Raw genomic sequence first — 232,931 nt, forward strand, 5'->3', positions numbered from 1 at the left:
CATGGACTTTGCAGATGTATTTCTCACATGTGCAGCACATAGTATTTGTTTTACAGTCCTTCTTTGGGGGGCAGAATTGGCATCTCTTGCCTGCCCTATCTGCAGCCTCAGATGGATCAGGGCTAGATTCAGCCCCCTGAACAGCTTTCACAAGCGCTGCAGAGGCGCTCCCTTCTTTGAATATGTGGAGTTACAAGTGCCTTTCCCAGCTGCTCCAGGAACACCCTCCTCCCGTTTATCAGGCATCCAGGTAGGGTTGATCTTGTTCTATATCACAAAGGCATTGTATGAGGAAACATCAATGATGTTATGGAAGATGACCACGAGCCTGCTGGCAGTCATAATCCTGCAGCTGTAAGTTCCAATCACCTTGTACGGGTTGTCCACGCCTCCTTTGTTGTGGTTGTAGTCCTGGCTTCCTGTCCTCACGATCACTGATCTCAGACGTTTTGTGCAGTGTGCTCAGGAGGACCACATTCTTGTTCCTCTTTGGGAGGTAAGAAACTAGAGTGGGGGTGAAGGCAAACTTTGATGAGAAAGCCTTTCTCCCCCTTGTTGCGAGGAGGGCAGGGGGGAGCTCAGGCTTGTTCTTTCTAACTGTGCCAACCATGGTGATCTTCTTCCACAGGAGCTGCTGGCTGAGTTCATAAGAGGTGAAGAAATTGTCACATGTGACATTGTGCCCCCTCAGTCCATCTGTCACATCAAGCACAACCTGAATCCCCTGGTTCTTCTCCGGGCCTCCACTGGTCAGATTCCCTGTGTAGACTTGCACCTTCCAAGCATAGCTGGATTGTGCGTCACAGGCATATACTGCAGGAAAGGACGGTGACCTTTAGACGAAAGAGATTACTATCAGTAATTAGTATCGGTGTCACAGAAAACAATCACACAAATCAATGATATTACAGCAATACATAATAAAATGAACAGTGAAAATATACATTACAGATATGAAAATAAAAATGTACCTCAATGGAACCAGATGCTCATCCACTGTTACCTCAGGCCCAGGGTTGTAGAGGTATGGCAGACGCTCTACCCACTTCTCCCAGACCTCTCTTATGGCCGCCAGTTTGTCTCTCACACGTCTTGCAGGTCTTGACTCACGGTTATCAAATCGTATCATTCTTGAGAAAGTGTGAAAGACTTTCAGTGGCATCGTGGCACGGAAAATCGCCCTTCCACTCTCTGCATCCCAGAGACTACATGTAGCCTCGCCTCGGGACCTATACACACCCGCTAAGATTAGCAGCCCTATGTAGCCACGCAGGTCAATCTCATCCATCCTTTTCCAGGTGTCTCCATATTTACCGAAACACTCCAAATGTATCATCTCCAGGATGATTTATTCGATGGCTGATGTGCTGAACATATAGAATGTTGAGGCGATGTCCTGGGCATGGGCAACTGCATGTCTTGTGTCCTTATGACATTTTGTGCTGCCATCCTGCTCTGGTTGTCATATGGTGACAAGGGCCATGTTATTTTACTGTTATTTGACAAAAAAGTCTCTTTCAGTTTGGGTGATTTCTTTTTCACCTGAAGATGATGCCTCGTGCTCTGGGTTGTATTCTTCCCCATCTTCTTCTTCATATACCTCCTCCTCTTCTAAATCATTGTTCTCTTGTTCCTCCTGGACATCTGAAAAAATCTGATCTACGACCTGTTGGGCAATGAAACGTGCACTCATGGCTTCAGCAAGGAGAGAACTGGGGGGACTGTCATCTGCAGCGCCTTTATAGTCTCTGACTGCATTCCCCATTAGTAGACAATGCCTTCAATAAATGTTTATTTTGTCTGAAATAGTTTTTGTTTTGTCTGTGAACTTGAGTCATGTGTGGGGTCGTGGAGGGGAGATGCTGCACATGCACAAGAAAGTTTTAGTTTTGTCTGAGTTCAATCAGTAGCACACTTCTCAATTTCTCATTGTGTGTGTGTCTTTGTGGTTTTTGTGGTGTGTAAATTATTTTAGAACTGCCAGGTCAAAAATGACCCTAAGACAATCTTGGTTCCCCTGGTGGTGTACAGCTTTCATGGAAATATGAACAAAGGTGATGTTTCACTTTTTCTAATGTTGGGGTCACTCTAGGAAAAGTCCTCAAATTTCAAGTTGAAGAAATATCATTCAGGGAGTTTTCTTTGCTGTTAAACATAGTGGCGGGTCATTTTTGACCCTTAAGAAACACAAGCGTTAAAACAATACTAACTGAAATGTCAAGCCCCTGTGCCATACTATTCTACTGCAGCGATTTATTGATTGCTTGTCTGAAATATCCTTCTCCCTGAGGGGTTTTGGCTATGTTTAAATGGCATAAGTACTGTTCAGTAGAATCCAGAAATGCATGAATTCAATGTCATTAGTCTTGGTAGCTTCCAAAACATTCAAATGACTTCTAACACTATTTCACAGTAGAGATTCAATTCATTAAATCAATTGCATTTTATATCAAGCCGGCAAAATCTCAATTCTTGCATTCATTTAATTCATGTGCAATGGCAGGTATCACTAATTGTGACCAAAAAAAGGGGCATACCGAGTGAATAGATCATATTCTTTCATGATTTATCTCTAGCAGAGCATCTGTTTACAGCCTGGTCCTGAAGGTCCTCTGTTCAGAAATCATTCGCATTTTATTTCAAGACCGCTAAATCTCTGCTTTCTATTCAGGAATTCATTGCTTTCTTTTCATTTATAGCAGCAAATATCACTAATTGTTTTAAAAGAAAATGGTGCAGAGTGAGTGATTTATATTATTATATCCTGGTACCTGTGGTGCATAACTATGTCCCTGGGTGGCATCTCATGGAGACACTACCCGACCAGCACCCGTGGCCATAGTTATGCACCACAGGTACCTGTCGGCTCCCAGGAGGACAAGCGCTCTCTCCACCTGGACATTCTTCCTACCCTGTCTCAGCCCCACAGACACCCCCAGGACCATGGCCCTGCTCAGGGACGGCTCTAGCCTGCTTACAGTACTCCAGGATGCCCTGGCTGTCCCCTGGATCCACCTTCAAGTGCCGGTCGTCCGCCTGCCTACGGTACCAATCAGCCAAACAGTCGCACAAAGACATCAACTGCTCCAAAGAGCATACAGATTTAACTTGTAGTGAACATGTGGAAAGTTGTTATAGTTCTTAGTGGTAGAACCTGGGCATCCCCCTTTCTATTTTATCATCATGTCATTTTGTTTATTTCAGAGTATTCCTCATCATCATGTAAAGAGCATCTCATTTTATGATGCAATGATGTTTTCTAATAAAGTTGAACTGGACTTGCCTGGTGTGCCGCCCATCGTCACGCTGTGCATCCTTGGGTAGATGTAGAACTGCCCTTAACCATTCCGGATGAAGTGTTGGAGCCAGGGGGCTTGTGCCTTTAAATCAAAGTTTGTCATCTACAGCATAGTGTACACAGCACAATGAAATGCTTATTTACAAGCTCTCGTCTCAGGTATGTGTGTATAAACACCATCAGGGCCTGTCCCCTAACAGGGTAGACCTGAGAGTCCCCTACTAAAGACTTGGCCCCCAGACTGGGGGAGTTGACAATGACATCATATCCCTGGCTGCTTAGTTCCTGGAGATTTTGTTTACTTTCTGCTTCACAACCAGGCCTCCTGCTTTTCTAAACCTAAAAGTCACAAAAGACAAAGATTTGTGATTTAAATTCAAAGTCAAAAAAGATTTGGAAACAAAAAAAAGCGTGTCATCCATATTCAACTCCCTGAAGTACGTACAGTGCCTTCAGAAAGTATTCACACACCTTTACTTTTGCCACAATTTTATCTTACAGCCTGAATTAAAATGTCGTTCAATTGAGATGTCACTGATCTACACACAATAATGTTATTTTGTTGGTACAACATTTGAGAAATGTATAGAAAATGAAAAGCGCAAATGTCTTGAGTCAATAACTATTCTACCCCTTTGTTATGGCAAGCTAAAAGAAGTCCATGAGTGAAAATGTGCTTAACAAATTGCATAATAAGTTGCATGGACTCATTCCGTGTAAAATAATACCCCGTCTCTCTACCACACACACACAATTATCTCTAAGGTCCCGCAATCGAGTAGTGAATTTCAAGAACAGATTCCACTACAAAGAACAGGAAGGTTGTTCAATGCCTCAGGGGGGAAAAAAGGAAGCCTGTACAGAATTAAACTAAATCCAAAACACGCATCCTGTTTGCAACAAACCACTTAAGTAATACTGCAAAAAACTTTTGTCCTGAATACAAAGCGTTATGTTTGAGGAAATCCAACACAGCTCATCATATTTTCAAGTATGGTGATGGCTGCATAATGTTATGGCTATGCTTGTCATCGGCAAGTACTAGGGATAAAAATAAACTAAATACAGGTATAATCCTGAAGGGTAAATGGCTGTCAAGCAATGATCAACAATCAACTTGACAGAGATTGAAGAATTTCTTTAAGAATGGGAAAATATTTTACATATGTACCCAAAGTAATTTAGTTTCCTCAACTTGTTCAACAGCCACACCATTCTTTACAAGATTCAGCTGAGGCCTAGAACTTAAGGAATGATTTGTACCAAATACAATGCTCTTAGATTTAGAGATGTTCCGAACCAGTTTATTACTGGCCACCCATTCCAAAACAGACTGCAACTATTTGTTAAGGGTTTCAGTGACTTCATTAGCTGTGGTTGCTGATGCGTATATATTTGAATCATCAGCATACATGGACACACATGCTTTGTGTAATGCCAGTGGCAGGTCATTGGTAAAAATAGAAAAGAGTAGAGGGCCTAGAGAGCTGCCCTGTGGTACACCACACTTTACATGTTTGACATTAGAGAAGCTTCCATTAAAGAAAACCCTTTGAGTTCTATTAGATAGCTCTGAATCCATGATATGGCAGAGGTTGAAAAGCCATAACACAAGATTTTTTCAACAGGTTATGGTTAATATTAAAGGCTGCAATGAAATCTAACAGTACAGCTCCCACAATCTTATTATCAATTTCTTTAAACCAATCATCAGTCATGTTGAGTGCCCTTCTCTATAAGCATGCTGTAAGTCTGTTGTTGATTTGTTTTCAGAGAAATAGCATTGTATTTGGTCAAACACCATTTTTTCCCAAAAGTTTTCTAAAAGCTGGCAGCAAGCTTATAGGTCTGCTTTTAAAACCAGTAAAGGCCGTTTTACCACTCTTGGGTAGCAGAATTACTTTGACTTTCCTCTAAACTCAGATTAAAGACATGACAGGGGTGGCTATAGAGTCAGCTACCATCCTCAGTAACTTTCCATCGAAGTTGTCAATTCCAGGAGGTTTGTCATTATTGATTGATAACAATAATTTTCCAACTGACTTTACAAAATTCAAACGTGCAATGCTTTTCTTTCATTATTTGCTTTTTTATGCATGAATACGATCGTTCACTGTTCGTTGTTGGCATTTCTTGCCTACGTTTGACCACTTTGCCAATGAAGTAATCATTAAAATAACTTGCAACATCAAATGGTTTTGTAATGAAAAAGCCATCTGATGCGATGAAAGTTGAATTTGTCTTTCTGCCCATAATTTCCTTTGAAGTACTCCTAAGTTTTTTTCCCATCATTCTTTATATCTTTGATCTTGGCTTCATAATACAGTTTATTCTTATTTTTGTTGAGTTTAGTCACAATTTCTAAATGTTCAGTAAGTCAGCCAGTAAGATGTGCAGCCAGATTTATTGGCCACTCCTTTTGCCCCATCTCTTTCAACCATAACAGTTTTTCAATTCCTCATCAATCCATGGAGCCTTAACAGTTCTAACAGTCAGTTTCTTAACAGGTGCATGTTTATCAATAATTTGAAGAAGCAATTTAATAAATTTATCAAGTGCAGTGTCTGGATGCTCCTTATTAATGACATCAAACCAACAAATATTTTTTAACATCATCCACATAAGAGTCACAGAAAAATAAGTTGTATGATCTCTTATATACTATTTTAGGTCCAGCTTTTGGAACTTTGGCTTTCCTGGATATTTCCTGGATCACTGCATCCAATGGGTACGGATACAGCTTTAGAACAAATTTCTACAGTATTAGTAAAAATGTGATCGACACATGTGGATGATCTTGTTCCTGTAGTGTTTGTAAACACCCTGGTACGTTGATTAATAACCTGAACCAGATTACAGACACTGGTTACAGTGAGAAGCTTTCCCTTGAGCGGACAGCTTGATGAAAACCAGTCAAAATTCAGGTCCCCAAGAAAGTAGACCTGTTTACATCACATACACTATCAAGCGTTTCACACACATTATTTAGATACTGACTGCCATCACTTGGTGGCCCATAGCAATAGCAACACCCCAAAAGAAAAGGCTTTAGGCTTCAATAACACTTGACATAAGATCTTATCTAAGCATTACAGGGATATGGCTCTGAATATATAAAACAACACCTCCACCATAAGTATTGATGTATCTTCTATAGATGTTATGTCCTTGTATTGCTACTGTATCAAGAAAAATTTATTATCTAAGTAAGTCTCAGAAATGGCTAATATTTGAATGTTATCTGACGTTAGCAAGTTATTGATTTCACAAACCTTATTTCTAAGGCTACATATATTAATACGGGCTATTTTCAGCCCTTTCCTGGGTAGCTTATCAGAGATAGACATAATACTGAAAAGAGCAAACAAAGCAAGAGAAAAACATATACATTCAGCAGTCCATTAATCAATTGTGTGTGTGTGTGTGTGTGTGCTGCAGCGTTGAAGCTACTAACCCATAGGCTTGGCGCTCTCATCCCTTCCAGGCTTCTGGGAGGGAGGGAGGGTGGACAATGAGTCTGTCATATCGGATGTAAGCCATGTACATATGAAGTGGGTAAAACAGTATGCAAACATTATTAAAGTGACCAGTGTTCAATGACTATGCACATAGCGCGGCAATCTATAAGGTGCTGGGTTGTGTACCGGGTGGTAGTCGGCTAGTAACAGTGACTAAGGTTAAGGGCAGGGCATTGGGCAGAGGCCAGCTAGTGGTGACGGTTTAACAGTCTGATGACCTGGAGATAGAATCTGTTCATCAGTTTCGGTCCCAGCTTTGGTGCACCTGTACTGTCTTCGCCTTATAGATGGTTGTGGGATGAAGAGGCCGTGGCTCGGGTGGCTAAGGTCCTTGATGATCTTCTTGTCCTTTCGGTGACACCGGGTGCTGTAGATGTCCTGGAGGGACGAAGGTTCACCTTCCAACAGGACAACAACCCTAATGACACAGGCAAGACAACGCAGGAGTGGCTTCAGAACAAGTCTCTGAATGTCCTTGAGTGGCCCAGCCAGAACCCGGATTTGAACCCGATCGAACATCTCTGGAGAGACCTGAAAATAGTGACGCTCCCCATCCAACCTGAGAGAGCTTGAGAGGATCTGCAGAGAAGAATAGGGAAAAACTCCCCAAATGAAGGTGTGCCAAACCTGTAGCGTCACACCCAAGAAGACTCAAGGCTGTAATCGCTGCCAAAGATACTTCAACAGAGTACTGAGTAAAGGGTCTGAATACTTATGTAAATGTGATATTTCAGTTTTTTATTTTTAATAGATTTGCAAAAATGTCTAAACCTGTTTTTGCTTTGTCATCATGGGGTATTGTGTGTAGATTGAGGGGGGGAAAACGATTTTATTTATTTTAGAATAAGGCTGTAACGTAACAAAATGTGGGGGGAAAAATATGGAAAATAGAAATCAAACTGGATGGACATCAGAAATAGATGGAAGAGGTTGAGGCTAGAGGAAGGACAGGACTAAAAACAAACAAAATATACCTATTGTAAAATAGTGTCCTTAAAATGTATACAGTATGTATAAGCTGGACGTAGAAGCCTAAGTGTTGCTGTTCATTAGTTTACTCCAATTAGGCGAAGGCTGGTAGGGTTAGTGGAAAATAATAAAGGGTAAATATATCTTAAAAAGATTTGTGTGTGTATATACCGCACCAGTCAAAAGTTTGGACACACCTACTCATTCAAAGGTTTTTCTTTATTTTTACAATTTTGTGTTATGAAATAACACACATGGAATCATGTAGTAACCAAAAAAGTGTTAAAGATTCTTCAAAGTAGCCACCCTTTGCCTTGATGACAGCTTTGCACACTCTTGGCATTCTCTCAACCAGCTTCACCTGGAATGCTTTTCCAACAGTCTTGAAGGAGTTCCCACATATGCTGAGCACTTGTTGGCTGCTTTTCCTTCACTCTGCGGTCCAAATCATCCCAAACCATCTCAACTGGGTTGAGGTCGGGGGATTGTGGAGGCCAGGTCATCTGATGCAGCACTCCATCACTCTCCTTCTTGGTCAAATAGCCCTTACAGAGCCTGGATGTGTCATTGTCCTGTTGAAAAACAACTTATAGTCCCACTAAGCACAAACCAGATGGGATGGCTGCAATCTGAGGTGCAGATAACTCTAATGAACACATCCTCTGCAGCAGAGGTAACTCGGGGTCTTCTTTTCCTGTGGCCGTCCTCATGAGAGCTAGTTTCATCATAGTGTTTGATGGTTTTTGCGACTGCACTTGAAGAAAATGTAAAAGTACTTGACATTTTCCAGATTGACTGACCTGCATGTTTTTAAGTAATGATGGACTGTCATTTCTCTTTGCTTATTTGAGCTGTTCTTGACATAATATGGACTTGGTCTTTTACCAAATAGGGCTATCTTCTATATATCAACCCTTCCTTGACACAACTGATTGGCTCAAATGCATTAAGAAGGAAAGAAATTCCACAAATTAACTTAACAAGGAACACCTGATAATTGAAATACATTCCAGGTGACTACCTCATGAAGCTGGTTGAGAGAATGCCAAGAGTGTGCAAAGCTGTCATCAAGGCAAAGAGTGGCTACTTTGAAGAATCTCAAACAAATCAAAATATATTTGATGTTTAACACTTTTTTGGTTACTACATGATTCCATATGTGTTATTTCATAGTTTTCATGTCTATACTATTATTTTACAATGCAGAAAATAGTAAAAATTAAGAAAACCCTTGAATGAGTAGGTGTGTCCAAACGTTTGACTGGTACTATATACAGTGGGGAGAACAAGTATTTGATACACTGCCGATTTTGCAGGTTTTCCTACTTACAAAGCATGTAGAGGTCTGTAATTTTTATCATAGGTACACTTCAACTGTGAGAGACGGAATCTAAAACAAAAATCCAGAAAATCACATTGTATGATTTTTAAATAATTAATTTGCATTTTATTGCATGACATAAGTATTTGATCACCTACCAACCAGTAAGAATTCCGGCTCTCACAGACCTGTTAGTTTTTCTTTAAGAAGCCCTCCTGTTCTCCACTCATTACCTGTATTAACTGCACCTGTTTGAACTCGTTACCTGTATAAAAGACACCTGTCCACACACTCAATCAAACAGATTCCAACCTCTCCACAATGGCCAAGACCAGAGAGCTGTGTAAGGACATCAGGGATAAAATTGTAGACCTGCACAAGGCTGGGATGGGCTACAGGACAATAGGCAAGCAGCTTGGTGAGAAGGAAACAACTGTTGGCGCAATTATTAGAAAATGGAAGAAGTTCAAGATGACGGTCAATCACCCTCGGTCTGGGGCTCCATGCAAGATTTCACCTCGTGGGGCATCAATGATCATGAGGAAGGTGAGGGATCAGCCCAGAACTACACGGCAGGACCTGGTCAATGACCTGAAGAGAGCTGGGACCACAGTCTCAAAGAAAACCATTAGTAACACACTACGCCGTCATGGATTAAAATCCTGCAGCGCACGCAAGGTCCCCCTGCTCAAGCCAGTGCATGTCCAGGCCTGTCTGAAGTTTGCCAATGACCATCTGGATGATCCAGACGAGGAATGGGAGAAGGTCATGTGGTCTGATGAGACAAAAATAGAGCTTTTTGGTCTAACTCCACTCACCGTGTTTGGAGGAAGAAGAAGTATGTGTACAACCCCAAGAACACCATCCCAACCGTGAAGCATGGAGGTGGAAACATCATTCTTTGGGGATGCTTTTCTGCAAAGGGGACAGGACGACTGCACCGTATTGAGGGGAGGATGGATGGGGCCATGTATCGCGAGATCTTGGCCAACAACCTCCTTCCCTCAGTAAGAGCATTGAAGATGGGTCGTGGCTGGGTCTTCCAGCATGACAACGACACGAAGCACACAGCCATGGCAACTAAGGAGTGGCTCCGTAAGAAGCATCTCAAGGTCCTGGAGTGGCCAAGCCAGTCTCCAGACCTGAACCCAATAGAAAATCTTTGGAGGGAGCTGAACGTCCGTATTGCCCAGCGACAGCCCCGAAACCTGAAGGATCTGGAGAAGATCTGTAGGGAGGAGTGGGCCAAAATCCCTGCTGCAGTGTGTGCAAACCTAGTCAAGAACTACAGGAAATGTATGATCTCTGTAATTGCAAACAAAGGTTTCTGTACCAAATATTAAGTTCTGCTTTTCTGATGTATCAAATACTTATGTCATGCAATAAAATGCAAATTAATTACTTAAAAATCATACAATGTGATTTTCTGGATTTTTGTTTTAGATTCCGTCTCTCATAGTTGAAGTGTACCTATGATAAAAATTACAGACCTCTACATGCTTTGTAAGTAGGAAAACCTGCAAAATCGGCAGTGTATCAAATACTTGTTCTCCCCACTGTATATACCAGTCAAAAGTTTGGACACACCTACTCATTCAAGCATTTTTCTTATATATAATATATATAATCTTATTTTGCTCTTGTAGTGTCAGAAATGCAGAAACTAGATGGGGGATTGGAAATTATGCAAAAAATTACACTGATGGAAGCTAGAATCTATCTGCAGTATTAAAGCTGATCGACCCCTAAATAAAACATTTTTTAAAGTACTGAGTAAAGGGTCTGAATACTTATGTAAATGTATTATCATTTTTCAAAAAACCTTTTACTTTGTCAGTATGGGGTATTGTGTGTAGATTGAGGGGAAAACGATTTAATCCATTTTAGAATAAGGCTAATAAGGCATGTTCCCAGTCACCTTGCCATGGTTTAATGCAGTGGTGCGTGAAAGCTGCCATCTATCCACATTTTTGGGTTTTGATAAATTCTGATCATCACAGTGGGAACAGCATCCTCTATGCAGTTCCTGATGAACCCAGTCACTGCGTCAGTATATATGTCTGAGGCGACCCGGGAATATTTTCTAGTCCGCGTGATCAAAACGATCTTGAAGCATAGATTTCGATTGTTCAGACCACCGTTGAACAGTCCTTACCACGGGAGCTTCCTGCTTAAGTTTCTGCCTATAGGTGGAGAGGAGCTGAATGGAGGCGTGATCTGATTTGCAGAAGGGAGGGCGGGGGAGGCCCTTGTAGCCATCCAGGAAGGGAGAGTAGCAATGATTCAGGTCCATGTTACGCGTGTAGCACATGAGATGTGTTGATAGAATTTCTGTCAGGGAGGGAGGAGTAATGGGCCCATCAACTGGAGATGATTTTTTTGTGATTTAATTTACTTTAATTCATAGTGAATTTATTATTGTAATTTACTTTAATCAACCTAGAGCAGTGACACATACCGTTGAAGTAGAAAGTTTACATACACTTAGTTTGGAGTCATTAAACTCATTTTTCAACCACTCCACAAATTTCTTGTTATCAAACTATAGTTTTGGCAAGTCGGTTTGGACATCTACTTTGTGCATGACACAAGTAATTTTTACAACAATTGTTAACAGACAGATTATTTAACTTATAATTCTCTGTCACAATTCCAGTGGGTCAGAAGTTTATATACACTAAGTTGACTGTGCCTTTAAACAGCTTGGAAAATTCCAAAAAATCATGGCTTTAGAAGCTCTGATAGGCTAATTGACATCCTTTGAGTCAATTGGAGGTGTACCTGTGGATGTATTTCAAGGCCTACCTTCAAATGCAGTGCCTCTTTGCTTGACATAATGGGAAAATCAAAAGAAATCACCAAAGACCTCAGAAAGAAATTGTAGACCTCCACAAGTCTGGTTCATCCTTGGGAGCAATTTCCAAATGCCTGAAGGTGCCACGTTCATCTGTACAAACAATAGTATGCAAGTGTAAACACCATGGGACCACGCAGCCGTCATGCTGCTCAGGAAGGAGACACGTTCTGTCTCCTAGAGATGAATGTACTTTGGTGCGAAAAGTACAAATCAATCCCAGAACAACAGCAAAGGACCTTGTGAAGATGCTGGAGGAAACAGGTACAAAAGTATCTATATCCACAGTAAAATGAGTCCTATATCGACATAACCTGAAAGGCCGCTCAGCAAGGAAGAAGCCACTGCTCCAAAACTGACATAAAAAAGCCAGACTACGGCTCTGGTCTGATGAAACAAAAATAGAACTGTTTGGCCATAATGACCATCGTTACATTTGGAGGAAAAAGAGGGAGGCTTGCAAGCCGAAGAACACCATCCCAACCGTGAAGCACGGGGGTGGCAGCATAATGTTGTGGGGGTCCTTTGCTGCAGGAGGGACTGGTGCACTTCACAAAATAGATGGTATCCTGAGGAAGGAAAATTATGTGGATATATTGAAGCAACATCTCAAGACATCAGTCAGGAAGTTAAAGCTTGGTCACAAATGGGTCTTCCAAATGGACAATGACTCCAAGCATACTTCCAAAGTTGTGGCAAAATGGCTTAAGGACAACAAACTCAAAGTATTGGAGTGGCCATCACAAAGCCCTGACCTTAATCCTATAGAACATTTGTGGGCAGAACTGAAAAAGCGTGTGCGAGCAGAGGCCTACAAACCTGACTCAGTTACACTAGCTCTGTCAGGAGGAATGGGCCAAAATTCACCCAACTTATTGTGGGAAGCTTGTGGAAGGCAACCCAAAACGTTTGACCCAAGTTAAACAATTTAAAGGCAATGCTACCAAATACTAATTGAGTGTATGTAAACGTCTGACCCACTGGGAATGTTATGAAAGAAATAAAAGCTGAAATAATTCTCTCTACTATTATTCTGACATTTCACATTCTTAAAATAAAGTGGTGATCATAACTGACCTAAGACATGGCATTTTTACTAGGATTAAATGTCAGGAATTGTGAAAAACTGAGTTTAAATGTATTTGGCTTAGGTGCATGTAAACTTTTGACTTCAACTGTAGTTAGCCTAGTACACCTCTTATAGCATAGCAAAGTTTTATTGTCTACCCATTCACATGAAGTTAATAAACAATCATTAAATTGGATGAAAACAAGACTGTGCCTCACCTGGTGTCAGGAGTAAACCTGTCTGCTATGAGGGTCACAGAGCAGTAGGTGAGGGCCTCAGCGATGCACACTGCTATGGCGAAACCCACCCCACCCACCACCATACCTTCAGACTCCCAGGATAATTCTGCTGGGAGAAAAACTACAAAATAAGTTAAACTTGTACTACCTAGCTATTTAAATTGTGTTATACTGTGTATACCTGATATGTGCAAACACCTTTAGGTTATACATTAATGTGAGTATGATGAACTGTAAATCCATATCAAAACAGCAGGACAGTGTGCCAGACATCGCTATGTTGGCTAAAGGTTAAAGATAAGTGGGTTGGTTAAGGTTGATTACACAGCAATTACAATATGCTATTTGTAAAACCACAGCCTGTCCACTTGACTCAATTAAGTGCACAACATTCAAGTATTAATTTTAAAACATGTCAATGTACAGATAAAACACTTATTTGCCCATAGTCTTATGATCCATAAGATAGGTCAACAATTTGTTGAAGTTATCTGCAGGCTGTGGGAGGTTATCAACTCATTTATTACTCTGTATAATGAACACCCGCATCATTGCATAGAATTCCTGCTTTATACGGCTCTGGTGGAACGCTCTGTCAGTGCAGGAGGAACGTCCTGAAAAGAAACCAGGGATCCTATTTTTAAACGATTTTATTTTAGTTTTGAAACATTTATTTTGTTGATCCAAAAAAATCTGTTAAATAACCATATGTGCTCCAAAGCGCCCCGTAGAATAACTACCATAGTTATGACAGAAAAGGCTAGGATACTGACCAATGATTTATATGTATATCATTGATACTGGAAGAATGTCCCACAAATTGTTCCAGTGATGGAAATTATGTAAAAATGTACCACTAGCCACTTTAAACAATGCCACTTAATATAATGTTTACATACCCTACATTACCCATCTCATATGTATATACTGTACTCTATATCATCTACTGCATCTTGCCATCTTTATGTAATACATGTACCACTAGCCACTTTAAACTATGCCACTTTATGTTTACATACCCTACAGTACTCATCTCATATGTATATACCGTACTCTATACCATCTACTGCATCTTGCCTATGCCGTTCTGTACCACCACTCATTCATATATCTTTATGTACATATTCTTTATCCCTTTACACTTGTGTGTGTATAAGGTAGTAGTTGTGGAATTGTTAGGTTAGATTACTTGTTGGTTATTACTGCATTGTCGGAACTAGAAGCACAAGCATTTCGCTACACTCGCATTAACATCTGCTAACCATGTGTATGTGACTAATAAAATTTGATTTGATTTGAGTTGACCTTTGTCAGACAACAGGCATGACTAGAGTTTGGAGATCGATAAAGATTCCCCTCAACAACATTTATAGTAATCATGTGAAAGATTCGACCACACGGAGGTATAATACTAACTATTTCACTCCCATAAACAAACATTTCCTTGCTCCTTGGCATAGATATAACAACCCAGTGGATAGATTAATGCGGTGAAAAATTATACCAACCAAAGTCTATAAAGATCGTGGATTCAAACTGCGAGAACATGAAAAACCCGTGAACAACCTCCACATCTCGCGATAATCTGAACTGGGAAGAAGAGACGGTAAGGTCCTGAAAGCTTGATATCTTTTTTTTTTTTAGGCATTGCGGTGTTTGCAGCAATCATAGAAACGCTGAGAAAGTTTCTTAGTCTCTTTATTGAACATTGTTGTTTTGTTTACATTTTGGGTTTCACTTGAAGTGCATTCATTGTGTATAATGTAAAAGGCTTACATGGCGCCCGCCCGTGTTGTGTCGCTGTTTGAAACGATGCAAAAATGTATGCGCACACTTCCCTGTGACTTTGTGACCAGTGATCGCTAAATTGATCTGTCCTATGGCTCTTCAACAGTTCTTACTAAGGTCACAAACAGCTGTTGATCGACAAATGTATATATATGTGAAATATCGCAAAAGAAAATCGAGAGAAATGTTTTATATAGTGAGAGCCTGGAGCACTCATTGTTCTGTAAGCTGCAGTAGCAAAATCTGTGTGAAGTCAAGAGCCCTGAAAAGTTCAGATGAGATGGATGGGCTATAGGTACATTTCAAGCAGTTTCACGATTATGAACTGTGAATTATAATGATCGCGCCACATCTTTGCGCCAATCTCAACATATTCCATACAATTTATTGCACTTTATTTGGCCTATTTCTTTCCAATTATGTTTCACTTTGTTGCAGGTGGTGAGGTTTGAGTAGAATCATACTTCACAATCCATCCTCAAGAATATGTCTGAGAAGACCCTAATCACACCCACCTCCCTCACGGCCATTCATTCAACAACACACAGGGACACCATCCTCTGCAAATTTGACAAGCTGAGAAAACGAGAGCTTCTGTGTGACATCACCCTTATCGTAGAAGATGTGCACTTCAAAGCACATAAGGCCCTGTTGGCCGCCAGCAGTGACTACTTCTCCCTCATGTTCACTGCTGAGGAGCAGATCAGCCAGTCTACCTACAGGCTGGACGGCATGGCGGCGGAGACCTTTGGAGCTGTACTAGAGTTCATCTACAGTGCCCAGGTATCTAGGGGTGGAAATGGGGGTAATGGAAACTGGGTTCCGTGGAGTGAAAACCAAAATAATTTTGACATTTACATCCAGTGGAAAGAAAAGTATGTGAACCCTTTAGAATTACCTGGATTTCTGCATAAATTGGTCATGCAATTTGATTTGATCTTCATCTAAATCACGACAATAGACAAACAGTCTGCTTAAACTAATAACACACAAACAATTATAATTTTTCATGCCTTTTATTGAACACACTGTGTAAACATTCACAGTGCAGGTTGGGAAAAGTATGTGAACCCTTGGATTTAATAACAGGTTGATCCTCCATTGGCAATAACCTCAACCCAACATTTTCTGTAGTTGCGGATCAGACCTGCACAACGATCAGGAGGAATTTTGGACCATTCCTCTTTACAAAACTGTTTCAGTTCCACAATATTCTTGTGATGTCTGGTGTGAACCGCTCTTTTGAGGTCATGCCACAGCATCTCAATCGGGTTGAGGTCAGGAGGTCAGGGCCACTCCAGAAGGCACATTTTCTTCTGTTCAAGCCATTCTGTTGATTTACTTCTGTCTTTTGGGTTGTTGTCCTGTTGCATCCCCTAACTTCTGTTGAACTTCAATTGGCGAACAGATAGCCTTACATTTTCCTGCAAAATGCCTTGATAATCTTGGGAATTCATTTTTCCGTCGATGATAGCATGCTGTCCAGGCCCTGAGGCAGCAATGCAGCCCCAAACCATGATGCTCCCTCCACCATAGTTTACAGTTGGGATGAGTTTTTGATGTTGGTGTGCTGTGCCTTTTTTCTCCACACGTAGAATATTTTGCCAGTAGCGCTGCGGAACATCCAGGTGCTCTTTTGCGAACTTCAGACATGCAGCAATGTTTGTTTTGGACAGCAGTGGCTTCTTCCATGGTGCCCTCCCATGAACACTATTCTTGTTTAGAGTTTTACGTATTGTAGACTCGTCAACAGAGATGTTAGTATCTTCCAGAGATTTCTGTAAGTCTTTAGCTGACACTCTAGGATTCTTCTTAACCTCATTGAGCATTCTGCACTGTGCTCTTGCAGTCATCTTTGCAGGACAGCCACTCCTAGGGAGAGTAGCAACAGCTGAAATTTCTCAATTTATAGGCAATTTGTCTAACCGTGGACTGACTTTTAGAGCTACTTTTGTAACCCTTTCCAGCTTTATACAAGGCAACAAATCTTAATCTTAGGTCTTCTGAGATCTCTTTTGTTCGAGGCATGGTTCACATTAGGCAATGTTTCTTGTGAATAGAAAACTCAAATTTTGTGAGTGTTTTGTGAGCTCTAACCAAAATCTCCAATTTCGTCTCATTGATTCGACTCCAGGTTAGTTGACTCCTGACTCCAATTAGCTTTTGGAGAAGTAATTAGCCCAGGGGTTCACATACTTTTTCCAACTTACACTGTGAATGTTTAAATTATGTATTCAATATAGACAAGAAAAATACAATAATTTGTGTGTTAGTTTAAGCACACTGAGTTTGTCTATTGTTGTGACTTAGATGAAGATCAGATCAAATTTTATGTCAAATTTATACAGAATTCCAGGTAATTCCAAAGGGTTCACATACTTTTTCTTGCCACTGTAAATGTGCATTCTACATTGAAATCAAGAAGTGTGATCATTTTGACGTGCACTGAAAATTAAAGGATCTTGCATCCAAGAGTGATTTATCTTCCATTTCTATCCCTGCAGGTATCTGTGGAGGAGAGTGTTACCGAGCAGCTACTAGACCTGGCCAGACTCCTAGAGGTTAGTGACCTTGTGAAAGCCCACGCGGACCATAACCTGAACATTACCTATCCAGGTGTAGAGGGGAGGGGCCTTAGTAACATCACCTGTCCTGGTTTCGAGGTGAGACCGGAAGTGAACACAGACAGCGGAGAAGGTAAAGGACTGGGAGAAGGGACATCAGCAGCGATGCAGCCGAAACGGAAAAGGGGTCGTCCCAGGAAGAATGAAGTGGACATGTCTGTGAAGACATTGGAAGAATCCAACAAACAGGAAGTAAGAAGTGATATCATCAATATCCAGGATGCAGCCAATGAAAAGCAGCAGGTTACAGTTGATGATGTCACAGTAGACTGTGTAGACCCTGAAGAATGTCTGGTTGAGTCACATGAAAAACTGGATTCTCCAATAAGAGACTCTGATGATGCAGACTATGATCCTAGATCAGCCCGTACTAGGCGGCAGAGTAAGAGGAAGATCAGACCGCCGGTGAAATTTAAGGGCTACCGGGTGGGGGACCGGGACGACACTACGTCTGAATGCAGAGAACCAGGGAAGAGGGGCAGGAAGAGAAAATACCCCAACACAGAGGCACGGTGTGAAGACTGTGGGAAAGTGTTCAAAAACCACCTGTTCTTAAAGATACACCAACGGACTCATACAGGTGAGGCCTGGGACCTCTACTACTTCCAGGATTGTTTTCATTGGCTAATTTCATTTCATTATAGACAGAATTACTAGAACACATTTATTTCTGACAAGTTCCTCACGGGTGAGGCCTGTGACTATATCCCTCCAATTAGATTAAAGCATATTATTTCATAGGCCTGAGTGATAATAATGTTTTTAAATGTTCCCACCAGGTGAAAAGCCGTTCAAGTGTTTTGCGTGTGGGAAGAGTTTCACACAGAAGCACACCCTCCTGGTTCACCAGCGGATGCACACTGGAGAGAAACCCTTCGTCTGTACCGTCTGCTCTAAAGCCCTGTCCACCAAACACTCACTAGTGGATCACATGAACTTACACACAGGTTGCCTACTTGACTGACTTCTAGCGAGTGATAATGCTTTAGTGTGTTTCTTGGGGTATACAACTTCAATCAAAACGTATATAAAGTGTATCCCTTTTTCAATTCGGCTTTCATATTCGGAATAACTCGAGGTATAAGGTTTGCCTTTAATTAATTGTACTTGGACTCTTATTCTCTCTTTTAAATCCTAGAGGAGAAAACATTCAGCTGTGACAAATGTGAAAAGACGTTCAGCCAGAAGAGACAACTGAAGAGCCATCACAGGGTCCATACGGGTAAATCTTTACCAGAATGTGCACACTGTCAACGTAGGTTCATGGATACAGCGCAACTGAAGAAGCACATGAGAACTCACACAGGTAGAGTGAGACAAGGTTTAACTTCCACAAATTCTAGTGTGTTACTATGTAATAAGTTGTTGCTGATCTTGTGACAGGTGAGAAGCCTTTCACTTGTGAGATCTGTGGAAAGTGTTTTACAGCCAAGAGCACACTACAAACGCACATCAGGATTCACAGGTGAGATATGACTCGTACAAGGTTGAGCTATTCCACCATGTCTTGTCATGGAAAGGATTTACGCCAATCCTGAGAGATGGTGGGGGGAAAACTCCCTTACCGTATGTTTATTTTATTTATTTTCACACCAAAAATATGATGCAATTTATGTGAGGATCACAAACTCAAAAGGGGCTTATAACGAATGTGTTCGACACACGAAGGCTCCACAACAAACATGAATGAAAATGTGATCCAGTCCGTATCCATTTACCAGTGTGAACATGTTTGTATTCCAGAGGAGAGAAGCCGTATGTCTGTAACGTCTGCAACAAGTCATTCTCCGATGCCAGTGCCAGGCGACGTCACGTAGCCTCCCATACCGGAAAGAAGCCATTCACCTGCTCCTTTTGCAACCTGTCCTTCGCTCGCCTGGACAACTTGAAGACCCACACCAAAACGCACAACAAGGAGAGCGTAGTCACCATCACCACCGAGGAGACCCAGTGCGGGGCTGGGGTGGTGGAAGAGGAGGCTGGGGTCACCACAGGGGCAACGGAGGAGGTAGAGTTAGGACATTTTGTTTAGTGCCACGCCAAAATATTACAGTCTAATTGACAATACAAATTACAGATTTCAAAACCACACTATGGTCCACTCTGAGCTTTGTGACACTGTAGGCAGTCATAGTAGGCAACCATCGTGAAGTATGTCATTGATATCATCTATACACAGGTACGCAGCATCCTACAGCTCCAGCAGTACCAGCTACCTGGTCACCCAGAGCAGGAGATACAGCTGGTTGTGACTGGAGATGTTGATAATCTCAACAACCTCAACTTTGTGCCCAGTCACTGTGGGCATGATCAGGGCATCAGCATTATTACTACAACAGAGGGCGGTGTCTCTGAGGCGGCAGACCAGGCCCACTCCAGACTGACCCTCCTCACCCAGCCGTCAGGACACATGCAAAACGTGGCCTTAGTCACACAGGTAAAGTGAGCCAATAATGGTCTTGTCCCAAATGGCACCCTATTCCCTATACTGCACTACTATTGACTAGGGCCCATTGGGAATAGGGTGCCGTTTGGGACACAGACAATATATTGTACAGTCCTTTGCTTTTATGCAGTGTTTATTCTTTAGTTTATATGTATTGTATTTGGACACACCAGCCATCAGTACTCAGGTCTATGTGTGCTGATGTACAGTATGTCTATGTATCTGTATTGTCCTATGCTTGTCCAATGCTGGGTTTCCCCTCTCGGGCTCAATAAAGGGCTAGGGCCTTGTCCTTTTGGTTTTTTGACACGTTAAATCCAATTTATTATTATTCAATTCAGGGCAGCGTGGACCATCACAACCAGCAGATCCAGACTATCAGCGTCCTGCAGGACGGACACATGACCAACGGGGTTGGGGTCGCAGGGCAGCCTGAACAGATGCATGTCATCACTCTATCCAAGGAGGACATGGAGCACCTTCAGGCCCACCACGGGCCGCCCCAGCCCCTGCACATAGCACCCAGGCCTGGCTCCCTCCCTGGCCCTGGCTCTGTACAGCAGCTCCACGTCATGCAGCACCAGCATCAGACCCTCTCTCAGCTGGCTGTGACCCAGGACCAGAGCACCATCCTGGGGCAGATGAGCAGAGAGCAGCAGGGTCAGGCCCAGGCTATCCACATCAACAGCCAGAGCAGCCAGCCCATCTCAATCAGTCAGACCAGTGAACAGATCCCAAGCCACCATATCCAGGGCCAGACCTTCCAGATACAGGCTGGTACTGTCTCCTACCTCTACACCACCAGCCTAGCCCCGCCATAGACTGTATAGGCCCGGCACAACTGACTGAAGGACTGGAGAACCAATCTGCCCTAACAGAACTGACTGAATGGGCGGGAACTGTCTCCTACACCACCAGTCTAGCCCAGCCATAGCCCTGATACATGGCCGTAGACGCCGCAAAGGAGTCAACAGCTGTGTATCAGGACCAGCCCAGCCATAGACTGTATGTGCACAGCAGAACTGACCGAGGAACCAGTCTGGCCCAACACAATTGACTTTGCCTTAGTTCACACTCAGGTTGGACAATGGATGTAAAATGCATTTGTCACGATGGTTGTAAATTGAATTGAGTTATGCAGTAATGCCAGGATATTGAAATGACACGGAGGTAGAGAAAATGTGATTCCAACTAGGTTATTCTGTGTGGCACTGACATCTTCTGGCTGACGTGATGTAAAAGCTCTGAGCCAATAGCTGTTATTTCAGGCTGCAACAAAAGGGCTATTTAGAAGCAGATAAAAGGTATTATTTGCTTGCATGTCAAGTCACAATGTAATTATTTTTTATGCGTATTTATATTGTGAGGTGGAACAAATGCATTGTTTATATTATGAAGGTAAAAGACTGGCATTTGTGGTGCTGCAATAGCAAGGCGAGAGTGGAAAGTATTGATGCCAGGGATGTTGTTGGTGTCTGCGTGCTACTGAAGTGCTGTGGCCCTGTGTGCTCTTTCATTAAAAACAAAACTATTCATTTATTTCTGGTACTCTCCTACCTGAGAGGAATGAAGCCTGCGTGATGTTGCGCTGTTAAAACTGCAAACCCACATGCTGTAAGTCCTCTGCTCTATCTAGGGGTTTTAAATGGCTGATGTGGGTAATACTAACACAGAAATAACCATTGTACATGTATTCTCTCCTCTGTACTGCTTTTAAGCCTTTTTATGCCATTGTTTCCCACTTCGGTCTCCTTAAATCTGTAGTTTGAAGCATATAAAACATTTTGTTTCACTATATTAAATATCACTCAATACTTTACACGGGTGTCTGTGATGATTCTTCTGTTTGCTTGTCCACTATCTCTCCTGGTAAATTAAGTTTTATATGTATAATTTCACACAACTTTTTTTTAAAGGGTAGTTGACATTTACAGGTAATAGTCTATCCCAAAACGAATGACTGTTTCACATGTACAAAATAACAATACATTATCTTAGCAAAGATTTAAAAAGACATAATACTCAGTGACTGACTATATATTTTTAAACATGTTAAAACAATACATTATACTATAAACCTGCTAAATTAATCCCATCCACCATAAAGAAAGAGAATGAAAAAAAGTGTTTATGTATTTATTTTAGACGCAGCAATTGTTCACGAAGCAATCATTGGGTGACTTGGTGAAGTTGTGGTAGAGCAAAGCTGTTTCCCCTCCATCCATGATGCTCGTTCAACGTTGCATTTGGAGAGTCCTGTGAACATCAACTGTCATGAACTTGTCATTCTGAACAGCACCATCTTCCTAATTGACAACCTTGACATATTGGCATAATATGAAATTTGATGGGAAACAGCAGCACCCCCATAACCTCCATAAAGTCTAAAGATATGTTCAAAGATTTGTTTCAGTCAAGCATGTTGCTATGTGTACAATCTGTTATTGACAAAAGGGAATATTAATCAAATATATAGAAAACTTTATTGTTCCATGTACAATAGATTGAGGTGTGTTTATTAGAAAAGTGGTGGTGGATTGCATGTGGATGGTAGTCATGGATAATGATGGATGTTTGTCATCCTGCAGTCGGAACGGCAGCATGACCAGGGGCTCAGGTCCTCTGGGAGATGAGACAAAGAAAAGAGGGGGGCTGTTAGTGGGAGCATGCGTAAGATCACACATTTCACCAGGGCCCATATTCACAAAGCATCCAATGCTGCTTTTTTCGACTAACATCAGTGTTACACTAGTGTATACACCCTTTTGTTATACTAGTGAAATTGTTTCCATAGCTAGGGCTGTGAGGACTTGTGAAGAGCAGAATCAACAGCCTCTGCATAATCAAAACAGTTGCTTCGTGAGAAGAGAAGATCATATTCACAGTTAGCCAATGTTATGTAAATGCCAGCTGAAAAGTACCAGTGGCCTGGCTTTGGCCCCAAGTGAGAGCAGGTCCGCCGGAGCCATGGCCCAGTGAGACATGGGTGACGGACCGAGTAGACGGAAACATAAGTCTGAGCCTTTTGGGTAAAACACTGAGGTAAATCCTGCAATCAAACAGGCTAAACATCAGTACAGAGACAAAGTGGAGTCGCAATTCAACGGCTCAGACACGAGACAAATGTGGCAGGGTCTACAGACAATCACGGAGTACAAAGGGAAAACCAGACACGTCGTGGACACCGACGTCGTGCTTCTGGACAAGCTAAACACCTTTGCCCCCTTTGAGGATAACACAGTGCCACCGACGCGGTCCGCTCCCAAGGACTGTGGGCTCTCGTTCTGTGGTCGACTTGAGTAAGACGTTTACGCGTGTTAACCCTTGCAAGGCTGCCGCTCCAGACGGTATCCCTAGCCGCGTCCTTAGAGCATACACAGACCAGCTGGCTGGAGTGTTTACAGACATATTCAATCTCTCCCTATCCTAGTCTGCTGTCCCCACTTGCTTCAAGATGTCCACCTTAGTTTCTTGTACCCAAGAAAGCAAAGGTAACTGAACTGAATGACTATCGCCCCGTAGCACTCACTTCTGTCATCATGAAGTGATTTGAGAGGCTAGTTAAGGATCATATCACCTCTCCATCTTACCTGACACTCTAGACCCACTTCAGTTTGCATACCGCTCTAATAGATCCACAGATCTATCTGCCATTTCACTGCACACTGCCCTATCCCATCTGGACAAGAGGAATACCTATGTAAGAATGCTGTTCATTGACTATAGCTCAGCCTTCATCCCCATAGTACCATTCAAGCTCATCATTAAGCTCGAGGCCCTGGGTCTGAACCCAGCACTGTGCAACTGGGTCCTGGACTTCCTGAGGGGCCGCCCCCAGGTGGTGAAGGTAGGAAACAACACCTGCACTACACTGATCCTCAACACAGGGGCTCCTCATGGGTGTATGCTCAGCCCCCTCCTGTACTCCCTGTTCACCCATGACTGCGTGGCCACGCACGCCTCTAACTCAATCATCAAGTTTGCAGACGACACGACAGTAGTAGGCCTGATTACCGACAATGACGAGACGGACAATGACGAGACGGCCTACAGGGAGGAGGTGAGGGCCCTGGAGTGGTGCCAGGAAAATAACCTCTTCCTCAGCGTCAACAAAACAAAGGAGCTGATCGTGGACTTCAGGAGACAACAGAGCGAGCACGCCCCTATTCACATTGACGGGACCGCAGTGGAGAAGGTGAAACGCTTCAAGCTTCTCAGCATACACATCACTGACAATCTGAAATGGTCCACCCACACAGACAGTGTGGTGAAGAAGGTGCAACAGAGCCTCTTCAACCTCAGGAATTTGTCTTGGCCCCTAAGACCCTCACAAACTTTTACAGATATGAGAGCATCCTATCGGGCTGTACGGCAACTACACTGCCCGCAAGTCTACTTTATTGTCCAGAGACTGAACATTCGCGAGTGAAATATACTCGGAAGCGGTGGATGGAGTGCACACCTCCTGAATCGGACTAGAAGTCCACTCCGAATAACTCTTCTCAGCTGGCGGCGTCTTGGAGCAGCCTCTGGGATAAGTTCAATTGCCCTGGGGGGCACGAACAAAGGATCCAATTCGGGAAAGTTGTATTCCTGGTCGTAATGCTGGGGAGTTATCGCCGCTCAGATATCCAAAAGTTCTTTCCAGCTGTATGTAATAACACAAAAAAACGTTCTGGGCTAATAATGTAAGAAATAACACACAAAAAAACATATACATACTGCAAAGTTGCAAAGGAGCTAGCAGCAGGACTGCCATGTCTGTCGGCGCGAGGCTCTTTCTATTGAATACAGGCGGTTGACTTCAACAACCTTCATCAAATATTTTTAAAACGATTACAATAATGATTACAATACTAATTTATCTACAAATATAAAGAAAGGGTAGGCGGGAGCTAGACAACCTGCCATGAGGCTTTGTGGGCAACGACTCCCATTGTTAGGGTCAGTGTATCCATCATCTTTGGTTTTACTATGTTTTACTCAGACCAAAATATGTATGGAGATTAGTGAGAGGCTCGAATTTGGTCAACAAAAAATGTAATTGGTAATTTGATCTAATAGCAGTTTCATAATGTTTAGGTTGTTGCATGTTGACGCACGTGGCATTTCGGCAACTTTGAAAAAACAACTTTATATCTGAGTTGTGCCTGTTGTCATAGAGATAGATAGAGGACTCGATTGATATAACCTTTTTTAGGGACATTGCCATGGAGGGCTTTCACCATTTTTGTTTTGGGAGACTCATTCAGCTTCAATGGCGCTGCCCATGCTGTCACAGATACGACAATAGCACCGATACAAAGAGGAGTTCTCTATCTAATCTCTATGTCCTGTTGTTCGCGTATCTGCCCTCTCATTGGCTAGAATGGTCCCACCTGATCTCCGCCTGCCTTCCATCTTTGAGGACATGTATTTCAATTGTTATTGCGGTCACTTGACAATATAATAGACAGTGGTAGCGCTGTAACTCTTTCAGGTTGTGAATATATTTTCCGCATATCTTTAGTAGTAGTATTAACATTACCAATGACATCAGGAACTCGGAACTATTAACAAAAGATGTGCACTGAATACCAGGAGTGGGGTTCGAACCCACGCGGACATATGTCCATTGGATCTTAAGTCCAACGCCTTAACCACTCGGCCATCCTGGTTGGCGTCAAAAACAGTTCCAATAACAGATCATGGATATCAATATATACTGAAAGGTATATTTTCTTGCACGCTACTCGCAAAAATGTAACATTCCAATGTAAAAACAATCTTAATCAAACGGCATTATATGGCATTATATGTCGTTGCAGCGGGCGGGTGTTACTGTAATTATCAAAGCAGATAGCTACTCTGACATTCATTCTATTGTAACGATTTTGCAAGACAACTGTCGATTGACCATAATGACTTCAGCCTGATCAACAAATACAAATCAAACGCTTGACAATGTGTTCTATCAAATGAACACATTCCCTTGATGACGATACGGCATAAATTGGGCAGTCAATTGTACAGTTATTTGAATGATGTGCTTTGTATTGTTTTCCCTTGATGTCTATAGGCAATCATTTCATTGGGGAGAACTTTGTGACCAGTGGTAGAAGACGTACCCAATTGTGATACTTGAGTAAAAGTATAGATATCTTAATTAACACAAAGTAACTCGTGTAAAAGTTAGTCACCCAGTAAAATAATACTTGAGTAAAAGTCTAAAAGTATTTGGTTCTAAATGTATTTAAGTATCAAAAGTAAATGTAATTGCTAAAATATACTTAAAAGTATAAATAATTTGGTATAGGCAAAGCTTGATTGCCCAATGACCGACCGACCATATGCCGCAAACTTCCTGTAGCCTAAGTGATTGACTCACATTCTAAAACATCGGACACACAGTACCTTCTATACTATAGATTGAGGCTCAATTATGTTATACCAACTGACTTCTTGTGGAAGTATGACTATATAGTTTGCACATCCAATCCTTTCAGATCTACACAGCAGGATCATTAGATATCTTCCGGGAAGGGGCAGTGGTCGATTTAGGATTGGGCGATTGTCAAACAGAGATAGGTACCTCACTTTGCTGGTGGGGTTATGGAACACTGACGTTGAAAGTTAGCCTACATGTCACAGCAATCTGATGAGGATTCTATGAGTCTGTTTTTGACTCATGCTGGACACTAAAAATAGCAATGGTCTCTTGGATATCTGCATGTGATGTGCACGAAATAATGGAAAGATCAAGGTACATTCTTGTTTTCTTAACAATGTAAAATCCTGCTGAGTCATTTTGAGGTTGCCTTCAGTTGCAATATCAGTCAGTGTAGCAATAACGGTTGTCTCCAAGAAAAGAACTCAAATGTATCACAATCATAAGTTTAGAATGACGCCTCATTATCAAGTAATTGTGTATATCAAAAAGGGATGCTCAAATGAAACACAGAGGGCCATTCTACAGCATTTGTATTCATAAAAATCACAATATCCCGTCATTAAACATACATGTAAAAAATTGTAAAATCAAACATTCAATACAGCAGAACGTTATAGGAATAGTGGGAGAAGTAAGCATTTGAACTGCACTCAAGTAAACATTCTTGATTGACTAATCAAGTATTCTTTTAACTGCCAGTCTGGAGCACCGAACAAGTGTTTTCTTTTTACAACATTAAAGAAATGGAACACCCCATATCACACTATTGCATGTTAGCTTCAGCGGTTTGACATCAAGATACTGGGTCTTCTCTCCTAACACCAGCTAGGCAAGGGTGTTAATGTACAATAAGAGATAGAAATAGCTGCATGACATACAAAATGGCACCCTCATTCAAACTGCATAAATCATTTTAAACAAACATACCACTGAGTGTACAAAACATTAGGAACACCTTCTCTTTCCATGATATAGACTGACCAGGTGAATCAGTTGAAAGCTATGCTCCCTTATTGATGTCACCTGTTAAATCCACTTCAATCAGTGTAGATGAAGGGGAGGAGACCGGTTAAAGAAGGATGTTTAAACCTGGAAACATGGATTGTGTCTGTGTGCCATTCAGATGGTGAATGGGCAAGACAAAATATTTAAGTGCCTTTCAAAGGGGAATGGTAGTAGGTTCAACTTAATATTAAGGTGTTCTTAATGTTTTGTACACTGGAACACCCATACTGTACATCTGAAAATATTCAGGATCAAGTGCATACTTGTGTAAACAACTGCAAATTGATTAATTCTACTTCTTTACATACATTGTCATGGCCATGAAAAAACTTTTGAGAGGATCTTGACATGAGATAAAACAATAACACTGATATTGGTCTCTGTCTGTCTCACTTGTTGCAGCATGGGAAACAGCAACAGAACAACTTCCTACAGGCGTTGTTCTTGTACTTCACCGCCAGCTTGATCTGAGCCTGGGCCTTGCCCACAAAGTCTGTTGTTGCGACTACGTTGGCCACCATGGCCCTCTGTTCCTCCACCAGCAGAGCCATCTGCAAGAACAGCTCATGGATGTCCATATAGTGGAAGTATTACTATATAGTTTACGCATCCAATCCTTTCAGATCTACACAGCGGGATCATTAGATATCTGTGGGGAAGGAGCAGTGAGTGGTTGATTTAGGATTGGGCGATTGTCGAACAGAGAGATAGGTACCTCACTTGCTGGTGGGGTTATGGAACACAGACGTTGAAAGTTAGCCTACACGTCACAGCAATCTGATGAGGATTCTGAGTCTGTTTTTGACTCATGATGAACACTAGAAATAGCAATGGTCTCTTGGATATCTGCATGTGATGTGTACTATACAATGGAAAAATTGAGGCACATTCTTGTTTTCTTAACAATGTCAAATCCAGTTGAGTCATTTTGAGGTTGCCTTCAGTTGCAATATCAGTCAGTGTAGCAATAACGGTTGTGTCTCCATGAAAGGAACTCAAATGTATCACAATGATAACAGTTGAGAATGATGCATCATGATCAAGTAATTGAGTACATCAAAAATGAATGCTCAAATGAAACACAAAGGGCCATTCTACAGCATTTGTATTCATAAAATTCCCAATATCCTATTATGAAACATAAATAATATAAAAAAATTGTAAAATAATCAAACATTCAATACAGCTGAAAGTTAAAGGAATAGTGGGAGAATGAAACATTTGAACTGCACTCAAGTAAACATTCTTGATTGATAATCAAGTATTCTTTTAACTGCCAGCCTGGAGCACCAAACAAATGTTTTCTTTTTACAACATTAAAGAAATGGAACACCCCATATCACACTATATTGCATGTTAGCTTCAGCGGTTTGACATCAAGATACTGGGTCCTCTCTCCTAACACCAGCTAGGCAAGTACAATAAGAGATAGAAATAGCTGCATGACATACAAAATGGCACCCTCATTCAAACTGCATAAATAATTTTAAACAAACATACCACTGAGTGTACAAAACATTAGGAACACCTTCTCTTTCCATGATATAGACTGACCAGGTGAATCAGTTGAAAGCTATGATCCCTTATTGATGTCACCTGTTAAATCCACTTCAATCAGTGTAGATGAAGGGGAGGAGACAGGTTAAAGAAGGATGTTTAAACCTGGAAACATGGATTGTGTCTGTGTGCCATTCAGATGGTGAATGGGCAAGACAAAATATTTAAGTGCCTTTCAAAGGGGAATGGTAGTAGGTTCAACTCAATATTAAGGTGTTCTTAATGTTTTGTACACTCAGTGTACATTGGAACACCCATACTGTACATCTGAAAATATTCAGGATCAAGTGCATACTTGTGTAAACAACTGCAAATTGATTACTTCTACTTCTTTAAATACATTGTCATGGCCATGAAAACACTTTTGAGAGGATCTTGACTTGAGATAAAACAAAAACACAATCGGTCTCACTTGTTGCAGCATGGGAAACAGCAACAGAACAACTTCCTACAGGGGTTGTTCTTCTTGTACTTCACCGCCAGCTTGATCTGAGCCTGGGCCTTGCCCACAAAGTCTGTTGTTGCGACTACGTTGGCCTCTATGTTGTCCACCATGGCCCCCTGTTCCTCCACTAGCAGAGCCATCTGGAAGAACAGCTCATGGATGTCCTTGATCCGACTCTCCAGCTCAACCAGCTCCTTGTGCCGGTTCTCGATCTCCGTAAGCGCTGATCGCGCCGTCCGCCCGTCCGCCAGGAGGTTGTCGGAGAACACGTTCCACTTACCCGTCTCGACCATCTCCTCAATCTGATCTCCGGTCACCTCCTTGCCCATTATCTTTGCCTGGCGCTGGATCCGGGTTTTGCAGTTCTCCCTCTGGCCCATCTCCGCTTGGTTGTACTCAGACATGGCCTCATGGAAGGCCCCGGTGAGAGAAACATACTGTGAGCGTACCATGCGGACCAGAGCAGAATGGGCACCATGCTCTTCTTCCAGCCGTTTGTGCTGCATGCCGATTTTCTCCAGCCGTGTGTAGATGCCCTCCCCCCGGGTCTTGATGCCCTTGGCCAGGGCATTGGAGTCTCGTTTGATGGAGCTGATCCGACGGACAGAGGTGAGGAATCGGGTGTTCTGCTTGCCCAGGCGCTTCACATCCATCCGGAGCAGAGCGATCTCCTTCCTCATTGACTGGACCTCTCTGAAGATGCTGTCCATCATGTCTTCGCCTTCGAACACCACTGACTGGTGCTCCAGCTGTTCCTCGTCATCAGTGCCCCGACCCTGACCTCCCTCGTCTGAAGAAGCGGGGGCCACCCCCTTCAGGTCAACCAGTCTGTCTCTCATCCTACCTGGAATGGGAGGAAAGTATTGAGGGTTACTGTATGATCTCCTTATCATCTCCTCTCTTTCATCCTACTTCCTGTATATTGTAGAGCAGAACCCTGCTAGAGCAGTGCAGTTTTCATTCTTTATGGTCATGCAAGAAATTTCAGCAAATGTTGACTTTTTCATGCCTTAAAGAAGTTAGCGAGCTGCATAAACTGTATTAAGTGCAGAATATCTGATTTAAACAGATAACAGATAACAGCCACAAGCCCTCTTTCTATTAAGGCAATTTAACGCCATTCTATAAGAGGAAATTAAATTACACCTATTAGCGCTACAGACGATACAGGACTATTAAAGGCCCAGTGCACTACTTTTGTGAAGATTTTTCCCCCCCAATGTTTTAATTAATATGTTGGGTTTTTTCAGCACCCCTACATGTTGCGGTGGTGACTTTATTTTTTAGAGACATCAGTTATTAGATTCCCGGCCATTGACTCATAGGACATCTATAACAAAAGTTACGATTTTAACAACAATTTGATCACTGAAAGACATAGATGTTCAAATCTGTGGTGTTTCTTTACCACCCTTTAACACACCTCAAACCTTTTCCAAGCATTTAATTATAGGCTTAGGTTATGACTTATCGTCTCTCTATAATCTCTTTCATGAGGCTACATGTATTTTACTGTTACAGTAGGCTACACAAGAGAATGCAATATGACAAGTTTCTTTCTGTGCACCAACTGAACACCATGACAAAAGTATCAGGCCAAAACACAAACACGTACACACCTACTGTACAGTACCAGTCAAAAGTTTGAACACACGTGCTCATTCAAGGGTTTTTCTTTATTTGTACTATTTTCTACATTGTAGAATAATAGTGAAGACATCAAAACTACGAAATAACACATAAGGAATCATGTAGAAACCATAAAAGTGTTAAAGAAATCAAAATATATTTTATATTTGAGATTCTTCAAAGTAGCCACCCTTTGCCATGATGCCAGCTTTGCACACTCTTGGCATTCTCTCAACCAGCTTCATGAGGTAGTCACCTGGAATGCATTTCAATTAACAGGTGTGCCTTGTTAAAAGTTATTTTGTGGAATTTCTTTCCTTCTTAATGCGTTTGAGCCAATCAGTTGTGTTGTGACAAGGTAGGGATGGTATACAGAAGATAGCCCTATTTGGTAAAAGACCAAGTCCATATTATGGCAATAACAGCTCAAATAAGCAAAGAGAAATAACAGTCCATCATTACTTTAAGGCATGAAGGTCAGTCAAAAACGGAAAATGTCAAGAACTTTGAAGTTTTCTTCAAGTGCAGTCCAAAAACCATCAAGCGCTATGATGAAACTGGCTCTCATGAGGTCCGCCACAGGAATGGAAGAACCAGAGTTACCTCTGCTGCAGAGGATAAGTTTATTAGAGTTAACTGCACCTCAGATTGCAACCCAAATAAAATGCTTCACAGAGTTCAAGTGGTCTAATGAGTCCAACCGCCATGTCTTTGTGAGATGCAGAGTATGTGAACGGATGATCTCAGCATGTGTAATTCCCACCGTGAAGCATCGAGGAGGAGGTGTGATGGTGTGGGGGTGCTTTGCTGGTGACACTGTCTGTATTTTATTTAGAATTCAAGGCACACTTAATCAGCATGGCTACCACAAAATTCTGCAGCGATACGCCATCCCACCTGGTTTGCGCATAGTGGGACTATAATTTGTTTTTCAACAGGACAATGACCCAAAACACACCTCCAGACTGTGTAAGGGCTATTTGACCAAGGAGAGTGATTGAGTGCTGCATCAGATGACCTGGCCTCCACAATCACCCGACCCCAACCCAATTGAGATGGTTTTTTGATGAGATGGACCGCAGAGTGAAGGAAAAGCAGCCAACAAGTGCTCAGCATATGTGGGAATTCCTTCAAAACTGTTGGAAAAACATTCCTCATGAAGGTGGTTGAGAGAACGCCAAGAGTGTGCAAAGCTGTCATCAAGGCAAAGGGTGGCTACTTTCAAGAATCTAAAATATATTTTGATTTGTTTAACACTTTTTTGATTACTACATGATTCCATATTTGTTATTTCAAAGTTTTGATGTCTTCACTATTATTCTACAATGTAGAAAATAGTTTTAAAAAATAAAGAAAAACCCTTGAATAAGTAGTTGTGCCCAAACTTTTGACTGGTACTGTATATTGGCGACATTATTTATTGTAACAGAAAACATGCGCAACACATTACATTTCAGGAATAATTAACATTCAAATGAAATGAAGCAGCTCAAAATTTCACTCGCCCAACAACCCAAACTTAACTTGATGAGCAAAACACATCTCATCACAACCTAGCGTACAGTAGGCTAAATTAAATAACAGGACTGAAACAACTCCAAACTTAATCAGAAACATTTACCTGATATCGTGATCCGTAGACTATCCTATAACACCAACATCATTAAAACAGAACAGACAAATGCTCGAAGAATCATTTCCCCTTTCTGCTCCGTTTAGTCATCTAGCTGTGTCTGCCAGGAACCAGCCCACCACCTACTTTATTTCGTATATTCATTAGTGCAAACTGTAGCAAATCGTAACAAAACGTTTCGTATTGGATAAATTCAGATTGAGCCCTCCCGTGTCTGCACGTTTGGTTCCGTTTGGTTTCTATTGAATACACCCCTGGCAGGGAGTTTCCCCATGGCTGCTCTGACTTTTCTCATCCACAGCAACAGTGAAGGTGAAAAGCGGAAGCAAGGACAACAACCATGTTCCCGTTTTCATATTTTAAACTCTTAAAACATTGTTGACAGTAATAATTTATATTGTGGTTGTTTTATGTTACTGGAAACAGAGATTTAATCAATGTTGTTGTACATTATACTTCTGGTATATTTGAATGAGCATCGTGGAACATATTGTGCCTATGGGGCGGATTCTGACCTGAGTTAAGCGTGCGTAAATGGAACACAATTCCCGTTTTATGCACTTTTCTCCATATGCATATTCTGAATTTGAACATAAGCATGAGAACAGCATGGTATTCTGACCTTGATTTAATTCCATGGTACGAATTAATGGGGAGTCGGCGGAGTTTAGCTCCCCTAAATGCAACAATAGTCTAAATTTGGCGTGTCTCCACATAATGCTAATTTAGCCATTCTCATATTTCTTTAAAAAGCAGTGGTAAATATATTTTACAGTGGTCAATATGAAAATAAAATATTCCAATGAAACGAACACCTCTCTGTCACCTCTCACCTCTCGGTCTATTTTTCTACTGTATTATTGACTGTATGTTTGTTTTACTCCATGTGTAACTCTGTGTTGTTGTATGTGTCGAACTGCTTTGCTTTATCTTGGCCAGGTCTCAATTGTAAATGAGAACTTGTTCTCAACTTGCCTACCTGGTTAAATAAAGGTGAAATCAAAAAATATATATAATAAACATTTTTTTTTCTATGTGGGAAAGCTGCCCAGCTGGTAGGCCAAGTGCTGAATTTCAGCCTCAGCTGAGCTCCTTTGTGCATATTTGTTTGCCAGGCGACCTTGATAAAAAACTAGCCATTATTCCAATGAATTATGTTTATCCGTTCATTTCTCATCGTTTGCTTTAGTCATTCAGCTGTTTAGAGCGCTCATTGCTTTGTTATTCAGGTGCGCGGGTACTGGTGTTATCCGTGCCATCTGTGGCGAGAAGGAGTAGACCATTTATTTATCTTCATTATTTTCTATCTGTTTTCTTTACTGGATCACCTTTGGTATTTGGTATTTATTAGGATCCACATTAGCCGCTGCAAAAGCATCAGCTACTCTTCCTGGGGTCCTTATGAAACATAACACAATACATTGTACAGAACATTATTAGTCAAGGACTGAAATACATACTGTAACGACCCTGGGGTTATATCCGCGGAAATCGACTCTTCGGCACGAGCATGCTTTTGCGGCACAGTCGATAGCGCGCCGGACCTCGGGCTAGAAAGTCGAGGGTTCGAGACCTGCTCCCTGCCTGTTTCATTACAATACATTTAAAACGTCACACATAGCCTATTTATCAATACATACACACAATATCTAGGTCTAATACATAATACATGGCAAATTACAATAAAATATATATAAAATGACTGTCTCTTCACAGTCCCCTTTGTGCAGTATGGAGTTCTTTTAACTGTTTAAAAAAAAACTATTTTTATTCCTACCTTGAGTTATCTGGGGTGGCAGAGCGTCCCATGTTGTCATAGCTCTATTTAATACTGTGCGTTTCCCAGCCTCTGTTCTGGACCTGGGGACTGTGAAGAGACCTCTAGTTGCATGTCTTGTGTTGTACCGATCGATGAGTGTCCAAACTGTTGGCCAACTGCTTGAACAGACACTTCGGTACCTTCAACAATACCTCGCACAAAGACCAATAGTGATGCAGTTAATCTCTTCACAACTTTGAGCCAGGAGAGACTGACATGCGTGTTACTGGAACTTTCCCTCCGTGTACATCTAAGTGCAATATGTGCTGCTTTGTTCTTGACCAACTGCAATTTACCTATGTCCCTCTTTGCCGCACATGACCACACAACTGGGCAGTAATCCAGGTGCGAAAAAACGAGGGCATGTAGTCTGGTCGACTGAGTCTGGTCGACTGAGATGTCAAGAAGGCAGAGCAACGCCCTATCATGGACAGACCTCTTCCCATTTTAGCAACCATTGAGTCTATATGTGTTGACCATGTGATGATGGTCGATAATTTCACTAGACTAGCCTACAGCCTAGAGCTAGATAACAATGCGCATCGAATCCATCCAACAAGTATACGTTAATGACAATAATCCTATGGTTGACTCTTTCGGTTAGAAGCATTCGATTTTGCAACGGCATAGGCCTATATTATTTTGGATTTGTGTGCCCATGAGAACTGTTTCACGACAAAACATAATAAAATGAAACGTATGCATAGTTACACTTACAGTGCATTTTCCCGAGATCTCCAAGATCTATTATTCGTACAGGGTTTAAAAATGAAAAATAACACTGTCATACATGTCATTCATGTAAGGAAAGAAAGGTAGTGTTTTATGTCACACGATCTGTGAAGACTCCAAACATTAACTCATGAATTATGGACAACTCATGAACTAGGGTGTAGAACATGTTTTGATTCAACTAATGTATTATATTGAATGTAGGCTAACTAGTCTGTGTGTGTTCATGTGTTTAAAATTGCCTTGGTTGAGAGGGTAGGCTTCCACTGTGGTGTAGGCCTGGAGGAGGGTAAATGCAAGTAAACGCTGTTCACCCACCTTTAAAAAAATGCATTGAAAGCATAGGGATCGGTACTTTTTTCACCGCGACCGGCAATCAGAGTTTACACACCTATTTAAAAAAAAATACTATACCACTGGCTACCGGCAGGCCTATTTGAAGCTCATGGTAATACACATTGTACCCTAGTCTAGTAAATTGAGTATGTGTGTTAGGTTGATCATCCTGTTTTTCCAGAGACAGTTTCAGCCCCATTTCAGGTGTCCTGACGTTTCAGGCTACAAAAAAGGTACATTTGGCACCAAGACACATCAAGTAATGTAGGCCTAGTCAATGGGAATGGTGGACTGTCATTAGGCACACTTCTTGTTGTTTTGTAACAGATGTCTATTTTCATTAATCAAATGGTGCGAGTATACAGTCGTGGCCAAAAGTTTTGAGAATGACAAATATAAATGTTCACAAAGTTTGCTGCTTCAGTGTCTTTAGATATTTTTTCCAGATGTTACTATGGAATACTGAAGTGTAATTACAAGCATTTCATAAGTGTCAAAGGCTTTTATTGACAATTACATGAAGTTGATGTAAAGAGTCAATATTTCCAGTGTTGACCCTTCTTTTTCAAGACCTCTGCAATCCGTACTGGCATGCTGTCAATTAACTTCTGGGCCACATCCTGAATGATGGCAGCCCATTCTTGCATAATCAATGCTTGGAGTTTGTCAGAATTTGTGGGGTTTTGTTTGTCCACCCGCCTCTTGAGGATTGACCACAAATTCTCAACGGGATTAAGGTCTGGGGAGTTTCCTGGCCATGGACCCAAAATATCGATGTTTTGTTCCCCGAGCCACTTAGTTATCACTTTTGCCTTATGGCAAGGTGCTCCATCATGCTGGAAACGCATTGTTCGTCACCAAACTGTTCCTGAATGGTTGGGAGAAGTTGCTCTCGGAGGATGTGTTGGTACCATTCTTTATTCATGGCTGTGTTCTTAGGCAAAATTGTGAGTGAGCCCACTCCCTTGGCTGAGAAGCAACCCCACACATGAATGGTCTCAGGATGCTTTACTGTTGGCATGACACAGGACTGATGGTAGTGCTCACCTTATCTTCTCCGGACAAGCTTTTTTTCCGGATGCCCCAAACAATCGGTAAGGGGATTCATCAGAGAAATTGACTTTACCCCAGTCCTCAGCAGTCCAATCCCTGTACCTTTTGCAGAATATCAGTCTGTCCCTGATGTTTTTCCTGGAGAGAAGTGGCTTCTTTGCTGCCCTTCTTGACACCAGGCCATCTACCAAAAGTCTTCACCTCACTGTGCGTGCAGATGCACTCACACCTGCCTGCTGCCATTCCTGAGCAAGCTCTGTACTGGTGGTGCCCCGATCCCGCAGCTGAATCAACTTTAGGAGACTGTCCTGGCGCTTGCTGGACTTTCTTGGGCGCCCTGAAGCCTTCTTCACAACAATTGAACCGCTCTCCTTGAAGTTCTTGATGATCCGATAAATGGTTGATTTAGGTGCAATCTTACTGGCAGCAATATCCTTGCCTGTGAAGCCCTTTTTGTGCAAAGCAATGATGACGGCATGTGTTTCCTTGCAGGTAACCATGGTTGCCAGAGGAAGAACAAGGATTCCAAGCACCACCCTCCTTTTGAAGCTTCCAGTCTGTTATTCAAACTCAATCAGCATGACAGAGTGATCTCCAGCCTTGTCCTCGTCAACACTCACACCTGTGTTAACGAGAGAATCACTCTCTGCATTTCAGCCCTGCCACAAAAGGACCAGTTGACATGCCCTGCCTTTTGTGGCAGGGCTGAAATGCAGTGGAAAAGTTTTGGGGGGATTCAGTTCATTTGCATGGCAAAGAGGGACTTTGCAATTAATTGCTATCTAAAGCTATCTAAACCGAGTGCTGACAGGCAACTACACATAGACAAGAACCCACGAAACCAAAAGGGAAAATGGCAACCTAAATAGGATCCCCAATCAGAGACAACGATAAACAGCTGCCTCTGATTGGGAACCAATTCAGGTCACCATAGACCTACAATTACCTAGACTTACAAAAACCCCATGATCTACAAAAACCCTAGACAAGACAAAAACAAGCATACCCACCCTCGTCACACCCTGACCTGACCAAAATAATACAGAAAGCATAGATAACTAAGGTCAGGGCGTGACAGTACCCCCCCCCAAAGGTGCGGACTCCCGACCGCAAACCTGAACTTATAGGGGAGGGTCCGGGTGGGCATCTACCCTCGGTGGCGGCTCTGGTTCTGGACGCCGCCCCCCATCTTTACACTGGTCCCTCCGCCTTTGTAGAGCTAAACCGTGGCTCATCGCCGGAGGCTCTGGACTGTTTATCATCGCCGGAGACCCCGGGCCGGGGACCATCGCTGGAGACCCCGGGCCGGGGACCTTCGCTGGAGGCTCCGGACTGGGGATCGTCGCTGGAGGCTCCGGACTGGGGATCGTCGCTGGAGGCTCCGGACTGTGCTCGTCGTTGGAGGTTCCGGACTGTGGCCCGTCGTTGGAGGTTCCGGACTGTGGCCCGTCGCCGGAAGCTCTGGACTGGGTACTGTCGCCGGAAGCTCTGGACTGGGTACTGTCGCCGGAAGCTCTGGACTGGGTACTGTCGCCGGAAGCTCTGGACTGCCGAGTCGCACTGGATACCTGGTGCGTGGTGCCAGTACTGGTGGTGTGGTACCGGGCTGGAGACACGCACCTCATGGCGAGTGCGAGGAGCAGGCACAGGACGTACTGGACTCTGGAGGCGCACTGGAGGTCTGGTGCGTGGTGCCGGCACTGGTGGTACCGGGCTGGGGACACGCACCTCAGGGCGAGTGCGGGGAGGTGACACAGGATGTACTGGACTCTGGAGGCGCACTGGAGGCCTGGTGCATGGTGACGGCACTGGTGGTACCGGGCTGGGGACACGCACCTCAGGGCGAGTGCAGGTAGGAGACACAGGATGTACTGGACTCTGGAGGCGCACTGGAGGCCTGGTGCGTGGTGCCGGAACTGGTGGTACCGGGCTGGGGACACGCACCTCAGGGCTAGTGCGGAGAGGTGGCACAGGACATACTGGACTGTGGAGGTGCACTGGAGATCTGCAGCGTAGAGCTGGCACAATGCGTCCTGGCTGGATGCTCACTTGAGCCCGGCAAGTGCGGGGCGCTAACACAGGACGCACTGGACTATGCAGACGCACCTTAGACACAGTACGCAGAGTCGGCGCAGGATATCCTGGTCCAAGGAGGTATACTGGAGACCAGGAGCGCTGAGCCGGCACCATCCGTCCTGGCTGGAGGCCCATTCTAGCCCGGCAACATGGGAATAGAGCGCACCGGGCTAAGAATGCGAACTGGAGACACCGTGCGCATCTCTGCATAACACGGTGCCTGACCAGTCACACGTTCCCCACAGTAAGCACGAGGAGTTGGCTCAGGTCTCCAACCTGACTCAGCCAATCTCCTCGTGTGCCCCCTCCAAAAAATGTATTGGGGCTGCCTCTCGGGCTTCCGTGCTAGCCGTGTCCCCTCATATCTTCGCCGTTCCTCCTGCGCTGTTTCTACCTGCTTCCATGGCAGAGTCCTGTCCCCTCGGTACTTCTCCTCGTAGTATCGCCGTTCCGCTTTAGAAAGGCGATACTCCCCCGGCTGCGTCCAGGGTCTTGCTCCATCCAGTATTTCCTCCCATGTCCATACTGACTGCTCCTCCTGAACACGCTGCTTGGTCCTTTTATGGTGGGTTCTTCTGTCACGTTCGTTGTAATGAGGAGACCAAGGCGCAGCGTGATATGCATACATTCTTCTTTTAATGAAGAAAGAACACTAAACAAACTAACAAAGTAACAAAACGAACGTGACGCTATCAGTTTGGATGTTGGAATAATGTTGTGGAAGAACATGCCTACTTTTTAAAGTGATTTGTTTGACAATCAGATGACAATATCATGACTGGTTGTGTTCATGCCACATTAAAAGGTAATATTTTTTTACTGTTTAAATGAATGTCATAGTGTAATTCACACTGCTTAATGCCCTCATAATTACACCACCTTTACCTGCAAGGAAACCATGAATATGGTTGAGCGAACCTGCCTGTTCCAAGTGGAAAAAGCATCTACTTCCTTTTTTCCTGATAGAAATAACAGCATTCGCCATGGACTGTAATTTATAAATTGATCAGATCTATGGATAAGAGCTAGGTAAATAAGTCATCAGTTTGGAGGAGGGGATTATAAAAACACATAGCAATTGTTTTAGATGATTTTCCCTTATGATCCCTGGAGACGAATGTGAAACCAGTCATCGAAGCAAACTGAAAATCATATCATTATGACGTGTGCTCCTTTTCCACAGTGAAGTAGGCTATACATAGCAGTACCGTGATTCAGAATTATAGTTGTGTGCCCTTATAATTAGCGTTGATGAAATTTGGAGACCCAAGTTATAGGCTTCTATAGGGCTGAACCTGCCGAGTTGATGTGTGCGCTTTAGAATGTTTTAATTATATGCCTGGGCTTTTCTTTTTCATTTTATTTAATCATTTTTAGCATGTTAAATATTAGCCACTATCGGGATCCACCATCAGTAATACCCACATAAATTTACAACTGTCACTTTAGTGTTCGTTTTCTTAAATCTCTAGTTTACGTTTTGCATCATTCCATTCCGTTTACCTTTCTTTCTTCAGTCACGTGCATGTAGTTGTTCCTGAGGGTCACTAGCATTAGTGGAACATATTAGGTTAATGTTGTGCAATCATTTGGGACATGCAGCCTATTTGAACCGTTATGGAACTCAGACCACACGCAGCAGGTAAAACCTGGAGCCTGGCGCACGGTTCACCACGACTGGGCCGTTGTCATACAGTTCCATGATTAGTGAAGGTAGATTAGGTAGATCATGGACTATTGTTCAACCCTTATTGTACACTTTTTTCCACCTTCCAATATTTAATGGATTGACCTTGAATATGACAACTTAGAGGATAAATCAATATATTTTGTGCGTAAAGGCTCTCCAAACCTGTTTTGATTCATGCATACTTTCCTAACCCTAAAATTAGCCTAAAATCAGAGTATTTTTTTATTTACCAGTTGGTGCTGAAACGGATACGAATATGCATTAGATGGATTTCTTTCATTGATCGCTATATTCTGAACCCGTTCTTTCGATGTATTCTAGTGAGTCAGCCAACAAAAGTCTAATTAAAGGTACACCATATTTAAAGGGATGGCTTAAGATAAATGTACTGAAAAACCAATTGAATGAAAACTAGAGGGGAAAATCTGTTGGCCAGCAAGTGGGAGGGTTTTCAGAGGTTGAATTAAATGTATTGAGCGCACACGAGGGAACCATGCCTCCAAAGCCCGTTATGCACCTGCATAAGGTAAATCTGACTACGAACTACTGAGAAGTGCGTAGGGACGCTCGTACATTTCCTTAATCGGGAAACGGACCCTATTATACTAGTGCATGGCAATTGCCCATTTTCAATGAAGGTAGGCCTACTTTTCATACAAATCAGTGTGATTTCCAGAGCCACTTCCAGTCTCTGAATAAGTACTGTTTGTTTCCAATAAATGCTTCTGCTATGGGTAGATAGTGTCTCCAGAAAGTATTCATACCCCCTGACTTATTTCACGTTTTCTTGTGTTACAGCCTGCATATACAGTGGGGAGAACAAGTATTTGATACACTGCCGATTTTGCAGGTTTTCCTACTTACAAAACATGTAGAGGTCTGTAATTTGTATCATAGGTACACTTCAACTGTGAGAGACGGAATCTAAAACAAAAATCCAGAAAATCACATTGTATGATTTTTAAGTAATTAATTTGCATTTTATTGCATGACATAAGTATTTGATCACCTACCAACCAGTAAGAATTCCAGCTCTCACAGACCTGTTAGTTTTTCTTTAAGAAGCCCTCCTGTTCTCCACTCATTACCTGTATTAACTGCACCTGTTTGAACTCGTTACCTGTATAAAAGACACCTGTCCACACACTCAATCAAACAGACTCCAACCTCTCCACAATGGCCAAGACCAGAGAGCTGTGTAAGGACATCAGGGATACAATTGTAGACCTGCACAAGGCTGGGATGGGCTACAGGACAATAGGCAAGCAGCTTGGTGAGAAGGCGACAACTGTTGGCGCAATTATTAGAAAATGGAAGAAGTTCAAGATGACGGTCAATCACCCTCGGTCTGGGGCTCCATGCAAGATCTCACCTCGTGGGGCATCAATGATCATGAGGAAGGTGAGGGATCAGCCCAGAACTACACGGCAGGACCTGGTCAATGACCTGAAGAGAGCTGGGACCACAGTCTCAAAGAAAACCATTAGTAACACACTACGCCGTCATGGATTAAAATCCTGCAGCGCACGCAAGGTCCCCCTGCTCAAGCCAGCGCATGTCCAGGCCCGTCTGAAGTTTGCCAATGACCATCTGGATGATCCAGAGGAGGAATGGGAGAAGGTCATGTGGTCTGATGAGACACAAATAGAGCTTTTTGGTCTAAACTCCACTCGCCGTGTTTGGAGGAAGAAGAAGGATGAGTACAACCCCAAGAACACCATCCCAACCGTGAAGCATGGAGGTGTAAACATCATTCTTTGCGCATGCTTTTCTGCAAAGGGGACAGGACGACTGCACCGTATTGAGGGGAGGATAGATGGGGCCATGTATTGCGAGATCTTGGCCAACAACCTCCTTCCCTCAGTAAGAGCATTGAAGATGGGTCATGGCTGGGTCTTCCAGCATGACAACGACCCGAAACACACAGCCAGGGCAACTAAGGAGTGGCTCCGTAAGAAGTATCTCAAGGTCCTGGAGTGGCCTAGCCAGTCTCCAGACCTGAACCCAATAGAAAATCTTTGGAGGGAGCTGAAAGTCCTTATTGCCCAGCGACAGCCCCGAAACCTGAAGGATCTGGAGAAGGTCTGTATGGAGGAGTGGGCCAAAATCCCTGCTGCAGTGTGTGCAAACCTGATCAAGAACTACAGGAAACGTATGATCTCTGTAATTGCAAACAAAGGTTTCTGTACCAAATATTAAGTTCTGCTTTTCTGATGTATCAAATACTTATGTCTTGCAATAAAATGCAAATTAATTACTTAAAAATCATACAATGTGATTTTCTGGATTTTTGATTTTAGATTCCGTCTCTCACAGTTGAAGTGTACCTATGATAAAAAATTACAGACCTCTACATGCTTTGTAAGTAGGAAAACCATCAAAATCGGCAGTGTCTCAAATACTTGTTCTCCCCACGGTATATATATTTTTTAAATTGGGTGTTTTTCTCACCCATCTACACACAATACCCCATAATGACAATATGAAAACAGATTTTTTTAAACATTAGCAAATGTATTGAAAATTTAATAGACATATATCTTATTTACATAATTATTCACACATTTGACAGTGATTACAGCTTTGAGTCTTTCTGGGTAAGTCTCTAAGCTTTGCACACCTGGACTGTACAATATTTGCACATTATTCTTAAAGAAATTATTCAAGCTCTGTCAAGTTGGTTGTTGATCATTGCTAAACAGCCATTTTCATGTCTCGTCATAGATTTTCAAGACGATTTATGTCAAAACTGTAACTAGGCTACTCAGGAACATTCAATGTCGTTTTGGTAAGCAACGGCAGTATATATTTGGCCAATTGTTTTAGGTTATTGTCCTGCTGAAAGGTAAATTGTCTGTTGGAAAGCAGGATGAACCAGGTTTTCCTCTAGGATTTTTCCTGTGCTTAGCTCTATTCCTTTTCTTTTTATAAAAAAACTAAACTGCCTAGTCCTTGCCAATGACAAACCTATCCATAACATGATGCAGCCACCATCATGCTTGAAAATATGAAGCTTTGTACTCAGTGATGTGTTGTGTTGGATTTGATCTAAACATAACACTTTGTATTCAGGACATGAAGTTAAAATCTTTGCCACATTTTTTGCAGTTTTACTTTAGTTTTGGGATATTTCATTCTGTACGAGCTTCCTTCTTTTCACTTTGTCAATTAGGTTAGTATTGCGGAGTAACTACAATGTTGTTGATCCATCCTCAGTTTTGTCTTTTTTTCACAGCCATTGAACTCTAACTTTTTTAAAGTCACCATTAGCCTCATGGTGAAATCCCTGAGAGCTTTCTTTCCTCTCCGGCAACTGAGTTAGGAATGACACCTGTATCTTTGTAGTGACTGGGTGTATTGTTGCACCATCCAAAGTGTAATTAATAACATCACCATGCTCAAAGGGATATTCAATGTCTGTTTTTTTACCCATCTAACAATAGGTGCCCTTCTTTGCGAGGAGTTTGAAAACCTCATTGGTCTTTGTGGTTGAATCTGTGATTGAAATTCACTGCTCAACTGTGGGACCTTACAGATACTGTAATTGTGTGTGTGGGGTAGAGATGAGGTAGTCATTCAAAAAGCATGTTAAACAATATTATTGCATAGAGAGTAAGTCCATGCAACTTATTATTTGACTTGATAAGCACATTCTTACTCCTGAACTTATTTAGGCTTGACATAACAAAAGGGTTGCAAACTTATTGACTCAAGACATTTCAGCTTTTCATTTTTGAAAAAGCTATTACTATTATTAGGTGACTGTTTACTGCTATTCATTTTAAACCCCTATCAACATCTGCTTCCTCTATTACCAAATCAGCTTCCCATTGTGCTAATGATAAGAGTTCACACATCAGCTCGTCCTTCTCAGTACTAAAGTCCAGATTATCAAACCTAGAATAGAAAGAGTTCAGACTCTCTGCAAACTCAATGCAATGTTCTTTTGATTGAAAGTGTCATTGGTTGGTAGTCCAGAGAGAGTTTTTAGGCCCTTCTATGCATCCCTCATACAGTATGTTTTTCCTGGAAATGGTTATCAATCGTTACCTGGCCTTATTGTATCAATCGTTACCTGGCCTCCCAGTCCCACTGCTTTCTTTAAAAAATCATATTATTTACATTAATATCAAGATAATGAATGTATCACATACACAAAGTATCAGATGAGATATACAATCATTTGCAACATGGGGAGCAGCAACAGAACAGTTTCTTGATGGGGTTGTTCTTGTCATATCTTTTGGCTTCGTTCAGTTGAACCCTGGCACACGCAATAGGTGCCTCCGTCTTTTGTACGTTGGTCTCGATGTTGTTAAGCACCGCTCCCTGTTCCTCTGTCAGCACAGCCACGTCCAGAAACAGCTCTTGAACCCCCTGGAGCCTCTTCTCCAGGTCCAGCAGCTCTTTGTGTCTACTAGCGATCTGCGTCAGTGCCGACTGGGCCGTCCCATTAGCCAGGGCGTTGAAGATATTCAACTGCTGCCCGCTCTCCATCATCTCCTCAACCTCCTCAGACGTGACGTCTCTGCCCACAATCGCCATCTGTCTCTGGATCAGTTTCTTACAGTTCTCCCTGTGTTCCAGCTCTGTCTCGTTGTAGTTGAACATCACTTCCCTGAAGGTGGTGCTCAGGTTGGTGTACTGCGTCCGGGCGATGCGTACCACGTGGTCAGTGCTACCTCGCTGAACCTCCAGCTTCCTAGTCTCCCTGTTCATCCTGTGTAGCCTCTGCAACACAGCCCCTCCTCTGGCCTTGATGTCTGTTGCAATGTTGTTGGCATCCCTGATCACATCACTGGTGTCGTCCATAAATGTATCGTTCAAGGCGTGGTAGTTCTGGTCCCGGAGCTGGGCATGGTCTTCCTGGATCTGTTGGATCTCCTGCCGAACATTTTGGGCCTCCTGGAGGATGCTGTTCAGCTCAGGGTCGTTGTCAGGCGCCACTGTTGCACGGTTCCTGCCTGAATTGGCAGACAGGTCATCTAGGTCCAGGTCCACATTGGTGAAGGCCTCATTGGTATAACCTCCTCCTCCTCCAGGCTCATCCAATGCATCCTGAAGTTGGCCAAATCTGTCTTTCATCTGGAGAGAGAGAGAGAGAGTCAGTGCTAACCAGTGACCCAGCCACCATGACATACCACCAGGCTACCCATCTCCTACCTGTGTTGTCCCTCCTGCCTTGCTGGATTCCAATGGCCCATTCAGGCTTAGGAAATCTATTTATTTTTCACACATTTAGATTGAAGCACTTCTCATTAGTTGGTATTTTGATTTACTGTATGCAGGTGCATAAGGGGCTTTCAGGTGTGGCTCCATTGCGCACACCGAATACATTTAAAACTTCTTCGGGATCAGTGTACCTTCCACGGTACGGTTGAGCTAATGTAGGCTAATGCGATTAGCATGAGGTTGTAATTTCACCTCCTGCATATGAGGACATATTTATGGAACTCAGTCAGGGTCTCAACTTGCTTTTGAGAGTTAGAATAGTAGAATACACAAGGGGCAATTTCAAAACTTAGTTAGTTGTGCATCAGCAGTCTTCCTATTGTTACATGTCACTCACTGACTGTCACTCAATTATCCCATGTCAGTTAAAACATTTTAGATTGGTAAATTAGTCTAGTTAGTCTATCCAGTTTCTAAACTTGTAGTAATCTTGCAGTAAAAATCTTTCTGAACCCCATGGCAAAATGTGTAGAATTGCAGGAAATTGGCTGTACAACAGCTGTAAAGCAAACTCATTTGTTTACTTTTTGTTAATAAAATATTTTTTCTGCTAACAGATCCCTCTGTACGTATTACATTCTAGTTTCTAATCCCAGCTATTTTAGTAAACGAAGGCACAGCAACCAATGTGATAATGGCTGGGGTCAATCCCCCCCAGCTTTTTAAAACGTTACTGTGGAAATGAGGCCGAAATACCTGTCATGTTGACATGCTTTTCAGTTGCTGAAATACGACTGGTTTCACATTTTTCTCCAGCGATCATAAAGTAAAATAGATCTAAAAAAATTGTCATTTATATTTACAATTCCCTTAACTAAATGGATTGCTTATTTACCTAGGTCTTATCAATAGATCTTATCGATGTATCAATTCCAGTGCGTTGAGATCGGTGTTATTTCGAAAGGAAAAAAACAAGTAAATGTTTTTCCACTTGGAACCGGCAGGTTGCTCGAACATATTCATGGTTTCCTCGCATGTAAATGTGGTGGAATAATGAGGGAATTAAGTCAAAGCAGAGATGAATAGGCGAAGTGATAGGCGAAGTGATAGGCGAAGCGCGAGGCGAAGAGCGAGGCAAAGCGCGAGCAGCGAGAGGCGACACTCCCGTGACAATATGTCAACGCGAGAATACAGCGTAAGCAGACCAAGTTGGAGATTTTTGTATGGAGGCCTATGAGAGTGTCGGATTTGGGCAACAAAAAAATGTGATTGCTAATTTTCTAAATGAGGCTTATTTGATCGAATAGAGGTTTTGTGATATTTAGGTTGTTCCGAATGTACTTATATAAGTGTACACACGTGGCAACTTTAGGAAAAACGATTTTATATCTTTCTATCTATATGGCCTATTGTTCAAACGTATATCTGCCCTCGCATTGGCTAGAATGTTCCCACCTGATCTCGCCTCCTGCCACCTGCCTTACCACCTTTGTGACAATGACTCCCGTTGTTAGGGCGGAGACAAGACCATCTCGTCCTTATATAGAGTATCTCTGATCATGGAAAGAATATGGCGTATCTGTAGACAACCTCTGCCACACCTCCATCTCTATGATCTCCACCCCAAACGAATAGCTGGCTGTCACATGTGTTTTCTTATGCTTAAAGGTAGATGCACACAGTAAACAGCATAGTGGGTCAAATTCCGCAACAACGAAGAGCGTTGAAGCGTGAGGCTCAACTTCTCCGTCGTTTTAGTCCCATGGGTAGCATGCTGTAACAGCATGAAGCTAACCTGTAGCTAAGTTAATTGTCAGAATACCCAATACGTGCAGAGAGAAAAGTGGAAGAAAAAGTGAATAAAGTTCAATTTTTGCACGCATAACTCGGGTCTGAATTCCCCCCATACTGCCTATTTTCCTACATGCTCTGCCTGTTGTCTTGAATCCCATGATTGGCTGGTGTTTTATCCTGTTTTGCCCTTGCCCTTTCCTGTCCTTTACCTGCTTATTTACACACTGATATCTGAGATCTTCAACCAGTTCATCCAATTCATGTTTTAGTTCTTAAAATCAACATGTCATGCAACTAAACTCACCAAACAAGTTTGTTCTTAATGCAAAGATCTGGTAATAAAGATAATTTTTAAAAGCATGCTTGAGCTTGTCTTTTTTTACATGGAAAACTGTGTTTGTTTTTGATTGAATGAGAGTGACTTGGCAAATTAACCCAATAATTTACCAAAATCTTTGACAACATTTTTTGCTCTTACCCAATATGAGCATGAAAAGTACCTTAAACAAGACACAAGATAAGCTATTTGTCAAAGATTATTATCACATGCCTTTTCACACAGTAGTCTAATATGTAGAGAGTGGAAGGAAAAGAGATCACATGTAATCATTGAATAAAAGAAATGATTGCGCTCATTTAACTCTAGGACACAATAGTCACAATATTCAAAATCTACATATTTCAATCAGAATGAGATTGGTTTGGTTACCCTTCCAATGTGATGAATGTTGGTCGTCCAAATATGTTACATTTCTTCTTCTCTTTTACTCTAAAGTGACCTCAAGAACACAGAAAATGCAGGTAGTGACTAAATATGTCCAATGATGAAAGTGGATGGAACAGGTGAGTTATTCTGAACTGTAAGCCACTGTCGCTTATTGGCCAGGTTAAGTTCTTACAACATTCCAGTCACGTCACAGTCTCATGTCACATGGGCCTATGGAATGTCTGGAAGCTATTGTTTTTAAAAACAACATGTCTATTACAGGACGCGTAGTGCCTTTTTGAAACCAGTCTGCCCGTATCACCCTGATTTCAACTGGATCTCAATAAACATATGACTTGTGTCCAAAACAGTGCTTTATAGACGTATTCCAGCAGGCCTCAAGTCAATAGCACTTTACCTGACCTTGAAAACAAATATGTCTTCCTGTAATACCACGATTGTACATGGCGTTTTAAAAAAAATACTATTTTCATTAAAACACTAGGCATACAAATGCTTTGTTATGGGGTTGTGGCGGGTAGACTGCATAGGGATGATTACCCAAACAACTAAAGGCAAATCATGTAGCCTACACTAGGCCAAACATGCACAAGATAACACCGACAAAGTTCACGTCACTGTACACTGACAATGCACACCAAAATAATGTGAGAAATAAGAAGGAAGTATTCTAGATATTTAATCTACAAAGTGGGTGTAGTCGTCAGAGGAAGGGAGATGTTAATGTGAGACAAGATCACCAAAGTGTTACTGTCAGGGCTCCATCCCATCCTCCGCTTTACTAAAACCACGGTCATACTGTATACATGCTAAACTGCTGGATTATTTCTCATACCTACAAATATGTTACTCAATATAATGAATCGTGTTGAGGTTCAACCAATGATATACAGTGGGGAGAACAAGTATTTGATACACTGCCGATTTTGCAGGTTTTCCTACTTACAAAGCATGTAGAGGTCTGTAATTTTTATCATAGGTACACTTCAACTATGAGAGACGGAATCTAAAACAAAAATCCAGAAAATCACATTGTATGATTTTTAAGTAATTAATTTGCATTTTATTGCATAACATAAGTATTTGATACATCAGAAAAGCAGAACTTAATATTTGGTACAGAAACCTTTGTTTGCAATTACAGAGATCATACGTTTCCTGTAGTTCTTGACTAGGTTTGCACACACTGCAGCAGGGATTTTGGCCCACTCCTCCCTACAGATCTTCTCCAGATCCTTCAGGTTTCGGGGCTGTCGCTGGGCAATACGGACTTTCAGCTCCCTCCAAAGATTTTCTATTGGGTTCAGGTCTGGAGACTGGCTAGGCCACTCCAGGACCTTGAGATGCTTCTTACGGAGCCACTCCTTAGTTGCCATGGCTGTGTGCTTCGTGTCGTTGTCATGCTGGAAGACCCAGCCACGACCCATCTTCAATGCTCTTACTGAGGGAAGGAGGTTGTTGGCCAAGATCTCGCGATACATGGCCCCATCCATCCTCCCCTCAATACGGTGCAGTCGTCCTGTCCCCTTTGCAGAAAAGCATCCCCAAAGAATGATGTTTCCACCTCCATGCTTCACGGTTGGGATGGTGTTCTTGGGGTTGTACTCATACTTCTTCTTCCTCCAAACACGGCGAGTGGAGTTAGACCAAAAAGCTCTATTTTTGTCTCATCAGACCACATGACCTTCTCCCATTCCTCCTCTGGATCATCCAGATGGTCATTGGCAAACTTCAGACAGGCCTGGACATGCACTGGCTTAAGCAGGGGGACCTTGTGTGCGCTGCAGGATTTTAATCCATGACGGCGTAGTGTGTTACTAATGGTTTTCTTTGAGACTGTGGTCCCAGCTCTCTTCAGGTCATTGACCAGGTCCTGCCGTGTAGTTCTGGGCTGATCCCTCACCTTCCTCATGATCATTGATGCCCCACGAGGTGAAATCTTGCATGGAGCCCCAGACCGAGGGTGATTGACCGTCATCTTGAACTTCTTCCATTTTCTAATAATTGCGCCAACAGTTGTTTCCTTCTCACCAAGCTGCTTGCCTATTGTCCTGTAGCCCATCCCAGCCTTGTGCAGGTCTACAATTTTATCCCTGATGTCCTTACACAGCTCTCTGGTCTTGGCCATTGTGGAGAGGTTGGAATCTGTTTGATTGTGTGTGGACAGGTGTCTTTTATACAGGTAACGAGTTCAAACAGGTGCAGTTAATACAGGTAATGAGTGGAGAACAGGAGGGCTTCTTAAAGAAAAACTAACAGGTCTGTGAGAGCCGGAATTCTTACTGGTTGGTAGGTGATCAAATACTTATGTCATGCAATAAAATGCAAATTAATTATTTAAAAATCATACAATGTGATTTTCTGGATTTTTGTTTTAGATTCCGTCTCTCACAGTTGAAGTGTACCTATGATAAAAATGACAGACCTCTACATGCTTTGTAAGTAGGAAAACCTGCAAAATCGGCAGTGTATCAAATACTTGTTCTCCCCACTGTATATATATAGTGCCGTGAAAAAGTATTCGTCCCCTTTCAAATTTTCCATACTTTTGCATATTCTTAATGCTGAATGTTATCCGATCTTCAACCAAAACCTAATGTTAGATAAAGGGAACCCGAGTGAACAAATAACACAACAATTACATACTTATTTCATTTATTTCATAAACAAAGTTATGCAACACCCAATGCCCCTGTGTGAAAAAGTAATTACCCCCTTACACTCAATAACTGGTTGTGCCACCTTTAGCTGCAATACCTGCAACCAAACACTTCCTGTAGTTGTTGATCAGTCTCTCACATCGCTGTGGAGGAATTTTGGCCCACTCGTCCATGCAGAACTGCTGTAGTCAGAAACATTTGTGGGTTTTCAAGCATGAACTGCTCATTTCATGTCTTGCCACATCTCAATTGGGATTAGGTCTGGACTTTGACTAGGCCATTCCAAAACTTCAAAATTGTTGCTTTTTGGGCATTTTCATGTAGACTTGTGTGTTTTGGATAATTGTGTTGTTGCATGACCCAGCTGCGCTTCACCTTCAGCTCACAGACGGATGGCCTGACATTCTCCTGTAGACTTCTCTGATACAGAGCAGAATTCATGGTTCCTTCTATTAAGGCAAGTCATCCGGGTCCTGAGGCAGCAAAATGAGATCATCTGAAATAACTAGGTCAAATAATAAAGTGAGAGAGTTGTGTGGAGCTTTCCTCTCTTTCCCTCCTCGAATAACTCTGCAGAGCCGTCTTTGTTTCATTAACGGTCTTAGTTTTGACGATAAGACCGCCGCTGACACTGATTACTAAAACCACAACAGTCACAAATTGCCCTGCCCCTTAATCCTGCTATAGAATGAAGCATGGATTATTATATTAAATGGTAATTACATTATATAATTTCAGTAAATTGGAAGTTTACATTAACAATCTTACTAAATAAACTCAAAATTTAGAATGGACACTTTTGCGAGGCTAATAATTACATAGACAAATACGGTTGAGACGGTAATCTATCTATCTTCCCTAAACTAATACTGTAATTTCTTCACTGCAGATCAGGGTCATTAGTGAGTGCTTTCTATCCCAGTTCGTTCCTTTTCCTGTGGGCTTTACAGACACTCCCCACCTCTTGGCTGCAACCCTTCTAATTTAGTGTACCCTGCAAGCACAGCCCATGTCGTGCTTGCAGGAAACATCAGATGGTGCTTCAGGAAACATCAGAGGGTGCACCCCCCTATCTACATCGACGGGACCGCAGTGGAGAAGGTGGAAGCTTCAAGTTCCTTGGTGTACACATCACTGACAAACTGAAATGGACCACCCATACAGACAGTGTGGTGAAGAATGCAGAACAGAGCCTCTTCAACCTCAGGAGGCTAAAGAAATTTGGCTTGTCACCTAAAATCCTCACAAATGTTTACAGATGCACAGTTGAAAGCATCCTGTCGGGCTGTATCACCGCCTGGTACGGCAACTGCACTGCTCGCAACCGCAAGGCTCTCCAGAGGGTGGTGCGGTCTGCCCAACGCATTACCGGGGGCAAACTACCCACCCTCCAGGACACCTACAGCACCCGATGTCACAGGACAGCCAAAAAGATCATCAAGGACATCAACTACCCGAGCCATTGCCTGTTCACCCCGCTATCATCCAGAAGGCGAGGTCAGTACAGGTGCATCAAAGGTGGGACTGAGAGACTGAAAAACAGCCATCAGACTGTTAAACAGCAATCACTAGCACATTAGAGGCTGCTGCCTATAGGAATAGACTAGGAATCACTCACCATTTTAAGGAACGGAACACTAGTCACTTTAATAATGTTTACATATCTGGCATTACTCATCTCATATGTATATACTGTATTCTATACTATTCTACGGTATCTTAGTCACTTAATGTTTACATCTGGCATTACTCATCTCATGTGTATATTCTGTTTTCTATACTATTGTGTTGTATCTTAGTCTGTTCCGCTCTGACATCACTCGTCCATATGTATATAGTCTTAATCCATTCCTACTTAGATTAGTGTGTATTGGGTATATGCGGTGTAATTTGCTAGATATTACTGCACTGTCGGAGATAGAAGCAGAAGCATTTCACTACACCCGCAATAACATCTGCTAATCACATGTATGTGACCAATAACATTTTATTTGAACTTTAAGTGCAATTCCTGGTCTACGGCAGCATTTGGAACTGTCGATCAATGTTAAGCTTGGAACTTAAGCTTAACATTGTTGTCATGTATCGCCCGCCTGGTGCCCTTAGAGAGTTACTCAATGAGATTGACACCTTAATACGCTCATTTCCTGACGATGGCTCACCACTCTTCGTATTGGGCAACTTCAACCTCCCGATGTTTGCCTTTGATTCATTTGTTTCCAACTCTTTCTTTCCCCTCCTTGCCTCTTTGGACCTCACCCTTTCCCAGTCCCCTCCCACTCACAAGGCATACACTTGACTTCATCTTTACTAGAGGCTGTTCGCCTACTAATATCACTGCAACCTCCCTCCAGGTCTCTGATCACTACTTTGTTTCCTTTCCTGTCTCCCTTTTCTCCAACCCTAGGCACTCAGCCTCCACCCAGATGGTCATGCGCTGTCACAATCTTCACTCTCTCCTCTTCTATCCTATCACCTATCCCTTCTGCTAAATCCTTCTCCCGCTTGTCTCCTGGTTCTGCCTCTTTGACCCTACTATCTTCCATTTCCGCATCCTATGAGTCGCACTGTCCCCTTTCCTCCCGGCCAACTCGGCCCTCCCCTTCTTTTCCGTGGCTAAGTGACTCATTGCAAGCTTACAGAACAGGGCTGCGAAAATGGAGGAAAACTAAACTTCCGGAGGACCTATCATAATTTCACTCCCTACTCTCCACCTTCTCTTCCTTTTTATCCGCAGCTAAAGCAACATTCTATCATAATACATTTCAAGCTTTTTCCTCTACCCCTAGGAAACTCTTTTCCACCTTCTCCGCCCTCCTTAATCTTCCACCCCCCCACTTCATCCTCCCTCTCTGCGAGCGACTTTGTCAACCACTTTGAAAAGAAAGTTGCCGACATTCGCTCCTCAATCACTCAGCCTATTTAGTCCACTGGTCCCACTCACACAGAGCTACCCTACGCCTTAACCTCTTTCTCCCTTCTCTCTCCAGTTGAAATTCTGCAACTAGTGAGGTCTGGACGACTGACAACCTGCCTGCTCTACCCAATCCCCTCCTCCAGACCATCTTTGGAGACCTTCTCCAAATTCCTCAACTCATCCCTGACCACTGGCTATGTCCCCTCTGACTACAAAATGGACCAAGTTGCTCCCCTCCTCAAGAAACCAACACTCTGACATCAAAACTACAGACCATTATCCCTTCTTTCTTTTCTTTCTAAAACACTTGAGGGTGCTGTCTCTGATCAGCTCTCTCACTATCTTTCTAAGAATTACCTTCTTGACCCTAACCAGTCAGGCTTCAATATGGGTCACTCAACCGAGAATGACTCTCCTCTGTTCTCATCCTCCTAGATCACAAAAACTGCTATTGGCTGATTTCTTTTGATTTTCCCATGATGTCAAGCAAAGAGGCACTGAGTTTGAAGGTAGGCCTTGAAATACATCCACAGGTACACCTCCAATTGACACAAATGATGTCAATTAGCCTATCAGAAGCTTCTAAAGCCATGACATAATTTTCTGGTATTTTCCAACCTGTTTAAAGGCACAGTCAACTTAGTGTATGTAAACTTCTGACCCACTGGAATTGTGATGCAGTGAATTATAAGTGAAATAATCTGTCTGTGAACAATTGTTGGAAAAGCATTACATAGCAAATGTGCCTACCCTTGTCTTGACACATGTGCTCAAGCTAACACCTCGCAGATACTGTGCGGGTAGTCTGTGCGGGTAGGATTGTCTACATGATGAGATCATGGATAAGAGCGAAAATGTATTTATTTGTCAAAAGAGCCGTCAAGCATCGATTATCATGTCACCAGAATAAGACCGTCGACATTTATTGGAAAGGACCATCAAGCTCATACCGTGTACTTTCACCACCCTGTGAAGTTCAGAACTTATTTTGTCTGTAGCCTAACTTAAACTGCATGGTTTCCAGAGTCATACAGGGAGGACCACACAGCATGTCATCGTGTGACTCCAAGTTTACTTTTGATATAATGGTTTTTACATAAATATTTGTGCGCATAAAGGTGTTCTCATCACCATTCCTCGCCTAATACATTTTACAGACACAAACATTGAACAAACAAATTATCTGTCAGCATTTATAAAATTGTACCGAAACTTCCTGTTTCTATCACAGCTGTCATAATTTTTTTGTATAGTTTGACTTTACTTGCATAAAAACTGAGGATGGAAAGTCCAGTGGAGGCTGATGGGAGGAGTTATAGCAGGACGGGCTCATTGTACTGGCTGGAATGGAATAAATGGAACAGAGTTTCCTTATGTTTGATGTGTTTGATATCGTTCCATTGATTCCACTCCAGCCATTACAACGAGCCCATTCTCCTATAGCTCCTCCTACCAGCCTCCTCTGATGGAAACGTGGTTTATGACTGTGATATGTGGTTGTCCCACCAATTATCTTAAGATGAATGCACTAACTGTAAGTCGCTCTGGATAGGAGCGTCTGCTTAAATGACTCAAATTTAAATGTACATTTATCCAAAACACAGAGGTAGTTGTTGTGGATACTGTAAGCTGTTCAAAACCCCAAATGGGTCCGTAAACTCAGGCCGTGATTCAATCTGATTGCACTTTGTTGACAATGCACCTTTTAAAGGCAATGTTCCCGCGTTTGTGGAAACTGAATCTGAAATACAGTTCCGTTTCAAAACAATACATTTAAATCTAAATCACTTTTTACCACAATACATTTTTAACTGTAATTTCAAAACAAAGTCTATTTTCGGCTGGCGTTTTCAATTTTGTCATGTAAAAACTGGCACACTGCCATTTTCCAACCGCTGAGGCTGTCCAACTCGCTTGCTTTCTGATGGGAGGGGTGGAAAATATGAGGTTTATCCTTAAAAACATGATCCAAAGTGCTCATTTCAGGCAGCGCTGGTAGGGATATTAAAGACCAACCAAAAGCAGATTTTAGCATAATGCGGTTGGCTATGGCATTCATTTTGACAGCCTATGCACCTGTGACGCACACAGCCCAAATGGCATGGAACAAGACGTGCTTTTGGTGCCTGTATACTTGGTGCCTGTTTTTTTTCTCCATTTCGTTTTATTTGATTAAAAACCAAGCATAGACGTCCTACCTCTCAATAAAGCCTGTTTTCTTTTTGTCCTGCCCAATGTAATCAAGTAGGCTACATGTGTCCACGCCCATCATGAAACAAGAGATGAGAACCTCGGCAAATACCGGTGAACTTCATATTTAGATGTAATTGCCTATCCTTACCCTAGGCCTACTTTAATGAAGGCTGGTTCAACAGCAATGTATCATGTGTTTTTTATCCTGGCAATTTTATGATTTCATTATATTTTATATTTATTTATTGTAGTTGAAAAAAACAACAGATTGATTGGTTTTCGCAGAATTTGATTAAAACCAAACTTATTAGAATGACTCGTTGTACTGGTTTTATGGTGAGAATATCCGTTGCGTGCATGCAATGCAACTTTTTGAGAAATGTGAATGCGATCTGTGATATGGTTCCAGTATGTACAGTATAAAAAACATTATATTTGGGAGCAGTATATGGGTGAGTGGACATCCTCCCTTTCTCTTTATATTGGATCTTTGTCCAGCTACTGTGAAAAGTTTGGATGTGTGTAAAACCCTCCATAGTCTGCGTTGTTTAATAGGCTATTATATGTCCACGGAAAGCAATACTTTTTTTATGGCGCCAGGACCATTCACAGTTGAGCTCAATCAGTTTAGCTTAACACTGATCTGCTATTATTTTTTTTATTTTTTTTATCAAGGGAGGCCAAGTGCTAGCTGGCTTCCTTTGCATTCTATGCTACGGGCGGCCACAATGTCCTACTCTTTTTGACCAGAGAGCATCAGATAGATGACCTACACATACAGAGACAGAGTGGCGCTGTTTTCCCTAGCTCGGATGCTTTCTCCGGTGGGAAGCATTGAACCTCTTGCAAATTGAAGAAACATTATGCAACACAGAGAGACTATTGTGTTTCATAATTATATACAGTTGAAGTCGGAAGTTTACATACACTTATGTTGGAGTCATTAAAACTTGTTTTTCAACCACTCCACAAATTTCTTGTTAACAAACTATAGTTTTGGCAAGTTGGTTAGGACATCTACTTTGTGCATGACACAAGTAATTTTTGCAACAATTGTTTACAGACAGATTATTTCAGTATAATTCACTATATCACAATTCCAGTGGGTCAGAAGTTTAGTCTCTGAATGTCCTTGAGTGGCCCAGCCAGAGCCTGGACTTGAACCCGATCAAACATTTCTGAGGAGACCTGAAAATAGCTGTGCAGCAATGCTCCCCATCCAATCTGACAGACTTTGAGATGATCTACAGAGAAGAATGGGAGAAACTCCCCAAATACAGGTGTGCCAAGCTTGTAGCGTCATACCCAAGAAGACTCAATGCTGTAATCACTGCCAAAGGTGCTTCAACAAAGTACTGAGTAAACCCTGTTTTTGGTTTGTCATTCAAATTAAATCAAATTTGATTTGTCACATGCTTAATTACAAGCCCTTAACCAACTATGCAGTTTTAAGAAGAAAAAAAAGTATTAAGGAAGTATTTACTAAAATAAACTTCAGTAAAAAATAAATATCTGAAATAAAACATTCAAATAAAAAAATAAAAAATAACAATAGCAAGGCTATATACAGTGGGTACCGGTACAGAGTCAATGTGCGGGGGCACCGGTTAGTCAAGGTAATTGAGGTAATATGTACATGTAGGTAGAGGTAAAGTGACTATGCATGGATAATAAACAGAGAGAAGCAGCAGCATAAAAATGGGGGGTGGGGTGGGGACAATGCAAATAGTAGCCATTTGATTAGCTTTTCAGGAGTCTTATGGCTTGGGGATAGAAACTGTTAAAAAACCTTTTTGACCTAGTTTTGGCACTCCGGTATACCACTTGCCGTGCGGTACCAGAGGGGACAGTCTATGACTAGGGTGGCTGGAGTCTTTGGCAATTCTTTGGGCCTTCCTCTGACACCGCCTGGTATAGAGGTCCTGGATGGCAGGAAGCTTACCCTCTATAGTGCCTTGCGGTCGGAGGCCGAGCAGTTGCCATACCAGGAGGTGATGCAACCAGTCAGGATGCTCTCGATGGTGCAGCTGTAGAACTTTATGAGGATCTGTGCCAAATCTTTTCAGTCTCCTGAGGGGGAATAGGCATTGGCGTGCCTCTTCACGACTGTCTTGGTGTGTTTGGACCATGATAGTTTGTTGGTGATGTGGACACCAATGAACTTGAAGCTCTCAACCTGCTCTACTACAGCCCCGTCGATGAGAATGGGGGCGTGCTCGGTCCTCCTTTTTCTGTAGTCCACAATCATATCCTTTATCACGTTAAGGGAGAGATTGTTATCCTGGCACCACAGTGCCAGGTCTCTGACCTCCTCCCTATAGGCTGTCTCATCGTTGTCTGTGATCAGGCCTACCACTGTTGTGTCGTCGGCAAACTTAATGATGGTGTTGGAGTCGTGCTTGGTCATGCAGTCATGGGTGAACAGGGAGTACAGGAAGGGACTGAGCACGCACTTCTGAGGGACCCCTGTGTTGAGGATCAGCGTGGCAGATGTGTTGTTACCTATCCTTACCACCTGGGGGCGTCCCGTCAGAAAGTCCAGGATCCAGTTGCAGAGGGAGGTGTTTAGTCCCAGGATCCTTAGCTTAGTGATGAGCTTTGAGGGAGCTATTGTGTTTAACGCTGTAGTCAAAAAATAGCATTCTCATGTACACTAGCGGTCCAAAGTTTTAGAACACCTACTCATTCAAGGGATTTTCTTTACTTTTACTATTTTCTACATTGTAGAATAATAGTGAAGACATCAAAACTATGAAATAACACATATGGAATCATGTAGTAACCAAAAAAGTGTTAAAGAAATCAAAATATATTTCATATTTGAGATTCTTCAAATAGCCACCCTTTACCTTGAAGACAGCTTTGCACAGTCTTGCCATTCTCTCAACCAGCTTCACCTGGAATGCTTTTCCAACAGTCTTGAAGGCGTTTCCACATATGCTGAGCACTTGTTGGCTGATTTTCCTTCACTCTGCGGTCCGACTCATCCCAAACTATCTCAATTTGGTTGAGGTCAGGGCAGAGGTAACTCTGGGTCTTCCATTCCTGTGGCGGTCCTCGTGAGCGCCAGTTTCATCATAGCCTTGATGGTTTTTGCGACTGCACTTGAAAAAACTTTCAAAGTTCTTGAAATTTTCCATATTGAGTGACCTTTGTGTCTTAAAGTAATGATGGACTGTCATTTCTCTTTGCATATTTGAGCTGTTCTTGCCATAATATGGACTTGGTATTTTACCAAATAGGGATATCTTCTGTATACCACCCCTACCTTGTCACAACACAACTGATTGGCTCAAACGCATTAAGGACAGAAATTCCACAAATTAACTTTTAAGAAGGCACACCTGTTAATTTAAATGCATTCCAGGTGACTACCTCATGAAGCTGGTTGAGAGAATGCCAAGAGTGTGGAACGGGTGGCTATTTGAAGAATCTCAAATATAAAATATATTTTGATTTGGTTAATACTTTTTTGGTTACTACATGATTCCATATGTGTTATTTCATAGTTTTGATGTCTTCACTATTATTCTACAAAATAGAAAATAGTAAAATAAAGAAAAACCCTTGAATGAGTAGGTGTTCTAAAACTTTTGACCGGTAGTGTATGTGTTCCTTTTGTCCACTTGGGAAAGGGCAGTCTGGAGTGCAATAGAGATTGCATCATCTGTGGATCTGTTGGGGCGGTATGCAAATTGGAGTGGGTCTAGGGTTCCTGGGATAATAGTGTTGATGTGAGCCATGACCTGCCTTTCAAAGCACTTCATGGCTACAGATGTGAGTGCTATGGGTCAGTAGACATTTAGGCATGTTACCTTGGTGTTCTTGGACACAGGGACTATGGTGGTCTGCTTGAAACATGTTGGTATTACAGACTTGGTCAGGGACAGGTTGAAAATGTCAGTGAAGACACTTGCCAGTTGGTCAGCGCATGCTCGAAGTACACGTCCTGGTAATCCGTCTGGCCCTGCGGCCTTATGAATGTTGACCTGTTTAAAGGTCTTACTCACATCGGCTACAGAGAGCGTGATCACACAGTCGTCCAGAACAGCTGATGCTCTTATGCATGCTTCAGTGTTGCTTGCCTCGAAGCGAGCTTAGAAGTTATTTAGCTCGTCTGGTAGGCTCGTGTCACTGGGCAGCTCGCCGCAGTGCTTCCCTTTGTAGTCCGTAATAGTTTGCAAGCCCTGCTACATCCGACGAGTGTTGGAGTCGGTGTAGTACAATTCAATCTTAGTCCTGTATTGACAGTTTGCCTGTTTGATGGTTCGTCGGAGGGCATATCGGGATTTCTTATAAGCGTTCGGGTTAGAGTCCCGCTCCTTGAATGCGGCAGCTCTACCCTTTAGCTCAGTGTGGATGTTGCCTGTAATCAATGGCTTCTGTTTGGGATATTTACGTATGGTTACTGTGGGGACGACGTCATCGATGCACTTATTGATGAAGCCAGTGACTGATGTGGTTTATTCCTCAATGCCATCGGAAGAATCCCGGAACATATTCCAGTCTGTGTTAGCAAAACAGTCCTGTAGCTTAGCATCTGCGTCATCTGACCACTTCCTTATTGAGCGAGTCACTGGTACTTCCTGCTTTAGTTTTTGCTTATAAGCAGGGATCAGGAGGATAGAGACATGGTCAGATTTGCCAAATGGAGGGCGAGGGAGAGTATTGTACGTGTCTCTGTGTGTGGAGTAAAGGTGATCTAGAGTTGTTTCCCCCTCTGGTTGCACATTTAACATGCTGGTATAAATTAGGTAAAACCGATTTAAGTTTGCCTGCATTAAAGAAGTCCCTGGCCACTAGGAGCGCCACCTCTGGATGAGCATTTTCTTGTTTTCTTATGGTCTTATACAGCTTGTTGAGTGCCGTCTTAGTGCCAGCATCGGTTTGTGGTGGTAAATAAATAATAAATAAATAAAAAATCTTTGTCCGGTACCTGGTGAGTAATCGCTGTCCTGATATCCAGAAGCTCTTTTCGGTCATAAGAGACGGTGGCAGAAACATTGTGTACAAAACAAGTTACAAATAACGCAAAAAAACACACAATAGCACAATTGGTTAGGAGCCTGTAAAACGGCAGCCATCTCCACCAGCGCCATTTACAATATACATACAATTTCATCCATTTTGAAATCAGGCTGTAATCTAAAACAATGTGTAAAAAGTCAAGGGGTCTGGATACTTTCTGAATACACTCTATGTAAACAGATAAATACAGTGCCTTCAGAGAGTATTCATACCACTTCACTTTTTCCACATTTTGTTGTGTTACAGCCTGATTTCAAAATGGATGAAATAAAAAAAATCTGTCTCAGCCAGCTATACACAATACCCCACAATGACAAAGTGAAGAAAAAAACTCTAAATGTTTGCACATTTATTGAAAATGAAATAAAGAAATATCTAATTTACATAAGTATTCACACCCCTGAGTCAATACATGTTAGAATCACCTTTGGCAGTGATTACAGCTGAGACACTTTCTGGTTAACATGCTGACCAGACCGGACACGTCGCGTGCGCGAGCGTCGCAAAATAAATGTAGAAACCCATGTTATTCAATTATTGCACTGCTTGCGCGCGCCAACGAACGTCTGCGACACCAAGGGCTAAAATAGATGTCGTTCCTATTTCTGACGCAGATCGCGCTGCAAGTCCTGCCTCTCCCATCTCCTCATTGGTTTATAGAAGCAGTTAAGGCTATCTTACAAACTATTGTAGCATTCAACATTAAAATGTGTGACACATCCATGGTCACATTTTGAGGTCTTCTTATGTAATCACATAAAGCGTGCATGTTCAAGATAGTTGTTGCAGGTCTGTGGAGATCTTCACAATTGCTGTAATCATCTATGCAGAATCTCGAATGGTTTTGATCACTCGCACCATGTACTTTTAATGTAATCTCAACTGCAATCCAGGCCATTTGGTTCTGCTATTCGAAGAAGCACAGTGATAACATATTAATCTGTTTTATCTATTAACAGAATATCTGACTTGTATTCCCATTTTAACTTTGCTGTGCTTTTAAATGGTTGAAAGCCCAGTGATAGACATTTGGATGACAAAAATCAGATATTGTTTTTCCATTGAAATTTGGTTGGGCTTTTAGATGGTTGAAAGTATAGTGATATTGGACATTCAACAAACTTTCGTTGTTTTCACTGGGTGAATATAGGTGGTAATCTCATTGATCAACGTCTCAACCAAATATGACCAAATAATCCACAGTGAAATGATGTGGTGTTCTCAATGAGCAATAGTTGGTTGCAGGCGATGACTTGTTCCTTTAGGACTCGGACATTCCACTGAAGTAGCCACTCAGACAAGACCACAACATAATAAGATTTGGTCAATCAAGTGTTGGGTCAGGAGTCAATTGCATAGCTTCCTCTGGATAAAGGTCATGGGGAGGTTATGTTCAATCTAGGATCACACATTCAAATGAATCAGGGGTTACTGAACCTTATAGACTACCCCTGCACATACTGTGTGGCCTCACAATTTCTGTAAAACATTTTTTACCCCCTTTTCTCCCCAATTTTTGTGGTATCCAATTGTTAGTAGTTACTATCATCGCTACAACTCCTGTACGGGCTCGGGAGAGACGAAGGTCGAAAGCCATGAAAATCAAATTGAGGGAGACTGCAAATTTAAGTTATGTCCTTCCTTTTAAAATATACTGTCTGTGGTCCATTCTGGCATCATTGGGATGGTTTTTAACACATTCCTTCTATTCACTCAGGGTAGAATGTTAGAGGTTGACAGTAAAATTCCTGTGTATTAAAGTTATTAAATATAGAAAAGAATAATCAAGTAGACAAATGCTTCAAACAGTTCTTGAATGCAAAAAGATGCTATCACAAGTCACCATCAGGTCCAGCTCCATAGGTGAAAAGGTCAACTACTTCTTCTAATAATGTTGAACATTCCACCATAATAACTTCATAGAGATTTGGAAGTTAAGATCACATAGCTCACTTTCCAAACAGCAAATGAATACAATTATTTAAATAATATATACATGACTATGACGGTCATTATCATGTCATTTACAAAAAGACTGCTTGCGACTGGCCACCTCTGCCATATGTGCCTGAGATAGTGAGATGCTTGTTGCAATAGTCATCCCAGGACAGGTTCTCAGTCTCCCTGCATTCAGAAGTCTTGATGCAGCAAGGCAAGGTGTGCCATAGGCAATACTGTAACGGGGAGGCGTTTTTCTAAAAGAGTTTGCAGGAGGACCATACTGCACCAATTTAAAGCCTTTCAATTCCGGAGCTATCCTACCCATAGCCATGGAAAGTAGGGGTGCTTCTTTTTGTTAAAATTATATGAAGTAAAAATATATATCCCCAAAGTATTTTTTTTTTAATTATATGAAGAAAAAATTAATATCCCAAAATTTGTGTACTGGGCCTTTACTAGCCCTGTATTAGCTGACCGATATAGCCGTCTGTAGCGCGGGCAAATGATTTACTTTGCTGCTCCCATACCCAATGGCTTTTGCGGCTGTTTTCATTTTGGGGGGAAATTCTGTGCCATTGAAGTCGGTGTCTGTTCACACAGTACCGGACAGGACCGGCAGCCGCTACAGTTCTGTTCACGGGGTCGACTGAATCTGCGCAGCAGCGGGAGGATAGCCGCAAGTGCGACGACGAGGAAGCAAAAGCAGATGAGGAGAGTGCGAACAACCTACAGGATGGCGGGACTCCTGATGTCAAGGTAAAACTAAATAGCAGATTGATGTATTGACAACTAACCCAACAGGAAACACATTTCTATATCTACAGCCTCATCAAGGGGTTGCTGTCCTTAAATAGCTGAAGTGAAATTTAGGGGACGTTTTAAATATGGACAGAGGAGTGCATAAACAATCACCACACTGTTACAGTAATTGTACATGTATCCTATTATGTATTATTATCAAATGGTAGGTTTTTATTCGTCTGTGTTAATAAGAAAACCGATGTATGTCTCCTGACATTCAAGTGAAAGGCTTATATGGCCAATTAAAGACCCACAATAAGAGACGATGCTTCTCAACTGTCTGTGAAGTGTTGTTTTTGTCGGGATGCAGAGATAAGGTTGGTCATTCAGTTGATTGACGTGAGCACCCGTTCCAGATACCGACCCCATTTAACAACAATACATTTGATACAGTATCTATTTTTCACTGCTTCACAAAGTATTCCACTTCATTCCAAAGTATTTAAATGAATTCAATGGCACTGGAAATAGGCTAGGTATAAAATCAAAGGGTTACATTTTCACTATTGGAAATTGTCCAACTATTATCTTTCCAGGATATATATTAGTTATATCTATGACTAAAATGAGAAGACGTTTTACAATCGGAAATGATACAATATCTCTGATGTAAAACATGTAATATTACATTGACCCCCCCCTCCATTTGTTTGTACACTGCTGCTACTCGCTGTTTATTGTCTATGCATAGTCACTTCATCCCTACCTACATGTACAAATTAATTAACTAACCTGTAACCCCGCACACTGACTCGGTACCAGTACCCCCTGTATATAGCCTCGTCATTGTTATGTTATTGTGTTACTTGTATTTTTTTTAACTTTAGTTTATTTGGTAAATATTTTCTTAACTCTTCTTGAACTGCACTGTTGGTTAAGTGCTTGTAAGTAAGCATTTCCCGGAAAGGTCTACACTTCTAGTATTCGGCGCATGTGACAAATAAAGCATGATTTGATGTTCTCTTTTTAGTCATAGTTATGGCCTGATACATATAGGCTATTCTTCTGTTTATTCCTATTGACTTGCTTTACCAAGCATCACCTTCGGTGCTCGGTTGTCTCCACCAAGTCTGTCCCCAAATAATTTTATTTGCTGGTTTTAAGCATTAAACTTTCAAACAGATCTTTGTTGATTGTTGCTGGGTGCTATCGTCCTCCATCAGCACCGGCCTGTACCCTTCCTGCCCTAAACGCTCTCCTGGCCCCTTACACTAAGTCTGAATTTGTCCTGCTAGGTGACCTAAACTGGGACATGTTTGAACCACCTGACCAAGTCCTAATTCTGTCTAGCCTTTTAATCATTATATGTGTTATTGTTTTTACCATCGAGGACCACTTTCGAAACAAGTGTTTTAATTAATACTTTCAAGTGATATCCTCTGGGTCCACATTGTACATTTTGTTGTATATGTCTGTTACCCAAAATAAATTCAATTCAAAGCAATGGTACTCCCTACATTTTTCTCAGAGTATTTCCAATCCCACAAGGTATGACTCCAAACACCCAGAAAAGGCTACTCTCCTCGAAGTTATCCTCACAAATAATCCTGATAGGTATCAGTCTGGTCTTTTCTGTAATGACCTTAGTGATCACTGTTTTACAGCCCGTGTTCATAATGGCTGCTCAGTGAAACGACCTGTCCTGATTTGTCATAGACGCTTGCTAAAAAAACTTTAATGAGCAAACCTTCCTTCATGAACTGGCCTCTGTCAAATTGTATAGAATCAGCTTGATCCCCTCTGTCGAAGACGCTTGGACTTTATTTTTAAAAATATTTTCAGTGGTAATGTTAACAAACACATCCCCATATGGAAAATAACAATTAAAAACAGGTTCAGCCCCTGGTTCGACCGTGATCTTGCCCGAGTTACTCCACCTCAAGAATTGCATTAGGCGAAATGCTCGGCACACTCATACTCAAGCTGACTGGCTCTCGTTCAGGCAAATGAGAAATAAGTGCACTCAGGCTATCCGGAAGGCCAAAGTTAGTTACTTTAAGGAGCAGTTCTCTCTCTGTGGGTCTAACCCCAAGAAGTTCTGGAAAACGGTTAAAGACCTGGAGAATAAACCCTCCTCCTCACAGCTGCCCATGTCCCTTAATGTTGATGATGTGGTTGTTATTGACAAGAAGCACATGGCTGAGCTCTTTAATCACCACTTCATTAAGTCAGGATTCCTATTTGACTCAGACATGCCTCCTAGCCCGTCCAACATTTCCTCATGGGAAATAAGGCACCTTGGGGGTTTGTGGTATATGGCCAATATACCACGGCTAAGGGCTGTATCCAGACACTCCGCTTTGAGTCGTGCAAAAGAACAGCCCTTAGCCGTGGTATATTGGCCATATATCACACCTTGTGCCTTATTGCTTAAGTTTACTACAGTTTACTACACAATTTTTATAGTAAGTACTGTAGTATTCTATAGTAAACTGTAATATTCTTTCATGTGAGATTAGGCTACATATTTTTACAGGCATGGTCAAAGGGCAATAGAACTACAGCTCTGTAAGGGACCTGACTGTTCATATTCAATTACACATTGTGTCACTGTCCTTTTTGACACTTCTCTGCGACTCAATGTTTGGCTTTTGATTGTGTGTCGCTATTATTATGCTGCTTCTTAGCCAGGTCTTCCCTGAGAATAATATGTAGTCCTCAATGGGACTAACCTTAAAGAGATACCATCTTCTTGTGTCCATTCATTATGTGCACTATCATGGTCCATGTTTGACTTTTCAGTTGTTGGAGACCGTAGAATACCAGTGGAAACTGGTACTAGTGGAATGGTGACCTTCCACTCTTAGATGTATCTAAGGGCTTGATTCAATCCGTATAGCCCAAGTTCAGCGCTGTAGTGCGATTGAAGTTTAAAGACAATGTTGCCACGTTTGCGGAGACTGCATTCACGGTAAACGCTGACTGCATTCACGGTAAACGCTGACTGCATTCACGGTAAACGCTGACTGCATTCACGGTAAACGCTGACTGCATTCACGGTAAACGCTGACTGCATTCACGGTAAACGCTGACTGCATTCACGGTAAACGCTGCATAAGTCGGCTCAATCGGTAATTACCTTTACATTTTAACTGAGCTATAGTGCTGAACTTTGGCGATACGGATTGAATCTAGCCCTAAATTAAGTGTGTGTCGAGAAAGAGAGAGAGAGAGGAGAGAGAGAGAGATGGAATTTCACCTTGTCTGCACTCTTTATAAAGCATTGATTATCTTTGCACTGTAAGACATGATGAGCTCAGCTGTGGGTGAGCAGGAAGTCTGTTAGCTGTGTCTGACTCAAATTCTTCATTAAATACTTAGGTTACACATGATAATAACTTTCCAGATTAAGCCATTATGCATGCTTTTAACATGTGTAGATGCTTACAAAGGCTTTACAAATGTTGACAAACACTAACTTTTTTTGTCGTTGTTTATAAATAGATAATAGATAGAGAATTAAATTAAATAGATTCATTAAAAGCTTATTCATGATAATTTATTACCAAATGTTACCACTTGATTACCAATTTAGATATTCAAGGGATTAAAAAGAAACAACTACAATGGCTTTGTTGATGAGGGTTTGTGTGTGTGTGTGCTCTGTTTTAGAGGACCACTCCACAGCAGGGATGGATAGAATCATGAGTCAGCAGCAGCTATGGTCCAGCCAAGTGAGCCAAGTCTTTCTACATGGATGCTACCCAATTGGCACCCTATTTAGTTGTTGCCATTTAGGACAGACAGCAAACCAGGGAAAGTACATGTGGGTTGTTGTGTCCGTCACTAAAAGTCACGAGAATGTGTCACAACGTAAACGCGATGTAATCACATGAGGAACCATTGTGCAATGTTTATTTTGCACCTTGTCTCATGCATATTGGTCCAAAAACTGTGTAGAAAACATTGAACATGATCACATTATAGAAATAAATGAAGACGTGTACTTTGCTGTGTGTTTTGGTCAGCATTTTTCTTGCAATGTTATTAGAGATGAACTATCTTCAGAGTGATGACTCGAGACGTCGGTTATAAGGCGAAAGCTTTTTTGTTGTTGTTGGATAAAACGTGTTCACGTTACATTTGACCACTTTAGATTCTACAAAACAATAAAAGCAAGTTGCTAGCGCAAGCCACGCTAATCACTTGTTGGATTCTTAAGTGGACCACGAGTGAAACATTAACATGTTTAAGATGAGACAGAGGCCCATTTGCTATTGTTCTTTGTTGTCTAGTAGTCATAGAATGACGAGCATCATCTTTGTCTCCTTGTAATATATTTCAACACAGCACAAACAGTACTGTTAATCATTTGTGCCTGAGATTCCTTTTAGTAACCCAAGTTCTACAAATCTTCCAAGCTTATTTGTCTGAGGTGGCAAATTCTCAGATTTTTTTGCATGGAAAATGATCATAACTTCATAGAGGACGTCCTGGTTCCTGATAAGTTGAAAGCAATAAATAACATTACAGGATAACATGACTCATGCACTAGTACTACTATTGTAGTCTTAAAAGCTGTCCCCCCTTTCTCCTAAAGGGAAAATATGATTCTGGGGGAAAAAAGTGCATTTACATGTATTTAATCCTTAAAGAGTCTATTGGCACATCCATGGGTCAATCTAATTAACATAATACAAACATTCCCATACAAAAATTAAGTTGGAGATATCATGCCTATGTTGGCCTTCCGCATCTGCAGTGGAAGGTGGCCGAGCTACAGCTGTGTTTGTCAGACCATGAGACATTCCGAAAATTGGCCTACAAACTATTATGCTATTACTCTCACGAACTTGATGGTGTTCTCCATTTTGCTTTATGACCCCCACTAGTGTCATGTCTGAAGGTAACCCATACACACGAATGAAAGTAGGTAGTTTTGTGCCAACAAAAATAAGGGCTTAAATATATATACAAATATATATATATGTATCTCCTAGATATAGGACAGACACTTCAAAACACTTATTCCTTATTATAAATTGTTTTACTGTCTTTTTTGCCATTTACAAATGTGTTATTCAATGCGTTTATATGGGCTAAATTCAATATTTTATAAAAAAATGTATATATATATATATATAAAAGAAGATACTTAAAAGAGGTCCTAAAATTATAAATCAAATAGCTAAATGATCCATGTTATCTCACAACAATTCCATATGCTAGTTTAGTACCCGCCCCACCCCACCCCAGAGGTCATGCTATGTTGTATGTATGTGTATGTATATATATATATCTCAAAATGTTCCCTTCTCCGTTTTAGTTACTCCAAAAGAATGGACAGATCTCCGGGCTGAGTGAAAAAGCAGCGGGCAAGACTGAGGAGGTCAACGGACTATGTGAAGACAGGGTCGTTGCAGACGGTGAGTCATCACAGTGTGGACGAGAGTTAATTTGTGTGTGTATGAGAAAGGATTTACTTTTGGTTTCTTTGAAAAAGAGTTCAGTTGTTTCCTCAAGTTCTTACAATGTTACGGTCATGGTGAACACTTCACATTAAGCTACAGTATATATGTGGTTGTAAAGAGTTTATTTGTAGTTTCTAATTATAGGTTATTTGTATGAATCAGGTAATTTAACAGTTTTGGGTAATACATATTTGTTTTTTCATTGCAGTTGGTGAGACAAATTCAGTTATCATTTCTCAGAATAAGGACATTCCGGAGACGATAGAGACTCTCACAGAGAAGATACCACCTCTGGAAAACGTGATGGGAAGGAATCACCAGATGCAGACGATGAGGCATCAACAAATGAGACTGAAACAGAAGTGAAATTAAATGAAGTCAATGAACGTTTAAAAAAAAATCTTCAGTTCAATTGGTTTAAAATTCACATTGAAAAAAGACTGACACAACACAAGAAGAAGTGAGCCCTAAGAAAGTAGAGAGCGAAGCAAGAACTCCTGAGGATATCAAGGATACAGAAGAGACCACTATAGATAATGCTGAGGAGAATACCGAGCAGAGCAGATCTGACTGATGATACAATTAAATAAATTGTTGGTGATACACCAAAAGAGTCTGTTGGCGATACACTAAAAGAGCTTGTAGATGATACACTAGAAAAACTGGTTGACGAAATACTAAAAGAGCCTGCTGATGATATACCAGATGAGCCTCCTGATGATACACAAAAAGAGCTTGTAGATGGTACACTAGAAGAAGGGCATATCGACGATGCACCGAATGAGGTTGTTGATGACACAACAGAGGAGCCTGCTGATGATTGTACCTCTTGCCATATGATGACAGACCTCACATTTGTGAAATTTTCTCAATAAAACTACCAAGGAACATACCACAGAAATGATAGAACCTAAGGAGGAAGTCACACCTGAAGAAGTGGCAAAAGTAGAGAGAGAGGCAGAGGCACCAGCCCCACTGGTTCCGGTAGTTGACGAAATGTCTCCATTGAAACGTTTTTTCCTGACAGGTAAAATACACAAGCAGGTCAAGCAAGAACTCACAAAAGAATACAAGGTGGAACCTAAGGATGAAGTCAAGGAAGAACCTACGGAAGAACCCACGACAGAACCCAAGGATGAACCCAAAGAGGAACCAAAGGAAGAAGTCAATGAGAAACCTAAGGACAAAGTCAAGGAGAAAGTAGAGGAGGAAGTCTTCCCAACCGAAGAGACAGAGGCACCAGCACCAACCATTCTGGATGTTGAAGAAGAAATTATATCCCCGATTAAGACGTTTTTCACTACTGGAATCTTTGCCGGTTTAAAGAAAAATAAAAAGCTTATAGAAGAGGAAACGCCCGAATATGAGACCGTTGAGAAGGAACAGGAACTGCAAAGCATTGAAAAACAGGAGGACGTAAACACACCAGAGGAAGCTGGACTTGAGCAAGAACAAACAAAAGAGGAGATCAGTCCAGGTGTTGAGGGGGAACAAAATGCAGCCACAATGCAAATTGCAGCCACAATGTTAGCGGGAGTAACAGATTCCCTAATGGCTGAGACATCCAATGTCCCTGAACTCACCGAACTCATTAAGAGTAATGTTCCTAAAACTAGTGGAAACAGAGAGGATGTTCTTGAAGAGCAGACAGCTACTAATATATTACAGACAATTATCTCAAATGAAGCTGAACTTCTTAGTTCAGGAAGTTCAGTCCAGGATATTCTTGAAGACCAGTGTCCTTCTTGGAGTTTCGTAACCGCTATAACAAATAAAGCTGAAACAAATGAAGCCAAACTTCTTAGCTCTCAAAACAAAGTTAAAACCCAGGAAAGTCTTGAAGAGCAGTCTCATTCTTGGGGATTTGTCACCGTCACAGAGGATGTTCCTGAAGAGGAGCCAGCTCCTATGGTATTACTGACAGTTACCTCAAATGAGGCTAAACTTCTTAACTCTCAAGAGAAAGCTAAAAGCCAAGGAAGTCTAGTCCAGGATATTATTGACAAGCAGTCTTCTTCTTGGGGATTCCACACAGTTATCTCAAATGAAGCTGAACTTCTTATCTCACAAGAGAAAGCTAAAAATCAAGGAAGTCCACTCAGAAAGCTCTTGTCTGGGGCTGGTTTGAAGAAGCTTACTAGGAAGCGGAGAGGTAGTAAACCAGACAAGTTGACCGGATCTGGTGAGCATGTAGCTGAGGATCTACTGTCATCCACAGATTCAGTGGAGTACCAGAAAGGAGAAAGTACTGCCTCTCTGCCAGAAGAATTAGCAGCAGAGCAGGTAAACGTGTCTGCTCAGGCTGGGTTGAGCCACGAATCAGATGATGTAACCTCTGACAGTGAAAGGAAGAAGGATGGTACCTGGACTTCCTTCAAAAAACGAATGACTCCCAAAAGACATCCCAAAAGATCCTCTGAGAGTGAGGATGAGTCAGCATTTGTAGGCTTACATGAGGAGCCAAAGCAAAGTGAAGGGGAGCAGGTACTAGAACATATCACAGAAGAGCCCAAAAAGAAGGTTGATATATCTGTTTCTTGGGAGGCTCTCCTATGTGGATCTGCAAAGAGGAGGGGAAGAAAAACATCGGACTCAGAGGAGGAAGCACCCATGAATGAAGGTAAAATACTAAGTGAACCAGGAAACACTGCAGAGTCGCCATTGGACAGTTCTCAGGAGAGAGGTTATGAACATTTTACCTCTTCCCCTGAGCAAGTTGGAAGTCCATCGGGGAGTGAAGGGGGGTCTACATGGAAATACCTTAAAAAGCTGATCACCTCAAAAACAAAGGCAAAAACCAAGGAGGCCGTCAAAGTTAGCTCACCAGAGCAGATGCAATCTGGCATCGAAATCACCAAAGAAAAGTCTTATTTTTCTCTAAAGAAACTCATCCCTGGACGCAAAAAGGGAAAGCATGGAGAAAAGCAGGAACCAATATCTTCTGACGAGGCAGATAAGGGTGTTGGATCGGATGATGAGGAGGACTCTGAAACGCCAGCAGTGGTCCCCATGTCAGAGTTTGATGCAGAAGAGCTAGGAGAGAAACACACCATATCAACTGAGGCTGTTATAGAAACTCTATTACACATAACAGAAGAAGAAACCCAGCCAGACGTCTCTAATACGTTCACCGAATCGACCATACCCAAAGACACCCTGCCCACTGAAGCAGAGAAGGCTCAAGCCAAATATACTGTGGAACAGTTGGACCCATCAACATCCCCCGCTGCTATGGACAACTTTGAGGACCTTACAGAATTCAGTAAACATCAGCAACTCAGTGATATACCTGAAGAAGGTTTAATAGAGGAGACCAATGCCACACAAGTGTCTACTCCTGAAGAAGCCACTCAAGACGACACCATAGCCGAGGACCTAATAGAGTTGACATCTGAAGCAGTCACTGCCCCAGAACCTCTAGATGAAGAAACAACAGAAATGGTTTCAGCAGTGTCACAGCTGACAGATGAGTCCCCCAAAACATCCGGCAGCACAACACCTGTCCCACTAGAGTACGAGTTAAAGGATACAGAGTTACTTCTGCATGAGACTGTTGATACCATTAGCAGAACCCAAACTCTCTCATTGGTAAATACAAAAGACCCACATCTGGAAGCCATTTCAGTTTCTCCACAAATATTACACACACCAAAAGAGAAGGAAGCAACAGTTTTGATAGCTCATGAAAAATCAGATGCAGTTGAAATCCGCACAGGTGAAGAGTCTCAACAAATTGATCTTGTTGATAAAAGCCCAGTGACTCCTATGGTAGAGTGTCCATCTGAGGTCACCGAGGTAGTACCCACAGAGTTGGCACCTGAGGACACTGAAGAGTCTGATGCTGCAAGAATCACTACAGATGATTTACACAAAGCTGAAGATGAATCAATTCCAATCATGCGCATAGAAACTGAAAAGGACCCACAAACAGAATTGGTAAATGAGTTAGAAGAGGCAAGACCAGAACTTGTAGCCTACATTAATTCAGAAGAAGGTGTAGCTCAGGTTGATGAAAAGGTGGTAGCAGAAGAAACTCCACAGCCTGATACAGAGAGTCTGGATGTATCAGACACAGACAAACTTATCTCCATACAACCTCTCACAGAGTTCACTCTTGAAGAAGAGAAAGCGGAATTCCTGGATGTTGCGGAGGATGCTGCAGACAATGAGAATGCACCACTTATAGAAACAATCACATGTGAGGTTCAAGATGTCACAGCTGCAATGCATGACATTTCAATGTCGGAACCATCTGACGTTCTGGAATGTTCGATTGCCATAGTGACACCTGAAATCGAATCCCCAGAGAAAAGGGATCCTGTGGGTTCTCTAAGACCACTTGAAGAGGCAAGACCAGTACTTGTCGCCACCGTTAATTCAGAAGAAGCTCAGGTTGAAGGAAAGGACGTTCTGAAAACGTTGATTGCCGTAGTGGCACCTGAAGGAGAATCTCCAGAGAAGAAAGATCCTTTGGGTGTTCTAAGACCACTCATATGCTCTGCTATGGTTCAGACACTAAAGGTAGAGGACATGGTTGTGATGAAGGATGTGCCTTCAGCACAGTTTGTTGATGGCCATGTGATCCAAGTACAAGTGACGGATGCAGTGCTAAAGTCAGCTGAAGAAATTGACGAGGTAGTGCTTGAAGTGGGCTCATCTGATGCAAATGATCACAAGATTCTATTACCACAGGTGAACACTGAGATTGAATCAGATGAAGCAAATGTTAACACAACCCTTGAGGTGGGCTCAACTGATGATCACGAGATTATAGTACAAGTGGCGGATGCAGCGTTAAAGTCTGCTCAAGTAATTGTTGATAAAGTGCTTGAAATGGACTCAACCAATGTCACTGATCACGAGATCCAATTAAAAGGGTTGGATGTAGAGATTGAATCAGATGAAACAATTGTTGATACAGTTCTTGAGGTTGTCTTAACTGATGTCAAGGGTCATGAGATCCAAGTACAAGTACAAGTAACAGAGGCAAATGCTGAGAAGGGTTCAGCTGAAGCTATTGTGGAGACTGCACTTGAGGTGGTTTCCTCAACCGATACTAAAGAGGTCATAGACGTTTTTGACAAAATGGAGGACGAAGGAGAGGGTGAGAATGCCACTGAGAAGATTGAGGACGACATGTTTGAAGAGGCCAGCAGTATTCTAACTCAGGGAGTTGTCCAACATGTACATCAGAACTCATCAGAAGACCCCAATGTTGTACCACAATCAAGTGAAAAGGCTGAAGTTGAATTATCGAGTGAAGCAGACGTTTCGAAATCACCAGATAGTACACCAGCGGTCGCAGTTATAGATAGTCAAGGACATCCACATGTAACTGCACAGGTGCAAAAGACAATTCATTTATTTGAAAACTACTTAGATCTTAATACTCAGGGAAATGCACAAGAACCTTCAGAAAAAGAAACTGAGCCCTCGATTGCTCTCGAAGTTGATACAGTATATGAGGATAAAAAAATTCCTGAGGCATTTGTAGTGCCCACTTTTGAATTTACCAGCATACCTGACGACACAGTTCCCACTACATTTGCAGAGTCTTGTTCACAGGCAGATGTGCAAGATGTTTTTGGAACAGAGGCTGAATTCATTATTGATGTTTCAGACTCTACTAGCGGGCATGAGAAGGAACTAGTGGGAATGGTAGTAGAATCAGCAAAGGAATCAGTGGAGTCGTTTGAAAAGAGACTATCTATTGAATCCCATGTCCATATCCATCTCCACATTAAACCCAGCGATGCTGGAGTTGTGTCCGCGGGATTAGAGTCACCACCACTTGCTATTTGGCCACCTCCAAGTACTACTGCAGAAGTTGCAGTGAATACTGACAGCCTTCGAACAGAATCAATAGAAAGTGCAAGTACTATTGCAAAAAGTTCCGTGAATACTGACTGCGTTCTAACAGAATCAATGGAAAGTGCTCAACTTTGTGAAGTCAGTCAAATTGAGCAAACCAGTGACACTGCACCTCATTTGCCACTGCATACCCCACCTGCAACAGTGCTGTACACCCTAAACCCTGAAACAGAACAGGTAATGACCAATGCAGTAGGGTCTAACCCACACATAGAGGAAGAGAATGACCTAGAACTGTGGCTGGATGCTGAGGAAGATATTGGCACAGTAAAATCCCATATCTTGGAAGTTCTAAGCAAAAAAACAGATAGAGGAGTAGAGAAAACGCTGCAGGACAGTGAAGATATATTTGATATTGCACTTGAGCCTCAAAGCTTTCTGTCCGGAGGTGATACCTAGTAAGACTGCAGCCATTCCACCAAACTGACGTATCATGAACTGGTAAGTCAGTCCTTTACATTTCTTGTTTTTCTACTTTGTATTTAAGTAAGAAGAAGAAGTACACAAATATAATGTCTCCTGAACTTGTCTCCTGAACTTTCTTCTCTTAGGTTTAACGAGCTAAAGGAGTGCTGGACTACCTGAAAGAGAAGATAGAAGTCCACACATGAAGGATGACCCACCACAACGGAGCTAATGGAGACATTCTTCAGATCGTTGAATACATTAATGTTAGTTTCAATGTTATTATATCAAAGTTTAACTGTATGTGTAATTACGTCTACTTATTTAAATACAATTCGTGTTCCTTTTCAAGGAACCATGTCATTTTATCAGAACTTGGAGGTACAATAATGTATATTATATAATATTTGTGTTAACATTTTTGAAAATGTTTGTCCTGTTTGTCCTTCTATTACACAGAGTATATTTATCTGAGTTTAGTGTTCTTTAGCGTTAATGTAATTTGTGGATTGAACAGAAGCCTTCCATTTATCAACATATAATACACTTACATTCAACACAGGACATATGTACCGCACTGCTCACCAAAACAATGCAAAGACAAACTGTGATTAGATATACAGGTATGTAGATTTGTTCGCGATGTTACTGTGTTATCACTGTCTTCTGTCAGACACTAAATGTTTGCTCGACTCAGCACATACCGGTAATAGAACATTTGCTCTAGTCATGTGTAGTGACTAGAATTTGTATCATATTTATCATCATTCCTATAAATATTGCCATCCATCTTCATTATCTCAGAATTATAGTTGAATTGCCAAGTTTTCAAACTATGCACTGCAATGGTTAGTTGACACAGACCAAAATACTAATACAAAATGTGTATTTTATCACGAGTTACGTGATGTATTGGTCACAGACAAACTTATCAACAGAACTATATTTGTGTATTCATTTTTTTTGCCTGTGAATATACACGGAGTATACAAAACATTAAGAACATAACATAGACTGAGGTGAATCCAGGTGAAAGCTATGACCCCTTATTGATGTAATTTGTAAGATCCACTTCAAATTCAGTGTAGATGGGCAGGGCGGGGGGTGTGGGTAGGTTAAAGAAGGATTTTTAAGCCTTGAGACAATTGAGACATGGACAAAATATTTAAAGATGCTATGCAGAAATCGCTCTGCCATTTCCTGGTTGCTAAAATTCTAATAGTTCGCTTAATTTAAGTTTATGTGACAAAACAAGCAAGTATAGTGTAGAGAATCATTGTACCATCTAAAATATATTTTCCATAATCAAACATATTGTATTTTCAGCTGTTTGAAGCTGGTGAACAAAACTGAAAGTAAAAGACGCAAAAACGAAACTTAAGAATGGGAAGCAGAGAAAGTGCACATGTAACGGATCTACCACTTCTTCAACTTTCTTTCAATGACAATGACAGATCTATAACACACATTTCTATTTGAATTTGGTCAGGTGGTGAAAAAAGGGACATAATGCAGCTTTAAGTGCCTTTGAACGGGGTATAGTAGTAGGTGCCAGGTGCACCGGTTTAAATGCATGTCAAGAACTGCAACGCTGCTGGGTTTTTCACACTCAACAGTTTCCCATGTGTATCAAGAATGCTCCACCACCCAAAGGACATCTAGCCAACTTGAAACAACTGTGGGAAGCTTTTGGAGTCAACATGGTCCAGCATCCCTGTGGGATGACTTGCCTTGACACCTTGTAGAGTCCTTGCCCTGACGAATTAAGGCAGTTCTGAGGGCAAAAGGGGGTGCAACTTAATATTAAGAAGGTGTTCCTAATGTTTTGTACACTCAGTATATATATATATATTCCTCTTTATCTTAAAATGTAATATTAACTAATAACTAAATGCAAAACATAAAAGAGTTGCATGAACATTTTTATATTTCAAAGCTGTGAATGAAATAAATGAAAACTATTTACATCCGGCTTGAAGGACCACTCTGAGCCTCTCGGGGTCTTTCTTACAGATGAGTTAAGGTTCTGTCACTATGCTTCTACCTATACTAAATACAGCAAGACGTGATGACAATACGCAAGTTAGTTCAGTCTACTTTATTTTATCAAATCAAACACACAACAAACTTCATAAAAGGAGATGACAGCTGTCACCAAATGTATGTGCTGTAGATCTTCATGGCTCATATGAATGTGAATAACATTTGACATGGCAAGACCACAGACAATTGGCATCTTCTAAATGACCTGCGGCTCCAGGCAATAGGCTCAGCTTCTTCCAGACAAGTCACTGGGTTGAAGATATCGGATTGGTTGTTTGAATTATTACAGTTTGCCAGAATGAAGAAATACACCGAAATGTAAGTCTGCAAATATATAAATACGTACAGTGAATCAATACATATAGGCAATTTAAAGTTTCAACTCAAATATAAACACAAGCATATAAAGCCCCAAAAAACATGCATATACTGTATTAATGATGGGGATGTAATGACTCACCGATACGCATCAGTCCCTTATTCAAATGTTTAAAATAGGACTGCGTCGGTCCACGGACCCCAAACCCATTCCAAATGTAGCATGCATCGGTCAGAAAATCGATTCAAACGTGACGAATCGCACATTCGAAATTCTTTCTACCTTCCCGAAAATGCCTCATATTTGTGACAACTGATGCGTCATCTCCTTCAGTGTCGAACCAAGCATGTAACTGTGTTGACAGTCATTGAGCTACAAATCATTTTGATTGTTGAATAACCCTAGGGAATATTATTATTATAATAATTTTTTTATTACAAAAAACACAAAAGGTTAAATAAATCAAATAGATACATCCATTAGGCATCTCCCAGTCCTCTAATCTGATTAGTGGACGGCATCACCTTGTCCTCCTTTGGGGTCGGCTGATTGGTTCTGGATGGTTGTTTGGTCCTAGGGCCTTTAGGAAGTTTCTTCCCACTTCCAGGCATGGTCACCGGTTTAATCACTGATTTAATAGGGGCCGTTGAATAGAGCCTCCTCTGTATACTGACACCCCACTGTCTGGTGGAGGTGGAATGACCAATGACAGCTGACAGCGACACGACACCGGCGCTGAAACATGGCGACACATTACCAAACATCTCGCTTCCTGTCTCCTCTGATAGTCCTCTGATGCTGTTGGGAGTGTGTGTTTGAATGACAGGTCCCAGATGAACATATAGATAGAATAGAGTTCTAGGTGGAGTCACATGCAGCTGGACAGGGTCCGACAAGATTGACAGGGGTGAAGCCATAGGAACATGTTCTACTCCTCAAAAGGCTGCTGTATCCTCAGACGGCACAACAGAGTCCGGAGCATGTTATCTGCATGGATGGACTGTACACAGGAATGCAAAGAGAAGAGAAAACATAAGCATACTGACTAGCTAAATCAATACATGTGAAATATTGAATAATGATGGGAACAACATATCTATGGGTTTTATTATATTCAAAAGGACCCCATTATAAAACCTTCACATATAGAAATGCATTTTGGCAATGTACTGTACATTAATCTGGCTAGCGCTACTGCAAGGCAGGAAGATTGACCTTGGTTGAATGGCAATGCATGCAATAGCTAGCTAGGTAGATTGCAATAAACGTTCTGGGCAACATTAGCTATGGTCATAGGTCACTATATTGTGGCTGTTCATGAACCTCACAATAAAGCACGAGAGTATCACTATCCCAAAATCAAACCTTCCATGACGTGGCTAAGGTTCGTGGACTAGCACTTGCAAGGTACTATAGCTAAATAGCGAGCTTCAAATGAATGAGGATGTAACCAGACAGAAGGGGTTAGTTATAAATATCTTTGATGTAACGTTAACGTTAGCTAACCCAAAGAAAATAACTCACCAAATCAGGCTTTGCAAACAAGAAGATGTTTCAATGGCTGTCATGTTAACACAACTACAGTATCTACGTTTAGTCAAACTAGATCCGCATAACAGTTTGAGGTTTGAATGGAAGCTTGTTGTGCATAAAGTTTCATTTGAACAGCTATACTGTATTTTCTGGTTGCAGTGACGCGTCGTAGCGTCATCCTGAAGCAAGGGATCCTGAACAACAGTACCCCCTGTGGTGAAACGAGAGACAATGTTTTCTGTTGCCTGGAGACTCCTGGAAACAGCACTGTATAGCACTTGGTTGAAATCCCAACCCCAAACTCTCACCTATATCTATTCTATTATATTTAAGGCGACCTACAGTAACACAGAGAAATAAAATGGAAAGTATTGATACAGCAACCGAAGGCAGACAACTGGATAAGGTAAAATAGAAATGTCATGAATAGAGCTGACCTTATTCTACATGTCAGGGAAGCATGTTTGTTCTACACTTAAAGGACAATTTTCTTGCTACCCACGTCACCGCAAATCGCATAGTGTTTGAAAATCACTGTTGTTAAACTGTTTTTGATGATGTCATCTGGTATAACTTTTTTACTTGATATTTTTTTCCATAAAAAACGTAATTTGCCGTTATCACACACAGGTAATGAAAATGAGGTTGAAAAGTGGTGGAGTTGTCCTTTAACATAACCTAACATATTGTTTTTTTAATTTACCCCCTTTTTCTCCCTAATTTCGTGATATCCAATTGCGATCTTGTCTCATCGCTGCAACAACGCCAAACTGTGTCTCTTAACACGACCTGCCAAACTGTGTCCCTTAACACCCACCCGCTTAACCCGGAAGCCAGCTGCACCAATATGTCGGAGGAAACCGAGTTTAACTGACAACCAACGTCAGCCTGCAGGCGCCCGGCCCGCCACAAGGAGTTGCTAGAGCGCGATGAGCTAAGTAAAGCCCCTCCAGGCCAAACCCTACCCTAACCCGGACGAAGCTGGGCCAATTGTGCGCCGCCCTATGGGTCTCACGGTCATGGCCAGTTGTGACACAGCCTGGGATCGAACCAGGGTCTGTAGTGATGCCTCAAGCACTGTGATGCAGTGCCTTAGACCGCTGCGCCACTCGGAGGCCACTAACATAACATATTTAACTTGTTCCACAACATTGTGCCCTGCTTAATGTGTCCCCAGGTGGAGCCCTGCCTTGAGAGGGACAGACTGAGGATGAGGGTCTCTGTGTTGGAGGAGAGTGTGAGGTCCTACGAGGTAGAGTGTAAAGCCAGCAGAGAGACGGTGATGAGACTGGTGGCAGAGGTGGCCCGGGAGAGGAGGAACACAGCAGGCAGTGCAGAGGCTCTCGATCTGCTAAGACTGGTATGTATCCACATGTGCATCCTTTTAAAACACATACACTTTTCACTTTGTGCTGATACGAGCTGTACTTTGCTGGCTCTGATATATATTTTTCCAGGGCAGTACAGCCTGGAATTGGCTCGTCTCAGTAGTGTACTACTGTCATCTTTGTTGTGTATAAGCATCAATTCATGTGTTAAATCTTTATACATGCATTATGTACAGTAAATGGTTATCTGTTGCAACTTTGCATTTCCTTGTCAAAATATGTCTTCCAGGACTTAGATAGTGCCTTGCTGACCAAGAGGAGCACAGATATGGAGAACCAGAGTCTAGCAGAGAGGCTGGAGGCCAGTCAGCGTGTGGTTGAGGCAGCCAAGCAGGAGGCAGGGTGCCTGGAGAGGCAGATCCAGGAGCTGGAAGGGAAACTCCAGACCAGCCAGGGGAAAAACCAGGCTACACAGGTAGGATTGCAATATTCCCAGGTTTTCCCAGAAATCCAATTTGAAGGATTCCAAAAAATTTGAGACCCCATTCACAGGGGAGACAGCAGGCCCTCCTGGGGGAGGTAGGGGCCCTTCTGCAGCTGGGTCTCTCCATGCCAACTGAGGAGGAAATACTACAGAGACTCGGGGACCTCTGCACCAGGCAGAAACGTATGAAAGCGGTAAGTAGGGTTTTTTCTGTTCTTATACTACTACGTTGTTATTACATTGTGTGACAGTTTCAATAGGCAAGAACATAATATATTGACAGATAATCAATCAGGATTTTCAATCATTTTATACCTGGAGATACAATGTTTGAACGATAGCCTAGAGTGGATGCACATTGCAATAACCTTGAGTAGTTATTCTTTATCAGTAGTTATGTTTTTAAGTTGTATCTGCCAATATTTCCTGTCAGATCATGGAGGAGATGGAGAGGAGGCTGTCCCAGGTCACTGAGGATGTGTCCAGGCAGACAGAGCTCCACCACAGTGCCCTGCAGAGAGCCCAGCTGGCTGAGCAACAGGTCACAGACCTCAGCGACAGGCTGCAGGGTTTGGAAGCTGAGCTGATGACTTCAGACGTGCACCGGGATGGGCTGAGTCATAACAGTCAGCTTGTGAGTGAGCACACTGGCAACCATGTAGAGTGTGCAGTAGTAGGTGAACATCACACATTTCTCCACTGGTGCTGGGCCCCCCCAAAAATGATAATAACAGTCTTTATAACTAACGTTAGACACAGTATATAGAACATATAACTACAGTAGTATATAACACTGTTGATACCTCCATGCTATAGTACGCTATGGTAAATAATCCCACAGCACCCAATCCCCCTCCGAAAAAAAATTCTAAACAACTACACCCTTGCCTTTCGTGAACCAACTCCCGCTTGACTTTTTCCTACTAGCACTGGCTTTGCTACTTTATTGAGGAAAAATGTACTTACTATAACTGAGATGTGGTTGTCCCACCTAGCTATCTTAAGATGAATGCACTAACTGTAAGATGCTCTGGATAAAAGCGTCTGCTAAATGACGAAAATGTAAAACGTACACTGGGTGTACGAAACAATACGAACACCTGCTCTTGCCATGACACAGACTGACCAGGTGAATCCAGGCGAAAGCTATGATCCCTTATTGATGTCATTAGTTAAATCCACTTCAAATCAGTCCTCAGGTCCAGAACAAATTCAAGGAAACACACAGTATTATACAGAGCCATGAGTGGATGGAACTCAGTAAGCCTGGTTTTTAAAAAAACGAATAAAGCGACACTTCACAACGTCTCTCCCCCATGTGACCTACTTGTTGTGTGTATGTACTGACGTGTGTTAACTGATAGATGCACACACACACTACATGTTAATGTTTTTAAACGTATGTAAATTGTAAAGTATTTTTTGTTGTTGTCTGTAATGTCTTTCTCGTTATGTGTCTGACCCCAGTAAGACTAGCTGACGCTAATGGGGAGCCTAATAATTCAAAGCAAATCAGTGTAGATGAAGGGGAGGAGACAGGTTAAAGAAGGACTTTGAAGCCTTGAGACAACTGAGACATGGATTGTGTATGTGTGCCATTCAAAGGGTGAATGGGAAAGGCAAAATATTTCAGTGCCTTTGAACGGGCTATGGTAGTAGGTACCAGGCACATCGGTTTGAGTGTGTCAAGAAATGCAACACTGCTATGTTTTTCACGCTCAACAGTTTCCTGTGTGTGTGTAAAGAATGGTTCACCACCCACAGGATATCCAGTCAACTTGACACAACTGTGGGAAGCATTGGAGTCAACATCGGCCAGCATCCCTGTGGAAGGTTTTCAACACTTTGTAGAGTCCATTCCCCGCCAAATTGAGGCTGTTCTGAGGGCAAAAGAGGGTGCAACTCAATATTAGGAAGGTGTTCTTAATGTTTTGTACACTCAGTTTATAGGGTGCAGTAATGGAGCAGTATACTATGTGTGGAAGCTTTTCTTTTTTGTGACCAAATCTGGAAAGGGACCTTAATAGGTCCAGGACTACTACCATCCTCGTACTAAAATCATAATGGTACATTTACTGTAAATGGATTTGGATGTTTCTGGATTAGCAGAGATATTACTGCCCTGGCCGGTATTCACAAAGTGTCCCCAGAGTAGGAGTACTCATCTAAGAACAGGCTACCCTCCTCTTATTCATTATGACCACCCGTACGTAAAATGTATGCATGTATGACTAAGTCTCTTTGGATAAAAGCGTCTACTAAATGGCATATATTATTTAAAAGGCTAAATTGCAGCACTCCAACTCCGAGACACTATGTAAATATGGGCCTTGTGTTTTGCCATGCAGTATGAGCAGTTCCTGGAACAGTTGTCCGGGAGAATGAAAGTAGACAGTATCGCCACTGACCTGGGCTACGACATGAGGCTACAGCTCATTCTGTCTCGGGCAGAGCAACTTGTCAAACTAGAAGGGACGGCTTTGGTGGAGAGCAAGACCCTGGCCCACAACCAACAGCGAAAGGTACACAACATGAAACTAGTAGCCACTGAACCTACAACTTAAGAGTGTACATATCATTTGTTTATAGTCGGAGGGTTGTTTGCACACCTTACATCGTTGTCGGTGCATATATAAAACAAAACTCAAGCACACTGGTATTTTTGTATGATCCACATTCCACAATGTACAGTATTTAATGGATCGCACGCCAACATTTGTCAATCTAGTTACTATCATTACTGTTCCATCTACTAGTATCATTGTATGTTGTGCTTAAACACCTGTTTACCATGTTTACCGTATACCATGTTACCTGCAGTTGAAGATCCAGAAGGAGCGGTTGGAGAGTAAGGAGCTCCACATGGAGCTGTTGAGGAGGAAGGTGTCTGAGCTAGAGGAGGAGAAGAAGAGTCGCTCAGCCCTGGCCATGCAGCGAGACGACGCCAATGTGACCGCCCGGAAGATGCAGGTAGCCTAGAGGTTAGAGGGGTGGGCTAGTAGCCAGAAGGTTGCTGGTTCAAGCCCCAGTGCGGGTGTAAAAAGTGGAAACTGAACCGGCAACTGAAGGGCTGCTGGTCTGTGATCCCAGGTACCATCTCCTGCCATTGTGCCCTTTAGCATGGCACTTACCTCCTAAAACTGAACCCCTAAAGCTCCACATCCAGGGGCGAGGTTAAGATAGGCAGAAGCCAAATTTCTGTTTCTTACTAAACGGACGATAAAGTATGTATTCTACTGTATCTAAAGAATCTATTCTATCTTAAGTATCTATTCTATTCCAAAGAAGAAGGTGGAGCGACTACAGGAGGAACTGGGATCCAGTAAGGTCTCCATCACAGAGCTCAAGGCCCAGCTGTCACACACCAACGAGCTGAAGGTAGAGGGCAGGACAGCTCAGGCCCACACATCCTCTAGAGGCAGAGTCATATAACTTCATTTCCTGGCGACTTCCTGTAGCTACAAGATTACATACTGAGTTTGAATAAAAGTTGGTTATTAATACCCTAACCACTGTCTTATATGCAAATTAGGAATAATTGTTTAAAGACTATACTTTCTAATGTTATGTTGTTGTTAAGTAACATGATCAAAATACATTCATGTCCAATTTGGAATGATGTGTCTAAGCTCAAAGTCCTGGAGCAGAGTCAGACCAATGCTGAGCAGAGTAAGAGTCTGGAGGACCTGGAGAAGGGCAAGGCCAAGGTGGAGAAGAAGTTCAGCACAGCCAGGACAGATCTACAGAGCCAGGAGCATCTGGCCAGGGAGGCCCAGCAGCAGTTGACCAGCCTTAGACAGACCCTGGCTCAGCTCACGGACAGAGAGAGAGAGGTGGGGAGGATGGATACATAGTCGTATTAATATGCATGTACGCGCACACGCACACACACACACAATATAATTTGATTGAGGAGTACAGAAAAAGAACATCCGAAACCTGACTGGAAGTATGTTTACTCTGTTGTTTCAGTTGGTAGACTTCCGTATGGTGGTCTCTCAGATGTTAGGTCTGGATGTCTCAGCCCTGGCCCTTCCAAACTATGAGATCATCAAATCTCTGGAGAGCCTGCTTCACCCCCACCATCACCCCCAGCATGACCTCCACCACCACTCCCTGGCCCTGTCCTGGCCCTGCCCTACCCACCACCAGAACCACCATCTCCTACAGCTCCAGGACCAAGATAACTCTGGGTCTGTCACATGCCTCTCAGAGGTCCACGGGCCCTGAGGCTCTCCTGTGAATGAAGCGTATATCTGCTCATCCCGAGGACTCTGCTCAGGACAGGCACCTGTATGATATGAATGATTTATTTAAATGATCAAAATCAAAATGTATTCATTTGAGATGCATCCTATATCTTTTTGCCCATTGAAATTGGATTTGACATGAGTTTATGACGTATCCAAAGGTCAGATCCACATACTGTCAAGTCAATAGCACTGAATCAGCCATTTTGAATAAAAGACAGAAACAAAATGAGAATTTGGGATTCAATATTTGTGATTTAGGCTCAGATATACATTATATATATACATTTATATTATGTACAGAACATGTTAAGTAATCCTGGACTGGTATACATGTAATACTGAATGCACAGAGCCATAGAAAATACACAGTTGTTTTATAATTCGTTATAGTTTTGATTAATAGCATGTAGATAGTTTCCATATTTTCAATTAGAAAAATAACAACAAAGTGTGTTCAGTACATTATTTCCATATGGTGAATGTTTTTAAAGGTTTCTTATACAGTCAAACAGTTTAGCGCAAACAACTCTCATTATTTCATTTGCTTTACATACACATTCAAAACACAATTCAGATTAAATAGATTCTTACACACAGTTACAGTATAGTTCATATTAAAAATTCAACACGTATCAAGTAAAAGCAAAGATTATAACTGCATGCCAAAATACACGTAAAAAATAAACGCAATTGTAAGTCATCTTAAAATGTTATTTTACAAATGTTCTATTGTTACAACAGGCAAATTCACAGGTTACATGTTCTGTATTGAACTAGGTGTCAAATGGCAGCTGTATTTCAACTCAACAGTTCCAGCATCCAGTTGATATCCACTGACCGCAGTCAGAAACATTTTTTGGTTCTTACATGTGCTGCTCCAGAAATGCTTTCTCCGTCTATACATGACAGACAACTAAAAGATGACATGAGTGATTCGATCAGCCACAAAAGACAAGTTAAGACAGCTGCTGTACTCTGTCCACACAAAGAAGACACGTCCGAGATCAGCTTGAGATTTGGGTTCCTATGTTTCTTGCTCATGGCGGCACAAGGAGCCGAATGACGGCATTGCTTATCTCGCTATTCTTCATGGAAGCTGCAAAGTAGTGGAGCATTGAAACAGTTCCAATACAATTAAAAACCCAGACTGTGACGATGTTCAAAAACCCCAACTGTCCTCCTCAGGTTCGTCTCCGTGCCAGGGCCAGGCTGGAATATACCGGAAGTAATCTCGCTCGGCACCCAGAACCAAATGTTTGGTCTGTCATGATAGACTATACAGGAGGGGGCCCGTTGGTGTATTTGAGCATGGGGTAGAAGGAACGGGCAAAGTTATTGGACTGGCTACAGCTGAAATCACACTCATACATTGGCACCAGGCAGGCCATGCCCACCAGCAGCAGGAGGAGGAGCAACTGGAGGGGCACCGCCACCCACAGGACGCGGTACAAGAATGACGATGGTATCGCCTCGGCCTCAGAAGGGGAGGAAGCGGACCCAGCGACGTTGGGAGACCTGGTTAAACACGATACGGGGAGCACACAACAACACCAAGCCAAGTAGATTTAGGTTATGACACCTGTAGAGCTACAGATCTGCATCCAGACCACACATCCATCCATGTATACCTTATAAAAAATAAAATAAATAAACTATTTAGTTATAAGATATAAACTATCCCAAATGATCTTGAGGAACTACAGCATGGTAGTTCTTGAACTACGATTACGATGACGAACTGTGTATCTCCACAAACATGATCGAATAACCAAACGATATCTGTGATCAATACACTGAGTCATTTGAACATCACTTGACAAACATTTTCAAGAAACACAATCCTTTCAAACCCATAAAGTAAATATGTGGAGCTGACATTCCTTTCTCAAGGATGCGAGGTGTTAGGATGCGAGACAAAAAAGTAGCAGTTGAACATTTAGACAGTCCTACAAGGTCTCTCTGATGAGTTCATATCCTGTTAAAAAGCATGCCAAGACAGGAGCATAGCAGCATAGAGCAGTCTGTTTTAAAGGGGGGTAGCTGTAGCTCTGCTCTTCTTTTAGCATTAGTCAGCAGCAGAAGCATCGTAATACACCCTCATCTGACTGTGAAAAACATTGGCTGCTGTCAAACTGAGAGGACCCGAATCAGTCAATTCAGGAAGTAAACTCAAAACTGAAAAGCAATGAGGACTTCTTGAATTTGCTGAATTGATCCCAGCTCTGACAGTAACACTAAATTGCTACTAAATACGTTAAATTACCTGTTTGGACAACGCACAGGGGATGTCAAGTAACAAAACAACAGCTGAGAAGAGTTACAGTACAGTGACTTTGCGGCATGTAAATATGTGATACCTGATGTTGATCTGTTTTACGTAGCTCTGAGGTCTATTTTATAACTGTGAAATTAGCTTACAGTGACGTCTGTTTTACCCTCAGGTTTGACTGGCTAGACTGTGACCAAAATGCCCCCTAACACTTCACAAATGGAGACCTGAGAGGCGAGACCCACAGATGGCAGATTGAGGGGAGCGAGGGGGAGATGGTGGATTAGTTATGTGAAATAGAAGAAGAGATGTCACACACAAGAGAAAGAAAGAGAAAGGAAGAGAGAGATAGACTTGCTGCCATCATATTGTTCATTGCAGACACTTGCTGGCTTGGCAATTCAAAAGAAAAACTGTGTGTGCCCATCAGCAGTAGAAAAGGAGCGTTAAGGGCCCTGTATTAGAGAAACTGTTTACAGTATGTTAAGCACTCGCGGTGCATTCTGGGTAGCGTAGTTAATCAAGCAGCCGAGGACATTGGCGGCGAAGAGGCTTGCAAGTCTCATTATATTTTGCGGAACTGTAGTGTAAAGGATTTGTGGGATATAACCACCACCTACTGTAAACCCCTAGCCTCTACATAGTATCTAGAATGGTAGAAGATGATGGAATTCATTTTTCATTACCCTTTTGTGAACCTTTGGTAGTAAGTAAAAAACAGCACTCAGGGTTTTCTATCCCTGTATCGTACATTTTTGTTGTTGTTGCACTGTAGCGTTGCCCTGTACTGTATGTGTGCAGTGCAGCACAACGGACTGCGGTTTCAGAACAGGTGTAACATGTTCCATGAGTTCCATTATCTTCTGGGTGTTCTAGAAACCAGGAGAAAGGTACCTGTGTGGTCTGTGCGGACTGCTCACAGAGGGTCCAGAGGTCTGCTGTGACAGACTACATTTGCCCCGTTGCTGTTTGCAATGAACAGGGGGGGTAAAAGAAAGAAAGTATGTTTCAGTCCCAGGCAAATAAAGAACAAAGCTACCGATGAAAAGGAATTACCCAAAATGAAAGGATAGAAAGGCAGCAACAAAATCAGATGTGTGAAGGAAGGTGACAATAAGAGAGATAATTCAATGGAAAACAAGGAAACTGGCTTTTTTCAAAGTGTACAGCTACTTTGAACCGCTACAGCTGAATGGCCATGCTGTTATTTTGAACAAAGTGAATTCATACGCTGCTGAGGCACAACTTGTACTATGTCCTATATTATAGGATGAATGACTTGCTATGTGGGAGACAGACGTAAGACATTTAAGATATACATGTGCTGTATCTTAACATCATTGAGATCAATCATCGGGATTGACTTAAAAAAAACAAGTCATTACTTCAGAGAAAAACAAAAAGAAATTGGAGAATTGGATTGATAAAAACCAAGCAGGATTAAATGTTCTACTTTGTGTTTTCAGCAGTATCAAAGAGCCAGTATTCCTTGAGCACTACACTACAGGGACCTACAACTACAGAACACGAAAGAACGGAAGAACAAAACAAGAAAGAGTCGGTCAGGTAGAAGTAGAAGTTAAGGGGGAAGAATTTGGGATTTAAAGACATGTTGACTTCAAATGTTCAAATTTGGGTAGAAATTGAAGTCAAGTCAATCAAGAAGAGAAAGGGGGAAAGAAAAAAGGGGGAAAGAAAAAAGAATGAAAAAAGAGCGGGAATAACCATGTCTCCAAAACTGGTAGGTTTGGCTCGGGTAAAAGAAGACATGCAAGGTGTAAAGGTGTGGAAACAGGATCAGAGTGTGGCGGGAAAAGTATATCAAGTCGAGGTACAGATCAGAGGTGAGAAGGAGAGGTCCTGGGATGGTGGGAGGGAGTGACTCTGCATGGGCTTAAACTGGGGAAAACTGGGCGTTGCATTCGGGGGCACAAGTGATGCACTGTCTGGGCCTTTCGGGGAAGCACCATGTTACGCCAGGGGGACTACTATACGTTACCGATCGACGGCGACTTGGCGTGCTCCTGCCCGACACCGGGCTGATGGAACCAGAGGTGGTGTCCAGCTCATCAGCCGACGACCATGAAGACAGATCCTGAGAGGAGAGAGAGAGAGACAGGACCGAAGGAAGAGAGCGAGAGTAGGGGGACGGAGAGTCAGAAAGGCAGAGAGAGAGAGAGACACACACACAAACAGAGCATGAGAAATTGTGTTAGATACAGTAAAGAAAGGCTCCAAACTTTTCTCCTGTACTATTTATTATTGTGTAATTTGTACTGCATTAGAGGTGCATTCATTTGCTCTATTTAATTGTACAGTACAAGCGCTGCTGTTCTGACCTGTTGGCTGCTGGTGATGTTCAGAATCTTCTCCAGCTCTCTGAGGTCTCTGGTCACCTCCTTGAAGAGCAGTTTGAGGCGGTTCCCGATGACGTGCACCTTCTCTTTGGCCTCCAGACAGTCGCTGCCATCGCTGTTGACCAGCAGCTGCAGGGACATGTCCTGCAGGGACGACACTTTCCTCTGGGAGTCCAGCAACTCACCACGGATTTGCTGTAGAAGGAGAGGAGTGGAGATCAAATGGTGGCTCAGGCTCACTATCATAGTGCAAGGAGTCAGTGATTCACAGAATAGGGTTTTTGCATGTTCAAGATTGACTACATTGCAGTCAGATCTCTGATCTATAAATGACCTTGCATTCCAAACAACTAATCATAAAGGAATCAATATTAGAGATTCCGTGTCAAACGGATCCCTAAAAAAAAAACTGTTTAACTAGCCTCTCGTGACAAACAAGATTTGGTTCTGAGTTTCAGGATTACACATCAACATAAGGCTTCTCTACCGACCATGAGTGTTTTGTGGTGATCGTGGAGGGTGTCGCTGTCCTGGATGGGGTCAATGGGAACGATCTCGTTCCTCCTGCGGTCAATGTTCTCCAGCCACAGTAGCAGGCCGTGACTCATCTCATGGAAGTCCTACAGGAGACGAGATGTGAATACAAATGCGAAGACGACGGAGTACTCAGCACTCTACGCCACCTTCTATCAAAAGTCATGGCTTCTACCAAAAGTAACATATTTAATATGTCTAACTATTGATAAACCTTGTTTTTGATGTCCAGGACATTGAGACTGTCTCAGTTGTCTAACATGCAAACAATATCTGTCCAGGTTTGGCTCTTTGATTAAGTCAACAGTAGCCTGGTCTACTTCTTAATCTTCATCATGGAAATGCTGACAAAAATAATTTACTGAAATTTGTTACAAATGACGTGAGTCACCCATGATTCACCAAACAACATTTTTAAAGAGGGAGCAAAGTACTTTGAGCATATGTTTTCATTTCAGTCTCCTCCATCTCCACTAACCGAAGTTAATTGCTAGGATTTTTTTATATTCATAATTTTAAATTAACAGCTATACAGAAAGCCAAATTACAGAGGAGGAATTTCTTGATGCAATTAAAGCCTTTAAATCAGGGAAAACTCAAGCACTGTATGGCATACCAGTTGAGGTATATCAGACTTTTTTTTATGTACTCAGAGGACTGCTTTTAGCATGTTTTAACCACTCCAGATACTCAACAACAAGGTCTGATTTCACTATTACTGAAACAAAACCCAGGTCTTAAATATAAAGATCCAGTCCATAAAAAAGATTGGAGGCCCCTTACACTTCAGTGCTGCGATGCAAAAATTCTAGCAAAAATGCATAGCACATAGATTTAAAGGTATAGTTGGATATTATTCATCCTAATCGGACAGGTTATTTACATGGACGATACATTGGAGATAATATAACAAACACGATTTGAGAAAATTAACAACATTTTTTAAAGGAACCGGTTGACTTTGTCTTTTAGCTAGCTAGGTCTTTTTAATTTGTCTAAATTTGCACTAAGAATCAATTTCAACAACAGAACACTATGAAAAATCTGGGAAACCAGGCCTAGTATTCATAGCTGATTTAAAAAAAAGCTTTTGATAAAGTATGACTGGAATTTATATATAAATGCCTGGAATATTACAATTATGGAGAATCTCTTACACAATGGGTTAAAGTTATATATAGTAACCCTAGGTATAAAATAGTAAATAATGGCTACTTCTCAGAAAGTATTAAACTGTCAAGAGGAGTAAAACAATGTTGTCCACTATGGGCATATCTATTTAATATGGCCATCGAAATGTAAAAATCAGATCCAACAATAATATCAAGGGGCTAGAGATCCAGGGCTTAAAAACAAAGGTGTCATTGTACGCTGATGATTCATGTTTACTTTTAAATCCACAATTTCGATAACATATAAAATAGCATTTTATAAAACAGCATCATCTTTGTAAATTATATCATAAATAGGACTGGTGGAGTTGTCACACATGTAGCTTACAAAAATATATAGAAATGGCTGCTCTGTTTCAAAATGATAACCAACTAATTGTAGCATTGCCACAAAAGTGGAAGGGGGAGAAGGTAAGGAACTTGTCTGTTGGCGCTGCATTTAAGACCAAAATTGTTTAAAGAAAATTGTGATTAATAAAAGGTATACCAGTTTAATTTAAGGACACAAAAATTGGCAGCTGTGCCATACAGGTTGCAAAACAGTTGGGAAGAGATTTGATGTACTGATTCCATGGCACATGGTTTATGAACTGACGAAAAAAACGACACCGGATTCAAAATGTAAGAGTTTTTCAATTTAAATGATTATATCAAATTCTTGCAACCAATAGAATGTTATATATATATATGGTGGAAACAACCATCCCAGCTCTGCAGATTTTGCTGCGAAGAGACAGAATCATTAGTTCACTTGTTTTGGTACTGCCCATATGTAGTTTGTTTTTGGTTGCAGGTTCAGGTTCAGGTAAAGTCATAGTCAATCGATCAATAATATAATACTTAGCAAAACATTATCTTTAATTTACAATCTGTAGAAACTATGAGAATAGGAAGGTTGGGGACTTTTGTGAAACATCCCAGCACAGTTGAAACATATATGGCTAATAGAAATCAAAATGTATGGTATTCAGAGATAGATGGGAGGGGTTAAGAGGAGCTGTGAAGGGTGGGACATAAAAAATAAACACAAATACATTTTAAAAAACGAACGTAAAATATACTGTGTCCGTAAAATGTATATAGTATATATAAGCTGGAAGTAGAAGCCTAAGTATTGTTGTCCATTAGTTTACTCCAAATAAGGGAGGGATGATAGGGTTAAGGGAAAATAATAAAGAAGGAAAATATATACAAATTATATATTTCCCCCAAAATACTGTATATGGGGGATAAAAAATTATGCAGACAATTACATTGATAGAAGCCACTATCTACATGCAATATTAAAGCTGATCTGCCCCCTAAAAGCAAAACAAACACAAAAACTGTAGCCTGGTCCCAAATCTGTTTGTGCTATCTTGCCAACTCCTCAACGGCCATTTGAGTTGGCAAGACAGCACAGATCTGGGACCAAGCTAGGTAGATAGACAGCTGGACACCTACGTGACACTGCATGAGGGCATTCTGTAGTGCTGCCCTCCACTCCCCTAGAGAGGTGCCAAGTCTGTCCCAGCGGTTGTTCATCTCTTTCAGCCTGGCCTGCAGGTCCTGGCATTCCTCTGTGGCAGACTGGACAAACTCTGCACTGCACAGGTTAATGGATAGCACAATGGCCTTACGCTTGTCAACAGCCTTCTGCAGCTCCTGTAGAAAGACATTATGGAAAGAGATGATTGGAGATTGTGTATAATATCAGCATAGAGTCTTTAAAAAAAAAGTTACTTATGAGAATTAGGGTTGCAAAATTATAGAAACTTTCCCTAAGATCCCAGGTTTTTAAGAAATCCCAGTTAAAGGATTCCCGATAACTAAGAGGGAATAAGCAAGGAGGCAATCCTCCAACTGGGAACCATCCAACCAGGATTTCTGAAAAACCCGGGAACTTTGGGAAAACCTTGCAAGCTTTAATCTTAGTGAGGATGCTAAACACCCATTTCAGGACTCCGAGGGCATAAAGCCAAAAGTGAAAGATCACCTTGAATTTCTTGATGCGCATCTCGATGGTCTGGATGTCGGTGCTGAGGTCCAGGCTCCGCTGCTGCTCTAGCTCCGCCGCCGCCTGGTCCAGCCACAACCACACGGCATTGAGGTCAGAGTTGAACTGCTGCCACTGCTGAAGGTTCTGCTTCAGACGCATCTCTTTACTGAGGGCCTGGGCCTGCAGCAACTCCCAACGTTCTATCACACCTACACCCCAGGGGTGGAAGAAAGGGGTATTACAATGTATAAACGGCATTATATAATATAGCTATACTAGATTTATCCATCTCTTTACTGAGGGCCTGGGATGGGGCAGCAACTCCCAGTGTTCTATCACACCTACACCGCAGCGGGAATGAAGGAGTATTTTATTATTTATTTGGTAATGGGATATATACGTAGTTATTTATTATATCTATGTCTATCTATCTCTTTACTCAGGGCCTGAGACTGCAGTAACTATCCTACAGTATAGAAGGAAGGAAAGAAAGGGTATGAAATTATTAATTTGGTAACGGGATATATGTGTAGTTTATCTATTATTTATGTCTACGGCTAGTTATATATTCGATTATCGGCTTTGAGTAAAGCCAGTGTGTCTATGTATGCGTATGACTCAACACTACGTCAGCTACTACAGCAAGTGAAATCACTTCAACACTTAACAAAGAGATGCCGTTAGTTTCAGAATGGGTGGAAAGGAATAAGTTAGTCCTAAATATTTCAAAAACTAAAAAGCATTGTATTTGGGACAAATAATTCACTAAACCCTAAACCTCAACTAAATCTTGTCATAAATCATGTGGAAATTGAGCAAGTTGAGGTGACTAAACTGCTTGGAGTAACCATGATTTGTAAACTGTGATGGTCAAAACATGTTGATACAACAGTAGCTAAGATGGGAAGAAGTCCGTCCATAATAAAGCACTGCTCAGCCTTCTTAAAAACACTATCAACAAGGCAGGTCCTACATGCCCTAGTTTTGTAGCACCTGGACTACTGTTCAGTCGTGTGGTCAGGTGCCACAAATAGGGACCTTGGAAAATTACAATTGCTCAGAACAGGGCAGCACGATTGGCCCTTAAAATGTGTACACGTGGAGCTAACATTAACAATATGCATGTAAATGGAGGAGAGATTGACTTCATCACTACTTGTTTTTATAAGAAGTGTTGACATGATGAATGCACCGAGGTGTCTGTCTAAACTACCAGCACACAGCTTGCATACCCCACAAGACTGGCAAAGCACAAACAATACTTAAAAAAATATAAACAATATAATTAGAGACAAACATGTGAAAAATACTGTACTTTATTAATGTTTCAATGAAACCCACCAAAATCATTTATTGATTTAATTAAAAATCGATGTCCTCCAAATCAAGGTTTCACAATTAATGGTACCCTTAAATATTATTGTAAATAACATCTACCAAAATTAAGCCAGGAATTATATTCCACTTATTTAAGTTTATCTAAGTGTTAAGGAACTATATTGAGCCATTACATCACTTCCTTTTTCACTAGGGTATAAAAATGAGGTAACACGCATACATTATCCCTTTGTCATCCAACACCATGAAGAAAAGAAAAGAACTGGCAGTTCAAAAGGGACAGATGGTCGTAGACCTTCATAAATCTGGTAATGGCTACAAGAAGATCCACAAACGATTGAATATATGACTGAGCACTGTCAGGGCAATTATTTAAAAATTCTAAAGATATGGAACAGTTGAAAACCTCACGGGTAGAGGACGCAAATGCATTTTGCCCCCCCAGGATAGGGAGGAGGATCGTGAGAGAAGCAACAAAATCCCCAAGAATCACTGTGCAAGAATTGCAGGCCGTGGTGGCGTCTTGGGGTCACCAGGTAAAAAAAAAAAAGCACCATCAGACGCCACCTCCCCAACCACAGGCTCTTTGAAAGGGTTGCCAGAAGAAAGCCCTTAATGACCCCAAGACAGAGACGCAAGCGCTTAGAGTTTGCCAAACGTCATTTAAATTATGATTGGAAGAAGGTGCTCTGGTCAGGTGAGACCAAAATCGAATGTTTTGGTCAGATACAGCATCGGCATGTTTGGCGACAAAACAGAGAAGCATACAAGGAGAGGCACCTCATACCCACGGTGAAATATGGTGGGTCAGTGATGTTTTGGGTCTGTTTTAATTCCAGGGGCACTGGTTAAGGTCCAGGGGCACTGGTTAAGATTGATGGCATAATGAATTCCACCAAGTATCAGGCAATTTTGGCTGACAATCTGGTTGCCTCTGCCGGAAGGCTGGGACTTGGCCGTATGTGGACTTTCCAACAAGACAATGACCCAAAACAGACCTCAAGATCCACACAGAAATGGTTCTGTGACAACAAAATCAATGTTCTGCCATGGCCATCTCAGTCGCCGGACCTCAATCCAATCAAAAACCTGTGGGCTGAGTTGAAGAGGCCAGTTGATAAGCGCAAACCCAAAAATGTGAAGGATCTTGAAAGGATCTGCATAGAGAAATGGTCCAAAATCCCTCCAAATGTGTTCCTTAACCTTGTCAAACATTACAGGAAAAGACCATGCTGTTATCCTTGCCAGAGGTGGTGCCAATAATTATGAAACCTTGATTTTGGTGAAATGTATTTTTGTGGTGGGTTCCATTGAAACATTAATAAAGTGCAGTATTTCTCACATGTTGGTATTTTGAGTTTATCTCTATAATTATATTGTTTATATTTTTTTAAGTATTGTTTGTGCATTGCCAGTCAGGGGTGGCAGTAATTTTGGAGCTACTGTATGTGGTAGTAGAGTAGAGGCCTGAGGGAAAAACACTTAATGTGTTGTGAAAAGTGTTATGAAATGTCATGTAATATTTAACATTGTATATAACTGCCTTAATGTTGCTGGGATCCTTAATAAATACAAACAATTATTACTATTTGTAAAAATATTGAAAAACATAATTCCACGTCGACATTATAGGGTATATTTAATCAATTTTAAATGCAGGCTGTAACACAACAAAATGAGGAAAAAGTCAAGGGGTGTGAAAACTTTGAAGGCACCGTACACAGTACAGTATCGACATCTGAAAGCCAAACGTTACCTGTTGTTTGTGAATCACCACCAATGGGGTCAGCGAGTCCTGAGGCCTTGTCCTCCTCCCCCTTCAGCTCGTAGCCCACCCTCTTCACCGTGTCTATACTGCCACGACACTCGCCCAACAGACGCATCTACACAACACGACAGGCAGCGGATGGAAAGCATGTCACTGAGATGTTCACATCATGTAATCCCGCTGAGTAGATACTTATATTACAAACCACATGATTTATGTAGATAAAGACACAATGTTTCCTAAAGACCTTCCATTGAGACATACAGTACCAGTCAAAAGTTTGGACACACATACTCATTCAAGGGTTTTTCTGTATTTTTACTATGTTCTACATTGTAGAATAATAGTGAAGACTTCAAAACTATGAAATAACACATATGGAATCATGTAGTAATCAAACAAGTTTTAAACAAATAAAAATATAATTGATATTTGTAAGGGCTGTCGCTTTCCTCATCCTCGGATGAGGTGAGGAGAGAAGGATCTTCTAACCAAAATGCGGGTTCAGGGAAATATGCCATCTTTATTTATAAAACGAAAACTGATGACACGAAAACAAACACTTTCAAAGCTTACAAAATAACAAAACGACGTAGAACGCAACCTGAACATAAACTCACATCACAAACGTAAACTCACGGACAGGAACGTTACATCGAAACACACGAACAGCCAAACAGTCCCGTAAGTGAAAACACATCGACAACGACGAAAGACATCACAGGAGACAATCACCCACAAACAAACAGTGAGAATGCCCTACCTAAATATGACTCTTGATTAGAGGAAAACGCAAACCACCTGCCTCTAATCAAGAGCCATACCAGGCAAACCAAAACCAACATAGAAACGAATAACATAGACTGCCCACCCAAAACACATGCCCTGACCAAAAACACATAAAAACAACATAAAACAGGTCAGGACTGTTACAGTACCCCCCCCTCAAGATGCGCACGCCGGGCGCACAAGCACAAAGTCCAGGGGAGGGTCCGGGTGGGCAGTTGACCACGGTGGTGGTTCCGGCTCAGGACGCTGTCCCCATACCACCATAGTCCATCCTAACTTCCTCCCTCCAAGAATGTCCACCCTCTTTTGACCCCCACAAAATCCCCTTAACAACATATCTAATAAGGACAACACCGGGACAGAGAGATAAATCAAGACAGAGGGATAGATAAGAATATAGAAGTAGATAAAGATAGAGAGGGAGATCAGGATAGAGGGGCAACTCCGGACTGAAAGGCAGCTCCGGACAGAGAGACAGCTCTGGACTGATGGGCAGTTCTGGGTATCTAGCCTTTTCAGGCTGAAGGGCAGCTCATGGCTGACTGACGACTCTCGACGCTCATGGCAGGCTGACGGCTCTCGACGCTCATGGCAGGCTGACGGCTCTCGACGCTCATGGCAGGCTGACGGCTCTCGACGCTCATGGCAGGCTGACGGCTCTCGACGCTCATGGCGCTCTGACGGCTCTGGCTGCTCATGGCGTGCTGACGGCTCTGGCTGCTCATGGCGCTCTGACGGCTCTGGCTGCTCATGGCGCTCTGACGGCTCTGGCTGCTCATGGCGCTCTGACGGCTCTGGCTGCTCATGGCTCGCTGGCGGCTCTGGCAGATCCTGTCTGGTTGGCGGCTCTGGCAGATCCTGTCTGGTTGGCGGCTCTGGCAGATCCTGTCTGGTTGGCGGCTCTGGCAGATCCTGTCTGGTTGGCGGCTCTGGCAGATCCTGTCTGGTTGGCGGCTCTGGCAGATCCTGTCTGGTTGGCGGCTCTGGCAGATCCTGTCTGGTTGGCGGCTCTGGCAGATCCTGTCTGGCTGACGGCTCTAGCGGCTCCTGTCTGGCTGATGGCTCTAGCGGCTCCTGTCTGGCTGACGGCTCTGTAGGCTCATGGCAGACGGGCGGCTTTGCAGGCTCATGGCAGACGGGCGGCTTTGCAGGCTCCTGGCAGACGGATGGCTCAGACGGCGCTGGGGAGACGGATGGCTCAGATGGCGCTGGGGAGACGGATGGCTCAGATGGCGCTGGGGAGACGGATGGCTCAGATGGCGCTGGGGAGACGGATGGCTCAGATGGCGCTGGGGAGACGGATGGCTCAGATGGCGCTGGGGAGACGGATGGCTCAGATGGCGCTGGTGAGACGGATGGCTCTAGCCGGATACGGCGCACTGTAGACCTGGTGCGTGGTGCCGGAACTGGAGGCACCGTGCTAATGATAAGCACCTCCCTACTAGTGCGGGGAGCAGGAACAGGGCATACTGGACCCTGGGGACGCACATTAGGCCTAGTGCGTGGGGCCGGAACTGGTGGTACCGGACTGGGGACACGCATCTCAGGGCTAATGCGGGGAGCAGCAACAGGATGCACAGGACTCTGGAGACGCACAAAAGGCTTAGTGCGTGGTGCCGGAATTGGTGATACCGGGCTGGAGACACGCACCATAGGACGAGTGCGTGGAGGAGGAACAGGGCTCTGGAGACACACTGGAAGCCTGTTACGTGGTGTAGGCACTGGTGGCACTGAACTGGGGCGGGGAGGTGGCGCCGGAAATACCGGACCGTGCAGGCGTATTGGCTCCCTTGAGCATTGAGCCTGACCAACCTTACCTGGTTGAATGCTCCCCGTTGCCCGACCAGTGCGGGGAGGTGGAATAACCCGCACCGGGCTATGTAGGCGAACCGGGGACACCATGCGTAAGGCTGGTGCCATGTAAACCGGCCCGAGGAGACGCACTGGTGGCCAGATATGTAGGGCCGGCTTCATGACATCCGGCTCAATACTCAATCTAGCCCTGCCAGTGCGGGGAGGTGGAATAACCCGCACCGGGCTATGCACACGTACAGGAGACACCGTGCGCTCTACTGCGTAACACGGTGTCTGCCCGTACTCTCGCTCTCCACGGTAATTACAGGGAGTAGGCGCAGGTTTCCTACCTGACCTCGCCACTCTCCCTTTAAGCCCCCCCCAAAGAATTTTTTTGGGTTTTCCCACAGGCTTCCTACCGCTTCGTCGTGCTGCCTCCATTCGCCGGTATCCCTCCTCGCACTGCGCCAGAGAATCCCAGGCGGGCTCCGGCACTCTCCCTGGGTTGATCGCCCACCTGTCGATCTCCTCCCACGTAGTGTAGCCCAGATCCTTTGTAGGTTCCCTTTCCTGTCTCCGAGCTAGCTCCTCATATCGCCGCCTCTCTGCTTTCGCTGCCTCCAGCTCAGCTTTGGGGCGGTTATATTCTCCTGGTACCTCCCGGTCTAAAATTTCCTCCCATGTCCATGAATCCTTGTATTTCTCCTGTTGCCGCTGGTCATGCCGCTTGGTCCTAAGGTGGGTGATTCTGTAACGGCTGTCGCTTTCCTCATCCTCAGATGAGGTGAGGAGAGAAGGATCTTCAGACCAAAATGCGGGTTCAGGGAAATATGCCATCTTTATTTATAAAACGAAAACTGATGACACGAAAACAAACACTTTCAAAGCTTACAAAATAACAAAACGACGTAGAACGCAACCTGAACATAAACTCACATCACAAACGTAAACTCACGGACAGGAACGTTACATCGAAACACACGAACAGCCAAACAGTCCCGTAAGTGAAAACACATCGACAACGACGAAAGACATCACAGGAGACAATCACCCACAAACAAACAGTGAGAATGCCCTACCTAAATATGACTCTTGATTAGAGGAAAACGCAAACCACCTGCCTCTAATCAAGAGCCATACCAGGCAAACCAAAACCAACATAGAAACGAATAACATAGACTGCCCACCCAAAACACATGCCCTGACCAAAAACACATAAAAACAACATAAAACAGGTCAGGACTGTTACAATATTTTAGATTATTCAAAGTAGCCACCCTTTGCCTTGATGACAGCTTTGCACACTCTTGCCATTCTCTCAACCAGCTTCATCTGGAATGCTTTTCCAACAGTCTTGAAGGAGTTCCCACATATGATGAGCACTTGTTGGCTGCTTTTCTTTCACTCTGCAGTCCAACTCATCCCAAACCATCTCAATTGGGTTGGGGTCAGGTGATTGTGGAGGCCAGCTCATCTGATGCAGCACTCCATCACTCTCCATCTTGGTCAAATAGCCCTTACACAGCCTGGAGGTGTGTTTTGGGTCATTGTCCTGTTGAAAAACAAATGATAGTCCCACTAAGCGCAAACCAGATGGGATGGCGTATCGTTGCAGAATGCTGTGGTAGCCATGCTGGTTAAGTGTGCCTTGAATTCTAAATAAATCACGACAGTGTCACCAGCAAAGCAACCCCCACACCATCACACCTCCTCCATTTGTCACGGTGGGAACCAAACATCTCACATTTGGACTCATCAGACCAAAGGACAGATTTCCACCGGTCTAATGTCCATTCCTCGTGTTTCTTGGCCCAAGCAAGTATTTTCTTCTTATTAGTGTCCTTTAGTAAACTCATCAAAAAAAGAAATGTCCTCTGACTGTCAACTGCGTTTATTTTCAGCAAACTTAACGTGTAAATATTTGTATAAACATAACAAGATTCAACAACTGAGACAAACTGAACAAGTTCCACAGACATGTGACTAACAGAAATGGAATAATGTGTCCCTGAACAAAGGGGGGTCAAAATCAAAAGTAACAATCAGTGCATTAAGTACTGCAGTGCATCTCCTCCTCATGGACTGCACCAGATTTGCCCGTTCTTGCTGTGGGATGTTACCCCACTCTTCCACCAAGGCACCTGCAAGTTCCTGGACATTTCTGGGGGGAATGACCCTAGCCCTCACCCTCCGATCCAACAGTCCCAGATGTGCTCAATGGGATTGAGATCTGGGCTCTTCGCTGGCCAAGACATTCCTGTCTTGCAGGAAATCACACACATTGGTGGCATTGTCATGTTGGAGGGTCATGTCAGGATGAGCCTGCAGGAAGGGTACCACATGAGGGAGGAGGATGTTTTCCCTGTAACGCACAGCGTTGAGATTGCCTGCAATGACAACAAGCTCAGTCCGATGATGCTGTGACACACCGCCCCAGACCATGACGGACCCTCCACCTTCAAATCGATCCCGCTCCAGAGTACAGGCCTCGGTGAAACGCGAATCCGACCATCACCCCTGGTGAGACAAAACCGCGACTCGTCAGTGAAGAGCACTTTTTGCCAGTCCTGTCTGGTCCAGCGACGGTGGGTTTGTGCCCATAGGCGACGTTGTTGCCGGTGATGTCTGGTGAGGACCTGCCTTACAACAGGACTACAAGCCCTCAGTCCAGCCTCTCTCAGCCTATTGCAGACAGTCTGAGCACTGATGGAGGGATTGTGCATTCCTGGTGTAACTCGGGCAGTTGTTGTTGCCATCCTGTACATGTCCCGCAGGTGTGATGTTCGGATGTACCGATCCTGTGCAGGTGTTGTTACACGTGGTCTGCCACTGCGAGGACGATCAGCTGTCCGTCCTGTCTCCCTGGAGCGCAGTCTTAGGCGTCTCACTGAACGGACATTGCAATTTATTGCCCTTGCCACATCTGCAGTCCTTATGCCTCCTTGCAGCATGCCTAAGGCACATTCACGCAGATGAGCAGGGACCCTGGGCATCTTTCTTTTGGTGTTTTTCAGAATCAGTAGAAAGGCCTCTTTAGTGTCCTAAGTTTTCATAACTGTGACCTTAATTGACTACCATTTGTAAACTGTTAGTGTCTTAACGACCGTTCCACAGGTGCATGTTCATGAATTGTTTATGGTTCATTGAACATGCATGGGAAACAGTGTTTAAACCCTTCACAATGAAGATCTGTGAAGTTATTTGGATTTTTACTAATTATCTTTGAAAGACAGGGTCCTGAAAAAGAGACGTTTCTTTTTTTGCTGAGTGTAGTAGTTTCTTTGCGTGAATTTGACCATGACGGCCAAATTCACGCAATCTCCTCTGAATAGTTGATGTTGAGATGTGTCTGTTACTTGAACTCTGTGAAGCATTTATTTGGGCTGCAATTTCTGAGGATGGTAACTCTAATGAACGTATCCTCTGCTGCATTGGTAACTCTGTGTCTTCCTTCCTGTGGCGGTCCTCATCATAGCCAGTTTCATCATAGCACTTGATGGTTTTTGATGGCGACTGCACTTGAAGAAACTTTCACAGTTCTTGACATTTTCCGGATTGACTGACCTTCATGTCTTAAAGTAATGATGGACTATTGTTTCTCTTTGCTTATTTGAGCTGTTCTTGCCATAATATTGACTTGGTCTTTACCAAGTAGGGCCATCTTCTGTATATGCCCCCCCCCCCCCACCTTGTCACAACACAACTGACTGTCTCAAATGCAATAAGAAGGAAAGAAATTCCACAAATAAACTTTTAACAATTAATTAAAATGCATTCCTGGTGACTACCCCATGAAGCTTGTTGAGAGAATGCCAAGAGTGTGCAAAGCTGTCATCAAGGCAATGGGTGGCTACTTTGAAGAATCTCAAAATATAAAATATATTTAGATTTGTTTAACACTTTTTTGGTTACTACATGATTCCATATGTGATATTTCATAGTTTTGATGTCTTCACCATTATTCTACAATTAAGAAAATAGTAAAAATAATGAAAAACCCTGGAATGAGTAGGTGTGTCCAAACTTTTGGCTGGTACTGTAACTCACAGAACGGTGATAAGGGTCTCTTATCAGACATACCAATAACATTCATGGAATAGTTTAAATCGTAACTTCATGTTTACAAACCATGAGAGCCAAATGGGCTGCAGAAGACTTGGGTGTCTAGTCTAGTGAATGAGACCAGTATATTAACTAGTGAATGAGACCAGCAGTACTCACATATCCCATGTATGAAGCGTCTAGCTCGGGGCCAGTTGGGGTGCGGCTGCGGATTATGTTCTCTGTCTGTTGCAGGTGGAACCGGCTTGTGTCCAGAACCTTGTCCAACTGTAGGATGTGAGTCTCCAGGGTACCTCCCTCTCCTGAGGATGGGAAGATGAGATGGAATACAGTTAGATAAAGGCTTTGATTTTATGTTCAAGGGCCGGTTTCTTAGACCTAGATTAAGCCTACTCCTGTTGGATTTAAAAGCACGTTCAATGTAGATTATTCAGGAGTTATTTAATTGTTTAATTTTATTTAAGCTTTATTTAACTAGGCAGGTCAGTTAAGAACAAATTCTTATTTACAATGATGGCCTACCCCTGCCAAACCCGGACGACGCTGGGCCAATTGTGTGCTGACCTATGGGACTCCCAATCACGACCAGATGCGATACAGCCAGGATTCGTTTAAAGGAACAATCCACCCAAAAATCTAGTTTTCAAGATATGTAACTTTCAAAATACATGAAAAGAATATGAAAGTTACATATCTTGAAAACTTGATTGCTGACAAGCAAAACATTTTGGGACTATGCCAACAATGGACTAATGAAACAAACACCAAAATGTCATTTTTGGGTGGAGTTTTCCTTTAACCTGTCTTAATCTGTGTCCGAAAAACCGGCCCTAAATGTTTTCTTCAAACAGACATAGAAATCCATCCACTGCAAAACATTGTAAGATATCATTAATAGTGAGTGTTATCCATTCAGTGGTAAATTAGAAGACAATGGACAAAGGACATTTGGAACACAAAAAACAGACAACAACATCTCCCCAACAGTGCACAACAACATGCACCTTTTGAAACACACAGGATGCCAACCACAAATTAGCTTGAGGTTAGCTACAGTAGCCTATGTGCTGCAAAATGTAATAGAAAAAAATACAAATCGTTAGGAAGTGGTGCTATGCTTCAGTGTGCGAGGAAGAAAACCAAACCAAACTCCTAGCAGGCAGTAAGTGGGCTGTTAGTATTATTTTTCCACACTACGGCATCTTGCCTACCATCCAAGGACCTCAGGGTTTGTTCAGTTAGTTTAACAAAGGCCTCAGGGCTCTCTGGGATCACTACATCTGGAAGAAACATATACATACACACATTTCTTACAATTAACAAGGCTGAATATGAGTGTGCTTTAACAGCCACTGTACAATACTGTATCTCTCCACTGTGATGTCTCCACACTCTCTCTGAGATCGAGGCGATCTTAAGTTGTGAGGGGTGTGTTATCCTTAGTATCTGACGGTACGGGTGTGAGGGGTGTAGACTAGACTGACCCGACAGAGCAGAGGCAGAAGCTGATCCCTGGTAGTTCCCCTCATCTCCGTGCTCCACCTGCTCAGAGGCCAGGCCCAGGGCCCTGCTGGCGCTCTCCAGACCCCGGCTCAGGTCGTAATCATGGTCCCACTCCAGGGGGATGGAGTCCACACTGGCTGGGGTGTCCCTGCCCGAGCGCTCAGCCCCAGTCCGCAGAGGGGCAGCCAGGGAAGCAGAGTGGCTTAGGGAGGGTAGAGGGGACATCAGGCAGTCTCCCAGACGCTCACTCCAGGGAATGCTGGACAGGTACCCAGGTTCGTCTAGTTCAAACTCCCGGTCCGAGAATGACACGTCGTACTCGTCACCTGTTAGCTGGAGGAAGAGGAGTGGGAGGTACACTTATGAGACAGTCAACAAAGACAACGGCAGCTTCCAGGAATCAAGACATGGCATTAGTTGGAAAAATGGCCACAGGAGAGAATGTGCTCAACTCTATCCTCTTAAAAAAACAAACAATGAAAGGGTGCTAGAAGCCAAGTCACCCAACATTAAAATCAAACCAAGGGGGCCAGTAGATGTCATCCCTAGGCTCACCGTCATCCCTAGGCTTACCGGTAGGCGTATGAGCTTCTTGTAGTAGCGCTCCACACGTCCGAACACCTCCTGGCAGTATCTCTGCAGCTCCTCCAGCTCCTCCTCTATAACAGCGGCATCCAGAGGCTCACTCTTCTCTAGCAGCACCTCACCCTGGTGGAAGATGTGCTCAATCTTCCCAGTGGTCAGAGAGATCTCCTGCTGGAACGCCTGGTAGACAATCAATCAATCAATCAATCAATCAATCAGTCAAATGTACTTAATTTTACATCAGCGGTTGTCAAAAAGTGGAAGAGAAGCAGAGACCAACCAAGTAAGGTTGAGTTCACAACCACAAGGTGTGAAACTTATTAGCAAAAATGATGACACAGTCTCCCGAGTGGCGCAGCGGTCTAAAGCACTGCATCTCAGTGCTAGAGGCATCACTACAGACCCTGATTTGATTCCAGTCTGTATCACAACCGGCCGTGATTGGAAGTCCCATAGGGAGGCGCACAATTGGCCCAGCGTCGTCCGGGTTTGGCCGGTGTAGGCCGTCATTGTAAATAAGAATTTGTTCTTAACAGACTTGCCTAGTTAAATAAAGTTTTATCAAAAATGACCAGTACCATGTACCTGGGCAGCACCAAGGTGTGAGGTATTGTGGGCATTCTTACCCTGAGCTGTTTGATCTTGGCCTGGATGTCACACTCTGAGAAGTGCTCTATGTTGGTGAGCTGCAGGTCCATCTCCGTGAGCCACACCAGGATGCTGTCTCTGGCCGTCTCAAACTCCTCACGCTGACTGATAAAGTGCTGGAGAAATCATGAAGGGATGCTTTAGGATACACATTTCTCGGCAGCAAAAAATATATTTACCAATGAATTGCAATTTCGGGCAGACACTCCTCATGATTTCTTTCTGTGAGCACTACGGATATTTAGGAGTGTAGAATTGGACTATATACAAGACTTCCTGTTGTGTTACAGTTGCTCAACAAGGATGGACGCGACTCTGTACCTTGAGCCTGCGGAGGATGGAGGCCACCCTCTTCTGCAGGTTGTCCCAGCGCTGGTTACCGTCGTGGGCCATCTCCCGGAGGCGACAGGAGGAGTCGGTGCGGCTCTCTCTGGCCAGACGGCGGTACTGCTTATTGATCAGCTCCAGCTGGGTCAGACTCTCATGGACCTGACGTTGGAATGCCTACAGGACAACATATAATTAAAATATATATATTTATCAACCCACACATTTAGTATCGAGGAAATGTTGATTAATCATTCAGTTGATCAATTCATCATTTAGTATCAATCAGAGACAAGTTAGTCCATCCATGAGTTTTGTCTAGATATGTACAGTCGTGGCCAAAAGTTTTGAGAATGACACAAATATTAATTTCCACAAAGTTTGCTGCTTCAGTGTCTTTAGATATTTTTGTCAGATGTTCCTATGGAATAGTGAAGTATAATTACAAGCATTTCATAAGTGTCAAAGGCTTTTATTGACAATTACATGAAGTTGATGCAAAGAGTCAATATTTGCAGTGTTGACCCTTCTTTTTCAAGACCTCTGCAATCCGCCCTGGCATGCTGTCAATTAACTTCTGGGTCACATCCTGACTGATGGCAGCCCATTCTTGCATAATCAATGCTTGGAGTTTGTCAGAATTTGTGGGGTTTTGTTTGTCCACCCGCCTCTTGAGGATTGACCACAAATTCTCAATGGGATTAAGGTCTGGGGAGTTTCGTTCGTTGTTTTGTTCCCCGAACCACTTAGTTATCACTTTTGCCTTATGGCAAGATGCTCCATCATGCTGGAAAAGGCATTGTTCGTCACCAAATTGGAGAAGTTGCTCTCGGAGGATGTGTTGGTACCATTCTTTATTCATGGCTGTGTTCTTAGGCAAAATTGTGAGTGAGCCCACTCCCTTGGCTGAGAAGCAACCCCACACATGAATGGTCTCAGGATGCTTTACTGTTGGCATGACACAGGACTGATGGTAGCGCTCACCTTGTCTTCTCCGGAGAAGCTTTTTTCCGGATGCCCCAAACAATTGGAAAGGGGTTTCATCAGAGAAAATGACTTTAACCCAGTCCTTAGCAGTCCAATCCCTGTACCTTTTGCAGAATATCAGTCTGTCCCTGATGTTTTTCCTGGAGAGAAGTGGCTTCTTTGCTGCCCTTCTTGACACCAGGCCATCCTCCAAAAGTCTTCACCTCACTGTGCGTGCAGATGTACTCACACCTGCCTGCTGCCATTCCTGAGCAAGCTCTGTACTGGTGTTGCCCTGATCCCGCAGCTGAATCAACTTTAGGAGACGATCCTGGCGCTTGCTGGACTTTCTTGAGCACCCTGAAGCCTTCTTCACAACAATTGAACCGCTCTCCTTGAAGTTCCTTATGATCCGATAAATGGTTGATTTAGGTGCAATCTTACTGGCAGCAATATCCTTGCCTTTGAAGCCCTTTTTGTGCAAAGCAATGATGACTGCACGTGTTTCCTTGCAGGTAACCACGGCTGACAGAGGAAGAACAATGACTCCAAGCACCACCCTCCTTTTGAAGCTTCCAGTCTGTTATTCGAACTCAATCAGCATGACAGAGTGATCTCCAGCCTTGTCCTCGTCAACACTCACACCTGTGTTAACGAGAGAATCACTGACATGATGTCAGCTGGTCCTTTTGTGGCAGGGCTGAAATGTAGTGGAAATGTTTTTGGGGGATTCAGTTAATTTGCATGGCAAAGAGGGACTTTGCAATTAATTGCAATTCATCTGATCAGTCTTCATAACATTCTGGAGTATATGCAAATTGCCATCATACAAACTGAGGCAGCAGACTTTGTGAAAATTAATATTTGTGTCATTCTCAAAACTTTTCGCCACGACTGTACTGTAGAGGTACTGTCTTCTGAATGTGAGATACATGGGGAGAGAATATAGTGGTTTACAGCATATCAAATAATGTGGTCTGTAATAGTTGTACTGTACCTCAAACTTCTTTAGTTCTTCCTTGGCCACAGTGTAGAGCACGCCTGAAGAGTTGGGCAGAGCAGCAGTCTTCTCTGAGGTCACTAGCCACTCCTCAAAACGTGCAAAGTCCTCTAAGAACTTCTGCCATAAACGCCATGTCTCTTCAATCCTTAGAAATGAAAACGATATGGACTATTTTAAGTTATGGTGACAGCCTACATCATAAGCTTTCAAATAGACTAACCGACCCTAGAGTTACATCACCGCACTTTGCTTGATGATACTCTTGAAAAAATAAGTCTTCTGTGATGTACAGTACCAGTCAAAAGTTTGAACACACCTACTCAATAAAGGATTTTTCTTTATTTGTACTATTTTCTACATTGTAGAATAATAGTGAAGACATCAGAACAATGAAATAACACATATGGAATCATGTAGTACCCAAAAAAGTATTAAACAAATCAAAATATATTTTAGAAATATATTTTATATCTTCAAAGTAGCCACCCTTTGCCTTGATTACAGCTTTGCACACTCTTGGCATTCTCTTCATGAGGTAGTCACCAGGAATGCATTTCAATTAACAGGTGTGCCTTGTTAAAAGTTAATTTGTGGAATTTCTTTCCTTCTTAATGTGTTTGAGCCAATCAGTTGTGTTGTGACAAGGTAGGGGTGGTATACAGAAGATAGCCCTATTTGGTAAAATACCAAATCCATATTTTGGCAATAACAGCTCAAATAAGCAAAGAGAAATGACAGTCCATCATTACTTTAAGACATGAAGGTCAGTCAATACGGAAAATGTCAAGAACTTTGAAAGTTTCTTCAAAGTGCAGTCGCAAAAAACCATCAAACGCTATGATGAAACTGGTTCTCATGAGGACGGCCACAGGAAAGGAAGACCAAGAGTTACCTCTGCTGCAGAGGGTAAGTTCATTAGAGTTACCAGCCTCAGAAACTGAGTTCAAGTAACAGACACATCTCAACATCAACTGTTCAGAGGAGACTGCGTGAATCAGACCTCCATGGTCAAATTGCTGCAAAGAAACCACTACTAAAGGACACCTATAAGAAGAAGAGACTTGCTTGGGCCAACAAACACGAGCAATGGACATTAGACAGGTGGAAATCTGTCCTTTGGTCTGATGAGTCCAAATGTTTAGATTTTTGGTTCCAACCGCCGTGTCTTTGTGAGACGCAGAGTAGGTGAACGGATGATTTCCGCATGTGTGGTTCACACAGTGAAGCATGGGAGGAGGAGGTGTGATGGTGTGGGGGTGCTTTGCTGGTGACAATGTCTGTGATTTATTTAGAATTCAAGGCACACTTAACCAGCATGGCTACCACAGCATTCTGCAGCGACACGCCATCCCATCTGGTTTGTGCTTCGTGGGACTATAATTTGTTTTTTAACAGGACAATGACACAACACACACCCAGGCTTTGTAAGGGCTATTTGACCAAGAAGAAGAGTGATGGAGTGCTGCATCAGATGACCCGGCCTCCACAATCACCCGACAGCAACCCAATTCAGATGGTTTGGGATGAGTTGGACCGCAGAGTGAAGGAAAAGCAGCCAACAAGTGCTGATCATATGTGGGAACTCCTTCAAGACTGTTGGAAAAGCATTCCAGGTGAAGCTGGTTGAGAGAATGCCAAGAGTGTGCAAAGCTGTCATCAAGGCAAAGGGTGGCTACTTTGAAGAATCTCCAATATAAAATATATTTTTATTTGTTTAACACTTTTTTGGTTACTACATGATTCCATATGTGTTATTTCATAGTTTTGAAGTCTTCAGTATTATTCTACAATGTAGAACTTGGTTAAAATAAAAAACCTTGAATGAGTAGGTTTGACTGGTACTGTATATAAAGTGTAATATTGGGATGCAAACTCAAAACTCTATATCTGACATGATATATGTGTCTTTTTTGTGTGTGTGTGTTTTTATTTTTTACTTTCACTTGTACCCCTTTTTCTGTTCAATTGGTAGTTACAGTCTTGTTCCATCACTGCAACTCCCCTACGGACTCGGGAGAGGCGAAGGTCGAGAGCCATGCATCTTCCGAAACACAACCCTGCCAAGCCGCACTGCTTCTTAACCTGGAAGCCAGCTGCACTAATGTGTCAGAGGAAACACTGTCCAACTTGCAACCGAAGTCAGCTTGCAGGCACCCGGCCGCCTCATGGGTCTCCCGGTCACGGCCGGCTGGGACACAGCCTGGGATCGAACCTGGGCCTGTAGTGACGCCTCAAGCACTGCGATGCAGTGCCTTAGACCACTGTGCCACTTGGAAGGCCCTGTGTATTCTTTTTTTAAGCCCATAACCATGTGTGTGTGGTGTATACTTTTGTTTCAAAGTAGATTTGTTTAAGACTACCAAGAAAACACTCTGAGTGACCCTGATTTAGCCCACTGCAGCAAAAGGTTAAGTTAAACTGTGTAGGTCTTACTTGAGCCTTCTCTCCATGGACAAGGCACAGATGCTCCTCCATCGGCGGTCCAGGCTGCGAGTGGCCTGCTGGATAGATTCAGACTCTGTGTCCGTGGCACAAGCGTCGCAGTCATGCAACAGCACCTCGCACAGGTTCAACACAGACGCCACACCTGTACTGTGCTTCTCTATGTCACGCTGAAGCTCCTGGATAGATGGAGAGAAAAATGGAAGGACGTTATGGTACGCTATGTTAGAGAAAGAGGGTGGGATCCAGAACCAAGAAACCTGCTAAGATTTTTCAATAAGCCCTTCTCTATTGTATTGTCTGTAAGCCTGTCTGCTAGGAACTAAAAAGGATCTATAAAATATCAACATAAGCATCCATCATTGATTATGTACAGTAGCTGTATTAATAGCTATACCAAGGGGTGTAAATTACAGTGTGTTTTCAAAGTACTCACAGCCCACTGATGCGGTAGCCTGGTGGTGCCAGATCTGTTTGTGCCATCTTGCCAACTGCTATGACAACGACTACAGGAGTCTACAAGACAGCACAAACAGATCTGGGACCACCAAGCTGACGGGGTATTTACCTGCTGCAGGTCCAGCTTCCTCTGTATCTCCTGGGAATCACAGGTGTCATAGACGATGGGTCTGCATAGCTCAGTCTCTATGTGGGCCAGCCAGGACCGCAGACTACTCATGTTCTTATCCAGCTGCTGCACTGCCACCAGAGTCTCCCTCAGCTTCTTCACTCTATAGCAACCGAATACATGATGCTTGTTTTAGAAAAACATACATAACACAGCAGATTCCTAGTAAAGAAGCACCTAAAAACAATTAACAAACACTTCTTTTCACTCATTGTTTTTATTTTATTGAAGCTATATTTTACCAGGAAGTCCCATTGTGGTCAAATTGTGCTAAGTACAGTACTGTACACTGGGCCAGCCAGGGAGTTTCTGAAAGTCAAGAAGGCTGCATCAAAGAAAATATTAACGCCAATGGCGTGTGTAAACAAACCCGGCCATAGTATATACAGTGCATTCGGAAAGTATTCAGACCACTTCCCTTTTCACACATTTTGTTACGTTACAGTCTTATTCTAAAATGGATTAAATAGAACATTTTCCTCATCAATCTACACACAATACCACATAACGACAAAGCGAAAACAGAAATACCTTATTTACATAAGTATTCAGACCCTTTGCTATGAGACTCGAAACTGAGCTCAGGTGCATCCTGTTTCCTTTGATCATCCTTGAGATGTTTCTACAACTTGATTGGAGTCCACCTGTGGTAAATTCAATTGATTAAACATGATTTGGAAAGACTGTCTATATAAGGTCCGACAGTTGACAGTGCATGTCAGAGCATAAACCAATCCATGAGGTCAAAGGAATTGTCCGTAGAGCTCAGGATTGTGTCGAGGCACAGCTCTGGGGAAGAGTATCAAAAAATGTCTGCAGCATTGACGGTCCACAAGAACACAGTGGCCTCCATCATTCTTAAATGGAAGAAGTTTGGAACCACCAAGACTCTTTCTAGAGCTGGCCGCCTGGCAAAACTGAGCAATCAGGGGAGAAGGGCCTTGGTCAGGGAGGTGACCATGAACCCAATGGTCACTCAGACAGCGCTCCAGAGTTTCTCTGTGGAGATGGGAGAACCTTCCAGAAGGACAACCATCTCTGTAACACTCCACCAATCAGGCCTTTATGGTAGAGTGGCCAGACAGAAGCCACTCCTCAGTAAAAGGGACATGACAGCCCGCATGGAGTTTGCAAAAAGGCACCTAAATGACTCTTAGACCTTGAGAAACAAGATTCTCTGGCTTGATGAAACCAATATTGAACTCTTTGGCCTAAATGCCAAGCGTCACGTCTGGAGGAAACCTGGCACCATCCCTAGAGTGAAGCATAGTGGTGGCAGCATCATGCTGTGGGGATGTTTTTCAGCAGCAGGGCCTGGGAGACTAGTCAGGATCGAGGGAAAGATGAATGGAGAAAAGTACAGAGAGATCCTTGATGAAAACCTGCTCCAGAGCGCTCAGGACCTCAGACTGGGGCGAAGGTTCAACTTCCAACAGGACAACAACCCTAAGCACACAGCCAAGACAACACAGGAGTGGGTTTAGGACAAGTCCCTGAATGTCCTTGAGTGGCCCAGCCAGAGCCTGGACTTAAACCCGATCGAACATCTCTGGAGAGACTTGAAAATAGCTGTGCAGCGACGCTCCCCATCCAACCTGACAGAGCTTGAGGATCTGCAGAGAAGAATGGGAGAACCTACCCAAATACAGGTGCGCCAAGCTTATAGCGTCATACCCAAGAAGACTCGGGGCTGTAATCACTGCCAAAGGTGCTTCAACAATGTTCTGAGTAAAGGGTCTGAATACTTATGTAAATGTTATAGCAGTTTTTTAAAATTTTAATACATTTGCTAACATTTCTAATAATCTGTTATTGCTTTGTCATTCATCCATTTTAGAATAAGCCTGTAACGTAACAAAATGTGGAAAAAGTCAAGTGGTCTGTATACTTTCCGAATGCACTCCTTACCTGGCTCCGATGAGGTCCAGCAGGTGTTGCCAGCGCTCGCCCACCTTGCTGAGTTTGTGTTCTATCTCAGAGGCCTTGGTCTCGTGGCTGGCCCTGGCCAGGCGCTCACCCATCTTGTGCAGCTGCAGCTTGTTCTCCTTAGCCACCTCTATCTCCTCCTGGTAGTCCTGGGAGAGGGAGTAAAAACTGTCATCAGATCATGTAAAAGGGAGAATAGTGTAACAGTTTGGACTGAAACACTATTCAAAGAGGAATCAACTTCTACAAGCATTTCTCATAGAAGCAATTCAGAGTAGAGAAGACCAATTCAATGGGACATTTGTCTAATTAATCAAACACAAACAAAAAGACAAGGTCTGGTATCGGTTGGTGTTTACCTTGCGTAGCTTCTCGATCATCTCCTCGATGCTGATGTCTCCATTCTGGGACACCTTGCTCTCCATGTTGGTAAGCCAGTCACACAGCTCCTTGTTCCTCTCGTTAAACACGGCCCACTCATTCAGCTTCTCACTCACCTGATTCTGCCGAAGGGATAGCTATGGAGAGAGAGAGAGAGAGAGAGAGAGAGACAGCAAGACACAGATACACAGGAGTTGTAAATACATATACTCATTTGAAATGAATTCCCCATGGTAAGGATAATAGCTAGTTGCACAGAGAAAGAAATGAACATTTTCATATAAAAAAAGAAACATACACAACTAGCAGTACTAGGCAACATGCATAGATTTAGCAGAACATGAACGAAGAGGTAGCAGTGATGTAGCGGTGTTACCTAATGTAATGCATCTAAAGCTAGCACTGTGTGACTTCCTGTCACTATCTGGTATGTGGCCTATATTCACATACACCACCGGATGTAGTTTGAAGGGGAAACATCCTGTACTGTTTTGCATGAAAGTTCTCTCTATCTCAAGTCTAGTTATACCAAACATTACGCTTCCAGCTTTATGAAATCACCAGAGATATGTTTCACAAAGGCGATAAAGAAGACTGCAGAACCACTATTCAATCATATTGACCATAGTCTGCTGCAGATCTTCCTGCACGAGTCAGCAATCAGTGCAAGCCTGCAACCCTGTTCCCATAACTATGCGTACATAGTGCAGCCATGGCCTATTGTGGAGCTTCAGCACCACCATTTGGCACCACATGTCATTACAACTTAAAATGACAGCTCTAGTCTCTCTCGCTAGACTGATGACACACCCATTGCGTCAGAAACACGGAGGCCGTGGGAAGAGACTGCTTCTCCTCACAGCAGTATATTCAACAGCCATACAGTACCTGGTGACAGATCTCCTCCCACTGGCGGTGCAGCAGCTCTATACGTTCCTGTAGAACAGACAGGTCCTCAGCACTGATGTAGCTAGACAGGGACTCCCTCAGCACCGTCAGGTGGGCTAGGTCTTCTGTCCAGCCGTCAAACGTGTTCTCCAAGTCCTGGTCATAGGAGAGAGAACGTTATCATCTGCTTTAAGCAACCAAGGCTATGTTTAGCTGAATATTTTTAAAGACATCACGGGTCAATTTGAAATGGCACCGTATGCCATACATGGTGCACTCCATTTGTGTACCATTTAGGACACAGTTCATGATAGGCCTAAGCCCACCTACAGATAATGTCTCTGGACATTATGTGAGCCTGCCTGTATTCAGTATTAAACATAGTATAATAATTGTAGGGTCGTTCCACCAAAAGAGTGCCTTTGATATTTTAAGTAGACATTTTGCACCAATATTGCATTTTAAAAGCCTGTTGTAATAAACAAAGTGCCCTTTAATATAGACCACTTGGAGACTTAAAATAAAATCAGATTTTTTATATGAATAAAGACTTGCTAATTCAGCATTTTGACATTTGGTATTTGGTATTTTATTTGGATCCCCATTAGCTGTTGCAAAGGCAGCAACTACTCTTCCTGGGGTCCACACAAAACATGAAACATAATACAGAATGACATAATACAGAATATCAATAGACAAGAACAGCTCAAGGACAGACCTACATACATTTATAAAAAGGCACATGTAGCCTACATATCAATGCATAGACACAAACTATCTAGGTCAAATAGGCGATAGGTGTTGTGCCACGAGGTGTTGCTTTATCTGTTTTATTAAAACCAGGTTTGCTGTTTATTTGAGCAATATGAGATGGAAGGAAGTTCCATGCAATAAGGGCTCTTTATAATACTGTAAAGTGGCTTGAGAAAGTATTCACCCCCTTGGCATTTTTCCTATTTTGTTGCCTTACAACCTGGAATTAAAATAAATTTTTGCGGGGTTTGTATCACTTGATTTACACAACATGCCTACCACTTTGAAGATGCAAAATAGTTTTTATTGTGAAACAAACAAGAAATAAGACAAAAAAACAGAAAACTTGAGCGTGCATAACTATTCACCCCCTCAAAGTCAATATTTTGTAGATCCACCTTTAGCAGCAATTACAGCTGCAAGTCTCTTGGGGTATGTCTCTATAAGCTTGGCACATCTAGCCACTGGGATTTTCTTTAAGGCAAAACAGCTCCAGCTCCTTCAAGTTGGATAGGTTCCGCTGGTGTACAGCAATCTTTAAGTCATACTACAGATTCTCAATTGGATTGAGGTCTGGGCTTTGACTAGGCTATTCGAAGACATTTAAACGTTTCCCCTTAAACCACTAGAGTGTTGCTTTAGCAGTATTATGGTAATTGTCCTGCTGAAAGGTGAACCTCCGTCCCTGACTCAAATCTCTGGAAGACTGAAACAGGTTTCCCTCAAGAATTTCCCTGTATTTAGCGCCATCCATCACTCCTTCAACTCTGACCAGTTTTCCAGTCCCTGCAGATGAAAAACATCCCCACAGCATGATGCTGCCACCACCATGCTTCACTGTGGGGATGCTGTTCTCGGGGTGATGAGAGGTGTTGGGTTTGCTCTAGACATAGCATTTTCCTTGATGGCCAAAAAGCTCAATTTTAGTCTCATCTGACCAGAGAACCTTCTTCCATATGTTTGGGGAGTCTCCCATATGCCTTTTAGCGAACACCAAACGTGTTTTGGTGTTCGCTAAATTGTTGTGTAAGCAATTGTTTAAGCAATTGTTTTTTTTCTGGCCACTCTTCCGTAAAGCCCGCTAAATTGTTGTGTAAGCAATTGTGTAAGCAATTGTTTTTTTTCTGGCCACTCTTCCGTAAAGCCCAGCTCTGTGGAGTGTACGGCTTAAAGTGGTCCTATGGACCGACACTGCAGTCTACGCTGTGAAGCTTTGCAGCTCCATCAGGGTTATCTTTGGTCTCTTTGTTTCCTCTCTGATTAATGTTCTCATTGCCTGGTCCGTGACTTTTGGTGGGCGGCCCTCTCTTGGCAGGTTTGTTATGATACCATATTCTTTCAAATTTTTTATAATGGATTCAATGGTGCTCCGTGGGATGTTCAAAGTTTCAGATATTTTTTATAACCCAACCCTGATCTGTACTTCTCCACAACTTTGTCCCTGACATGTTTGGAGAGCTCCTTGGTCGTCATGGTGCCGCTTGCTTGGTGGTGCCCCTTGCTTAGTGGTGCTTAGTGGTGTTGCAGACTCTGGGGCCTTTCAGAACTGAGATCATGTGACAGATCATGTGACAGATCATGTGACACTTAGATTGCACACAGGTGGACTTAATTGAACTAATAATGTGACTTCTGAAGGTAATTGGTTGCACCATATCTTATTTAGGGGCTTCATAGCAAAGGGGGTGAATACATATGCACACACCACTTTCCAGGTTTTCATTTTTTATTATTTTTTTAAACAAGTTATTTTTTTTCATTTCACTTCAACAATTTGGACTATTTTGAGTATGTCCATTATATGAAATCCAAATGAAAATCAATTTAAATTACAGGTTGTAATGCAACAAAATAGGAAAAACACCAAGGGGATGTGTAACGGTTTTCTTCTTGGGATGAAGGAGAGGACCAAAATGCAGCGTAGCCAGTGCTCAACATGTTTAATTAAACAATAACCGTGAACACTTAAAAAATAACAAAATAACAAACCGTGAAAACCGAGACAGTCCTATCTGGTGCAGAACAAACACAGAGACAGGAAACAAACACCCACAAAAGCCTACTGCCTATGGCTACCTTAAATATGGCTCCCAATCAGAGACAAATGAATGACAGCTGTCTCTGATTGAGACCCAATCTAGGCAGCCATAGACATAACTAGACAACCTAACAAACACTATCCCATACACATACAACACCCATAGACTAACCAAACACATACAACATACAATGCCCACCCCAACTCACGCCCTGACCAACTAAACATAATCAAAATAACATAAAAATAGGTCAGGAACGTGACATAACCCCCCCCCCCCTCAAGGTGCGTACTCCGAACGCACCACCAAAAGTCTAGGGGAGGGTCTGGGTGGGCATCTGTCCACGGTGGTGGCTCCGGCTCTGGACGCTGTCCCCACACCACCATAGTCACTCCCCGCTTCCGTATCCCCCACCCAATGACCACCCTCCAACTAAACCCACTTAACTGAAGGGGCAGCATCGGGATAAGGGGCAGCACCGGGATAAGGGGCAGCACCGGGATGAGGGACGGCAGCTCCGGGCTGAGGGACGGCAGCTCCGGGCTGAGGGACGGCAGCTCCGGGCTGAGGGACGGCAGCTCCGGACTGGCTGGCGGATCCTGGCTGGCTGGCGGATCCTGGCTGGCTGGCGGCTCTGGCTGGTCATGGCTGGCTGACGGCTCTGGCTGGTCATGGCTGGCTGACGGCTCTGGCTGGTCAGATCTGGCGGAAGGCTCTGGCTGATCCGGTCTGGCGGAAGGCTCTGGCTGATCCGGTCTGGCGGAAGGCTCTGGCTGATCCGGTCTGGCGGAAGGCTCTAGCGGCTCCTGTCTGGCGGACGGCTCTAGCGGCTCCTGTCTGGCGGACGGCTCTGTAGGCTCATGGCAGACGGGCGGCTTTGCAGGCTCATGGCAGACGGACAGTTCAGACGGCGTTGGGCAGACGGGCAGTTCAGGCGCCGCTGGGCAGACGGGCAGTTCAGGCGCCGCTGGGCAGACGGGCAGTTCAGGCGCCGCTGGGCAGACGGGCAGTTCAGGCGCCGCTGGGCAGACGGGCAGTTCAGGCGCCGCTGGGCAGACGGCAGACTCTGGCCGGCTGAGACGCACTGTAGGCCTGGTGCGTGGTACCGGAACTGGAGGTACCGGGCTAAGGACACGCACCTTCAGGCTAGTGCGGGGAACAACAACAAGGCACACTGGACTCTCGTGGCGCACTCTAGGCCTGGTGCGTGGTACCGGAACTGGAGGTACCGGGCTGAGGGCACGCACCTTAGGGCGAGTGCGGGGAGAAGGAACAGTGCGTACAGGGCTCTGGAGACGCACAGGAGGCTTGGTGCGTGGTGCCGGAACTGGAGGCACTGGGCTGGAGACACGCACCATAGGGAGAGTGCGTGGAGGAGGAACAGGGCTCTGGAGATGCACTGGAAGCCTGGTGCGTGGTGTAGGCACTGATGGTACTGAGCTGGGGTGGGAAGGTGGCGCCGGATATACCGGACCGTGAAGGAGGACACGTGCTCTTGAGCACCGAGCCTCCCCAACCTTACCAGGTTGAATGGTCCCCGTAGCCCTGCCAGTGCGGCGAGGTGGAATAGCCCGCACTGGGCTATGCAGGCGAACCGGGGACACCACCTGTAAGGCTGGTGCCATGTACGCCGGCCCGAGGAGACGTACTGGAGGCCAGATACGTTGGGCCGGCTTCATGGCATCCGGCTCGATGCCCAACCTAGCCCTCCCAGTGCGGCAAGGTGGAATAGCCCGCACTGGGCTAAGCATGCGTACTGGGGACACCGTGCGCTTTACCGCATAACACGGTGTCTGACCAGTACGACGCCCTCTCACTCCACGGCAAGCCCGGGGAGTTGGCTCAGGTATCCAACCCGGCTTCGCCACACTCCCCTTTATCCCCCCCCCAAGAAATTTTTGGGTGAGCCTCTCGGGCTTCCAGCCTCTCTTACGTGCTGCCTCCTCAATCCACCGCTCCTGGGCTGTGGCTGCCTCCTTCTTCTCCCGAGAGCGGCGATTCTCTCCAACCCTTCCCCAGGGTCCTTTTCCGTCCATGATCTCCCAAGACCATTCCTCCTGTGTCCAGTAGTCCTGTGTACTGGGCCGCTGCTGCTCCCCGTTGCTACGCTGCTTGGTCCGGGTTTGGTGGGTGTTTCTGTAACGGTTTTCTTCTTGGGATGAAGGAGAGGACCAAAATGCAGCGTAGCCAGTGCTCAACATGTTTAATTAAACAATAACCGTGAACACTTAACAAATAACAAAATAACAAACCGTGAAAACCGAGACAGTCCTATCTGGTGCAGAACAAACACAGAGACAGGAAACAAACACCCACAAAAGCCTACTGCCTATGGCTACCTTAAATATGGCTCCCAATCAGAGACAAATGAATGACAGCTGTCTCTGATTGAGACCCAATCTAGGCAGCCATAGACATAACTAGACAACCTAACAAACACTATCCCATACACATACAACACCCATAGACTAACCAAACACATACAACATACAATGCCCACCCCAACTCACGCCCTGACCAACTAAACATAATCAAAATAACATAAAAATAGGTCAGGAACGTGACAGGATGAATACTTTTGCAAGGCACTGTACGTTTTCTTGAATTTGTTCTGGATTTGGGGACTATGAAAAGACCCCTGGTGGCATGCCTGGTGGGATAAGTGTGTGTGTCAGAGCTGTGTGTAAGTTGACTATGCAAACAATTTTGGATTTTCAACACATTAATGTTTCTTATAAAAAGAAGAAGTGATGCAGTCAGTCTCTCCTCAACTCTTAGCCAAGAGAGACTGGGCATGCATAGTATTTATATCAGCCCTCTGATTACAATTAAGAGCAAACCGTGCCACTCTGTTCTGCGCCAGCTGCAGCTTAACATGCCCCTCCATGCACCCTCTGTGACATTTAGGAAGATTTTAACCCACTTAATCCCAAAATGTCTCCATCATTGTAAAGCCCTAGTTATTTTGTTGCTTTGACAAAGTCATTTATGAAGATTATTATTTAGTTTGTGTGATAAGTGATTAACTTACGTCAGTCCCTCATTTTAAGGTCAACCCTGTTACATAAACTGAACTCTCATTTTAATATGGTGAAACTATTCCTTTATAAATATTTATCAAAAAGAATGAACATCTTATAGTGAACATCTTATAGTCAAATCATAGTGTAAAAGCAGGTGAGCTGGTTCTACTCTTTTTGGCAATTTTGGGGTGTTTTGTGGTGGAAATCTGAGCCAGTTCGAGCCAGTTCGAGCATTACACCCATCAACCCTGTTACCAGTGGCGACCCGTCATTCAGGGCATGAGCCCCACATTTTTTGTGGGTTACCTATTTTGCATATTATTTTGGCATTAATAAGTGTCACATATCAGTTTGCAAACAAAGTAAAAAAAATAAAAAAACCACAAAATCATTGAGTTAATAAAGCCTCCATACAAACATGGTCTCCTTTTACCTTTCTTGAACAAGGCAGCTCCAAATGCAGGTGTTTCAGCCTAGCTCAGTGCTTTCTGTGGTGGTGGGGTAGCCAGCGGAAAATACGGAGCGTAGGGGTTTGTAATGTTCTCTAGTTGCGCCGTGATTGTCTCCGTGTCCTATCACTCATGGGGACACTACGTCACTGCCAAATCTAAAAGTAGAGCTCGAAAATTCAAGCACTTCCAAACCACTCATTGGTTGTCGACTTGATTCATGATGATGACTGCTAGCTAAGATTTTGAAAGTGTGATGTTGACATGATCAGTCCAATCAAAGCAACTGTAGATATAACGTGACTTGACGTAATTTTATCTGTGGCCAATGACCTTGAGCCTTTTTGGATGGGCACTTCTAATGTAACTATGCTGCCATCATCAAATATTGTAAGAGTTTTCATTGTCTGCTTATATGCCCCCTTTATTTATCCTACGGTTCTGACTTGGTGTACTGGGAGAACACTGTAAGAACGGCCCATGTTCTGAATTCTGTCTCTGTACACTTGTACAAGTGCTGAACAAATAGTTATATTGACTACGTCCATCCTAGCTTGCTCATTAATGTCTTGATCGAAATAACGGATTGCCTCTTATCTACTTGTTGTCCCCTTATGCCATAGTTTGTACATCTCAATTGTCAGTAGAAACCATATCAGCCATATCAGTTTTTTTAAAAGGCAGTAAATGAGGCTGAATGAACTGTTTCGCTGGCAGACAAGGCTACGCTGATAGCCAGGTGTAGCAGTGGTAAGGTGTTGGGACTGCTGTTGGGACTCTGCTATTGGGACAGCTTCATGTAGGCCCTAACATTTTGTGGGCACCGTTTGTCACCGTTATAGTGCAATTAATATATTATTTAGTGTTGTGGCTTTGCCGCCATGCATCCCCCCAATTTTGGGGGGTTTGCCCCATCAAGATTTACATGCTAAAATCGCCACTGCCTGTTACCCATCGATAGACAGGATAGAAATATTTTTAACAATAAAAATGTTTTTGTGAAGATTGTATTCCATTGCCATTTCCTGTTGCACAACAACAAGCTTCCATTCCTCCTGTCAAAAGGGGATTTTATGGTTGTCAATCGTCAACCCCGTTACTTTATTTGGCACTTACTAGAGTCATTTTTTTATGAAGTTGAACATATGCTCTTCATGGCAGAATGTAAAAATATTTAAACAAATTAGGACGAAGTTATACTTCTCAAAAGACACCGAATTGGTGGAACAACCCAGTAATACAATCCATTTCCTGATTACTTGGATCATGAACCGCAATGCCATGTAATGACCTGGCTATTATGTTCATCACATCCTTAGTGAGTCAGTACTGCAGACCAGCTCCTGGCATTGGTGTGGGGAATGTTGGAGAAATGTTGTAATTAGATCAGACCCATAAAGGTGCCAAGTAAGTTTGTCTATGTTCCTTCTGCTACCGCACGGCAAGCGGTACCGGAGCGCCAAGTCTAGGTCCAAGAGGCTTCTAAACTGCTTCTACCCCCTAGCCATAAGACCCCTAAACATCTAATCTAGTCTGGATACCCAGACTAATTACATTGCCCCCCCCCCTCTCCACCTCTTTACACCACTGCTATTGTCTGTTGTCATCTATGCATAGTCACTTTAATAACTCTACCTACATGTACATACTACCTCAACTAACCGGTGCCCCCGCACATCGACTCTGTATCGGTACCCCCCTGTATATAGTCTCGCCATTGTTATTTTACTGCTGCTCTTTAATGACTTGTTACTTTTATCTCTTATTCTTTCCGTGTTTTTTTGAAACTGCATTGTTGGTTAGGGGCTCGTAAGTAAGCATTTCACTGTAAGGTCTACACCTGTTGTGTTTGGCGCATGTGACCAATACAATTTTATTTGATTATAATTACATCAGTTAAATATACCTCCAAAACAAGGTGTTCTAAAGCCTCGAAAGTCATTATTGTCAAGAATAAAACCCACTGTTCAATGAGAGTTTATCTGAACATAACTGTCCAGAGAAATGTGAGGACCAGACATGGTCCAAAGGTCCAATACCCAAGACGAACATTCAAAATATGCGTGAAGGAAACATCTGTGAAATCATATCACCTACACGGGATTGAAAAAGTTGTCTGTTTATTGTACTGTGCTGGTTCACATACCCCTTACTTTTAAAGATACTGTACTTCTCTAACTATCACACAAGATTCTCAAACCTATAAAATCAAAAGCACACTGGTGATATGTGGTTTTAGTACACCTCTCCAAGAGCACCGGACTCAGGCTTACCTTGCAGCGCATCTGTTCAGCCTGCAGGTCCTCGTGGTGATCAAGGAGGGGCTGAGAGAGCTGCCGTTTAAACGCCCTCAGCTTCTCCAGAGAACCCTCTATGCCTCTCTCACATCTCTCCCAGTCCTGTGGACAACAAGCATATCCACACACAGTGTCTCAGTACTTAAACATCTTCTGTTAACATCGTAGTATTAAATATGTCCTCAATCAATTAATCATTCAGGACAATAAGAATGCCTATAATTGCAGTTGAAGTGAATAATCTACATGCAGTTAAAAGGTAAACCTCCAAAAAAGGTCAAGTTAAAGTTACTGTGTGTTTAATGTTACAGTTTGGTGCAGTGTACCTTTATCAGGTTGGCCAGCTCTCTCCTCTGTTCCTCCAGGCAGATGTTGGCGTGTCTCCAGCGGCCTTGGATGCCTGTGAGCTCTCCCTGCAGAGACACCTCCACCCTGCTGTCTGCAGACAGGAGAAGCTGCTTCCCAGCCTCCACCGTCAGGATGTAGCTGCCCTGCTGCCGCTGTAGGACCTTCTCTTTCAGCTGGAGGAACACAGAGACACAGGACAGTTAGAACGTAACCCTGACCCTAACTCTCCACTTGTAGGATGTAGCCACCACAGAACCTTGATGCCACTACAGAACCTTGATGCCTGACCCTTACCTTAACTCTAACCCTTACCAGTGGCTCTATGGTGACAGCAAACAATAAAGGTGATAGATGTCAGCCCTGCCTTGTTCTTTGGCAAAGTTGAAAGGGTGAGGACAGGCTTTTGGGAATAAGTACAATACTGTTATCCATGAAATACGTCTCCATCTCCAGAGCCATATTTTTGCAGGGTGAAAAAAGCTAGTCCCATTCAGCACAGTCATATTGGTGAGAGTGAGTTGTGGTATGAATAGTCACACGTTTTAATATTACCAAGAAGTAGGTAACTAGGGTCATGAGGTCATCAGAGTGAGTTGAACCTACAGTACCTGAACTGCGTCCAGCATGGATCTGGCCTGCTGCAGGGGTACGGGCATCCCAACCTGTAGGGCCTCGGCCGGGTGAGAAACCTCCACCAGCCATTTCCTCAGCTTCTCTGCCATCTCCCTGTAGCGCTGCCACTGGCGGACTAGGCTGTCGATGATACCCCGCCTCTGTTGGGTGCGACGCACCACACCCTGCCACTGGTTACTCAGCAGTGCCAACTTCAGGTTGAATTCATCCCTGCATGAGACAGGATAGTTACAGTAAGGTAAGGAAAGATTATATGGATATACAGTACAGAAGTCATACAAATCTGACAAAAATGACTATGTCTATGACTATATACCAAGGCACTCATCTATAACTTTGTGAATGATAAGAGACAGGTGTACATCAAGATAAGTCAAGTTTATTTCAAGTGCATCTTATGGGTATCATGATACAGTTGAAGTCAGAAGTTTACATACACTTAGGTTGGAGTCATTGTTTTTCAACCACTCCACAAATTTCTTGTTAACAAACTATAGTTTTGGCAAGACGGTTAGGACATCTACTTTGTGCACGACACAAGTCATTTTTCCAACTATTTCACTTGAAATTCACTGTATCACAATTCCACTGGTTTAGAAGTTTACATACACTAAGTTGACTGTGCCTTTAAACATCTTGGAAAATTCCAGAAAATTATGTCATGGCTTTAGAAGTTTCTGATAGGCTAATTTACATCATTTGGGTCAATTGGAGGTGTACCTGTGGATGTATTTCAAGGCCTACCTTCAAACTCAGTGCCTCTGCTTGACATCATGAGAAAATCAAAAGAAATCAGCCAAGACCTCAGAAAAAAAATTGTAGACCTCCACAAGTCTGTTTCATCCTTGGGAGCAATTTCCAAATACCTGAAGGTACCACGTTCATCTGTACAAACAATAGTACGCAAGTATAAACACCATGAGACCACGCAGCCGTCATACCGCTCAGGAAGGACAGGCGTTCTGTCTCCTAGAGATGAATGTACTTTGGTGTGAAAAGTTTAAATCAATCCCAGAACAACAGCAAAGGACCTTGTGAAGATCTATATCCACAGTAAAACGAGTCCTATATTGACATAACCTGAAAGGCCGCTCAGCAAGGAAGAAGCCACTCCTCCAAAACCGCCATAAAAAAGCCAGACTACGGTTTGCAACTGCACATGGGGACAAAGATCATACTTTTTGGAGAAATGTCCTCTGGTCTGATGAAACAAAAATAGAACTGTTTGGCCATAATGACCATCCTTATATTTGGAGGAAAAAGGGGGAGGCTTGCAAGCCGAAGAACACCATCCCAACCGTGAAGCATGGGGGTCGCAGCATCATGTTGTAGGGGTGTCTTTTCTGCAGGAGGGACTGGTGCACTTCACAAAATAGATGGCATCATGAGGATGGAAAATGATGTGGATATATTGAAGCAACATCTCAAGACATCAGTCATGAAGTTAAAGCTTGGGTCTTCCAAATGTACAATGACCCCAAGCATACTTCCAAAGTTGTGGCAAAATGGCTTAAGGACAACAAAGTCAAGGTATTGGAGTGGCCATCACAAAGCCCTGACCTCAATCCCATAAAAAATGTGTGGGCAGAACTGAAAAAGCGTGTGCGAGCAAGGAGGCCTACAAACCTGCCTCAGTTACACCAGCTCTGTCAGGAGGAATGGGCCAAAATTCACCCAACGCATTGTGGGCAGCTTGTGGAATGCTACCCCAAACGTTTGACCCAAAATAAACCATTTAAAGGCAATGCTACCAAATAATAATTAAGTGTATGTAAACTTCTGACCCACTGGGAATGTGATGAAAGAAATAAAAGCTGGAATAAATCATTCTCTCGACTATTATTCTACTACTTAAAATAAAGTGGTGATCCTAACTGACCTAAGACAGGGAATTTTTACTAGGATTAAATGACAGGAATTCTGAATAAATAAATGTATTTGGCTAAGGTGTATGTAAACTTCCGACTTCAACTGTATGTGTATCAACACACTTTACATACTGAGGCAGTGTACTGTACCTTTCATCCACCTGTCCCTGCTCCAGCATCCTCTGGCCATCACTGATTATGGAGTGAAGGATCTGCTGACGACTGAACATCTCAGCTTGGAATAGCTGCAGAGAAAACACATTCAGATCTGGTTAACTGCATCTTAGATAGCAACATTGCAGTAATTATTGCACCATAGCAGTCCTGATGACTCTATGGAATCCAGACGTCCCAAATCCCAGCATGCAAAGCTGGATGAAATTATGTCATCACAACCAGAACTGTTTCAGAACAAGTTGTAATCTGGATTGAAGTCACTATAACAAGTTTTTCCGGCTGGGTTCTATTCCAGCAGGACTCCTCCAGTACCTCGTGTGCTCTCTGTTGCTCCATCAGACTCTGGTAGTTCCCAGAGATCCCCACGGCTAGCTTCTCCTCCGTCTGTACCAGGAACTCCATCCACGTCTCACACTTCTCCAGGAACGTCTGGTGCTGCAACAGGAACGACTGCAGTTTACTGAGGAGAGACCAAGAACCAATAATATCAGACCCAAAAACCTTCAGTCAATTAAATAATTATGGGCCCGATATAGAGTTAAGATAAGTAGCCCCAACTCAAGACTTTCTCTTAATTCATTTATTGACGTAGATGGGAGACTTGTGCGGAAATTCTAGTTAAGCACACAGATCTCAAGTCAGAATAAGTGCCCAATGTCATTTAATATTTCACGAATTGACCTTAAATCTCTTTGAAAAAACGTCAGTCTTTGAAGTTATTTCATGAACTTCAGTTTTCAACCTTACCTGAATCTCTCAGTGGTTTGGGCATTGGCTGAGGACCAGCTCCGGTTAAGGTTCTGCATGCGTTTGATCTCGGTGTCGTTAAGAGGAAGCCGATAGCCCAGCTCATTCAGACGTTCCAGGTCAGGGGCCATGCTACTGAATCTCAGAATCTTTCTCTGCAGGGAGAACAAGAGCATAACTTGTAGTGAGTCTCAGTGACATTAACTCACCCCAGGACAATGGCTTTTTCTAATTGTCTAATATACTGTTTGTAGTCTTCTGTAGCTCAGTTGGAGCATGGCGCGTGTAACGCCACAGTAGTGGGTTCGAATCCCGGGACCACCCATACCTAAAATGAATGCATGCATGACTGTAAGTCGCTTTCGATAGAAGTGTCTGCTAAAAGGCATATATTGTCTAAGAATTGTTTCCTTTCCTTTATCGATATAATCTAAAATAATGGACCATGTAAAAGACTAGCCTAATGAGCTTCCACCATATTGTTTTCACCTGTCAAGTCTTCTCCAATGAGTGTACACGAGGAGAAGAAAGGAGCAAAGGATTGAGTTTTTGACCTTTTTTTATAGTTGAATCACAGTCATATAGCTAGATCACGGTGCTGACTTACCTTGAGTTCCTCCATGCGGTCCTGGATGATGGACAGGTCAGAAGAACCGTTGGGATCTTGGACCTTCAGAGCCTCCTCGGCCTCCACCATCCAGCGCCCCAACGAATCCAGCTGCTCACTGAAGGTCTCATAGTCCTGGACTCCCATCTGGAGGAGGGATTGGAGGACAAGAGATGTATTTATTTATACATGCAAAATGTATCCAGGTGAGTCCCATTGAAATGTAAATACTTTTTTTCAAGGTCAAGAGGAATGAACCAATGGCTAATGAAGCAACTGAAAATGACATTCTTCGGAAGATCTCAGAAGCATGAGGTTGCACTAACTTCTCAACGTGGTAAAATCTTGTCTTGTTGGGTAAATCTGGTCCCATATTCCCCTGTACCTGTAGTGTAATGAGCTGCCTGCTGAGGGCCTGCTCCACGGTGGCCAGGCGCTGGGTTAGAGAGAGGTGGTCTGACTGGACGGCGGACGCTGCAGAGGTGTCCACCTGTTGCTTCAGCTGATCTCCCAGCTCCTGGAGAACCTGTAGAGATGCCTGCACTGGAACCTGAGCCCGCAGCAACTCCTGGAGAGACACCACCATACACCAACACACATGAGTGTAACAGAACACAAATCATCTATTATCACAAAGCAATATGACCAAAGGATCAAGGATCATTGTTGACTGAAAGCTTAGGACATTAAACCGGGAAACTTGCATCTGATTAAAGTGTGCCACTTCTTTCCATAATAGACCATATAGGTGTTATGATTTTTATGAATAATGACTAAATGATGTATACATTTAACGTAGAACTATAACTAACAGAATTCTACCCTGTCACTGTATGACTGAATGAAATTGATTAGAATTCATAAATCTAAATCTGATGTGTGTAGTTTTAGTCAGAATTAGAACAAGGACTTTTTGTTCCTTTTTAGTATGTAAGCAGGGTGCAAGTGTGAAACAAATGATAAGAGGAGCTATCGACAGACAAGATGTACTACTGTGTTCCTTTCAGGACATTCTGTTCCCACCCAGGGAGGGGAGAGACCGTGGGCTTGTAGTAGATTGTGGCAGACAGGTGGCAGACAATGTATGAAAAGGAGAAGACTTGTGAACTATATTGTCATTGTCTTAGAGGAGGAGGGACAGTTATGACGAAATGAGAGGTATATAAACCAATGTACATGTAAGGATGGGCAGAGCTCTCGTAAATAAACCTGCTGACTATTGTAGACTGGCCTCTGTCTGTTTCATTTCAATAAGAACCTTACAAATTCTTAGTAACAGACAGAGTAGTTTAATTGAAGTTCAGTTTATGAACATTGAGAACCAAATTCTCTTGACAATAGGCAAAAAGGCCTTGATGGGAGATGACAGTTTATGAATACTGAGTCCTATGTGTATGTAAAAGGATCAATCCAACACTGTCCCTGTTCCAACTCACACTGCAGTCTTGAATCCAGGTGGACACCTCCTCGTCTGCGATGTCCTTGCTGCAGGCGGTCTCCAATAGCTGGCCAGCCTGCTCCTCTTGCAGCTGGACGCTGGAGCAGCTCTGTTCATACAGCTCTTTGTAGTGCTGCCACAGCTGTAACAGGGCTTTACTGCTCCTCAGACGCTCAGAGATCTCCTCCAGCAGACTGCTCCACCTGGACACAACATACATAGATGATGAACATCTTGGATCAATGGATCCTGGATCAATAACATAATATTGTTGTTGGATCAACTGATCAACACCCGTGGTTCTCACCCATTCATGGAAGATAAGCCCCCGTTGTGGTCTTAAAGTGATCCAAATACACAAACAAACCTAGCGTTGACGTCCTTCAGGGTATTGTTGAGGCTGTCGGACACTGACGGGTGGCACTCCTTCAGCAGCTGGTGTGTCACAGAGCCAAACTTCCTCAGACTGCTCTCCTGCTTCTCCAGGTCCATCTGTAGGTTCTACACAAAACAAGTCAAACACATTAGGCCAAATTCTTCCCGAAGTGTGCACTTCTCCACTACCCCTCAAATACGTAGAAGTATTGGATATCATGTCTACCATATTTCTTAAACCAATCCAATGTGTTTAAATCCTTGAGGGGGATGGAACTAGTGCACACTTTAGGAATAAGGGAGAGAATTGCAATTGGGCTACTGTGTAGGTTTAACCAGTCATTAAAGAAAACAGGTTGGGGGAAAAAACACATTTCTAAAAGCCTGAGATGCATGTTCGTCCTAGAATTACCTGTAGACTCTCCACCTGTAGCTGTACAGCCTCCAGGGAGCCGGTGAGGAGGCGGAAGCGAGACACAGAGTACCTCCCCTCCATCAGGTAGCCGTTCATCTCCTCTGAAGACAGCTTGTACAGACTCCACTGGTCCAGCACTGACACAAGGCTGATCTTCAACTGCCCAATCTGGGGCGGAGCAGAGATGGAGAAGAACAATGAGGTCTGCATTTAAAAAGTAATTCAAGGAGCTTACTTGATTTTGCAGTTGTGTTTAGTACTTTTCTGCAACGGGGGATCGTCATAGTGGCTTAGCGAGTGTGAGGTAGTTAAAATGAGGCAGTTCCGTTTAGTACTTTTCTGCAACGGGCGATCGTCATAGTGGCTTAGTGAGCGTGAGGTAGTTAAAATGGGGCAGTTGCAGAGTATGCAGTAATAGGTGACTATGGGGTACTTATAGTGGGCTAGATCTATTATCACTCTCATATACTCTTATCTAACGCAGAGACAAAGCACACATTATTTACACTCTATAGAGAATTAATAGAGGATGAGGGAGAGATATATAGAGTGAAATTGACAGAAGATAAGATAGCTCTGCCTACAAGGTGATCTAGGTTAGCCCAGGTGTGATTGACAGCTTGGAGTGTCTCCATGACGACAGCACAGGCCTCGTCTGTTTTGTTCTGGATGAGGGCACAGGCCTGCTCCTCCACGCGCTCCACCTCACCCTCCTTCTCCTTCACCACCTCCTCCATCTCCTGCAGGAGCAGTGGAAAGAGAGAGCAGTCAGAGGTTTAAGATCAACATCAAGATCAATAACCTGATTAAGATTCTTCATTGAATAAAAACCAAACAATTGAAACCCAAAGGCCTACCGAGTATAATATACACAGTGTAAAAAAAAGATGTGATTTATATAATAAATCAATACAAAGTGTAGACAGCGAGTATTCCTACCTGGCAGTCTTTGAGGGCGTTCTGTATGGAGGTTAGGTCCTCTATCCTGTGTTTCCTCTTCAGCCTCTCCTCCTGAGCGAGCAGCCAGGTCTTCAGGCCCTGTATGTTGTTCTCATAGTCTAACCAGTCCTCCAGCAGAGTCTCCAGGAACTGGACCTAACCACACAACACAGCAGGGCACATACTGTTAGAATTCGTTGTACTGAGACAATGAAATAATCCCTCTGATCAAAACTAGTCTCTACACTCTTAGAAAAAAGGGTTCCAAAAGGATTCTTCGGCTGTCCCCATAGGAGAACCCTTTTTGGTTCCAGGTAGAACCCTGAAAGTTGAGGTTGAAAGTGGTTTGTTTTCTCTCTCTCACCCTCTCCACGATGAGTCCCTGTAGTAGCTGCCAGCGTCGGTTCATGACTCCAAGCCTCTCCGCAAAGTCTGTCTTGTCGCTGCGCTTGCTTTCCACATCCTGACCACTGATCTGGGGCACAGACTGGTTCACAAAGTCCACCGTCAGCTGCTTACAGATCACATCTATTCTGAAGCCCTGGGGAAGTAGAAAGAAGGAGAGAGAGAGAAAGAGAGAGATAAGGCAAAAAAGAAGGACAAAAAGAAGATGACTTTATTGTCTAACAGACATTTGTATTCTGCGTTATCTTTTAGAGTGAGAGAGTCATTCGTTATTTACGATGGGTTGTGAGAATGTACAGAAGGTCCTCCATTAAGACAAAAAATACTTGAAATATATATGGAATATTTTACTCTTAGTAACCAGGTTTCCATCCAACCTTTGTATGCGAGTAAAGTGCATGTCAGAAAAAAAATGTAATGATGGAAACAGAAAATGTTTCTGTAAACTTTCCAAATGTCGACAAAACAAAATACCCTAGACAAGGTGGGATCTTTTTGTGTCGGTAAAGTGAATTATGCGAGAAATGTCGGTGGAACCGCTTTTATGAGCAAATATTGATATAATAATCGTATCGAAATAAACTTGGAGTCACGCGATGACGTGTGGTCCTCCCACTACGACTCGGGAAAGCGTGCCGTTTATTAGGCTACAGATTAAATAAGTTACGAAGAACTTCACAGGGTGGTGAAAGTGCAAGGTTGATGCTTGATGCTCCTTTCCAATACATATTGAGTGTCTTAATCTGGTGACATGATGATCGACGCTTGGCTGCCATTTGACAAATAAAAAATCTTGCTCTTTGGCCATAATAATCTCCTCATGTTGGCCAATGGTTCCCAAACTGTGGATCGTTTCTTTTATTTATTTTTTTGGCTTTCAACTAACTTTTGAAAGTTGTAATAGTAGCACAAGGTGAAATTTCGTAAATTGGGTAGTGCATCATCAGTATTCCTCTGTCATTGCATACCTTAGAACTTGTTAGAAATGTCCAGATCAACTAACCCACGTCAGCTAACCTTTTAAGCTACATGTAGGATTTTTAGCCCATAGATTTTGTAGTAATGTTCGAGTCACTCAAACGTCACATGACTAAGACATTAGACATGTCAAAATGTTGTGGCAGACGGCAGGGAGAGGTGAGGGGAGTGGTTATTGAGGGGAGATATCTGGCAGACCGCGGGCTCCACCCCCGAGCCTTATATGGACTTCCTGCCCCAACGAGGCAAGGCTGTCATTTGTTAAGCCAGGGAGTGCTTGGGGATAAAGGAGGAAGCAGCCTGCACAAAGGGGCAGAGTAGGAGAGAGCCAAGTGCGTTATGAAGAGTGGGAAAAGAGAGAGCAATATCAGTGAGATTACCCGTTGTGACCTGGACTGACAGACTACCTCCCTTGTGTACTGGACCGGATTGGCTGAGGACCCGAGTGTGAGGATTACCCCTGTAAAACGGAACGGACAACGAGAACGGCTTGTGGACTGTGAGGTGATTAGTGAATTCCCCCTTCTTCCCCAGTGTACCAAAATCCCGAATAAACTCCTCATTTGCATTTATTTGTGCTACTGGTGCATGTTTTGTTATTGAACTTGGTGACGTGGAAACCCCACATGCTTGAGCCTGCTACAATGTATAGAATTGCAAGAACATTTGCTTTAAAACTGCTAAATGTTCTATCCGCCAACAAGAGGGATGTGAACAATTTCTGTCATGAACAGTGATTGTGCCCATAGTACATAGACGTGGCACTCACGCAGGGGGGGGCACGGGATGTTCCCCAATGCTGGGAGGGGGGCCTGAGTTAAAACGTTTGGGAACCCCTGATGTAGGTTATACTGGCGACGTAGCCAACAATTGGCTACACTGTTGGCTAGAGCACACGTGCCAATACCAGAGCGGGCATACTCGCTATCTAAAACAGTTTTGTGAGAACCATCAGTAGAGTTGAAAATGCAATGGAAACCCATTTAACTTGTATTGTTATTTCGGTACATGGGAATTTAACCGCAAGGTATTTTTGTGTGCACTGTCATCACGCACAGACTTATCTTCAAGTCAATTTGATGGAAACATCTCTGGTGGGAAAATTAGCATATAGTTTTTTTATATTCGCAGGAAAATCTCTCGCCAATTGGACGGAAACCTATTTAGTGTTTTGTTCCCTACCTTATACTTCTGTAAATAGTCCTGGATGACAGTCGACCCCACTGCTCCCTTCAGGTTCTCCTCGTCCTCCTTGATCACAATCTCCATCAGAGACATCCAGTTGACCAGCTCCGAGATTGCGTGGCGAGAGGCCAGCTTCTCCATTTGAAGCTGAGGAAAAGAAACGGGCCAATATATGAAAGGTATGCAAAAGGGAGAAAAATAGCCTACTAGCCTGGATCCAAACTGAATTGCTCTGTTTTTACTTTTTGATTCCAGCCTGGCATTCCTAAATAAGGGAAAAGGAGAGCTTCTTTGCATACAAAAATAGTAAAAAATAGACATTCCTCTAATAGATAGAACTTCTATACACAACATGGTCGAGAAAAGGTGTTGCTTGATCTAACTACTGTATGAGAGTGAGGCAGAAGAGTAGGAGTCAAACACTAATCCTATTTGCCCTGACCAGATAAGCCTGTTTCCGGCAGTACCTAAACTGCATCCCAAATGGAAGCCTGTTCCCTTGATAGGGTACAAAGTTTGACCAAGGCCCATTGGGCTCTAGTCAAAAGTAGTGCACTATGTAGTGGAATAGGGTGCTGTGCCTTGTCTCTCGTGAGACACAGTTACTGTAAACCACTGTTACTAAATCGAGTAGCTGGACAGTGTTCACGCCAGATTTGGTTTTGGGTTCAGAGGTCAGACAGTACCTGGTGTAGCTTCTCTTGCACCATTGGGATGCGTGTGAGTAGTTGGGTCCACTGTGAGTCCACGCGGGCCAAGTCAGAACGCAGGGCTGCGGTGTCAACCCTCTTCAGCCTCATGAGCTGGTTGCCCTCTGTCATCACAGAGCACTTCAGAGACGAATGAGTCTCCACCTCCTTACAGAACTCCTGTGAACAGAGAATGGTATAACAGTCAGTTTCACATGGAATATAACTAGTATGTGTATACAGCTGGCAGATTTTAAGTTCCGGATAATGGTTCTCTAACCCCTTATGCCTAAACTTAACCCTTACCCCAACCCTAACCCTACCCTTAACCCCCTATAAGGTATCACCCAGTCTTTTGACATGTTGACTCACCAGGAAGGCAGAGAGATGATTCCTGACGGTCTCCATCTCCTGTGGAACTAAGTCTGCCTGTGTGTTCCAGATTTCCAGACGTTCTAGAGCAGACTGCTGCCAGCCATTTAGCTCTGCATACTCCTTCTGGTACCTGGACATCAAATGGAGAGGAACCGGTTGAGTGGGTGCTATTCAAACTCTCCAAAATATCCACTTACATACAGTACAGACCTGGGTTCAAGTAGTGTTTATTTTTTTTTCAAATGATTTGAGTTCTTGTTTGAGACCTGCCTTAAGTGACAGAAGGATGGGGTTGCACTTTTTGGTACTATTTAATTGATCCCACTGCGCCAGGCAAGCTCAATGAAGCGCAGCTAAAGAATTCGAGAAAAAAAATCACATACAGTGCACTTTAAATAACATCCCTTGGGGTTCAGCCCTGACCTGGTCCAGTGTTTGAGAATGGCCTCTAGTCTCTGCAGCTCCTTGTTGACCTTGGTAGCGTTGCTTAGCCAGTGTTCCCCCAGCATTGTGAGCTGGTTCTCCAGGCCAGGAGAGCACACGGACAGCAGCAACCTCTTCCCCTCCTCCAGGACCTGGTACAGCTTGTGCTGGTGCTCCGTCAGTCTATCCATCAGACTCTATGGTGAGGAGATTAGGTAGACCAAGACGATGAGAGGGGGGTATACAGGTATGTACAGTGGTGTAGATACCTGTACTTAAATTACTTCAGTAAAAATACTTTAAAGTACTACTTAAGTTGTTTTTTGGGGTATCTGTACTATACTTTACTGTTTATATTTGGACAACTTTTACTTTTACTTCACTACCTCCCTAAAGAAAATAATGTACTTTTTACTCCATACATTTCCCTGACACCCAAAAGTACTCGTTACATTTTGAATGCTTAGCAGGACAGGAAAATTGTCTAATTTACACACTTATCAAGAGAACATCCCTGGTCATCCCTACTGCCTCTGATCTGGCAGACTCACTAAACACAAATGTTTAATTTGTAAATGATGCCTGAGTATTGGAGTGTGGCCCTGGCTATCTGTCAATAAAAATAGAAAATTGTGCCGTCTGGTTTGCTTATTATAAGGAATTTGAAATGGTTTATACTTTTGATACTTAAGTACATTTAAAACCAAATACTTTTAGACAAGTAGTATTTTACTAGGTGACTTTTACTTGAGTCATTTTCTATCAAGGTATCTTTACCTTTACCTATTAAGGAATCTTCAAGTAGGACAATTAAGTACTTTTTCCACCGCTGCATAAATACATATCAAATGTATGCTTGGTAGCATTTTATTTTACTGTACTATTTACCAGGTAGTTACCTGGTATTCATTAGGAACATCATGATAAAGATTATGGCGGTGCTGTGTATGATGCTATTAGAAGGTAGAGTAAGATATGGCAAAAGTAACACACAGTATACATGCGAGTGCCATTGGTTTTCTGTTATGATTGCATACCATTGTACAGAGGGATGATAGTGGCATACTGTACCTGACACAGTGAGCTCCTCTCAGTGAGCTTCTCCTCGGTCTCCTCCATTAGGCCCACTGTGAGGATGCTACCCTCCACTGCCTCCAGCTGTCTACACAGAGCCTGGTAGTCCTGCACCAGACGGCTCCAAGTCTAAAAACACACAGATAACTCGTGAAAAAATAACAATTCAGCTATACTCGGGTTACAGATATAACCTTTTCAGACTATCGTGCCGACCCCAACTGTACTGTGCTGGCTCGGACATTGCCTTTTCACATTGTCCTTTCCAGCATGGTTCCAGCAAGTCTGGTGGATACGTAACCAGGCCAGCCCAGTACAGTACAGCTTGGCGCTAGTGTGAAAAGGGTATTTGACTGATTTATAAGTATGATAGCAGTTTGTTTTGTGGTCGTCTCTGACCTCCAGTATGTACTCCAGTTCCACTCCTCTCCTGTGGGCCTGTTTGAGGACTCCCTGGGCCTGGGCCAGAGTCTCCTTCAGACTCTGGTTCTCCCTGGGAACCACCAGGCCACTGATCTTCCTGAAGAATGTCTCTGTCAGGATCATATGGGACTCCAGACCCTGGAAGAACTCCTGGAGAAAGAAACCAGAGATGGTATAATGTTGAGATATGCCACTTGAGTGAAACCTCCCCCCAGCTATGGTCTTCTGGAAAGCACCCTGTGGGAATATCCAATATGGTGAACCAGAGACATGTCTTCCCTTGTAACGGACTTTAAATCATCATCGAGCGATATACTCTTGAATTGCCTTTTGACAATATATTTACTATGCATAGAATTCTTTGTACTATCCAAAATTGCTGTAAATCTGTGAGACTTATACGTAAGGTTAAAGTCTACCTTGTGTTTGTCCAGCAGGATCTGTACTTCCTCCACAGAGCTGGCGATGATCCTCTGGTCGGCAGCCATCTTGTCTTGAGCGGTGTCCACCAGGTCAGCCAGATCCTGTAGAGCCCTCTCATACTGACCTTTCAGAGCCATGTTCTGGTTCAGGCCGCTACGCCGTGATCCCACCGTCATCACCAGCTCCTCGTAGGTATCCTGGAGGAAGAGGAGGAGGAGAGAGGACAGAGAAGCAGAAGAAGAATACCTCCAGATATGATACGAGTCACCAATGTTTAAGCAGTGTCTGTGGGTGTCTGTGTGTAAGAACTGTCTGTAGGAAGAGGTCAGATACCTGTAGCGTTAGCAGTTCGTTGGTGGAGATCTGGTCTGCCTGTAGCTCTGTTCCTCTGGTTTTGAGCTGGGTAATCCTCCGCTCAAACTCTCTCAAACTCTCCTCAGCCTCAGCAATGACCTGCAGGAGAGAACCCAATGCCGGTTAGCTTCTTAGACATTCAAATCAAATCAATTTGTATTTGTCAAATGCGCCGAATACAACAGGTGTAGACCTTACCGTGAAATGTTTACTTACAAGCCCTTAACCAACACTGCAGTTCAAGAAATAGTTATGAAAATATTTCCTCAAAAATCTAAAGTAATTTTTTAAATAAAAAGTAACACATTAAAATTACATAACAATAAAGATGCTATATACAGGGTGTACTGGTACCGAGTCAATGTGTGGGGTACAAGTTAGTCGAGGTAATTTGTACATGTAGGTAGGGGTAAAGTGACTATGCATAGATAATAAACAGCGAGTAGCAGCAGTGTAAAAACAAAGGGGAGAGGGGGTCAATGTAAATAGTCCGGATGGCCATTTGATTAATTGTTCAAAAGTCTTAAGGAGCCTTTTGGACCTAGTACCGGTGCTCCGGTACTGCTTGCCGTGCGGTAGCAGAGAGAACAGTCTATGATTTGGGTGACTGAAGTCTTTGACTATTTTGGGGGCCTTCCTCTGACACCGCCTAGTATATAGGTCCTGGATGGCAGGACGCTTGGCCCCAGTGATGAATTGGGCCATACGCACTACCCTCTGTAGCGCCTTACGGTCGGATGGCGAGCAGTTGCCATACCAGGCGGTGAAGCAACCGGTCAGAATGCTCTCGATGGTGCAGCTGTATAACCTTGAGGATCTGGGGACCCATGCCAAATCTTTTCAGTCTCCTGAGGGGGAAAAGGTGTTGTTGTGCCCTCTTCACGACTGTCTTGGTGTGTTTGGACCATGATCGTTTGTTGGTGATGTGGACACCAAGGAACTAGAAACTCTTGACTCGCTCCACTACTGCCCCATCGATGTTAATGGAGGCCAGTTCGGCCCTCCTTTTCCTGTAGTCCACGATCATCTCCTTTGTCTTGCTCACATTGAGGGAGAGGTTGTTGTCCTGGCACCACACTGCCAGGTCTCTGACCTTCTCCCTATAGGCTGTCTCATCGTTGTAGGTGATCATGCCTACCACTGTTGTGTCGTCAGCAAATGTAATGATGGTGTTGAAGTCGTGCTTGGCCACGCAATCCTGGGTGAACAGGGAGTAAAGGAGGGGATTAAGCGCACACCCCTGAGGGGCCCCGGTGTTGAGGATCAGCGTGGCAGATGTGTTGTTGCCTACCCTTACCACCTGGGGGCGGCCCGTCAGGAAGTCCAGGATCCAGTTGCAGAGGGAGGTGTTTAATCCCAGGGTCCTTAGCTTAGTGATGAGCTTTGTGTTGAACACTAGTGTTGAATGCTGAGCTGTAGTCAATGAACAGCATTCTCACATATGTGTTCCTTTTGTCCAGGTGGGAATGGGCAGTGTGGAGTGCGATTGAGATTGCGTCATCTGTGGATCTGTTGGGGCGGTATGCGAATTGGAGTGGGTCTAGGGTATCCGGGATGATGGTGCTGATGTGAGCCATGACCAGCCCTTCAAAGCATTTCATGTCTACCGACGTGAATGCTACGGAGCGGTAGTCATTTAGGAAAGTTACATTCGCATTCTTGGGCACAGGGCCTATGGTGGTCTGTTTGAAACATGTAGGTATTACAGACTCGGTCAGGGAGAGGTTGAAAATGTCAGTGAAGACACTTGTCAGTTGGTCCGCGCATGCTCTGAGTACACGCCCTAGTAATCTGTCTGGCCCCGTTGACTTGTGAATGCTGACCTGTTTAAAGGTCTTGCTCATATCGGCTACGGAGAGCGTGATCTCACAGTCGTCCGGAACAGCTGGTGCTCTCATGCATGCTTCAGTGTTGCTTGCCTCGAAGCGAGCATAAAAGGCATTTAGCTCGTCTGGTAGGCTTGCGTCACTGGGCAGCTCGAGGCTGGGTTTCCCTTTGTAGTCCGTAATAGTTTGCAAGCCCTGCCACATCCGACGAGTGTCAGAGCTGATGTAGTAGGATTCAATCTTAGTCCTGTATTGACGCTTTGCCTGTTTGTTCGTCTGAGTGCATAGCAGGATTTCTTATAAGTGTCCCGCTCCTTGAAAGCGGCAGCTCTTGCCTTTAGCTCAGTGCGGATGTTGCCTGTAATCCATGGCTTCTGGTTGGGATATGTACGTACGGTCACTGTGGGGACGCCGTCGTCGATGCACTTATTGATGAAGCCGATGACTGAGGTGGTATACTCCTCAATGCCATTGGATGAATCCCAGAACATATTCCAGTCTGTGCTAGCAAAACAGTCCTGTAGCGTAGCATCCGCGTCATCTGACCATTTCCGTATTGAGCGAGTCACTGGTACTTCCTGCTTTAGTTTTTGCTTGTAACCCGGAATCAGGAGGATAGAATTATGGTCATATTTGCCAAATGGAGGGCGAGGGAGAGCTTTGTATGCGTCTCTGTGTGTGGAGTAAAGGTGGTCTGGAGTTTTTTTCCCTCTGGTTGCACATGTGACATGCTGGTAGAAATTAGGTAAAACAGATTTAAATTTGCCCGGATTAAAGTCCCCAGCCACTAGGAGCGCTGCTTCTGGATGAACATTTTCTTGTTTGCTTATGGCCTTATACATCTAGTTGAGTGCGGTCTTAGTGCCAGCATCGATTTGTGGTGGTAAATAGATGGCTATGAATAATATAGATGAGACCTCTCTTGGTAGATAGTGTGGTCTACAGCTTATCATGAGGTACTCTACACCTCAGGAGAGCAATACCTTGAGATTTCTTTCATATTAGACATCGCTCACCAGAAATTATTGACAAATTCCTTTTGGTTATCTTTTATACGGTCGGTTAAGAAGGAAGTGTCATGTACTCGTGGACTGCCATTACAGATCTTACCTCAAGTTGTTTGGAGGCTGGTCTGTCCATGGCTCCCGCCAACGTCTGAAGAATCTGGCACTTGGTGTCGGTTAGATCAGTGAGGAGAAGCTGTGACTCCGTCTGCATAAACCAATACAAGATAAACTCAATGCATAACTGCAAGCTTTTTAGTCCAAGAATAGTGGATTCCGAAATGGCTCATAAGGGGACAAGTACACCACATGCTCAGTAGCCTAGACAACTAAAGCATAGAGATTACACCACATAGCCTGACCTGGTAGGCAGTGAGTTCCTCCATCCTGGTCCTCATGTGTTCACAGCGTCGCCCCAGGACAGAGTCCATAGTCCCTAGCCTCTCTGTCAGACAGTCCAGTGTGTCCTCTAGCAGGGCCTGGTCCTCCCCACACAGCCCTGTAGGTTGGCCCAGGAGACCCCGACTGTGGCTCACCTCCCCATTCACCTCACTGACATCCTTCCCTAAGGCCTGGAGGAAACAGAGATGACAAAGTCACCAAACATGCATGGATGCAAACATCGAAGGGCAAAAGGAGTGATTGGGGACCAGATGACTGTTTCTAAATACCATGATCACATTTTGAGATTACATAATACTATGAGAGCAGACGTTGTGTGCTTTACAAAAATGGATGTTACTATTCAGGTGTTGCAGTGGCCTACCTCCTGGTTTTGTAGCTGTGTCTCAGCGTTCTCGGCCAGCAGCACAGCACCAGAGAAGAGGGTGTTCTCTACATCATCCAGCCAGGAGGAGGTAGCTGACACGGCTTGGTAGAGCTGCTGCTCCATTGGCATCACCTGGCCCTCAGAGGCCCCAGTCTGAACAGAGATACCAGGGTTGGGGTCAATTCCAATATAGTCAATCAAGGACGTAAACTCAAATTCCGTTTGGATTCCATCAATTTAAGAAGTAAACTGAAATTCCCATTACAAGTCAGTCAATTTAGTTGAAATGGAATTAGCCCCATCCCTGATCGATACAGTGCATAGTTGTCTTATATATTTCCATACATAAACATAATTTAACAACCGAAAACAAGGACAACCTACAGTACAATAACAGTATGGGATGTTATAGTGTTGTTATAACCTACCTGAGAAGACATCTCCTCCATTGTCTGGCTGAAACCATCATATAACGTCTTCAGTGAAGACTTGTCCTCTGTATTATCTGTCTCTCCTTTAAACAGTATCCCAGCAGTGGTCACTCTGGCCGTTCTGGAGTAAACCTGGAACAGAGTATGACCACTGTCACTTTCAGACGATGTCACTGTACTGTACCTCAGAGCAGGGCCGGCCCTAGCCTTTTGGGGGCCCTAAGCGATTTGGTTTGGGAGCCCCCCACGTCGTAGAAAAACATTTCAGTGGCCTCCTGTTGACGGCGGCGAGAAAAATGTAAACGTTTAAGTTAATTTACTGCAATTCTACACATTTTGGCATGGGGCAGAGAGAACATTTTTGCAACTTTATAACAAATAAATTGCTCCCGAGTGGTGCAGCGGTCTAAGGCACTGTATCTCAGGGCAAGAGGCATCACTATAGTCCCAGGTTCGAATCCAGGCTGTATCACATCCGGCCGTGATTGGGAGTCCCATAGGGCGGTGCACAACTGGCCCATCGTCATCCGGGTTTGGCCCGGGTAGGCCATCATTGTAAATAAGAATTTGTTCTTAACTGACTTGCCTAGTTAAATAAAGGTTAAATAAACATGTTTAAATAAAAATGCCATGCAACTCTACTCATTCTACCATGGGACAGAGATTTTTTTTCTCAGTTTTAAAGCTAATTTCCTGCAATTCTACATATTTTTCCATGACTTATGCCATGTTAATATGATATCTGAGTGAGTGACTAACAAAATCAATGTGGGCCCGTCACGCCTAGTCCCGCTCCCCCTCCCCAGTGCTCGACGTCACCGGTCTACTAACCACCCATCCTGGCAACCATCGTTACGCACACCTGCTCCCCATCATTACCCACACCTGGACTTCATTATCACTTTGATTCCCTTCCCTTTATTTAGCCCTCAGTAGCCTCAGTCATCAGGCAGTATTGGTTTGTTTTCATTCACGTTCTGCAGTCTTCTCATGTTTGGTTTATCTGCATTTATCATTATTAAACTCACCTTCTGCACCTGCTTCCTGACTCCCGACGTATACGTAACAGCCCCCTGGAGGTCAGGGCCCCTGAGCACGTGCTCTGCGTCAGTATTTGGCCATGATTACTACAAGTTTAGATAGCTGGCTAAACTAACTTGCTAACTCTCTGCCATGGCTAATTGAGTGACTATCAGTGACTGGCATAATAGAAAAACTGCTGATGCACAACCAAAAATAACTGGTTGTAATCTGGTTTTGGCCGCTGGGATAGGTGTTGACGGTGGGGTCAGTACCGGTTGCTTGTTGTATTGCTCCAGGGTTTTCTGTAGGAGCTGGAGTTTGGTACTGAGCTCTTTCCTCAGGCTCTCCCACCTCTGTCTCATCTGCTGCTGGGCAGCCCGGGTCTCTCTCTCCTGCAGGAGCTCTGGAGAGAAGGGCTCTGTCATACTGCAGACAAAAAGAAAAGACGGAATATGATATAACATAAAAACATTACACAGAGGATAAGGCCTATTGGCCTCTGGTAATTCAAAATAAACTGTCAGAACCCTGTGTTGTTGTGTTAAAGTGGATTCATGTTACTACTTTGTAGTAAAGCATCACAAAAGCAGAACCGTGGATTCACTGTTTCACGGCCATACCTGACACTGCTGGGTGAGGCCTGCTGGATCAGGATCTCCTCTCCTCTACTGGCTACTGACTGGAGCAGCTTCTTCTGCTCTGCTAGCTGCTCCTCCAGCTCCTAAACAACAACGCACAAACATGACCACTCTTAACAGCAATGACTTCTCTTTGAATTGAAGGAAGGGATGAAGGAAGGAAGAAACAAATGAGCGAACGAACACGCAAACAACCAAACAAAACAAAGATCCTACACTGGCATGGCAGCAGTAGTGCGATGGTGTGTTTGAGAGCGACTACCCTACCCTCTGTCTCTGGAGGCTGTCCTGGTGATGTTGTGAGCGTGTGGTACGTGCCTGGGCCAGCCAGTCCTGTACACTGGGCCCCGGAGACAGGCTAGAGTCAGACTCATTGTCCTCCTGATCCTGCAGGAAGCCCTGGAGAAGGAGACAAGCAGAGAGAGGGTTATTTATGGAAACAGGAAGGAAGGGAGGAAGAAACAAATGAACGAACGAACATGCTTTTTTCTAAACTCCTCTAATTGTCAGAAAAGTGTTTTTATGTAACTTCAACAGATTTTCAAGAATTTTCCTGAAATGTTTTGTGCTATGTCTACTAAAAATGACAAGAGAAATGGTTATTCATGTAAGGATTCGTTTGATTCACATCTTGACAACAAGACCGAACAACCATCAAGGCGGGTGAGGATTACAAGTCACTTGATTATAAGTCAACTCCTTATTTAGATTTTTTTAAACCTCAAACAATAGAGCGGTTGAAATAATTCAAGCAAATTTGTATGCAATCCAGTTCACCCAATCATATCCCTGCACACATCAGCCACAATAAAGAATAGTAGGGGACAAACAGGCACCATGTCAAAGACAGAAGACATTACATTAAAGGCTCAGAACAGACATTACATGTACATGCTTCCTCAATGGGCCTTTCAGCTCCTGAAAAGCCTCCCATGCTAGAGTGGCCTGCAGGACAAACAAGGTGAAGGCATAGACTTTAGCGAAGTGGTCTAACGTGATCCAGGAAACCTGGACTTGAACACAGTCGGTCACATAAGCAACCAGGCACCTCTGTAAACACTGTCTGCAGTCAAATTGAAATAATTATTCTAAAGAGGTTCCAGTTTCAGACGCGGAGATGACTGTAGCAGTAGCCAGGTCCCAGATCTACCAGGCTACTGGTACATTCCTCTCAGCAGATAAATCCACCAGCACCTTTTACTGTAGTAGTAAGCTACAGGGCAGGTATCCAGAAGCAGCCGGACTCACCTGGATGTTGATGTGTTTGTCCTGCAGCATCTTCTGCAGCTCCAGCAGACTTCCCTTCAGCGTCCGCAGCTTCCTGGCCAGCTGCTCAGCGTCCTCCCTCATGTCCATCCGCGTCTCCTGCCTCCCCTCCAGCAACAGACTCTCGCTCCGCATGGTCAGCTCCGACAGGGCCACCACCTTCTGCTCAATCTCCTGCAGCATGTTCTGGAGCAGCAGGAGGAGAGAGGCCATCTCAAACATGGTGCTGGATACCAGGCAGACCCTGCCCCCAAGGCAGCTTCAGTCAACGGGGCCTCCAGTCCCAGGGTCAGTATAGACCCCTTCAGTAGACCCAGCAGCAGGTCTCTCTAGGTACTGTCCTGCTCTCATTGTTGGTCCACCTCCCTACCAACACCCTCGCCTCCAGCACAGCCCAACACACCAGCACTAATCCTTCACGTCGCATGCTCAAGATCAAAAATATATACATTCCCCAAGTGTCCTGGACTGTTGTAGACCCTTGTAAAGAATAGATCCAAAGCTACCACAGATGTCCCATCGTAAATGCTTCCTCAAAGATCCATGCACAAAGGAGAATCCTCCATATATATAGACCCATATCCTGTGTGTGTGTATCGGTAAATTGAACAGGTTTCAACCCCCCCCCCCCCCCCCCCTCGTCAGTTGGTATTCCTACTTGGATATTCTAGCAGGCTGATCCAGCGCCACCACCAACACCAACACCAATCCCTGCAGTCGGAATCTATTAATCTAGCAAATAAGGCCTCCCACCTGAAGACACGGCCCCATGCAGTCACACAGAAGACATCTGCATAATCTGCTTAACTAGACTAGTGTTACAGACGCTTAGGAACCTAACCAAGCCTCTGAAGGCAGCCCTGCCCTCTAACACTGCTGCTAATACTCTTGTTTACTGCTGCCAGGTTCCTACCCCTCCCGGGTGGATCCATATGTGGCAGGCAGAATCAAAAAGGGAGTTATAGTGGGATTTAATAATTGGATGTTAAATGAGCAGTTGTGTAAAAGAGGAAAACGCATGTGACTCACGGAGGAGCTTTTAAATAAAGGGTCTCTGTGCGTTCGTGCATATGGGCGTCTGTGCATATGTGTGTGCGTGGTCGTGGGCGTGAGTACCCGCCAGTAGGGGGCGCTCTGTTCTAACCTGGCAGTCTATGAGCTGCTCCTCCATGTCCTCCTCATCCTCCTTAACGCTGGGATGGAGGAAGGTTGTGAGTGCAGAGCGGGTGGTGAGCAGCCATTGGTCCATCTGGTCAGCCTGGTCGAGGTAGTGTTGTAAGGCCTGCTCTTGACGCTGCTCCTCTAGATGGTCAGTCGCACGCTCCTGGACAGGGAATCACAAGACACCACATGAAGTAAGGCCAGACACAGCTTGTGGTCATGTTCGTGAACCTCTTGTCCCCTCAACAAACATGCTTTTAATGACCCTCTCATGTGATGAGCCTGACCTAAGACACTCAAATGGTTTCCTAATACGACTAAATGAGCATCTGAAGAAGTGGAAATGCACCTATCCGAACAAAAATATAGAGGAGAGAGAGAAAAGGTATTGGGAGCATCACTGTACCTCCAGAAGCTGTTGTTTCCCCGTGGCCTTCATATGTATGGTGGCCATCCTCTCAGCCAGGACAGTGAGGGTGGACTGCATGGCTAGCTGGTCGGCCATGTCCGAGTCCACAGCATCAGTACCCAGCTCCTCTGAGAAGCTGGTCTGCAGCTTGTCTATATCCTCCTGCAGACTCTGGATCTCCTCACCCATGGCCTGGTAGAGGGAATAACAGTATTTAGTTATGATGGGAAGACATTGAGTCATGAGTATACTGAGATGTTACACGGGATTTCTGCCTCAAGCAGGATTTTGTATTTTGAGCATTTCGAGATGTCACATAGGATTTCTGCCTTGTGGAGCATAGCGGAATGTTACATAATACTGATTCTACCTTACCTTATGGGCTTCCATATGACTGTCTGTGCTCCTGTCAGCCTCCAGTCGCTCATTGAGTTTGGCCTCTAAGGACTCCATCTTAGAGGAGATAGACTGGAGAGAACCCTGGTAGCGCTGCTGCTTCTCCAGCGCTTCGTACAGAGTCCTCTGCTTCTCACTGATCTGTAAAGGGAAGGATAGGAACTAGTAGTAGGCAGACCTCGGCCCACTTCGGCCCATAAACTTCAGTTTATTTGTAAATACACTTTTCTAAATAGCTGATGAAATGTTTAATCGATATGCATTGAGTACCACATTCTTCAAGGTCTCCCAGGAGCGTTGCAGGTCATCGAAGTTGGCCACAGATTCAAATGTCGGGTCATATAGCTCCTGTATGGGGGCTCTGGTGAGGGTGGCTCGTCCCAGTCCCATCTGAAAGAAAACACGAGCAACAAATACATAGAAGCATCACAATGTTACTTGGTGTATAGGTAGGTACACAATAAGGTAAGTGGGCAGGACCTGGTTGCATAAAACACCTTAAGTGTAGCTAGCTAAAGTAAGTAGCTAGCTGGTTGATGTTTTTCTTTTGTAACCAGAGCAGATGAAAGCAACATTCAACTCCACTAATGCTGTTTACATTGATATCACACTGAATGAATCAGTTAAGGGACCTCATGGGCACCCTTACATTTTTCACTTAATTTAAGGGGGAAATTCTCCTTACAATATTTTGTGCAACTGACTTAAAGTTACGGAAACTCTAAGGGAAAAGATAAGGCGGGAAATTAACAATGGAAGGTGCACAATCCATGGCTACTGAGCTAGCTGGCTAGTTAGCTACGTACTCCGTAAACTAGCTTGACGTACTAGTAAGTAATATAAAGTTCAGGAAAAAAATGTACTGTCAGAAACGTGATTTTATTATCTTCTGGAGCAATTTGGTTATCCTGTCTTGGTTGTAGAATTTCTATTTTGCAATCTCAAATAAATGCGATCTCTTTGGGGAGAAGTTGTCAGTGAATCAGGCCGTCTCCATGGTAACCATATACTCTTTCAGCCATACCGGCCTTCAAACTACTGTAAAACCCCTTAACATATGCCCTTACCTAAGGAAATATTTGAGGGGCTCTATGCAACGCCCTTAAACATTTCCCTTAGTTAAGGGGAAATTATTCCTTAAGGTAAACCCTTAAGGGAAACACCTACGATGTTTTATGCAACTGGGCCCAGGCCCTGAATGGAGAAGTACAGTAGCCTTGCTATGCGTTAATCTGTGCTAATGCAATGTATTTAATTTGAGGCATACACGATGACAGGATATGGAGATGTATTTTCATATCTCATGGTCTGTAGCTAGAGTAGAGAGAGAGAGAGAGAAAGAGCTCAGTAGGTGATGCCCGAGTGTGAGTGATGGGAGAGGGAGTGCAACAGACCTGGGAGTGAGTGATGGGAGAGGGGGAGCGACAGACAGGAGGAGAGGAGATCTCACTGTTGGTGCCCTCCTCCCCAGACTCCTCCGTGACAGGGGACAGGAGGGTGTGACAGCGGCCAGCTGTCATCTGATCACACCGTAGGACAGAGTTAGACAGAACAGACAGACATGGCATCCAAGTTTTAATCAGAAAACACATGCAGAGAAGATTGTGTGAATTTATTAAAAGGCCACCACAGAGAGTGTTTCAGACAGACATCATGCGAGCTCGAGATTTGATAAAGGGTCACAGGATTAACAGCGGAGTGAACACACAAAGTTAAAAAAACATCGTTTTTTAGTAAACTCATATTGTTAATTAGTAAACTCATATCGTTTACCACATCAATAAGCTCGATTGAGGAGGGGAGTTTGCCTCTCACCATGACTACAGAGGGTTTGTGTGTGTCTCCATCCAGGTCCTCCTCAGTAAGCCCCGTCGCCTCAGTGTCACTCACAGTGAGCAGCATGGTGGCGTGCTTGGCCTTCACAGCAAGCATCTTACACTTAGAGTTCAGACTGGCTATCTGCTCCTGGTAACCCTTGATCTTCTGGGCCAGGTCCTGTTAGAAACATCCCGATCACGGTCAGTGGTTATGGTGACAACAGGGGAACAAAGCATCCATATAGTCATAACATTTTACAGCTTAACTAGTGTCCTTTTTGATGTTGTTGATTTTTTGCTTTGGGTACCTAGTTGTTCCTACCAGCACCTGGATCTAGATGTTTTCACAATTCTGCATTCCTTTCCATTGGTAATGCTACAGTATGTAGAGTACCTCATGGTGTAGAATCTGAGCCTGCAGCTCCTGGATGTTGCTGGTGGGAATGGGTCGGTCCTGGATGACTCTGTGGGCGTCCTCTATCAGCCTCTGGAGGTGCCTCACCTCCTGCTCATACTGCTCATACTGCACAACAGCCTCCTACAGAAGGGAAACAGGAAATCAAGGAATGTTGATACTGGTGCACAATGTAGGAGGTCAACTGTTTTGCAGGTGTGGCACCTGGCTTCACCTGGCTTGCAGGTGTGGCCAACCGGATTCAAACCGTGACTTTCTGTGTTCCTCAAAACCTAGCCATTAGCTCGGGGGAACTAACACAAGTCTTCAGTCACAGGCAATCAAATTAATTATTCATGATTGTGCTGTGGCCTCCCTACCTGTAGAATGTTGCACTGCTGTATTGCGACATGCTGCAGCTGGCTGGCCTCCTGCTGTAGGCCCAGTGCCGTACGACAGATAGCCAGGCCAGGCATGACCTCCTCTGGGACGCGCAGGGCGCTCTGACACAGCTGCACCGCCTGCACCTGCTGCTTGAAGGCCTCCATCTCCGACAGAAGACGCTAGAAAAACAGACAGGAGGGAACGTCACATTCTCCGCAGCAGCAGCGGCAGCGGCAGCAGAAGAAGAGGTAGTTACCTGTCTCTGGGCCAGTTGTTCCTTGAGACTCTGTCGGGCCAGCTCAGGAGAGGTCAGTGTAGCTTGGACCTGTTCCAGAGCAACATGTAGGGTCTTCACCTCGTACTCCAGACGCTCCATACTCTGAGAGGACGACACAGGACACACACACAGGTTAATCTCAGAACCCGGAACCAAATCTTCTGAGGGCTAGCTGGCTAGCTAATCAAGTCATGTTAACCGTCTGTCACTACACACAGGTCAATCAATCAAATATATGTGTATGTACAGGTGAGAATAACACGGAGATGCTAAAAGCTATTCGACCGTCTCTGAGACAAAGACGAACAACAATGCAGGAGTAAAAGCAGATGCTAGGCTAAAATGCAAGGTCAGCGCATACAGTATGTCTGAGTCAGTACCTTGGCTGCGTCCTGTAGGCTCTGCAGGCGTGTCCTGACGGTCTGCTGGAGCTCCTCGGTGTGGCGGCTGAGCTCACACACCTGCTGGGACATGTTCTCCGTCTGCAGCACCTCAGACAGCAGATCCACCTTCTCTCCCATGGCCTGCAGGTCCCCATGGAGCTCCCGGGACTCGCGCAGCACAGACTGATGGTGACGGGGAGGGGAGGGGGAAAGCACAACACAGGCAATGAATGGAATAAGAGGACACTGTTTATGAAAAAAAAGGGCCAACCAGTGATGGACCCTAAGAGGTGCCGGTTAATAAGAAAATAAGTAACATCCTGGAGGGATAATGATAGGAGACAGGGGAATAGAACACATGTTTATTTCCTTACACACACAAACACCACCAGTATTGTTGAAGATGGTACAGTGGAAGTGAACAGGGAGAGTTTCATACAGTCTGTATCAGCATTTCAATCCGGTAACTCCACATGTGTTTATTCATATCTCCACCCACCTGGTACATCCTTATTTGTTCCTGCAGATGAGGGGAGGAGTTCCAGATGATGTTGGCCCTCACCAGGCCCTTGGCTTTCTCCGACCACCTCACTATGAAGTCCAGCATCTCACTGTACTCCTCTAGGTGGGCATCGGCCTGGACAGGTGAGATAACAGAGAGGAATTGAGGAACCAGGGAACAACAGCAGGGAAATGCATACCTTAATGACACTGACTATGTATGGGTAATGTACGTTATGGTATAAATAGCACGTCAAATTGCCCCATATAAACATTTTGGGCTGGGCAACACAGTACGTTAATGCCACCTTTTCAGTGTAACAACAACATCGTTACAACAACAGTGTAACAACAAGACTTCTCATGTATATTGTGTTTTTCCCCCTCAACACATTTATACAATTGGTCCCTAACCTTTTTGAGCCAGATGGTTCTACACTCGGCCAGTCGGGCAGTGTGGTGGTGGATGTCTCCTAACTTGACTATGGCATCGCTCAGCTGTTTGGCCAAGATGGGGTTCCGTCTGCTGAACTCCTGGACTGCAGCATCCAGCTCTGAGAGAGTCCGACGACAGCTCTCCAGGTCATCACAAAGGCACTGAGGAGAAGAGAGAAACTCTGGGTTAAACGGACTGACCAAGATAGCAGCTCTGGGTGCTCATTCACTTTTGTGAATGTATTTCAGTTTACTTCCTGAATTGATTGAATTGACAATAAATTGACCCCCAAAACCCTTATTCAGAGTCATATGCATGAGCATCTTCAGCTCCCGCTCACCTTGGTCTCGTCTTTAGCGTGTTCGACATCGCTGGCTTTGTCTTTGAGTCTGGCGGAGATGGCTTTCATCTTCTCCGACACGTCATGGATCCTGGAGCTGAAGTCCTCCTTGATGTCTCTTGTCTTCTGAATCTCTCTTTCTTTGGATAGAACCTTAGGAAATTCAGAAGGGAAACGTACAAACTTAACCCTGTAATAACTTCTCTAATCATTTACATTTACAATAGTAAAAGATACAGTTAGTTGACGCAGTGGACTGGTTTCCTGGACACAGATTAAGCCTAATCTATTTGAATCGAGATTGAACCTGCTTTTTAGTTCATGGCTAGGCTTAGTCTGTGTCCAGGAACCTGGCCCAGTGAGAGATAGCAAGCGCTAGATAGTCCGGGTACCTGGTCCTCGATGGCCCCCAGTGCGAGGGACACCTCAGCCAGCTGCATGGAGATCTCCGAGGGCAGGATGGTGTACAGGTCCAGATACTTGCTCTGCTGCTGCTCTGCTATCTTATCCAAATGCTGACGGTACCCGATCACATCACTGTGCACCACCTGTACAATACATAAGAGAAACATGGTCATGCACATGTACCAAGACTCAAAAACAAGCCACTCACATAACAATTCTTGAATTTTTGCCATAGCTAGCCTTGATCCCAGCCTGAGACTACGCCTTAGCATACAGTAGTACTTGATACAACAGTTGAGTAAATGCATAATGGAATTTTGTATTTGCAAAAATTGCAAAAAATGACGTGATCATGTGTTAGATTGTGTTTACTCAATCTCTAGTTCCATAGGGTTAGTCGGCGGCTTACCTCCAGCTCCTGCAGCAGAGCATCTATATCTGGGGTAGGGTTGAGAAGCAGCTCCCTGGTCTCCTGGATCCAGGCTTTGACCACACTCAGGTTCTTCTCCACCTCCTCTCTATCCCTCAGCTCCATCCCAGCCTGGCTACGCTTGGTACGCGCCTGCTGCAGCAGACTGGTGGAGAGACATAAAACCACTCAGCTCCATTATTCTGTGCCTCCTAAGATATTTGAACTGTTTTTGAACTGGAGGGTTGGGAAATACAGAAGACAAAATTTCCACTTGTAACTAAATGGACAATTATCTCTCTTATTCTGTTCAATGCAAACAACAACAGATCTAATTCCTGAGTTGCCAATCCATCTGTTATGCAAATGAAAAACATAGGCTCGATTGCCAGACTCATGGAGCTCCACAGCGGCTGTGGGACGAGACTGCGCAAAACCTAACAATCTTGATCTGCACCTTTCCATGCGGTCTTGTTCAGCTCTGATCTCCTTGAGACTGGGCAGTTCGTCCTGTTCGGAGGTGGGGGAAGGTGAGGGGACCTCCACGTCATGGAGCAGGCTGAGGGCGTACTGACGCAGCAGGGTGAGGGAGCTCAGCTCCCTCTCCATGTCCTGGATCAGCAGCTCATGCTGGTCCAACACAGACTGTAAGGAAGCCTTGGAGGCCTTCTCCACAGCACAGTCTATCACACGGCTCTGGAGCTCGTCCACCATGTTCCTCAGCTTCACCATCTGAAAGGAACACAGGCGGGGGAAAATCTAGATAGTGTGCTGAACCTGTAATGACTTGTTTACAAAGCATCATTGTTAGCTTCTACTATGGAGTAGTGTACACTCTTTAGAGAACCTTTACGGCAGACAGCAACAAAGGGCATAAGGGGAACAAATAAATAATCCAGCAAGTGCTGATAGTATACTGTTTAGTTCCCTTTCAGTCAGTATACTGTACAATGGAGAGCTATGAGGATTGCGCTCTTGTCCCCCTAACTGTGTTGTACCTCGTTGCCCTCCTTAGGGAACAGTAGTTATATTCATGGACTTAGGTTGATATTATGGTCTTCTCCACTGTTTATTCGCGAACACACTGTACTCACACTCATAGTCACATGTTTCTGTGTAGCCTACTATACCTTCTCTCTGAAGGTCCTCCACTCCTGGGCCGTGTCCTCTAGGACCCTCTCCTGCCCTCGTGCTACGCTGCGTAACCGGGTCCAGCGCTGCCACACCGTGGTCATGGAGCGGCTGATGGTGGCCTTGCTGGCGTCACTACCCACCAGCTCCAGCTGGGATGCCTGCTCCTCCAGCCCGGTCAGCTTCTCCTGGAACCCATTCACCATCGACACCAGGGACTGGCAGGGAGGGAGGAGAGGAGGAAATATACACACAAGAGAAGAGTCGTGGTCAGTTCGCATATTATGAGTGTTCATAAATAAAGTCTCATCTTTACTTCTTTGTGCTTTGATTACTAAAGATGAATGTACAATGACGCCATCATTTGGCTATCATCTTTATTTTCCCATGGTCCTCTTTTACCCTGTGACCCCTGAGCTTCTCCTCTGCCTCCAGAAAGGTGGCAGCCTTGGCGGTGGAGAACTCAGTCAGCTTCTTCTCTGCCTCGTTCATCAGTTCAATCACTGTCTGCCTCGTCTCCTGGTAGGACTTCCACTGGGCAACACAGCTAGGGACAACACAGGACAGTCAATTTAATTCAATTCCATTCCAACTTTATTGTACCAGTAAGGAAATGCATGGTGCAGCCAAGTATTTACAGAAGATATTTAAGCAATAAGGCTGAGGAGGTGTGGTATATGGCCAATATACCACGGCTAGGGGCTGTTCTTATGCATGACGCAATAAAGCCATTGGCTGTGGTATATTGTCCATATATCACAAACTCCTGAGGTACCTTATTGCTATTATAAACTGGTTATAATATAATAGCAATAACGGTAAAAAGTAACTTTTTGTCATACCCGTAATACATGGTCTGATATACCACGGCTTTCAGCCAATAAGCATTCAGGGCTCAAACCATCCAGTTTATAAAACATAATATGCACTTCATTGTGTTGGAGGGAAGCATGTGTTGAAGGGGATTTAATGTCTTAGTTTCAATTGAGTAACAATGTCACGATGACGGCGATCACTTTAAGACAATCCAATCAGTTCTGTCTGTGTTATACTAAGTTAACACTAAATTGCCCATCTCTGCACCAAGGTCTCTCTCTCTGTATTCAACACTTTTAAAACCATATTGTCCATGCACAAATTATTTTAAGTCGCTTTGCATGAAAGCGTCCACTAAATGGCATATATTATATGTCCATATTTTGGTTACAATTGAACCTTTTCCTTTACTTCCTGTACCTGATCAGGACGTCCTGATGACACTGCAGCTGATCTCGGACCTCCACTCCTCTCTGCTGAGCAGACTCCACACTCAGCCTAAGCTGCTCCTTGGCTGTAGGGTTAACCAGGTTCTCCAGCTGGTGGGGCAGAGCCTCCAACTCCTGCAGGTGGCACAAGAACTCCTGCCACGAGGCACAGGAAGAGAACGTGGTTAAGGGAGAGGTAAAGGGAGAGACAATCAATCACATCAAAAATGGAAAAAAAGGACACAAAAAAATCACTCTTAAATATAAGTTGCAATTGAAGCTTCGCTTCAGTTTGCTTGACCTTTTAGCAACATATCCTAATAAACCACACTTTATTTAGTCCTGACAAAGGCCCAGTTCGTCGAAAACGTCCTATTAAACTAAACACTTTGGGAGCGTTATACATTTGAGCGGATTCATTTTTTGCTCTACATTATCCACCCAGACAAGTTATTGGAGCACCTACCTGCTCCGAGGCCATGATGTCCTCCTGCTGGCGTAGACATTCCTCATAGTTTTCTACGTCCACCCCCAGGCTGGCTAGCTGTAGGAAGGCCACTGCGTCCTCCAGCCACTCACACGCTGACTGCATCCGGAAGTGGTACTTCTGACACAACGCTAAGGCCTGCTCCAGGGTGATCTGGAGAACAGACAGGGAAGGGAAATGGTGAGTATGTGAAGCTAACAATACTAATAGATGTCAACAAACAGGATATGTTATTGTCACTATTACTCCCTCATAGCGTACAAAAATTCCAGAAACGTTCGCAAAGTTCCCAGATGAAATCTTTCAACTGAGATTTTATAAACACCTAGGAGATTTGGGATATTTTCCAGACGTTTGCAACCCCACTCCCTTATATTATAATACATCGAGACAATATGATATCACTTCACCTGTTTGGAGCTCAGAGCCTGTTGGACATCAGCCTGTAGTTTGGCCATCTCCTCCAGGCTCAAGTCAACGTGGGCTGGGACCAGCTCATTGGCGCTGGTGTACTTCTGTTTCTCCCTGCTGCTCAGGGCAGCCACAATCCTCAGCCTGGACTGGACCTCTTCCTGCATAATCTGCTGCTTCCTGATCTCCTCCTGGACCTTCTCTACCCTCACGTCCACCACCACAGCACAGTCCAGCTCATCCCTGATTTGCTGCAGCCAGTCCAGGGTCCGCTTCACCTCCGTCTCAAAGTCTTTACTCTGGACAAACCTATTCTCACACTCCACTATCAGCTCCCCTACGGCAGACTGCAGGGACTGCAGCTCCTCCTGCCACAAGACCACCTGTTCTCTGGAGGCCTCGTGGGCAGCCTGGTCCAGCTGAGGAGCCAGGTTGTCCATCTGCTCCATGAGTCTGGAAAGATGAGAGCTGGCGCTCTGGAGACTCCCGGCCAGGGAATGGTAGTTCTTCAGCCTCTCCTCCGCCGACTGAGTCTCTGCGTTGACCTTGACCAGCTGTTCTTTGGTAGCCTTCAGCTCTGAGTCTACCTGCATGGCCATGGCCTTGTGGTCCTCGAAGGACTCCAGCGTGTCGTCGAGGTGCTCCACCCGCTGTTCGATGAGCCTCTTGAGCCCATTGTAGAGGCTCACCAGCTGGGTCATCTCTTCAGGCCGCCAGGGTTGACCGGTGCTTCGGAATCCTTCTTTCTTTTGGTTTAGTTCACTGACAGCCAGACCAAGGTTGCTCAGATCTACCTGAAGAGCTTTGTAATCGTTCTGTAAACTGACAACCTCCTCTGTCTGTAGACCGACAGGCTGAGTCCCCAAGTTATGGAACTGCTCCTCAAGCTCCTTCAATGCATGATGTGTTACATCTATGAAGGAGGCATACTCCTTTCTGGATAGAATGGCCTGTTCAATCTTCTCATGTTTCTCTTTGGCCAGAGCTAGTATGCTATTGTATTGCTGTGGGAGAGCATTGAGTTTCTCGTCCAAGTAACAGTGGTCCACTTCATTCAGAGTGGGCAGGATCTCCTGACCAGCTCTCTGGACGATCAGTAGGAGGTTTTCATATTCCATCGCCTGCTCTACTATCTGCTGGTACTTCAACAGCTGCACGTTCAGCTCCAAGTCACCATTCATGAGGTTAATCTCAGGGAAGGTCACTATGTCTGCCTGTTTCAACCACTGACATGTCTTCTCCAGGTCTGCCTTGAAGTACTTTCTGGAGACAAGCACCTTTTCCAGCTCCTGGAGCCTCTGGCCACACTTCTGCAGGGCCTTCTCAAAGATGTTCTGCAGCTCCTGCAGCTTGGTGAGCATCTCAACCTTCTCGTCCTCGGTGGCGTCCCTCATCAGGTCTCTGCCTTGGGACCACAGGGAGGTCAGCTCGCTCTGGTAGGCCTTTAGGCTGCTCTGGATGTTCCTGCAGGTTCGCACCTGCTTGGCCAGGTCGTCAGGTAGCAGGGCTATGTACTCCTCTGCCTGGGCCTTCTTCTCATTCTGCTGGACCCAGGTGATGGACTGGTTGACAGCCTGCAGGAACTGTGTTCTCTCTGTGAAGGCCTTGCTGAGGTGCTTCCTCCTCTGGGCCACCTTTATTGTATTTACACAATAAATACATGCAAAAAAAGATAATAGCATGAATACAGTATAAGCATAAGTTAAACAGGCATGTGCAAGTGTCAGAAACCCAAATAGTATTATTTATTTTTTAAACACCCACCTTCACACTGAGTGACTCCACCTCAGCCTGGGTGTCTGAGATGAGCTGCTGCAGGCGCTGGCGCTCGTTGAGCCCCAGGTGAGCCAGGACGCGGTCAGCGTCGGTCATGGCCTGAGCCAGAAGCAGCTGCTTAGCCTCCAGTTCACTGCAGATGCTGAGGTGGTCAAACAGGAAGCTTTGGGACAACTCTGGAGGAGGACTCATCTTCATGGCTTCAGACAGGGCAGGCTGCTGCTCCTCGGCCCACTCCCTGGCCTCCCTCAGACGGGCCTCCACCTGAATAGAATAGAATAGATACTTAATTGCCCATAGGTTAGACCAGAAATGTGTCTTCTACCTTTCCCAACACTCCCCTCCCGCCACACACACACCTGGGCCATGTCCTCCAGGGTCAGCACCGAGTCCTGGATCTTCCTGTCGATGAGGCTCTGTAGCTGGGCCCAGCGCTGCTCGAAGTGGCCGATTTGCTCTTTGACCAGCTCTTTATCGTCAAGATTCAGATGGTAGATGACTTTCTGCCTCTGGTCCTTCAGGTCCTCCAGAGTTCCCTTCTGGTCTCTGAGAGCCACGGAAAGTTTTTTCAACGCCTCCAAGTGCTCAGATGAACTTTCAGCATCAGTCCTTGGAGAGAAAAGGAAGATATTCAATGACTGGATTCCACAATAACAATTTTTCAAAGCTAACACACATTCTAGTGATGATGGTGACAGAAGAAGTTCAGTTATACTGTTCAAGAAGAATGTTTGAGACCCATTGTCATGGTTTTTAGAATGTTGGTACAGCTCCCGAACTCTTAAGTCATGTTGCCACTGTCATGGCAACTATGATTATTCAGCTATTCCACATAGAGTCAGTCTTCTATGTGCTCTGGAGACTGATCCCACATCAATATACTTTTGCTATGAAAGGGACTGCTCATTCACTAGCAACCCACATAGCAACAAGACTGGCTGGGATTTGGCCATACAGAACCAAATATATTTTAAGTTGTTGCTTTTTTGTGATGTTATCAATACATAAAGTAATCACTTTAATAGTGTATTGTAATACTATTACGGGTGGAATCAGAGCAAAGTTATTGCAATACACCCATATTGCATACACTTCTAGTTCCCATCCTGTAGTAACTCAGTTGTGTGTTTCAAATAGATAGATGACCCCACCTGGCCAGGTTGTCCCACTCCTTGGACACCTGCTCAAACAGTGCCTCCATGGCTGTGATGCAGTCGTGGTACTCCTGGGTCCTCTGCAGGTCCTCCTGCCTCTGATCCTGCAGCCTGTTAGCCTGGTGACACAGCTCCAGCCAGGAGTGGCTCAGACGCCCTACTTCCCCATGCTCCGGGCTGGCCTGGCCCTCAGTCAGACGATTCACACTCTCTGTCATCCTGGTTAGGGTGGCTTGTTTACTCTGCAGCTGATTGCTAAACTCCTGTTGAAGAGAGTAGAGAAACATTACTTGGATTTGATCAATGTGCATGTTTTGTCTCATGCTGTGTTAGTGGTTTGTATGTGAGCAATTTCCTAAATCTGTGAAACTGATATTGACAAATACACATTTTTCATATAATTTAAGATTTAGGGAAGAAGGTAGGGAAGATGGGAGTGCAACCTGGACTCGGGGTAGACGTAATATAGTAAACAAAAATCCGGGACACTCAAATTAGAATGATATGTTACGTTTGGTATGTAAGTATTAATTTGTGGATGTCCATCATCCATTTTGTATGAAATGTTACGAATTGCAATTCGAATGATATGTTACGAATTACAATTTGTTGAGGCTAACATTAACTAGGTGGCTAACGTTATCTAGGCTAGGGGTTAGGGTTAGGAGTTAGGTTAAAAGGTTAGGGTTAGGGGAAAGGTTAACTAACATGCTAAGCAGTTGCAAAGTATCTTAAAAGTAGTAAGTAGTTGCAAAGTTACTAATTAGTTCAACTGCTAAAGTTTTCCGTGATGAGATTCGAACACGCAACCTTTGTGTTGCTAGACGTTCGCGTTATACGCCGACCAACCACCCTCCTTTTGTTTTTGCCTTAAGTAACCTTCTGTCTTATGTAAACATACCAAATGTAACATATCATACTAATTTGAGTGTCCTGGATTTTCGTTTACTATGTTACGTCTAGTCTATGAGACCAAGCTGGGGAGTGGGACTCTGCTCTCTAAAAATTTAAAATAAAAAAAACTCTGCACACTGCAGTCGATGCTCCTATGTGGTTTATTGGTGACAACGTTTTGACGACCTTGGTCTGTCATCAGATCTCTACCTTGGCCTGGGTGAGCATGTTGTGGGCGATCTTGGTCTCGAGCTCGGCTGGTCTTCTGGAGAGACTGAGGAGCTGCTGCTCCATGTCCTGGAACAGACCAGACAGCTCCTGCTTCTGCTCCTTTATCTCCTTCCAGCCCTCCGACAGCTCCTGGGAGCTAGACATCCTCTCCTCGATCTGTACAGTAAACAGTACAGTGTACAACAACATGAAGCATACACCAGAGCGCACAACAACATGAAGTCAACGTATGAATATGGGAATGTTTTATTGTGATACTTTATGTACTTCAGCTTTATGATATCTTTACTGGTTGTTGTATGCCTATTTACAGGCCTACATATTTGCCCTGAACTCTCATGCCCTGAACTAATGTTGTTTTTATTATGAGAGATAGTGAGAGTAAGATGTATGTATTACATATGGCAAATACTTGAAACTCATGGTGAAAACCCTGTTGTCAATATGGTAAGGATGATGTGATGATGACCAGAAGTGAATGTACGGTAAGACCAGCCTACACACCGTGTGTTTGACCCGCTGGACCTCAGCAACAGTGACTCTCACAGCATCATCAGATAGGTCACACACAGAACACACCAGGTCCAGGTATGTACTGGCTTGCTCCTGTAGAGCCCTGTAGTGCTTCACCTGTACAGGTAATATACAAACAAATGTAATCAGCTTGATAAAACATTTTCATTTGTTAATTTCGCAGGTTTTCCCATTGAAGCAGAGCCTTCTATTTTCACCTGACCACAAAATTCCAGAATTCTAAGGCATAACATTGCCATGAAAACACCATTATTGTGTCATTTGATTCTCATTCTCTGCCTATAAAAGAGCAGGGAGCAGTCAGTCAGTAACCTGTTTGAGGGCCTCCTGCAGGCCAGAGGGGGGTTGACAACGCAGCCGGAGCTCCTCATGGACAGTGGAGAGCCAGGTCTGGCACTGCTGCAGAGTGTCCTGGTGACTGACATGTTTCTGCAGCTCCCTGTCAAGACTTTGGTACACCTGATGAAGCAGACACAGACACACAAGTGAAGAGATGTAGCCAGTAAGTGAGTAGAGTAGTGTAGCGGAGAGCAGATCAGAGTAGAGTATAGTAGATTAGAGTAGAGCAGAACAGAGCAGACCAGCGTAGCGTAGCTTAGCTTAGAGTAGATTGTTACTATAGTACTCACACGCTGTGCGGTGCTGCAGATGGCTGAGTAACTGTCTCTGGTGCCCTGCTGGTGAGCCTGGACCTGCTGGCTGATCTTAGCCTGCACCTGGTCTGTAGTACAGTTGGACATCAGGTCATCTCCCTTCTCCTTCAGACTGGTCAGGCGCTCCTCGAAGCTAGCTATCTCCTCCATGATTGCCTGAGAAGAAATGTGACAGACAAGGGTTATGATTATAAACCCCAAAACTTCTAAATTGCCATTTTAGAATGCTGGTTTAGAACTTCAGAAGCATAATTCCATTGTCACGCTAACAGGTGTTATTGCGTCATTTCATTCTCATGGATTCTCATACGGTTCCAATCCACAACTTAATGAATCTACTCACCTTGTGCCGAGCCAGTTGCTGTGTGGCCGTCTCCATGGTGCAGGTCTGCATGGAGTCTGAGGTGACCAGCCTACTGGACATCTGAAGGAGCCACTTCTCCACCTCCTGAAGCTCACTGCTGTAGCCCTCATGCTCCTTCACCCACTCCATCAGACTCTGGACCTGGCCCTGTAAATAGTACAGGATGACTATTTTTACCTTATAGACAAAGCTACAGTAGTCTCAGCCACCACATCAATCAGGTAGGACAATGACACATTTTGGTTGCATGCTCTGGGTAGCTAGCTAGTCTGTCACAAAAGACTAGATACCTATAAACCAAGGAAGCTCTCTAATAATTGAAAAGTGAATCATGTGTACTGTAGGAGAACACCTACCCTGGCTGCAGTGCAGAGGTCCTGGTAGTCTGTCTGTAGTCTGCTCATGTTGTCCCTGATGGTAGGGTCGCGGACCGAATCCAGCAGAGCCTCTCCTTTCTCAACCACAGACCTCACCGCTGACTCGTGAGACTGCACTGTCTGCTGGATCGTCTATGTAAGAGGAAAAACATCCTTTGAATGTCAATAATGAATCAGTTGTTGATGATATGTCTATTTTTACAAGGCACACATAGATACAGTTGAAGTCGGAAGTTTACATACACCTTAGACAAATACATTTAAACTCAGTTTTTCACAATTCCAGACGTTTAATCCTGATAAAAATTCCCTGTCTTAGGTCAGTTAGGATCACCACTTTATTTTAAGAATGTGAAATGTGAGAATAGTAGTAGAGAGAATTATTTATTTGTCACGCCCTGACCTTAGAGATCCTTTTTATTCTCTATTTTGGTTAGGTCAGGGTGTGACTAGGGTGGTTACTCTAGTTTTTGTATTTCTATGTTGTCCTGATATGGTTCCCAATCAGAGGAAGCTGTCAATCGTTGTCTCTGATTGGGGATCATATTTAGGCAGCCTTTTCCCCACTGTGGTTGTGGGATCTTGTTTTTGTATTGTTGCTTTTTAGCCCTACAAAGCGGTACGTTTCGTTTGTTACTCTTTCTTGTTTTGTGCCGGTTATCATAAATAAAAATTATTAACCTACCCCACGCTGCATCTTGGTCCTTCCAACAAAGATCGTTACAGAAGATCCCACCACACCAGGACAAAGCAGCGTGCCCAGGAGGAGCAGGGATCCTGGGCCTGGGAGGAAAGCCAAGAGTGGAGGACATCCTGGACGTGGGACAAAATCATGGCAGGAGACAGAAGCCTGCCATGGAAGCAGGCGGAGGCAGCGAGGGAGCAACAACGACAACACCGGGGTTCGCGGCCACAACAGAGGCCCGAGGCAGCCTCAAAAAAAATTTTGGGGGGGAAAGCCAAGAGTGGAGGACATCCTGGACGTGGGACAAATTCATGGCAGGAGACAGAAGCCTGCCATGGAAGCAGGCGGAGGCAGCGAGGGAGCAACAACGACAACACCGGGGTTCGCGGCCACAACAGAGGCCCGAGGCAGCCTCAAAAAAAATTTGGGGGGGGGGCACACGGGGTGGTTGGCAGAGCCGAGGTGTGAACCAGAGCCAGTCCACACGGGGTGGTCGGCGGAGCCGAGGGGTGAACCAGAGCCAGTCTGGGAGTTGATGGGGAAATTGGAGGAGAGAGTTATGAGAGAGCTGTTGTGTTGGTGCATGGGGCATGGCATTCGCCCTAAGGAGCGTGTCCTCAGTTTAATGCCACCTGAGTCAGCTCTCCGTACTTGTCCTGAGGAGCGTGCTAGCTGTCTGGTGAAGACTGTGCTGGCTCCAGGCACCAGGTCTCCAGTACGCCTGCCCAGCCCTGCACATCCTGTGCCAGCTCTCCGCACTCGCTTTGAGGAGCGTGTTATCGTTCCGGTACAATGTGTGCCGGTTCTACGCACCGTGTCTCCAGTGCGCCACAGCCCGGTACGTTCTGTGCCAGCTCCCTGCACTTGCCGTGCGAAGGTTGTCATCTGTCCAGGACACGTTGTACCAGCTCTACGCTCCAGACCTCCAGTGCGCCTCCACAGCCCGGTACGTCCTGTGCCGGCTCCACGCACCCGGCCTCCAGTGCGTCTCCCCAGCCCGGTACGTCCTGTGCCAGCTCCACGCACCAGGTCTCCTGTGAGTCTCCCCAGCCCGGTACGTCCTGTGCCGGCTCCATGCTCCAAGCCTCCTGTGCGTCTCCCCAGCCCGGTACGTCCTGTGCCAGCTCCACGCACCAGGCCTCCAGCGACGGTCTACAGTCCAGAGCCTCCAGCGACGGTCTGCAGTCCAGAGCCTCCAGCGACGGTCTGCAGTCCAGAGCCTCCAGCGACGGTCGGCAGTCCAGAGCCTCCAGCGACGGTCTGCAGTACAGAGCCTCCAGCGACGGTCTGCAGTCCAGAGCCTCCAGCGACAGTCGGCAGTCCAGAGCCTCCAACGACGGTCGGCAGTCCAGAGCCTCCAGCGACGGTCTGCAGTCCAGAGCCTCCAGCGACGGTCTGCAGTCCAGAGCCTCCAGCGACGGTCTGCAGTCCAGAGCCTCCAGCGATGATCCATTGCCCAGAGCCTCCAGTGATGATCCATGGCCCGGAGCCTCCAGTGATGGTCCATGGCCCGGAGCCTCCAGTGATGATCCATGGCCCGGAGCGTCCAGTGATGATCCATGCCCCTTGCCTCCAGTGAGGATCCATGGTCCAGAGCCTCCTGCCAGGGTTCCCAGTCCAGAGCCTCCTGCGAGGGTTCCCAGTCCGGAGCCTCCAGCGAGGGTTCCTAGTCCAGAGCCTCCTGCGAGGGTTCCCAGTCCGGAGCCTCCCGCGGGGGTTCCCAGTCCAGAGCCTCCTGCGAGGGTACCCAGTCCGGAGCCTCCAGCGAGGGTTCCTAGTCCAGAGCCTTCTGTGAGGGTTCCCAGTCCAGAGCCTCCTGCGAGGGTTCCCAGTCCAGAGCCTTCAGCGAGGGTTCCCGGTCCGGTTCCTCTGGCGATGATCCACGGCCCGGTTCCTCCGGCGACGATCCATGGTCCGGAACTTCAGGCGACGGTCCCCGCACCAGAGTCGCCACCGAAGCGGGGCGGATCCGCGAGCGGAGCAGGGTCTACGTCCCGCACCGGAGCTGTCACCGAGGCTAGATGCCCACCCAAAGGTGCGGACTCCGGCCGGACCCTCCCCCGACTCTATAGGGGAGGGTCCGGCCGGAGTCCGCACCTTTGGGGGGGGTACTGTCACGCCCTGACCTTAGAGATCCTTTGTTCTCTAAATTGGGTTAGGTCGGGGTGTGACTACGGTGGGTACTCTAGTTTTGTTATTTCTATGTTGGCCTGGTATGGTTCCCAATCAGAGGCAGCTGTCTATCGTTGTCTCTGATTGGGGATCATATTTAGGCAGCCCTTTCCCACCTGTTTGTTGTGGGATCTTGTTTGTGTATAGTTGCCTTGAGCACTGCATAGCTTCACGTTCGTTTCTTTCTTCTTTCTTGTTTTTTGCCGGTTCACGTTAAATAAAGATGATGAACCCAAACCACGCTGCATTTTGGTCCGATTCTTACCACAACGTTCGTGACAGAAATAATCTGTCTGTGAACAATTGTTGGAAAAATTACTTGTGTCATGCACAAAGTAGATGTCCTAACCGGCTTGCCAAAACTATAGTTTGTTAACAATAGATTTGTGAGGTGGTTGAAAAACGAGTTTTAATAACCTAAGTGTATGTAAACTTCCGACTTCAACTGTAGATAGATCTGTTCATACCTTGTATTTGGCTAACTGGGCCTTCTTCTGATAGAGCTCAGCTTTGGGTTCAACAGGCATCCCTAGCAGAGCCTTGGTCTCTGTGAGCCACTGAGCCTGGGCCTTGTACTTGTCCAGGAAGTCTTTGGAAAGGGAGATGCATTTCTCCAGGGAGCTGTGTTCAGTGCGTAGCCCAACCATCAGGCCCTCTAGCTGGGAGAGATGGGCGTCCACCTCCTCCCTCAGTTGGTCTGCCTCTGGTTCCTCCAGGAAGGCCATGGCTCGCTCCGTCTTCTCACGCATCGTCCTCAGGAAGCTGTGGCCTTGCTCCATGTCACCCTGCAGAGCCTAGAGGACAGACATACATATACATAGAAAGAAAGCAGAAACCATTATGCCTGGGACCATAACGTTCTCAGAGGATGAAGCAAAGCAAAGGGAGTGTCACTGCAATGCTAAAACACACTAGGCCCGCACTCACAAGTGGTTCAAAAGAGCTTACTTTTGCTACGCTAACAGTTGTTGTCTACCAACTAAGTCACTTGAGGCATGGCTTCCATTTAGCTGAAGCTCAGACTGTAGTCTCTCTTATGCCAGACAAGGCAGCAGCTGTAAGAAGAGACTATAACTGTACCTCCAGTTTCTTCTTCTTCCTCTCCATGGCAACACGGTCCACTACGTCGATGCTGATGGCCACGGTGCTGAAGTTGTTCTTGGCTGAGCTCAGCCAATCAGAGAAGGTACTGAACACACTCTGGGCCTCCTCTATGCAATACACCTCCTCCTGCAGCTGCTTGATGCTCTCCTACGTCATAAACACAGACAGTTTAGGAAAAATCGAGAGACAAAATTGTCAGATCTTGCACTGTGGTTTCAGAGCTTTGTGAGTGCAAAGTGTTGTTGAGCAGAAGGTCCCTGGTCCGTGCCCAGGTCAGGACAGGGATGAAATCTACTGTGTTACATGTGGTTGTATACGTCAGTGTCTGTGTGTGTGTGTGTGTGTGTGTGTGTGTGTGTGTGTGCGTCTTTAAGTGTTCCATACCAGTAGGTGCAGTAGCAGGGCGTGGTAGCGGGCGGTGAGCTGGGTAGCTCTGGTGCTGACCCGGCTGCTGATGTGGGTCTCGTCCAACACTTGCTGGGCTAGAACACTCAGACCCTCCACCTCCTCCTGGTACACCAGCACCTCTTCCTGCCAACCCTGTATACAGTGAGACACATATAAATATGGCATATCATTTATTGAAACACAAGGGCACTGAAGGAGGAAGATGCGGAGGAGGATGAGGAGGAGAAGGCTACATGCTACCCCTTACTGCATAACGCACACAAACAAGACTGTAACTACTAATATAACAATAAACAACATCATCATTGACGTCAGTTAGTGTTTCACAGCAATCTACTCGGAACCACTGCTGACCTTAATTAGTTGCAGCTGAGCGTCCTTGGTGGCGCGGTCTGACCTCCGATGGCTTCGTAGTTGACCTTTGCTCTCCATGCTCTTCAGCCAGCTGTCCAGACGCTGAAACTTCTGCTCCATCTGGCGGAGCTTGGCCAGGGCACTGTTGAGCTGGCCCCTGGTGTCTCCCAGCCTCCCCTGGTACAACCGCCAGTCTTGCTGCACAGTCTCCAGAACCCGGTCCTCGATCTGAGGGACCCCCCATGGCACAACCTGGTCTCTACTGTCTAGCAGGGTGTTGAGCAGGGCCTGGCCCTCCGTGCACTGGAGTTGCAGCTCCTGGGAATGAATGCAGAGAGACAGCTCTCATTATTTACACTGGCCATTACGAAATATTACTGGACATTCCAACGCCATTATACTGTACATCTCGCGCCAACAGGCAAATATAGGCATTTTTCCCAATGCTGACCAACATCTATTTAGAAAACTATTTTGAATATGATCCATTATATTCAATACATCAGGGGCCTATTGGACCAGTTGGGCATAAAACACAGTTGGTCTTGAATGCTATGTTGGTCGTAGCTACGTCCGACTTTGTGATCAGAGTTTACACCTTTTGCACCAACCAAAAATAAGACTAGTTGTATCTAAATCCGGCGTAAGATTTGATGATTTATAATGATAGTTGCTAGGCAGCGCCAGTTACTAAGCTGTTACCATCCCCGTGGCAGTTCTAAACTTCGCAAGGCATGTCATTTCGCCCATCACTTCGCATTGCCCACCAAAACATGCACATTTCCTAAACCACAACTGGATGGATGCATAATGAATTACTGTGGGAATAAATATCACTGAACGACGAAAATATAATATTGCAATAAAAGGCTAACGCAATTGAAGGCATGTATCAAATTGTTGCTCACTGAAACGTTCAAAGTCCTCCAACTGTTATAATAAATGTACAGCAACAACAGCCGTGTGCGGTCTAGATGATCATTCCCACGCCGTTTTGATTGGGACAATGCCATCGCGCTGGTTTGAGAAAAGCATGGGGACTCATCTTGATAAATCAATCAGTGTCAGATTTTTGTTTTCACTCAATCTGTTTTGGATATTTGGTTACAATAAGGCTGGGGAAATGTTAGCTAAGTTGAGGTGAGTGTTCATCATCATTAGTCTAGTTTGCTCATCTATTAGCTGGACTGATACCATTTTGCTAGCATGTAAGGCTACAGTGGCTTGCGAAAGTATTCACCCCCTTGGCATTTTTCCCATTTTGTTGGCTTACAACCTGGAATTAAAATGGATTTTGGGGGGATTTGTATCATTTCATTTACACAACATGCCTACCACTTTGAAGATGCAAAATATGTTTCATTGTGAAACAAACAAGAAATAAGACAAAAAAACAGAACTTGAGCGTGCATAACTTTGTAGAGCCAACTTTTGCAGCAATTACAGCTGCAAGTCTCTTGGGGTATGTCTCTATAAGCTTGGCACATCTAGCCATCTAGATTTTTGCCCAGTGGGAACCCATCCTTCAAGTTGGATGGGTTCTGCTGGTGTACAGCAATCTTTAAGTCATACCACATATTCTCAATTGGAATGAGGTCTGGGCTTTGACTAGGCCATTTTGACTAGGCCATTTTGACTAGGTCAGTTTTAAAGCTTATTCAAGCTAAAATATACTGTAGGTGTGTTGACTGTGATAAAGGTACTGGATTATGAGGTGTCTTTTTTGCTAAATTAACAAATTAAATAAGCAGTGGTATGGTGCATATAGCCTTAGAAGAACAATGACATATACCTCAATGCAGTCATATTCATGGCTTATTGGGAGTGTGGCATTCAGTTAGTTCTTTTTGGCAACCGATCCCGTGAGAGTGAATGTCATTCCAGTTCATCTGTTTTGTTATATTTAATCAAATCTGACTAACCCAGTGAACTGCTTGCTATCAATACTATCTGATGGTGTTTGCATGTTTAGGTAAAAAGACGAATAATGTCCCGTTTGGAACACTGACAAGTAAAGAGCATAATATTTAAGTTTGGACACACCTACTCAGGGGTTTTTCTTTATTTTTACTATTTTCTACATTGTAGAACAATAGTGAAGACATCAAAACTATGAAATAACACATACAGAATCATGTAGTAACCAAAAAAAGTTAAACAAATAAAAGTACATTTTGTATTTGAGATTCTTCAAAGTAGCCACCCTTTGCCTTGATGACAGCTTTGCACACTCTTGGCATTCTCTCAACCAGCTTCATGAGATAGTCACCTGGAATGCATTTCATTATATCTACAGCCTTACTTCACTCATGCCACGGTCTCTGCATACAATATAGCTGATTACACGCATGCACCATTCAATCTGATCGCACGCACAAACTACCTCACTTTGTTGCTTACATGATCTTGTCCACCACCCTGTTCTCATTGTCCTCCGCCACGACCAGGCTAAAACCTAGCCAAGCCATAATACTCACCGCATTTGTTGAGAAATCTTCCTTGCTTGGTGACAAGGCAGGCATCTGTAGGCTACATGTCCAGTGGTGATAAATTAAATAACAACATTTAAATGAAGAAAAAGGATGTCAGCCTTTCCCGGCCTTAGTCATGGTCGGCATATCCAATATATGTTCATACCCCAATCTCACTTTTTGTATGCCACTATTGTATCAAATACACCGGATTTAGCGTCTCAGGTTTCCCGCCCTATCTCACACGCGCAGGCCCTCAGACAGGCTAATACCAAAGCCTCTTTCAGATAATAATACGTGTAATATAGATGATAATAATAATTATAAAATGATCAGTAATACTATACAAACTCACTGCTACTACTATAGGAAGAAAGTTTTATAAAGCCTCAAATGAAGCAGACATTGCGGTATTGATACAATGAGGGGTGTAGAGAATAGCGGCAAAATGCAACAATCAAATTCTAGAACAGCAGCATAGAATTCTGGCAGAGTGTGCAAAAGTACTCACACTGTAAGGGCTGTTATTAATATTTAGAATTTACGCGTCAAAAGGTTAATGCGTTTGAGCCAATCAGTTGTGTTGTGACAAGGTAGGGGTGGTATACAGAAGTTAGCCCTATTTGGTAATAGACCAAGCCCATTGTCAAGCCCTGACCTTAGAGATCATTTTTATGTCTCTATTTTGGTTTGGTCAGGGCATGAGTTGGGGTAGGCATTCTATGTTTTGTGTTCTATGTTTTCTATTTCTGTGTGTTTGGCCGGGTGTGGTCCTCAATCAGAGGCAGCTGTCCTTCGTTGTCTCTGATTGAGAACCATACTTAGGTAGCCTTTTCCCACCTGTGTTTTGTGGGTAGCTGTTTTCTGTTTTGTGTCTGCACCAGACAGAACTGTTTCGGTTTCGTTCGTTCTCTTTGTTGTTTTTGTTATTCAGTGTTCAGTTTTATTAATAAATCATGAACACTTACCACGCTGCGCTTTGGTCCACTTTTTCATGCAACGATGACCGTTACACCCATGTTATGGCAAGAACAGCTCAAATAAGCAAAGAGAAATGACAGTCTATCATTACTTGAAGACATGAAGGTCAGTCAATGCGGAAAAATTCAAGAACCTTGAACGTTTCTTCAAGTGCAGTCGCAAAAACCATCAAGCGCTATGATGAAACTGGCTCTCAGGAAGATTGCCACAGGAAAGGAAGACCCAGAGTTACCTCTGCTGCAGAGGATACGTTTATTAGAGTTAACTGCACCTCAGATTGAGGCCAAATAAATGCTTCACAGAGTTCAAGTAACAGACACATCTCAACATCAACTGTTCAGAGGAGACTGCGTGAATCAGGCCTTCATGGTCGAATTGCTGCAAAGAAACCACTACTAAAGGACACCAATGAGAGGAAGAGACATGCTTGGGCCAAGAAACATGACCAATGGACATTAGATGATGGAAATCTGTCCTTTGGTCTGATGAGTCCAAATTTGAGATGTTTGGATCCAGCCGCCGGGTCTTTGTGAGATGCAGAGTAGGTGAACGGATGATCTCTGCATGTGTGGTTCCTACCGTGAAGCATGGAGGAGGAGGTGTGATGGTGTGGGTGTGCTTTGCTGGTGACACTGTCTGTGATTTATTTAGAATTCAAGGCACACTTAACCAGCATGGCTACCATGCCATCCCATCTGGGTTGCGCTTAGTGGGACTATCATTTGTTTTCAAACAGGACAATGACCCAAAACACACCTCCAGGCTGTGTAAGGGCTATTTGACCAAGAAGGAGAGTGATGGAGTGCTGCATCAGGTGACCTGGCCTCCACAATCACCCGACCTCAACCCAATTGAGATGGTTTGGCAAAAGTTGGACCGCAGAGTGAAGGAAAAGCAACCAACAAGTGCTCAGCATATGTGGAAACTCCCTCAAGACTGTTGGAAAAGCCTTCCTCATTAATCTGGTTGAGAGAATCCCAAAAGTGTGCAAAGCTGTTATCAAGGCAAAGGGTGGAAACTTTGAAGAATCTAAAATAAATGTTGATTTGTTTAACACTTTCTTGGTTACTACATGATACGTGTAATATAGATGATAATAATAATTATACAACTATCAATAATCCATGCACATGACATGTCTTTTATCACCATTATTATTTGCACTGGCACCGGACATGATTCCCTATTTTCCTTCATAATGTTCTTAAATAAATCTTCAAAAAGTTATAAAATGTGATGTTTTGGTGCCTTTAGGGCAATTCAGAAAGCTGATTGATGACCTTATTTCTGATGAATGTATTTTGTATTTATATTGATGTGTGTATTTTCTGTAATTCATGTCATTCAGGTCTCAGTATGACTCGCTGATAAAATAAAGGTTCAATAAAAAAAACGGTTATTATTTGAAATCCCATTTCCCATCAACTGTCAATAATAATGAGTAGTATAGCTGAACGTGGGTCACTTGGCTTTACCCAGGTTGGCAGTTTTGTCTCTCATCTCGGAGAATGAGAGAAATGGGAAAAGCCACTTTTCTTTGGCTCCGTATCTGGAGGTAGCAGTATGTTCTTGTTCTGACCTGTAGTTTCTGAAGCGTCTCCTCCAGGGTTTCCACATCCCCCTCTAGCTGTGTGTAGCAGCCCAGCTTCTCCTGCTCCTGCTCCAGCCACGCCTCAAACACATGCAGGCCTCTCTGGTACTCCTGGTGGGCCTGCACAAGCTCCTCTGCTTTCCCCATCGTACTCTGACAACACAATAACAATGACGTGCATTACAGACATGCAACTACTACTATTTTTGTTGATGCTAATGCATAGGAGGAACAACATAAGTCTGGCAAGTAATACTAACACAAGAGTAGGAGATGGAGCATGCTTCAATGCTTCACTGCTACTCTATATACCTTGGCGTTGTCCTTGACGGTGTTGTATCGTTCCTGCAGGTCCTGGAGCTCTAGCTGTGTGACGTAATGTTCGGCCATGTTGGCTCCCTTCATAGTGATGGTGTCCAGCAGACTGCTGTGGCTCAGCACCTCCTCATAGAGAAGCTATAACAAACACAACATAGCTCAGGGTTAATGTGTATGTTTCTACTGTACTTAAACCACAGCATGATACAGGGTTAGGTTACTTCTTGATAAAACCAAACATATAGGAGACTGGCATTTGGAGACTTTTTAAGGAAGAGGCACCCGACAAGGATGTCTTCTTTCACCGTTATAATTTGCACTGTCTGAAGCTGAAACAAACCATGGCATTTCACTGGGTTAAGATAATACCTCTTGATAAAACTAAAGATGTTTGAGAAGCACTTTGTGACCAATCATTACCAAGGTCACTTTATCCAAATGTTTTTATAAGACAGAGGCACATGACATGTCTTTTTCACCATTATTATTTGCACTGGCACCGGACATGAGTCCCTCTTTTACTGTTATTATTTGCAATCACATTTCCCATCAACTGTCAATAATAATGAGTAGTATAGACGACGGTGGGTACCTTGGCTTTACCCAGGTTGGCAGTTTTGTCTCTCATCTCGGAGAACTGTTTGTCTTTTGGGTCCAGGCTCTCCTCAACATGCTCCACCCAGCTCACAAACTGAAGCACGTCCTCCTGGTAGCTGGTCCACTGGGAAAGGGCTCCCTCCAACTGACTGTGAGGGGAATACAGTGTAATAAACATAAATATATCAGCTAATCGCCACTAAAGTTACTTGTACACTACCCAAATGTTAAAAATAAAACAAAACATTAAATTTGATCAGACGTTATCATAACCCAGTAAGTATTCTACTGAGGCAGTGCACAAGAAAGAAAAGCTATACCTTTTGCAATGGATGGAGGCGGAAAGCAGGGCATCCCAGGAGTCTTTGAGGTCCTGGATGTGCTTGCGGACTACTGGTACTCCCTCTACTGAGGTGTTCCTCTGGACAGACTCTCCCCTGGTGACCAGCATCTTCAGCTGGATCTCCTTCTCCTGACGTGCTGTCAGCAAAGCCTGGGAGAATGACATTAAGGGTCATTGCATGGATAACATAGTGAGGTCTCACGAAGGCAGTAGCAATGCTAACTTAGATACCTGTTACATACTGGAGATTTAAAACAGCTTCTACTCTGTAATCCAAGTCTGACTCTATTTTAGTTAAGCTTTGTTTAATTTATTTTATTTGATCTAGTGTAGCTTCTCTTAGCTTTGTTTAATTCAGTTTATCTTAGCATAGTATAGTTTACTTAGTTTAGTTTACTGAGTTTAGTTTAGCTTAGTGTAGCTTGGTGTAGGTCAGAGGTGGTCGTACTGTACCTCCAGCTTTATCACCCTGCTGTCCAGGACGTTCTTGTCTGCTGTGGGGGTGCAGTAGGTCTGCAGCATGTGGCTGGTGTCGGCCACCCAGTTCTGCAGCTCCTTCAGCCCCTGGGAGAACAGCTGGTGCTCGGTGACAATCCGGTCGATACGGGAAGCCTTCTCCTGTGGGATCACACAGCACAGCACACAGGTCAGCCTCTGTGTGTTCATTCATCTGCACACTCATGACAAATTCAACTTAAAGCGAACCTGGGGTTTGTGGATGCAAATGACAACGGGCCACAATCCAGTATGGAAGAAAAGAACAGCGGTAGTAATTTTGCCAGCAAAAATTGAAATTCAGTATTAGCAGTATTAAAGTGTTAGCAATTCAGCATTACCTCAAAACGAAATACCATCAAACATAATTACGTTTACAATGATACAATATTTCATTCTACAGCTATAAAATTGTAAATTCATTGATTATCTACGCAATTTTAACCGGAGTGGTAAGCTCCAGACAAACACAGTCTAGAGCCTCCTCCCTGCCCTCTTGCAGGTGGACAGGCTGGCAGGCAGGCAGACATTAGTTACCTTGGTCATGTTGGTTAGAGCTAGGTACTGTGCAGAGAGCTGTGAGACACGGTGGACAAAGCCCTTTCCGGCCGCGTGTCCGTCCCACAGTAGCTGGGCCTTCTCTTTGAGCCTGATCAGCTGAACCTCTTGAGAGGCTAACTCCTCGAGCACAGACTGCAAGGGCACAAGCAGGTTATCACCGAGACAGAGGCATGCAAGCCAACACACAAGACAGTTAGCTAAGTTAACAGAGACACTTAGAAACCAGACATGGAAGAAGGAGATTTGGTCAATGTTATGACCATGAAATACTGTCATGAAATGGAATTCCAAAGAAGGTTAGAAAACACAGCAGACAAAGATGTTTGATGCAAGCATTTGAGCAGGGTTGTCAAGTGTCAACTCTGTAAACAGTTATTCTTTACTCTGCAGCAGAAGCATTTGCAGCAGAAGCATTTGAAAATAGATAGAATAGATGGCAGGGCAGAAATGAGCAGTTAGCAGTTGTGATAAGCTTTAACAATGCAATGCGGAACTCCATCAGTGACTATGATTGACTGTGACAGAGCTGAAATGGTGAGCTTCTGTAATAGCCTGGTGCCTGGCAAGGCTGGGTGGAGGGTGGGATGATGGGAACAGTTATGGTGATAGCGGTTTACGAAGTGACATAATGACACAGGCTGAGAGCCACGTATACCTGCAGCTTGTGCAACTCCTGCTTTTTAGCTGTGAGGTCGTGGAGTCGTGTGCTGCTCTCCTGTACAGCAACCTCTGTCCCGTGCAGCCACTCCTGAAGGGGCTCCGCACTCGCCTCAAAGTCCTTCATCTGAGACTGGAGGTTCTGAAACATAGAAGTGAAACAAACACACCTTCTGACACACAATTCCAAACCAGAGGTCTCAGCACCACACAAATTGATAAAATGCTTCCTCTCAAGATAGAGTAAAGTACACTGAGTGAGATAATGTTTTTAAACAAAGTGAATAGATGACAAATTATCATCAGAAAGGATTCACACGCTGTACTGTACATAGATGGAGTACCTGTAATGCAGTCTCCCTCTGGTGCAGGTTGGACATCAGAGTCTTCCAGTCCTCTCTGGCACTGCTAATCTTGGCCCGGACAGCGTCCACTCGATCTTTGGCAGCAATACTGACCACCAGCTCACCACTTAGCACCACAGCATTCAGCTTGGAGTGGCCCTGTTCCCTGTCACTCAGGAACTCCTTTGGGGTGGAGACAGAAGTCAAGAGATGAGACGCATACTTCAAAACAGAATGTCCACCGAAATCAAATGTGCTTACACGGACAAATATGTTCAAGGACAAAAGGTTTCCTGAACAAAGATAAGAAGTGCTTTTACTGGAGAATATTCATTGAAGAACACATCAATCAAATGTAAAATGTATTTATAAAGCCCTTTATACATCAGCAGAAGTCACAAAGTGCTTATACAGAAACCCACCCTAAAACCCCAAAGAGTAAGCAATGCAGATGTAGAAGCACGGTGGCTAGAAAAAACACCCCAGAAAGGCAGGAACCTAGGAAGAAACCTAGAGAGGAACCAGGCCCTGAAGGGTGGCCAGTCCTCTTTCTGGCTGTGCCCGGTGGAGATTATAAGAGTTCATGGCAAATAAGGCCAGATCGTTCTTCAAGATGTTCAAACGTTCATAGATGACCAGCAGGTTCAAATAATAATCATAGTGGTTGTAGAGGGTGCAACAGGTCAGCACATTTAGGAGTAAATGTCAGTTCGCTTTCATAGCTGAGCATTCAGAGGTCGAGACAGCAGGTGTGGTAGAGAGAGAGAGAAAGAGAGAGGGAGAGGGAGAACTGATCGACTAGGCTTGATTTTGAGTCCAGGGAAACTGGCCCTTAGTGTACCTGTATCTTCTGCAGGCTGGAGGAGGCCTCGCTGAGGTTCTGAGGCACGTCAAAGCACTTGGCTGTGATGATCTTGGCGTTAACCAGCCACTGCTGGAACTCTCGGAAAGTGGCACGGAACCTCTGCTCCACAAGCTTCTCTTTGCTCTGGCATTCTCTGGAGGCCTGCAGGCTCAGACTAGGAGGGAGAAGAGAGAACCAGATACAATTACTTTTACACAGCACCTACAGGGCGGTATTCAGACTTGAGATCTGATTCTGCACGCGTAACTTTCTGTGCAAGTCTCCCATTGACACCAGTGAACGCTTTGCGTGAAAGTTTGAGTATAGTAAGAATCCTCCATCCTGCTGCTGACTGACTCACCTGTTGTACTCCTTGATGACGGAGGACACTCTCTCTGACTGAGTGCCCAGGTCCCTGGAGAACCGCCATAGGTCGTTGAGCTGGGACTTCAGACTGTCTGACATGGGCTCCACTTTAACCAGGCCATCCAGAGTGTCCTGGGTGGCACACACACACACACACAATGAGAAGATGCTTTAGAGGAGAGGGAATGGAGGATTGTGGATGCCTGAGTATATGGCGATTTTGGCCATTTCACTTTCACTTTGAAAAGTCAACACTCATCATAACTATTACGGATCCTTCCTTTATTGTTGCATTCCGCTTTGGCAGTGCATCAATACTTGAACAATATATACACTGCTCAAAAAAATAAAGGGAACACTTAAACAACACAATGTAACTCCAAGTCAATCACACTTCTGTGAAATCAAACTGTCCACTTAGGAAGCAACACTGATTGACAATAAATTTCACATGCTGTTGTGCAAATGGAATAGACAACAGGTGGAAATTATAGGCAATTAGCAAGACACCCCCAATAAAGGAGTGGTTCTGCAGGTGGTGACCACAGACCACTTCTCAGTTCCTATGCTTCCTGGCTGATGTTTTGGTCACTTTTGAATGCTGGCGGTGCTTTCACTCTAGTGGTAGCATGAGACGGAGTCTACAACCCACACAAGTGGCTCAGGTAGTGCAGCTCATCCAGGATGGCACATCAATGCGAGCTGTGGCAAGAAGGTTTGTTGTGTCTGTCAGCGTAGTGTCCAGAGCATGGATGCGCTACCAGGAGACAGGCCAGTACATCAGGAGACGTGGAGGAGGCCGTAGGAGGGCAACAACCCAGCAGCAGGACCGCTACCTCCGCCTTTGTGCAAGGAGGGACAGGTGGAGCACTGCCAGAGCCCTGCAAAATGACCTCCAGCAGGCCACAAATGTGCATGTGTCTGCTCAAACGGTCAGAAACAGACTCCATGAGGGTGGTATGAGGGCCCGACGTCCACAGGTGGGGGTTGTGCTTACAGCCCAACACCGTGCAGGACGTTTGGCATTTGCCAGAGAACACCAAGATTGGCAAATTCGCCACTGGCGCCCTGTGCTCTTCACAGATGAAAGCAGGTTCACACTGAGCACATGTGACAGACGTGACAGAGTCTGGAGACGCCATGGAGAACGTTCTGCTGCCTGCAACATCCTCCAGCATGACCGGTTTGGCGGTGGATCAGTCATGGTGTGGGGTGGCATTTCTTTGGGGGGCCGCACAGCCCTCCATGTGCTCGCCAGAGGTAGCCTGACTGCCATTAGGTACCGAGATGAGATCCTCAGACCCCTTGTGAGACCATATGCTGGTGCGGTTGGCCCTGGGTTCCTCCTAATGCAAGACAATGCTAGACCTCATGTGGCTGGAGTGTGTCAGCAGTTCCTGCAAGAGGAAGGCATTGATGCTATGGACTGGCCCGCCCGTTCCCCAGACCTGAATCCAATTGAGCACATCTGGGACATCATGTCTCGCTCCATCCACCAACGCCACGTTGCACCACAGACTGTCCAGGAGTTGGCGGATGCTTTAGTCCAGGTCTGGGAGGAGATCCCTCAGGAGACCATCCGCCACCTCATCAGGAGCATGCCCAGGCGTTGTAGGGAGGTCATACAGGCACGTGGAGCCCACACACACTACTGAGCCTCATTTTGACTTGTTTTAAGGACATTACATCAAAGTTGGATCAGCCTGTAGTGTGGTTTTCCACTTTAATTTTGAGTGTGACTCCAAATCCAGACCTCCATGGGTTGATAAATTTGATTTCCATTGATAATTTTTGCGTGATTTTGTTGTCAGCACATTCAACTATGTATTTAATAAGAATATTTCATTCATTCAGATCTAGGATGTGTTATTTTAGTGTTCCCTTTATTTTTTTGAGCAGTATATATAAGAATACCTGCAAAGGAGCCTACCTTTGCAATCTGCCAGCCCTGCACAGCCTCCTCCCCACTGTTTTTCCCCTCGGTCTGAGAAAGTCTGTCTCTCCACTCCTGCAGCTGACTGCTAAACTCCTGCAGGTCCTGCTCCAGCTGAGCAGCCAAGCAGTTAAACTCCTGTTCTGAGCTGGCGATCTGAGAGAGCGCAGTCTCCAGGCCTGCCCTGGTCTGCAGTGCCCCACGCTCCCAGTGCTCCCAGGCAGACAGCAGGGCTGCCTCCTCCCTCTCCACTGCCTCGAAGCCCCCGGAGCCCGTGTGGTCCCTCGCTGCAGCCCCACAACGCTGCACCCGGCTGAGACGCTCTCGGCCACACTGCCTGGAGTCTATCAGCTCCTGGATTGGAACATGGAACATTTGAACAGGAAACATTCAACTGTTACTGTTCCTGCCAACTACTCTCCATCCGTCACTATGATGTCCTATAGCGGCTTAGCGCAGACAGAGAGACATTTCCTTACGGGAGGGTAACATTTATTGAATTTTTTTGCATGTGCCTAATCTCTGATGATTACTTTGATGTGTCAATGATGTGTCAACAAGGTGTTTATATCGTATGTGATGATTGAACATCCTCACCCGAACTTTGGCGAGCTTCCTCTTTACAGAGGTGGAGTCTCCTGACAGATCCGACCAGCGCTGGAGCTCCTCCCTGGCAGAGGTCAGCCAATCATTGAAGTCCCTCACAGCTTCCAGGTAGTGCTCATGCTCTGTCACTATGTTCTCCATGGCGTGAACCTTACCCTGAGGGGTGGACGGAGAGACCGAGTTAGGCTGTGTCAGATTTACACATCGAGTGTAAAGACTGGATATAAGACTGAACAAAGACTGGATATTGTCTCGATGCATTAACATCAATGCAAGTCGATTACAACAACCAAACTAGATGAATTGAGGCTAATAACACAAACAGATCGTCAGACTTGAACTGAATGTACTTATGTAGTCATTAGATGTGGTTATTATACAAAGGGGAAAAGCATGTATCTAACTGCCTTCCTTTAGGAGCAAGGCTTGATTACCTTGACGACAGCGGTGATATCAGCAAAGTGCGCATTGAGCTCCATTCTCTGCTCTGGTCCGAAGGCCTGGTCGCCTGTCTTCTCATGCAGCTCTGCAGCCTTCTCTGTCAGCCTGCCCAGTGGTGCTGTATGAGCCTCCACGTCAGCCTGCAGGGCTCTGAGACGCTCCAGGAGAGAAGCCTTTTCCTTCAGGCCTGGCTGCTGGGCCAGCGCCAGACCCACCTACATTTACATTGACATTTGAGTCACCTAATAGACGCTCTTTCCTTGAGAAACTTACATGCAGCGCATTCAAGTAAGGAAGGTAAAACAACCACATCTCAATCAATAAAGTATTTAAAATAGCTGATATATGCTAAATCAGTGGTAGTAAGAAAAGATAAGTCGAGAGGTTCTAGCTGCTAAAAGAGGATTCTGAGATAATTGGCTTTAATGTTCCGAACCCTCATTGGTTTGAATGGTGTCAGCAATTTTTATATTGTATTCTTTTGAACTTAACATGAATTGGGGTATTTTTAGTATTATATGGTATACAACATTGAAGAGAACAAGGCAATGTCAAAAACTCAATTTTGACAAAAATGCTGATAAAACCTTATAGTCCCAATCTCTAAAAGTGTGCACAGCTAAATCTCACCTCCTGCTCTACAGACTCCATCCACTGCTGCAGCTGACCCTTACTCTCCTGGTAGCTACTCCACAGGGCCACCGTCCACTCCAGACGACTGGGTTGGTCAACACAAGAAAACAAACACAAGCACACACGCACAGATTAACACACACAGAGACGTGGAAGATTGGAGCATACTTACGGGTAGTGAGAAGCTTGCTATACACATAACATCATGTATTGTGCTACTCCAAACTGCAGCAGGAGATTCACTGTAGTTTTATTGGGGTAAACGGGCAGCGTGCTGTACCTGTGACAACTCATGGAGGTCATGAGCATGTTGGCCCAGGCGTCCTTCAGGTTCTGTAACTGGGAGCGGATGGCCTCCTGTCCCTCCACACTGTTGTGCTTCAGGACCTGCTCGCCCTTCCCTACCGCCATGTTCAGCTTCACCTCGCCCTCGCCCTTCATCAGCAGAATGTCCTGGAACACACATGGAGGAAGAGCAACGCAAACTTTATTTAGACTGGTTGAAGACTTGTTCAACATCCATGTAGACCATTTCCTCTTTGAAACATTGACCTTCCATGGCTCGTGTTATCCCAAAGTAGTGGTTCTCAACCTGGGGTACTAGCACCCCTGGCGGTACCTGGCCTGTCCACAAGGGGGTATTTGGGAGGACTCATAAGAACATAGGCTAATGATTAGTTGCACATGAGGTACTTGAGGTAAATGTAATAGGGGGTAAAGTAAACAACAAATATTAAGAATGATAACTCCTGAATTAAGGTCTCTATCATGGATACATCAGCTTCAGTTTGTCATGTTGTCTGACCTGTACAAGTCCCAGCCTCTTCTCCAGCTTCTCCTTGTTCCCCAGTGTACTGTTGAGGCTCCCCAGTCGTTCCTGTACACCGTTCAGCCAGGACCAGGTGCTCTGCAGGGTCTCCTCAAATGCCTGCTGTTCCTGTAGGGTCATCTGGCAGCTCCGCAGCCTCTCCTTCACCCTCCGCAGCAGACCTTGGTGCTGAGACTGCAGCCCCACAGCCGCCCGCGTCTCGCCACCGTCGCCCCGTCCACCTTCGTTCAGGGCCTGCGACTCCTGACACAGTCGCTCGAACGAGTCCCTTTCTTTGAGCACGTCCTGGTGGTATCCCTCCACCCTCTCCAGTGTTGCCTTCTCAGGGTCCCTGTGTTTCTCCTCAGGCAGCTCTGTGTTCAGCCTCTGCTCCATGTGCTCCAGCCAACGCTTCAGCCTCTTCAGACGGCTCTCAAACCTGACAGACAGAGATGTAATCACCATGTAACAGTCACAGACTCATAGACATCTATGACTGTATCCCTGAGGCCTACTCCTGGGCTCCAAGGCAGCATCTCAATATTCTATAGTTCTACCTCTAGAAGTAGATTTTTTCCCATCTGTACTGAACGGATAGGCCTGGATAGGCCTGGATAAGTGAAGATGAGGGAAAGGAGAGGAAGTCTCTTTATATTATTGAGATCCATCCCAAGTATCTCTTACCCATTTAGTTGTGCATTGCTGTCCTCAAGGGCCTGTTGGTTGAGTCTACACTGCTCTACGAAGCGGTCCCAGTCCTGCTGGATGGAGGAGAGGTGCTGCTGCACCTGGCCAGCGCTGGCCTTAGGGAGATGGAGAAGCAGCTTCTCCCCTTCCTCACACACCTGAGTCAGACGCACCTCCCCTTCCTCCACACGCTCCAGAGCCCCCTAAACGAAAGGAGGACACATCTTTAAACTGTATGTGACAGGGAAACACTTGCACAAGTAATTACCTGTTTAACTGCCAGTTTCCAGGGCACAGATTTAGTCTAGTCCTGAAATAAAAAAAGCAGACTCAATGGAAAATGTTCATTTTACTCCAGGACTAGTCTTAATCTGCGTCTGGGGAAACCTACTTTAAGAGATTGAGGATTAATGGTATAGTTAAGGGTTGTATGGGTTATATGTTGTGTTCGGACTGTACCTTTAGCTTCTGGAGTTTGCGCTCCACGATGCTAGTGTCTCCTGATCGGTCAGAGCACTCTTTCACTACCTCCCTCTGCCCAGACAGCCAGTTGTGGAACTCCCGAACCAGGTCTACAGAACAAGAGAGACAGAGATTATCATCATCCTCGTCATGGTTGTAGAATATTGCAGAATAGAATACAGTAGTGTAGTGCAGAATAGATATATGGATAGATCAATCAATCGATCCATGAATTCAGTCCTTCTCACCATTGAAGTGTTTTTGCAGGCCGTGCTGCAGGGAGGCCAGGGTCCTGGAGGAGAGCTGGTTGACAAACTCGTAGCTCTTGATGAGGTCAGTGAGGGCACTGCCCAGCCCAGCCAGCTCCTCAGAAGGGTACTTCCGACACAGAGTGTTCAGGCTCTCCCTGGTAGAATCTATGCTGCCTTGCTGGTTCTGAAGGTCCTTCTGGAGGTCCTGTCATGCAATTCACACACATATGAGTTCTACACCTACAGCAATAATAATATACATAATAACACGTGTGATCGCTCAGAAAAATTACTTAGTCAGGATCTCCTGGAAAGAGGTAAAGGCCTTGCCCAGAAAATAGTGAAGTGGAGAGCCATGGTGGATTCCCTATGCTCACAAGAGGGCCAAGTGGACTGAGTCAAGTAAGTTCTCAGGTAAAAGCTGTTTCAATTCAACATCTACCGACCTTGACTCTGCAGATGTCCTCTGGGTCAGAGCCAATCGGTGAGCTCGTCAGGGATTGCTCCATGCTCTTAAGCCAATCAGACATCTGAGTAATGTAGTCCTCTAGCTGCTTCCTCTGGGAGCTGAAGTCCCGGAGGTTTCCACTGGCCTGCTCACACAGCTTCTGCACCTGGCTCATCTTCTTCCTCAAATCGGCTTCCAGCACCTGATAGAAACATACAGAAGATCTTTAGCTCCCTTCTGAAGTTGTATGGGACAAACCGACTGAGCATGAGTTTCCCAAAATGTTTGGAGCACTATTGTTCCTTCATTGCCTACCAATGGACTTCAAATAATATTTTTAGCATTAGGTTTTAGGAAACTCACAATGTGTCAGTTAGTTCAAAAGTTTGCTTCAACATACATAACTTCAAACAAGATTTTCAAAAGCTATAGATGTCTGAAGTCTGGGCTTCAAAATAGTAATGCGCAACACCTGTAGTTTGGATGGCGTTTCCTGGCTACGGCTGAGATGCTTCAGTTCTGACACTTTCCCTTGCAGGTTTACAAGCTTGTGCTCATTTTTCCCCATCTCCACCTATACACAGGGAAAAATTTGGAAAATGTGATTTCATTTATATGTTTGAGCATTTGGGATTTGCAGGAATTAAAGGATTGGATGATTAGTAGATTTGGGATGCAGTATCTGAAAAATGTATTGAGTCAAACTGATTGGACAGAATCATTTAACAGACAACTTTAGCTCCATCATTCTCCTGTTTTACTTAAAGGGTAGTAGAAGGAACATCTTACTGTATATCTCGGTCTGGTGTGTCTCAATGCATCATACCTGTAATGCAGAGAGTTTGGTCTCCATCCTCTGGCTGTCGTTGAGGTTGTTCAGGCTCTCACTGAGTTCCATCACAGAGTTGGTTGTCCATCCCTCGATCGCCTCACTGATTTGGCGTACATCTTCCCATAACGCCAAGCTCTGGATCAGATGTTCAATGTTGTCTTCAACCCTCTCCAACACCTGTAATGTAAAGGGACAAAATCAACCTCTGTAAATTCACAAAATTGTGGAGGCAAAATAAATCACGGAAGACCAAGGAACACCTGAAGAGGACCTGTACAAACAGAGATGGACAAACTGAAATACTCATGGAAGGAACTTGAGGGAACTTGAGAAACTGTCCCAAAGCAGAGTGCTGTGGAGAACATTTGGGGATCACCTATGCTCCTCACGGTCAGAGTTAAAAAGATCAAATCAAGACTCCAACAGAACTACTGTATCACTATTGCACATCTTGTTTTTTATTCAATTCAATTCAAAATACTGAATATCCCACAAGGGGCAATGATGTAGGCTGGCATGCAGGTACATAAATATAACATATAACAATCAACACACAGCACAGCAACAACACACCAATAGTGGATGACCTAAACTCCTCATGGCAAGACTGGAAATGTAGACTTACATCGAGCCACTGGTCCACCAGTGTCTCCATGTCCTTCCTCATTAGCTGGGTCTCACAGTCTGAGATCTTCTTCAGCTCACTCAACAGCTGCTTCCCTTTACTGGAAAATTGGTCGAGCTCACTCTGCCTGGCTGACGTCTCCGCCTTCGCTGCTTCATGCTGCACAGATGAAGAATGGGAAAACAGTGAGAACGAAGAGCAACACAAACTTTTATTTTGAAGTGGTTACTTTTATTTTGAAGTTCACTGTAGCAATATAGAGCAATAACAAGATACTAGCTGGTAACAGTGTACTAATGTTTTACACAAGTTTATATGAGAACTGAGATGAATGTCATTATCCTAACCTTAGACAGCGCTCTCTTGGTCTCCTCATGGTCCTTAAGAGCAGAACCAATGTCAGCCACAGCCTCAGTGTTCTCTGTGATGGTTGTTATGGACGTCTTCAAGCTCTGGTACTCTCTCATCAGCTCCACCAGAACACTGCACTGCTCCTGTCTGCCAACAAACGTACAACTCTTACTATAGGATTCATTTGTGGGGGGGGTTAGTGGTCTTAGATTTGAGTAAGGGTTCATATTGTCTCTTGGATGAGCTACAGTTTTGCTAAGTTTTGCCATTCTTAAAGAATCTGCTAATTATATGTCCCTGGTTAGTTTAGAGACTTTGTGATAGTTTGGTCTTTATTCTGTGTTATGTTATGCAGATGACAGAGACCTACGCACCTGTCAGTGATGAGTCTCTTGGTGTCCTCCCAGGTGGTTTCCAGGAGGCTGATTTCTCGGAGAACCTCCCCAGCCAGCTCTGCATCTCTCTGGGCTAGCTGCTGGCCCTTGTCCCTAAGCCACTGCTCCTCGTGTTGGTGAGACTGGAGCTCATCCTCCAGCTGGTTGAAGAACCGCAGCCTGGATACCACAGAGAACGAGAGAAGAGGGAGCGACTCTTTTACAGTCAGCTATTCACAACTCACACATGAGAGCAGGGTTCCCCATTTGGGTTCCTGAATTTGGCCCGTGGGTGATTTGATTTGGCCCCCCAAGTTTCTTGAGCAATGAAAAAATAAGCAAATCAGCTCCAAGTGATTTTAATTTGGGGAATCTGTTCCAAAGTATTCCCACTCATAATAGAGGGGATATACTACTGTATGTGATCTTATACAATGTAAGCAAGGTTTGAAAATATTATGGTTTAGTCAACTAATATGTCTGTTTGGGATTCTTGTCAATTTGCAGTCTACAAATTATTAGGAATTATGTTCCGGCCCCCTGACGATCCACTCAAGAAAAAAATCGACCCGCGGCTAAATCTAGTTAACGATCCCTGCATTAGAGAGTATTGAAGAGAGAGAGAGTAGCAGGGTATCGCCCAAAACCTAACTTAAGATCCAGTTGCATAACCATTGACATCAATGCATGATTTACACAGTCTTCCAAGTTAAACGTGTTCAATTTCATGTTTGAATTCTGCTCTTTGTGACACTAGCATTAAACTGTAGCTACCTCTGCTGCAGGGCAAGTGGGCTGGGTTCTCTGAGGCTCTGGTGGTCCGCCTTCTCTTCAATGTCCTCCACACTCTTCAGCAGCTGCTCCTTCCTCTGCCTGAAGGAGCTCCACAGCGCTCCCAAAGCCTCTGCCTCGCTTTGCTTGGTCCCCACCAGGTTCCTCACCATGTCTAGCTCTCCGCTGAGACCATCAGCCAGCACCCGGCACGACGTCCGGGTGCCTCCCTCTGCAGTGCTGCTCACCACGTGTAGGTGGCCTTCAAATCAAATCAAAACGTTATTTGTATAACACGGCGTACAATGTAGCAATACAAAGTGCAGGGTAGCAATACAATTCAGAGGAACAAATACATCAAATAAATTATAAGAAATTAAATCATAAATCATAAAAATACCTTTACAGAGGCTGCTGTCCAAGCTGGCTGCCAGGTTCTCCAGTCTGCTGATGTCTGGGACGATGGCCTCCAGTTCTCGCTGCAGCTCTTCCACCCGACCCCGGTCCCAGCTCCCTGCGCTCTCCACCGTTTGCCTCAGGCCTCGTAGTACCCCTGCAGCTGCACAGTGGGTCTGTAGGAAGGGAGGCATAAGACAGGCTGTGTTTTTTAACTCCAACATGTTAACCCCTTACACTCTATTTAACAACTTTTGAATGACTATCCCGAACCTTAACTCTTACCTTAACCCTGACCCTAACCTTACCCCTAAACCTAACCCTAACCATATTCCTACTTATTGAATGTTTACTTAAACAGGTTTCAGCAACATCTGGGTACTCGGAAATGAGGACCAAGAAAGGACGCAGGACTAAGGCAAGCTAGCCAGCCAAAGCTTACCTTAACATGCTGTCTGGTCATGTTGTCGGACCAATGCTCCCTATTCAGCCTATATCTTACCTCCAGCAAGGCCTCTAGCTTCTCCAAGCAGTCCAGCCGGACTTCAGCCAGCTGCTGGGCCTCCTGGTAGGGCTGTAGGCAGCTCCCCTGTCTCCCCTGGAGGAGCTGAGCATCTTGGGGATCACACGAGGCACACAGACCCTCTGTCTGAAGCTCCAGGCTCTCCCTCACACCGCTCTGCTTCTGAAGTGCAGCCAGAGTCTCCTACAGAAGACCATATAGGATGCAGAGGAGTAGGAAGAGGAGATATATGTCATATATAACACTGTTATTACAGATATCTTACAGTAGAACAGACAAACAAAAAAAAACATTATTGACCAGTTGACCGTAGTTCGTACCTTGACTTGGGCCACAGCAGGCTGCAGGTCAGTGATGTTGACCTGGGAAGCTGAGTGTAGGTTGGAGAGGAGCGTCTCACTCCACTGAGAAAACGTATGTAGGGCCTGGTCAAACCGCTCCACCTGGGACAGGTGGCCCTGGAGCTCCTGGATTCTGTACAGTATGCAAATAACAGAAAAATCTATCGACTGTGTGCTGTGGAGTACTAGTAAGACCTAATTGTGTTGGAAATGTGATGTGACAAAACAGACTTGATTTGGAAGACGTACAGGATCCATCTGCCAACAATGACAGTCTGTGGTAGTATAGTGAATAGGGTGCCATTTTGGAGGCAGCCTGATTGAATCAATGTGTTACTGCTGGACCGACAAACACACCATGTTCTGACTGACCTGTGAGGGATGAGTTCATTCTGGGAGCTCCATCTCTTCTTCAGCTGCTCCAGGTCCTCTCTAAGCTCCCTTGCCCGCTCCACTGGAGCAGTGGGGTACAGAGATGTTCCTAAGGTCACCAGGCCAGTATGGAGGGGCTCCAGCGACACCACCTCATACTGCAAATCCTACAGAAGACAAGCTTTTGTTGAGCATCTACTCCAGCAAGCCTTTCAACAAAATGATTTCCCAGACAGAGATGAAATCTAGTTCTGGACCAATAAATACCTTTAATGGAGAATCTTCAGGCTTAATCTGTCTCGGAAACGGGCCCTAATTACATATGGAACTGTGTGCAAGATCAGTCCGGGAACATAAATTCAAAATGGATGAATTTACAGTACCTGCAAGTCTCGAAGCTCACTCTGTATCTTTGTTTTATCTGCAGGCAGGCAATGGCTCTCAGGTTTGGATGTAGACTCACATCTCTCCAAGCAGGATACGAAGCTAGAACGATCCTTCTCATACCTGAAACAAAGTATCCAAGTTTAAAGATCCAATGCAGACATTTTTATCTCAATATCAAATCATTTCTGGGTAACAATTAAGCACCCTGCCGTGATTGTTTTCAATTAAAATGGTCAAAAAGAAACAAAAATAGCTTCTTAGCAAAGATCAATTTCTCAAGCAAGATTTTGCTAGGGCTGTCTGGGAGTGGTCTGAGGTGGGAGGGGAAAACTGAAAACTAGCTGTTATTGGCAGAGAGGTTTGGAACTCTCTTTCTTATTGGTCTAACAAATGTACCAAAATTCAATCCCACCAAAACAGGATGACATTTCAGGCAGTCTTTTCAAACAGCGCTTACACTAAAAGTGCATTATCATAATTTTCACAATTTCCTAGTATTATTCCAACCTAGGGCTGTGGCGGTCATGAAGTTTTGTCAGCCGGTGATTGTCAAGCAAATAACTGTCGGTCTCACGGTAATTGACCATTAATTAACACATTTAGCATCTCCTGGCTTCCACAAGCCACTGATGCAGACCTTTGGAACATCTACATTTTAAAAGTCTAATAAATCCATGTAATATAGCCTACACCTTCAGAATAAATCCAGTATTTATTTTAGACAGGTCTAAAGAAGCATGATATGAAGAAAATGTACTCTATTTCAGAAGAACAGAATAGCATACTCTGATACTCTGAGTTGTCCTTATGTTAGGTCCTGATCTGGCTATGCCAAATGGCTGAGGGCTACACTAGTTCATTTAACAGACAAGATTTGCTTAGAATTCATTATTTTATAGTATGAAGAATACAACTGAACAAAGCTGAATAAAATATCAATATTTTCTCCAAACAATTTGAGGGAGTGCGCACATACGGCTATTCTGTGTTCAGCGGTTAACCAAGAAATAGGTATTCCTATATGCTTAATTTAGAGTTTTTATTGTAACATTAGTTGTTCTACAAACGTTGGGCTATATGTTTTGATTTTTAATACATTATAAGGCTGCATGATGCGACTCTAACGATGATTTGAAAAAAGTTGCTTGAAAGGCATGAGCTCTGCTTTGTTTTTTGCGCAGGCTGTACACACTACATCAGTCACTCATTCACAATTTGACAAGCACTTGATAATGCCTAGAATTTCACGGCGGCATCCCCTTTGTGTGGCCATAATGCACCCTAAAAAAAGGCATTCTTTTTGCGGCCGGTGGCCGCTGTGCACTTCTCCCTGAGTGCTGCAGGCTCCATCATGTGATTGGGTCTTTCTCACAGGCTACAAGTGAAGACAGACACATTGGGGATGCAACTGCGCAAGCCCTTATCCAATTCCGAGGTGCATATTGAATATATTGGAAGAACTGTCCACATTTACTTTTCTTCAGCCAACAATATGAGTAGGCCTAACGAACAGCAAAAACTCTAGCCTATGTCAATCTACTATCCCCCACAGAACAAAAGTCAACCTATTCTATTCTGTCCAATAAATAAATATTGCAAACATAGTCTGGGACAGTTGTGGGATGCGATAGATCCCAAATTAATACCAGCACTAGCATCAAAAAAACTTTTTTTACTCAATGAGCCTGACACAACAGATCAAATGTTGATCAACTATTAGGCTATTTCTTCACATTATAAGCACAGCAATGCGCACATGGTATTCGGCTATAAGCGCAAATGTTCCATTTGTGGAAAACACCATTATCAAAAGTGACAGCAAATGCAATTATGCATGTAATGCTTTTATTAAAAAGGTGCATTTTTATGGTGAAAATTATCTTCCCCAAACTTGAAACTCACGCGCTGCTTTTGTATGCCACTTGGGCTCTACACCCCTTGAAAAGCGGATTAATGTGCTTAATTTTAAGGCGTTTTAAGAACCTTATTAAAACATATAGGCCTATGGGCTAGGCTACATGACTATGATTAGAAAAAGACGGGAAAAAACGTATTGTTTCTTATGCTGGGCATCATTCACAAGTGATAATATATAAGTGATAGGCTAATATTGTCACCCATCAGACTATTCTTAATTATTGTCTTTACGTATACTAAATAATATATGTGTGAAATTTGTTTTGATTTAGAATGGACCATTATCATGCACCTGTCTCAAAACAGGGTCAGCGGGAAAAAAAACCATGTCATCTATGTAATTAAATAGCGAATGGCGGACGCTTTTCCCGTGTGCCACGCCCTGACCGTAGAGAGCCCTTGGTTCTCTATGGTGTAGTAGGTGACTAGGGGGTGATCTAGTATATCTGTTTCTATGTTGGTGCTAATGTGGTTCCCAATTAGAGGCAGCTGTTTATCGTTGCCTCTGATTGGGGATCATATTTAGGTAGCTATTTCCCCACCTGTGTTTTGTGGGATATTGTTTGTGTTTTGTGTTTGTGCACCACGTAGTCACGTTTAGTTGTTCGTTTATTTGATGTCAGAGTGATTAGAGGGACAATAGAGTGCTGAGTACCAGGCAGTTAGCAAGTTTGGTAGGCTACTAATGACCACCAGCAGCATCCGAGCTTGGAGAAGCCTAATTACCGTGAATAAACGGTCACGTGGAATTTTACCTCCTTCATGACTCGTGACTGCCGGTGTGGCGGTAATACGGTCACTGCAACAGCCCTATTCCAACCTCAGGGTGGAAATATATACAGTTGAAGTCAGACGTTTACATACACTTAGGTTGGAGTCATTAAAACTCGTTTTTCAACCACTCCACAAATTTCTTGTTAACAAACTATAGTTTTGGCAAGTCGGTTAGGACAGCTACTTTGTGCATGATACAAGTAATTTTTCCAACAATTGTTTACACACAGATTATTTCACAATTCCAGTGAGTCAGAAGTGTACATACACTAAGTTGACTGTGCCTTTAAACACCTTAGAAAATTCCATGGTTTTAGAAGCTTCTGATAGGCTAATTGACAACATTTGAGTCAATTGGAGGTGTATCTGTGGATGTATTTCAACCCCTTCCTTCAAACGCAGTGCCTCTTTGCTTGACATCATGGGAAAATCAAAAGAAATCAGCCAAGACCTCAGAAAAAACATTGTAGACCTCCACAAGTCTGCTTCATCTTTGGGAGCAATTTACGAACGCCTGAAGGTACCACGTACATCTGTACAAACAATAGTACGCAAGTATAAACACCATGGAACCACGCAGCCGTCATACCGCTCAGAAAGGAGACGTGTTCTGTCTCCTAGAGATGAACATACTTTGGTGCGAAAAGTGCAAATCAATCCCAGAACAACAGCAAAGGACTTTGTGAAGATGCTGGAGGAAACAGGTACAAAAGTATCTATATCCAAAGTAAACGAGTCCTATATCGACATAACCTGAAAGACCGCTCAGCAAGGAAGAAGCCACTGCTCAAAAACCGCCATAAAAAAGCCAGACTATGGTTTGCAACTGCACATGGGGACAAAGATCGTACTTTTCTCTCTACTATTATTCTGACATTTCACATTCTTAAAATAAAGTGGTGATCCTATCTGACCTAAAACAGGGAATTTTTACTGGGATTAAATGTCAGGAATTGTGAAAAACTGAGTTTAAATGTATCTGTCTAAGGTGTATGTAAACTTCCGACTTCAACTGTATAAAACATGTGTTTGACTGCACTGGGCCTTTAAGAACAAGAGGGACACTTAAAAAATGTACAAAAACTAGCGTTTCAGAGCTAAAAGCCCAGTTTCCCGGATTCATACTAAGCCTAGTTTTAGACTAAAAAGCACTTTCAATGGAGGTTCTTTAGATGCTTTTAATCGAGGACTATGCATCATCTGTGTCCGGAAAACCTGCCCAAAATGTCTCCCTCCAGCCCAGCCTTCCTACTTTTGCCATAGAAACAGCAGTTTCTCCAGTGTGTTCTGTTTGTCCTTGGCCTGCCGTAGACTCTGGTCGTAGCTGGTCTGTAGAGCAGCCACGGCCCTCTCAGCCTGCTCCCTGTCACTGAGTCTACGTGCCCCAGCAGACAGGGACAAGAAGGCTGCCTTCAGCCTCTCCAAGCTCTGGCACACATCCTGGGGGATAGAAAGCAAGAACCACATAATGAAATGGAACATTTTACTAATACAACACCATATATTATATATAGCGCTGCAAATACAACACTAGGGAAAAGACAGCGAGACAATATTGCCAGTCAAATGGCAGAACCTCATAGGTGGCAGTGTGCCAGGGAGATGATCTGAATGTACAACCTTAAAGCTAAAAATGTGTATCTCCGAGGAGAAGAAACAGTAGAGGGAGTCAATTGTGGTCTTATGTCTGAAATGAAATTAAGATAATGAACTAGCCTAAGTAAGTAATTAAATAAGTAGTTAGTAAGATACAGTCAGTATATCGTAATGATGAAACCAGTGTGAATGAAAGACATACCATGTGGTTCTGGAGTCCTTTGTAGGTCTCTGACGAGGAGGTACAGGAAGTGACAGGATGGTCCAGTTTCTCGTGGAGATCACCAAGAGTTGTTTGGGCCTTTAATTAAAATAATTCAGAAAATCATTGACTTTGACATTCATCATCTGCTCCAACACCTTTAAAGGGATACTTCGGGATTTTGGCAATGAGGCCCTTTATCTACTTCCCCAGAGTCAGCAGATACCCATAAACGTCTAGTCATTGCGCTAACGCTAGTTAGCATTGGCTCACGAAACTACCTCTAACGTCCTTCATGCTGGACACAGAGACATAAAAATGGTATCCACGAGTTCATCTGACTCTGTGGAAGCAGATTAAAGGCCTCCATGGCAAAATCCCGAAGTATCCTTTTAAGGGATATTTTAATTGATTCTAGAGGTGACATATAGGTAGCTAGTGGTAATTCCAGCAGTGGTGTCTCGTTCTCCCGAGGTGACTCGAAGTAACCAAGACTCTTTCTGTCAGTCGTACCTCTTCAAGGCTGGTGTGGAAGCGGTGCTGTGTGGAGGAGCTCTCCTGTAGCTGTCCATTTAACTGGTCTACACTCTCTCTCAGCTCCTCCCAGTACCTGAAGATGAAAAGATAATACTCAGCTACTTTTTGTAGCACAACGTAAAAGGTAAACACATAGGTTCAAATCAAATCAAATCCCATTTTATTGGTCACATACACGTGCTTAGCAGATGTTATCGCGGGTGTAGCGAAATGCTTGTAAAAGGTTCCAGAACAAGATGGCAATATATACTCAGTGGCCAGTATATTAGGTATACCCATCTACACTGAGTGTATAAAACATTAGGAACATCTGCTCTTTCCATGACATAGACTGACCAGGTGAATCCAGTTGAAAGCTATGATCCCTTATTGATGTCACTTGTTAAATCCACTTCAATCAGTGTAGATGAAGGGGAGGAGACAGGTTAAAGAAGGATTTTGAAGCCTTGAGACAATTGAGACATGGATTGTGTATGTGTGCCATTCAGAGGGTGTATGGGCAAGACAAAAGATGTAAGTGCCTTTGAACGGGGTATGGTAGTAGGTGTCAGGCTCACTGGTATGAGTGTGCCAAGAACTGCAACGCTGCTGGGTTTCTTCATGCTCACAGTTTCCAGTGTGTATCAAGAATAGTCCACCACCCAAAGGGTATCCAACTTGACACAACTGTGGGAAGCATTGGAGTCAACATGGGCCCGCATCCCTGTGGAACGCTTTCGACACCTTGTAGAGTCCATGCCCCAACGAATTGACGATGTTCTGAGAGCAAAACGGGTGCAACTCAATTTTATGAATGTACTAATGTTTTGTACACTCAGTGTAGTACCAGGTCGGACCACCTTTTGCGTCCAGAACCGCCCTACTGTATATTCTTTGGGGAATGGATTGTACAAGGTGTGGCGTTCAAACATTGCTCAATTGGTATCAAGGGACCTAACGTGTGCCAGGAAAACATTCCCCACACCATTACACCACCGCCACCAGCCTGTACCGCCATCGACTCATGCTGCTTACGAAACAAATATTTTTGTTAAAAACATTACATGAACATTTCTGTAACTTAGCAGATGCTCTTATCCAGATAAATGCACATTTACATCGCATTTAGATTTTTACAGTCAGTGCATTCAACCAAGGTAGGTAAAAACATCCACAAATCAGTACCTGCCAATCTGGGTGAGCCGGGCCTTGATGCGGGCTGCCTCACCAGAGGAGATAAACTGGGCCAGAGCCTGGGAGTCTGCCTCTAGCTGGGAGAACACCTCCGCCCTGTCCCCCAGCTCCACACCCACCGCCTGGGAGGAGAGGGTAGGATAGAGATTGTTAGGCGACTAAATGCTAACGTTGATTCATTATCACTTTTCTCAAATGTCAGATCAATAAACAAAGGTTTTACTGTTGGAATGGGGTCATTCAAGTTAAGTTATGAGTGCTCTGTTGAAATGATCTGTCCCTGATTTGGATCAAAGATGGAAAATCTTCTAAGCAATCAACATGTGGTGCATACCGTCTAGGGAAAACGTGCTGAAACATACATGAAATGCAGAGGCTGCTGACAGTACCTGGACTGTGTTGATCTGTTGTCCAAGTGGAGCAGCAGACCTCTTTAGAGCATCCAGCTCTTTCTCCTTCTCAGAGATCCACGAGGAGAAGGCCTCAAACTCTGTCCCGAACCGGTCCCACTGAGTCTTCATCCCATCAAGAGCCTTGACACTTGAAAAGGAGAACGATTCATTTAGCTCAGTGATTCTCAGCTGGTAGACCGGGAGGTTTTGAATAGGTCGCAGGTGTCAGACTTTATATTTATGTATTTTTTTGCTGGGATGAAAAAATACTCGGTCTGAACTTTCATGACTAATAACACGTATAATGTGTGTAGAAATTATAATGAAACTACATTTTACAATCATTTAATCTCTGAAAACAATTTTTCTTCAATCATCGTATTTTCAATATAAGCATATTTTGTTGATTTTGTGGTCTCAAACCAGTGAGTTTAACAATGTTCTTCATTCAGAATATGATTACTATGGAATTATTTACATTTACTGTCAAAATAGTACACTATCTTTCCCAGTGCATAAAAATTGAATGAAAATGTGATGCGAATATTGGGTCGCGACTGAGACAACCCGGTTCAATTTGGGTCTTGAGGGAAAACCAGATGTGAACCACTAATATAATAAAACAGTGTAGGTAGACAACACAACAAATAGCACTCAGGGCCTGTATTCATAAAGTCTCTCAGAGTAGAAGTGCTGATCTAGGGTCATGTTCTCCTTGTCCATGTAATGCTAATCATTATTATCTAAAAGACAAAACTGATTCTAGATTAGCACTCCTACTATGAGAGCGTTTATGAATACAGGCCCAGATCAGAACCTCGACTAGGAGGTGTTGTATTACTCTTTCTTGAGGCCAGCCTCCACTTTGTCCAGTTGTTCACTGAGGGAGCGGGCTTGCTTCTGTAGCAGGGTGCTGTTCTTTGGGCCGAGCTGGATCTCTGCTGCTTTCCTTAACAAGGTGTTCACCGTGGAGGCTTCTGCGTCACTCTGCTTTAAAAGGACCTGTTATGACAATGGAGAATGTGAGAGTCAGAATGTGACTGACCCGTTGTGATATGACTAAGTTGAATTATTCTTGAAAGGTTTTAAAATCTTAATGTCACATCTCAACATGTAGCCCGAATAGCAAACCTTTGATGTAAAGACATGATACAGCCCTGACAACTGTCAACTATCCTTCAAAAGTGTCAAATGCCACACTAAAATGTTCACAAAATGTACTTCTCACTCACCCTGGCCTGGTCCAGATCAGTAGCCAGGCTCTCTGGGCTGCTGTAGTTGAGGTCTCTGTCCACGACAGAGCGGGCCCTTGTAACAAACTCCTGCACTACCCTCTGCTGGCTGTCAAACTCCTGCCACGAAGACAGGGTCACCTGGGGGACAAACAGAGACATTCAATACACAGACACCCTGACACCTGGGGACAAACAGGGACACACAGGTAATAGACAGATGAACAAATGGGGACGTTCAGTACACTTATTAACACCCTGATATGGTCTGCATTGTTACATCTTGAGTAGACAGGTTGTTTTTAATCCACAGCAAAAATACCACAGGTAAAGATAGTCCTGGACTAAGAAGCACTTTTAATGGACAATCTCAATTAAATACGCTTTTAAGTCCAGAACTAAGGTTAATCTGTGTCTAGGAAACTGACCCTAAGGCTCTGGAACACTGTGCAAGAGGATTTCCAATAACCCCAGACAGTACATTCTGGTGAGAGAGGTCACCTCTAACTCCTGCTCCTGTGAGTCCATGGTGTGGTCCATCTTGCTGAGTGTTGTCTCCAGACTCTGTAGGTCCTGCTGTAAGGTCTCCCCCAGCCCCTCCTCAGCCTGTAGCTGATGGCCCCTGGTGATCTGCTGCTGCACATCCTTTCTCTTCATCCGCAGACGCTTCAGCTGTTGCTGCACACAGACAAGAGACAATCAAGGTGTAAGTGTTGGAATGTCATGCAGATGCTTTACATGTCATATACTGTATTACTGTTTGAAAAAAGAATGCATCGACTGTTCAGTATGACAAGAAAAATGACATTTCCAACAACCACAAAAAACATAATTTTCTTTAATGAATACAATGTAAAGTTCCAACAGCCAGGGCAACGTTTGTTGCTCCAACTCAATCTTTTTACATCGCATAAACCTTTGAGAATAGCTCAATCTAATCAGAAGCAATGTGCGGCCAGTTATCCATCTAACATAGACAGCCAGTGGTGCTCCACTCCAGTCCGACTTACCTGGTGAACCTGGAGCAGTTGCTGGGCCTCCCTGACGGTCTCAGAGTCCAGTATCCTGGTCACTTCCTGGTGTACCTCCTGCTGACCCTGCACCAGCTCATCCAGCGTACCACGCACCTCCTCCCTGAACTGCACACAGTCCCCCACCGCCAGCACCAACTTCTCAGACTGGGAGACAAAAACACAAGAGAATATTTTTTTATTTTTTTATTGAATTCCCATTTCCAAACAAAACAAATGCAGGACTTTAACATGGACAAACATGACTTAGACACCAAAAATTACTGAGATACCTCGCATTCAAACCAAGGTGCAAGAACAGTGGAGCAAACTAAAGAAGAAAATATATTCAACAACTCTTGGTATAAGGACAATGTAAGTTGGTAAAACAGGCTTGGAGACAACACAGAGGAAAGCGAAACAGCCTCACTCAGTGATAAGGAACCCTAGCCGACCCAAACAATTGATAACATATCACCTTAAGGTAGTGATAGTAGTGGATCGATGATGAAACCACAGAGGGAGAGTATCAGGAATGTGGGTGCAATATAATGCTGTGGTTCTGACTGTGTGGCCCGGACAAGGGTTATGCTACAGCGCTGGCTACCTGGTTTACAACATGTTGATTTATATTAGACTATTCTTCAATAAGACAGACTATATTTAATAGAATAATTAAGCTCCAGGATTGATCCAGATAGACACTGCTAGGACCTGTAATGAGGATCACTAATGTCAATCTGGAGGAGATAGGCTTCTCATGGGACAAACTGTTGCAAAAGACAGACTTCAGCGACAGAAGAGTGTTGCAGCCATAGAGTTCTACATGCAATTCTGACTATGGTTGCAGCCCTATGTCCTACAGTACCTGGGACGACGAGACCTAAGTAAGTAAGTTATGGGTCTTTCCATGCCATTTCAGCAAGACATGACACCCAATACCTCAGACTGTTCTGAAATCAATTATTTAGTTAAAAACCCATACGATTAGCATTTATGCAACGTTATTTTGTTTAAATATAACTTGATGTGTGAGAAATGAATCTAATTGATTGCACCCAAATTAGCAATTTCAATTGATAGGATTCATATACTATTCAACAAATATAGTACATAACATCTGATTTGTAACTAACTTTTTTTAACAATGAGTAAGACTTGAGGAATTCAAAATAAATGTACAAAAGCCACCAACGGACCCCCCATGCCAATCCCACCATAAAAGCCAGTATACAGTATCAGTTCTCTATGTCTGACAAGTAGTATGGAGCTGCGGCTTGGAGTATTGCTTCTTCAACCTATGTAATCTATTCTCAGTGAATTTGGTGATGTTTTTTCCCATCTTCAGAGAAATGAGAAATTAGTAATTGAAGTTGTTAGGTTTATGTCCCATCCTAAATCCTGATTTCACCAGGTTCTGACCAACAGATGGTGCTGTTCCTGCTATTAGCTTCTTTTTTTAAAATCTGTTTCTAACTACATACTACAAACAATCTGAGCTACTGGGTGTCAAAACTCTTATTCTTTGTGCTTTTTGAGGTGGAACAAACCTTATGTAATGTAATGCCCTTCCCAAACTTAATTTCCTTACCTCAGTTAGATAGAAGAGGAGGCCCTTGAAGTTGGTGGAAAGTTTATTCAGGGCCCCAGCCTGCCTCTGTGCATCTGTCTCAGAGGAGATCTCTATCAGCACAGCCAGACGGGATTTTAGCCAGCCCAGGTTCCCCTCCTGCAGCTCTGCATCGTTCCTCAGCTCCTGGAGAAGGGAGAGTAAGGTGTCAATGGTTACTGTTCTGTACAGTGTATTTAGCTCAACAGGGTCATAATGAGTAGGGCGCACCATTGAAAAACATTTTGAAAAGGAAAGTCCAGGTAGTCCCTCCCTGTTTTAGTCCATTTATGTCAGTTTGGTTCCTAATGAACACGACCCTGATGTCTTTAAAACATAAAGTATATGCATTGTCGTACACACAGGGGGACTCCAACTTACTGTAATGGTGGACTTGACCTGTCCGTACTTGCTGGGGTCATTGGCTCGCTTCCTCAGCAGTCTGAGTTGGCTCTCTTTAGATGACAGCCAGGCTGACAGCTCAGAGAACCTGGGATGAAGATGGGCAAAGTATGATCATACTGTATATCTACCCAATATTTCAGTTTTCATTAGGTTTAAATAGTAAATAGATTAGTGGTTTGTTACAGTGGCGTCATTTCAGCTAAACCTAGGGTATGGCAAAGTGACAGGGTGGGGGTGGTTGAGGAAGGGGGGATCCCCCCACCCAATACATTTTTTAAGCTCATTTAATGTATTTCTACACAATTTAAACATTCTAAAACAGCGAAAACAAGCAACATTTACTACAGCCACTATCACCTAGCCTCGTTCCCTTCAGTCGATATTAGGGGATTTATCATTCTACAAACATACAGCAATTAGCTGCTGCTGCTCACTAGTTTAGTGCCGGGATTAAAAACTCTAGTTTAGTTTCATGTGAAGTCAAACAGCAGTTACCTAGCCATCTACAGCCATCTTCCACCTCTGCACTGTTTTAAGAGAAAAGTTGCGCTGTTCACAGCAGATGCCTCGACTCGATGCGCTCTAAAGACGTCCCACCCGCTCAGCCAGCCAGAAAAAAGCCTGCCCTTCTATCCGCTAAACTGCATTTCCCTTTTTAATCAGGATTGGAATGATTTCAGTAGCCTATTTTAAATTGTTGGTGTTGAGCTACGCTACGGTATGGCAACTGCCATACTCTGCCAAACCCAATTGACGCCACTGTTTTGTTATTAGTCAGTGCATAAATATGGATAGTGAGTAATGAGTGACTACGAAAAGGCAGAAAAGGTCCTTGGACTTGAAACAAAAACAAAACAAAATGATACGTTATGATGATTAATAAGATCATACAAATCATCATCATGACAGTCTTGGATCAGCATCGTTTGTGAGGCCTTATTACCTAGTGTTAAAGTCCTTCCACTTGTCAGGGTGATGCATCAATTTGTGATGGGTGCTGTCTATCTCCTCCCGGAGTTCAGAGTATGCCTTCTTAGAGCTGTCCAGAGTCTGGTGGGCTGGGTCTCTGTCCGGGAGCTTCTGACACAGTTCCTCCATCAGCTGTAGTCTCTTCTCACACAGAGACTGAGGACCCTTCTCTCTGAAGAAGCCCTGCAGAAAGGTACATTGTTAACGTGACAAACTCTATCACAGGGAGACATCAAGTGCCAAATACATTGACAATCATCAAACAATAACTTATGTCATGAAATGCAATTTCTGAAATATGCACTGTGGACCAGCACTGTGATTGTGATAGATTTTATTCTACAGGGTAGAGTGACAGTCCCCACACATTCACTGCCTGATATGGGCCAGATCATGTGATCTTGGCAAAGCAAACGGAGTTGCACCATGGAATAGAGATCACTATTAGATCAGGATGGAGACCACAGCCATCAACCCGTCTCACCCTGTGTTCCTTGACCAGCCTCTCGCTCCCCATGCCAGCCAGGTGTCTGTTCTCCCTGGTCAGCTCTGACTGACACTCCTGAAGGGAGACCATCAGCTTGCTTCCCTCCACCTCTACCTTCAGTTGCAGCAGATGGTAGGGCGCCTCTGTCTGGACATCCTGAGAGAGGGAGGGAAGGAAAGAGGGAGGGAGTGAGGGAGGGAGGGAAAGAAGGAAAGAGTGAGGGACTCTTTCAGTCTCACTGTTAACCTGAACATACTATACAATACAATGAAGATCTATCCAGGACTGACGAAGTGCACAAGACATTGAAGAGGAATTTGATAGGCTTTGAATGATTATGATAGCTAGTACTTGTCCTTTTTGTCAACATGGCACCAACCTTCCAGTGTTTGTGCAGTTTCCTGACTGTCTCTTGCAGAGTCTGCTGCTCCTGCTCTGGCAGGATGTCTGTCAACTCATCACACGCTTTCAGGAACGCATTGAGGACCCGCTGATCCAACTGCCCAAAGAACTCCTGCAAATATTGACAAATATTTGTCACTGAGATTTTCCTTATGATCCTACCCCTCCTCCCCTTATCTACTGATTCCCTAGTCAAGATTAGCCTGGTCCAGGTCTGTTTGTGCTGTGCAGCCAAGTGTGCAGCCATTGTCATGCCAAACATTAAACATAAGAGTTGGCAAGGTCGCACAAACAGATCTGGGACCAGGCTAAGTCCAGATCAAACAACATCTAAAACCCTGGTCCTATCCATGAGCAAGCTCTTGTCTTACTGTGTGTTTTCTGAGCAGGTCTTCTGGGTGGCCTCTCTCCATCAGAGAGGCCTGAGCCACCTTGAGCACCTTCTCCAGCTCGACACGGGACTCATCAAACCTCTTCATTAAGCTGCTGTTGGCCTCCATGTGTTTCCTCCAGTCAGTGGACTCCTTGATCATGGCCTGTGACACACAAATACAGACATACTCACAAGCAGTCTCATCATCACCATCATGTCCTTCAGGGACAGTAAAGTTATATTGAATTGATTTGAACATTCTGTATAGCGTGGCTACATCATTCAGGCGCTCTCTCCCTCACATTATACAGTGCGCTACACACGTTTCCTCTGTCAAAACCCCCATGATTGATTGATTGATCAAGATCGATTATGTTTATTCATTCCTTTCCAAAATCACACACAGCTCTAACCTAACCGTGAAGCCTGCAGTGCCATGTACAGTCATGTCTAGTACCTGTGAGGACGCCTGCAGGTCAACAACTCTCTTCTGCAGCAGGGCCATGTCCATGTGCTGTAGGGTCTTACTGCTGTCCAGGGTTCTCTGGATGCCCTGATGGTTCTTCTCAATCACTGTCAGACACTTCTTACAGCTCTGGGTGAAGGTCACCAGCTCCTGGAAAGGCAGAACCAGGGTAGTAGAGTTTAGAGACTTTGGGTTACTAGTAATAACATAAATGGGTAAATTAAGCAATTTGTTCATGTTAACTAATTAGGCAATTAAGTAGTGTTAACTAACGGGTAAAATAATGTTTTAATAAAACGTAACAGCACAGTGTCTTAGGTTCTTCATATATGAGACGTATGTAGAATTATGTTTTGCTTATGTAGAAGTCGGTCTAACACTTTGAACGGCAACCAAAACCTAATCCCTCAAGCACGTTTCATCACTCATTCTATTCAATCCCTGACCCTCCTGATCTCACTTGGCATTTCTGTTTGAAGTCCCCGGGGGCCTCTGAGTCCCTGGAGCAGGTGATGTGGCTAGCCTTCTCCAGAGCCTGGTAGAACCCTGTGATGTTCTTCTCCATCTCCTCCAGAGGGGGAAGCAGTGACTGGGCCTCCCGCAGCAGCGGCAGACACCTCTCCCTTATCTGGTGGAAGGAGGGCACAGGGAGAGAGGGAGTGTTAAGGTCATCTGGAGAGGCATGGCTGATTGGAAAGACTAGGTGATAGACAGAGGTAATCACTGATCCAACAAAGTTGGCTAGGTGAAAGCAGGGCTTCCAGTAAATAACTTTCAGCAATCTAGTAATATCTGATCAATGATTATGCCAAGGAAACGAGGAGGGAAAGATGCAATTTTGAACAATTCGAACAGGAACAGGTGAGATGGATGGTCACCTTGCTCATCTCCTCCTTGATAGAAGCCATGACAGCCAGCATCGTTGAGACCTCATCCGGGGGTGTGTCCTTGGTCAGCAGTTGGGCGGTGCGGGTGGCTGTTTTACAGGCTGCCTCCATGGCAGGCACTTTGTGCTTGATGTCCTGGAAAGGGATGCGGAAGGACAGAGATCAAACATCGGTCCATTTCTTCTTACTTTTAGTATTTATGTATTCATTAATTGATTTAACATTTACGTAACCAGGAATGTCTATAAAGGACACATTTCTTGATTTACAATAACAGCCTGATGACATTGCAACAAAGTGAGCCAAGCTGAAAACTTTATAGATAGTTCAATCAATTTTGAAAGAAAAGCAAATGTGCATGTTCTGTATGTTCTGTGTGCCTTCAGAAAGTATTCATACCGATTAACTTATTCCACATTTTGTTATGTTAACAGCCTGAATTCAAAATGGGTTATAATGAGTTGTATCTCAACCATCTACACACAATACCCCATAATGACAAAGTGAAAACATGATTTTAGAATTTATGCACATTTATTGAAAATGAAATACAGAAATATCTCATTTACATAAGTATTCATACCCCTGAGTCAATACTTTGATGAAGCACCTTTGGCTGCGATTACAGCTTTGAGTAGTCTTGGGTATGTCTGTATCAGCTTTGCACATCTGGATTTGGGGATTTTATCTCATTCTTCCTTGAAGATTTTCTCAAGTTTTGTTTAATTACACTGAACAAAAATATAAACGCAACATGTAAAGTGTTGGGCTCATGTTTCATGAGCTGAAATAAAAGATTCCAGAAATGTTTCATACACACAAAAAGCTTATTTCTCTAAAATGTTTGTTTACATCCCTGTTACTGAGCAATTCTTCTTTGCCAACATAATCCATCCACCTGATTAAACAGCATGATCATTACACAGGTGCACCTTGTGGCCACTCTAAAATGTGCAGTTTTGTCACACAACACAATGCCACAGTTGTTTCAAGTTTTGAGGGAGCGTGCAAATGGCACTAATGTTTAATTGTGACCCGTTTCAGGAAGCTAGGCGTATGTCGCATGTCACTACTTCACAGGAGAGGCATGTGAACCTTAATAACAAACTTGTATTCCATATGTAAATATGAATCAATTTGTTAAATTACGAGCCTAGTTGGTTTTAGCGACGGAAAAAGCCAGGAACCTTCCCGCTAGCCATGATTGGCTGAGATAATGGATGGGCTGAACATCCCGGGAGATGAGTTTGGAATGGTCCGTCATGTAGCATGCTTCTGTCTATAACATGAGCTGCTAAGTATGTGTCGGCGTTACTCTGGACCCTGATCTCTCATTTGACGAACATATCAACAATAGTTCAAGGACAGCTTTTTCCATCTTTGTAACATTGCAAAAATCTGAAAATGATGCAGAAAAATGTATCCATGCTTTTGTCACTTCTAGATTAGACTACTGCAATGCTCTACTTTTCTGGCTACCCAGATAAAGCACTAAATAAACTTCAGTTAGTGCCAAACACGGCTGCTAGAATCTTGACTAGAACCAACAAATTTGATCATATTACTCCAGTGCTAGCCTCTCTACACTGGCTTCCTGTCAAGGCTAGGGCTGATTTCAAGATTTTACTGCTAACCTACTAAGTATTACATGGGCTTGCTCCTGAACCTATCTTTACGATTTGGTCCTGCCGTACATACCTACACATACGCTACAGTCACAAGACGCAGGGCTCCTTACTGTCCCTAGAATTTCTAAGCAAACAGCTGGAGGCAGGGCTTTCTCCTATAGAGCTTCATTTTTATGGAATGGTCTGCCTATCCATGTGAGAGATGCAGACTCAACCTTTATTGAAGACTCATCTCTTCAGTAGGTCCTATGATTGAGTGTATTCTGAGCCAGGGGTGTGAAGGTGAACGGAAAGGCACTTGAGCAATGAACCGCCCTTGCTATCTCTGCCTGGCCGGTTCCCCTCTCTCCACTGGGATTCTCTGCCTCTAACCCTATTACGGGAGCTGAGTCACTGGCTTACTGGTGCTCTTCCATGCCGTCCCTAGGAGGGGTGCGTCACTTGAGTGGGTTGAGTCACTGACGTGATCTTCCTGTTCGGGTTGGCGCCCCCCTCGGGTTGTGCCGTGGTGGAGATCTTTGTGAGCTATACTCGGCCTTCTCTCAGGGTAGTAAGTTGGTGGTTGAAGATACTCTCTAGTGGTGAGGGGGCTGTGCTTTGGCAAAGTAGGTGGGGTTATATCCTGCCTGTTTGGCCCTGTCCGGGGGTATCGTCGGATGGGGCCACAGTGTCTCTCGACCCCTCCTGTCTCAGCCTCCAGTATGTATGCTGCAATAGTTTGTGTCGGGGGGGTAAGGTCAGTCTGTTATATCTGAAGTATTTGTCCTTTCTTATCCGGTGTCCTCTGTGAATTTAAGAATGCTCCCTCTAAATCTCTCTTTCTCTCCTTCTCTCTCTTTCTCTCGGAGGACCTAAGCCCTAGGACCATGCCTCAGGACTAGCTGGCCTGATGACTCCTTGCTGTCCCCAGTCCACCTGGTTATGCTGCTGCTCCATTTTTAACTGTTCTGCCTGCGGTTATGGAACCCTGACCTGTTCACAGGACGTGCTACCTTGTCCCGGACCTGCTGTTTTGGACTCTCTCTACCGCACCTGCTGTCTCTAACTCTGAATGATCGGCTATGAAAAGCCAACTGAGATTTACTCCTGAGGTGCTGACCTGTTGCACCCTCTACAACCACTGTGATTATTATTATCTGACCCTGCTGGTCATCTATGAACGTTTGAACATCTTGGCCATGCACTGTTAAAATCTCCACCCGGCACAGCCAGAAGAGGACTGGCCACCCCTCAGAGCCTGCTTCCTAGGTTCTGGCCTTTCTAGGGAGTTTTTCCTAGCCACTGTACTTCTACATCTGCATTGCTTGCTGTTTGGGGTTTTAGGCTGGGTTTCTGTACAACACTTCGTGACATTGGCTGATGTAAAAATAACTTTATAAATACATTTGATTGATTGATTGATAATCCTTTCTTTCGCTGCTTTTTTAAAAGATATAACGTTAGCCATCGAGAACTACAAAAGTTTTGCTAATTTACTCATCAACATCGATGCCCTGAATTTAGCAGGCGCAATCGACAGATCATTTGGAAAAAGTTGTGATGGGCTACTTTCTGTACACGCCACGGTCAGTGTGAACCGGAATGACTTGACACAACGCTGGCCAAACAAGATGTAGCTACCATCAAAACGGAGTTAAATGGTTCCAGTCTGCCGTGAAGCATTCATCCATGTATATGGGTAAGAGTCTAGCTACATTTTCAGATATTATACATTCCTAATTTTGTCAGAAAGTAATTTTCATTGCAAGTTAAAGCATACTGTTAGCTAGCTAGCGAACGTTAGCTTCCTGGCTCGCTAGCTAACATTACGTGTATAGTGTAGTAATATTATTCTAATCAGAAAAAGAAAATGTGCATTGCTAGTTATAGCCTAATGTTAGCTAGCTAGCTAACACTGAACCTAGTTGGTTAGCTTTAGCTATCTGCAGATTCATACTACAGCTATGACAATCAGTTTGTATTGGTGGTAGTAGTATTTGGGATTATGCCGGTTCATTGTTTATCTAGCTAGCTACATGTCTACATAAAATACTTCACTTCTCCAGACGATTACATGACAAATCATGTTAGTCAGGTGTGTCTGGGGGTTATTATGGCCATCTATTGTATTTCATGAACATGTGTATATGTCTAGACAATAGTGACTGGGGGTTGGTTATAGCATTTCTTTCACATGACCCATCAATTTAGACAAGTGTGTCTGGGTAAGCATCATCTAATAATTTTAAAACATTTGTATCTGGACACTTACTATTTTTGATATTGCTACTATGCAAATATGTAAGTAACCATTTCACTGTACCGTGTACACCTTCTGTATCCTGTGCATGTGACAAATAAACATAGATTTTATTTGATATAGTGTGTGTTTACCAGAGACGGTAATGTGAAGAACAACATGTCCTGCACCAAAGTCAGATTAGGATATAGGCCAAGATAAAGTGTATTTTTACCTAGAGTTTTTTCCTTATTGTAGGCAACCACTTTTACCACTTGAAGTCTTGAAATCTTTGGTTATTTACTACACTACTCACTCTGTTTAGCAAATGGCCACTAATGTGAATCCTTAAAGAGATGGGTGGACATGGGGCTAATGCTTATGAGGATGTGAACAATGCTGAATGGGTGTAGACAAAGCAAAACTCTTCAGTGGGTGTATCAAAACATTCAAGGGCCATTTTTTCTAAAGTTTATCAACTTTCAAAGCAGAATTACTTTCCCATTGTTCCTCAACTGCAGTGTATGATATAGCATTTCCTAACTCTGAGTCTCTACTTTTATCCAATGTAATTTCAAATTTTGCTACATAGGACCGAATCCAGGTGGTGAGTCACATTTCTCTACCATAAGCCGCCTCCAACATTGTTCAGATAATTTGGCACTACGCCCTACCGGCCTCACAACCTAAGACCATGTATAACAACGCCAGCCCAGCACCTCCACATCCGGCTTCTTCACCTGCGGGATCGTCTGAGACCATCCACCCGGACAGCTGATGAAACTGTGGGTTTGCACAACCAAAGAATTTCTGCACAAACTGTCAGAAACTCGTCTGGAAGCTCGTCATCCTCACTAGGGTCTTGCACTGACTGCAGTTTGGCGTCGTAACCAACTTCAGTGGGTAATTGCTCACCTTCGATGGCCACTGGTGCATGTTGGAGAAGTGTGCTCTTCACGGATGAATCCCAGTTTCAACTGTACCGGGCAGATGGCAGACAGCGTGTATGGCGTTGTGTGGGCGAGCGGTTTGCTAATGTCAACTTTGTGAACATAGTGTCCCAGGGTGCCGGTAGGGTTATGGTATGGGCAGGCATTAGTTACGGACAACGAACACAATTGCATTTTATCGATGGCAATTTGAACGCAAAGCGATACCGTGACGAGATCCTGAGGCCCATTGTCGTGCCATTAATCCGCCGCTATCACCTCATGTTTCAGCATGATAATGCACGGCCCCATATCACAAGGATCTGTACACAATTTTTTTTTTATCCCTGTTTTCCCATGGCCTGCATACCCACCAGACAATTACCAATTAAACATGTTTGGGATGCTCTAGAGCAGGGGTGTCAAAGTCAAATGGACGGAGGGCCAAATAAAAAATTTAGCTACAAGCCGAGGGCCGGACTGTTCGAATGTTCATTGAAAAATTTTTAAATGACGCATATAGTCTAGTGAACCTAATTGAACCTACTGAAAACCTAACAAATATATTCCAATATGATCAGATAAATAAAGCAATATTTTCTTATGGCTCTGTCAGTAATCTTTAATTTTCAACAGACACAAAAGACAAATTTCCTTTATATAAAAATCCCCATAACATGAACATTAAATGAAAGAAACCGGTATTCAAGGCACCATCAGTAGCCTATATTTTCTATTTTAGCAAAAGTGGGCTAAATTTACTTCAAAGAAAAAAACAATAATAGCAATTTTCTATCATCCACTCAACTGAAATATTTTTAAAATATAATTGGATTGAAATACAATAAAATAAAGTGCAAAAATCTATTAATCAAAAACAACACTTTGTTTAAGGAGAAGTAACATGCAGTGAAAACAAATATTAAACTTTAACTTTTAAACTTGAACTGAGTAAAAACTCTAAATATGTGATTGCACAGTAATGTTCACTTGTTTGAGGTTGAGGGTGATACTTGGTGGTGTCCCATCTTTTCCACAAGTTCATCAATGTTCGGGGTAAGGCTATGAGCTGAGGAAATCCTCAGAATTGAGTGGAGGTGTTCAGCAGTAAGTCGACGTCTGTGTGATGTTTTGTTCAGGTTCATCAAAGAAAACAGTTGTTCACACAGGTATGTGCTGCCAAACATAGACAACGTTTGAGCAGCCTGGATGCGCAGCTGGGGCATTGTGTCGGGGAGGAAACGGGCGAACTCCGCAGCACCCACTGCCGCATATTTTGCCCTCAGTGCATCATTGCATTGGAGGTCAATCAACTCCATTTGGAGGTTTGGTGGTGAGCTTTCCACGTCAACAGCAAATGGGTTACCGAGCAGTTCCAACCTGCTTTTTTGTGCTTCAAAGTCAGCAAATCGGCGTCGAAAGTCAGCGGCAAGCATACCTATTTTATCAGCCAACTGTGCGCTCGGGAACGCACTGGTAGAGAGCTTCTCTTTCATGGTCTGGCAGCTGGGAAAGTGGCTCAAATTTTCTTTCCGCATCTGCGTCTCCCACAGAGTCAGTTTGGTTTTAAATGCCTTCACTGTACTGTACATATCAGAGATGACATGATCCCGACCCTGCAGCTGCAAGTTCATTGCATTCAGATGACTCGTAATGTCACACAGAAAAGCCATTTCACACAGAAACATTTCGTCTCGGAGTTGTGTTGTGTCTTTCCCTTTGCTGTCCAAGAACAGACAAATCTCCTCACGAAGCTCGAAACATCTTTGAAGCACCTTTCCCTGGCTTAGCCATCGCACCTCTGTGTGATAAGGCAAATCACCATGCTCCGTTTCTAACTCCGTCAGAAATGCCTTGAACTGGCGGTGATTCAAACCTTTGGCTCTGATAAAGTTAACTGTGCGCGTGATGATGCTCATTACATGCTCCATTTTCAAGGCTTTACCGCACAACGCTTCCTGGTGTATGATACAATGATAAGCTGTCAGCTCACCTGTCGCGTTTTCCTCTTGCATCTTTTCCCGTATCTTCGCCACCAGTCCGCTCCTGTGTCCACACATCGCAGGTGCTCCGTCGGTTGTCAAACCCACGAGTTTTTCCCAAGGCAGCTCCATCTCATTTACACAGCAGCCTACTGCTCGGTGCGTCACCGTTGCATTGTGGGAAATGTAGTATTGGTGCGTGTAAAAGATCTGCGGGCTGCCGGCTTGCTGCGGTCTGCGGGCCGGTTCTAATAATAAATCAAGATCATCCCAGGGGCCGTAAAAAACCTTCTCGCGGGCCGGATGTGGCCCGCGGGCCTTGACTCTGACATATATGCTCTAGAGGGACGTGTACGCCAGCGTGTTCCAGTTCCCACCAATATCCAGAAACTTTGCACAGCCATTGAAGAGCAGGACAACATTCCACCGGCCACTCTTTGTCACAATCTGGTCAGACCAGATACTGACTGGTTTTCTGATCCATGCCCGTAACTTTTTTAAGGTATCAGTGACCAACATATGCATATCTGTGTTCCCAGTCATAAAAAAATCCATAGTTTAGGTCCCAATGAATTTATTTTATATTTTTGTTCAGCATAGATGTAGAGCGGCGGTGAACAACAATCTTTAAGTCTTTTCACAGATTTTCAATGGGATTCAAGTCTGTGCTTTGGCTGGACCACTCAAGGACATTCACATTCTTGTTCTGAAGCCATTCTAGTATTGCTTTGGCTGTATGCTTGGGGTCATTGTCCTGTTAGAACGTAAATCTTTGCCCCAGTCTAAGGTCGTTTGCACTCTGAAGCAGGTTCTCATCAAGGATTTACCTGTATTTGGCTCCATTCATTATTCCCCTCTATCCTTACCAGTCTTCCAGTCCCTGCCACTGAAAAGCGTCCCCATAACATGATGCTGCCACCACCATGCTTCATGGTAGGGATGGTGTTAGACGGGTGATGAGCTGTTACATTTTGTGTCTCATCAGACCACATAATCTTTTGCCTTATGCTCTCAGTATTTCACATGCCTTTTTGCAAACTCCAGGCATGCCTTTTTATCAGGAGTGGCTTCCATTTTACCACTCTCCCATAAAGCCCAGATTGGTGAAGTGCTATAGAGACTGTTGTCCTTCTGGCAGGTTCTCCCATATCCGCCAAGGAACTCTGTAGTTCTGTCAGAGTGGTCTTCGGGTTCTTGGTCACCTCCCTGACCAAAGTCCTTCTTGCCCAGTTACTCAGTTTGATTGGACGGCCAGCTCTAGGCAGAGTCTGGGTAGTTCCATATTTTTTCAATTTCCCAATGATGGAAACCACTGTGCCCTTGGAAACTTTCAACACTCTAGAAATTGTTTAATAACCTTCCCCAGATATATACCTAATCATCTCAGAGATCTACGGACAGTTCTTTGGACATGGTATAGTTTCTGCTCTGACATGCACTGTCAACTGTGGGACCTTGTATAGACAGGTGTGTTTCTTTCTAAATCATGTCCAAACAATTGAATTGGCCACAGGTGCTCCAATCAACTTGTAGTGACATCTCAAGGATGATCAAATTAAATTGGATGCACCTGAGCTCAATTTGGAGTTTACATAGCAAAGGGATGTGAATACTTATGTAAATTACATATTTCTGTATTCTGTATTTGATTTTCAATACATTTGCCAAAATGTCTAAAAACATCTATTCACTTTGTCATTATTTTGAATAAGTCAAGGGGTTATAAATATTTTCTTAAGGCACTGTATGTGCGTGATGGGTACCTCAACATCTTGAACGAATGTCCTGACATTCAGGAAGGACACTTGGACAGGGGCAGTCATCTTGTCATTGGTTGCATTCATGAAAGTTTTGAGAGTAGCGATAGAGTCCTGATAGTCCTGTTTCAACTTGTCCACCTCATCCGCTCTAGCATACTGCCATGGAAACAGTGAATACAATGAATGTCTTTATAATTTGAGCATTCAATGTGAACTTTTCTTATAAAAGCAATGCCAAGATATTTCATGACACCTGAGTCTCACAGCCTAAATAATTGTGGTTAGCCCTGACACATGGCTGTAGACTAATATGGTGTCTATGAGTCTACAGCCATGTTTCAGGGCCTATCCAGAAGTATGCTTCTTAATAATCATAATCTACTGTAGGTGCAGGAAAAATAGGAGATTTTTAAAAATAATTTACATGTTTGACTTTAACGAACAGCTCTCTCCACCTCCCATTGAGAAGAAGCAGCTGCTGCTTAAGGTCTCTGGAGACGGTCTCGTCGCATGTCTCGATCAGGAAGTTCCCTGCATCATTCATGTCCATGTGCTGCTGGATCCAGTGAGGAAGGTTCCGGAAGAAGTCCTAGGAGTGAAGAAGAAAGACAGAAACTCTACACAATTGATAGCAATAGCTGTGAGCATAGAATATACTACATTGACTATTTTTTTAAAGGGGCCAACAGACATAGTGGGTGTCTACACAGCCAGAAAGAGTATTTTGGCACAGCGCTTCAAATGTAATGTTGACCCAAAAAGCATATACAGTACATTCGGAAAGTATTCAGACTGCTTGACCTTTTCCACATTTTCTTACGTTACAACCTTATTCTAAAATGGATTAAATAAATAAATACATTTAAAAAAATCTACACACAATACCCCATAATGAGAAAGTGAAAACAGGTTTTTAGAAATGTTTGCTAATTTATCAAATATAAAAAACAGAAATACCGTAAGTATTTACATAAGTATTCAGACCCTTTGCTATGAGACTCTAAATTGAGCTCAGGTGCATCCTGTTTCCATTGATCATCCTTGAGATGTTTCTACAATTTGATTGGAGTCCACCTGTGGTAAATTAAATTGATAGGACATGATTTGGAAAGGCACACACCTGTTTATATAAGGTCCTACAGTTCATGTCAGAGCAAAAACCAAGCCATGAGGTCAAAGGAGATAGGATTGTGTCGAGGCACAGATCTGGGGAAGGGTACCTGAAGCATTGAAGGTCCGCAAGAACACAGTGTCCTCCATCATTCTTAAATGGAAGAAGTTTGGATCCACCAAGACTCTTCCTAGAGCTGGCCGCCGAGCCAAACTGAGCAATCGGGGGAGAAGAGCCTTGGTTAGGGAGGTAACCAAGAACCCGATGGTCACTCTGACTGAGCGACAGAGTTCCTCTGTGGAGATGGGAGAACCTTCCATAAAGGCAACCATCTCTGCAGCACTCCACCAATAAGGCCTTTATGGTAGCCAGACCGAAGCCTCTCCTCAGTAAAAGCCACATGACAGCCCGCTTGGAGTTTGCCAAAAGGCACCTAAAGGACTCAGACCATGAAAAACAAGATTCTCTGGTCTGATGAAACCAAGATTGAACTCTTTGGTCTGAATGCCAAGCGTCACATCTGGAGGAAACCTAGCACCATCCATACGGTGAAGCATGGTGGTGGCAGCGTCATGCTGTGGGGTATGTTTTTCAGTGGAAGGGAGACTAGTCAGGATTGAAGGAAAGATGAACGAAATAAAGTACAGAGAGATCCTTGATAGAAACCTGCTCCAGAGCGCTCAGCAAAGGTTCACCTTCCAACAGAACAACAACCCTAAGCACACAGCCAAGACAACGCAGGAGTGGCTTCGGGACAAGTCTCTGAATGTCCTTGAGTGGGCCAGCCAGAGCTCGAACTTGAACCCGATCAAACATTTCTGGAGAGACCTGAAAATAGTTGTGCATCGAAGCTCCCCATCCAACCTGACAGAGCTTGAAAGGATCTGCAGAGAGGAATGGGAGAAATTCCCCAAATACAGGTGTGCCAAACTTCTAGCATCATACACAAGAAGACTCGAGGCTGTAACCGCTGCGAACGGTGCTTCAACAAAATACTGAGTAAAGGGTCTGAATACTTATGTAAATGTAACCCATTTCAGGGAACTAGGCGTATGTATCGGGTCACTACTTCACAGGGGAGCCATTTGACCGTAAACCTTTTTATATCAAAATGTGTTTTTTGGGGGCAGAAATGCCTTCTCGAACATGTGAACTTTCATGTGCCTTAATAACAAACTTGTATGACATCTGTAAATACAAATAAAATTGTTAAATTACGAGCCTAGTTGGTTTAGCCACAGAAAAAGTGAGCAACCTTAAGATAATGAGTGGGCTGGACATGCCGAGAGAGGAATTTGGATTGGTCTGCCATATAGCAGTAATCCTGTCTAACACCGACTTAATTTAAAAAAAATCTGTAGTAAATCTGCATAAACCTAATGTCAAGTTAAAGTGTACTGTTAGCTAGCTAATGTTAGCTGGCTGGCTTGCTAGCTAACGTTACGTGTATGCTCTCCACTTTCTGGAGGACCGAGTTTTGATATCAGTGGAATTCAAGTATGATAGCTAAGGAGATGGAGAAAACACCTGCCTCTGGATTACATCTTCAAACTAAGGGCAACCATGACATCCGACAGAAGACGCGTCCAACCATGATGTATACTTGTAAGATAGTCTAGCTAGCTACATTTTCAGATATTACACGTTTCTAATTTTAACATAAAGTATTTTTTGCTCTCATAAGACCGATTTGAGCCGGATGTCACAAATGTGATATTTCAGTTGTTTTTATACATTTGCAAAAAGTAATTAAAACCTGTTTTCGCTTTGTCATTATGGGGTATTGTGTGTAGATTGATGAGGGGAAAAAACGATTTAATAGATTTTAGAATAAAGCTGTTACATAACAACATTTTGAAAAAGTCAAGGGGTCTGAATACTTTCCAAATGCACTGTAAATCCAATAAGAAGAAGGGAATGGGAGGTAAAAATGTAAGCTGAGAGTATCTTTATTCCATTCCACAATGGCCAAAACATAAATTGTTGTCATGGAATAAAGATACCCTTAGCTTAAATGTTTACCTTTTTACTGCCACCCAACCAGCCTCATGCTCACCCGTTTTTCGTTCTCTGACTGGTGGAACATCTGCTCTGCGTCCTCCAGCCAGGCCTGCAGTCCAGCCACCGTGCTGCTGTACTTCTCCCAGTTAGAGATGACCTCCTCCAGCATGCTCCTCACGCTACGCACCTCCACCGACAGGTTCCTCCACTGGGCCGATGCGTCCGACAGGAACTTACCCACCCCCTCCGCTTCCTCAACTGAAAGAAAACATCATGGAGTCAGTTCTCTCTTCATCATGACATACGATATTTCAGTGGTTAATTGGGTCACATCCTAACCAATTAGTCAAGATCTTATTATTAATAGAGCCCAGTAATAAGCCAAGCAAGACAAGACAGTAAGGAATTTGCATTTGCAGTGTTTCACATTCCAAGACCTACTGTGACTATTGTTACTGTATCATGCAAACAGTAATTGTGTTACAGGAAATTATCTTTGTGGAAGAATATAGAGTAGTCAGTTAGTAAACAGCCAGGCACAGTGAGATTCTATCAGATTTCTTGGATTTTTTGGTAGACCAGTGAACCACTAGGGCACAGCAAATCAAAGGCTAGTGTGGTCACCACGTTACCTATTGTATATCAATACCAAATGAATCTAGACGTACCTTTCTTACTGATCTTAATGCCTAGAATATGAAATCAACAGTTAGCCCGTTTATCCCTCTCTGACAGACAACATTCAATCAAAGCACATCTGAGGTAAAACACACACAAAAGAAAAAACACCCTACCTGAACCATCAGACTTGATGTAGACATCTGCAGCTTGCCTGAGTGCCTTAAACGTTGTCTCATACTGTTCAAAGAACTTGTGTCCCTCAATGAAGGACTGTTGGGAATGATGGTGAGATAAGCATGGAATTATCATGAGGATAAAATTGAAACAATATCCATTGAAAATTAGCTTGGTGGTTCCAGATCTGTTTGTGCTGTCTTACCAACACCTATAGTCATTTTCATGGCAAACATGAGGTTGGCTAAACAACACAAATAGACCACCAGGCTACCACAAACCAGTAACAACTAATGAAAGGCCAACTCACAATGTAGCTCTGCAGCAGTAGTTCCACGGAGTCACGGCGGCCATATTTGATGATCCAGGACTTGAGCTTGGACTCAGCCAGGATGAGAAACGCCATCAGACGGTACTTCATCTCCCAGAATTCCAGTTTGATCAGGTGGGCATGAGATGATGTGGACACATAGTTGAACCTGTTTGACAAAATACAAAATCAATATTAACATTCTTATCAAACTGATCAATATCAGTCTTATTTAAGTAATGTCATATTGTCCCTGATCTGTTTGTGTTTTCTTGTCAACTCATGGGTTGACAACGACCGTAGCAGTTGGCAAGACAGCACAAACAGATCAGGGATCAGGCTAATATTGTCCAGAGACATCCATAGATGTGTTACAGTATTAACACGGATGTAGAGGTGACCGAAGGATGACTAACCGCTCGGCCATGTCTTGGAGCTGTTCAGAGGGGACAGGGACCCCGTTCACAGATCTGTCTCTGTGGATCTGCTGGAACGTCTGCTGGTGGGATTCCAAGTTCTTCAGTACCTCCTAAAACACATATCCACATACATGCATGCTGAAATAAAAAAACTTGTTGAATCATTTAGACTAGACACTGGTGCAACATCAGGACTTTGTCATCTTTTCTTATATGACCAACAAAACCAAGAATTTTGAGACTTGCTGTACCTTCTAACAACGCCTATCCAATGATTGTTTTGCAACAGTACCTGTATATATTATGAGATTTGCTCTTGCTGAATACCTTGTGCTGTTCCAGCTTCCTGTGGATCACATTGGCTGTCTCTTCATGGGCTTGTTGGATAGGAATCTCCTCTCTCAGGGCGATCTCAGCTCGATGCAGCCAGGCTCCGATCACCCCCAGTGGGCCAGGCAACGACTTATCCAGATGGATGTGCCAGTCCAGGAGCTAGCATAGGCAAATAGTACATGTCCAAAGACTTTGAGCAGGTGCTGGATAAAAAAAAATGCAAAGTCTGCAAAATGTGGCAAAAATTGCGATCTATGCTCCCATGTGGTTTGTTAGTGATGCTACTTCGACCACTCGGGTCTTCATCACGTTTCAGTCCAGGAGCTGCAACAGCCACCCATTACAGCAAGAACAATCAGCACAATCAAGGCATTAGCATTAACCACGCTGTTTAAAAAGCAGGTGGTGATTAAAAAAGGTTTCCACATGTTCTCAAGCATCTACTCCAGTGGATGAGCACAGTGCTGTGCTACTCCAGTCCACAGTCCATATAGGCTGGGGACACTCTATCAAGTGAACAAAACCCTTTCTGTTCCCCTCTCTCCAAAACTCTCATGCCCTCTTAATGAGCGCTCCTTCAAAAGCTTGCGCCTCACTGAACACTCATTCAGTTTATTACGATAGCTATCTGGGCTCACATTCTGCAATGCAAGTCTCAGTCTAACTACTAAACACAAAGCAAATGAAAATGAGTTGGCGGACAAAAATAACAATCTCTCAATGACAAAGGTTACAGTCTATTTATAATGGTCTCTGTGGGCCGGTACGCTCTCTAATCCAGAACTACAGTAGACTTGATCTGTGTCCGTGAAATCGGCCCTTTTGAGTCTGGCCCATAGATTGTGTGTACTCTTGGGCTGGTTGTGCAGTAGCCTGGTGGACTATCTTTGTAAATAAGAGTTGACTGAAGCTGTCACGTTCCTGACCTGTTTTCTGTTTAGTTTTGTGTGTTAGTTGGTCAGGACGTGAGTTTGGGTGGGCATTCTATGTTGTCTGTTTCTATGTTGGTTTAGGGTTGCCTGGTATGGCTCTCAATTGGAGGCAGGTGTTTGGCGTTCCTCTAATTGAGAGTCATATTTAGGTAGGCTGTTCACAAGGTTTGTTTGTGGGTGGTTGTCTCCTGTGTCTGTGTCGATGTTTGCACCATACGGGACTGTGTACGGTTTGTTCGGTTTGTGTAGTCTTATGTCCTATTCGTGCGTTCTTCTTGTTTTATGTGAGTTCTTCGTATAGGTTTGTCTACACCGTTTGTTATTTTTGTTAGTTTACTCAAGTTCGTGTTTTCGTTTAATAAATATGTGTTCAAACTCCACTGCGCCTTGGTTCGATCAATACTCCTCCTTTTCGGTAGAAGAGGAGGAGGACCGCCGTTACAGAACCACCCACCAATCCAGAGCCAAGCAGCGTAATTTGGAGCAACGGGCAAGTATACAGGACTTGTGGAGTTGGGAGCAAATATTTAACGGAGAAGGACCATGGGCTAAAGTAAATCACCGTCCATGGGAACGGCTGGAGGCAGCTCGGAGAGCGGAGGAAAATAGAGAGAGGAACCGGCGTTATGAGGGGACGCGTCTTGCACGGAAGCCCGAAAAGCCCGTGAGTAACTCCCAAAAATTTCTTGGGGGGGGGCTAAGGGGTAGTGGGCCTAGGGCAGGTAGGAGACCTGCGCCCACTTCCCAGGCTAACCGTGGAGAGCGGGAGTACGGGCAGACACCGTGTTACGCAGTAGAGCGCACGGTGTCTCCTGTACGTGTGCATAGCCCGGTGCGGGTTATTCCTCCTCCCCGCACTGGTAGGGCTAGATTGGGCATTGAGCCAGGTGTCATGAGGCCGGCTCAACGCGTCTGGTCTCCAGTGCGTCTCCTCGGGCCGGCATACATGGCACCTGCCTTACGCATGGTTTCCCCGGTTCGCCTACATAGCCCGGTGCGGGTTATTCCACCTCCCCGCACTGGTCGGGCGACCGGGAGCATTCAACCAGGTAAGGTTGGGCAGGCTCAATGCTCAAGAGAGCCAGTACGCCTGCACGGTCCGGTATTTCCGGCGCCACCTCCCCGCCCCAGCCTAGTACCTACAGTGCCTACACTACGCACTAGGCTACCAGTGCGTTTCCAGAGCCCTGTTCCTCCTCCACGCACTCTCCCTATAGTGCGTGTATCCAGTTCGGTGCCTCCAGTTCCGGCACCACGCACTAAGCCTCCTGTGCGTCTCCAGAGCCCTGTACACACTGTATCTTCTCCCCCTACTAACCCTGATGTGCTTGTCCTCAGCCCGGTGTCACCAGTGCCGGTACCTTGCATCAGGTATAGAGTGGGCTTTGAGAGTACAGTGTGCCCTGTCCCTGCTCCCCGCATTAGTAGGAAGGTGCTTATCCTTAGCCCGGTGCCTCCAGTTCCGGCACCACGCACCAGGTCTACAGTGCGCCGTATCCGGCCAGAGCCATCCGTCTCACCAGCGCCATCTGAGCCATCCGTCTCCCCAGCGCCATCTGAGCCATCCGTCTCCCCAGCGCCATCTGAGCCATCCGTCTCCCCAGCGCCATCTGAGCCATCCGTCTCCCCAGCGCCGTCTGAGCCATCCGTCTGCCATGAGCCTGCAAAGCCGCCCGTCTGCCATGAGCCTGCTAAGCCGCCCGTCTGCCATGAGCCTACAGAGCCGTCCGCCAGACAGGAGCCGCTAGAGCCGCCCGCCAGACAGGAGCCGCTAGAGCCGTCCGTCAGACAGGATCTGCCAGAGCCGCCAACCAGACAGGATCTGCCAGAGCCGCCAACCAGACAGGATCTGCCAGAGCCGCCAACCAGACAGGATCTGCCAGAGCCGCCAACCAGACAGGATCTGCCAGAGCCGCCAACCAGACAGGATCTGCCAGAGCCGCCAACCAGACAGGATCTGCCAGAGCCGCCAGCCAGACAGGATCTGCCAGAGCCGTCAGCCTGCCATGAGCGTCCAGAGCCGTCAGCCTGCCATGAGCGTCCAGAGCCGTCAGCCTGCCATGAGCGTCCAGAGCCGTCAGCCTGCCATGAGCGTCCAGAGCCGTCAGCCTGCCATGAGCGTCCAGAGCCGTCAGCCTGCCATGAGCGTCCAGAGCCGTCAGTCAGCCATGAGCTGTCCCTCAGCCAGAAGCGGCTAGTAATTCAGAACTGCCCCTCAGTCCAGAGCTGTCTCTCTGTCCGGAGCTGCCCTTCAGTCCGGAGTTGCCCCTCTATCCTGAGCTACCTCTTTATCCTGAGCTACCTTTCTCTCCTGAGCTATCCCTATGTCCTGAGCTACCTTGTCCCAGAGCTGTCCTTGATTCTGGTGTTGCCCCTAAATTTAGGTGGGGTTATTTGGAGGGTGGTCATTGTGGGGAGGATACGGAAGCGGGGATTGATTATGGTGGGGTGGGAACCACGCCCGGAGCCTAAGCCACCACCGTGGTCAGATGCCCACCCAGACCCTCCCCTGGACTTTTTAGTGATGCGTTCGGAGTACGCATCTTGAGGGGGGGGGTTATGTCACGTTCCTGACCTGTTTTCTGTTTAGTTTTGTGTGTTAGTTGGTCAGGACGTGAGTTTGGGTGGGCATTCTATGTTGTCTGTTTCTATGTTGGTTTAGGGTTGCCTGGTATGGCTCTCAATTGGAGGCAGGTGTTTGGCGTTCCTCTAATTGAGAGTCATATTTAGGTAGGCTGTTCACAAGGTTTGTTTGTGGGTGGTTGTCTCCTGTGTCAGTGTTTGTCGCACCATACGGGACTGTTACGGTTTGTTCATTTCATGTAGGCTATTTTTCCCTGTTCGTGCGTTCTCGTGTTTATGTATGTTCGTCGTTCAGGTCTGTCTACTTTCGTTTTGTTATTTTGTATCATTTTCAAGTATAGTTCGTTTTCGTGTTTGTTCGTTTTGTTTATTTAAAATAAAATTCATCATGTATTCACAACCCGCTGCGCCTTGGTTCGATCACTACTCCTCCTCTTCTTATGAAGAGAGAGAGGAACTCCGTTACAGAAGCAGTATGGGATCAGGCTAGTTGTCCAGGGGTCCATAGACAGCAATACACTGACTCACCCTGATAGAGACACGTTCCCACGCTTGTTTGACCAGGGCCTGGTCTACAGACAGCTTCCCATCCCTGTGCACCGGCTGCAGCAGAGGCTCTGTCTGTTTCTTCTTTATTTCATACTGCACACGGAAACTCTTGAAGCCCTGGAGCAAAGTAGAAATATGAGTATTAGAGATGTTACATTCACATTGAGTATATAACACATAGGAATGTAGAGCTCAGTCAAATATGGGCCTGTTCTTAATAATCTTTTCCTTGATTTTTAGTGCCCTCTACCCACATCCTTTTTAAAACGTCAGCGAGGACATGAAGATACAAGAAATTGATGAAGGATTATTGAGAAAGAGTCATGGTGTTTACGAAGCTCTGTCTCTTCTCTCTACACGTAGTATGATGTACGTTACCTCGTGACCTGGAACTTAATATACCGTAACAATAGCCAGCTACATGTAGCATGAGATTTGGTTCCAATCACCTGGTACTTGTTGGTCAGGTTGCTCTCTGCCCCCTGGTCACCAGGTATTGTCTGTCAGATTGCCGTCTGCCCCCTGGTCACCTGGTACTAACCTGGTACTTGTCGGTCAGGTTGCCCTCTGACCCCTGGACTCGCAGCACGTCCCTCTCCAGTTGATCCAGCCACACCTTCAGCTCTCTCAGAACCTTACGCTCTTCTCTCTGGGAGTCAATTAACACACAGCATTCAGATGACACATAATATTCAGGTAATGCAATGCACCATTATTCATTCTCTCTCAACCCCGACATAATTCTCAACAAACTACATACAGTGAAACCACTCCTACCAAAACCTTCCAAATAGATTTCCAGATTTCCACAGCAAGCACAATACAATTCAAAGCAAAATAAGAATCCCTGATGAGTCTATGTATTCAGTGACAACATACCTCAAGCATTTGCTCAATATCTTGAGGACCATACTATCCAGGGAAGAAAGCCACACGAAGAGATGCAACCAAACAAACAGACAGCACAGAAAGGCATTAGTGGCAGCGAGAGAGAGAGAGAGCGAGAGAGCAAAATCAAAGCAAAGCCATGACAAACATAAAGAAGAGGAAATATAGTACACTGCAGGCAGACACTACACTACATGGCGTGGATGAACATACCCGTAGGTTTGGGATAGAGTGTGCAAAACTTGGAAAGTAGCGAAGAAGCAGCTTCAAATGCAACAGGAAAGATAACATAAGATGGAGTGAGAGCGTGACGGGGAGATGGAGTGAGTGAATGACGTAATGCGCAACGAGGAAAGTAAGATGATTGTCGAGTTCATGCAATGACAAATTGTTTTTATGTGTCTTTTTTTCATGAAAGCTGTCGTTGGTGTAATGGGAAATATGGTTAGCAACAAGTATTAGCATACTGAAAACACAAATACAGTAGCAGATACATGAATACAATAACAGAGTACATAAAGCATTACAACACTGATGGTGCCCGTATTAGTTAGCCACTTGATATTAAATATACTGTAGCTAGGTAAACTAGAACAACCATACTGAAAACACAAATACAATAGAAGACAAAAGCAGAGAAAGTCCTTATGGAACAGGTGGGTCTAATCCTGGATGCTGATTGGTTCAAACGGAATTCCAACCGGTGTCTATTCCTCAAGTTAGCACCGGCTAAATCTATGATGCTAAAATGGCTATTTACTCTGTTCCATCTGACTGCGCAATCCACTGTCTCGTCAGCTCAGTCAGGCAATTTATATACTAGATCTACCCTGTAAAAAGCATCTGGACTTAATCTCCCATTTCTTTTAGACTAGCATTTGGTTTTGAACAGCGGAGATTTGTAATAACCTTGCTGTCTGTCTCTCTGACATTTGAAACATTGTTTCAATATTGAAATTCGATCTCCAGCTGTCCTATGGTAATGAACATGTCGGCAGTCAGGACGAGACAGACAGGCTGGCATCTTTTTTGAGCCAGTCGAAATCATGAATCACCATAATTTTTTATAGATATATACAAAGAAATGTCAATAGAAAAACAAGAAATGCAGCTAGTTTTCTGTCATTCCAGCTTCAGTTTGAAGTGATTGTGTTAGCTGTGTAGTTGGCTATCTCTTCTGAACAATGGTCTGGCGAGAGAGACAATGTTCTATGCCAGGCGGAATCGCACATCATTAGCTCATTGTTATGGATGTATCCAAAGAAAAATCCAAAGTTGGCTAGCTAGCAAGCAAGGGATAAGGACGTTGCCAGCCGTCATGGCAACGAAACATTTAGAACGAACAACTGGGTCGTGTCCATAGATTTAAAACAAAAAGACTTAGCGACTGGGTCTCGTCTCTGGCAACCAAACCTTGGGTAGCAACCCTAGATTTGTGTTGGGACTATATCTTATGGAAGGATTAAATAGTATTAATAAATTCATCCAAATAACAATTTTAATGAAAATATGTCAATCATTATTTGAATATGTTGGTAACCCGTTGTATAAAAGTGATAATGCCCTCGAAGCCGGTGTTTGGAGGATACGTTTGCACGGTTTGCCGGGCCGAGACGAACAAAACCCGCGCCAATATATCCTCCAAACACCGGCTTCTCAGGCATTATCACTTAAATAAAGCATTACAACACAACACTGAGTTTGCCAATGCCAATACAGTACTTGACTCAGGACTACAGTGAATATAGCTTGGTACCTCATCCTCTTGTCCATCTGTCTCAGAGTGGTGGGGGTTGGGGTAGTGCTTGAGGAACTGAGCAACATATGTCATGATGGACTTCTCATCCGGTTTATCTACATCCACATCTGCAGAAGAAGAAACAGAGAGAGAGAGTCTGGCGTGAAAGTAGTAAATAAGAAAACAGTGACATTAGTGGTATCCATCAAGCAAACTACAGTATGTCAATTAAGTATGATGTGTGTATAGGTCTATATGCCCCTTTCGATTAGCAGTATGTAAACTGTTGTCATTTAAAATGGATATATAGAGTAAAATAGAGACATGGCAGGGCCGGAACATAATTTCTGACATATTACAAATATGACACAGTAAAAACAGAGAGTCTGATCTCTCCTGAAGTGACTGCTGCTGAGCTGCTGTCTGCATTATTATCTCCAGACAAGCGTATCAACAACACTTTGATGGAACGAAATACCCATAAATAAACCTCGCACAATCTTCAATGAAAACTTTAAAAGAGTATTCCATAAAGTTCTGTTGGAACTGCATAATTCTTGCGTCATGGAAGACAGAGGTGGAGATTCTTTGTTGCTGCCCTATGTACCAGCCGGAGCTGGGGATGAGTGAGGAAGTGTGTGCTTATTTTGATAAAGCAATCTTTTTTTCCCATTAAATAGAAGAGGAGAGGTAGTAACCTTCTGGATCCAGCAGGCGTGGGATGCCCAGCTCGTTCTCGGCCAATGAGAAGGCTTCCTCCAGATTCTCTTTGTTGCTCCTCCTCCTCACCATCTCCATGTCCACCAGGTCTGGGCGGATGGCATGGACCACAGAGTGGAATGCCACCCCGCTCCGCCAACTAGTACCAAAGTCCTTCACTTCCATGCCCTGACGCCTTGGGACAAACAGAAGTATGTGTTTACAGCGGGCCGGTGGCAGAGCTCTCTTGAAATTATAATTCAAATTAAGATACAGACAGTTCGGGTGATACAGACGTGGTCAGTCAAGAGTATGCATACACACACACGCACACACACATACACAGGCAAATAAATCCACCACCCCAGCAGGCAAAGCTGGTAGAGAAAATGTTGTGATGATGTTGAACTGGTCTGAATGTAGTTGTAATGACATCATTTCAACCAGTTTTGCCCGCTGGAGCACTGGTTAGAAAAGCTGCCCAAATATATAATGGTATATGTACTTGGCGGCGGTGCACTGCACCCATCTGAGCAGGGCCCTCTTGGCGTTGCCCTGGAACTTCTTGGGTACTACCTTCCTCTTCATAGGGGGACTGCCCGTCTCTGAGTTACTGGCCATGCTGTCCATTGAGGAGGTACTGCTGGACAGGGCTGCCAGGGCTGGCAGGTTACTGGTCAACTCCTCGATCTGACAGAGAGTCAGCAATTAGAGCAAACATGCTGTGAGTAACCATAGCAACATCAAATAGCTGTATGTAGATCCAATTAGATTAAAAAAGTGTTTTAAAGTGTCACTCCTCGATATAACAACATTTGACAAACAGAATACAAGGTAAAACAGCACTGAAAACCACTCACTGAGAGTTGTCAGACACTGTTAACAATCACAGACAGTCATATTACAATATGTAAGTGTCAAACTGACCAGATACAACAACACATTACCTGGAAGTAGAGAATGACGGTCCATATCAACCCCAGGACAATGGATGGTCGACCGTCTGCGATGTCAGTGGCGTGAATGTTGACTAGCTTGATCTGTTGGGAAAGAAAACCCCAATTTAATTGCAATTCACAACTTGTCATGAAAGGAAATGTCTGGGAAATACATGTACTCATACATAGGTACATTCTGAATTAATGTTTAACAAATAAAGGCATTGTTGAGTGAGTGGGCCATTGGCATAATAATGACGATTTGATGTTTTTCTTTCACAGCCATCAAAATCAGCTCTCTGATGCGACAAAGTGATATTTGGAAGAGCGGAAGCAGGTGAGGCAGAAACAGCCAAGCTCAACAGAGGAAAAACATAGAAGCTGTAGAGTACTCAATTTGGCAGGACAGTAACAATAAAGCCAACGTAGTGAAGATCACTGTAACAAACTTTGGATGAGCAAACTAGTTTACATTAAGGTTGCTGCATATTTACATTCGTCTTTTTGTAGTTTTTTTTTTTGAATATGTGACTATTTCACAAATGTTGGAAAAAGGAGAGGGCAGGAAAGATTTGACTCCAAAGTTTCAAAGTGTATACAAAACGCATGACAACCAGAAATCGCCTGGTTGATGGCACTACAATAGTCAAGATGCACAAAGAGGAAAAGAATGGCTCAACCAAAGAATAGCTAGGAATACACACCGTGAATTAAACAAAAGGAATGCATACAGTATATGAACACAGTGTGTTTTACAGGCAGCCACTGACCGGGGATCCTCGGTACACAGACTGAGGTCAGAGGTCAGGCATGGTGAGAGAAGGTCACAGTAAGATACAGGCCTCAAAGCAATACTGACTGAGAGAGGATGTACCATCCATATGGCCTTGCATAGATACATATTTTCATGCAGAGCCTTCATTTATCTATCTTTGTTCATAAACACAATGATACAATGTCGTATTTTCAAACCGCTAGCATTAGACAGAGATTAATATTCTTTTCACAAGCCTTGGCCAAATGTTTTGAATAAAACCCTTGGAAGATATAAGTGACATTGCGAATGGGCCCTTGGGTTTACATGTTAAACTCGAGCTATGACAAAATACTCAGGGAAAATACTGTGTAGTTACTCTGAGGGCGCGCTTACCTTCCTGCCTTCGAGGAACCTGAGGGCGGTGCCGATGTTGGACACCCAGTGGATCCTCTTCAGCTGGCGGCCCTGCTCACACGGCTGGGGAGAGAGGAGGGAGTGTTCAAGTAAAGTGTAAGTGTATTTTCCATATGGAGTACTGTAAATACACAAAATCTTACCAGAGCGCGCACATTAAATACAGCAAGAAAGTTCAATACAATATTATGGTAATTAAATGCGACTGAACTCTGTAGCACGAATAGAATAATCCAGCATTACCAATGACTGTATATATTAAGAGCAGTGCTTACTAGTCTCTGTCCAGACAGCACTTCCAACAGAGCCAGAAGTTTCACCCCATCTTTGATGTCCTCGAAGAGGTCGGTGATCTCTAGAGGTGGTTTACGCTAGGAAAGAGAAGATTCAACAGTGAAACTAATACATTAATAATTGGTCATTGGTAGGCTATACTGTTACAAATTATAGACCTACTGTTGTTTAATAAAGACGTATTATCTTATTACAATCCACTATAATCTTTCAATAAGTAAATCCTAGAAACACAACACATTCATTCTCGCTCAGCCCTTGTGTTGAGGAGAAAATAGAGCAGAGCTAGCTAGCTACGGGCTGGAGTACAAGCAGAGCTAGCTAGCTACGGGCTGGTGTACAAGCAGAGCTAGCTAGCTACAGGCTGGTGTACAAGCAGAGCTAGCTAGCTACTATACAGGTTGAAGTAAAAGCAGAGCTAGCAGGCTGGAGTCCAGACTGAACAGCCCTCTCCCCAGCCCTTGTGTTGAGGAGAAAAGAAAGCAGAGCCAGCTACAGACTGGAGTCCAGACTGAAAAGAGCTTGTTGGCTAGCTAAAGACTGGACTATAGAGAGAACAGAAAGAGCTCCCCTGCAGCTGAAAAGATGGTGCCTGTGCCTCTGAGATGGCTAGGTGCCCGTGCCTGAGGCAGTGTGATTCAGAGCAAAATCAGAGCATGGGTCCATTTAACCCTAGCTGGGCATAGTTGTTTCATGTAACATACTGTATCCAACTATCCATGTATTATCAGAGCTGAGGGAATTCTGACGGAGTTAGGTGACAGAGCAAACTACTTCATGAAACACACAGAACATTCTCAGAAATCATACACGGAAACAATGCATTAATTAATGAAACGCTGGTCTTTGTGGGAATTGTCTTGGCAGGCTGAGCTGTTCGTTTCACAACTCGTCACATTTCATGACAGGACCCACAGGATGCAGTTGGCTGGGACTGTGGGGCACAACATTGTGAAAAGTATACACTGTTTTTTGTGCTATTTTTCTTTGCTTCAAAGACAGAATCCAATGGAAGTCTTTTAGATAATATTATTCCTCCTTTATGACCACCAGTATCCTAACAACAAGATCAATTTAAATATAGAAATGACATTAAACTATTTGACCGGTAACATGAACCATACATCTCCAGAATGTCATTATACTTCAACCCCATCCTGGGTTTAGTGACAAACAAAATAGGAGTCACATGACAAGCCCCCTTCTCACTGTCATGACACACACACATGCACACGCACTCACGCACACACACATACACACACGCACATGCATGTTTACACACACACACTGTCATAACACACACTGTCACAAGACATTCAATCAATGCAAAAGTGCTTGGTAACGTGAGAGGAAATGGACACAATGGGAAAAACATGACTGCCCAGTGAAAGTTCAAACTAAAAGGGCCGGCACTTTCCATCATAAAACCAACATATTACATTTTGTTCCATTCAGAATTTGATTTAAAAATCTATTTTAAAATGGGAACTTTAAGGCACCCGTCATGGGATCTATCGTAATCCATTCAGAATGGCTTTGCTTACCTGACGGAAAAAGTTTAGATGAGATTAGATAAACTTATTGAGAGATGAACTGATAAGAATTGAGATTTGAATCCCTCCTACAGTAGCAGTAGCCTAGTGAACTGGAGCGAGAGGCTCATGACTAGGCTTATTCTACAGGTTCATTGGTATGCACAGAGAGAGAGAGAGAGAGAGAGAGAGAGAGAGAGAGAGAGAGAGAGAGAGAGAGAGAGAGAGAGCTGGAGAGAGTGAGAGAGAGGGGAGAGTGTGTGTGAGAGAGAGAGGGGGGGGGATATAAGTGTACAGCATGAATAATGAGGAATAGACCTCCGTGGTGACTTATTGGCCAATCATGTTACTCAGATTCCCATGCTTTGAACTGCCGCCCCGTGGGCCAAATCTGACAGAACAAAAGACAGATCTCTCCGCTGGGTTCAAAACTTAAACCCTGTACTAGTGATTAGTCACCCTGTCTGACCAAGCAGCAGCACAATGTGCTGTGTCACCAAAAACCTTTGAGCCAGCAAAACCTGGCTGTCTAAAATACAGCAAGAAAACATGGTTGGCCCTAACAGTATCTATGAAGCCCGTATCTGTAATGCGTTATGCACACACTCACGATGATGATGATGATGATGATGACATTATGAGCTATTCTATGTGTTTATATATAGTTATAACTCATGATGAGTATGTTTATAGTGTTAAAGAGCTGAACTGTCATATGGCCTTTTGGAGCAGACTGACTGCTTCCCGCAGAGAAATGTTCCTCCCACATCACACTCTCCATCTGCACCGTGCTGCTAAACTCTCCCTGCCTGCCAAACCTAGCCATGGACAAATATATACACACACGCACTCCCCCCCACACACACAGACACACGCACACAAGTGTGCAGGCATACTTATAGGCACAAATGTAGCACACACGCGCGCGCACGCGCACACACACACACAGCTTTACTCAACAGGTATTATCTTCTCTAAAATGCTGCCCTGGTGATCTCCTGTATACGGATAGTTCTATCTTCCTAGACAACTTTACTCTGTCCATCACGTTGGCTCGGTAAGGCATACTGCAGGCATTTTGTAAGCCTACTCAGGAACTGAGAAACACAGGGATCTCTGCCCTGAGTCATCTTTACTAGTGTCTCTCTCTGCCTCACTCTCCCCTGGTCTCGTTTAAAAATACATTTACAGGACTGATTCTACAAACAACTCAGTAGCTACACTGTAACACAATCCAAACATCCGGATGATGAAAAACATATCTTCAAATCTTAACTGTCTATTATGGCCGCAATCAAACTGTAGTTTTCCACGTGTACAAAATTGACATAAAAACCTCTGACACTTTGTTTGCATAATGTGGTTCCATTACACTATGAGGTGCCTCGCAGAATCATTATGATTGGATGACAACCCTCCTCTCACGGTCCAATCTCTGTTCACACACGAAGGGTCACGAGGGCTACTGAAATGCCACTGTCCAGAGAGCAGCTATAAAACTGGGCGGTCAAAGACAGCAGTGCAATACTTCTACAGCCATCTGATAACAAAGGTCAGGATAATATTCAGGGTAGCAATATTATCATAGTGATACAATTGCTGTATATCGGTGATTATACCATTGTAATAATGTTATTTCATCCTCTCCGCTCCTATACGGAAATGGAAGCTGCGGGTGGCATGGTAGTTATCTCAACATGATGTGTTAACACACAACACATATCTTATCAAGTGTTGTGTTGAAGCACAAAGACATAGTAAAGGATATCTTCTTACCTTTGCCAAGTGGGAGTTGATCCATTTTGTAAAGGTCCTCTTCTGTACGGCCTCTTGTTCATCTGGAATTGAAGTGGTACAGAACACGGTCAATACATGATGTCGCACAAGATAACTGCCTACCCTGCTTACAACTGCTGCCTCCCCTGTTTCATGGGTAGTTTGAGCCCTAAATGCTTATTGGCTTACAGTCGTGGTATATCAGACCGTATACCACGGGTATGATGAAACATTTATTTTTACTGCTCTAATTACGCTGGTAACCAGTTATAATAGCAATAAGGCACCTCTGGGGTATGTGGTATATGGCAAATATACCACGGCTAATGGCTGTATCCAGGCACTCCGCAACTAAGAACAGCCCTTAGCCATGGTTTATTGGCCATATACCACACCCCCACGTGCCTTATTGCTTAAGTATATTCTCTATTCCCAACGCTTCTTGCAGCCTGTTCAAGTGTGAATATTTAATTGAGTAGTGAGTAGTATCCATCCTGTTTACGAGTGTAGACCTCTGATCTGCGCAGCCCCTGACCACACAGTAATCTAAGCAGGGATATGGCACAGAGCAGAGTTTCCCAAACTCGGTCATGGGGACCCCAAATTTTGTTTTTTACTCTGACACTCCACAGCTGATTCAACTGATCAAAGCTTGATGATTAATTGATTATTGCAATCAGCTGTGTAGTTCTAGGGCAAAAACCAACCCTTGGGGTCCCGAGGACCGAGTTTAGGGAAAACCTGGCATAGAGGAAGTGAAAGAGGAAGGAAGTTATGCAGTGGTATGGAAGATCAGAGGAAGAGATGAAGAGAGGAGAGATACATTGGTGCATCCTGCAACACAATTACAGCTCCTAGAACGCACACATGAAAACATGTAGGTGTACAACAACGGGACATGTGGACATACAGTCGAAGTCAAGACCTCAGAAAAAAATTTGTAGACCTCCACAAGTCTGGTTCATCCTTGGGAGCAATTTCCAAATGGTACGCAAGTATAAACACCATGGGACCACGCAGCCGTCATACCGCTCAGGAGGGCTCGCGTTCTGTCTCCTAGAGATGAAAGTACTTTGGTGCGGAAGGTGCAAATCAATCCCGGAACAACAGCAAAGGACCTTGAGCCAGACTACGGTTTGCAACTGTACATGGGGACAAAGATCGTACTTTTTGGAGAAATGTCCTCTGGTCTGATGAAACAAAAATACAACTGTTTGGCCATAATGACCATCGTTATGTTTGGAGAAAAAGGGGGGGATGCTTGCAAGCCGAAGAACACCATCCCAACCGTGAAGCACGGGGGTGGCAGCATCAAGTTGTGGGGGTGCTTTGCTGCAGTAGGGACTGGTGCACTTCACAAAATAGATGGCATCATGAGGATGGAAAAGTATGTGGATATATTAAAGCAACCTCTCAAGACATCAGTCAGGAAGTTAAAGCTTTTAGCTTGGTCGCAAATGTGTTTTCCAAAATGGACAATGACCCCAAGCATACTTCCAAAGTTGTGGAAAAAATGGCTTAAGTCAAGGTATTGGAGTGGCCATCACAAAGACCTGATCTCAATACTATATAAAATTTGTGGGCAGAACTGAAAAAGCGTGTGTGAGCAAGGATGCCTACAAACCTGACACAGTTACACCAGCTCTGTCATGAGGAATAGGCCAAAATTCACCCCTTATTGTGGTAAGCTTGTGGAAGGCTACCTGAAACGTTTTAAAGGCAAAGCTACCAAATACTAATGTCAGGTATGCGTAAATTGCTGCAAGGGAGTCAGGCGCAGGAGAGCAGATAGTGGGTAGCAAACGGAGCCTTTTATTTAGGCGATCCAAAAGCACACGGCACAACGAACACGAAATACAAAACGGGTTGACATAACCCAGCGCAACCAGACATACGTGCGCATACATGAAACAGACAAACAATACCACACAAAAACATGGGGAAAACAGAGGGTTAAATAAACAACACATAATGAGGAAAATGAGAACCAGGTGTGTGGGAAAACGAGACAAAACAAATGGAAAATGAAAAATGGATCGGCGATGGCTAGAAGGCCAGCGACGTCAACAAGGAGAGGCATCGACTTCGGCAGAAGTCGTGACAACTAATTGAGTGTATGTAAACTTCTGACCCACTGGGAATGTGATGAAAGAAATAAAAGCTGAAATAAATATTTCTCTCTACTATTATTCTGACATTTCACATTCTTAAAATAAAGTGGTGATCCTAACTGACCTAAGACAGGGAATTTTTACTAGGATTAAATGTCATGAATTGTGAAAAACTGAGTTTCAATGTATTTGGCTAAGGTGTATGTAAACTTCCTACTTCAACTGTACCTAATGACTAAACATCAGAGCCAGGACAATACCAGTATCACGATACTCGTTAGTATCGTGGCAAGGAAACAAAACACGAAGCAGATTTAAACTCTTTAGGAAAACAGCCCTAATTATGGTAATAAACATCATCAAACTCACATTTATTTATTTTTCCAAGCTTTAGCTCGCAAGTTTTCATTTTTGCCATATAAAAAATATTATGATACTGGTATCCTCCCGGCCATACTAAAGATGCACCCAAACCACCTTGAAAAAAAACATATATTTATAATACAATCACATATAATGATTAGATATTGACAGGTGTTTGCTCAAATAAAAGTCCCATCAAAGTAAGAGTCCTAAGTAGATCAAAGCATAAGCAGAGGAGATTTCTGTTCACAGCTTCACACATCTTGCAGACTCACTGCTCAGTGTCCAACCCACCAATAGCGGCATACGTACTCTTTCAGGTCACCCCCAGCCTGCACTTTTGTAGAGAGGGGGATAATATATGCAGACAGACTCTGTGCCTCATGCATAATACATTTCTGATTTCACACTACACAAAACATCTGTCGCTTCATAGAAGAAAAGGGTGACTTGCATTGCATAGCGTTTGTAGTGCACTGAACACACAGTGACATGTGCATATGTGTCAGTAGGTTGAGCAATACTGCACATACACAGTGGCCATTTTTAAACATCCGCACTTAAAGTATACTCTCTGGTCACGTGATGCTGGAGAACAGGGCCATGCTAACACTAGATAGCCTCCACAGAGAGAAAAGAACCCATATTACCTCAAAGGCATATTGTGTAATCTAAAGGAGCATCAGTGATGCACATACAGGGATGCCCAGTGAAGCATACAACATACATAGTGCTGTATCTGGTTTACCTAGCTACACCAAAGCCTCAGTAAACTCCTTGTTCTTTTCTGCACTAACTATATCCTCCACCATATGCCTTACATACATAGTGCTGCTGTGTCAGTATATATCTGGTTCATGCATCTGGCTCACCTCCATGTAAACCACAATCCAAGCTTGGTTCCTTGTTATTTTCCATATGCAGGAACTCAATCATCCACTAAGGATGAGAGGATGGGATGCAGTGAGAGATGACAATCTATAGAAATCACTGCTGCTGGCCTACTTACCGCGGAGATACTGAAAGAATCCCGTCACCAGGTTGAGAGAAGAGGTCTTTTTGACGGCTACATCCTTATAGTGAGCCATTATCCACACCTTGCCTCCCTCCCTGTGCCCTTCACATTGCAAGCTTGTTGTGAGCCTCTGTATGTCTGTCTGTCTGTGGGAGTTGATGGTGAAAGGCTATCCACAGTGGAAAAATAAACAGAAGAAAGAGGGGAAAAACAGAGCTGTTCCTTTCCCTTTTATTCCAGGCGGCAGGAAGCAAAACAGGTCTGGGCTGCCTCAGCCTGGTTGGTCGCTTGTTTCCCCGGTGACAACACAGAGCTGAGCTGCTGGGGGCTGACTGCCTGCTGCAGCCTCAATCCCCTCCTACACCGACACACACCCCTCACACACACACACACACACAGTGGAAAGCCCTCTAATAGAGACAGATACATACAATCTTTCCCATCCCATCCTTCCCTCCTGTTATTCCTGTTATTCTCCCAATATCCAGAAGAGCTATGCTTGTGGTGTGTGGATGTGATGTGTGGTGCGTGTGATGTGTGCACTGCCCAGCCCCCGCTGCATTGTCTGCCTCTCTCCCTGCCTCCCAGTAGCCCTGCCTCCCTCCCGCAGCAGCATCCATCTGAGACAGAAGCAGGGGGGATCAGCTTGGAGCACTGCTCAACCAATCAGCACAAGGGACGGCAATGATGTCACAGGCTGCCCTGGTTGCATTATCTCAAGCAGGGTGTGTGTGTGTGTGTGTGTGTGTGTGTGTGTGTGTGTGTGTGTGTGTGTGTGTGTGTGTGTGTGTGTGTGTGTGTGTGTGTGTGTGTGTGTGTGTGTGTGTGTGTGTGTGTGGGTGTGTGTGTGTGTGGGTGCGTGCGTGCGTGCGTGCGTGCGTGCGTGCGTGTGTGCGCGCGTGTGTGCGTTTGTGTGTGGATACAAGGTTTAGATGTAATCTGCTGTAACTGAAACTATAATTCTGTGGGACACTCAAACAAAGGAGTGCTGTGTTTTATGCACTATTAATAATGTAATACAAGACATAACAATAAATGTATGCCCAGCACAATGCTAGCAGTTCCATCTTATTAAATTATATACACTATTACACTAAAGTCTTCTAAGATTGAATTACATTACTTTTCCTCCCACAAAGACCAGAATAGTATCAAGAATATGCTACAATAGCCCAGCATGGGACAACAGTTCTAAATAATTTATTTCATAGCTTGTAGATGGCATCAGCCACCTGCTCTCTGATTGTCAGGGCTATTGTTGTGAGTCCAAACTAGATACAGTACCATAGGATTCCCCTAGGGGTTCCCCCACAGGCAATCAAGTAAATGAATGCTCTCTGTTGAATAACAGTACCTCAAAACGAGCCTACAATAGTCATTCTACAATGTGAAGGCCACAGTTATTCATCTTTTTGATCTGTAACTTGTTTTATTAGAGTTCAAACTATTATTTCTTATTTTAGGTTCAAATGTTCTCTTGAACTCTTCAATTCTCGTGTACCCTCCTTACATTGTGCAGTACTCATGGCTGCACAATGAATTTCCGTGTGGGGACAATAAAGTTGTAAGGGTATTTGATAGCTCCTGGCCGAACGTATGTGAATACAGTTATTGTCTCCCTCTCTCCCAGACGCCCACTTTATGACATAGTTGGAGAAGTCTCAATCAGCCTATTGTCTGACTGACTGTGGAGAGAGTGAAACATTGGACAAGAAACCAGTTGCAGGACAACACACATCTGAGGCCAGTTAATACTCACTACCTTGCCTGTATACAGAAGCTTCACAATACTAATGACCGTGGTGTTAAAAAGCTTAAAGGGGAATGGAAACACTTTAGATTGACAGTTACAGTTAGCTGGCGTTCTAGTGTTTCCCTTCCCCTTTAAAGGCTATAGATTCGATGGAACATGGAAGTGTTAGTGTTAAAATGATAAAGGGATACTTGGGGATTTTATCTACTTCCCCAGAGTCAGAGGAACATGTGGATACCATTTTTATGCCTCTGTGTCCAGTACGAAGGAAGTAAGAGGTCGTTTCGCGAGCTAGTAGATACCCATAGACTTCCAGTTGTTGCCCTAACGCTAGTTAGCATTGGCTCGCGAAACTACCTTCAACTTACTTCATACTGAAAACAGAGACGCTCATTGCCAAAATCCCTTT

At 44.0% G+C, this 232,931-nt stretch overlaps 6 protein-coding genes, 3 long non-coding RNA genes and 1 other non-coding gene across 25 annotated transcripts; 4 read left to right on the forward strand and 6 right to left on the reverse strand.

Moving 5' to 3' along the window:
- The first annotated feature begins 14,812 nt into the window (after positions 1-14,812).
- On the forward strand, positions 14,813-21,945 carry zbtb24 (zinc finger and BTB domain containing 24). 3 transcript variants are annotated; one of them, XM_071365246.1, is made up of 9 exons: positions 14,813-14,874; positions 15,495-15,839; positions 17,561-18,260; positions 18,460-18,627; positions 18,819-18,986; positions 19,064-19,145; positions 19,424-19,688; positions 19,860-20,117; positions 20,468-21,945. In XM_071365246.1, the coding sequence occupies exons 2-9, from the start codon at positions 15,543-15,545 to the stop codon at positions 20,945-20,947; spliced, it is 2,418 nt and encodes an 805-aa protein (XP_071221347.1). In that variant the 5' UTR covers positions 14,813-14,874; positions 15,495-15,542; the 3' UTR covers positions 20,948-21,945. The 3 variants fall into 3 exon arrangements, with proteins under 3 accessions (XP_071221347.1, XP_071221346.1, XP_071221348.1); XM_071365245.1 differs by lacking the exon at positions 14,813-14,874 and adding an exon at positions 14,881-15,351; XM_071365247.1 differs by lacking the exon at positions 14,813-14,874 and adding an exon at positions 14,881-15,351 and having other exon boundaries at positions 18,819-18,902.
- Positions 21,946-22,590: 645 nt separating this feature from the next.
- LOC139553062 (uncharacterized) lies at positions 22,591-25,232 on the reverse strand. 2 transcript variants are annotated; one of them, XR_011670588.1, is made up of 2 exons: positions 24,849-25,232; positions 22,591-22,748 (listed from the first exon to the last, which is right to left on the reverse strand). It is a non-coding gene; the product is annotated as an uncharacterized lncRNA (long non-coding RNA). The 2 variants fall into 2 exon arrangements; XR_011670587.1 differs by having other exon boundaries at positions 24,589-24,909.
- Positions 25,233-25,700: 468 nt separating this feature from the next.
- trnal-uaa (transfer RNA leucine (anticodon UAA)) lies at positions 25,701-25,783 on the reverse strand. Its single transcript has one exon. It is a non-coding gene; the product is annotated as a tRNA-Leu (tRNA).
- Positions 25,784-27,069: 1,286 nt separating this feature from the next.
- LOC139553229 (syntaxin-11-like) lies at positions 27,070-35,039 on the reverse strand. Of its 3 annotated transcripts, XM_071365340.1 has the most exons (3): positions 34,603-34,618; positions 34,286-34,409; positions 27,070-30,407 (listed from the first exon to the last, which is right to left on the reverse strand). In XM_071365340.1, the coding sequence occupies exon 3, from the start codon at positions 30,400-30,402 to the stop codon at positions 29,527-29,529; it is 876 nt and encodes a 291-aa protein (XP_071221441.1). In that variant the 5' UTR covers positions 30,403-30,407; positions 34,286-34,409; positions 34,603-34,618; the 3' UTR covers positions 27,070-29,526. The 3 variants fall into 3 exon arrangements, with proteins under 3 accessions (XP_071221441.1, XP_071221438.1, XP_071221439.1); XM_071365337.1 differs by lacking the exon at positions 34,286-34,409 and having other exon boundaries at positions 34,603-35,039; XM_071365338.1 differs by lacking the exons at positions 34,286-34,409; positions 34,603-34,618 and adding an exon at positions 32,814-32,934.
- A 7,872-nt stretch (positions 35,040-42,911) lies between these two features.
- LOC139553199 (syntaxin-11-like) lies at positions 42,912-48,339 on the reverse strand. 2 transcript variants are annotated; one of them, XM_071365249.1, is made up of 2 exons: positions 46,599-47,055; positions 42,912-45,616 (listed from the first exon to the last, which is right to left on the reverse strand). In XM_071365249.1, exon 2 carries the CDS (start codon positions 45,614-45,616, stop codon positions 44,711-44,713), a length of 906 nt encoding a protein of 301 aa, XP_071221350.1. In that variant the 5' UTR covers positions 46,599-47,055; the 3' UTR covers positions 42,912-44,710. The 2 variants fall into 2 exon arrangements, with proteins under 2 accessions (XP_071221350.1, XP_071221349.1); XM_071365248.1 differs by lacking the exon at positions 46,599-47,055 and adding an exon at positions 48,207-48,339 and having other exon boundaries at positions 42,913-45,616.
- A 15,111-nt stretch (positions 48,340-63,450) lies between these two features.
- On the forward strand, positions 63,451-77,435 carry LOC139553202 (A-kinase anchor protein 12-like). Its single transcript, XM_071365259.1, has 4 exons — positions 63,451-63,719; positions 69,031-69,130; positions 69,384-75,487; positions 75,598-77,435. Exon 3 carries the CDS (start codon positions 70,076-70,078, stop codon positions 75,443-75,445), a length of 5,370 nt encoding a protein of 1,789 aa, XP_071221360.1. The 5' UTR covers positions 63,451-63,719; positions 69,031-69,130; positions 69,384-70,075; the 3' UTR covers positions 75,446-75,487; positions 75,598-77,435.
- Positions 77,436-77,534: 99 nt separating this feature from the next.
- On the reverse strand, positions 77,535-79,557 carry LOC139553204 (uncharacterized). Its single transcript, XR_011670613.1, has 2 exons — positions 79,338-79,557; positions 77,535-78,813 (listed from the first exon to the last, which is right to left on the reverse strand). It is a non-coding gene; the product is annotated as an uncharacterized lncRNA (long non-coding RNA).
- Positions 79,558-79,601: 44 nt separating this feature from the next.
- Positions 79,602-85,636, forward strand: ccdc170 (coiled-coil domain containing 170). 2 transcript variants are annotated; one of them, XM_071365260.1, is made up of 10 exons: positions 79,602-79,752; positions 80,524-80,706; positions 80,964-81,149; positions 81,227-81,352; positions 81,592-81,792; positions 83,507-83,680; positions 83,979-84,128; positions 84,444-84,536; positions 84,788-84,991; positions 85,131-85,636. In XM_071365260.1, the coding sequence occupies exons 1-10, from the start codon at positions 79,708-79,710 to the stop codon at positions 85,386-85,388; spliced, it is 1,620 nt and encodes a 539-aa protein (XP_071221361.1). In that variant the 5' UTR covers positions 79,602-79,707; the 3' UTR covers positions 85,389-85,636. The 2 variants fall into 2 exon arrangements, with proteins under 2 accessions (XP_071221361.1, XP_071221362.1); XM_071365261.1 differs by having other exon boundaries at positions 84,447-84,536.
- A 1-nt stretch (position 85,637) lies between these two features.
- On the reverse strand, positions 85,638-231,329 carry syne1b (spectrin repeat containing, nuclear envelope 1b). 8 transcript variants are annotated; one of them, XM_071365250.1, is made up of 153 exons: positions 230,764-231,328; positions 227,281-227,342; positions 223,954-224,049; positions 223,658-223,741; positions 223,278-223,298; positions 222,517-222,609; positions 222,075-222,259; positions 221,569-221,765; positions 220,889-220,998; positions 219,124-219,156; positions 218,786-218,893; positions 218,224-218,361; positions 214,175-214,339; positions 213,845-213,957; positions 213,429-213,597; positions 213,118-213,214; positions 212,992-213,012; positions 212,379-212,581; positions 209,636-209,800; positions 209,215-209,367; positions 200,686-200,829; positions 200,268-200,435; positions 199,799-199,957; positions 199,340-199,504; positions 198,946-199,080; positions 198,564-198,722; positions 198,054-198,262; positions 197,087-197,195; positions 196,688-196,852; positions 195,097-195,264; positions 194,583-194,764; positions 194,087-194,222; positions 193,696-193,856; positions 192,852-193,002; positions 192,454-192,584; positions 191,266-191,362; positions 190,753-190,851; positions 190,207-190,394; positions 186,260-186,383; positions 185,877-186,043; positions 185,484-185,637; positions 185,143-185,346; positions 184,645-184,816; positions 184,248-184,506; positions 183,474-183,653; positions 183,096-183,246; positions 182,749-182,907; positions 182,118-182,300; positions 181,764-181,865; positions 181,290-181,493; positions 180,841-181,048; positions 180,590-180,702; positions 180,128-180,333; positions 179,441-179,882; positions 178,916-179,088; positions 178,633-178,720; positions 177,996-178,217; positions 177,553-177,717; positions 176,953-177,309; positions 175,018-175,154; positions 174,654-174,831; positions 173,813-173,995; positions 173,467-173,610; positions 172,788-172,943; positions 172,209-172,373; positions 171,733-171,905; positions 171,408-171,561; positions 170,810-170,953; positions 170,486-170,650; positions 165,455-165,772; positions 165,077-165,232; positions 164,669-164,839; positions 164,056-164,382; positions 160,711-160,863; positions 160,334-160,501; positions 159,967-160,146; positions 159,650-159,796; positions 159,308-159,433; positions 158,783-158,959; positions 157,676-157,941; positions 156,884-157,133; positions 156,513-156,788; positions 154,748-156,382; positions 154,317-154,490; positions 153,843-154,006; positions 153,009-153,153; positions 152,606-152,824; positions 151,933-152,207; positions 151,476-151,641; positions 151,054-151,209; positions 150,662-150,814; positions 150,300-150,482; positions 149,884-150,021; positions 149,382-149,567; positions 148,981-149,103; positions 148,721-148,903; positions 148,341-148,484; positions 147,945-148,124; positions 147,524-147,649; positions 146,400-146,519; positions 146,109-146,270; positions 145,731-145,925; positions 145,308-145,487; positions 144,146-144,349; positions 143,165-143,296; positions 142,880-142,980; positions 142,532-142,685; positions 141,234-141,368; positions 140,803-140,958; positions 140,399-140,608; positions 140,143-140,244; positions 137,186-137,305; positions 136,849-137,049; positions 136,406-136,579; positions 136,004-136,135; positions 134,933-135,129; positions 134,507-134,639; positions 134,132-134,314; positions 133,443-133,592; positions 131,242-131,418; positions 130,878-131,033; positions 130,523-130,678; positions 129,936-130,106; positions 129,516-129,649; positions 129,147-129,351; positions 128,096-128,278; positions 127,711-127,857; positions 127,104-127,258; positions 126,669-126,816; positions 126,330-126,424; positions 124,287-124,521; positions 123,657-123,851; positions 123,307-123,432; positions 114,770-114,925; positions 113,860-114,018; positions 113,483-113,649; positions 111,515-111,677; positions 110,938-111,125; positions 108,499-108,649; positions 106,530-106,712; positions 106,187-106,324; positions 105,549-105,740; positions 104,957-105,308; positions 104,684-104,752; positions 103,632-103,774; positions 96,816-96,942; positions 93,719-93,930; positions 93,187-93,387; positions 90,529-90,657; positions 90,020-90,232; positions 89,680-89,775; positions 88,575-88,645; positions 85,638-86,926 (listed from the first exon to the last, which is right to left on the reverse strand). In XM_071365250.1, exons 1-153 carry the CDS (start codon positions 230,840-230,842, stop codon positions 86,686-86,688), a joined length of 26,490 nt encoding a protein of 8,829 aa, XP_071221351.1. In that variant the 5' UTR covers positions 230,843-231,328; the 3' UTR covers positions 85,638-86,685. The 8 variants fall into 8 exon arrangements, with proteins under 8 accessions (XP_071221351.1, XP_071221356.1, XP_071221352.1 ...); XM_071365255.1 differs by lacking the exon at positions 88,575-88,645 and having other exon boundaries at positions 230,764-231,329; XM_071365251.1 differs by lacking the exon at positions 223,278-223,298.
- Positions 132,484-137,003, forward strand: LOC139553205 (uncharacterized). Of its 2 annotated transcripts, none has more exons than XR_011670614.1 (3): positions 132,484-132,764; positions 133,392-133,624; positions 134,577-135,561. It is a non-coding gene; the product is annotated as an uncharacterized lncRNA (long non-coding RNA). The 2 variants fall into 2 exon arrangements; XR_011670615.1 differs by lacking the exon at positions 134,577-135,561 and adding an exon at positions 136,867-137,003 and having other exon boundaries at positions 132,566-132,764.
- Positions 231,330-232,931: the final 1,602 nt, after the last annotated feature.

The sequence above is a fragment of the Salvelinus alpinus genome, chromosome 25, assembly GCF_045679555.1.
Source record: "Salvelinus alpinus chromosome 25, SLU_Salpinus.1, whole genome shotgun sequence".
Lineage (NCBI taxonomy): Eukaryota > Metazoa > Chordata > Actinopteri > Salmoniformes > Salmonidae > Salvelinus > Salvelinus alpinus.

Coding starts and splice junctions, on each gene's coding strand:
- LOC139553229 (XM_071365337.1), bottom strand. CDS start 34,642: ATGACAACATGGGACGCTCTGCCACCCCAGATAACTCAAG. Junction 30,408..34,602: donor GCCACCCCAGATAACTCAAG/GTAGGAATAAAA, acceptor CTCCCATTCCAG/GTAGGATGAGAGACAGACTG.
- ccdc170 (XM_071365260.1), top strand. CDS start 79,708: ATGGAAAGTATTGATACAGCAACCGAAGGCAGACAACTGGATAAG. Junction 80,707..80,963: donor CTCTCGATCTGCTAAGACTG/GTATGTATCCAC, acceptor TATGTCTTCCAG/GACTTAGATAGTGCCTTGCT. Junction 84,129..84,443: donor TGACCGCCCGGAAGATGCAG/GTAGCCTAGAGG, acceptor TCTATTCCAAAG/AAGAAGGTGGAGCGACTACA.
- LOC139553199 (XM_071365249.1), bottom strand. CDS start 45,616: ATGAAAGACAGATTTGGCCAACTTCAGGATGCATTGGATGAGCCTGGA.
- zbtb24 (XM_071365246.1), top strand. CDS start 15,543: ATGTCTGAGAAGACCCTAATCACACCCACCTCCCTCACGGCCATTCAT. Junction 15,840..17,560: donor AGTTCATCTACAGTGCCCAG/GTATCTAGGGGT, acceptor CTATCCCTGCAG/GTATCTGTGGAGGAGAGTGT. Junction 18,628..18,818: donor TCACATGAACTTACACACAG/GTTGCCTACTTG, acceptor TTTAAATCCTAG/AGGAGAAAACATTCAGCTGT.
- LOC139553202 (XM_071365259.1), top strand. CDS start 70,076: ATGATAGAACCTAAGGAGGAAGTCACACCTGAAGAAGTGGCAAAAGTA.
- syne1b (XM_071365250.1), bottom strand. CDS start 230,842: ATGGCTCACTATAAGGATGTAGCCGTCAAAAAGACCTCTTCTCTCAAC. Junction 182,908..183,095: donor CCAAGAGAGCGCTGTCTAAG/GTTAGGATAATG, acceptor TCATCTGTGCAG/CATGAAGCAGCGAAGGCGGA. Junction 147,650..147,944: donor ACAAACCCTCTGTAGTCATG/GTGAGAGGCAAA, acceptor CGGTGTGATCAG/ATGACAGCTGGCCGCTGTCA.